Source organism: Alligator mississippiensis, chromosome 3 (genome assembly GCF_030867095.1).
Source record: "Alligator mississippiensis isolate rAllMis1 chromosome 3, rAllMis1, whole genome shotgun sequence".
Taxonomy (NCBI): domain Eukaryota; kingdom Metazoa; phylum Chordata; order Crocodylia; family Alligatoridae; genus Alligator; species Alligator mississippiensis.
The window spans coordinates 13749121-14037478 of NC_081826.1; the positions used below are offsets into that span (position 1 = coordinate 13749121).

General features: G+C 46.3%; 3 protein-coding genes and 4 long non-coding RNA genes across 12 annotated transcripts in view; 3 read left to right on the forward strand and 4 right to left on the reverse strand.

Moving 5' to 3' along the window:
• Positions 1-29171, forward strand: part of ST3GAL1 (ST3 beta-galactoside alpha-2,3-sialyltransferase 1) — a 118120-nt gene extending 88949 nt beyond the window's left edge. For all 3 annotated transcript variants that reach the window (XM_059723721.1, XM_019481782.2, XM_006276527.4), the window contains 5 exons: positions 6499-6695; positions 10042-10221; positions 17008-17053; positions 22745-22864; positions 25016-29171. In XM_059723721.1, coding sequence (XP_059579704.1) covers positions 6499-6695; positions 10042-10221; positions 17008-17053; positions 22745-22864; positions 25016-25189 — 717 coding nt within the window. In that variant the 3' untranslated portion in view covers positions 25190-29171. The remainder of the gene's footprint in view (positions 1-6498; positions 6696-10041; positions 10222-17007; positions 17054-22744; positions 22865-25015) is intronic.
• An 8254-nt stretch (positions 29172-37425) lies between these two features.
• Positions 37426-59129, reverse strand: LOC109281744 (uncharacterized). 2 transcript variants are annotated; one of them, XR_002088522.2, is made up of 4 exons: positions 59043-59129; positions 57972-58110; positions 39494-39571; positions 37426-38637 (listed from the first exon to the last, which is right to left on the reverse strand). It is a non-coding gene; the product is annotated as an uncharacterized LOC109281744 (long non-coding RNA). The 2 variants fall into 2 exon arrangements; XR_002088521.2 differs by having other exon boundaries at positions 59031-59119.
• A 71-nt stretch (positions 59130-59200) lies between these two features.
• Positions 59201-111815, forward strand: LOC132249217 (uncharacterized). Of its 3 annotated transcripts, none has more exons than XR_009460616.1 (5): positions 59201-59280; positions 64717-64891; positions 68498-68552; positions 73744-73900; positions 111501-111815. It is a non-coding gene; the product is annotated as an uncharacterized LOC132249217 (long non-coding RNA). The 3 variants fall into 3 exon arrangements; XR_009460617.1 differs by lacking the exon at positions 59201-59280 and adding an exon at positions 64471-64528; XR_009460618.1 differs by lacking the exons at positions 64717-64891; positions 68498-68552 and having other exon boundaries at positions 59208-59280.
• On the reverse strand, positions 89901-94821 carry LOC132249058 (uncharacterized). The gene is made up of 3 exons (XR_009460444.1): positions 94775-94821; positions 93416-93675; positions 89901-90545 (listed from the first exon to the last, which is right to left on the reverse strand). It is a non-coding gene; the product is annotated as an uncharacterized LOC132249058 (long non-coding RNA).
• Positions 111816-121763: 9948 nt separating the features above from the next.
• Positions 121764-127873, reverse strand: LOC132249218 (uncharacterized). Its single transcript, XR_009460619.1, has 2 exons — positions 127784-127873; positions 121764-122068 (listed from the first exon to the last, which is right to left on the reverse strand). It is a non-coding gene; the product is annotated as an uncharacterized LOC132249218 (long non-coding RNA).
• On the forward strand, positions 125567-170022 carry NDRG1 (N-myc downstream regulated 1). The gene is made up of 16 exons (XM_006276526.4): positions 125567-125621; positions 138109-138187; positions 140939-140974; positions 149969-150074; positions 151800-151920; positions 154266-154328; positions 155616-155676; positions 156045-156131; positions 157929-157985; positions 158837-158940; positions 159340-159396; positions 160798-160849; positions 161633-161680; positions 164973-165008; positions 166578-166629; positions 168124-170022. The coding sequence occupies exons 2-16, from the start codon at positions 138125-138127 to the stop codon at positions 168357-168359; spliced, it is 1179 nt and encodes a 392-aa protein (XP_006276588.1). The 5' UTR covers positions 125567-125621; positions 138109-138124; the 3' UTR covers positions 168360-170022.
• An 8678-nt stretch (positions 170023-178700) lies between these two features.
• Positions 178701-233922, reverse strand: CCN4 (cellular communication network factor 4). The gene is made up of 5 exons (XM_006276525.4): positions 233644-233922; positions 192622-192901; positions 190127-190384; positions 186106-186299; positions 178701-184348 (listed from the first exon to the last, which is right to left on the reverse strand). Exons 1-5 carry the CDS (start codon positions 233689-233691, stop codon positions 184049-184051), a joined length of 1080 nt encoding a protein of 359 aa, XP_006276587.1. The 5' UTR covers positions 233692-233922; the 3' UTR covers positions 178701-184048.
• Between the last annotated feature and the right edge of the window lie 54436 nt (positions 233923-288358).

Consider the following 288358-nt stretch of genomic DNA (forward strand, 5'->3'; position numbering starts at 1 on the left):
TTGTTTAAAGCAGTTTGGCATTTTTGAATGCCCTGTTACTTTTTTTACATTGCTTTCATCTAAGCAAGCTGACAAGGCAATCCTCCGTACTAAAAAACGTGCAGTCATATCCCACACTCAGCTCTACGGTCCATTGCAGAAAATGCACTGCACTTACTGTAACTCAGGTTAAAAATCCAACCTTATTTCTCAAAAAGGTATTTTGGGGCTTCCTGTGCTGTGAATCTTTTCTCATGTTATCCCAAAGGGGCACCTGTACACATCACAAGGTTTAATCCTAATTAAATAGGTTCATAACATTTAAAAGGAGTGCAAGAGCCTTTGTGTTTGAAAGTTGGCAGGTCCTCTTGTGTGATGCAATGTTTTTCTGTTTATATCTGCCTCCCAGCCCCCTTCTTTGGCTGACTTACTTGTAATGGTATTTTCTCTGTTACAGAAATGCTAGGTATGCTTCCACTGTATGAGTTAGCCTAAAGATAAGGCAGCAGTAACAGCCGGGTCCATATTTTTAGGCTGAAGCATAATAACATAGAACTAAAATCCGTGGGAAAGGCCACCATCATCTGTCTAAAGCCTATAGGGACCCAACGTCAAAGTTAGCTTTTCTTTAAAGTGTTTTGGGGACTAGTTTTGTTTTGCTCTTGCAGGTCAGGAAACATAAAAAATTAAGAGTTCAGCCTCTGCTTTGACTTACCTTGTTGTAAACGCAGAGGGACTCCATTGAAATCAGTCTATTAAAGCTGCAATACTTCAGATTCAAAGTTCCCCTGGCAATCTTTTAACTGCAACACATAGTCCATAAACTACTGCGTGACCAAGATTTTATCATGCATTTTGTGACATTTGGTTGGGTTTTGCCACTCATCTGAAACAAAAAAATCAGTTAACTAGTTCTTGTGGTTGTTGAGAAAAAACTTGAAAATAGGATCTTTTAAAGATTTGGAAACCAAAAGACTCATCAAAAGGGCATCAAATGCCCCCCCCTTCCACACACACATGCATACCCCCACACACACTGCCTTTGCCACGCAGATTTATCTTAAGAAAGTGCATTGTTTTACTAGATCCATGTTATGTTCATACATCATAGGAGACAGTCTGGCCCTAAAGTGTTCATAGGCAGTCCTCAGACTTACGACACAATTGGTTCCTGAAAACCGGGTCTTACATCGAAACGTTGTAACTCGGAACCAAGTTTCCCACAGGAAACAGTGTTATAAATAGGGGATTGGTTCCTGAACCAAGGCCCGATACCTTATTTTCACCAAAAATAACCCAGAATTTTGTACTCAATCAATTATAAATAAGTAATATCACTACATTAATTTATTTATATTGTAAATAGCAATCATACTGATTTGGAAGGACTTCTTTGAGGTGGCTTTGCTGGACTTTTTGAAGGGCTCTTGGTTGGACTTTTCGAGGGGTTTTTGCTGGAGTCTTCTCAGCAGTCTTGGCTGCAGGGTTTTCTGGAGTCTCGTCTGCTTTCTTAAAGAAGGTGTCCCAGGAAGTTTGGACAGATGTTCTCCAGGGAGATGGGCGACGCAGCAAACTTGTTCGCTGGCGTGGCGTGGCATCGGGTCAAACGTTGTAAAGTCAAAACTGATATCAGAAAGGTGAAACAGGGTGTCAATTTATAAGCGTTGTGAGTGTGAACCGTTGTAACTCAAAACGTTATAAGTTGAGGACTGCCTGTACAGCACAGGAGGGCAATTATTTAGGGCAGAGGGCCGCTTACTGAGTTTTGGCAAACCATTGAGGGCCGCATGACGGGCAGCTCGGGGCAGATAAATATAAAATTTCTAAATATTTTAGCGGCCCTGCAGGCTGGACAGAATGGCCTGGCGGGCCGCATTTGGCCCGCGGGCTGCATTTTGCCCACCCCTGCTGTACAGACTAAAGCAGACAAGAGGAGGGAGGGGAAGCAGAGAGTTAGACGGGTAAAGCACCATGCCCCATATCAAACAATACATCCAGGCCGTAGCCAGGAACAGACCCCAAACTCCTGAGTGGCAGTCCAGCATTAGAGTATGCTGCTTCCCATTGAATTCACTGGGTTCTGGATTAGATTTACTGTTAATACTTAACAAATCAAACAAGGGAGGAGAACATAAGCCAGCATGTTTCTGGATTAGATTTGTAATTTGCTGTCTGATAACCTGGTAACCTACGCTCAGGTCCGGGCATTAATCTCAAAATCATTGTAAAACAATTTGCAAATTAATTTACTAAATCATTGGAAAATGATTGGATTTTTTTTTTAAAACACACAGGCGGCAAAGCAAATTTGCAAATGTAGCTGCAGCAGTAAAATTCAGCGAGAAGTGTTTGGCACAGCTGCTAATTACATCACTGTGTTAATCTACAGAATTAACGGAAAGACTTACCGAGCACTTTTCCAGCACAGAACACAGTGCACACATCAGTCCTGACAGCAGCTTTCTGAGGCATATTCAAGATTATCCATAGTGTATAGGTGGAGAAATTGAGAGAGGAGCTGAAGGGAGAGTGTGAGTGTTTAATGAAGATGCTCTGGTCTAGAAGTGTGAAATCGCCATTGTGCCATGTAACACCTCAGACCGCTGCACATGGAGGAGATCAAGGCCAGATCAGGACTGGCGGAGGCAGGAGTAGAAGTCGGGACCCTTTCAAGTTGTCCGCTCTCCTTCTTTCCTGAGCTCAGAAACAAGAACTACCCGCTCATTCCCACTCCCCGCACAAGCCCAGCCAGGAGGCAGAGCAGACAGCGTGGACAGCTTGTGACTTCTACTTTGCCACATTGCCCAGACAAGGGACAAGTGGCTTGTTTCTCCGCGGTGAGCCCAGGCATGGCATGCAGATGGTGCAGTCACAATGGCAAGTTGCACGGGAGGCCGGTGCATTCGGTATGTGAGCCCCAAGCACCAAGTTAAAGGGCATGCCAGCAAGAAGAAGTATCGTGGCACTTGTGGAGGGGATGGGAATCGGAGTGGCACTCGGGGAAGGGGAGAGGTATAAACACCAGTCCTGGAGTAGGTGGGGGGGGTCATTGCTGGCACCAAGGTGGGCTCCTACAGGGGTACATGCCACTGAACTCAGCTCATGTAGCAAAGGGATTCAGCGACACTGGGCAGCAGAAGTGGCCAATTATGAGGGTGGGTGGCATTGTCTCATACACTGGGCTTAACCTGACACGGTACCAAAGGTGTTGGCCAGCCAGCGGCCTGAAAAGGAACAAGACATGAAGAGGAGTGTTTCCCCTGTTTCCTTTGATTGAGAGCATTTGCGTTTCAGCTGGCCTTTTTGCTTGCGTGCCTCGCAGAGCAATCAAGGAGATGGAAAGCATACGCAAATGACTCTAGGGAGATGTGATTGTTAAACCACAGATAGGGTATTTCAGACGTAGGAGATGCATATCTGAGACTATTTGTAAGTCAGTTTTCTTCTGAAAACTCGAGTAGGTTTCAGGTTTGCTGTTCCTGTACACAGCTTGCCTGGAGGGTCAGCCGGATGTAGAAATCAGCACTATTTGATTCCCTCTTTCTCCTGACACGTTGGTCGGTGCAGCATTATAGCACTGGGGGTGCCGCCATGGAGCGTGGTGGAGCGTTGACTCGGGGACCCTGGGACTGTCAGACATTTCATCCGTGAGAACCTGACTTTTGAAATGCCTGTGATTTAGCTACGTCGAAATAGATTTCCAAGCCAAGCCAGCAAGCAGCCTTCAGTAACAATTTCCCGCACGTAAAGTTGAAAGTTTTAAGAGTCAGCAGGTTCTCAGCTGACTATGCCTTGCTGTTCTAACTCAGTTACGAGGACTTTCCAGAGACAATCAGTTTTGTGCTGAGATTAAGCATGGAAATTCAGTCCAAAAAAAACAAACAAATCGCAGCGAGCGATAAGGATGTGGAAACAGCGTTGACAATGTTTGCAGGGTCAGGAACAGGAACGTTTCTCTATTTTAGGTTTATCTAGCCCCAGCAGCTTGCTCATACTAAGGGGGCACTGGATGCGTTTGTTCTGTAATGACATCCCCTCTAGCCTTGGTTCTTGTGAAATGAATTCCCATTTCCTGCTGGCTTCTGTAGCCGTGTTTAATCAAATCCGTTTCAGTGAAATCACTCCAGATTCATGCCAGCAGAACAGAAAGGAGAGTTTGTATATAGAGGGCCCTGTCCCCCTCTGTTTTCCAGTCAGTCTTTAACCCTTCAAAGACATAAAAAGATCATTACACCCATTGCATCCCTCTAGTTGTGCTTCAGTTCTCCTCGAGAAACAGTGTCATTCAGTCTCTTTACTTTCAGGTGCTTAGGACATTCTGAAAAAATTACCCGGTGGTCTAAATTCTCTCGGGTACACGATCAGCTCAAGGGTGCCTTTCTGGAGAAAGATTTGGATGTCAAAAACAAGAGATGGAGTTTTCTTAGGAACCTAAGGGCAAGTTCAAGTTTGCAGAACGAGGAGAGAAATGTCTGTGTGTGTGTGTTCAGATAACCCAGAACAAGCTCCTTCAGAGATGGTCGTATTCATTGTAGACGTAGAGCCTCATGCCAAGTACAGCCAAATCAATTAAAAGACTCCCATTCATTTCTGTGGGTTTGGGTTGAAGGATCTGTTCTTAAATCCTTCTGATCCGTATGAAGAAATTTGCTTTGAAAATGCATTTTGGGTTGGATTTATAAACTCGTCACCGAGCCTGTGCTCTCGGCACGTGCCCGCACGCCCACCTGGCAGAATGAGCTGGGCAGGCGCAGTGCTAATGTCGACTACTCTGGCTTTACTCTGCATCTTGCCTTCTCCTGGGTCTTGGGTGAGTCTCACCACTTACCCCCAATGGTGGAACTGGCTTTTCCACAGTGCCGCTCCGCAGAATGGCAGCCTAAACAAAGATGGGGGGAAGTACAGAAATCGCTCATGCCACCTCCTTTCCTGCACTGAAATACCGCAGGGAATATTGAGGATGGTCAGAGAAGGGCTCTGCTTATGTTGGAGCAAAGGCACTGTCATAATGGCTCAGACCTGTGGTCCAACTAATCTGGTCTCCGGTAGCGTGCAGGGCACCTGGCTGCAGAGGAAAGTATAATAAACCAGGTAGGAAATAAACTGCCCCCAGGGAGAGGTTCTTTCTGACCCTTTTAATCAGAGGCATCTTTATGACCTGAACTTGAGGGTTATGTCGCTTCATAGATCTCTGCTGTGATTAGACATATTCTTGTTATCCCTATACAAATCTAATCTCCTCTTGTTAAACTCTTGGCCTCGGGGCTTAGAATCGTGCCTCCCAAATTAAAGCGGTGACGGTGCATCTGAGGGTGTGATGCACCCGGGGCCCACACTGCCTGCGTCCAACCTCACATGCCAGGATGGGGGCCCATGACACCATGTACACTCACCCTAGTGTTCAGGGCCACGTTGGTAGCAGAGCCCCTCCGTCAATCCATGGGGATCTCTGGGTCCCAGATCTCTGGGATCCAGTGTGGGGTGCTGGATCTGGCCTGCGGGCTAAGGGTTTAGTGCCCCTTTTGTAAGACAAGGCCTGTGCACTGGGCACATGAACAGAAGGAGGGGCCCTTACCCCCCTTCCCTGATTCTTGGTTGGAGCGCACCCGGGGCTTACTGGGAGCACAAGTTCCATGTAGTCAGTGAGAGGGGGGTCGTGCAGCAGCCCCAGTCCTGCCTTGCAAAGAGGAAAGGCACAGGAAGGCCCGCACAGCAGCACTTCTCATGGGTTCAGCAGTACCCTTCCATGAAGGCACTACTGAACTAACAGCTCGTTCAGAGCAGGTCCCCAAATAAAAGAAGCACGACTTCCCTAGGGAGGGGCATATGGTATGCAGCCCTTGACTCCTGCCTGCAGTAGCACGCTGCCCCCCTAGCAGGGAATCTCCTTGCAGAGACAATGGGCGCTTTCTAGAGGCGGGAGACGCAGCAAAGACCTATCGGGTTGCTCTTGGCACGGCTCTACTTTAGAGTGGCTCTCCACTCGGCTACAAACCGCCTCCTCCTCAGTCCAGAAGAGCCGGAGCAGCATGTGCTCTGCCCTCTTCCCCACCCATCCTGGCCACTCCTTCCTCCTGGATTTGTGCTGCCTCTGCCCACCGCTCATCCTGCCACACCTGCTCTGTTCATTCACACCGGAGGGGTGTGAACAGCCTGTCACAGTGGAGGAAATCTGATCCAGAGACCAGATTAAGCTGGGGAGTGGAGGTATGTGCCCGACTAAATTCAGTGCTGGGTGCTTGAGCCGGAGGCACTGTGCTTTGTGGATGAGAAAGCCAGGTGTCCCACAATCACCAGGGGACGAGCGAGGATATAGAAGGGAGTCGGGGGGGAATAAGGTTAAAAACTCTGGGGAGCAGGAACTCCCATCCTGTCCTCCTCAGTCCAGGAAGTGTTGCAGTGTTTCACAAGCCATTAGCACAGCTATGTAGCAGTCAGAAAGAGAGCAGTCAGCAGCATCTTCCTCTGCCAGAAGCTCCCAGCATCCATAACCCAGAGCACTCCTGTTCTTCCCAACAGAAACTGCAAGGAGAGAAAAATCCTAAGAATATTAATGAAACCATCAAGGAGCTGTTTGAGACCATTTCGGGCGATGGCAATCAGCTGCAGGAGAGAAGCTCTTCCATGTGCAGAAGGTGTGCCGTTGTGGGGAACTCCGGGAACCTCCGGCAGTCTCATTACGGCCAAGACATAGACAGCCATGACTTTGTGCTCAGGTGAGTCCATGGGAGGTGGAAGGACCTGGCTCCATCATTTCAGGTTTGCCAGTGTTTTTAGGGCCCAGCTGAGCCCTGATTTGCATCCTGTGAGGCAGCTGGGATGCAGAAGGCAGAGTGCAGTTTTAGGCTTGGGTCCTCATCATACTCCCAGGAAAGTAATTAGAAGTTGACTTCCATGAGGACAGAGTTGAGCCCTTACCAATACACACATTACTGCCTCCCTGAGCACAGACCTGGGAATCTGTGTTGCTCTTTGAAGCACACATGGGTCAGATCCTGCACGGCACTGGGCTCCCTCAGTTCCCTGTATAGCTACTGGGAGCTGGTGTGACTCCTGGTGGCACTAGTTTCATGAGGGTTGAATGTGGCCCCACGTGTTAACTGTACAAATGCTGGCCTCGGTCTGCTTGGAACAGAGGCAACCTCTGTAACTGATGTTGGGCGCTGGCTGATTGTGTCTGCTTTTCCATTCAAATATGGTGGTTTTAAATAAATACAGTATTTGCATTTGATACCGGTAAGTGATTTTTACAAACTTTAAGCTAATACCCTGGATCAAATTCTGCCCTCACTTACCCTAGTATAACCTCTACCCAGAGTTCATTCACTTCTGGAGTGGAATAGAAGCAGTTCCACCATGGACAGCAAAACACAAATCAAGGCAGGAAACAACGGGGCAGTTGCAGTTGTTTTATAACAGATGGCATCACCAGGCATGGTAAGAATATATCACACTGGAGTGGCAGGGGAATTTAGGTAGTCAGAATCGAACTACCCAAAATGGAGCGTTCCCACGATATCCAGCTTAATGACCTTGCTTCTGCAAAGCGGCCAGGGGAACTTCATTGAATACAGCACTCATAAGATCTGCTTATGTCTCAGGAGCAGTATGGTAACTCCTAGCGACACTCTTGATTCATTACTGACTCAGAGGAAAGATTGACTTGAATTTTTTTCCAGACATATCTGGACCGCTCCCATGTTCCATCCAGTGCTGCGTCGCGTCTGGGATATGTTCGAATCAGTACAATCAGACATGACTGCAGGCCTTGTTAGGACCAGGGAATTGTCTTGATGGTGATAATGAGGAAGCAGCACACACTAACATTTGCTTTGAGAGACAACAATTTATAATAACCCTTTATCACTGGAAGGGAGGAGATGGTTGTGTGGTTTTGAACTGGATCCTTTTATCTGTAATCACTGTGCCCCTTGTTTCAGGTGCAATAGAGACTAGCAGTCCCCCAGGAGGAAGAGCCTTTGAGATGACATGGGGCTTTCTACTGAATCTGGAACTTTGTCCCTATAGGGTCAAAAAAAGGGACAGTGACCTTTGAAACCTGCCATGATGTCAGTGCATAAGGAACAGCCCATCCTTTCTTTTATCCACTGGCATCTTCTTACATTGACAGAAATTTTCCACCATAAAGGCCCCAGCTGACTGAGCTGGAATAGTTTCTGTCACACCTAAACTAAATCCAGGGCTCGTCCATTAACTGATGGACTGCAGCTCTTCTTGACTTGCTTACACACCCGTAACCTCATGAGAGCTATATGCGAGTGAAAGCATAGCAGAATTTGGATCTAAATTTTCAAGCGTGTAAGTGGGCTTGTGAGAATGTGTGCTTTCCTTTAATTATTTGTGTGTCATGGACTCAAGCATCAGAGCTTGTAGAAAGCAATTTGAAAGATCCCTCCCCCCCTCCCCGACACAAGCACATCCACAAGTGGAGACCAAAGCAGCTCGAGAATACCCTTCCACCTCTCTGGATTGACTGGGCTGCATTCGTGTGCCCACCCTTGGGGACACAAGCGCCTGCTGAACACAGTAGGGGCCATACACAAACCAAAGGGTGCTGAGTGCAGCCTTGAGAGGTAGAGCCATGCTCAATTCAGCAGTGGCAGCTGGCATGCCTGTCTTCGATGCTCTACAAGCTGTGTTTTTAGATGACTAGAGCACGTCAGCAGTCCAGAGGTAAAAAGACAGGCAGGCTGCCTATAGACCTGCTCATCCGTGTTATTATAATCATTCATGATTAATCAAGTCCACTTCACATTCTGATTCGAATTGTTCCAGCATCACCTCAGTGCCCCGCCATCACTTGTATTAAGCCCCCATGCCCCCTAAACCTTGTCGAATGAGCTTTAGGTAAAGCATCCCATGGCCACTTGGGAACACGCAGGGGTTTAATACATGTGATGGCGAGCTGTTTTAATTAGAGCAGCTCTCTGGGAACTTTTCTAATTAAAATGCATGTATAGGCAGCCACAGTGAAGACCCAGCCCTTTAGTGTTACCACTAGGCAGGAGGTGAACATGCCAAAAATAACATGTACCAGTGGCCCAGACACGTTAATCATCCTGAGATAAGAAGCATAGCCTGGGGATGTTTTGGGAGCCTGGCTGTGTTTAGAGTTCAAAAGAAAGCCCCAAATTCGGAGCCCCCGTTGTAAAGGAGCTAGGTTCACTCAAGGTTCAAACCACCCCTTCACTGAATCCAGATTGACCGCTCCAATTTGTCACACTCTGAAACCATCTGAGTTTTATACTGTGTGAGGTTTACTTTGCTAATGCTCATGGATTAATGTCATTGTTTAGTGATTAGGGCATGTGACTGAGAGCCAAGGAACCTGGGTTTTAGTCTGGGATCTGGTGCCGAGTCACTGTGTGGATCCAGGCAAGTCACTCGATTGGTTTGTGTCTCCTTTCTCTCAGCAGTAAAATGGTAGTGCTGCTTATCTCCTTGAAAGCATGGTGATATCTAGTTAGTCTGTATTTGATCTTAGTGCATTGGTGACGTCAGCGTGACTGAGGCCAGGGTGTGTAGCAATGACAGACCTTTCACCTTAATTAGCAACGGGCACAATTTTGCCTCCCACGGAGCAGTCTCTTACTTTGTGAGTCACGCTATTGAAATCCTTGCAGAATAAGGCACTCACTAGAGCAAATAAGAACAGCAGAAATGCCCAGCGTTTGGTACTCTGGCATGGCTTCGGCTCATCAGATAGACAGATTTACCATTTCACACCAGTGCTGCATGTGATTTCATGAAAGTGGAGCACATTTTGCCTTCAGATTACAGCCCCTTGTATACAGTCACATTCTTCCATGTATTAGAAAACAACCAAGTGCCTAATTCCAGCTTACGTGATGGCCTCTTTATTACCCCCCTCTGGCTAATTAAACCTACTTTAAAGCCCCTTTATTCTGCATGTCACATAAATGAGACTTGAGCCCAGTGACTCTTTTTCTCCCCCCTCCTCCCCAGCAAGCACCCAGGGAAACAACGGATGCAATTCTCCTCCTGATGTTTTTTCCCTCTCTTCTTCTTTTTGGGTGGCAGGATGAACCGTGCTCCCACTGTTGGGTTTGAATCGGACGTCGGGAGCAAAACGACCCATCACTTCGTTTACCCCGAGAGCTTCAAAGAACTGCCAGAAAATGTCAGCATGATTGTCATCCCCTTCAAGACCCTGGACCTGCGCTGGGTTGTCAGCGCTCTCACCACAGGCACCATCAACCAGTGAGTAAATGTGAGGCCAGCGGTGCTCAGACTGAAAAAGTGGGGAGAGCCCCTCTACCACCTCGTGTGATTGCACCAGAGAGACCAGACCAAACCGCTCTGAGATAAATTCCCTCTTTTTATGCCTCTGTGGATCCCAGCAAAGCCACCAGGAGTTTTGCAGACCTCAAGTTTGGCCGCAGATTTGTTTTCTTATAACAGCCTGACTGTGGGGGGAGGTTGGTGTGGGAGTTCAGAACAAGTCCCACTTTTGTCCCCGGCTCAGCAGAAGTGGAGAAGTGGAAGAGGATGTTTGCTGCCACTATAAATAACCAGTCCCTGTCTCTTCCTGCTGTAATTGCTGGCTTTCTGAGCTGTTTTGGGCAGAGTGACTCATAGTGGCTGCTCCACACCTCTCTCCTGTCAGGTAGCATTTAGTAGGTGGGAACTGTGTTGTTTTCTCCTTCAGACCCTCAAGCCTAGAAGTCTACTCATGGAGTCCACCAGTTGGAGGGGACACCACTAGGTCACGCATCCTCCGCCTCAGTGGGTGAAACGGAGACTTCTAGTGTCTAATTCCACCAGTGACATTGCTTGCCACCTCCTAGCCTGCCTTCACCCCACTTTCTTCTTGGCCCCAGAGTGGTTTCAAGTCCGTAGCGTCGGTCCAGTCCAGGGGTATCAAACATCTGGTCTTCAGATGGAGCTGTCATCTGGCCCGTGGGGTTCCTAGCAGGACTGGGATACAAGTGACAGCAGCATTAAGGCCTGTGGCTCTCTGAGACACCTTCCAGCTCACCCTGCCCCTGGAGCTGGATGTAGATCTGGCCTGCGAGGAGCCTCATGGTCTGGATCCTGCCTCAGGGCTACTAAATGAGTTTGACACTTCTGATCTAGTTCAAAAGGAGGGAGAAGCTGCTGGCTTCCATTAGCTTCTCAGGGCCTGGAGAGATGCCATATTAATGCCAGCATAATTTGTATCAGTTGTGTACAGCAATATAAATCACATGGGATGCAGAGGAGACAGGCCTGCAGCTATCCAGAGGTGGTTGCACACAAGACGTTGTTGTTACAGTGCTTCAGCGTTAGGTAGCAGGGGAGCAGGTAACTTATAGTTTGCCTCAAGAAAAAGTCTAGCTCATGATCTGCTGCAGACAGATGATGTCTACGCTGGTGTACTTATATCAGTGTAGCTTTATCCCTAATTTCTCCCAGAGTAATTCTACACCACATCTGAATAAGGTTCCCTGGGCTAGGGCTGTACATCATCCAAACTCATAAGTTCCTCCAGATGTATAGCCCTCCAGGCCTCTGCCTGTCATCAGACTGTCCATTCTTCATCCTGACTGCCTTTAGCTGGCCTGTTCCAAGTCAGCCGGCGGCCGAGCCAGCTGGGCCTCTGTCTGGCTGGCTTTCAGCCTGAGCATCTCCCTGCCTCTCTGTGGCCATCATGGGTTTATGTACCAACTGGGCAGCAGCTGGCTGCCCGCTTAATACTTTGCTGCTGCCTGACAAGGCTTATCGGCCACATCACACACTTCTCAACATTATCATTCCTATTTTAAGATGAGGGAACTGAACCACACCGAGGTATGGGAACTTACTGAAGGTCATGCAGTGCCTGACCAGACAAGGAGGATGGCCCAGTGGCCAAGGTGCTAGCCTACACCTAGGTTCAGTGCCCTGCTCTTCAAATGGCATCCTGCCACTGACCTTTCCCCTGCCTCGTGCCCTGCCATTGACTTTCAGCAGGTCATTTAAGTCTCCTGCTGTGGACCCACAGGGGAAATGTGCCTGTTGTGTCTCGCATCAAAATACTTAAAATCGACAACTCCGTCAACACCATTATTGGGTTGGTATGATGGATGTGGCATGAAGGAAGGAGCGTATCTACAGCAGAGGCATGTGGAGACCCCAAACCATTTGATTCAGCTCATTAGGCCAGGGCCACGTGCTGCCTAACATCTGTTTTGACTTCTGAAAAGAAAGGACAAAATTCCCTTATTAGCCTGCACCCCTGGGGTGTTGCGAGAGTGAAGTGGTTTAACATTTGGAGGGTTCCCCTGCATGAAGCCACAAGTGGGTATTGGAGCAGGCTCTGCCACATGGTATCATGCTAGCTCAGGGATGGGCAAAATGCGGCCCGCAGGCTGGATGCGGCCTGCCAAGCCATCTATCTGTCCTGCGGGGCCCCTAAAAAATTTATAATAATATTTATCTGCCCCTAGCTGCCTGTCACGCAGCCCTCAATGGCTTGCCAAAAGTCAGTAAGCGGCCCTCTGCCCGAAATAATTGCCCACCCCTGTTCTAGCTTGAAAAGCTCAGCTGCAGTACAAGGAGGGGATGTCCTGCTGATGGGTTAATCTAACTGGAGAGTTTCTTTGGACTCAGTCTCCCCTCCATTCATCTCCCGTTCCCTGTCAAGTCTATCCTCTCCTCCCTTCCCTCCTTCCTGCCTCCCTCAGCAAACTCAGTGTTTGGGACATCTTTCTTGTGCATTTTTAATTTGCTGGTGGGAAATTGTTTCCCATTCAAACAGTCTGGCGAGATCCCATATCAGATCCTGAATATCCAGGCAGCCGGTTCATTCAGGACAGGACTAGATTAGAGCTGCGGCTAATTGCAGGTCCACGAAATGGGGAGGAGACGGGGGCTGTCACAGCAAAGAGGAGAGGTGCAAGGAAGGTGTGGCAGGCAAAAGCAGCCTATCGCTGTCTCGCACAAACACACAAAGATCATTGCAACATCACCTGAGGTTGCAAGGAGGGACTCGGCTATTGAAGAGCCCCTTTCTGAGCTTATGCTGAGCAGGATGTGAGCTGCTGTGGGAGACCCACCGGAGCCGGGGACCAGTCAAGTTCATGTGAGAAGGTCCTAGAGAGCAGGCCCTCGGACTCCCACCACGGCCAGTCTGCTGGACCGAGGCCACAAGCAGAGCCTCAGGCACGGCTTCATCCCTGCCTTCAGAAAGAGCACACGGAGTGGGGAGACGGATGGTTCTCCCCACAAGCCGTGCAGAGGCAAATGATGAAATGAAAGGGGTATCGGAACAATTGAGAAAGGTTTGTGTCGGTCAGGCTTGATGGACATCACTAAGGAATGGAGAGCCAAGATTTGTGTTCGAGGATTATAAATGCTTGGAGCCAGGACCTGCAAACAGGGTCTCTAGCTCAATTTAAGTAGCTCTGCATCAACTCTGCCGAGGCATGAGGCCTCTGGCAGATCTCTGTTTTTCTTTGTTACTCAGAAGTAAGGACAAAAAAGCGGGGCAGACAGGGAACAAATGGACAATAACACCGTGTCCCCCATGTGCCCTGAGTCTCTTGCTCTCCCCTCCCCTTGTGTCTCAGATACCCCTGGTGAGGGGAAAATTGCTGCTCCCTGATCCCTGTTGCATTTCCCCAGGATTCGGGGGCCGGCTGAAACTAATTAAATTGTTGAAAATGGACCCAATAATAGCTAGTTGTTATCTTGTATACAGAACATGTCTTTGCTTCCAGTGCCTTTTTCATAGCTGAGTTATATGATTCATTATATTTTTATTTGCTATCAGGATCACATTCCTATAGTCTCAGTCCCCTAGATTTTCTTCCTGATAGTAGAGCTTAATGGACATCTGTCCCAGTGACTAACTATGCTGATAGTGGGACTAGGAATGGGAACTGACCTCATTCACTTCCACCCATCCGCTAGCAGTCCGCATCCCCTCCCTTGTGCTGGGCTGTCACAGTACTGGACAACCGAGGACGGCGGGTTATAAGTCACGACCCCATGGGGTCATTCAGGAATACCCAGCAACGGCGACCTCCTCTTTCCCTGCTCTACACAGAGAGCAAAGCCTCTGTCAAGCAGTTTCTTGTTAAGAGGAATTGTGAAATGTTTCAGCGTTTTCCCTAAGGTCCCTGCCTGAGTCACAGAAAACTAGGAAAGACTTAAAATGTGCAAACAAATGCTTCCACCCACCAGTGATCAGAGCTGCTTGGCTTTTTTCTGAAGAAAAGATGGGGAGGAGAGGTGTGATTTGGCAAATTATGGTCTTTTTTCCAAAAATGAAAACTTTTTTGCAGATTAATTTACATTTTCTTCAAAACGTCCTGTATTTTTTTTTTTCCTCCTAATTATATGGTTGCTTTTGCTCATGTCACTTTTTCTCTGTAAATGCAGTCACGTGTTTGGGGGGTTTTAAGAGTGAAAATTCCCTTTCCAAGTTCAGGGAAAATACCAGTTGTTGTTGTTTTTTAAACAAAAGCTTCAGTTAAGAAACAGAAAATATGGGAGGGAGAGGAAAAAAAACAAACAAACCCAGTCCATTTTGAAAAGGAGCAAAACAAAGCCTCTGTCATTTTTATGAGATTTTGAACAAGTTCTCTTGATGATAATTATGCTATTTAACTAAGCCTGCTGACACCAATGGGAAGCTTCCAGCTGATTGATGTGGGCTTTGGATCGGGCCCTTAGTTATGCCCCGTCAGATGAGCCGAGTCCGGTGCCTAGGGTTACTCGAGTCTTGTGCCTGAAGGCAGCCCGGCCCTCCGCCTGCAGCTTTGTGAGGCTTATTACAAAACATCGTGCAATCCTTTAATCTGCCTCGTTGAACAATAGGCTTTGAGTGAGGAGTAAATTAGTTGTTGTTGTTGTTTATTAATTCATAGAGTGCTGTTTCCTTGTATTACGGTGCTTTGAAAAACACCATCAGCTAACCAATATTTGCATAACAATAAACCGCACAGAAGCAGCCGCTGGAGGTGCCTCCGTTATATTTCAAAGCAGCCATTGCCCCACTTTTCAAAGAGCTTGCAAGGCGCACATCTGCCGGGCAGCACCTGGTGGCCATAAGACCAGGGCTTTTGCTTGCAGGTACCTCCCTGAAGTCCACGGATAAATAGAGGAGGCTGCGAGGGTAGGAGTCCCTTGGGTACCCACTGTGTCGTGCTCTGAAAACACAGCTAAGAGAATGCATTTTGGACACGTGTGCCTTTGGACGTCTCAGCCCCCATCATTGGATTGCTTTTATTGTCCTCCTGTAGCACAGAGTGGCTCTGGCTGCACCTCAAAAGCCATAACTAAAGCCTGGCTGCTTCTCCAAACAGATAATCCCTTCTCCTTTACATCATCTTATGGGATTTCAGCCTGAGGACTGCAGGCTGGTCACAATGGTTGGAAAAATCCCTCTCCAATGTGAACGCTTTTTCCTTCAGTCCCTGCTTATGTTTCTCTTTAACAGTCGATTGAGCAGATCCATAGGTCTCATCACCACTTAGGTGGTGCAAAAAGGTGGATATGTGATAAATGATGAGATGGTTAGATTATAGCATAGGGTTGGCTTTGGGCTCCATTAGTACCTGGCTGGTTACCCACAAAACATGGCTATTGGCTTGTCCCTTTCATAGTATCATGGTAGCTCGGGTCGGAAGGGACCTAAACAGATCATCAAGTCCAGCCCCCTGCCTTCATCTCTTTAAAAAGACCATAGAGCTGTCAACAAGGTCAGTGGGACTGAGGTTAGCTGAGCCTATTTGACCAGCGGGACTGAGGCTAGCTACCAAAAGTGGTACCAGAAGGATGAGGGGCAGGGGTTATGAGGAGGAGTGCAAGATTTTTGGAGGATTCAGGATAGGGAAGGCAACGCGACATGCCACGCTGCCACAGTCTCAAGGGGGTTAGACGGATATTTGGAAATGCTGAATTCTCCCACAACTCCGGGATGAGTTAAGCTAAGAGGCATTTTGGGAACTGGGCTCTTCTGAAAATCTGGCCCTCTGTGGCCTGGGTAACAGACACTGCTACACAGAGAGGTGGAAATTCTGGTTGCAGTGGGAAGGGTTCAAAGAGCAGACAAGAGGGTTGGGAAGGAATTGCAGTCCAAGGAAATGACTGGGAAGCAGCAGATGTTTGAAAACACCCCGTACATGGGAAAGACTTAAACACAAATGCTAATGGGCAGGGGCTGAATAAAGAGATGGAGGTAGGCAAGAGTAAAAACTTGGAAAAGTTAAAGTACATATAGGAAGAAAAGATTCCCGTGGCGCTTTTCACTTCAGAGCAAGGACCGGTCTTCTGTGTAAGTAAAAGCTCCAGCCTGTACCCATAGGTGTGCTCTGAACAGTCACAAACTGAGCGCTGCAGGACTCTCTGACTTCGGGAAAACCCCCCAGAGACTTTTTTTCTATGTGTTTGTATCTACAACCCAGCACACACGTGACCTGGCACAGCTGCATCCTGCCAGACAGGACCGTGCATGTGATGTGGAGGGGAACAGGCTTTTCTTTTCCGAGACGGGGCTCTGAGCTTTGACAGCATCACGAGCGTGAGCTGCAGTTTTACATTACGAGCCCCCGGCAACTTTCTGTGTCTGCCCCATTTGTTTAAGAAGAGAGGAGTGACATGCTGGTGGGATGGCGGACGGGCCATATTCCACCCCCATGTGGGTGGAAGGAGGCAGGAAGATGCCATTATACATGAAAAATGCCTTTACTTTGAAAGCAGTGAATCCTCATCCAGGGCTATTAGGAGGGAAGGAGTCTCCTCCTAGTGGTGAAATATATTTTTGCCAAGCACAAGGCTGAAAGCAACCTGAGCCATTAACGTGCAATTCATTTGAGTTATTAATTATTGAATGAGATACTGAAATGGCGCTACATTTCCAGTGTTTGTTACATTTATCGTTCTCAGGTATTATACATGTATTGATCTTGTGCTGGTTGCAGTGATTGACTTTGCTGATTGATTTTAATTATATGCTTTCCTCACTTTAAAGTGTATATCCCATTTGACTTTCACTGATTCGGGTATTCTCTTCTTTAACAGCACGTATGTTCCAGTTCCTCGCAAAATCAAAGTGAAGAAAGAAAAGGTGAATTATGTTTTGTTTTTCATTCTCTTCATTAATGAACTCACTGCCGTAAAATACTCTTAGGCCTAAAAGATTGGTAGGATGCAAAGAATGATTAGATATTAATAATGAATAATGCAAGCGATACAGATACCCACAGCAACAACATTAGCAAGGCTAAGACTATATGGCCTCATGTTTGGGGGATAATCTTGCCAATAACTAACTGAGGTAGTTCTCGCATGCCCAAGTCATTACATTATTGCCCATTATGAGGATTTTGTGGCTTCCTCTGATACCGATCAAAGACAGAAGATGAGATTAGCTGGCTCATTAGTCTGACCCCAAGCAACAGTGTCTAGATTTCTTCTTAACGTAAACTAGCAGATCTTAGAACTGCAATGCTTTAAGCATTGAACAGGGTTTAGTGTCCCATTAGCAATTATCCCTGGCTTTTATTAATCCAGCTGCTTGAACTCAAAGGCCGATTACCTTGTTTTCAAGAACTCTGCCTTTGCTCACAAGTATCCTCGTTGGAGATCCCTCACGGTCAAGGATGATCGCTCCCACGAGTCAAGTAAAGAGTTGTAGATAAGTTTGTTGATGGCTAAGACGGTGGATCCTAGAGCCGCAGATGCCACCAGTGGTGGTTAAAGAGAAGGTGGAACTGCAGATTTATCCATCTTGTTTCCTTTTCTTCCATTTCTATTGTTTTTCTGCCTCCAGGGCAAGATGGCTTTCCTCAGAGTAATATGTACTTTCTCTCATGTTGCCATGTCCCAGGCTAGTTTTTCCCAATTTGTACTGTCAATGCCACACTTTTTAATGTTCACCATGAGGTTGTCCTAGAAGCATTTTCTCTGGCCCCCTACATGTCCTTTGTCCTTGGCTGAGTTGGCACTATAGCAGTTGTGTTGGTAAACGTACATCAGACATGGCACACCATGCCCTGTCCATCGCAGCTGATGTTGAATAACCAGCGCTTCGATGCTGGTGGTGTTCACGTTGGTCAGGATCTTCTGGAGGTCACACTGGTTGGCGAAGCCGTTCCAGGCTTCCAGTCACCCACGCTTCGCAGCTGTAGGGTTGGGATTACCACAGCCTTCTGTAACAGGAACTTGGTTCGCGTCCTGATGTCGTGTTCATTGAACACATGATGATAGTCTTCTGAAGGCAGAGCTGGCACATCAGGCCTATACTAGAGCTCCTTGTCAATGCTGGCCTTTTGAGAGATGGCTGCTGAGTAGGGGTGCACCGATAAAGATTTTTTTGGCTGACACCAACAGCCGATTATTAACCAGCCATATCAGCCGATGACAATCCAATATCTGATATGCAGCCTGGAGGCTTGCAGACCAACTTCCAGCTGGTAAGTATGTAAGGGGGAAGGGGCTTGGGGGAAGGACGGGGTGTGGGGGGGCAGATCAAGGCCCCCAGGGTGAGGGAGGGAGTGGGGCAGGGGCAGGTGCTGCCCAGCCAGGGCGGGGCAGGGCAGAGCCACGGGCAGCTTGGCAGGAGGGCAGGAAGCGGGGGGGCAGTAGCGCCCCACCACCGTGCACCCCTGGAGGAGACATGAGGGGCATGTGCCCCATGGATTTGTCCATGGGGCGAGGGTGGGCTGCCCACTGCAGGCTCAAGGCCAGGGGCTGTGCTGGCCTCTTCTCAGTGTGGGGGGAGGGCTGCGCTCGGGGCAAGCATGGGTGGGCAGCAGCGGGGGTACTGGAAGGGGGCCTACAGCGAATTTTGGGGTGGCTGTAGCCCACCCCATAGCCCCTTCCCAGCACCGCTGCTGCCTGCCCTGCCCCTGCCCACCATGAATGCAGCTCTGGCCCAGGCCCCCCCACCACCAGGAAGAGGCTGGTGCAGCTCCTGGCCCCGAGCCTGCAGAGTTCAGCCTGCCCTCACCCCGCACACAAATGTGGGGGGCACATGTCCCCATGCCTCCTCCAGGGGTGTGCACAGCAGCAGGAAGCTCACCCCCTTCCCTGTGTCCCCTGGACAAGCCACCAACAGCTCCGTCCTGTGCCATGCCCCGGCTGGGCAGTGCCTGCCGCTGCCCCTCCCTCACTGTGGGGCCCTTGATCTGCCCCCCTCCCCACAGCCCTTCCCTCCCCTACACTCCCCTAACTCTCTGGGCGGATGCTGCTCTCCAAGCTGCAGGGCTGCACTCCTGGCCACGTGCATGCTGCAGCTGTGCACACGCCATTTATCAGTGACATTATTGGTTATGCCAGCCAAAAAAAGCCGATGCCCGATAATGTAAATTTTCCTTTTATTGGTGCTGATCTGATATGGACCAGCATATCAGTGCACCTCTACTGCTGAGCAGCGTTCCCTCTAAGCTGTGTGGCGTGCGTGGCCACGCAGCCGCACCTGGCAGTGCGGCATGAGCGTGCCTGCACAGCCGTGCACACCACACAGCCTAGAGGAAACGCTGCTGCTGAGGTCACTCTCCAGCACCTCTCGTCAATGAAGATCTTTGCTGGCGGAGTTAATTGGCCCAGAGCAAGCTGGTGAAGCACTTTATTTTTCTGATATTAAGGGTCAGCCCCAGACACTGGTATGCTTGTTTTCAAAAACTCTTCTGTTGCTCACAATAAGAAGACAGTTAAATAAAGAAGTGCCATTCATACCAGATCTAATCCAAAACCTGCAAGCTCCTATTGATTTCCACGGCCCTTGGAGCAGAGCACATATCCAGTCTGGGGAATTCGTGACCATGAGAAGCTCAAAGGTGGTCATATCTTCTGCTTCAGGAGACTAAACATCACAGTGGTCAGGAAGCAATCCCTATTCCCATGTGTTACGGAACAATTACGCTATGTTTCATCTAGCCTACTTCGAATGATCAGACCCCGGACTGTTTCTGGAGGCAAGATTCAGACCAGGCATAGCATACACCTGGTCTGGTCTTTTGTGTTCCCAATCCATTGTGACAAAGCTTGATTTGTGAGCAATAAATGTGGGTACTGATACAGGGAAGGGGGGCAATGCATCTTGTATTTTAATGTAGTCGTTTCAGTAGGTTGCCCTTTAAACACAGGTTCCTTTAAGCAGGAGACTCAAAATCATCTGAAATTCAAAATCGTCTCCTGCCTAAAGGAGTGTAAGGGCTGCCTGTTGCAATAGCTCTTAAGAAAATAAGGGTGTCCTTCTTCCCCTCTCTTTTATCAACATTCAATGGAGCTTGTGCTCCTAAACCCCTTAGGCAAGGCACTTTTGAAAATCTCTCCCCAAAACTACTAACAAGAGTCCAGAGCCATAGCATTCCAGGTGCCCTTCAGGAATGGACAGTGGGTTTACAGATACTCCTTTTCTTGCAGAGTAAATCAAGTGTTAATATGCCATTACTATGCATTGTGCTCTGTTCTCCAATACAGGAAAAAGGTTAAAGGCTCCTGAACCTGAACCCAGTATCTAATTTTTTGCATATAGAAAATAAATTAGAAATTGATGGTGCATACATGATGATACTTTGCATTAGAGCATACATTAGGATACCTTGCATTAAAGCATAGGCCATGAATCGGTTTTCATGCTGCACATAAGGCACGGCCCTTTCACTGCTGTAGAGCACTCCTGTAGAAACCTGCCTGAAAGCAGCAGGTGGTGGTTCAAGCATGTTTCTGTCAGGGGACTTGGAGTCTACCACAGTCTGCAAGCGTGACCTTGAGTGGATCACCGTATCTCCCCATGCCTTGGTTCTCCATCTATAAGTAGAGGAATAATGGAAGAGTTAAGCCCTGCCTGTTGGGAACAGGATGCGCACCCCACACAGCACTCACTCCAGCTGGCCCAGGCCTTGCACTGCACACATGCAGTACCCCACTCCGGCCAGTCCAGGACCCGTACTGCATGAGGTGCCCACCCCAGCCAGTCCAGGGTAGGTGCCATGTTCAGCACATGTCCTGGACTGGCCCACGCAGGTGCTACATGTGGTGTAATCCTGGACTGGCCAGAAAAAGCGACATGTGCGCTAGATCTGGCATGCATGGGGGTCCATGGGCCTGATCCAGCCTATGGACTGGCCTCTGGCACCAGATGAGTTTGACATCCCTATGTTAAAGCATCATCGTTATAGGACACAAACAAATGGATGAAAAAGTACAAGCCATTCCTAGGTACATAAAATTGATGTACCAAGTTCTCTAATGGCTAACCCTAACAGTCCTGTTCGGAGTTCCCTGCCCCAAAACCATGCTGAGGAAGTCAGGAAGGAAGTGACACATTTTCAGCTGTTTTCAGCTTCACCTCCCATAGTCACCCCATCCACGAAAGGGCAAACAGAGATGGTCTTAGAGAAGAAATCACAGCAGATTTTAAGGCAGATTCAGGATGACCAGGGGCTGTGTGCAGTGTCCTAGCGGATAACCACAGCTCAGAGCATCCCTGTAGTCTGAACATCTAGGCAATAGGACAGTAAATGGGGGTGCGACGCAGAACCCGCCCCCCCATGAGAAGAGATTGCATGCAGATATCAGTAATTAACCCCTGACTCCATAATGAGAGCCCTGCAGCTAATCAGCTTGCCTGGTTACCCAGGCTCTCTCTACAGGCAGCTCGGGAGGGTAGAGCCGGGCTGGAATGGAAAATCTTCTCTTCGCCTGGTTCAGAGGAGGGATCCGACCTGAGGTGCCCCCACCTCTTGGGGGCTGTCCTAGTGCCAATTTGGTGGGGTCTTCTGGTGCATGTGCTCTCCACGTCTCCTGTGAGAGCTGCTCTACTTTCTGTAAGCTACTTAGCCATTAAGTGAGAGTCTCGAGTAGCCCGGTGCCTACTGGGTGCCAGTCTCCACCCCAGCGAAGACATAGGTTCATAGCTCCACAGTCAGAGGAAGAAGTTAAACTAGGTATTCCACTTCCTAGGTGGCACCCCTTGAGGTAGGACTTAGGTGGTAGCCTTTGTGGGTTAAATGAAAGTGGTGCCTCCACTTTTGTATATTTAAACCCTTGAACTTCTATTCAACACAAATTCCCAAATTGTTGCAACTCCACTCTTCTCTTGAGAGCGATGTCTGGATTCATCTGACCCATAATTCCCCTGGGAGACAGGCGAGTGTGATCTGTGTGTGACAAGAAGTCAGAGAAGGGGTAAGGGACTTGCTGGAAACCACACCGCGAGACCGAGGCTTGGACAGGAATAGAAATCCAGGGCCAGATTCCCAGGTGAAGTAAATGGTCATGAACAGAACTGACTTCAACAGACTTATGACAGTTCACGCCTGGCCCCATAGTCCATTGGACTGGGCTTGCCAGGAAGGGAGAGTGGCAACGGGCTCCATCTTTCTATGGATGGTAGCAATAAGACATGGGCATGCCAGCTACAAGAACTCCCTCCTTCCCTGCCAAATTCTGGAGCAGAAGCTTACCTTCCCCACACCAGTGCCCAGTACTTACTACTGCTGCAGCCCAGGGTGAAATCTGTAGCTGCCTCCTTTGCACAGGACCAGGAAAACCTGAGTTCCTGGTTCCCTTTCTTCCTGGACTCCAGTATTTCGACTGGCATTCATGTGAGTGAGTGGAGCAACGCATCCCAAGAGCCTGCAAAACCTACAGGACCAGGAAGTGCTAGACCATGGATTTAACTGTGACACTTTTTTATGTCCCTTCCCTTTCTTTCCCTCCCCCCTACCTCATAGCCCTTTTGGGAGATGGCTGCTGTTATTTTCCTAAACAATTTTGCTAACCAACATCTCGCTCCAACTCTCCCTAGATCCTGGTCTATCACCCAGATTTCCTCAAGTATGTGTTTGACCACTGGCTGCAGCGCCATGGAAGATACCCCTCCACAGGCATCCTGTCAGTCGTATTTGCTCTGCACGTCTGTGATGAGGTAAAGGCTGTTTCCTTTCAGACTTTAACATACATCGATAACCTGATAGACTCTAGCGCTGTGGCCTAGGTCCTGTTCCCCCGCTTAGGCACCTGAGTGCGATAGCATCCATTCTGCTCGAGTCCCTGCAAAACAGGTCATTCAGAAGGTGGGAAGGTCTTCCTCCTCACTGCTTTTTTATAACTTGGTTGTAAGGCTAAGATAACAGCATCTTACCAAAAATAAAAATTCAGGGTTTTCAGGGATTTGAACACTAAAATAGGATTGCATTTAATAAGGGTATCTGATCAATGGGATAGTATCCGGCTCTGTAAATCATTTCTCACTGAGATGCCAGCATGAGGTTTCTGCAACGTTTGCTCACCTTTACCCATCTCTTTTAGTCATTCCGCTATTTTTGGATAAACCTGGGCAATGGCCACATCCCTGACATAAAATGAAGCCAACAAAGCTCTGTTGATTTAAGCTAGTTGAGGTGCTGAACCTAACAATTTGTGGTCCTGTTGAGACTTTCTCCACCTCTTTCTAAGTCTGTTTAATGAGCTCACACTTCAGTAAACTCTGCCCTGTCTAGTGTTTGTGTGCTTTTTGCCCAGTCACAAGTCCTGTATATTGTATCTTTGTAATTTCCTTACAAAACTTTCCCAAGTCCCCCTAAAATAAAATGCCAATGGGTCCCTATCTTTAAGAAGACCAGCAAATCCCATAGGCTATTTTTAGACTGGGCCACTTCCAAATACAATGAACCAGTAATGGTCAGGACTTTGTTAACCATCTGTCACCTTCTGCCAGCTCTTTCATAGGAGTCTCATCTTGTAGGAGAATCCCTGCCTGGTACAGATTTAAGATTCAATTTTCAAGCCTCTGGTCTTTTCCAGTTTTCATAGCTGGTTGTATACCACCTCTTCCCACCCCTGACCAGGTAGAAGGAGGTATGTCTAGAGGACACTGTGCTCCAGAAATCCCCAGCGAGGGGGTAGCCCAAGGGGGACTGTTAGCAGATGGTGTAAGTTAGGCCAACCCTGAGGCTGCTGCAGTTGACACATGGTGATGAACCCATTCCTGACCATCTCCAAATTCAGGGGGAGCACCGGGATGGTTTTAAAGAAACTTTGCCTTTCCACTTTGTGCCCTACCTGCACAGAGCAGCTCTTCTTTTCCTGATTTTCTTCTTCAGAAAAAAATGAGTTGAGGATGAGATGTGGGTTGCAAAATATCAGGGGAACTGTGTTTCCTCTTTGAAAGTTGGGAGGGAGTGGGCTTGAAAGGCCAGGGGCCTTGAACTCTAACAAGAATGTATCAGCGGACTCTCCCCCGTAAAAGACACTTTTCTCTTCCATGTGTACATTAATGTCTCTACGTGTTAAAAAATCAAAAATCCCTTGTATGAAAAACCAGACCCTAATTTCACCCTGCCCCTTAAGATATATTTATAGAGAAACCCAAATTGATAGACTATTCTGCCACTAGATATTCCTGTTGTGCTACAAAACAAATGCAGTTGAGAGTCACTGTTTGAAAGAAAATGTGCATAGGGTAGAGTCCTTATAGTCCCATCCATTCAGGCCTCCCACTAACACCAATACCTGACCAAGAGCAGAGCAGGAGCTGTGAATTGACCCACAGTGCCAACAGAGTACCCCTCTTGTCACTGGGCATCAATGTCCCTCCAGCCACAGACACCTAGCTACGACTGGACAAGAAGTATCATCTTGAAAACTATATATATACACAGTAAAGAGAGAAAGCAAGGGTCTCTTGTATTTCTGAGGTCTGCATTCAACAGAGAGGGGTTCCCAAAGACAGGGGTTATGATCTGGTCAGAACTGGTGTCAGAAAGTCATGACCACTTGCTTTCCTTCGTCACTAAGAGAGAGGGGAATCCGAGACAGGTAGCAATAGGTTTCTCTGAAGATCCAGGTGTAGTAAAGGTCTCAGCATGGTTTACTTCTGTTGCAATCCCTTTGGAGAAAGACATCGTTTTCTGCTCTGTGTGCTCAGCACCGAAAAGGGGTGCTGGCCTGGGGTCGAGACTCCATGGTGCTACCACTGTACAGAAACCATGGAAGTTTCTCCCAAAACTGAGTTAAGACCTCACAGCACTGAGGGCAAACTCTGACACTGTCACTTTTTGATTCTCTCCCTTGCTAGGTGAATTTGTACGGTTTCGGTGCAAACAGCAAAGGGCATTGGCATCACTACTGGGAGAACAACCCATCAGCAGGGGCTTTCCGACAAACCGGAGTCCACGATGGGGATTTTGAATCCAATATAACTTCGACTCTTGCTGCTGTTAACAAAATACGTCTTTTCAAGGGCAGATGACCCTTCCCAGAGAAAGGGATTTGTGACTGCAATTTCCAGTACACAGGGCATGTACCGAAGCACGGAAAGGGGCAAAGTGAGGATGATCCAGGAGCTGGGCAGCTTTGGATGTCTGCACCTGCAGTTGATTAAGAGCATCTCACTACTGCGGTGGCCACCGAGCAGAACAGTACTGCTTCCAGACTGAACTTGATTGCCTCATTTGAGAATACAGATCTCGGGGACATAGGAATCAATTGTGGGCCATACATGATCTGCTGAGATAGGGAATGAAGGGGAGGATTAAATGCTGAAATATTGGGGAGAGAGCTGCCTCTGCTGCTAAAGGAAACCAGATCGTTGCTTTCTAGGAGTTGCTGGATGCATGCCCGTGCTTTCCTTGAGTAAGCCAGAGAGGTCCAGAAGAGGAGAGGTGAGAACAACTTCTGGGTGGCTGCAAACAGCTCAGTAAGGATTACCTCAGAGGAACAAGTTCACATATTTCACTATCAGTCCTTTCTTCAAACCAGCTCTTATATTCCCTGTGTTATTTCTAGGCCCATGTTGTATTCTGGACAGGCAGGATGCACCTGACTGGCCTGATGTAACAGCAGCCTCTGACCTTGCATCAGTTTGCATTCAAAGCATCTAGAAATCTGGAGAAAATCCTTCATCTCTGAATTTTTTTTTTTAATGTAGTGTCTTATACAGCCATAACGAGAGAAGAAACACGGTTCCAACTGGAAACTCCAGCAAAAAAATGGCCTTTTTTTTTAGCCATTTGTTTGTTCTTGGCTTGTTTGTTTTAAACACGACTTTGCTGTTGTCATTTCTGAATGCTGGTTTTTATTTAAACCATGAGAGAGAAGTGGACTATTTTTCTTTCAATGGTTTACATGTGCCTTTTATATTTGTGCAACAAGATATATTTTTTTTAAAGTCAGAAACCCTAAATTAAACGTTTTATAGGGGAAAAGAATTAACCAAAGTTTAGGCTCCATATAGTACCGTTTTGTAGTCAACACTAACAACAACAGCTCCGATATCCTACTTGAAAAATGGAAAAAAAAATCAAGGGTAGTTTTTAAGGTAACTTCTACCTTTTTTATCAAAAGAGAAAAAAGAATCAAAAAGTTCCAAGGAAATTTTTCATTCTATTTTTACAAACCTAGAAAGCTACACCTATTTAAATTGTATTTAAGTGGAAGAAAAATTGGTGGTGATGTAAACTACCAATGCTATAGGAGTCTACAGCACTATAATGGCATATATATGATATACCCTGTGTGGTTTGCTTCTGCAGTGCAACCCAGACTTCTGAATTATGTGGGTATTTAGAGAAATGTAAATGTTCACATAGGTACTTCTATGCAGTGAGGGGAGGGAAACCAATAAGAAATGTCATACTGGGGAGTTTGTCTTGCAGACGTTTTTTTTCCAAAAATCAATACAGTGGATCTTCACCTGTTAACTGATTGTTATTGTAAGCATGGATTAAAGAGCCAGGGATCTCCAGGGACGCATCTCCACAAGCATTTGCCACGCTGCTCATTTGTATTGTGGCAGGTTTGTTTTGACAGTGAGATCCCAGTGTCAAAAAAAAAAACACACCAAAAGAAGTGGCATGGCGCACGTGGCTGCAGTGCACGCCACACCAGAGCCTGGCTGGCCAGAACCATGCTCTGATTGCCAGCTAAGCTCTGCATGCCCAGATCACCACTGCAGCCCTGGGTAGCCCCCAGGACCCCAGATAAGGCTGCTGGGGCCCCAGCCTCCCTTACACCACCCAGGGCAATCTGCCATGTGCCAGAGTACATGTGCAGTAGCGTGCCAGGGGACAACTAGCATTGGCGCAAGTATGTGCCGCTGATAATTGTCCCCAGGGAAATGCATGTGGGGATGCATCCTAGGGGGCTTATTTGTTTTTTGGGTTTGTTGTTGTTGCTGTTTCTGAGTTTTAATTTTTTTTTTTTCTTTCATGAGCATTGTAGCTCTTGTTTCACAGTATCATAAAAATGGGATTCAAGGAGCAATGGGCCCTAGACATCATGCAGGAAAGCCAATGGGAGTCTTCCCACTGAAGTCAACAGCCGTTGAAAAGCCATGAAACATTTCAACAGCCGTTGAAAGCCATGAAAGAGTTGCTAATTGGCTTGTCCATGTATTGTGGTAGTTGAAATCTGTGGTAATCTAGAAAAATATATCTGAAATAATTTTATTCTTTTATTGGCCAATGGAGTGACATGTTAATTCTGATGCATGCTCTGGTAGCACTGTAAGTGAAATACCGGCCCCTTCACCATCAACTTCTGTCGGGCTGGATTTTGCCCTGTGGCTTCTCTTATTAATGTTTTTGGATTTGTGGCAGAACTGTACAGTGTAATGGCATGGTCACTTGAAATCTCACTAATTAGGGTCTTGGTCCTCCAAACACTTGTTAGTGTGAGCAGCTTTACACAGATATGTCATTCCAGTGCAGAGTATGAAGAGTCATAGCTGTCATGCTCTTCTACACTGGGCACCTCTTTCCCACAACAGGACCACCCACTTTCTCTTGGAAATCCCTTCCTATTTCTTCATGACCCCTAGCTTTAGCAATATGGAGGGGGCAGGATTATTGACCCCTCTGTCAGTAATCTGAGATCCTTTATCCTGGCATAATGGCTAATCCAGTTATTTTCTGCAGATTTCAGGATAAAGTATAGTGGTAACAACTTACCATCATCTAATGTTGCTTTGTAGAAGAGTGAACCGTGCCCACTTGAATCCCATTTTTTATGTTACCACTTTTTGATTACTGTAAAATAACATGTTTCCAACTGACGTGACAAGCTAATGTTTCAAACAAAGAGGCTGCGTTAGAAGTGGAGCGGGGGGGGGGGAAGGAAATACCACTTTAGACATTTCCATTTTCAGTCTGTGGTACAGAGGCTCGGTTTGGCAGAAACCTGTACATCTTGAATGCGCCATATTTTTATACTTCTTTTGTCCAGGGTCAACTTGCAGCTAAATCCTCCTTATATTTAAAATGGAGAATGCTTTCAAAGGTATGTGGCACAGTTCAACACTCAACTTCCATTGGCTTTTCATAGGAGCTGGCATTTTGGGATCTAACTTCAACTGAAGGTCAATGGAAAATGGTCACCTCAGTTTCAGTTGGGTCTCTGAAAATTTCCATCCTCTCCAACCAAATTAAAACTTGCTGGGTTTTTTTTTTTTTTTCTAGCAGAGTATTCCTTATAATAGAGGCTGGTGTTTATGACATTGAACTAGAATGCACGGTATGTCCGTTCGGTCTCCACAGGTCATAGTCAACTCTACAATTCTCATCACTGGCCTGCGGGAAAATCCCATTGAACTTTTTTGCTAGCAGCAAAGAAGTACATTTGGAATGGTATCCATTTGTCAGGGTGTGCAGAGCAGGTAAGGGACCAGACTCTCTGGAGATAGGAAGAGGAACAATGCTGATTTGTGTCATCCACTTTCCACCTTGAAGAAAATTGCTAATATTTCTCTGAAACTTTTAGAAATCCATGTGGGTCCCAATCAGTCTTTGTCAAGATTTCTCTGCCTTTTGCTCTGCTGATTCAAATGCCCTCAGCATGAAGGGGCACCAGCAGAGGAGGCTGGAGAAAGAGTCCATTCTTGTCATTGTTTGCAAACAGTCTTCCTACTTGGAAATGCTCTATAAAAAAGAAAATAATAATAACGTTAATACTAAATCAGGTGACAAAGTTTCATAATCTTGAACTGCTTTTTCTTACCTTACAAACGCTCCAAAGCAATTCTTGATTGCCTGCTTTGTTTTTAACCAAAGCCATGTCTCTTCAGCACTTTTTTCTTCCATCTCCAGATTTGTCTCCTATATTTTTGAGTCCATTGTTGATTTTGATAATCAGTATTTTTTTTCTGATTGTAGGGAGTCTGGTCCACTCATTCTTTGATGTTTAATTTATTAAAGTTTTCACTATTATCTGAATCATAATAAATTTTTTTACTTTAATCAGCTCGACGGCATCCATCTGTGCACCACAGCTTCTACCCACCGGCTCATTTCTAGTAGACACTGTACATTGGGTGTAGCCCTGCTACTTCCCACCCATTTCCCCCAGCCTCCTTCCCCCAGTCAATTTATGCTTATTCTTCTCTTCCGGGGGGTGAGGTTTAATCTCTCATACTTCCACGCAGCAGCCACCCCACAAATCTCTCTTCTCTGCTATCAAGCCCCAATTTTTATGAGAACTCACTGAGCAAAGACCCTCTGCCCAAGTCTCTCCAAATAGTACTCCCTTCATTTCTGACAGAAGAGACATCACTTGAAGGCAAATATCTAGGTCAAGGTAGGATTGAGCCCACCTCTTCTTAAATGGCCATCCCACAAGGCAGGTGAGGATTATTAAGGGACTATTATTAAGCCCAATAAGGCCCAGCTCCTCTAACAAGGGACATCTATACACATGCTCTGGGGTGAGAGGAGAGCCGCTCTAATTAAAGCACTCACAGCATCATGTGTACTCAGCATCCTATGCTTCCAAATGGTGGCAGGGGTGCTTTAACTAAAGCTCATTTGACGAGCTTTAGTTAAAACACCCCCACCGCCATTTTGAAACACGGGGATGCTGAACACACATGCCACAGAGACTGCTGGAGTGCACTAATTAGCATACTCCAGCAGACGCGCAGCAGTCTCAGTTAATTCAGTCTGCTCTGACTTGTGCTAATTAACATGCATCACAGCAGCAGTCCATCATGTATAGGCATCCAAGCTTTGCACAGTTCTGTCCATGGAGATTTACTTGCAGCTCTCAGATCTAAACCTATAACCAGTTGTCGCTGAAATAGAGGGAGCTTTCAAGTGTCATCTTAGCAGAGCCATGCAGGGTCTCCCAAATCCTGGGTGGGTGATCTAGGCCTGGAGATACAGCATGAAAGGGGAAGTGGTGCTGTCCCCTCTCCCTTGTATCAGAAAGTGGTTGATGCATTTTGCCCACAGCTTGATGTGAGACCACCTACTGGATATTTCTTGCCAGCGTCATAAGCTGCTTAGCTTTGTTCAGGCTGTTCCCATTTTAAATAGTTTTTAAAGAGCAAGGGCAGCTCAGAGCCTGTCAGACATAAATTTAATTCACATGTGAAATCTGTCTATTGAAATTCATCCAGACAGCTTAATGATATGAATCCAAGACAGCGATATGACAATGTGCTGCAATTCACTTACAATCAGGCCGTGCAAGTCAGCAAGTTTTCCAATTAGACTTAGATAACGGTCTGACAGTTACTGTAAGAGCCACTCATCAGCCTGACCTTCAGAAGTCCACACTCAAGAGCAAGCTAACACACTCATCCCTCCGGCACTTAGCTCAATCAATGCCGTAGCATGTGCTGATCACAGTCAGCTGATACAGCTCATCCAGCATTAACCAGGCTGATAAGGGGCACGTCTACACGTGCAATTAGTGCACATGAATAAACTCTGGAGCATATTGCTCTGCAGTTTTTTGCTCCTGGGTGCAACATTTGAACGTGCACCTGGGAGCAATTAAATCTGGAGCAATGATCCGCGGAGTTTATGCATGCACAACATGTGGAGCCTAGTTGGAGAAGCCCTAGCTAGCAGCAGGCCCCAGAGGTCAGCTTGCCTACCTGGGGCTGCTCCAACCAGGTTCAATGTGCTGCAGAAGAGGTGGCTGGAGCATGAGCAAGGCTAGCTGCAGTAAACATCTTGTGTAGACACATCCAGTGAGCTGTGTGTTAGTCTGACACTGGAGGTGATGAGCACAGTGAGAATCACATGGATGGTAAGGGCCCACACCAAGGCTAAAGGGAAGGTGGAAGCCGCCCTAGTAGGCAAAATGCAACTCAGAGTTGCACACCTTCTCCCTCCCCGCAATGCAGAGGAGAATGCAGAACATTGCTTTCTCCTCTGTGGACTCACTCCGCTCCTTTGGTGCTGGCTGTCAGAGGGCAGTCCTCTCCCGAAACCCCCTTGCTGTTCATTTCACATCAGCTCACAGGCAGAAACGCGCTGAGATACAACATCCCCATCTGAAATGATCTTGTCAGCAAGGTAATCTGCATAAAATTACAAACAAGAGACTCATGAGACCAGCGAGAAATACAGCAACAACAGCAACAAACCCCAACCAGACAGACCAACCAGAGTAGCTGGCCGAGGGATTCTGCTTATTCCATCGTCTGAAGCAACAAATTACCCATATGGGAACAATACAGATTTCCCTCCCTGGCACTAATTTCTCTGATGGCTCATAGTTAGAGTAGCAATTAAACCCAACAAATTAAAAGGCAAGTGCCTCCCTCAGCACCTTTAAAAACTCAGCTTCCAATTTGTCTTTCACGAAAGCTCACAGGGAGCAGCTGGGTTCATTCCCTTTCGGTTCTCTTCAGGCACCATGAAATAAAATGTGGTCCATCATGTTTGTTGAGGGTTGCTCCAGTTTGCACAGGCAACGCTCAGAAGTTAAGCCATATTTTTCTAGGACAGGAAATGTAATGTACTGTCTTGCTCAGGGGGGGGTTTCCTACTGAGCTGCTGAAGTTCAAGCAGGAATTAAGTCAGAAAAGTCTAGCCAACCTCTCTTTTCTAGGAGGTCACTCTGGTGGCATCTCTGCTTTAAATGTAGGAAGGACATCCCTGATCTTAGACATTAGTGGGAGAAAGGGAATGGGGGTTGGAGTCCTGAACGTCTCAGCTCTGCCTCTGATGCTGTGTGACTTGAGGCAGAGGGTGTCCCCTCTCTGGACCTTCAACACTTGCAGAATAGGGATGATGATCCACTTGGATTTACGAGCTGAAGGTAGGTGTTTTGCTGAGGCTTCAGAGACAGGAGTATGGACTTGTGCTGAAGGCCGGCCCATGCCAGCTACCAACAGTGTAGCCATGAGTGTAAAGCACCAGAGGTAGGATAATTAGCATTCAGGAAGACTAACTGACACCGTTGCTCAACAGTGCTAATTAGCCCCCACTAGGAACTGTGCAGATGTTGCTACACCGTGCACAGCTTGCATGGAGCTGCACAGTGTGTCTGAGCACACGCTGGGTATAAGCATGGCCTAGGAGGGGCAAAAATGGCCCCTTCAACTGGGGGAGGGAGGTGAATGGGACATTAGCCTTGGGCACTGACTTACTTAGAGGGGCACCAGTATGGCCCCCTCTCAAGGTGATGGCAGGCACAGTCGTGCTCAGCCCAGCCACAGCAGCCAGGCAGGCACAGTCCATGCCAGCAATTTGTCTGGGGGCAGGAGATTTGCAATGACACCCCCGCAGAGGCTTTGCCGTGGAAGGGGGAGCAAAAAGCAGCAGGAGTGGCCCCTGAGGCACTGTCCATCCCCACCCCAGCAGCAGCCTGAGCCCATGCGGCTACAGTAACAACCACAGCCATAGCAGCTGCCACCGGAGTGAGGAAAGCTAGGGCGGGTAAGACTCCCCTCCCACACGCACCCACTTCTATCTACTGCTCCAGTAGTCAGCATAAGTCCCCCTTCCCATCACCGCCTCTGCCCTGGGTGCTGAAAGAGCTCATTATGCCTCTGGCTTCCCTAAGGATGAGAGCGGTTACTGCCAACCCTCCCCAGCCTGGGCTGTTCTTTCATAATATTTCTCTCCCCTCTGCCCCCTACCCCCCACCCCTCATGACTGCTTAAAACCAGGAATCCCACAGCTGATGTCTGAAAGGAGCTGCAGCCTGAACAAAGCTGGCAGTGGCCCCAGCCCTGTTTCCCCATGGTCTTTCCAAGGAAACAGCACAGCAATGGGCTAAAACCCCTGAAAACATACTAAAAATAGTATCACTGACCAGGCCCAGAGACCACAAGCCAGACCCTACCTCTCCCTGCTGCTCATGCACTGCCTGGCTAGGGTAGCACTTCCCCACAGCTTATTTCAGGTACCTTTCAGTGGCTTGTCCCATCAGAGCCCACCCCAGCCCCCCAGTCACTGACTTTCCGATCGCCATGCCCCGGGCAACAGGTGGAGCTTGCAATGTGCCCTCAAGGTCACTTAGGGCTGGTGTTTGCTTTCATGCTGTGCAAGGTGCAGAGCATCAGTGCACCATCTATCCGTGAGCGCAGCGGGGAAGGGATGGTGCCTGTGAGAAGTACAGAACCTGCCCTCCAGGAAGCAGGGACTTGCTGCTGGTTTGTATCATCTGACTGTGATTCTCCTCTGTGGACCGGTGCAGCTGAGCTGGATAACACGTCAGAGGGGCAGAGCAGACCTACGGCCCACCCACTGCTTGCTCACAGCAAGGTGGATTAACAGGAAGAAACACTACTGCCCCTCTACCTCTGGAGGCCCAGACCCATGACCCAGGGAGGCCAGCATGGGGCAAGGTGCTGTTGGACACTGAGACACAGCTGACACTGCAGGCCAGACTGTGTCAATCCCTGGGTAGGTCCAGGAGGGAGGTGAGGAGGTTACACTCGCACCCCTTTTGGCTGCATGGCATATGCTTAATGAGCTCTCTTGAGCTTACCAGCACATCAGCATAGCCTCTAATAAAGATCTACCCATGTGTTGTGCCACTACACACCCTCTGATCCCCCAAGTAGCCACCCTGGGATCCACAAGTAAGAGTGGCCCAATGTAAAATAAAGCAGGGGCTTCTCCAAGGCTAAGGTCCTCTGTACAAGACATGCACAATCTGGCCCTGCGCCACTCCTTGAAATGACAAGACCTCTTCGGTTCAGTTTGAAGAATTAATTTTTTAAAGGGCCAATTGCAACAGCAACAGAGATGATTGATGACTATCTCAGCATTACTTCCCTTCATTTTCTTGCTCAAAATGTCTTTTCCCAGAGACAGGTCCTTTTCCATTAATAGATCACAGACCAAATCCCCAGCTCACAGAGATGGCAGCAGCTCCCCTGAAGCCAGGGGAGCGATATTGATTTATACCAGATGAAAATTCCAGCCCCCAGATGAGTAATTTCATGACTAAGCGAGAAGACCCAGTACATATAAGTAAGTGTGGCTGGAATAATGTTTTTAATTTCCTATAAGAAGCAAAGGAATGCGAAAAGTCATCATATACACAGATTAATGGGTCTCTGAGCAGTGAGATGTAATTAACTCATCTCCATCAAGGCTGGGGATCTAAGCACTTCATTATCTGCCTTATTAATGGCTACAATTAATATCTGATTAAGATCTCAGTTCCATCAGTAAGCATATCCTCCTATAATAGAAACAGAGCTTTCCATGTGGTATTCAGTGGAAAAGAAGCATGGGCGACTGGTGCTGCCTTAGTCAGGGGGGAGCATGTGCCCCACCTGTGACCAATCCTGCTGACCCCGGAGCGGGGGATGCCCCCGCAACCAATTCTGCTGACTAGGGGGTCCCCCCCACAGCCGATCCTGCTGACCCGGGGATCCCCCGTGGGTGATTCTGTGGACTGGGAGGGGTCCACCCCGCAATGGCCAATCACTGCAAGCGCTCCCAGAAGTGGTTGCGGCGATCGCAGCAATTGGCCACCGCTTGCAGGAGAGACGCCAGCGCTCCTGCCTGCCCCCTCTGCCCATCACCTAAGCAGCAAGTGCAGTCAGTCAGGGGGTGTACCAGCGCTCTCAGGGGTTGCACGTATAACCCTGTGCACCCCCTATGCATTGCCACTGAAAAGAAGGACCAATCAGTTCACGAGGCCGCATTACAGGTTAGCTTTAAACCATCATAAAGGCACTTAAATTTACATAAGTGCCCTCTAAATGTTTTTAAGTTATACCACTCAGAATAAGGTTTACCCTTCAGCCTTTTACCCAGGCCATTCCAGGGTACTGTTAGACTGCTCCAGGGAGATAAAACACCTTACTTTCATACCTCCAGCATCCCAGAGTGCACCACTCCTAGCTCTTCCTACTCCTCTGTTCTGTGGGCAAACTTGTAACCCTCCTGAGCTCTACTGCCCAGGGTATGATGCAGGCTGGAGACCAACATCCCTCCTGTCCCTGGAAGTGTGACTCTGACCCTGACCCCATGAGAATCCAAGTTCAGCTCATCAGTTTGCTGCTTGCTCCGGTGCAGCCCATCAGTTTGCCACTTGCTCTGCACTGACTTTGTTTCCGCTATCATCATATCTCAGTGCCTCACACTCCTCAATGCCGCAAAGCTTGCTCAATAACTTTTCTCCAACTATTTGGGTTGGTCTAATAAAAGATATCAAATTCACCCAAGGAATCTTGTCTACCTATGTCCTTAGACCAACATGGCTACAACCTAAAACCCTCACACTCCTCAATGCATTTATCATCCCCGCACCTTTGAGAGGCAAGGGAGTGCTATTTTCTAGATAAGGAACCAAGGCCCAGAAAAACAAGCGAGGTTCTCGAGGGCGCACAGGAAGCCTATAGCAGAAAAGGGAATTGAACCCAAGTGGGCAGAGAGACAAACCACCACAAGAGCTAACTGGATAAGGTTGGAGACCCCCCGCTCTGAGGCAGACTTCTTCCTTTGGTCTTCTGCTACATTAAAGGGAGGAATTAATCTCTGACAGCGCACTTCCAAACCCACCTCCAGCTGCTGCTGAGGTTTGCTGCCTGTCCAGTGGGTCTCCAGCTCAGGCATCCAGCCAGACTCAAGACAGAGATCCCCAGTTCCCAGACTCTTCCAATGAAAACAGCAGGAGCAGCAACCTTAGAAAGGTATCCGTGCAGCACCAACAATGCCATGAAGAACACCTTATGCCTCTTGCTGTCCTGCAAGGCTGGTTTGGGCCAGCACACACTCAACAACACAGCTGGGGTTAGAAGAGCTGGTTGACAAGTTTCCACTAAACCATTTCTCCCACAGAAGCCTGGGATTTTGCCTGCACAACCTTTTCCCCCAAAAGCATGAGCTCTTTGATAGGCACTCCATTGTTTCTAACTGAAAATTTGAGCACAAAGCATGCAACTATGTCAGTAAATGGTGAACTATTTGCCAATGAAGGTATTTGCAAGGCTGCCACTGTACTTCGTGGGAATTGTAGTTTGGTGGCCTAGTGTATGCATGCTTTTCTAGGGGCCTTTTTCCCCAGGTAGACTACATCTCCCAGGATGCACCTCAGCCAGGGGTTCCCAAGGTGCATGGCCTCTCCTCTACAAGAAGATGGTGTAGTAGAAAGGAGTTGTATTCCAAACAGGCAACCCGGCCAAAAGAGGAGACTTGGAAAGGCTGGAGTACTAGACACCAGAATAGTAAGTGTGGGATGTAGCAGTGATGTTTCCAAATGAATGTTGCTTGGGTTCAGGCCAAAAAAAGTGTTCCTCTTTGAATTTTCACTGGAAACATCAGCGTTTTTTGTGGAAAATGTAAATGCTTTTCTTTTGTTGCAATTTCCATAGAAGTCCTTTTCTCCTCTGTCATAAGACCAGCTCAGATTGCACAAGTTCAGGGAGAGGAGAAGAAAAATAGAGCAAGTTTAAGGGTGACTTCCATGCCTTCTGCTTGGGCCAGCATTGGGCTGGATGGAGCAGCAGCGGAGGCTAGGGCAACCATACACAGGTGAGCTCAACTAGCGTTTCAGGAAGGCACGGCTCTTTACAAACAGGCTACTCCTGTCGCCCTCCTCATTTATGTGCACGGGAGCTTGGAAAGGTCTTCCAGTCAGTTTCCCAGCCCGGATCTGACTGTAGTCTGCTGTTTGATTATTACTAGAGTATCAAGTCTACCTGTATGTATATCAGGCATGGAGAATTCCACCTTTCCCCTGTACCGCAGCCTGCAGGACAGTTGCAGTACGTGAAGGTGTTTTGCTGATGCTCTTGCAGACTTTTGCAGTCTTAATTTCAACCCATTGCTCATAATTAACCCTGTGAAGTTGCCTAATGACTGCTTGTTCTGGACTGATGTTTCCCCCTGTCTGCTGGCGGCAGCTGTTTCTGTCCTACCAGAGTTGTTCCTTAGCCAAGCTGCACAAATTGAACTCTAATAGCGTTGGTCCCACTAGCTGTATCTAATGTGAGTCACCACACGGGAAGAAATGAATCTACCTACTGCAGACAGCTAGCAGAAATTTTGCTATTAATCTTTCCTCCTCACGCAGCCTGTGCATGCCTAGATTCATAGTTATTTTCTGTCCATGTCTTGGAGGTAGAAAAAGTGTTCAGATGTGAACATAATTTCCCAAGTGTGTGGAGTAGGAGGGATTCTCACTTCCTTGCTCTGTGATACAAAGCCTGGGCCCTCCTTGCAGTAGCATCATGCTGTAAAGCCCAGTTTGCTGCCTGCTAGATCATCCCAGTGTCCTTTGATAGTATTACTGTTTCTTCCTCTCATTGAAGGTTTGAGTCTCACAGTACTTGAGCTCAGGTGCATGAGCAGAGAGCAGGCCTTGAACCAAAATGCTCAAATCCAAATAGATGAGCAAGTGTTGCATGCAGGAATTGTGTCAGAGCCAAAGCCTAGCAAGCCATCGGGCTAGTACAGTTAGGACACACCAATTTCTATAGCCAAAAGCACATAAGGGAGCGATGTGGGTTAACATCATGTCTGGCTACTTTGGACTGTCCTTTCCAAATGACCAGGTGTACAGCTGGGTTGTGTGGTGTGAGCCTTTTGGCCTTCAAACTCACCTCTGCAATTGGGGCAAGATACTTTAACTGCTCTGTCACTGTGCATTTTGCACACATGAGGTTGTATCGCTCTCAAGAATTTGCACACCCTCTAGCAGCACTCATTGTGTGTGTTTTTTAGAAGCTGACCGTGGCAGCAATTTGTGTTTGTGACTGGTCCTACCATGCTGTTTATACGCAGAAAACTCAGTTATTTGAGCTCCACCATGCCCTGTGGCTTATACCTACTATCATTATTGTGTAAAGAGGAAGAAGCGCAACAGGAAGATACACAAACGGTCAGAAAAAGGAAGTGTTATAATCCCCATTTTACACATGGGGGATCTGTGAATAGACACAATACACAGAAGGGCCTGCTTTGCAGAACTACAAAGCGTGCAAAACTCCAGCTGTTCTGCATGGAGCCTGCAGGTACTTTGAGATTCAAGCTCTAAGTGACTTGCCTGCGGATACAGGAAGACATGGGCACACCCAGACACTGAATTCAGTTGGATCTTTTGTGTTCTTGCCCAGTGCCTTAACCGCAAGATTACTGCCTTTGTATTCTGACATATTATAATGCTGCTGGCTTCTTACTCGAAAGTTGCATAGCAATGCAGTTACATAGCTGCGCGCATTCACCAGCAAAGCTATTAGCACAGGCTTTGTTGTGTGGGTTGGTTGGTTTGTATGCTGGGTTTTTTGATGTCTTAATTTCATCACCAGAGGGTGCTGGAGTTCTAGTCTCATTAGTTTGCCTCTTGCCTCCTTAAAACACACATCCGGCTCCTGTTATCAGCCTGTCCCTGCTGTATGGGAATCAAAGCAAGCTGCATCTTCATGTCCAAGAAGGGTTTTCTGTTCTTATTCCAATTCCCTTTACAACTGTGTCTTCTCAATGGTGCTGCATCTTCACAGGCTGTCGACTGGTGGGGAGAGGAAGAGTGTCATTTGTTTAATGGAACAAGTAGACCGCAAAATGGATGGAGAGGGCATGTTAGTCTGAGGTCAGGCAGAAGGATGGGGTAGGCATTGGGTGGAGCTAGACACTGAGGTTACATGACGTCTCTGGAAGAGAAGGATTGAATGGATGCAATGGCCCCAGAGGCGTTGCCCTGCGAATGTATGGTACATCATAAGCCTTCCAATGTGACTCAGGATCCCTCTGGGCTTGTGCATGCTAGGCTTGTGCATGCTGGCTGAACAATTCAGCTGAACCCTATTGGCCTTCCCATACGTGCTGACTCTGCCTCTCTGGGCAAGCTCACAGGGTGACTAGAGAAGTTAGACAAAGGGTGGGAAAGAGGACATAGCAACATACCCATTGGGTAGATGGGGAGTACCTTAAATGTGCCACCTCCAACAAACAATGTTCCTAAGGGAGACTCCTCCCTAGCGTGCTCCTGCGGCCTTACGGCTGAGGGCAAGCAAAACTCGGGGGCATCCGAACCCCAAGTCTCCGGGCTTAGGCCTGCATGTAGGAGGCCTTCCAAAGGATTTGGAAACATCTGAAGCCCCAGATGGGGGTGGAGGATGTTTGCCAGTAGTAGGGCCACTTATGGTTCTTGACTGACTCATGGATTTGGCGGATTTGGCTTAGAACACAAAAAATCCTCCAAAAAAAAAAAAAATAATAATGTTCCCAGGGCATTTTAGCCATCACTAGTGCTCTGATGCAGTGGTTTTCAACCTGTGGTCCACGGACCCCCAGGGGTCCACAGACCGTGTCTAAGGGGTCTGTGATAGATGACTGTGATCAAGCAAAAGTATGTGAATACCCACACTTGCAATTCAAAGGGGTCCACACTTGTTCGAACTTCCCAAAGGGGTCCGCGCCTCCATTCAAAATTCTTTACGGGTCTGCAAATGAAAAAAAGTTGAAAACCACAGCTATAGCAAGTTCACATACAGCCTCAGCCTGGTTGTGATACCATCCTATGGATGTTCTGCTCTTTTGCCACTAGAGGGTGAATACTATTTAAATGTTGGTGTCTTTCAGCAGTGCTCTGTCCTAATAAACAACCAGCAGAGAAGAATGGTGCAATCGTTTCCGCATGGCACTCCCATCCCAGTAGTACAAAGAGAGCCGTTAATCTCTTCCTGCCTTTACAGACAGGTTTGGGATGCTCTGGCTTTGAGAACAAAAATGGAGGGAACCTACAGGAGCACCCCTGGAATATCCTGGAGCGGGGTCACTGCAGATACACGGTGCAGCACAGCCCAGGGCACTCTGGTCAGAAGCATTTGCATGCTCTCTGTAAATGTGCTATCAAAGACATAGTGCAAAATAGGAGAACCAAACACAGTTGCTTATCCCACGTGGGTCATTTACAGCCTGTTTAGAGAGTAGATGGCCCCTAACCAGCCTCCTGTATGCAGGTAACGAAGAAGAATTTGCATGCAGTTCCTGCAGCTGTATCCAAAATAGGCCAGCTGTGCAACCACCCTATGGATGGTATTGCTCCCTTACTGCTGGGAGGTGAACATGATTTAAAGATCAGCATCTTCCACTGGTGCTTTGTCATAATAAACTCCTTGTGTTAAGTGGGGTTTGTGCTGAGCGCAGAATCAGGGCCTCAAACCCAGGCGGCGGCATGAGGATGTTCCCACCCATCCCCTCCCATCCCATCCCATCTCCATCTCCTCAGACACAAGCCGTGCAGCAGCTGAGCCCTATCACGTTCGGTCTCCAGGCTGTTCTCAGCAAGGAAAACAAAAATCAAGTGCTCTATGCCAAGAGGCAGAGGACACCACTGGGAGGAGGGCTGCTTACGACTCAGCCTTGTAACCCCAAGAAGCACCAGATCGTATGTGGATGGTCTGACCCTCGAGACGGATGCCGGGTATGAGTCTACGAAAGGGTCCATTGCCCTCTGCTCCTTTAGTGGGAACTGATTAACTAACCATCTTGCAAGACTGGAGCTGGCAGCCGTCACCTCTTCCAAAAGCTTAACAACCGCCTTTTGTTTTTAAAACAGCCTGGGCCAAATCTGTGCCTGCCGTAAGCTCCGTGAAGTCAGGCCGATTGCAGCAGGCGGGCGTGTGGCTCCATGAACGCAGTCATGTCTCATTATACAGACATGAGTACGTCCAGCAGGGACCTACGCACGCTGGCAGCCTTGAAGTCAGCTAACTGGACCTGGATGGATGCCTAACAAGGGGACTGGTGCCGTGCGCATACTTCCCACGGAGACTTGTCAATTAATCTGTGTAAATGTAAACACCGTCTGCTTCGTTTGACGTGTGATATTCCTGGCGGATATTAAAAAATCAAACTTGGGGAGGGAGAGGGAGAAGGGGACAGGAGCGTCCTGCTAATTCTCTCTCGTTCTTTCCAAAATGGTTTCCTCGGGAAGGGCCTTGTATTAGGTCAGCTTCTCCTTTTTTTTACTTCTGCGTAAAAACTTCTTTTAGATATGCAAATATGGCTTCATCGGACACATCTCATCATGGAGCTTCAGTTATCTAAGCATTTGTCTAAATGAAGAAGGAAATAAAGGCAAAGGGCCTTGAAATGTCTTGGTTGGAAGCCAGGGGTTTCTTTCTCCACCTTGCAGCTGTTTTACAGGCAGCAAACTTTGGAAAGAATGACTTGTATTGCACCCCTTTGATTCAGGAAAACAGTTGGAAGTGTTTATAAGTGGGGTTTTCCTACTGCTTTGGTAACCTCCCTTCTTTTCCCCATTGAGGGAAAAAGGGGTGGCGGGGACAGAAAAAAACAGGGTACACCCCAAAACATGTATTAGATGCAAGAAATTGAGAGAAGGGAGGAAAAAGATTTTTTCTTCACTTAGCCTCTCCTCTCCTAGCAGCCTCACTTTAGGATCCAGGGGTACGTGGTGGGATTCATGGGCACGTCTGTCTTGGGAGTCTGCTGGAGCCGTGGCTGATTTCATGAGCCACAAGGCCCAGCATTTCCAGGGCAGGAAGTTTGGTCATAGGCAGTCCATCATGCTGAATGATTCAAATGGGATTTCTCCTGGTGCTGCATGACCAACACTTACCCTTTCCCCTGACCCCTGGGACTCTCTGCTACCTTGAGGGTCTTCAAGAGGAGGCTGCACAGATATTTGGCTGGGGGGATATGATCCCAGCACCAGTTCCTGCCCGGGGCAGGGGGTCGGACCTGATGATCTGTTTAGGTCCCTTCCGACCCTAAGTACTATGATACTATGACCCCAGATGTGTAGCAGGAGAACTAGTGCAGAAAGCTAGTGTGGTAGCTCCAGTATTTTAACCATGCACTTGCCAAAGTCTCTTTCTGCAGTAGCAGCACATCCTCCCTCCCCCACCTCCTCCCTACCTACATCTCCGGGCACAGGGAGGCAGGAGGCAACAGGGCAGGAGCAGCTCTGGAGCTCCCCCCTCCCCGGCCCCATGCCCAGGTTGGTGAGTGGCAGGCGAGGGAGGGAGGGAGGGAGGGAGAAGGGTGATGCTGCTGAACATGCGGGCATGCTGTGAGTGGGGCTGGGGTGGCTTCTTATCTGCTTCCGGACTTAAGAAAAGTCCCCGGCTGCTGCTCCCATGACATGGTCCAAAAAGAAGGGTGCAACTGTGCCACTGCACCCCCTGGGGATCCGCCTCATCAGTGCCCGGTTCTTCATCTGGGTGGGAAAAGCCTTCACCATAACTACACGATGGGTGGTAGGCCACTGGCTGGCACAGCATCTAAACGGGACCCAGGGGTCACAGTCGACCGGAAGATGAACATGAGCCAACAGTGCGATGAAGTTGCCAGCAGGGCAAACAGAGGTCTGGCATGCATCAGCTGATGTGTTGCCAGTAGATGCAGGGATGTACTTCTCCTGTATTTGGGGCTGGTGAGACCACAGCTGGAGTACTGGGTCCAGTTCTGGGTGCCGCACATCAGGAAGCATGCGGATAAGCTCAAGAGAGTACAAAGAAGGGCCGCCCGTATGATTAGGGGCATGGAGGATAGGCCCGATGAGGAGAGACTCTGGGAACTGGGTCTGTTTAGTCTGAGTAAAACCAGACTGGGAGATGACTTGATAGTCACCTAAGAGTACGTCAGGGGTGAGCACCAAGATCTAGGCGGGCAACTCTTCAGGAAGGCACCCTTTTTTCAGGATGAGCACCAATGAGCACAAGCTAATTGAAGAAAAATGTAGGCTGGACATAAGGAAAAACTTCTTTTCTGTAAGAGTATCCAAAATCTGGAACACTCCCAAAATCTGGGGCAGTCGCCATCCCTGGAGGTGTTCAAGAGGAGGCTGGACAAACACCTTGTGGAGCTCATTTGAACCCAGTTACCTCCTGCCCATGGCAGGGGACCGGGCGTGATGACCTTGCAGGTCTCTTGTGGTCCTTTGATTCTATGATCAAGAAAAACCTATAGTAGAACCATTTAAATTAGAGATCAAAGACAGATACCTGATTAATTGCAACGTTAAGGGACCGTTCATTAGTGTGTTACCTCAGAGAATGACTACCATATTATCTCAAATATAAGATGACCCTGAATATAAGACAACCCCCCCCCCACCCCCCAAATAATTAGGTTTGATATATGGAAAATTTATAAATGTATTGTATTTTTCCAGGTGTAGAACTTAAGTATTGGAGGGTTGTCTAGCATCCTCCCCTCCCCGCCACTAAAGTAGGGAAAGCAGTGGCAAGGAGGGGTCAGGTGGCCCCTTGCCCTCTGCCTGGCTCACTTCTTCCCTCTGCAGCCTTCCTGCCACGTGCACCACCGCAGTCCCAGCTCCCATCAGCCTCTGCCCCTCCCTCCTGCTCCCCTCCAGCTCTACATCTTGCCTGCAAACTCCTCCCAGTCTCTGCCCCTTCCCCTCATGCCTTGCAGTCTCTGCCCCTTACTGTCAGATGCTGCTCGGGCTTCTGCGTCCCTGAGCACATGGAGGCTCAGCCCTTGCCTGGCCATGCAGCAGTGTTGGCACAAGTGCAATGCAGCAAAGGGGAGAGAAGGGGGGCAGAAGCTGCAGAGGGCAAATGTACACAGGGCGGTGCTCAGGGCCGCAGTCAAAGCTACAGCAACGACCTTTTTCCCCCCTCCACTTTGTATGTGAATATATGACATGGGGCTCTTCCCCCCATGCTGATTGTTGGGAGACTCCCATCGTATATGCAAGTAAATACATTAAATGCGTATAGCACTCAGCTCACGCAGGATGGCTCCTTACTCCAACAGCAGTCCCATTGTCTTCACTTGTGCTGTAGGCATAAGTAAAGCAATAGTCAATAAGTCATGCCACCTGAATCTGGCCCATGGGGTTGTGTGGGTGGCATCAAGCAGTAAAATGTGCTATGCACCTTTGCCCCAGCTGACCCATCGAATATTAGAAATGTTTCAAACTGAAGACTTGTGATCACGAGAGATTTGGTGCCTTGTATCAGCAGCTAATCCAGCCCTGAGGTTCCAGGTTGGAGCCTAATCAGCAGTGGCCTAGCTTCAGATTCAGATGAGAATTGCTCAGGGAACTGCCATCTTGTCATACTTGTAGCCACACCTGAATTCTAGTTATTACTATTGCAGGTAAAACAAGCTATGTTTCTCATCATCCTGGTAACTCTGTCATACCACCTTCTCCTTCTACCTCTTTCCTCCAATTTCCACCTCGCTTTGTTGTTCTAGACTAGACACATATAGTAGAAAGTGTTAATACATACGTGCAGCACCTTGCACCCCTTGAAGGCTATGGCGCTATACCAAGTAATGTCTCCCACTCAACTTTAAGCCTTCATGTAAACCAGGTCAAGCTTGATCAGCACACTGCTTTCTTGACTCATCTGCAATGCCAGCCCTAATATTTCCAACCATCTGTCTGTTCATCTCTTTGCAGAGACCTGGTGGTGAGAGCCATGTGATAAGCTGCAAAGCCATGTGCTGAGTTTAGCATTTCACACATCCGTTTGTTGGCAAGTTTGGGATTACTGCAGCTCTGCGCATGAATCAAATGGCTTCGGTAAGCCGAGCGCAGTTGCAGAGCTTGGAACAGAAGGCATAAAGATTTTTTTCCTAAGCCCAGCTATAAAGTGTCCCGCCATCCAGCTGTTCACAGAGAGGCTGTACTTTGCAGGAAGTACCAAAAAGTTAATGCGCTTACAACAATGAGGGATTGCATCTGGGCTGATGCAGAAGAGCTTCGGCTGACAGTGACCAGTTAGTCTGGCACAAATAGTGGAAGTTCAGTGCCTGGTCTCCCACAGTTGCTCCCTTCTCAGTCCTCTCTATTACCATACAAACAGCCAAGCCTTTCCTGAGAAAACCCAATTGGACTAACACCAGTGAATGCAATGAAATTGCATTGGGTTACACAAGATCCAACGCATTAAATTCAGGCACAAAATTAGGAGCCAGTTTAATGTCAGCAGTCCTCCCTTGACCTTCATTCTTGGAATTTATTTGTCTAAACGCCATAAACCTCATTCTTCTTCTTGTATGCTTTCCATCCTGAGAATTTAAGTTTTTGGGGGTTCTAGACAACTGTCCAGTGCCTAGGACACAGGGATCCCATCACTGTCTTGAAACCTCTGAACAGGTCTGTAAAACAGCGAAGAATAAGATGACCCGCCCAACAAAAGTTGGAGATCAAGGGAATAGGTCTGATTTGCATACATTTGCATATCAAATTCTGCTGTTTTAGGGCAGTGCCCAATATTCTGTTTTTCTGCACACAAGACTTGCAAAAAGCCACAGACTAGTCCAGTTAGCTTCCTCAGGGGGTGCCCAGTGCCCAAAAGCTCATTTTAAATTTCTTCTAATCATCCAGTTGGTCAAATAAAAGATATCACCCCCAAAATCCTTGCCTCTTGCATATTTCCATGGCTACACCACCTCCCCAGTGTTGCTTCTGTTATTTTTATTGTATGTTTTATATTACAGCAGCATCTCCAAGCTCCCAGTTGTGTTGTGCATTGTACACATATCGTACAAAAAATCCATCCCTTTCCCAATGAACTTGCTAAATAAACATTTAAAATGGCTTTTCCCTGCATTATCAGTAGCACCAGTCCATAAGAGCTAACTTTTGTGGGAAGTTTATCATTTTTCTAACAATGACCTATTTTTCATTATAATGTTTATTTCTGCCTTTCATTCTTTTCCCTAAGTTTTGAAAACTAGGGGAAAACTAAAAGAGTGAGAGGGAGGAAAAAATACCCCTAGTGGTTTGTTTTCAATGAAGCAAAACATGTTGAGCAAAATGAAAATTTTCCCCAAAGCATTTTAAAAACATTTTGTGTATGTGCGTGTGCGTGTGTGTTGGAAAACTCTCCATTAGTGATGTGACAGCATTAGCAGAACTATTTTTAAGCTGGTTTCAAGCAGGATTCATTCTGACATCATTTGAGCAGCTGTAGTGCAGATGTTAACTATTTCACAACCACCTCTGAATAAAGTATTCTAGACCAGAGAGGCTTACAGTCTTAGTGATGAGCTCTTGTGCCTGGCAACAGATATCACTGTGTTCGTGTAACCAACATGGTCCAAGAAATATGCAAGAAGCAGGGTTTTTATGGTAATAGCTCTTATTGGAGTGACTGTCTGGTTCGGAGAGATGTTAGCCAAGCTTTTGGTGCACAAAACACCCTTGCTCAGAGCAAAGTATGATCAGACAAGATGACTTTCAACACTGTCCTAATCCTGCAAACTCATTCCTGCTTGTAGACCTGTATTCATGTGAATTATTCAACTGCATTCAGAGTCCAGAAGCTCGGGTGGGTGTTTGCGGCATCAGGCTGTATGCTTTCATGGTCTGTATTATGACATGGACCAAGGCCTTTCAGAGTCAATGCAGCAGGCTGTGGATCCTATCCTAAGGGCATGTCTACACCATCAAAGGATCGTGCAGAGGAGCATGGGAGGCCTTTCTACGTGCTCTGCACTTCAAAATGCACAAGGCACAATCCACCGAGCTCTCCCAGGCATGTTTACTGGGACAGCCAGCACTGCTAAGGCCCCTGTACTGCATCCTTCATCAGGTAAGCATATGGGGAACGGGCATGTTGTACTCCACTGGGACGCCCCTCATGGGGCCCAGAGGCAGTGTAGACATGCCCAACGAGTCCCTCAAACCAACTCCTGAAATGTAGGAAAGATGATGTGTGACCTGATTGGCATGGGCCCATATCATTTGCTAACGCAGGCTGTTCTCTGGACTAGAGCAGGTCTGGCCTTGGCCAACAATTGTTTGCCTTTGCTCAGCGACCATGTTTGGCATGTCTCCACTTCTGTTTTAGCAGGAAGATGAAAGCAAAGTCCTTTTGGGTCTGCTCTGCCACTGGCCAGTTGGAACCTGGCAGCGCTAAGGAAATGGCTTGATTCTGAACAATCATTTAAATAGGGGAAAAAAATGCAGGAAACAAGGGGGCAACAGTCCACAGTCTACAGGTTAATAAAGCAGTTGATAAGAAATATCTGGGTTAAAAGGTCAACGACAAAAAAAAGGTCAGTTAAGGATAAGTGTTTGGATGCAATTATCAAAGAATAAAATGTCATCCCAGAGGCCTGCCTTACTCTTTTCCACAAAAGTGATTACTTTCCCTCAAATTGGCTTCTGTTCTTTCAGCAACACATCTGTAATAACAGGACGGATCTCCCCAGAGGCCCACTTTACTCCCCTCTTTCCTGTTTCTTTTTCCTCTTACATCAATAAAGCAATCACAGCTAGTCATGCACCACAGCAGTCTGCCGATCCTCTACGGCAAGCATGTCGATCTGCACTGGTGAGGCAAAGGGAGATCTTTTTTGGGAAGCTGGTCCTTCATCTGGTGCCATCCTGCCTTGCCTTCTGCTTGATCCTCCGCTAGACTTTTGGCCCTCGCTGACGTGGCTAGATTGGAGCCAGTGAACTGAAAGCTAAAAAGCCCCCCTCCATTCCCAGTGCCTTGAACTGTCCAGTTGCCCAGGGAAGGCTCTCGTGCACCACTTTCATGTCATCTGCAGTACTCGTGAGCCCCCTGAAGCCAGTGGCAATGAGAGCTGTGCCACGGGGCAAGAGGCATCGACCAGCCAGAGATACCGTAGCTCACGTGAGTGGTGCCCAACCTGTGTGTGGCACATTGACCCCCCTGCATGCGAACGGTTTATGGATCAGCCACCCTTTCTTCTGATTGAATTGCTTGATGCCCTTAACACAGTTTTCTTCCGGTCTCCTTGAAAGGGGGATGACTTCCAAGTGTTTGGATCATGCGGCGGTTCTGACAAACTTTCTAAACCAGCGGTGTCAACCCCATCCTGCCCGGTGGGCCAGATCCAGGCTTCAGGGCTCCTCACTGACTGGGTCTGAATGAGGTGGTGCTGGGGCAAGAGGAGGCAACAGCCGCAGAGGTTACCGCAGCTCTCATTCACCGCCACCGCCGGCACAGGGCACCGGTGGGGCTCCGTACCGCAGTAGCCTGGCCCCTCTACAAGCCCCATAGGCCATGCTTGGCACCCTTGCTCTAAAGCAAAGCAAGAAATGATGGTTGGAAATAACAGGTGGGATGATACAAAGTGTAAACCACCAATTATATATGGCGACGATACATAAGAATAATATGGAACTGCCCTGCATCGGTGAGCAGCACGAGGTGCAGTGAGAAAAGCTGGCTTTCCTATTTCAGGTTTGCTGGTCCTCGGGCCAGAAAGGAATTGAGTCAGGAAAACAAACAGGATATTACTCTTGATGGTTTCCAATTGTATTTATTCTTTCCCTGATGTCAGTTTTGTCACGCAGGGGAAAAGAAAGGAACTGATGTTCATCAAAGTGTCTTTTCTGGCAGGGGCTGCACAGACTCGTCCTCTGCCAAACTCCTAATTATTTTTCAGGACACTCGATGGTGTTTATTTGGGACTTGGGAGGGGGCGGGGGGGCACCCTGCAGTGAATCATCAAGGAAAAAAAACAAACCAAAGCAGAATGTATCACAGGCAGGTCACGGAGAAGGATGTGGGCCATCAGCGAACGAACATTGTGTCTCCAGTGTCGGCTGAAAAGAATGAACGAGGAACAAAACTGAAGGACTTAAAACATAATAATAATAATCTCAGTGACAGTTCAGTATACAGGCTGGTGCTAAACTGGACAGAAAAGAGTTGAAGCCTTTTGAAAGCCACACGTGAGAGACACCAGAATGATCCACCATTCCCAGTGGAGTCTGTAGATGTTCACAGTGGTCCTGTGTGGTCTGCTGATGTCCTGGGACTTGCCCCGCATGCAGACACACACTGTGGGGACGTTGCCTCTTGGCTTCACTGGGCTCCCTAGACTTGGTTCCCTACTGGTGGAACTGGAAGGCTGTGCTGGGCTCCTCGGGAACGGTGCCGTCTTTGTGGGGCTCGGGTTTACTGTTTGGATCTTTGAACTTGGATGAATGTTCTTCCAGACCTAGCTCCCCCTTGCAATGGATCCTGCAGAGTTTCCCTTCCTCCTGGCTTTCGTGTTTTTATCAGCCATGGGATCATTAACACCATGGCTGCTTCCTTATTCATCACTAAACTGCGAAGATTGCTCCTCACCAAGACAGCCTGCTTATGTGCCACCGGTGTCGTCGGGGTGCAGAATCAAGGAGGGGTTGCTGCATCTGTCCCATTCCCTTCACAGGTGGAGCGTAGAGACTTAGCAGTCATTAGGAAGGAAAAGTCTTGGCTTGTGAGCCAGACAATCTCTAATTAGACAGAGTCTTACCAGTTTCTCATTTTTTCCATACAGATGGTAATCAAGACCACTTGGAGTGAAATCAGGTTATAGACTGAAATGATGAGGAATGGTAGGAAAAGGGAAATGAAGAATTGTAAACCAGAGAGAGATGATATTTGAGATGAGACTCAAAAAGAGATGGCCTTAGGAGGATGCAGAGACCAGTAGACTGTTCCAGATGAGGGCAATGGCAGAGAAGAAAATGTTTGAAATCTCCCTTTGCCTTTCATCATGACAAGCAGGAATCTGACTGGTTTTTCAGACTGCCAAGTAATCTGTGCTGCCTTCCCCTGGGTGTAACTGTGCTCTGTCCTCAGGAGGATGGGCTTGGGGGCTGTCGACGGGGGGAAAACACAACAAGCTGCTTGACAGTCACAGAGGTAACTACTTCTCAAAGAGGATCTTCCTTTACGGTAGCGGTAGTAGAGCTTATATGAACTCTCTGCTAATCACTGCAGAGCAACAGGATTACATTTCTTGGACGGATCTGAGTTTCCCATCAGAAGAGGGCAGTGGTGCAGAGATGCACATTAAACTGTTTTGAAAAGAGATAAAGTCTAACATTTGTTACTCAGCTTCTGGGCACTTCTGGCACCGACCCGTGTGTTGGTCTCTTGTCAGACTATGCTAAGAACTGCAAAGGTTACAAAAGCTTGTGGGCTAGTTAATGAATAACTCCGATGTTTATCCTCTGCACCTACAACTATGTATCCCTGCTTTGCAAAACTTGGCTGTTTTCATTATCTTCTTTTAATAAGTAACCAATTTTGGATGAGAATAAATACACCTGTTCTCTTAATGCATATGGGACGTGCATTGGCTTTCACTGGTCATGTTGGAGAGAAGCAGCTTTCAGCTTGGTTTCTGCAAGTGCAGATAGCCCAGTTCTCTTGTGCAGTTGTACTGGTATTTCCAGATAAAAAAATGAAATGTAATTGTAGGGCTAGAAAGGGCCAGTAGATAGGGCCCTCCTGGCAATACCTTTCAGCAATATTTCCTAGCTCACTTCTATAAAAGACTGGCATCTCCATGTCCTTGTACCCAGTTGTTTCCACTTGTGCAGTGTGGGTGTACTGTGTGACTGACTCGCTTTCCTGAGATTTTAACTATCTCCATGTCCTAGGTGCTTCAAGAGGACTAGGAGGATGGAATCATCCTCCCTCTGAAAACCAAGTCCTGCATCATTTCCTCACACCTGCTTTGCCTGGCCAGCATCTGATGAATTAGGTTGTTGCTTAGGAAGGTTTGCACCTCTCTGAACAAGTTAGCCTTGAAGGTGCATGGTGCCCTACCTTCTTTCTGATTTAAGACTAATACAGCTTGCCACTTCTTTGCATGGTTGTAAATGATGCATGAGGATCCAGAATCACCTGAATGTGCTCATTGTGCTGTGCTGCTCTCATGACGCTAGACAGGTCTTGTGGCTGCCCTATGTCACAGGAACAATGCAACACAGCTGGCATGTACTGGTGAATCTGGCATAAAATGATAGACCTTGACGAATCAGGGATTATTAGCTCTGTTAGTCCCTTCACTTGCCTTTTGTCCTTCTGTCATTTATGTGTCCTTTCCAGCTTTTTAGGTCATATCAGGGCTTTATAGAACAATATTACCTCTCTAGCTTTTTTGCTGCTCTCCTGCACTCTGAAGTATAGTCAAGGAAACCATTAGTTTTACTCAACCATGATGCTGTTCATGAATGTCTCTGTCACCTTGTGGTCTGTCCAGACTTCCATACTTTCCAGAGAAGCATAAATGCTCTGTTGAGTGCTCTCTAGCTATGTCATCCCATGTTACTTCCTAGCACCATAGAAAACACCAGCTAAATAAAATAAATCGGCCTTAGATAGATGCACAAATGAATGGCTTGCTACAATTGGCCTCTTTAGGCCATCTTATGCATTTAGATTGGTCCTTCTTGTGCTGCTACTCCAGCATGAGCAGCAAATAGCGTTATAAAGGAATTCGCAACTCCCTGGATCAGCACTCATCATTTTCATTAACCTCAGTCTCAGCTGTGCTTGCTGCAGTGGGGAGCAGATCTCTGGCTGGAGCCGATAGAGAAGGGGTGGGCAATTATTTCAGCTGGAGGGCCACTTAAAGACTTTTAGTGAGCTGTCGAGGGCCGCAAGTGTAGCCCCGCCCCATGACAGGTGTCCCACCCCCGATCGCCATCTGGGAACTGAATGTCCGGCCCCCTAACTCTGACTTTTGCCATCGAAAGTCCCTCTCCTTGCCCCTGGAAATACTCCTTTTGGGAGGGGGGTTGCCACCTTGGAACCAGAAAAAAACAAATCACATACAAAAATGAAACATCTACTATAACATATTTATGGGTGCCTTATGCCAGGTTTCAGAAGGGCAGCCGTGGGATGGTAATAACTGTTTTTGGAGGTCCCCCTGGCATGATGAATCTGGCCCACAGACTGTATTTTTCCCACCCCTATTATGGAGTAATTCAGATAAGCATATAAGTCTATAGGTGCCATTCTGCCCTAACTTCTGCCTGACTTGAGAGTAACACAGCTAACTGCTCCTCTCTTGTCTGTGCTATGTGTCCTATTTCCTGAGAAAGCTCCCTCATTTCCTCATTATCCTTTTTTAGTGAAAGAGGAGTAAAAATAATCATTGAGGAATAGTCCACCCCCAAACTTGTACTCTTTCACTGGGTCTTAATGTCTCCTCTACTTTACTCTGGCTTTCCTCACTGTACACCTTGAGGTTCCTCTACATGGCCCAAGATTATCACTGGGAACAAGCCCCATTCACTTGCTTCTGCTCCTCATGTGCCGATGGAGTCGCTTTTTGGTGAGTGCCAGAGTCGGTCTTGAGAGGTCAGTCTGGGGGGTGCTCCTGGGAGAGATGCTGCGTACACACATCCATGCTGTGGCAGTGACCACACAACATCTGTGCAACCTAATGGCACCTGCTGAGTTTGAGCTGACGGGCAAGGCCTGTTTATTGGTGACAGTATGGGGACAGCCACAGAAATGGTAATGGATATGCCGGTATTTGCTCAACTGCTTCTCCCTGCTCCCATTCAGCGCTGATCTTTGCCATGAATAGGAACATCCTGCTATGTTAAGGAAGCTTTGGACCAGGGCTTTACTCTAGGAAAATAGGTCAGGGCCCATGGCCTCCACTCCCAGTTTTGCTATTTACTCTCATGTGACTTTGGGCAAGCCGAGGACTTTGCTTGCAGTCCAGGGGTAATTCAGGGGTAGTTTTGCCTGTCTTTAAGTTTATTATGAGGCCTTATCAGTTAATGAGTGTAAAGTGCTTTGAAGATGTCTTGTATGCATACCAGCCCAGCCGCTGGCTTCTTTATTTTTCATTCCATCCAGGAAGAGCACACACCAAATGCTGTAACTTCCTTAGCCTGACAAAGGGTTTTTGAACCCAAAAGCTTGCTTAATAATTATTTTCCAACTATTTGGGTTGCTCTAATAAAAGATATCAGATTCACCCAAGGAACCTCGTCTGCCTTTGAAGATGGCTGGCATGCAAGAATCACAAAGGAATCATTATCCTATACTTTTCTTTCTTTTGGTCCATTATCATCAATTTATCATCCTGTTTAGACTGTATTACTTTTAGCCCTGCCAAAGCTATAAATCGCTGTAGGATCAACAAGTTAAACTGACTTTTTGTTTTGAAGACCACGCATGCAAACTCACTGTCTTGGCATTGTCCCTTCCTCACATCTGCACAGCCCCACCAATAGGACAGATGTGCAGACAGAAGTAAGCATCCTTAAAAGGCAGTTACATAAATATAAGCTGGGCAGCCAGTGTTCTGCAGCGTCTTTATTACCATGATGATGTGCGATGCAGAAAGCACACAGCTTGAATCCCAGAACCCAGGCTGAGTTTATGGAGCTACTACTTAAAAGGGGGGAACTTCTTTTCACTATAGACTGAGCAACCTTAACCAGAAACTATCCATCAAGAGACAACAAATGTGGAACCCCACTGTGCAAATTTTACAGCTGCTTTACAGAGGAGATGCACTCCTGGAGTTGCAATGATGTTATAAGCCTTTTTTCCCCCTTCTTAGCATTGATTTTTCAGGTTCTCCCTGCTACCACTTCCCTTCCCAGCGAGCAGGCTAGCCTCTTATACTCCAATGAAAACCTCCTCTCACAACACCAACTTGGTTTCACACTGCTCTTTAGTAAACTGCTTTTAAGGCACCAGCTTTTTAATCTGAAGAGGGAAGAATATTTGTATCTATTATCAATTTTTTTTATTAATTCTGTAGTTTAATATGCAATAGGCCCTGTAATCTGTATTGTCTGAAAGGCAAAGGTAAAGGGCAAATAAAAGAAAGGCATCTTTCAAAAGCAACAAACCAGCAGTTTTCCATTTGTCATATACTGTAGGTAGAGCAAGGATTTGCTGGTTGAGCACAGATAATTAAGGAGTAAATGAAGTACAATGATCACAGGCATAAGCAGAAATTAGGTTCTACAAAGTATGTAGAGAGCGGGATAATTTTAGCTATAGTTGTTATAGTTTTAAAATAATTAAGTTTCATTGTTCAGAGCTCTGGCTTCTTTTAAAATGTCTTACTCCAGCCCCTGAGTTTTGAGGCACCCAAAGTTACCAGTCATTATGGAAAATCTGGGCAATAGAAAATATCTTGGAGTGAGAAATGAAATTGTCCCTGCACAGAATGTTTTCCTCATCGTTTTCCATAAAGGCGTCAGCAAATCTTTAAATAAGTCTCTTGCAGGAACAAAGAGCTGGCAGCATAATGCTTTATTCTGTGCTGAGACATTGTCTCTGCTCTGACGGATCTGGTACCTTGCCCTCATAAACAGAACACCCTGCAGCCAGGAAAATAAAATACTGGGGAGTTGCTCCAAAATGTTAAACATTGTACAGCACGCTACCCCCTTCCTCAAATATTTGCCAACAGATGGGAATTTATTGCCCTGAGAGACCAATGAAGTGTAGGCATGTTTATCTGAAAGCCAGTATTTGATATGCATTTGACAACACAGTTAGCTTCATTAGGGAGCCAAAAAACATTCAACAAGCTTACATCTTCTAATTAAATATCCAAATGGTGCTACGTCAAACCGAAGCATTCTGACTTTGATTGGCAATGACCTTTTTATTCAGATACACCCAAAAACATGCCTCAGACCAACTCCATTGTCTCACCATTTTGCCATCATCTCCCTGATAACAAACAACTTCACTGATTTCATACCAACGTGAGTCCACACCAAATGGATTGTGGCGAACACAGAACATAAGCACAGCCCCACATCCTCAGAGGGCACAGCTACACATGCATGTAAGCACGCCTAAGTTTCATGCGCATTAAGCAAATGCAAATTAAGTGATTTTTGGCAGGTATCTACACATGCAGGGACTTGGCACTAAAGTTGGTCCCAAGTCCCTGCAGCCCTGCCATGTGCCCCTGTGGCCACTGGCAGGAGCTCCAGCCTCCGGTCACATGGTTGCCAGCACTTGACAGTCATGTTGCAGCCAGAGCCAGCTGCCACCGCCTGGCAGCCATCTGGGAGACTCTGATCCCTGGCCAGCTACTTGCCTGCCCAGAAGCCGTGTGCCCAGTGCATGTGGCAGCTCCCTCCTTGCCCAACTTGCCTCCCCATGCCAGGGCTGCTCCAGCCCCTACCCCTGCCCCTGCTCCTGCCAGTGACGACCAGCACCCCGTGCACCTGCTGGCCATGGTGCTGGCCCTACTGGGCCCAGCAGGCCCCAGGACAACTGTGCAGCCACCAGTGGGGGCCAGGGAACTGCCTATGAGAGGCCCTACCCAACCCCTACCTCTTGCTCTCCTTATTCCAGCCCGCCTGCACTGCTGCCCACCCCTCACCCCCTGCCCACCCCCAGCACCATTCTCAGGACATGCACATGGGTGAAACAAAAAACTTTATTATTCAAAACACCCACCCCCATCCCTCCCCTCTCCCCCTTCAACAAACAGAACCACCTCCCCCTCAACCAACAGGGCCCCTTCATCACCCTCCCCACCCACCAACAATAAAAACTGGCTTACAGGTGGGAAACTATATAAAAGGAGGAAACTATTTACAATATTTTGGGTCTTCAAGCCCAGAGTGGGGGGCTAGGGGGCATGCCCCCAGGGTAGGTGCCCTCAGCCCCTGGATATTCCCTGAGGCTGGGCTCAGGCCAGCCCCCTAGTGACAGGGCAGACCTGGCACTAAAGTTAGTGCCAGGTTGTGTCTACATGTGCATTAATGCACATTAACTAATAACACCTAAATTTGATACCTACACTTGCAGATATCAAATTTAGGTGTGATACACCTAAGTTAATGTGGATTAAGGGCTTGCACATGTAGACGGACGCCCGTAATGCACATTAACTTAGGCTAAGGCGCATTAATGTGACTTGTGTAGATGCACCCAAAACGATTGAAAGCACTTAGAGTGCTGCCTAGCCTAAAATCAAGGGAAAATCAAGGGCAAGTTTGTAGGAGGTTGGGAAATTACACAGCACTTCTTTTAGTTGCATTTAATGGGCAGATCATATGAACTTTCCCATAATTTCCTATGAAAATATTGACAAACAGAGGCCTCTGAGGAGAACAGTTAATGAGCATTGCTCACCCTAGAATATGGGCCAACAAACTGGTGTTACTACTATGTGTTAGTCATCCACCTCTGTCGCGTGACAGCAGAAGCCAAACAGACTAGTAATATTCAGTAAACTTCCAAATGTAACTCACTTGTGCCTCTCCTGGCTTGGTTTGCATGTGATATTACAGCCCACAGTTCCAGTCCTCAGCCCAAGCTGTAGCTGCTCATGCTCCAGTTCCAGCCACCCCTGTTCCTATCTCCAAGATGGTGGTCTTAACACAAGCAGTGAAACACATGCATGGGTCAATGTTGACAAGCATCTTAGATTCATAGACATTAGGGCTGGAAGGGACCTCAGAAGATCTTCGAGTCCAGCCCTCTGGCCCAGGGGAAGTCATAGGATCCCAGCAAGATAAACATCCAAATGTCTCTTGAAGGTGTTTAAACTAGGTGCTTGAACCACCTCCGGCAGTAGTCTATTCAAGCCCCCAAGGTTTGGGACAGTAAAGAAGCTCTTCCTTATGTCCAGCCTGAAACGGTCTTGCAGGAGTTTACAACCAATCGATCTTGTCATCCCTTGTGGCGCTCTGGTGAACAAACGTTCCCCCAGATCCTAGTGAGCACCCCTGATAAACTTCCATCAGATTGCCCCTGAGCCTGTGCTTTTCCAGACTGAAGAGCCCCATGGCTCTCAGCCTCTCGTCGTAAGATCTGTTTTCCTGACCTCTGATCATGCGCGTGGCTCTTCTCTGCACTCTCTCAAGCTTCTCCACATCCTTTTTGAATTGTGGAGCCCAAAACTGGACGCAGTACTCCAGCTGCAGCCTCACCAAGGCTGAGTACAAGAATGACGTCTCGAGATTTGCTTGAGAAGCATCTATGGCTGCAAGCCAGTGTTTTGCTCGCTTTACTAGCCACAGCATCACATTGCAGGCTCATGTTCATCTTGTGGTCAGTCATGACCCCCAAGTCCCTCTCGTCCATAATGCTAGCCAGCGTAGCACTGCTAAGCCTATAAGGATGCTGAGGGCTTTTCCTCCCAAGGTGGAGAACCTTGCATTTTTTGGTGTTAAACACCATCAGGTTCTCATCCGCCCATTTGCTGAGCCTGTCAAGGTCAACTTGGATCGCCCTCCTGTCCTCAGGTGTGGATGCTTTACCCCAAAGTTTGGTATCGTCATTGAACTTGGCCAGTCCGCTCCTGACACCATATGATCTTTTAGTGCAAAGCTGTAGAACAAAAAAAAAATCCTTGGGTGCATGAATGGGGGAGCGGGAACAGGGAAATTATTTCACCTGTGTGCCTGGCACTGGTGAGCCCAATGCTGTGTCCATTTGTAGTGTCTGCATTTTAAAAAGGTTTCCGAAAAATTGGAGAGAGTGCAAGCAAATCATTCAGATGCTGGAAGAACTGCCTTCCAGTAAGGGGCTTAAAGAGCTCCCTTTGTTTAGTTTGTCAGAAAGAAGTTTGAGAAGTGACTTGATTACAGCCTGCAAATACCTTAATGGGTATTAAAGGGTTCTTTAATCTAGCAAGGAACAAATGGCTGGAGGCTGAAGCCAGATTAATTCAAACTGAAAATAAGGCACACCTTCCCAGCAGGGAGGGTGATTAACTGCTGGAACAAACTTTCATACAAAAGATAATCGGAGGGGTTTAGTGGAATCAGCTAATTCTACAGAAGACTTCTGAAGCTAGACGCGTTTCTCCTTTCTGTTACACTGGTGTAAATCCTGGGGGACTCCATTGGAGACGGTGGAACGAGCCTGATGCAAAAGCAGCGTGAGAGGAAAATTCAGCTTCGGAGCTGCAAGGATCTAAGAGAGAAATCTCTTTGACAGTGGCGCATGACCTGTGATATCACCCTCCATGAGGGGCTGTGAATACCACGAGGCATACTCATTAACTAAGTGAATGCACCTAGCCGTGCTATCCGTACTTAGGCGAGCTCATGTTTGCCTATTTTTCAAGTAACTGATCTCACTCCTGTATAAGTCAAGCAAACATCCTGAAACAGGTACTCACACGTTGGCTGGAGCAGCTACGGGCTGATGTGATCAAATCAGCAAAGCTTGCCGCTGTCTCAAGGCTGTGGCTGTCCTTCCCAGATTGTAATGGCAGAGCTGGGGAGGGTCACTGTGGGCAGCAGAGGGGCTGAATGACCCTGGGGATACAGAGCACCATTATCAGAGGCAGCACACGGCTCCGGTGGTTGGAGCAGGTGAGAGAGGGCACATCTAGACCACCCCAGCATAGCGCTAGGGAGCTGCGAGCTGAGATGGGCTACACTTGCTGGGCCCATAGGGCTGCCCCAATGGGAAGCAGGTCCGCCAGCTTAGTGCAGGGCTGGGTGTACTAACAAGAGTGTGGTGCCGCAGTAGGCCAGCTGCACGGAGCCTCCTTTGGGTGGTTTTGCACACCCCATGTCGGTGCAAAATGCCCTCGCTCCCTACTGGTGCTCCCTACTGGTGCTACACAGTCATTGAGGGTCAGTGAACCTGGATGGGTGGTGTCTGCATTGCTCCCACTGCGCTCCCAGGAGTGCTGCTCTCCAGCCTGCTCTGCCCACTGCTCCCACTTCCATTCCACGTGCCAAACCTGGAAATGGGGCTGTAAAAAGGCTCTGAGAGCACCCCTGCTGCTGCTCTCCAGATGCCTGCCTGCAGAGCCCTTGAGGGTGACGGCAGGGAGTCCCCCTACTGCCAGGGTCGCCCCCCCATTGCCAGAGGGCACCTGTGGAGCAGGAGCAGGAGCAGGGGCAGGAGCGGGCAGACTCCCTGCAGAAGCAGCACAGATCAACTTTTGTCCTTCGTCTGCCCTCCATCCTTCAGCAAGTCCCTTAGATGCAATGTGCCTCAGTTTCTCCACCTACAGTTCCAGATTAACACCCTCATATGAAGTGTGCTGAGATCCTCTGAGGTGAGGCACATTCAGCCCTTGCACCCAGCGCGCACAGCTCAGGGAAGGTGGTTTTCTCTGCTTTGGGCAGTTTTTTCTGCATCTCCAGACCCCTGCCCCCTCTCTCCACTTGCACGATAATGAGAGATATTCCTTTCCAAGCAGGGTGGAAGGTAAATAACCTACCAGCGAGCTTACATGGAAACAAGCTGAGCTTGTATTTAGTCAGCATGTAGTCAGACGAGGAAACCTTTCACAAAAATGCAAACGGCGGGGCTTGGAAACACCAAAGAGGAGCAGCATGTCTGGCCTCAAACTCAGGCAGGGACAGCTCCCGTGGTGTGTTCAGAGTTCATGGGAAACAGGAAAAGACCGGTGTTGCTCGGGTGCAGAGTGACTCAGGTGCCGGCTGCATTGCATTGGGATCACATGAAAGGTGAGTGTTGCTGGCAGGGGCACCGCCCACTCGGCTGAGACATGACGGACGTGTTTGCAGGGAGATTCCTTGAATTTTGCAGCGCACCACTGATTCACAGCAGGGACCTTCGAGCACTTCAGGTCCCATCTTCCTTCCCTGCTGCTGAGCCTATAACCCACCAAAGTCACAATTTTTATAGCAGCTAGTCTAGCAGTATCTGTCCCATTTAGGCTTAACTTCATTTGTGCTTTTCTTTTCTCCTCTGGTACGAAGCTTTGCTTTTATTTCTGTGCTAGCTAATTGTCCACTAGGAATGACAGGGAGGGAGCCCCGTGCCTCCTCTGTCCAGGCCCGCTCCCCCTTTACCTCCTGCTGCGTGGGGTCCAGGCCCGCTCCCCACCCCCCGGCGTAGCAGGCTGGGGAGGGAAGGAGTGGGCCCAGGCCTGATGTTGGGGAGGACTGGGCCTGAGGGTGGGGAGAAACCGGCTCACCGCGGTAGAGGGAGCAGCGGGCCCGGGCCGACCCGGCGGCGGTGGGGGAATGGGAGAAGTGGGCTCGGAGCCAATCAGAGTTCAAAGAAAGTGTTATGGACAGACAGACAGACAGACCTAGGCTTTTATACTATTCAAATGTTGAGGGCTGGTTTCTGGGCACTAGCACTGATGGGTGTCACAGACCTAGCAGGGACCCCTCTTTTGTTCAGACCCGCATCAACACCACTTCTGTGCTCTGCCTCAATCCTCTGGACTGGATTAAATTGTATTTAAACCTCTGGAGTTTGCACAGCATGCGGGCGCTGCTCCTGATGGGGTCCTCAGGCACATTCCCAGGGCACAAAGCATCTGTCTAACACCCCACCCTGCCAGCTGGGACCTGTGGTCCATCTGCCCGTCCTTGCGACCTAGATGCTGATCTTAGACTCCCGCACACCTTAAGCACACCCTCTTCCAGGACTCCAGATGTGTGGGCATTCGAGGGCAACCCTCTAACCCTTCGGGGACGTGTACTACGTGTAGCACACACCCAGATGGGTTTGGCACAGGGGTTCTGCTCTGTATTGCTATATTTCTCATGCTGATGAATAAGCAACACTAAATAGTATTCCCTGGCACCCTTCCCTGCACTGGTTACCTCCCCATCCTACGCTGGAGTCAGATTGTCTAGGCTGATCCAAGATCCTTCTTCTGCCATGGCTTGCTTTGAAACCATAGCATCTCTTCAGCTCAGTTGGCTGCCGATCTTGGTTTCACCGCTTAACCAAGCCACTGCCCACCGCTGCAAAAATGTGCTCATTTCTTCCCCTCCCTGCCCCAGGCTTCCCCCATTCCTTCTGCAAGTCCTTTTTTTGTCACCTCAGTCCTTTTATCCTGCTTGGGGAGTTTCCACTGTTCAGACTTCCTCCCTGCTTCACCTTGCCTTACCCCATGTCTGGTTAGAGCATGGTCCTTAAGTTCAATGGTCCTGCTTGTATCCGATCCGAAAGAGTCATCACAGTCTTTGTCATCAAGGGTGCATATAGGCAAGCATGAACACTACCACAATTTCATAACTCCTTCTTCTTACCCAGAAATCACAAATTATACGTGCATGGATACTCTGAATCATCATCATCATCATTACTGTGCATTAGAAGAAGAAATTAGGCTGGGATTTGCAGAGAGGGTTAGGAGAATTAGGTGCCCAACCCATTGAACCCAATGGAAGTTAGGCACTGCAGTCTGTTATATTGCTTCTGAATATCTCAGCCTGGGACTCTGATTGCAGAGGAGGATGAGTCAACCTGACCACAAGATAAAGGGCAAAAGAGGCCATAACCTTTTCTATGTGTAGTGCTGGAAGGAAGTGAATTTGGGATGCTACTAAAGCAAGGGTGGCCAGCCTGCGATACACCGGCAGCCTGTGTGTGGTATGCAGCAGATTAAAGAAGGGAAAGGGAGCAGAGAGCAGAGTAGCATGTCAGACAGGGAGAAGCAAGTAGAGCAACAGATTAGTCACATCAATATGAAGCTTTGCTTTTCTTCCATTAGTTGCCTGCTGGTTCAGGCCAGGAAGTGGTTTTTTAGAGGAGCTGTGAAATGACATGGGGAAAATGAAATGGTTGTTCGAGACAGGAAGACTTGCAGCGAAGATGACTCTTGTATCAGCAGCAATGAGGTTGTGTAGAGGGACAGAAAGAAAGCAAAGACTAGGGGAAAGGGGAGCAGAAGACAGTGGACTCCCTGTCTCCTCTGAGGTTAATTTTCAGATTGAAATAAGTTGTCAAGGAAAAGCTTCAAAATGGGCTTTGGAATGAGCGGGGAGGTTGCAATATTCTCTAACATGCTTCCCTGGATGCATAAGGAGCTATTCCTGACTTATTAGTCTTCCCTCCCATGCTGCCTTTCCAGAAAGAGTATATGCAAGTCTCTTGACCCTCTGGACCTGGATGCATAAAGGTACACATCTGTTCAGATTTCCAGATGCCCGCATTTATGTGTTGTAAGGTGAACAGTTTCTCAGATTAAACTGATTTGATTAGCAATGTTGCTGTTAGCACATTCAAGGAAACTATGGCACGAAGGCAGGACTCCTACATCTGCAGCACTGGACTCCAGGAGAACATGAAAGCTTTGCGATCAGGAGTTTTAGTTTCTTTTATATCATATTAACTCAATTCCAACTGCATGTGCAATACTTGCATGTTCAGTGGATTGCAACCCAGATCTCCTCTCTCCTCGAGGATTGCCCAAACCACTCAGCCAGCCCAGATCTACTAAAGCAAAATGGGGGAACTGGATTCAGGTCCTACTCAACCGGTGAGCAATTAGTTGAAAGGAAACAACCACTCCCTCTGCAGGGTTCAGTCCGGGTGGTTTGCTCTGAAATCACCTACCAGATTTTGAGGGCTGGAGTCTGTGGGCAAAATAACTGGAGGATTGCCTAGGCTGCGGATGCTGACAAGATTTAGATGTGGACTCGGTACCTGGTTCATTAGTATTAGTATAAACTGGGTGATTTGGGGCATGCTGAAGAAGCAAATCTCTGAGCATCCAGAAGGCAGCTTTACTGTCGAAAACAAAGGCACAAAGGCTGTGGCTCCCCCACCTCTCTTTTGACCTTGGGACTGCTGCCATAATCACTCATCGCTCGGGCATTACACAGGCAGAGCGCACAGCTCGGGAGGTATACTGCAATTCGAGTGACTGGATCTTAAAATGTGGACGGAGCTTGGGCTAGTACCTCCCAAGTTTTTTTTGGTTTGGTTTTTTTTTGTCCTCATTTCCCAATCTGACCCCTGCTTTCAGCAACGTAATGCTGCAGCATATCTGAACACCCAGGTGTTAAACAGGATTGCACCTGCCAAATGCTACTACTTCAGCACAAGTAAATGTAGCACCTAACACCTGCCTTCCACTGATGTAATGTCCCTTGGCTGCAGAATACAGAAGAAAATCTGGTCCGTTGTTAGGAATGAATCTGGGGGGGTTTTTATATATGTAATTAAATCTTTGCTGTCTGGATTCTCACCATGAAAAGCTTGTTGAGTGTTGAGTCTGAAAGCCACTCACCTTTACATAAAGCACTGCCTTTGACACCGCTTCCTATCAGCAGGCTTGCCCCAAATAGCTGCAGCCAGCCACCTGGTGACACCATTAGAACATGGGCATCCCCCCACTCCCTGCCTTTGACAACGTGGTCCTGGCAAGGTATCTTTGTCCAGACCGTCTATCTTGGGACACCCATCCTGCAAAAAAGGGATGGAAGCCATCAACACGTCTTACACAGACACGTGAGCAGCATTCAGACGGGGAGACCTTTTGGGCGCTCATCTGTATTTCATCACCAGCCTCATTAGCAATCTATTTTTCACCCACCTGAAAATTAGTCATTAGTATGCAAGCCTAGAAGCACGTAGGCTGAAATAAAGTAGAGCACCCATGAATATGGAGGAACAGATGCTTCAGGGAATTACCATGCGAATCCTCAGCATGCACAAAACGACAAAACTGTTGCTTGAGATGATTATGCCATTTTGTGGAAACAAAACCTGAAGTTAATAGGGCAGAGTAGCAGTATTCAAATCCCTCAGAAATGCAAGCTATCGCGGATGACAATGGCTAGAAGCTTGAGCCACTTTGCAATGTAAATACTTGCTGGGAGGAAGATGCAAAACGGGGTTCCAGGTCCCTTATTTTTCATTCAAAATCCTAGATAGGATCACGGCAGTCCAAGGGTAGCGATTAGCATTCCTTTAAAGTGGAACTGAGGGGTAGGTGGAGTAATGTTTAATCTGAAATGTATGCCATGCCAGTGGCTGTTTGCACTAGCTATCATCTGGAAACTAGCTCTTGCCTAGGGCAGACTTTCTCACAGGATGTTTCTTGGCAGTAAATTTAAATTAAAGCTGGTTTCCATCTCCCCACGCAGGGTTTCACCAAACCAACTAAAGTGCCAGATGAGACTGAAATAACTCCTCCCCACTCTATTGTACAGCTTTGTCTTCCACTAAGACAACTGGCAATGTCCCAGCCCTGCAATGAATACCCCTGGCTCATATGGGTGGCGGCGCATTCAGTGCAAGTCACAGTAGGGATTGCTGTTAGCACCGTCCCCGCTGCCACTGAGGGACCTGATACCGTTTAGAGAGTATGGGTCTGTGGAAGATGAACAGGACTCTGCAGACCTACAATTTGAAATCCTGGCCCTGCTGCAGCCAGTGACAAAACTCCCATTGACTTAAATAGGACCAAGATTTCACACATAGAAGTTAATAAATCAGGAGGTTTCTTCCTATAGAAGTCTTACTTATCACTGTGCAATGGAAGCGTGTGCTGAGGATGTAGCTCCCTATTAGCTTCTGTAAGGGGAGTTTGAAACCCTAGAGGAAGGATATCATTTTCTGTTGGATCCTACGGGACTATGCAAACTTCTTTACAAAGTATGTCCTTCAGGCTCTCGCTCCTGGCTCTCCTACCATAGGAGCTGAGCCTTGCAACCGCAGCTTTCACCATTGGATGTGGGGACTGGTTCCTGGTCTGATGGGGCTCAGGCCCAGATTCCTGACACATGTTGTGAGATGATTGCAAACCGAGTCTTGGATTCACCCCTTGAACTCTAGCTGGATGAAACAATCATTCACAGAGTCCCACCCTGCTTAGGCATGCAAAAGATTTCAGGGAAATCTGATTTGATAACACGCTAAACACTTCTTTCCCATGGCTTATCTGCCACATGTTGCTCTTCCATGGTTTCCAGGAGAAGGCTGGCTGATAAGTCCGGTGCCAAGGTACTCATCTTTCAGTGGCACCCAAGGCTGGCATCTCATTAAGGGTCAAGTGTGTCAGCATTAATAATCTAATCCTATCTACAGACCAGTGCAATGCAGTGATGGCAATCTGCCTAAATGCATATTGATATGGTTTTGAGCTTCCTAATGACAGGACACCTCCATAATTGAAAATAATCTCTTTGCAGCCTGTTGGAAAACAAGTTGCCTGTGGTTTTCTGGGATGGCATGAGGGAAAAGGAGCTTGTGCATGTGCTTGGCTTACCAAGAGAAAGCGGTATCCATTACATGGCAGAGCAAGGCTGGTGCACTTCGCTGGATAAACTGTGAGTCTTGGAAAGTCCATCGGATGCAGCCCCAGAGGTACGCCAAGAACATTTAGGCAGGACAGCTCGTGCTGTTCCTCTGTTTATGCCCAGTGCAGCGGGCACCAGAGGTGCTATGTTCAAGAAGGGACGTCTTATCCATGCAGGAGTTGCCACGGATGATCACTGTGTGGCAGCCAGAGCTGTCAGGGGTTGGTGGGACCATCACCCCCTACTCCTGACTACCCACTCATGCACATAGCTTAGCATCCTCTGTTTGCCCATGCAGTGCCTACCATGCAGTTACATTTCCAGCCTGTCTCTGGGCAAAATGCTGGAAAAGGCCAATTCATCAAAACCACAGCTAGGCCCAGGAAAGGGCTGGCTTCAAGGAATTTTTTTTTAAAAACACTTTGAAAAAGAAAAAAAAAAATCTGCAACTCAATGAAGCATTTCAGCATCTCCTAAATGAAACAGCCTGTTTCTACAGATTGGAACAACTTTCCCGTTAGAAGTTGAAGCCAACGACAGCCAACCCCCTCCCCCTCCCCCCCCCCAAAAAAAAACCCAAGTAGGGGTCAAAGTAAAATAATTCTGAATTCACGCAGTGTTTCAATTGAGCCAACGAGGATGTTGTTGTTAGTGGAAATTGTGACTTTCCCTCCTGATTCAGGGCATCTTGAACAGTTTCACACAGTGGGAAAACCATTGCCTCCCTTGTTCTAGGTGCTGCGCAGCATGGCTCAACATCTCTGCTCCCACAGGAGAGCTTTTGGGGGCCTGGAATTGCTTTTTGCTGTCTATGAGCTGAAAGCAGCTCCTGCCACCAAGGGGCTATGGGTTGCAGGACTGCACGGGGCTTCTGGACTCCTCTTGCTGCCTCAGCTTCTCTTCCTAAGGAACGGGGCAGGCAGGACCCTGAGCAAGGCTCTGCATAACCAGCCCTGGCCGGGAGGACAGGCTTTCTAGGCATAGGGGAGGAGGTTTTGCTGGAGCAATCAGGAAGGGGAGATCTGATGGGGGAGTGGGGGAAGACTTTGAATGCAATGGGCCTTTGTTGGCCTTTCTGAACAGTAAGGTGTGGGCTGGAGGGAATTTAAGGGAGAGCTCCGAATCTGGAAGGTGCGGACAGGCAGGGGTGAGAGAGGGGCACGGGGAATAGGAGTAAGACGAGTGGGTCACAGCGAGCAGGTGGAGGAAGCCTGGAAAAGATCTGTGTGGGAAGGGACAAGAACTCGCAAATGGGAAAACATCAAACCGAATCACTATGGGGTCCACGTTCCCTCCCTCCTCTCCCTCTGCGGTAACACAGCATCCCGAGTCAGCATGCAGAAAGGGTGTGGGGAGGCTGAAGGGGGGGAAGATTGCACCCATCTTTTCCACTCCCCTCTCCACAAACCCCTGTCACCCTCCCCTGCCTCAGCGCTTATAGTCGCTCAGGTTGAACCCACCAGATGGAGGAGGGATCGGAGGAGAAGGGAATCGGAGGAGTACAGCCCTGACACCTGCTGCCTCCCACAGTCTGTTGGCACCCGCTATCACTCACTACAGGGCTCTCAAACAAGCAGGAAAACAGCACGTCCAATTCTTCAAATAGATTCATCTTGCATCTGTGTTTTCAGGATGAAGCCACGGGTCCCACCCCACATGGGTGACTTTTTTATTTTTTTTTAAGTATTTTTTGGCAAACAGGAAAGTGTGCCTGAAAAAACAAAATGTTAAGGGTCACTTATCCACCAAGAGGCACAAAGGAACGGGACTCATGAAAGCAATTACTTTTTGTTGGCCTTCTTCAGGCCAGTTCTCTGGGATCCATGAATCCTTTGGCTCTCTGCGTCTTGCATTTCTGATCAATAAAGAGAGCTGTGTCCTCCTCATAGTGAGGAATATGAAACCTGAAAGACAGCAGCAGCTGTGACATTGCCATCCACCGTTATTTTTTTTAATACAGTACAATTAAACAATCAGTCTAGTAAGTGAATCTTGTGACTTGCCTTCACCCACTCACACTTACTAGATCTAACAAAGGATATAATAATGTTCATTGTGCTATGACAAAAATAACATGGGGGGGGCGGGAAGCAAGCTTTCCCTTTTGCTGAATCAGCGTAAGGCAGATTTTTGTAGATAAGGGCAAATCCTGTTACAGGACACTTCAGATGTTGACAGTGCCACGGCAGCTCTCAAGAAAGGCTTGCATGTGGCTCTTTTCCTACCAGGTCTACTGGAAAACGTCCTAGTGTCGGGGCGGCAGATCAAGCAGCTATCTGTGCTGAAAAAAATGAGTGGTAGCAAAATGTTCATGGCAATGTTTCCTCTAGGCAGGTAGTGGCTGGTTTGTCTGAGCCGACAGGACTAGACCCAGCGTGGTCTCAGTATATGATGCTATGAAACAATTTGGGCATATGAGGCAATGTCGTCTGCTGGTTAGAGCACGGGCTGTTGAGTCACAACTGGGGTTGCTAAGAAAAATGACTGGGCTGGTAGTGGGAAATTAGATTCCACTCATGTTATAGAGGAGTTACTATATCAAAGAAGAAGTGAATTTTTAGAGGAGGGGAAAATACGTGGGTCAGTGGTTAGGACATTGGACCTGGGGGACCAGGCAGATGGGACAATAACCACCTCCATCCCAAACACAAGCACATGTCCCATCTCGAACAAACACAACGGGAAAGGGGTTTCACTGTTAGTTTTCGAAGGCTAAGTCTGTGAAAAAGGGCCAGAGAAGCTAAGAGAAGGGAAGCAGGAGAGGGAAACTAAGGCAATAGTTATAAAAAGCCCTGGTAAGTGTGAAGGGGCTTGGAGCTATGAGCAAAGATGCTTTCTCCCTCTTTGATTCCTGCTCTGTTCAAGGAAAGAGACCTTTGCCCATTCTTTAGAAACAGGATTGCATCAGAGAAACGCCTGACTCTATAAGCAGTTGCTCCTAAACAAATGACCCTCAGACTCCTGTATTTGGCTAACCACTGGAGTAAAAAAAGTAATATCAATACTAAGAATGACTTGAACGAATGAAGAGTCGAGACCCAAATGTTTGGAGGTGAGAGCTTGTTCAATCCAGAAGGGCACCACAGATTAAGGCCCTTGCTGGGAGAAGAAGAAAATAAATATGTGTCAGGAGTGAGATCGAGATTCCTATATATAGGGGAAGGACTCTCATGCCTTCCTACTTCTGTGTACTTACGGTGTACTTACTGTACCCAGATCTATTTTGTACAAGTTTGCACACTTCGGGTGAGAAATACAGAATTCAAACTTGTTGCATAGTTTCTAGTAAGCAGAAAGATTGGAGTAAATCAGAAGTACTTTATTCCAAGATGCTGCAAAATCTCATGTAATGAGTACAAAGTGACTTGACATGCTTTTACTACCAGCAGTTCCTAGTGACAGCATTTTTTAAGACAAGCCTTTCCTATATCTTATTTTGATGGGAGTGGGTTTAACGCTCTGCATCAGATCAGTCATGCTGGCGTTCATTCATAGGAGTGTATGTAAAGCCCAGGACCCAATGACCGTGGCCATTCAGCACCCAGAAGTATTTTTCAGTGTGGTACAGGACAGGGCATTGCCTGAATCCCAGCTCTGCCATCTCACAATCCTCCTTTTTGTTCTTTGCCTCTTTGTTGCATCTGCCGCTGCTGCTGTACTTGGCACACTACAGAGGTGGCTGTGTTTCTGCACTGTATGAGGTGATTCCAGAGTATGAGCAATATTTGGTAAGGTTTTAACTATCATGTCTCATTATTATTAGAAATGTTAGTTTTCATTAAAGGCAGATCAAGGCAAACGTTTGAAAAGAATGAAAAAATAGGAGGGTAGATATATATACAAATATATACTGTTTCCTTCTCCTCATTAGTGACCATCTGCCTCTATTTAGTTCTTGCTTTTTTCCTCATTTAAATTAGAGCCCATTTGTTTGATTTTGAATAGCCACAAACCTCTGTTTAGCAGAGGGGAAAACGTACAGGACTCAATCTCCGTGAGATGGTGTTTGCCCAGCTTTTGCCAAACACTAAGATTTTCCAGGAGTTAGGGAAAATCTTGCAGTGCTGAATATACAGAGTCCCTCCCCAAGTTTATTCATCTATTGCAAGCAATAATGAGAATTTAATCAATAACTGACTTCCAGTTGGCTATCACCAGATATCCTGGGCTAGCACTGATCTTTGTCCAGGCACATGACTGGTGAGCCTGAGAAGGACATGAATTGAAGCAGATCAAAGTGGAATATTTAACTCAGGCTGCCTAACAATAGCACCAGCAATAATCTGGCTTGCAGTGAATAGTGAAATGGAAGCATAGCTGAGAAGATATGCAAGCAGATCTACAGCAGAATGAGCCACTCCCTGCTTTTGAGACGTTCTGATCTGTTTTTAGCTGTATTTCTTTCACGGGTTTGTGACCGCTTTCAGAAGCAATGCCTATGTCCTAGCAAGCATGGGCTTAATTTTGGGTCAGCATTTCCCCGACCTTTGCAGAAGAGATTACTATAAATTTGGCTACTTGGGAAACAGAAGGAGCAGGATGCTATTGAGAATATCATAGGAGGGAGCCATAGCTTGCTCCCTTTCACACCTACACAAACTTACCCTTTTGTGAGTTGCTGCATTAACTCTTAGGCAGAGAGTAGGGCAGCACCTTATAGGTCCAGGACAAAACCCGAAATCTAAAGCACCCCAAGCCCTAAATTAGGGGTGTCAAACATACGACCTGCAAGCCACATTTGGCTCGTGGGGCTGTTCCGGACATTGAAAGGTGTGACCCGCTGCAGAATTTGGGGTCCTTGGACTACATTGGACATGGCCATTGATGGCAGCCCCCCAGACCCACGCTACTGCCCACACACAGCTCTGTGCCACCTCATGCCTCTGTGTGGGAAGGAACGAGAACTCACAAATGGGAAAAAATCATACCAAATCACTATGGGGCCCATATTCCCTCTGCTGCCCGAATGCATCCCTGTTTTGCCATCCAAAAGTGACTCTGCAGTGCCATCTATCTGGCCTGGATCTACCGCAGTCATTGCTGGCCCAGCAGATCCGGCCTGGGAGGAGCCCCTGTGATCTGGATCCAGGGTGAGTTTGACACCTCTATCCAGGGGAGTTTGTAACAACAGCTCAACATTGCCAATTGAGGTATTTCCCCCCATTTCACTCCAATCAACAGGGGGATGTCTGCACAGGCATTGGCAGGGACCCGTAGGGTGTAACAAAGAGTGAACCCAATAACATCGTCTGACAGGTTTTTTTTAAACGGTATTGTCTTGTGTTGTTGCATGCCACCTACACGTGTGACTGCAAATGGATGCCTGCATGGCCTTCGTCCAGGTCTCGTGTTTGTTTACAGTGCTAAATCAAGCTCTCTGGCTCGGTTCCCTTCCATGCGAGCATTTTGCATGGTACACTGACTCCCATTGTACTATTCTTCTCCCCCGTCGCTGCACTCCAGGTAGCGATTCAGACTGTTTGCACTTGGCATTCTGGGCTGTGGGCTCCACTTGGCTCGGCGGACAGAGTACTACACAGGGACTTTGACACTGACCTTGAGCAAATGACTTTATCTTGTGCCTTTCTTTCTGCTCCCTTCCTTGGCCTAGTCTTTGAAATATGAGCATCCAGCTGCGAAGACTTTGTCTCTGTTTGTGCCGTATCTAACATAACAGGGCCCTTATCTCAGGTGCGGCTTCTTGGCACTACCATAATAAACACAACCGATACCCACTAAAGAGAAGGTTTGACTGTGACCTCAGAAACAGTAAAGATGGAGAAGACGTTATATAATGGACCTTTCCCCACACCAACAAATACACCTGTCCACAATACTGAAGTGATTATTTGATTTCTTCGTCTTCCCCTGAAAGCACCTGGCATAAGAGTACTTAAGGGTTTGGTTCTGTATATGCCACCGATTTGCCCTTTCTTAGCGACACAACGTTCCCCAAACTTGAGGAAGTCCATGTCAATGATTGGAGCAGGGTATGGTATTTCCTCGCCATCACACTTGAAATGGGGGAACAGCCTTCTTTGGTTTGCCAGGTTGGTGTATAAGCTGAGCCATAAAGCAAAGGCTTGAGAATAGTTTGGGTGACTGACTTAAGTGGCTCAGCTGGGGAGAGAGCCCACTAGTCTGTAGCCTATAAATGAGTTTAAGTGTTCCTTACAACTACCTTAAATTAACTGTAGTAATACATACGATTAAAAGCACTGGGCTGAGTCTTGCTCACCACGCTAGAATACCTTTGCCTTCGAGGCAATCGCTCAGCTGATTAAGATGTCCTCACCAGGCATTAGGGGTCAATGCCCACCCTCTTTCCAAAGTCTCGATACACTTGCTTTTTTCTGCTCTGCTTCAGACCAAATAATTGCTGCTTCACTTGCTACCTTGAGCTCATATGTGGTAAATCCACATGATGATCCTGGAGATTATGGAGCATTAGCAGAGTATATTCGCGCTCCATTACCTTGTTTACACTGGAGGCACATGGTACATTTACAGTCGGTGAACACCAAGTCCACCTGAGCTGGGATTCGCCGTGCTGGGGAAGCAGGACAGCACACCGTCTGGTAGCACTTGCCAGGCAGTTCTGACAGTCTCCCCACAGATAAGTACAGGAATGCGCTTCAGGAATGTAAACAGTCCCAAAAGGTGCTGTGATCCCATTTTTTAGCAGGCAGAAAGCTTTGCACATATAAAAGAAAAAAAAAAGCGCATGCCTCTAAGTAGCAACAATACCCCTGCCAAAAAAACCCAGCAACTTCATACTGCTTTGGGGTGGAGTGGAGGGTCATTCACCGGTCAAGTAAGGAGGCTCTCATTCATAATACAGGATTAGAAGCTGACCTGGGTTTAATTACAGTGCATGGAAATAGTATCTAAAGTGTATTCAAAGAGGTGAATTTGATTAAATAAATCTTTCAGGAACTGAGAACAACCGGACCTCAATCAAAAATAAAGGAGTAGGCATTTGCTGAAGTTTGGGGTCATCTTAATCTGCCTGCCCCGCACCAACTTCTGTTATTTCTATGCAGTACACAGCCTCTCCAGGAAAGCTCTGAAAGGCCCCCATCATTTCCTGTCTCACACACTGCCCTTGCCTCCTTTCTGGTGACTGCAGTCTTACCAACTTCCTTATATGCAGTCAAAACAGAGCTGCAAAGACAGTGGCGTAGCATGACGTGCCCCTTGTTTTAAGGGGCTAAATCCAAGAAAGGACTTAAGACGGCTTTAGGTGCCTGAGTATAAAACTGCAATCTCCATCCCCGCTAAACTAACTCAGCCCCTGCCGGCTGGATGTGAAAGCTCCCCAGGCACCCAGAGTTCTGCTCCTGGGTATGCCCAGGGCTAGCCCAATCTGAGCACCTTGCTCCTTCCTAATCCACATCAGGATCCAGATGTTAGGCAGAGTGTTACTCAAGTCATCTAAAAGGTCCAGTCCAGTTTGTGCTTGAGCATGAGGGGCTCAAGTGAGGGCCTCAAACCTCTTGGTATATCTTGTATGCAGCTCTGAGAGCCCTGAGCAAGCTAAGCCCTTCATAGGGATTTGGTGATGCTCTGCCTTCTTCCTAAATCCTGACAGAAATATGGTCACTGAACTGTCCAGACTGGGATAGTTCTGGTCATGCACAGAAATCAAACTGCAAGCACTTAGAGAGGGTTATAGTCAAACAGAGAGGAGTCTTGTGAGTTTAAGCATCTTCGGGGTATGGGACAGCTGAGCAGGGTGTCCTAGGTTGTAGTTTTGGCATTAGGAGACTCAGGTCTATGTAAGTCCTACTTTAGGTGCCTACGTCATTGGCTGGAGCAAGTCTTAAATACTTGCTGAAATCAAGGAAATGATTCAGTGGAAGTTTATTTCAGCAGAGGCTGGATTGGACCCTGTGAGGTGAGCAATGTGAGACTTGGAAGATTTGCATGAGAGAGGGTCTGGATCAAATCCAAACCTCCTCATATTTCCAAGGTGTGTGTTTGGATCTAGGATTTCATCTCTGTTTGTAACATCAGTGAGAGAGGATAATTATTTAGGGCCCATTGTTTACATTTAGATCTAGCATTTCGAATTGCAGAGGTTTGTATTTGGGTCTGGGGTTTCATTTCTGTTCAAAACATCAAGGAGGGAGAATAGTTATCTACAGTTCATTACCCAGGGATCCAGCATTTCAACACAGATCCCTCTCATTTTAATCAGGCAACTTTGATTCATCTTGTATTTTAAGCTTACTTGTTTCCCCACAGCCTAGAACAAGCCTCTATAACATACTTCACATGAAGCAAATTAGATAATGAAACAACATGCATTTAAAAATGTAAGATCAAAACTACTGCCCAACCAGATCTTGCTTGCAGCAAAAACTGTTTACACGCTGTTCCAAAAACCCTGCTAACCACAATTGCTTATTAACCATTCTTTCTTTTTGGCTTCTTGTATTTGTTCTTCTTGTTAAAGCCATTAAGTTGAGAAGCTATTTATTTACAATTTACAAGCTAAGCTAGTGAGTTTTTCATGTGACAACATCTTGTTCTCTTTTTGTCCAGATTTCCTGGAAAGGCATCGCTACTGACAGATGTAAAGAATTGCTATTCTTTAACTTACATTTAGGCCAGGTGCAGATGTTACACTTTTACCAGTCCAAGTGATCGGAAACTGGTCTACACCAGTAACGGAGAGAGAGAGAGAGAGAGCGCGCGTGTGTGTGTGTGTGTGCACGTCCACCTGCCAAAAGGTGAACGTGCGTCGTGTTTGCTACTGGTGTAAACTACACCGCTTACAGAAAACCCCACAAGTTAGATCAATTCTGCCTCAGGCTTTTTGAACGAATGCATCTAGCCATTAAGAATAACTCACTTTTTAAAACTGACTTTGTTCATTTTAATGCAAGAAAAACTACTGGTTTATTTCTAAACCAGGAAGAATTGGGACACAACTTTCTTCTTGAATGCACACGGGATGAGTACAGGCAGAGCACCGGGGTGAAATTTCACTGCCATGCTTTCCAGAGCACAGTCGTTATCTGGAAAGAAAATTACTTGTGTTCCCAGATGGTCATTCTGCTATATGTAAGAGGTAAGCAGTTTTATGGATGATATTTTTTATTGGACTACTGCATGGTTGGGATAGACTTGGACAAGCTTCCACATGTAATGCATTCTTCTTCAGGTTTCATTCTGCTCAAATTATATCTGAACATCTGTATATCTGTACAAGTCCCTGTTGGAGCATTATTGTCCCTTATATTGTCCCCCAGACAGAGGAGAAAACTGAACCAAGGTCTTCCCCTTCCTTGCCCTGATCACTAATGCAGTCTATAAAAGAGGCCTACCACCAGCAGTGGTTTAATAGGAGGCAACAACAAACTCTGCATTTTGACAGGAGTCCAATCCTGTCAATGCATGTTAGGTCTATTCCAAAAATACCTACCACACTGAATCCCTCAGGGGACTTAGGCAGAGGAACATCTAGTTCCTGGATCCTGGTCAGGCTTATGCATGAAATAGGTGCCAACCTGCTCAACCTTGACAAACCCGAGGGCTTCGCGGGCTGGTTCAGGGTAGAACTTGGAGGCACTTGGGGAATTGTGAAGGTCAAAAACCACAACCCCCCTGGATGGAGGTGATTCCAGTTGAATGAGGAGGCAACTGAGGGGGCAACCTTCAGGGTACTAACTTCGGATTCAGCCACCTACCATTTGCTTTAGGTCCTTATTTTCCATGGATCTAATCCATAGTCTCTCCCTGCCACGGTCTCCACATGTTAAACGAGCATAATAGTGCAAGCCGCTTGTGAGCATGGCCATAATGTGCTGGTTCCTTGTAGAGACACTTCCAGGAGAGGATATGTCCAGCATATAATGTTCCCACCAGAGTACAGGCAAAACTGATCAGGCTCTGGCAAACCCAGGCAGTTTCAGCCTCCTGCCAGTGGTGATATGAACACAAACAAGGATCTACTTTTTTCACTTTTAAAAATGTCTGTTTCTATATAAACCACGTGCAGCCTCAGAGCCATAGGAATTTCATAGTTTTTATTCATCCTCTGTCTTGCAGCAGGTTGGCAGCCCTAGTCATGAGCTAGGGCCCCATTGTGCTAGCCACTATATTCAAGGCATAATGCAAAGATGGTCCCCTAGCCTCAAAGGGTTAAGTGAAGGGGTGAATAAAATATGGACCATGAGCCATATCTGGCTTGCCAATTGATTCTACCTGGCCCGCAGGCAGGCAGCACGGGCGGTGGCTCTGGCCTCTGCTGCCTTTTCTGCCCTCCTGGCTCTGTGCAGCAGACCCTGGGTGAGCTGTGTTTGGGCCCCAGCACTCTTGCTTGGGCTGGGCCAGTGGTAGCCCACCTGCCTGCAATTCAGAGCTGGCGGGATCCACCTCTGGTGCTAGGACCATGTGGTGGGGGCTCTATACCTGGAGATGACAGAGCTTCCCTGGTGAAGTCCCAATCCCAGCCTCAGTCCTAGCCCCAGCCCAGCCCCACCTTGTTTGACATGTTCTGTTCAACTCCATTTAAATTCATAGAAAGACTCGCAGAGGGGAGCTATCTAATGTATTAATGATCCCCAAACTTTGCACCCTTGGGCAGCAATTCCAGGTAATTTTGTGCTGGCAACATTACACCCTGATATTCCTGTCCACCACAGTAGAAACTTTTTAATTTCCCGGGGCCATGAGTGACAACAGAGGATCTTGCAGGCAACATGAATAGAATATGGCCCATAGATGTGGTTGGGGACCCCTACATGATGGTGTTTGGAGGTTTTTTTCACAACTAAGCACCTCGACATAGCTGTGCCAGCAATGCCAGGGGATAAAGCTCTGACCATTCAGTGGTAAAACTCACCTATTGATTCTGTTAGGAGCAGGATCAAGCCCTTTTGTTTTTAAACAGCATTTTGCTGAGCACGTATTAGTTGCAGTTAGTCATTAAATAGATTCACCTGACAATCATTCTACTACATAGAGTTCGTGCTTTGTGCTGTTCTAGAAAGGGATGTCTGTTTTTAACTCAGCAGCCTGTACCATCTGCAATAAAAGTCTGCCCTTCAGCATGGTTGTGTAAGAATCATTTAGAGCAGTTACTGACATTTTTTAAAGCTTAGACATGTCTTTAATTTGCGGGCCATAAACATAACAAAACAAATTCTGGTGCCAAAACTCAGTTATTTACTTCCCAAGGCTAAGCACAGACATTCAGAAAGCCCGAGGCAGAATTGATCCAATCTGCATGGGTGCCTCGAAGCCGCATAGATTTGATGGTGAGTGAATGAAACTCATGTCCGCTCTTTGGTTGGGGGAGGCAGGTAGATGCCTGCAGTGGCCAAGGCCAGAAGGCAGGGGGCGCTCCCGCACGCCTCCCAACCTACTGGACATTGCAGAGGGCAGCTGCACTCTGGCCATCCCTGACTGTCTGCCCAGTACATGCCACCAGCGCCCTGCTGTCAGCTGTAGGGAGAGGGAGAAGCCAGCACAGAATCTGTCCCTATCCCCACTGCAGTGTGGGGGGCTTTTCCCCGACTGCTGTGCCTGCCTGGCTGGGCTGGCCAGCCAGCTGGACTACACAGCAGGGCAGGTCCAGCAATAGAGGAAAAGCCCCTGCCATGCAGGCCGCTCAGCTGGGCAGACCCCAGCTCGGGGAGGGCAGCGGGTTGGGACAGGAGGCTCCATTCCCCTACTGGCCTGCCCAGCTGGCATGTGCAAGCAGGACACAGAGCTGGGGAGCAGAGGCTTTGCTGCCTCATCTCTGTGAAGCTGGAACAGAAGAGTGCAGGCAGAGGCTAGCCCACCCATTCTGCGAGGGAGGGTTGGCGGGGGCTGCTAAGCATCCTGGGACTTAACATGAGTTGGGAGGGGATTTGGGACAGAAGTCTGATAGATCGGTCTACTCTAAATTGATTAAATCTGGTACTGCATACATCCAGATCTATCTTAAACCAGGTCCCACCATTTTTAACCCTGTCCATGTGCTCTGAACTTCTGTTCTATTACAGGTTTAGACCAGTTTCTAATCACTTATACCAATTTACATGTAATTTCTGTACCTAACCCGAATCTTTCTCTCTATAGACACGTGTTAAAGCATTTGATTGTGAAATGAACTTTTATAACACAATTGCATAAGTATCCTCTTTCTTGATAATGTGATCTCTGATTGTAACAGTACTGCCCCCCTACTGATTTGCTGACACTGATAATTTAAGGCCCAAATTATTCCATTGACTATAAGACGGGTCAGCAAGCTACAGCCCACAGATCCTTTGGATCTGACCCAAGGACATGGGCTTCAGTTGTATTTAGTGACAGTGAGCTTTGACTGTGGACAGTTTGCATGCTGCTGTGGGGATGAGCATTAGCTGGAAGCGCCCTGTGCCACCACAGAGACACGAGGCAGCAGCAGCAGCAGGGTCCTTCTGCCTGCCCACCTGCCCATCTCCAACCTGGGATGGGTCAACTTTCCTACCCCTAGCCTATGTGTGTTATTCTCAGGACATCATTTGTGACCCATGTTGGTGTTTAGATCCACAAAATGACCAAGGAAGGTTAAGATTTTGAGTAACTGCCAGTTAGGCAGATAAGGCCAAAATGTATATGTTCAACACCCCTGCTCAGCTGTCACCTAACCCATGTGGCTCTTGAAGTTGGTAGGGGTAACTTTATTGAGAGTTTGTAGGGGTGATTGAATTATTGTGGGTTAAGTTCCCTCTGTACCTAAAGGTTTTTTGGGGGGCATGTCTAGAAGTCATTGAGTCTTTATAGCAATTAGCTGTGAGGTACCTATTCCCAGCATAAATGCCACCATATTTACAAATTAGGCATTCATTTGGATATCCCATAGTGCAGCTCAGTCTCATATTTTTTCTAAGAGCATTCATAATGGCTTGGGTCCTCATCATGCCCTGAATGCAACAGTTCAGTTATTTGTGTACCCCACTGGCATAAAGAAGACCTGGGGTTGAATCCACAAGGCGCGTCTAGATGTGCATGGACATTTGGTTCCCCTGGAACTAGTGGCAGCATACCACTTGCACCACTACTTGCACCACCACTACTTGTCCCCAGGGAATGGCTGTGCCACATGCTTTTTGTACGTGGCAAGTTGCCTCGGGTAGGGTAGGGCAGGCTGGGGCCAGCACTGGGCTAGCCCCAGCAGCCCTACCTCCGGTGCAGGGGGCCTCCCAGGGCTGCAGCTGCAGCGATTTTGTCTTATGAAGCCTGGCTGGCAGCAGAGTGCAACTCCAGATGGCCCAGCTCCACTTTTCAGCAGCACACACTGGCCAAGTGTGCGTTGCACCGGGGTTTTTTTCCATTTTTTTTTTTTATCCCTGGATATCCATGTGTCAAAAAAAAACCACGGAAAAAACGTCCAGTGCAGCGCACGCTTGGCCAGCGCACCCTTGCAGCATGGAAAACACCGGACTGTGTGGCAGGAGGACTCTCTAACTCAGCTGAGGCAGCTCTGCTTTGCATGTAATTATGAATTAATTCATCAAGCCTGGACTGTAGAGTCCGCTGGGTAGACAATTTCTGTTTCCCTAAATATTTTGCTGCTGCATATGGAATATTTAGTGCAGTAAGGTCCTTTTGTGGATCTCGCTCTGAGCATCAGGGCTCCTGGATTTTACTTCCAGTTCTTCTCCTAACTCATTGTGGCCTTAGGCAAGCCACTAACTTCCCCGTGGCTCAGTTTACATAGCAGTTAATGAATACAATAATTACCTACATCTCAAGTGTGTCGCTTAACTCAGTGTTTGATAGGACACAGTTGGCACCTTCAGATAAAAGGTGACAGTTAATTATAGTTAATACCTGCCAAATAAAAACATATTAGCATGTGGTTAGAGTTTCTTGAGTGCAAAGGCCTTGAATAAAAATCAGTGAAGTCTCCAGTGAAGTCAGCCATCAATTGAGCAATGTAGTGTATCACCCTCATACTGCCAAATCTGCTTACAGACTGGTCTCTCCCACCACGGACTGTCTTGTACTTTCAGCATGTAAGCATCACCATGTACACCCCCAAACACTGTAAAATCATATCCGCAACCTTGACTCCAACCGGAGTCAGGTAAGTTCATTCCTAGCTGCTGCTGCAGGCTACTACTTGCATGGTTGCATTAATTTTAATGGAGCAATGTTGTTTTACACCAGTTGAGGATATCGCCTGTGCTCCCTAGGAGTCAAATACATCCTTGTATAGACAGTTGTCCAATGCCTGTGCACTTACATCTCAGAATAGGTCTTGCTTAGGCCATGGGTTTTATGCATAAAATGTGAATTTTACCCTATAGATATGCACAGGAGAATAAAATTGTTTTTGAAATGAAAAAGTGCTACATAATCATTAAAGTTATGCAGTTGAAGATCTAAAATTTGAGATACTTTAATGAGAGGAGCCGGCTTCAGTAGCAAGTTTTATCGTTACCATTAGTAGTGACATGGACGTGAATAGTCAAACCTTGCAAAGTTCATGTTGCACCAGAAATCCAGCCTGGTCTGATCCTTGTTCACCCAGAGTAGTCAGCACCCAACCTGAAAGTATATCAGGATAATAGGACTTTTGATGTTATGCAAAGAAAAAGTAACAGACTTTTTCTTCTGTTATAAAAAAATAATAATACCACAGATTGCCAGCAAAAATAACTGAAAGCCTGCAGGAAAACATATAATAAAAATAAGCCTCTCACATTCTTTCTAACCTGGCTAGATGCTATTCTTTTCTTAGTCTTCATTATAAATAACTGTAAGGCAGGCAAAATCCAAAAGAAACAAAAGGATCTATCGTCACTTCACAGAAGCAGTAGACTGGAGTGAGTGCGTCCAAGTCTATGGAGGGCTCAAAGGGAGATGTTCTTCTAGTCAGTGCTAGACATTGCCTCGTTTACAGAATAGGAGCTTTGCCACTGCCTCCTGATAAACCATAGTCAACATTTTAACATTAAAAAAGCCTAGCATCCTAGGCGAGGATACTGTTTTCCTCATGGGCTGATCGGTTAGCCAGTTTTCAGGGTTTTGCAGTTGAACGGAAGCAGAGATTTCTTGTTTATTTGCATAGAAACCAAGCCCCATTTCCCCCACGATGAGCAAACAACAGGCCGTTTCCTTACTCTGAAATTCCTCCGTCTCTCGGCTCAAACCTTGGATCTCTCTCTGCCTCCTCTCTGTGTCCCATGCTCATCTGGGAAACCAAAAACCCAATTTCTTAACCCATGCACTTTCTATCAAACCCCACTGCCTTAGATCTGCTGAGGCCTCTCCAGATGGCAGCTTTCCTTGCTTCTTGCTGTCTCACAGTATAACACAGTTTTATGGAACCTTCTATTAAGCTATCCTAGCCGCTGCTGTCCGTAACAAGGTCCATGCTTGTCTTTGGATCAAAAACTCAGTCCATAACAAGGTCCATGCTTGGTTTTGGATCAAAAACTCAGTTGATAGCAATGGCAAGCACCATCCAGGCTCGCAGAACTTAGCCCCGTCCGTCTGCAAAAAATAAGTCCACAGTGGGCAGCCACATTCAGAACAGTGAAATAAAAGTGTCTCCACTTTTATTTCAAAAGAAGCCACGTTCCTGCACAACTAGAGCACCTCAGCGGTCCCAAGCAGCTGTGTCATGTGGCTCCATATATCCCTGGCCAGTTTGTAAACCCTGATCTTTGCAGCGGGTAAGGATCCTAACCCTACAAAGTACCCAGGTTCTGTATTTGCCACTCCCTTGTGCTGTGTATGCATTGCGTTTGCTTGGGTATACTAACAGCCAGCCAGTGTAGTGCATACACTTCAGCAGGATGACGGACCCAATGCTTGTTTTTTCTACAATTTTGCAGGTCAATTTAGAATCCATGAGGCTGAAGAGCTTACAGCGCTAGTGAGAGCCAGAGAGAGAGAGAGAGCAGATGCTGGGCCCTGAGATTAAATATGTATTTAATAAAGCTTAGGTTGAGGTTTGGCAGAGAGGTGATTGCGCACCCATATGTTTCCTGCCCCTTCACTGCAGTGATGATGCAAACCTCACCACCATTTGTCTGTCTCACTTGCCTTAGCACCCTTTTTATTGAGCAGGGAATATCATTTCTGTCCCATTACAACAGTTTTTGTCCTTTAATTTTCCAAGTCCTTCCTTTAAGAGCTGAGACAAATGTTTGTAGTGCTCCATATGCCGTTAAAGCACCCTAGGAAGTGAAAAGATAGAGCGTACACAGCAATGACATGCTACAAATCAGCCTGGACTGCCCCAGAATTGACTGGAAGTGAAAGAGGAACAAGCTGGATGCTGCTCGATGACACAGTTCCTTTCCCGAGCCGCATGTAGTACTCTGCTGAAGATGCAGGTGATGTGGTTTTGCAACAGCAGAGAGTTTGAGAGCTGTTATTACTTGGTGCCTGATTAACTGTGCTTTACTTACAGTTTTGGTTTCCTTGTTTCCTTGTTTAGAAGCCCTAAACGATAAGAATCTGGCAGCACATACCCAGTGAATCAGTGGCTTCCACCAAAGTCTCAGCATTTTGGTAACACTATAGGTACTCATTAATGGTGACAGTGCACTTTATGGGCGCTTGTACATGTGACGGGGGGTTTAATCCCCAGGATTTTAATTTATGCCTTCTAAATTGAAACAGTGGGATTTTAATTGAAAGCTACTGTTTCAATGTTTCTGTCACATTACAATGAGGGGCCTGAGAGGCCCAATCCTTTTTTTTTTTTGCAGAGCCTGCTTGCCTCTTCTACGGCTGGGGGGCCAGCTGCCAGGGGGCTGAGCTGCTGGGGGGCTGAGCGGTGGTGCACAGGGTGCTGGAAGTCCAGGCGGGCTTGGGGAAGCTTGGGCTCAGTGTGCTTCCAGTCCCCTGTGCACCATCCCCACTGCCTTTGGCCACCAGCATATCTAGCCACTCTCCTGCCACCTTCACATACTGCCCCAGGGGCAAGCCAGCCTGTTCGCAGGTGGCCCCTGGCAGCAGGAAGGCAGTGGGGACAGTACATGGGGTGCTGGAAGCCCTGGTGGGCTTGGGGAAGAGTTGGATCTGGCTGGGTGCTGCCTGCGAAGTGGGGCAGCCCCTTGGCCCACTAGTAGCTCACCTGGACAACCCTGGGGGGTGCCACCACCACAGAGGGAAGGTCCCTTGCAGCTCAGGGGCCACTCCCCTTTCCCCCCATCCACCCCAGCAACTTGCCCTCCAGCCGTGGGAGAGGCGAGCGGGCTCTACAGCAAAAACAAAAAAAAGGGATTGAGCCCCTTGGGGCTTCTGCCTTCAGCACGTGCCTGCAGCTGCCAAGCACCTGCTGAACGGCGAAGTTGTGTGGAGCCCGATCCTTTTTTCAGCAGATCCTGCCCGCCTCTCCCACAGCTGGGGGGCGAGCCAACAGCTTCATCATTGCAATTTGCAACGCTGCAAACTAAACTATATGGGGATGTGGTTTAGTCTGCAACACTGCAAAGTCATTTGAACCCCCACACCTGTGAATTGTGTGATGCTATTAAGCCAGACAAAGGGAATTTTGTCACGTGTACATGGTGATGATCATCACATGTACAAGTGCCCCATGGTAGCTCACTCATCCTGGTACTGTACATCTCTTTACATATCAAGTTTAAGCTTTGCAGAACAACTCCTTGTTCCTACCTTCATATAAAGGCTGCATACCAAGAAAGAGTATGTAGGTCAAAGAGGCTATTCACTATCTTTGAGCTATTCATCATGTAAGTCTAACATCTCTTTTATTTCTAATCCCAGGTTTCTGTGTTCTACATTTAACTACACTGAGGGCCCTTAGCAACAAATGTAATAATCCCTTCCCATCTCTTGAGTCCCATTGTTCTTTATCATTTCCTCTTTTCATCAAATCAGTCTCATTAGCTTAAATCTGGCAATGTTGTTTTCAGCATGACCATTGTAATCATTTGTGTAAATGCTTAAAGTTGGTGCTCCCACTTCCAGACCCCAGAGAGTATCTGCAAACTGGGGATACCTTTTGGTTTATAAATATTCTGGTCTTGGACAGATATATCATAGCCCTCAAACAACTGATCATAAATGGTATGCATTTCCTTTTTAAAAAATATACTTTATAGAGACTTCTTTTCAGGTTTCTGAATTGAAAACAAAGACAATTTGCCATTTGAAAACAGAAAATCATTACCAAAAGTGAGACATTTTTCAGTTTCCATGAATGAGAGACATGTGGGTTTTCAGTTTTCTTGTTAATGCATTTAAAATGTTAAATAAGGTTTAAAAAATCCATTTGAGAAAAAAGGCTGTTTAGTGTTAGGGCTTTGGTGGGAAAAGTCCCATCACCTTTAATAATAATGCTTAGGTATACATGTGCTCCGTTTAGGGATCCCTTTGGGGATTGCATGGAAGAAATCTAGTCAGTGCTGGAGCAGAGGGACCAAAAGGGATGAGGTAATAGGATCTGGTTGGCTTTTTTTTTTGAGCTAATAAATGGAATAGACAATAAAGGTTTCCCTGGAGCTGCAGGTTTGGCAGAAACACCTGAACAGGCCTTGCTAGTGTTTGAAGCACTAGGAATATGTGACACTGTGCATACAGGCAGCCAAAGAATTTGTTGTAACACAAGACACACTGCAAGCAAATAAGGGAAGCTGGCTGGAGGACATTTTTCAGCATTTTCCCTGAGAGATTGTTAGGACTTGTGAGTCACCTGTATGAAAACGTTTTAAAGCAGAATGCATCTGCTGGCAAAATAATAATGGGCATTGCAGTGTGGGCTTAGAAAGTTACAGATGCATCCATCACAGCTCTCTCCTGTTGTTAATGGCTTGGGTTTTTTATCATTCTTTATTAAACTCAGTATGTTTCCAAAATGAAATGGGGCAAGGCCTCTTTTTTTTTTTTTTTTTTCAATATAAACTATTCTGAAAACATGCTAAAAAGACAAAACCTCTATTTTGTTTCAGTGGAAATGTTTGGTCTGATGAATAAGGTTGGTAGAAGGCAGGCTTTTTTTCCCCCCCAAATGCAATCAAAGTAGGTATCTGAGATAAGAAGCTAAGTCAGTAGTGTTCAAAACATGAGCACTGAGCAGTTAATAAATATCTACACGGCAAACAGCAAAGTCTGAGGGAAAGACTGCCATACATGCAATAACCTAAACAAATAATAAGACAAATGATAAGGCTGATAAGATGCATTGAAATAAATTGATGGGTGCCTTATGTTTCCAATGTATGAATGGACTTCTGTGGTCAGTCGCCAGCCCCGAAGTGGCAATGCTTCTCAAACTGAATGCAAATAGCCAGAGGCAGGACTGGTTTCAATGCCTATTATTAAGGTTGCCTGAAACTTCCCATTAAATGTCATTGTTTACTTGCTTATAATATTGCTAGACTCTGAATCAGCTTGTCTGAAATATTCCACGGCCCAGCCTGACTTTTTTTTAACTTTCAACCAACATAATTGCCCATTTCTGAAAATGAAGCTAGAAAGTAAGTTGTTTTTCTGCTTTAAATTCTGAAGAAGAATTTGGATGAAGTTGTTCATCCACAGACTTTGGGAAAGAGAATAAAAGCCTGGTAGGGACCTTGGCCATCGCTGTGAAAATCCACCAGATTTTGGACAAGTTATAAGCCTTCTATTTGCAGCGCAATGGAAAACAAGACATCCCAAGAAAGGGATAGGAAGATGAGGGGGTTATGGAGCAAGAAGGAGGGCAAGTTGTGTAATAGCACAGGGACCCTGGAGCAGCAGCAGCTCTGCAAACGCCTGCTACTGGCAGAGTCTTTGTTACACTTGTTGAGGCTCTGGACAGTCTGCAGCACAGGTGCCTCTTTCCTACCACCTGCACATGGGATGACTTGCATTAACTAACCTATTCGTGTCCCTACGGACCCGGACCCCAGGCCATTTCCCTGATTACTGAGGCTAAAATAGGCTCTTTCACCTGGAGTCCCATCCTGGAAGTGAAGGGATAGCCCCCCTCCTCGTACACTATGGCACAGGCAGTGGAGGGAAGGATTCCCTTTGCCTGTAGGACTGCTGCAGCACCATTGTCTAGGAGCTCTGCATTACAGAAGTAGGTGATATAGAGTGAATGCTTGTGAAGTACTCAGAGACCAAAGACAGATGTTACATTTATAGGGCTGTACGTGCTCTTGTAGCACTACAGAAGTCAAGGAGACAGATGTGGCACTACAAAATGGCAAAAGCACTACAGAAACGTCCATGGCCAAAACGAGAACTTCGCTGTAGCACCTCATTTTCGAGCACCACATCTAACATCAGTCAAGTGCACTGTAGCCCTATAGGGGGTCTCTCGCTCCCCCAGCACCTCACACTGCTCTGCTCTCTCCATCCCCCAGACACTCCCAGGAGGAAGAGTAGGGTGGACCTTCACTGAGCATATCCTTGGCCGAGTGCAGCCTCCTTGTTCTCCCACTTGCTCACTCCTCCCTAGGAGGAGCCTGGTCCTGGTCCCAGGCTCAACCGTGTCCCAGGGAGCTGCAGCCCTGCTCAGGGATAGGCTCCTCTCCCCCAGGGTGGCTGGGAGCAGGGCCACAGTGCTGAGTAACCTCCTACTGCCTCCAGCCATGGGGGGTTATGCATTTGTATCTGCACCTTGCCCAGCTACATTTTTGCTGCATTTCAAAATGCAGCAGTACTCATGACCAGACACTACAGTGATGAGCACCATAAAAAAGCTAGAATTTAGTCTTACAGGGCTGAGACTTGTGCAGCATACTGGCATTTGAAACAGCTTCCAGTGCTGCTTTATTAGTCAGCAAAGTAATGGTTTCATGAGCAAAGCACACTCCTGGAGTAATCTGGGTCTCAGACTGCCTGACAGTCTCAGCTCCACAATAGATTACTTTTATGGCCCAGAGCAAGTCAGGTGTTTTAAAAAAACCCCAAAAAACTTTATTCACAGGGAAGTTGTGAGGCTACATGTCTGTGAGATGTTCAGATACTACAGTAAGAAACCCCAGTGAAGGCTCAAAGAAACATACTGCCATATCTTTGCTGCTTTGAATAGCTGCCTGACCCCAAGGCCCTCACACAAGTGATTTCACCGGCAATTTTACACTTGTCAGGACTTTAACCATCCGGCTTCGGATATTTCTGGAGAGCTAGGCAGCTCACGCAGACCTACTGTCACTCCAAGATCCTACTTTTGTTACAAAGAAAGTCAGAGCACCGAACTGTTCTTGTTGGGATGTGGCGTTACCTGTAGAAATCCCCACTTCTTCTGGAAGGATGAAGTATGCCACAGTACAGAGGTCCTGTACCTCTGAACAGTAACCCTATTTAGATGCTATGCTGAGAGTTAGTGGTGGAAAGGGACCTTGCCAAAGTCTTCTTCACTGGAGTGCATTAGCCACTACATCCACCCAAGCCAGTCCAAGCTACTGTCTGCAGGAGTTGTCGCTGGAGCTGGAATAAGAGGACCGACTGATGGAAAACTCAGTGCTTGCTATGAGAGTGTCATTAGTAACTCTATAGTATGAGATATTCAGTTAATGCTGGGATTAAATCCCTTTCTTAGGGCTTAATTAGTTAGGACTCATTACTCCTTGCACATTCTTTCCACGTGTGTATCACCATTTATACAGTCTGGATAGCTGGAAATACATGTATGTTACTGAGGTATAAGAACAATTTACAGATATCTCAAATGGGTCAGACTTAAGGTCATTTGTGAAAAGTGACTGTGTTTTACCTATTTATATTGTTAACTAAATGTGCCATTTGCAAAGCAGTAGGGCCTTTATATCGGTCACCTGAATGTGTCACTCCAGCTAGTCTATAACCTTATTTTTTTTTACTAATAATCCCTCTCTCTGTTATGAACTCGGTTAAAGGAGATGAACAAATGTAATTCTATGATAATAAAATTGTTTTTATGTATATGTAACTAATAACAATGTGTCATTTCAAAGCTCCTAGTGTTTGAAAAAGTAATCCTGAAATGCAGCATCTTATCTCATTCCTAACATCACACGGGGCCTTCTCTGAAATGCACCACAACATGTGGTTTTGATTTTGAAGTACTGAATGTTTGTGCATAACCATCTCTGCTGCCTTGTGTGAATTCCCCTTAACACAGATTCCCCAGAGGCTCATGTACCTGAAGCTTGGACTCATCACAAGACACAGCCACATCCTACAATTCCTGCCTGCTTGTATCAGCTTGATAGGGAAGAGGAGGTGCAGAGAGGGAAAGTGTTGGAGCAAGGCCAGGCTGGGCATGCACAGACTGCCCTTACAGGTGCAGAAGAGCACGTCCCAGGTTATGAAATCCCCATCCCATTTTAGAATAGGGCTTCCCTCCTCTGCTGCCCTCTGTTCATCCTTCCCAGTTGTTTTCTGCTCCTGGTTGCTGTGTCTGCATTTCCTTGACAGAAAGAAGCACTGAATCACTGCTGCAGCTATGTGAAGTTTTTTTGGTTTTTTTGGTTGCTGTTTTTTTGTGGTTATGACTGTGTGTGTGATCTTCTGCACGTCCCCTGGCACTTAGCAAACCTTTCTTCTAAACCAAAACTCACGTGTCTAATCACTTCCACTCTCAGCTTCGGAGATTGCATAAGAGACAATATAATAGCTGGTTTCTTCCAGGCTAACTGCTCAGTAAACTGGGGAAAAGTCCAGCCAGAAAAAAGTACAGAGAAGCTCCACTCTTTCATCCAGCTCTGCTGAGGTTCAGATCAATGCACAAACCTGTTCTGAGCAAGGCAGAGGTAGGAGTCAGGAGACCCTACGAAGGGAAGCTTCGCTCTATAGACGACTCCTCCAACCTGACCAACAGTTTGCAGGGATTAGTGCCAGGAGGGTAGATGGGGCAGAGAAGAGGATTCGTCTCCTTGTGTAGAACAGGGTTAGGATTGTTGTAATTAATATGTTTAGCAAATTGTACCTTCCTAATTTGAAAATGCTCTGTTTGCTGGTAACAGATGGATTTTCATCTTGTGCTTCCAATTAGATTGTGAACTCATCTGGGCACAGCTGATCTCTTCCGTATGTGTTTGTACCAGCCAGCCGTAACAGGACCTTGATCCTGACTGGAGCGTATTGCAATGCAAACTGTAAATACTGGTGCAGTAAAAGCAAATCATTGTAGGAAATCTAGGGTGGAAGAGGTGATGTGTGGCTTGTGTTCAGGGTCAAGGGGAAAAAAACTGACATTAATTTAGTCATCCACCTTGGGAACCATGGTACAGGGAGGACCGGATGGATACTACTCATCCTCCATCCCATCTGTTTTCTGGACTTTCGTCTTTTGGCATTTCATGTGTCTCACTTGCACTCTATCCCACTGGGTTCAATGGGAGCTTTGCCTTCAGAAGGCACTTATTATTCCTGCAGTTCCCACCCAAAGTCTCATAAAAGGCAGCGGGCCCATTTCTGAAGGCCTGAATCTAAGGATCTCTTCCCAGAAGCCCCTTCCAGCCCCGAACCAGGTCCCCTTTGATCTAAAGCTGAACAGTAAAATGAGCCGGAGGCACAGAGGGTGAGGACACTTTGATCTGCTCGAGGATGCTTAGAGCATTCCACCAATGAATAGGCGAAAGTAGGGTGTGGGCATTAGGAAAGATTCCTTAGGGCATATTCGGTAACTTATCTCCTATGCCTGAAATAAAGGTTTTTCCATAACACCTGACAGATCATGTGCTACTCAGTCATGCTGTCTTCCAAGAAGTGCCTTTCAACCAGTGTTTAAGGGCGGGGGGGGGGGAACCACAACACCACTATGTGATGAGAACATGAATGCTTTGAGCAATGTTTTATAAATACAGTTCTCCATGGAACTGCCATTTTAGTTGTGCTAGACCCTCCTTATTCTAAAGTGCATTGGTTTTAAAATTGCATTGATCATTTATTGGTTCCCCTTTGATAATTTTTTTTTTTTCATTTTAGGACAGGTGCTCGCTCACCAGAGCAGATTCAATGACTTTAGGACTGGACCCTTGAAGGGTTGGGAAAGATGGAGAGGGGAGAGTTGAATATATATGTTGTTTAGTCTTCACCCTATGAGGTAGTAAAACACCCTTTGAAATCAGTGGGTGGTAAGGATGCTCGGCATGAGGTCTTTGTTAGGGCAAGTGAACCAGTAGGTAGAAGGGTGGAAGAAACCAGCTGTATGTCTCCGTTGCGCCACCACTACTTTGTAGCAGGATATTCTTGTACTCTCCTTAATTCCTTCTGCTTCAGAGAGGCATTTGCTGGGTTGGAGCCACTTCTTTCCAAGGCAGAGGGAACTAGAGGAAGGTCTTGCAGGAATAAATGCTAGAAACAGCCAAAAAGCTCAACAAAGTATAGCAGAGGATAATTGGTTGGGAAGACTGTATCAAAACTGCATCATGCATTATTCATGTGGTATCTGCCCACGCAAATAGGAATAGTGAGTATCCAAAGCAACCCCAGTGCTTAAAGATATTGAATTCCCCAGATAGCTTTGTGCAATACATTCTTTTCTCTGACTAAGAAGAAATGCAAAGATCAGGACTGGTTCACAAGTGATTTTCTGGCAGATAAAGTTGAGACAGACTCGTGAAGGAAGGACACTTGGACTACTGAGCCTTTTGCCGGTTCTCTCCACTAAACCAAATTCAACCTTAAATATATGACTCCCTCTGCTTGAGACTTTGCTAAAAATCAGAGTCCTCATGGCATGGTGATAAGGAGGTTCGTTCACCATGACTTTAAGAGGAGCTCTTAAACAGGTGACATTGAGAGGTCTGGGCGATGTGCAGGGATCCTGGTTTTCTCCGATAAAAAAATCCCCAATTTTTGCATTAAAAAGTAACCCCAAATCCACATTTTCCTGCGATTAAAATGAAGCACCACTATATATATATATACATATATATATATATATATGTATATATATAGCGAAAACCAGGATCCCTGCACATCACCCAGACCTCTCAATGTCACCTGTTTAAGAGTTCCTATAAATATAGTGGTGCTTCATTTTAATCATGGGAAAATGTGGATTTGGGTTTACTTTTTGAATCTGAAAATTGGGGATTTTTTTAATCAGAGAAAACCAGGATCCCTGGTGATGTGGCAGCTGGTGTGAATGCTAAAACCTGGCTGCCCCTGGCTGGAAGCAGAGACAATAGTCACCCACATCTGTATGTCAAATCTCAGAGCCCCACCTCGAGCAGCCCCGTTCTGCTATTCTGGCACAGGTGCCTGTTATTGAACGGATGTCAGCTTGTAAGCCCTCCTAAGAAGCTCCATTTTCCAGTCACAACCATAACCAGAATTATGTATGGCAGATAATGATAGTATTTCTATAGAAGCAGCCTAAGAAAATGGTCTTGCAGCTCAGCAAATTGAGGTCACTACCGCAGGTGCCCCCACCTGTTTTCTCAAAAAAGCTGGATGGCTTTATTAGAGCCTGCCTACTGCATTGATCCCATTTATATTACAAGCATGGAAAGAAAGCGGGGATATTCTTTTGTCAAGCAATTTCCTAACCAGACAACAAACCAGTGCATGTTGCATCATCATCAGACAGTTAATGGGCTCTTGTGCATTGTGCAAATTATTGTAATCCTTATAATTATTTATATCTGTTTGTCTTTCAAGCCAACTGCCTCGTCCTGTTTCTCAGTGCTGTCTTCCTGCTCTGTTACTGTCTTGTTCAGATTGTAACCTCCTTGGGGTAGGGACTGCGCGTGCTGTGCCTTGTGCAGCACTGGCATTGGCATCTGGCACTTATAAGGCATATGTGTGTTAAAGAATGCCGCCAACGTCAGGTACTAGAAACAAGAGAAAAAAAAAACATTGAATAAATAATAAGAATGAGGAATCATAGATTTTTCTCTTCCCCTTCTCCCAGCAGCTAATATCGCAGTTTATTAGGATTAAATTCACCTTAAAGTTTTCTAGGAGACATTGGTGATGAATTTAGGCTTCAGCCTGTAGGATACTATGACCCAGGATATTAGCTGATGTAAATCAGCATACAGCACCAGCTGAGAATCTGTCCTATATATTTAGCTATGGTATATTTGAATTCAGTAATTAAACCTTGGAAACATTGCCTAAATAAAAATGTGATCTGGATAAAGTCCTCAGTGTTAAGGCTAAGTGTAGTTGTAGCAAAAGAGCTGATACACATTTGTATTTAATAAACCATTTTACGACAAAATAGAACTGTACAAAACAAGACTGCTTTAAACCATGGAAACCAGAGTTATTTGTCCCCAGGCAATCTTAAACCAGCCCCGTACTTCCTATTTTACTTCCATATGCGACTCAAAACACGTGGATGTATGTCCATTACTACTGCAGTATGACAGCTAGTTCTGATTTTAAATCCTGAATAGATTACCGGTTTGGCTATGTTCCACTGTGTTTGTGACAATTTAAAAATGGTATGCATTTTGGCACACAGCCTTGGTTGCAGATATCTTAAACCTCATCCATTGTGTTTTATGCGGTAAGGGAATGGCAGTTTTAAGGGCTAGGTGACACAGTATAGTCCCTTGGATAAACAAACCATAAAACTGGGAATCAGGGAAACTGTGACTTGACTTGAGAGCCAATCTTCAAAGCAATTGGCAGTGATAAAAATAGCATCTACCTGGAGTCTCGCAGGAGTGGTGGTACTCCATGAGTACATCTATATGGGCGCTTTACTGCACATTAGATTAATTTAATGCGCAATAAAGCATCACCATCTACACATGTGCCGCAATCAGTGCACAGTAGATTAATTTACTCCAGTGTAGGATAGTCCCATTAGTAACAGGTGCTATCCTATGCTGCAGTAAATTACTACACTTAAACTCATGTGTAGACAGTGATGTCAGGATTAGTTTACTTTGAGCCAAAGTATATTCAGTCGCATTAACTGCATGTGTAGATGTGCTCCATGACAAGGAAAAGGTGGCAAAACTAGGCCTCTTGGTATGTGACCATGGACATATCAGTTTGATTCTCTGCAACTCAGTTTATCCACTGTTAAAACAGGGCAATGGGGGTTTCCTGCCTTTATAGGGCACTTTGAGGTCTACAGCCTATGGGCAAAATCATACCCCTTCAGAAATCAGTGGGAATTCTGCCTTCAGGATGGACAAGGATTCAACTGGCTCTATAGAGCTGGGAATATAATCAGCATAACCAACAAAAGGTTAAAATTATAAAATGGTAAAGTATAGATTAGCAGCTGTCTAGGATATTGTAATGGGATATTGCTTTCCATGCATCCAAAATGTAATAAGAAGAGTCTTCCTAACTATCACAATCTTGTTATGACTCATGACATTGCGGCATATTTTTAACACCTCATGAAAACACGTAAGGTAGCCGAAAGGCAATTTTTTCAAAATAGCCACCGTCTCCCAATACTCTCAATGGGGCTAGAGGCAACAAGATGTATGCTTTTTCCTTATGGAGTGTGTTCATGTGGATATTGAGGGTGCACTTAATAAAGGGGGCTGCTGCCTCCCACTGCTTTAATGAGACTGAACCACTTCCCTCAAGCACAATGGCTGCCACTAGGGTTCAGGGCCCTATTAGGACATAGGGCCATGTCTACATGTTCATTAATGCACTGTAGTTACTGCGCATTTATCTTAGGACTTCCTTAATGAAGTACTAATTGAATGTGCACTAACTACGTTTACTGCACAGTAGTCCCGTCACATGGGTTTTTTGTGATAGTTACTGCGCAATAGCCTAATAACACTGCACAGTAGATTAACACAGTTTTTGACCGGTTTGCTATTGTGCAGCAACCATCGCATGTAGACGGGCCCAGGGACTGTGAGGAGCAGCATTCCTGTGAGGCGGAGGGAGGGAGAGGGGGAGGGAAGTAGAAGCAGACTGAGGAGGCAGAGAGCCACAAAAGAGGAGACTGGAGCAGTGGAGATGGAGTTTGGACAGCAGCTCCCCGCCCCGGGGCAGTGGAGGGAGAGATAAATCCTTTCCAAGCCAAAATACAGATCTGAACACTCTGCAGTTTTGGCTCCTGGAAATGCTCTTAAAATCTTTGGGAGCAGGGCATTTCACCTTTAACCCTTAGAAAGCAGGTGCAAAAAACCCCAAAACACCCCCTTCTCTGCCCCCAAAAATAATAATTTGTAAAGAATTGCATATTTTCAGGATCTTAATCATGATTCTTGAAAGCAAAGCCTGGGGTTGGTGTAACAGGTTGGGGTCCCAGGGGTGGTGGTGATGCCCCCTGGTGGCTCTGTGACCGTGCCTTGCTCCACCCCTAGGGCTCTACCCCTATCTCTCCTGCCACACCTTGATTGATTATCAATATGGACTGTTGCTCAGCCCCAGTTGTACTGGCCCCCAGATCCCTGGCTGCACCTCTATACTCCCAGGCCCCTGGCTGGGCCTCTGCAATCAACTGTGCCCAGCAGGGCACTCAAAGCTTTATGGGATAATTGCATGGCATCAAACTGTCCCTTTACCATGCCCTATGCCTCACAGGTGTTATCAGTATATTGTCCCTTGAAAGCTTTCAAGCCCTGAACCTGCCCCTGGTAGTGCTCAAGGCAGTCAAATGCCCCCTGGAGACTAGATAGGCTGGGGAAATGGGCAGAGAGCAACAGGATGAAATTCAATAAGGACAAGTGCAAGGTGCTGCATCAGGGAGAAAGAACTGCCATCATACCTGTAGTCTGGGGGGGCGATCTTCTCAGCTCCACGGAGGCAGAAAGAGATCTCAGAGTCACTGTTGATTCCAGGATGAACATAAGTCATCAATGTCATGAAGTAATCGGCAAAGCCAGTTGCATCTTGTCGTGCATCCGTAGGTGCTTCACAAACAGGTCCGGGGAGGTGATTCTCCCTCTCTATGCAGCAGTGGTCAGGCTGCAGCTGGAGTACTGTGTCCAGTTCTGGATGCTGCAGTTCAAGCGGGATGTGGAGAATCTGGAGAGGGTCCAAAGAGCCACTCGTCTGATTCAAGGCCTGCAGGGAAGGCCCTCCGAGGAAAGGCTAAGGGACCTTAACCTTTTCAGCCTCTCCAAGAGAAGGCTGAGAGGGGACCTTGTGGCAGTGTACAAATTCATAAGGGGAGAGCAACATGAAGTAGGCAATGATCTGTTTGCCAGGGCCCCCCTGGAACCAGAAGGAACAATGGCCATAAGCTACTGGAGAGAAGGTTTAGACTGGACATTAGGAAAAAGTTCTTCATGGTCAGAGTTGCCAGGGTCTGGAATGGGCTTCCAAGGGAGGTTGTGCTCGCCCCATCCTTGGGGTCTTCAAGAGGAGACTGGACAGGCATCTGGCTAGGATCACATGGTCCCAGGTTTGGTGACCCTTTTCTCGCCAGTCGGGGTCAGGGGGGGCTAGATGACCCACTGTGGTCCCTTCCAACCCTAAAATCTATGAACCTATGAGACCTTCACCTCCCCTATAGCCTCTTCCACAAACCACCGGTAAACACAACATAAATACAAGCCTCTGGGCTATAACATAAGTGCCAACGTGTATTTGGTACCAACATGTAGCAGCCTTAGATTCAAAGATTGTAAGGGGCTGGGAGAGACTTTGGAAGATCATCGGGTCCAGCCCCCTGCACCAAGCAGAAAAAACAACTGGGGTCAGGCAACCCCAGTGGGGTGACCGTCCAGTGTCTTCTTGAAGATTTCCAGGGTAGGCGATTGAACCACTTCTGGAGGGAGCTTATTCCACAATCTGGACACCCTGACTGTGAAGAAGTTTTTCCTAATGTTGAGCCTAAAGTGGTCTTCCAGGAGTTTGTGGCCATTACTTCTGGTTTTATGCAAGGGTGCCCTGGTGAACAGCTGCTCACTGAGCCCTAGATGTACTCCTCTGACATAGAAGTAAGCTGTTACCAAGTCCCCTCTTAGCTTTCTCTTTTTCAGGCTGAAGAGTCCTAGGTCCCTTAGCTTTTCCTCATATGGCTTGCTTTGCAAGTCTCTGATCATACAGGTAGCTCTTCTCTGGACTCTCTCAAGCTTTATCATGTCCTTCCACCCCTACAAGAGTATAAGCCCTTACTAACCCAGCAGCCCAGACTCCCCAAGGCAGGAGCTCCTTCCCTGGTAGCAGCCAGGGAGAGACTACCCTGCTAGTCCCAGCCCCGAGTTTATGTGCAGACCGGGCCCTGCCTACATCCAGGCATCTGACCTCCTGCGGGTGCTGGCTAATTATCCCATTAGCCAGTTGCCCTGGCTACCAGCAGCTGCAGCACCCTGCCTGTCTACAGCGCTCCCTGGCTGGGCTGCTTTCCCTCTAAGTAGCAGAGAGCCCTGGGCTATCCATTATAGCTGGCAACCAACAAAACCAGGCTCTGCCCTTCCCGGTTTATCCAGTTTGAGGGTAGCAACGTGCTTTATTTTCTTTAATTTGACCTTGGATTTAAGGTTGCCCAGGGTGCTTTAAAACCTTTTTGGGTATGTCTGACAGGGTATACTTTCCCTTTAAAGTAAAAAAGTTAAGTCTCAGTTGCCAGCAAGAACTGAAAGAGAGGAAGTGGTTGCAGATTAGCAGTTTACTGTTGGGGAGAGAACCCAGGCAGCTGGCTGTCCAGAGCCCCGGCTGGCAGCCTTAAAATATTCCTCCTCTGCATCTAAAGGGATCCTGGGAAGGAGCACAGCTCCATGGCTACCCTGGGCATGATGGAAGCAGCCTCCTTCACAGAGCAGGACAGGCTGTTGACGGGGACGGAAGACAGCGTGTCCTGCAGAGAAGGAAACTGTTCCCTGTCGATTGTGTGGATCTTGCCTGCCAGATCTCTGGGGAGAGGCTGGGCTCTTTGCAAAAATGTCTGCGGGAAAGAAACTCCCTACAAAGGGGATGTTTTGCTTGTTTTGAACTTTAAGACATGGTCTGTTTGAGAGTCTCTTCAGGCTTCCGCAGAGAGCCTGGTGCTCTGGATAACAGCCTAGGACAGGGCTGCTTTTGCTTTTCAAAAAAGCATAGGGGTTTGACTTCTGTGAAGGTTATTGGCCTGCCACACAGCCCTCTGGCATGGAATGAGGATAGATTTTATTCCCTGTATTTAGGGTGGTAGGGCTGAGTACAGAATTACACCAAAGATTTTTCTCCTTAGTGCGCTGAACTCCTAGTTTGCGGAGGGTTTCTCCTGGCACTTCCAAGCCTGAAGTCCTGCTCTTAAAGACTAGTTCAGTTAAGCCTTTGTGTATGAGAATGGTCTGGATCCTTCATTACCCACTTTCATTAAACCCCCTCCTTTTGTCAGCAGGAGGTCAGATTAGTTTGATGTCTCAACTAGTTCAGTCTGCTTTTTAACGTATCTAACAAAGTGTGCTCTCAGCTAATCTGTGTCAGCATGTGTTCTCTTTCACAGATTGTAAGGCCGAAAGGGACCTTGGAATATCATCGGGTCCAGCCGCCTGCTATAATCTTTCCATGGGTTCTGCCTCTCCTCTTTACTACTCTACTTGTTTCCTATTGCTGTTACTAGGCCTGTCTAGTGTATCGTATAGTGGCAAGCAGAATGGGACAAGGGCCACTACTGTACTGTAAATAAGAATCAACAACAGTGGTGGGGAGGAGGGGGAAGAAGACAAAAGAATGGCATAGAGGTTAATCCCAGATGGTTCCTGAAGCCTAAAATACACTGCTTCCCCTAAATTAGGCACCCTCACATTCCTGGACTAGGAGTCAGACCTAGATTTGGTTCTTGGCTCTGCAACTGCAGTTGTGTAACTTTGGGCAAGTCGTTTTACCTCTATGCCCCCACTTATCATTATATCTACTGTCTGTAGAGCCTGAAAATGCCTCCAGTCAGGGACTGTTTCTTACTTTCACAGTATGGCAATAGTACCTTGAAGCTGCAGTCATGGGCTAGGGACAGACATTCAAAAAGCCTGAGCCTGAATTGATTCAATCTTTGCAGGTTAGTCTAACCTGCCTAGATTGAACCAGTTTGCAACTGTACAGACATTCTCTTTGGACCGAGGAAATTCAGGCATATGCCTGCAGTGGCTCAGGCTAGAAGTCAGGGGGCACTAGAGCAGTCCTCCATTCCCTTCCATAGTGCTGAGCTGAGGGGGGGTGTGGCCAGGCCCCAGCAGGATGCTCTGATTAGGGAGGGGTTTAAAGCCCCACCCTGGCCTGCACCATCTCAGGCATGAGTGACTGGTGCCTCCCAAGTTGGGGGGGGCACCAGTGGGGCATGACTCGGGGGGTTCCCTCAGTAGCCAAATGCGGTGACTGGGGAGAGGGGTCCCCCAGCAACCAGTCACTGAGCATGCTAGCTGGCACTTCCGCCACTGACATCCTGCCAGCAGAGCCAATTTCAGGGAGGCATGAGTGCTCTCTGTGCCCCACTACCAGCCAGAGCGCTCACTTTCAGGGGGGCACCAGCACTCTCAGGTGGGGTACGTTCCCCCATTCCCATGCCTCCCCTATGCGTTACCTATGATCCCAGGTTTTTTCCCACTCGTTGCTCAAGGGATGGGAGTGTTGCCAGACCCGAGCCCCCCACTAGCACTCTGAGGCAAAGGAGGTATGTGGAGGGCATGCATCTGTTGGTGATACTGAGTTTTTCAATCTCTGTCTCCCTGCTTCTTCATATGGTCTGCAAACCTGACAGGTGAAGTAGCCAGTAGGGGGCTGATAACACAGCATTTGTCAGCCCATCAACCAAACAAAAGCCTCTCTCATTATTTCAAGTTCTTCTTAAACAGTTTTTTTCCAAGGGAGAAATGGAGTGACATTACCAGCTGACCTGTTGATTAGCTCCAAAAAGTCCCAAGCAGACACTATTCTGTCTGCCTGTCCCAGTAAAATTCAAGACACATACACACATACACCTTTCAGCATTAGCTAGCATACCACATGCCTAGGGTCTGTGGGGCTGGGGTCCGTGCTGTGGGAGATCAGAGGGAGGGAGTGGGGGGATCCCTGCTTGAGCAGTGAGGGCAGCCAGGCAGACCCTGCTGTGCTTGCAGTCTCCCCTGGAGCACTGGCTAGGGAGCAGAGCGGTGGAGCCAGCCCTGTTCTCTGGATCAGAGAGCATAGCTCAGCCCAGCCCAGCCCAGGGATGCAAAGCATCTGGGATGCTGGGGGACTCTGGTTTAACGTAAACCAGGAAGGGGTCTGGGACAGACATTGCATAAACCAGTTTGACCCAAATCAGTTAAGTCTGATACTACATTGAACCAGGTTTATCTTAAACCAGTTTCAGCCATTTTGAAACTAGTTTATGTGCACTGAACTTATGTTCTGTTACAGGTTGAAACCAGTTTCTGATGTCTTAAACTGGTTTATGTGTAATTTCTGTCCCTAGCCATGATGGTCCACTGATTAACGCATTAGTCTGGGGCTGGGAGTCTTGGGTTCAGCTTCTTTCTCTGCTACAGGTTTCCTGCATGACCTTGGGCTGGTAACTTAGATGATGCCTGACTCCATTTCCCTTTTGTACAATAAGGATAATAGGACTTTCATGCCTCACAGGAATTTTATGAAGATACATATATTAAAGTTGACAGATTCTTGGATGCTGCAGTGAAAAGAGCCATATAAGAATTTAAGACAGATAAAAGGACCAGTACTCTGCTTTACTGGGCACAAGCACTGAACAAATAACCTGTTCCTGATTAAAGAGTTTATCGTGTAAGTAGTGTCTGTATGTGCAGTAGTATATGTATAAAAGCTGCCCAGCACAATGGGCTTCTGGTTTCAGTCCAAGTTTTCCAGGAAACGATAATGAAGAATTGTGGTTTCTAATGACTAGGGGCCATATTCTGCCATCCATACTCCTATCAGGTAGTATTTTAATGTAGAAGTGGTTCCAGTGAAGCCAGTGGAGCTACTTTTGGAGTAAGGCTTCACTCACCACAAGTAAAGATGACAGAAGCTGGTCCCAAACTACTTAAATATCTCCATCTACAAAAGGATCAGCAATCTTTAGCCAACCCAATTTGGAGTTAGACTGAGACAGGAAATGTGAGAACAAAGTTAAAGCACTAACAAGTTAAACCTCCTTATTTTGACTGCTTCAAGTACCACAAAACCATGTTTGTTTTCCCTCAAGCTAAAAGTAGGGCAGAATTTTCCTGTTTTAAAGGTTTTGCCTGTGAAAATGTAGGGCTATTGGTCTCTTTTTTGGCAAAGATAGAGGGAACCGTTTTAAACCCATCATGTGGCAAACCTCTCCTTTAACAATGATGAGACTAGCTTCGATATATCATTCTGGAGATCTGGAATACACGTGTGCTCCACTATAATTCTAACATTTGCTGCTAATCCAAAGTCAGCGTATCTGCATTGCCTTAAACTCAAATATCAGTATAAAATAAGGGAGTCTGTGTGAAAAACATAATGGAAAACTTGTCTTTCTAATACTTAATGAAGGCAGCGATTCAGAACTCCTCAGCAGTTGGTCCAGAGCCATCCTGTGGCATTCAGGTTCAATAGAAAGGACTGGGGCTTTGACCTTTTGGTACACACTGTAGCAGTGTCCCATTCAATTGATATTCTACTTATCACTCTGTTGAGCATAGATTTGAAAATTCCCCAGCTGGTGTCTGGGCATGAACAGAGGTGTTGTCCCTCCGCCCCCCTGGCCTTCCCTTTCCACTTCAGCATAACCGTACAGACAGGGAAAGGATTTTATGCACCATTAGGATTTGAATATATTATTTTCTGAATGGGAACAGAAATTCTGCACTTTTCTTTCTCATATAGTCATACGCTCAGTGTAGCTTGAATTGGACTTTGAATGTCCTGATCTAAAGATAAACTGCCTGGTTTGCAACCTCAACTGTATTGTGGAATTTGGTACCAAGTCGCGTCCTTGCCCAGCAAAATCGAGCGATCGCAGACAAGCTGCTAGAAGACATTTATAAATGTCACGCTGCAACCCAGCAATTACATGTTCGGACAATGCAACCTCATTATAACAAACTTCCACTTCTCGCTACATTTTTCATTATTCCCGTGCAGCAAATTGACTAGCCCTGTTATAGAAAACACAGTCTTTTAACAAACTTTTCTTGAAGCCCCGTGGGAACTCGTTAAAATGAGGTTGTACTGTATTGTGTTCTGTGTCGAGTGGATCCTAATTTTATTTTATTCTTTTAAGTTTACTCAAGGAAGAGTTTCTTTGTATGTTGTATGAGACAGAACTGCTTAACAGAAGTAATTGTGTGGAGCGGGCACACCAGGCCAACTTGAATTTTGGATACTAACTTGCAGTAGACTTCTAAACAAGCTAGGGATAGAGAATTATACTTAGAAAGTGTTTGGTGAATAATTTTAAATAACAAATAAATGTGATACAATTCAGGGTGCTTGTAGACAACTTGTGCACAGACAGAAAGAGAGATGAAATGTATCTGATCAGTTATTCTTGCTGCTCTGTGAAGTATGATCTACTGTTAACAGATAGGAAAACATCACAGAAAGGTCAAGTTACTTGTCCAGCCTCCCAGAACAAGGCACTGGTTGATCTGGGAAAAGGACCCAGATCTCCTAACTCTCGGTCAGCTGCTCTCACAACTACAATATTTCCCTTCATTATTAAGCATTTGGAAACAACTGAGTGCTGAAGTTCACATTGGGAAGGTTAAGCACATTACATGGAAAGACATCTCACTGGCATCTTTTCATCAGCTCAGGGCATGAGTTAATGTTTTCTATTTTGACATTGACCTAGTTTGCGGGCAATGAAGGAGCAGCAGGTCTCAATGCATGACTGAAGATAATATTTATTTTGGTTTTTGTTTTTGCAGCAAGTTCCACTAGCAAGTGGGCTGCACCATATGAATTACCAATTTCTTTTTCAGGAAGTGCAGCACTTTTTCAGCAAGAAGTTAGCTTCATTTAAACATTTAACTCTGTCCTCTAAGGATGACTTGTATGATCTACTTCCCTTATCTTATTCTCCTACTTCTCTCCACTTCCTCTGTCTCAGCAGAGCACTTAAGAGACTTGTGTCTCTTTTCTACATTCCTGGAATTGTATCCCCTGACTATTTTCCCTCTGGGTAGCATGACCATATGCCTTGGTTTGGCTGGGACAATCCCAGATTTCATAGGCTGGTCCCAGGCATATGGTGAAAATTAAAACAGAAGTCCCAGGATCACAGGAGTGTGAGATACAGTCCGGGGGAGATGGAGTGGCATGGTGTACCAGGCAAGTGGGTGTGCAAGCACCATGGTAGAGCATCGCCGCCTGCAGCAGTGCCACTGACTTTGGGGGCGAGGGGGCCGTCCCAGGTTTCCATAAAAATATTGGACGAGGGAGTGAAGTGTACTATGTCCAAGTTTGCGGATGACACAAAACTGTGGGGAGAAGTGGACACGACGGAGGGCAGGGAACAGCTACAAGCAGACTTGGACAGGTTGGACACATGGGCAGAAAACAACAGAATGCAATTCAACAAGGAGAAATGCAAAGTGCTGCACCTAGGGAGGAAAACTGTCCAGCACACCTACAGCCTAGGGAATGACCTGCTGGGTGGCACGGAAGCAGAAAGGGATCTTGGAGTCCTAGTGGACTCCAAGATGAACATGAGTCGGCAGTGTGACGAAGCCATCAAAAAAGCTAATGGCACTTTAACGTACATCAGCAGATGCATGACGAACAGATGCAAGGAGGTGATACTTCCCCTCTATCGGGCGCTGGTCAGACCGCAGTTGGAGTACTGCGTGCAATTCTGGGCACCGCACTTCAAGAGGGATGTGGATAACCTGGAGAGGGTCCAGAGAAGGGCCACTCGTATGGTTAAGGGCTTGCAGGCCAAGCCCTATGAGGAAAGACTGGGGCACCTGGACCTCTTCAGCCTCCGCAAGAGAAGGTTGAGAGGTGACTTTGTGGCTGCCTATAAGTTCATCACGGGGGCACAGAAGGGAATTGGTGAGGTTTTACTCACCAAGGCACCCCCGTGGGTTACAAGAAATAATGGTCATAAGCTAGCAGAGAGCAGATTTAGACTAGACATTAGGAAGAACTTCTTCACAGTTCGAGTGGCCAGGGTCTGGAACGGGCTCCCAAGGGAGGTGGTGCTCTCCCCTACCCTGGGGGTCTTCCAGAGGAGGTTAGATATGCATCTAGCTGGGGTCATCTAGACCCAGCACTCCTTCCTGCCTATGCAGGGGGTCGGACTCGATGATCTATTGAGGTCCCTTCCAACCCTAACATCTATGAATCTATGAATATGCTCACCCTACCTTTGGGGTGATTTGGGCATGCCCGGAGAATATACTAATCCATGTTATTAAAGACTTTTTTTTCTGCTGTTTTACAGCCCCACCTCCACATCACAGTGCATCACTTCAGCGCTGTCTTTGAGGTTGATGCTGTGCAATTAACTAGCCATGCGGCCTTCTTAGAGTTGCTGTTGACCGCTGTCACTAGTTCTGTTGTTGCTCACCTGTGCCAAGATCCTAGAAGGTTCCCAGATATTTTCCTCTTTCTTTCTAACTTCTGCCTCTTAGTCAATATTTTCTATATGCTTAACCTTAGCTATAGGGTTTACATTGATGGCACACAATACATATCTTTTTTATGATGATGGTTATGACTTATTATTTTTTAGCATTATTGTACCACCAACGACTGGTGCTGGAACATGCTGTCCTAGGCACTGTACAAATGCAGAACAAAAAGCCAGTCCTGCTCTAAAGAGATTATGACTTTACATAGTAAACCTGTAGCTTTGCTTCAGATGTGCCTGGGAATGACACCATTTCACATCCAGCTCTTCTAAAACTGTCACCCAGGTCTCCATGTCCACTCACTTTCCTTAACTCTGGATTGTGTACATCACAGGGAGAAGAAAGCCTGTGAGGTCATGTTATTTGCCTCTCTGCCAGTACAAGAAACACACTCCTGTATTCCTCGGGGGTCTCAGTTTTCCAGAATTCAACCCATGCAAAAATGCTTCTGACTATTTTCTCATGTGTCCACAGGGAAATGATTCCCACCCTTCACCGGACACCTCCAGGATGCAAAGTCCACAGGTGTTGTCCTTTACCAAAACCCTCCAGCATTTGCTCCAGCTTGCTTCACTGATCTGGTTTGCCTGTTCTCCTCCTGGTTTCCTGTCCTCAGCTTGCACCTGTCTACATTACCTCTCCATGCAGCTTTCCCACTCCCTTCCTGTGCAGTTCCATCATCCGGTGCAGCCTTCCCAAAACTCTCCACCTCGCTGTGGCTCTATTTTCAGCTTTCCATAAACCATCCTTTTTTCCCCTTCTCTATCTGGACCTCTTCATTTCTCCATCCAGCAGCTGTTGTTTTTATACTGTGCAACTGCATACGGTGTTTCTCTCTAGACAGAGAAGGCTTCATTCTCCTCTCACAGCGTTATAAATCACAAGTCCACTGAAGTAGTTGGAGTACCCCGCTCTAGTGCAAAAACAGTATCAGTGAGAGAAGAGCCTGGCCTGTAGTTTATTTAGAGGACATGACACAAAATGGAGGTGTATGGTGTTATGCTACTGTCAAAACCCTGAATGCTGACCCATGCATGTCATCTGATAGCACCGCTTAATGAGCCCGAACCATAACAACATTTTTATAGTCAGCCTCTGAAAAAGTATGTGAGGAGCAAAGCATCAGCAGTAAACAGCAACATTAATTGCAGTCACACACTTGAATTTTCATTGGTTGATTACCAGCTTTCCATATAAAAGGCATTGTTGTACTTGAAACTCGGGGTCAAGCTGGCTAATGATTCACGCCGTTGTTTACTTTCTCTCAGGCTTGTCTAGCGAGATTTCAACCGGTTTCATAAACTGGTGTCATAAAGCTAGCGCAAGACAGGCCCTGTTGCTCAATCGTGTCTAGATCATATTGATTTTAAGAAATAAATAATTGATCTACAGAACAATACAATTGGGGTACTAAACTGTACGCTGTTTGGAATATGTTTCATTTAACAACAGTGGACAAGATTTTGTTCTCTATTAGACTGGTTTCACTTTGGCGTGAAAAGAATTGTCCGGTTGTATCCCAAACCTGAGTCAACTCCAGCGCTGGTATGTCTCTGGATTTCAAGTAATGCAGTATGTCTGCTGTTGAGAGCAGTGGACTGTGATCCCATCAGTGTTTCTGTCACCGATTTGTTCCTGAATATACACTGCACTGAAGTACCAGGAGTCCCCAAATGCTGCGATATGTTGTGCAGTGAACTTGCTCCAAGTAGTCTTGTGTAAGTCACTTGACATTTTTTTTCTTGCCCATCTATGAAATAGGTGAAAAATAACTTTTTTTTAATTCCCAGGAGCATTGTAAGTAGATCTGTACAATAGCCATGACTTGATTTCATGAGAGTATTTTTGTCATTGGATTTTGGAGACTTGCATTCCCAAAAGTTTGCCATTCATAGAATTAGGAAAGATTGAATGGTTGGGTCATTTTCCCCAAGTTAAAGCATTCTTGGGAAGTTCCTGGCCTTATTGCTTTAACCACAACACCTTTTTTTTTGTATTAGGCACAGAGATTCATCCAGAAAAGTTCAATACCAACTTTAAATATGTACCTGCCTGAAAGGATAGCTACATGTATTCTGCCTCTTCATGACCAGATACAGACATAGTACTTTTTCCAGTACAAGCGATCAGAGATCAGTCTGTACCTGTAGCAGAACAGAAGTTCGGCACACAACACCAGTCTATACCCATAACGGGACAGAAGTTCAGCACACAAAACAAGTTTATACCTGTAACAGAACAGAAGTTCAGCACTTCTGTCTGCACCCTGTGACCAGCTCCCACCAATTTTAAACCTGCCTACAGGTGAGTCATGGATGCTGTGAATCTATGACTCACATGAGTCATGTGAATCTATGAATTCTTTCTATGACTCTCTGACTCACCTGTCAGCTGGTTTAAAAATATTAGGAGCTGCTCATAAGGTGCAGACAGAAGCGCACGTCCCAGCTGTAACTTGGAAGGATTGTTGCAAAGCGTTGTGAGTTACGGCGTTACCCCGGACCAAACAGAAGTTCACTGTTGGTTCCGGGGGGGAGGGAAATCCAGTTGCTGCTGGGAGCCTGCAGCCAGGTTCCCACAGCAATGGCATTGGCCAGGGCTCTGCCAGTGCTCCCTGTTTTCAGAATGGGAGGGGGGAGAGGCAGCAGAGGGAGCTCATTCTTGGGGCTCCCCAACGTGTGCTAAAGGTGGGGTGGGTAAATTGGAGTCCCCCCTCCCCCACCCACCTTGGGGGCTCCATACATCCGCCCCACCCCCCAGACTGAATTCTCTCCACTCCCCTTTCCCCCTCCCCTTCTTAAAACAGCAGCAGGCTGGGAACTCCAGACACAAGTTACAAAACATGCTACATTTTGAAATGTCTTTATCTGATACCTCATGCAATGAAGGGTCAGATTTTCACCCCATTGGCCATTTTTTAAGCTGTCTTCAGTCGTGCACTTCTGTTTGGTCACAGCTATAAACTGCTTTCTGTGGCCAGATTGGGCAAAAATTGTCACTTCTGTCTGCACCCTAAGATTTGTGCCCCCCACCCCCCAAGGGCAAATGTGTTTTCTGTTCACTATCAATCTAAACTACACCACTTACAGAATACCATATAACTTGGATTGATTCCACCTCAGGCCTTTTGAATGTCTGTACCTAGCCAAAATGTCTTCAGCATTGTAAGTGGGGACAAATGTGGCCCAGTCTTGCCACACCTCTCTGATAAGGCTTGTTTGTCTCAAAAGAAAAAAGGGGAAAAACCCTTTGCAAATAGTATTTTTAATGATAAATTCAAATGTGTTTGAACATAAAGGTCAAGCTATATATATGAGACCTTGGTATTAGGATCTTTAGAAAGAAAATCAATAGTCCAAATTCTGTTGTGAATCACCATCTGGCCAATCCTGTTGACATCAAGAGTCAGTAGTCTACAGCAAACACCAGAATGTGATTAAACTTGTGCAAAGAAAAAATAAATTCATAAACATCTTTTACAATAGGAAGTATTCCCCAGATCTACAGAGAAAATGTCATCAAAACCTATCTCCATTTTGAGGAGTCCCTTAGAAGAACTACAAAAGGCAGGTTAACTGGGACACTGCTATAGGAGCTTGTTTGTATTCATGTTTGGCTTGGAAATGGACTCTGAGTTGCAGTGTGTTTTTCCACCTTGTGATTTCCCTTCTAGAATCATTCTCTCCAGTCGGATACAAAAGGCTTGTTTGTCTTAAAAGAAAAAGGGGAGAAAAAAACCCTTTGCAAATGGCAAGTTTAGCCAAGCTTGCTCATTTGAGCACCCAATGCAGTGCACAATCCAGGGCTTTGTGCAAATTTGCAGAAGAAAGAACATATGTGAGCATTTAAATGGGAAATAAAAAGAAGTGCTGTCTCAACCACCCAGGAGCTGGGATGTTTATGGATCGGTTTCCTAAGCCAGTGCAGTGGCAAACAAGCAATTAGTACGTGGGTGGGCAAAATACGGCCCGTGGGTGGGATCCGGCCTGCCAACTGATTTTTATCTGATCTGCAGTTGGGCACTGGGTGGAAGCAGCCCCACCTACCCAGCACCATGCAGCGCAGTACAAGCAGAGGCCAGGGCCTGAGTGTGGCTCAGCCAGGGCCTGCGGCATGGATCTGGGCAGGTGGGGCTGCTTCCGCCCAGCATCCCGTGCATTTCCAGCAGAGGCCGGAGACAGCGCCTGAGTGCGGCTTGTCTAGCCTCTGCCCGCAGGGGGTGGAACCTGCTCGCGGGCCTCTGCTGCCCCATCCCATCTTGCCCTGCCACCAGGGCCCCTGGGAGCCATGGGGTCGCAATTAGGATTGCCAACTCTGAATCTAGTCTGGGAGGTTTCCAGAACGCCGACGTGCCCATGCACACAATGCAAATGTGCCCGCATGCCAGTTACATCAAATGCATGTTACTATTGCATTTTAAAAACTCATTGGACTACAGTATCAATTGGATTCAACATTTAATTTTTTTTAATGAATGCCCTATCATTTATCTCCCTGGTGACTCTCAGCAGGGGGAGATATAAATTGAAATTTCTGGACGCTCCAAGGCAATCCCAGAGGGTTGGCAATGCTAGGGGGCATGTGTGCCTGGGTGTGCCAGAAGCCATGATGGTAGGGCAGGACAGCATGGAGGCCCACGGCCAGGCTCGAACCCTGCAGGCAGAGGTTGGACCTGGCTGGGAGTGGCCCTGTGCGACTCCCCCTGCTAGACTTCACCAGCCTGCTCTGCACAACCACACAGCTGCTCTCCAGCGGCCGCTTGGGCCATCTACCTGAAGTAGCAGGTAACTGCCAGGTGCCTTCTGAGTGGCCCAATTAGTACTGGGAAGTGGAGACCTGGAGTCGCAGCCAGTGCTGTGGAAAGGGGCCCTGCATTCACTGGCTTGGCCTAGCCTAGCTTGGCCATGTGCTTCAGCTGCAGATGTGGCTGGCAGGTGCTGGGCCTGGGGGGGCCAGGGTATGCTGCAGCCCCGGATGGGTTCATGCTCCCACTCCAGTGCACACCCTGGCCAAGCTGTGGGGAGATTGTGTGTGTGCGTGTGTGTGTGTGCATGCATGCTTGCGTGTGTGCAGCCCTCAACAATTCACCAAAACTGGCTAAGTGGCCCTCCGGCCCAAATGATTTCCTACCCTTGAATTAGGAGAAAATATAAGCAGCCAACTCACATAAACTCTCAGTAAGAGGCCTGTACAGACATATAAAGGCAATCCAGGAGACGCTATCACATAGATTAGGTCCCAGTGAGGATAGGGCACAAGCAAAGCATAACCAGAAAAAAATATGCCCTTTGTTCATTAAGATTTTTTTCTTGCAATATTTCCCTACAGACAGAGCGGGGTATTGATATGTGGAAGTGTGTAGGCAAATCAGATGCACACACAACAGCAAAGGAGCATTATAAACTGCTGCGGATACATTTCTGAATGTCCCTTGTCAATGGTTTGTCTTATGACAGCCTCTCACCCTCTTTTCCCCCTGCCCCCCCAGCAAGATGTGTGTTGCTGCCTTGGTTGTAATAAAAGAAAGTTTTGGACACTTGTCCCCTCAAAAAGTGACATGCTTTCAGAAAGGTTCATAATGGGAATGCCACTGAAAATAAATTTGCCTAAGTGGGTAACTAGAACCAACAGCTTTTCATATTGTTTCTGCTGTGGCCAGAAAGGTCTTTGTCTTGTATTTGCCAGAATATTAAGTAAACCTTGACACTCCTTTCCTCTCCTCTCATCCAAGCATCAGCGCCCACAAACCCTCCTAGAGCAGTTTAATAATCCCATCATCCGGAGCTGCTCCTTCCTTTCAAAGGATACTAATAGATGGACCGATCCCCCTGTCGGGGCCAAACTACAGAACTTGTGCCTCCTCATTCTCTGACGTAATGGTCTGTGCATGAGGTGGGAGACTAGATATACCAGTAGGAACCGTCTTTCACAACCATGTCACAATTCTGCTTATGGCGATTGGGAGGGTTGTGTCGTTAGGATTTCTAAAGAAGCTGAATTTGAATGAACTCGGTGTCCACGCTCTGCCACATTCAGAAATATCCCTGGTGAATGCTTGGTGTTTTTGAGAGCCTGATTCAGCCCCACTTCTCCGTAGGTCAATACGTTGCCAATTAAAAAGAATCGCAAAGCAAGACTGGGAAAAGCACGTTCTGTGTGTGTGTCTTACAAGTAGGCAAATGAAATCCTTTCCCTTCTGCTCTTGCCCTATACCTATTTTTAATCTATTATGCCATTTTTTAAACGGATTATGCTGTTTTTTAATCCCCACTTCTTGTTAGTTTTGTAATGAGGGGTTGAAAAGTGCAGGGTGAATTATGTATGATCTTATAGTCTGGAAAATGAATAAGATCAAACAATCTCAAGATCCTGGGCACAGATTCTGGCAGGCCACTTCCTTCCTAGGTGTAGGTATACATTAATTATTATTTATTCTTCTTGGATGGATAAATAGAGAGTGCCACACAGCTTACTAACGGAGGAGCATTTAGAAAGCAAACCTCTGACTGCTGTGCCCTAGACTGAAACATTTCTCTTTCCTAGTACCTACCAGCTGGTGGTCAGGCAGCCTCAGAGGTTAGCTGTATTACTATGAATCCATTTGCGCTGAAGCATTTGGTGCTGAACGATGCAGCGCCTTTGTTTTCTCAGTATATATATGACAGTTTTCCTCGGGGCACATACATCCTGCTTCATTTTGGATTCCACACCTTTTGAATTGACATTGTAAAATGTCTCTGACGTCGTATTTCTGAGTCAGTCTCACTTCTCCACTTTCAGATGTCACCAGCTTCTGCCGGATACCTCTACAACCTTTTGATTTCAGACTGCACTAGTTAAAACAAGTCTAATCCCACTTGGAATGACACTTCCAAAACATTTGCTCTGCAGCAGTGTTTCTTGCTCATTTAAGCAGGAAGCGGGAGGGGTGGGGAGAGAGGTGTTCATTCAACTGACTGATAGAAAAACAGCTCCTAACATGGTCAGTTGACCTAGCTGCCTGCCTGAAGGGCTGTGTTGAATTGGGCAATACTCATGACATGACATTTTTTAAAACTGCACCTTCCAAAATTAAATACATGAGGGCATATGATATCCTTTGTTCCTGAGAATGGAAGGGGCCTAGGTTTTTGTGCATGCCAGCTGTGAGAATTTGAAAGGGAACTGTACTGAGTTGGCTAACATTGTATTTTCTGTAGCCTAGTTGCGCTCCCCCATCCCTCTAATGTTAGTCCCTTGCTCAGGCAATTTGTATTTCCCTACTGGCTTTGTCATCTTTTTGGATTCACAATCCTAAACATCTGCTAATAAAAACCAGGGATGGATGATTAGATTCCCTGTCTGTGGAAGTCCTGTATGGTTTAGGGTCTTGCGTGTGGCAGAAGCTAGGTTGGAAGTGAGACAACAGAGCTAGTTAATCTGTGGCATCGCATATCTACCAGTCATAAAGGATATTCCCAGGCTCGTATGCAAGAATTACTACTACAAAGTCTATGAAATATATGAAGTTATAGACCCTGCTATGTTTGAAGCTTGGTTTATCTCAGGAATACTTGCACACCCGAGCCATTTTGCCTGCATGACCTCTTAGCATTAACAATATCAAACCTGATACCGCTGAGGTGTCTCTACTGGGTGCGCACAAAGTATGGTGCTCTCTGTTTGTGGCTCTTTCCCCTTCTGCAAGGATGGGGATAGGCCAGCTGCTAGCCATATCCTGCCCATGATAAAGGGCTTGGCTGAAGGGACATTGCATCCTTTCCACTTTAGACTCTTTCCTATGAATTTTTCCATGAGTCAATGGATCCCCAAACAGAGCCGTGCAACCCTATGGACTTCTGTGAGTAGGAGGCACGACAATAACTGGCCAAAGATAATTGTAACAAGCAAAAGATTTGCTAATTTTTTCAGAAGGTGCAGCACAAACGAGGCACTGCTCTCCCACACAGAGGAGCGTTGCCAGAGTTCCCTTCCGGATCTGGAGGACTGCTGACAATGAAGGTTTTTTAAATACCGTTCTGGGGTCAAGGGTTTCTCATCCTGGCAAGGAATAGGTGGATGGCAGCTGCCGAGAGTTGGGAAGCTTTCTGGTTTTTGTTTTGCCAGCTCCTGTGTGATGCACAGTGGAGGTCATTTATTATTCTGGTTCTTTTGCATTGGGACTTGGTATGAAGTCTCTCTCCTCTGTTCACTGACTATTCATTTGTTACATATTACAAAGTGAAAACCTCTCTCTTCATCCTTGCTTAAGTTGCAGTTCTTACATAGGTGCCAAGTATGTGGAGGCCCGAGGGCTCTGGCTCCCCTCGGGAAGAGGGTAGGGTGACTCCCCCCATCCCTAATTGGGTGGGACAGTCCTGAAATGGGAACATCAAGTCCTGGTTCTGAGCTGCATGCCTATGGGACAGCATTCGTCCCTAATTCCCAGTATCATGCAGGGATCCATGTTTTCCATTCACAGCAAAAAATTGCAGAAAACGGTGGGTTTCCCCTTGCAGGCTGGCAGAGTTCCTGCCTGTAAGGGGCTTCAGGGAGTAGGCTGTAGAGGGCACCACATGTATGTGTGTCCACACATACACGCGGCCAGGAATACAGCCCCGAGTAGTGGTGGAGAGGAGCTCCCCCAGCTGCCTGCAGATAAGTCTATGGAGGTGGGGGCAGATTGAGGCCCCCATGGTGAGGGAGGGAGTAGGGTAGGAGATGGGCCTGGGAGCACTGTGCAGCCAGGGCAGTGCATGGGGCCCAGGGCTGGGGCAGGGAGCAGGACAGAGCCATGGGTGGCTTGTCTGGGGGCATGACTCTCTGCTGCTGTGCGCACCCTTGGGGATGGGGATATGGGGCCATGTGCCCCCCACCCCAGATTTCTGCATGGGGTGGGGTTGGATGTGGGCTGAGGGCTCGGGGATCTCCACCCCGCTGCCCTTCCCCTGGGAGCCCCATGCCAGCTGCATGAACATAGCAAGGCATCTCCTGCCTGTCACGGTGGCGTGGCTGGTGCAGGTCTCCCAGGGGGAGGGCAGCAGGGCAGGGAGCCCTGAGCCTGCCACAGGCAGCCGGCATCTGCCCGTGCCCCACTAGGCTCCACGCAACTCTGCTCTGGCCATACCGCCAGGGGAGGGAGGGGCATCTTAGCCCTCGCCACCCCACCCCCGCGCAAAAATAAAAGTCGGTGCCTATAAGTGTTTACATTCTCTCCCTCTTTGCTACTATATATAATCAGTATACTATTAATTAAGCAATTTCTTGTCTTAAAGTTCATCCAAAGCAAATGCAAATATAAATGTCCTGACCCTGTTTCTTTTCCACCCTTTTTCATAGATACATAGATTCAAAGACACTAAGGCTGGAAGGGACCTTGGAAAATCACCAAGTCCAGCCCCCTGCTCAAGGGGCAGGAGGTCAGCAGGGGTCACACGATCCCAGCGAGATAAACATCCAAATGTCACTTGAAGGCATTCAAAGTAGGTGCTTGAACCACCTCCGGCAGCAGTCTATTCCAGACCTGGGGGGTTCAGACAGTAAAGAAGTTCTTCCTTGTGTCCAGCCTGAAACAGTCATGGAGGAGTTTGTGACCATTCGACTTTGTCATCCCTTGGGGCGCTCTGGTGAATAAACGTTCCCCCTTATGAAGAGTCTCTGGCTTCTGCAACTAATTTGAATCAGACCCTGTGTTTTAGATGCTTAGATTGTATAATTAGGAGTGCTAAATAAATGGAAATGAGCATTATTAGATAAGGCTCAGGTTTCAGCCTTGTAAAATGTTTCTGAAGTGTAAAATATGGACAATTGAGGTTTTTTTTAGTGTTGTCTCCCATACATTAGAGTTTTGCAGAGTAGAGTGACTTTAATATTGACCCAAAAATAGTTATCAGTACAATTCTTATTATAATTTCTACTGTATGGACAAACTTACTCTTGGAACAACTTCACAAGGGGAGAGGAAGCTGCTGCTCTGGAGTGCACAGCAGCTATTATGCTCTGTTACATATAGGCCTGTAGCAATACAGGTGAGGTAAATGCATAGGTAATGCATAGGGGGGATACAGCGGGGCACATGCCCCCCCTGAGATTGGTCGACACTGCTGCCGGCGTCTGCAGGAGGTTGCCACTTGCCACCCCACTCCCCCACCAACAATGACACCACCGCTTGGTCCACCCTCACTGCCAATATCACCATGGTCGCCTGCGAGAAGTCCCCGCTCCCCGCTGCCATGCCCCCACCACCAATGCTGCTGACACCTGTGGGTAGTCACTGTGCACCCCCAGCCTCAGGAGGCACAAGTTGTTCATGGGTAAATGGTTTTGACTTTGACCCTGGATGAAGCATAGTTAAAGTTAGAGAGGTTTTGCTACTGGAACAGCACCTCACTTTCCCCTTTTAAAGCTGCTCCAAGTGTGAATTTGTCCATACCCTTATAGGGCTAAGTCTTTATGAATTAGCAGGTGCTTTACTGATTTTTAAGAAACATCTACAGATTATTTTATACCCAGAATTCTTAAGCCAGGTACAGACATTCACTTTTAGCAGGATAAGTGATCAGAAACTGGTCTATACGCATAATAAAACAGAAGTTTGACACACACCAACTGGTTTAAAAATGGCAGAGCCTGGCCTGACAAAGGGTATTTGTACTCGAAAGCTTGCAAAGAAGAATTTTTCCAACTATTTGAGTTGGTCTAATAAAAGGTATTAGATTTACCCAAAGAACCTTGTCTGCCTATGTCCTGAGACCACCACAGCTACAACCTACACCCCTGAGAACCTGGTCCAAGATTTGGCCCCCCAACCAAAGGGCAAATGTGTATTTTGTTCACTACCGATCCAAGCTACACCGCTTACAGAAAACTCCATAACTTAGATTGACTTCACCTCAGGCTTTTTGAATGTATGTACCTAGCCTTAGAAACTATAATATGATTTTTGGTTGCTTATTCTATGAAATTAAATATTAGAAATCCTTCACCTTGATTTTCTGTCACCTTAGAATTAGCATCAAGTATCAGAGGAAATAACCCTAGGCTCTAAAACACCCAAGTATGTATATGTAGATCTAAAATGCAGCAATATATACTTCTGTGTTGTTTCCTGTGAGTCACATCTCTGTTTTCCCATGGAGCCAGTAACTAAGGCCCCTTTAAAATTCTTTCATGGTTAGTTGATATTCAGCCACAAAGACATACTTTCCTTTGCTAGGATATTTGATCGCTCATTATTCCTAAACACTGTGGCAATACTCAGAGCATGGCTCTCAAGCTACAAGTGACTCTTGAGCTTGTCCCCTACATTAGGTATGTCTTTCCTGCTATCATGAATAACACAGCTCTTCAACAGGAGTGTGCTTATTATAGTCCACCTGGATGGATTCATGCTGCTGTGCCTCTTTGGTTAATACCGACTGCTCATGCGGTTCCAGAACTAGTCAGGGCTGAGTGTCATTGACATTATTTCTGTATATGGTGCCAGGGGTAGGTAGAGGATGTGGGTCCAAAATGTCCCATTTGTTGTTCAGCTGGAAAAAGGGCACTTCTGCTTTGACTAAGATGTTCTCTTTGATCTATGAGCAAGGCTCTGCAGCCGTGGAACCCAAAGCATTTGTGGAACGAGCTGTGACTCACTCGTCCTGGCTCGGGCTCTTGGAATATTGCTGGAAGTCTGACTTCTTGGTTAGAAAAATAGCATGATGTTTTGTGTCTTGTCATCTCTGTTCCAGTGTTACTGTTTTTAAAACCCAAATGCCTCTCTCTGGTATTGTATGCATTAGAACTATGATGCCAACCCTTCTGGCCCTGCAGGTCAGATGAGTGGCACTGGGCCAGTCTGCAGGTGGGATCCTACAGGCAGGGTTGGTCCCCAGGCTGGATCCACTGTTAGGTTTGTGCTCAGGGTATGATCCAGCACCCCGGCCCTGCCCTGGCCCCCAGATCCTGCACCCTGGCTTGGCCCTGCACATTGGATCTGGCCATGGCCCAGCCCCACATCCTGGATCAGCCACAGACTAACCCCATGCACTAGCCTTGCCCTCTGTGCCAGATCTTCATGCAGCCTGACCCCACATGTTGGCACTCTTATTTTATGAAATGAAATATTAGAAATCCTTCACCTTGATTTTCTGTCACCTTAGAATTAGCATCAAGTATCAGAGGAAATAACCCTAGGCTCTAAAACACCCAAGTGCACCCTGTGCAGGGCTGTATCCTCCAACCCATTGGGTTCCCTGCAGGTCCAGCAATTTGGCAGTAGGGGAGCAGTGGCAGCCTTAATTGCTGAGGCTCTGGAAACCACAGAAGTTAATGCTGTCCTGCCAAATTGGTGGACCTGCAGGGAGCCCCACAGGCCAGATGATACAGCCCATGTGCCAGATCCAGTCCATAGGCTGGAGGTTGCGCACCACTGCTTTAGAACCAAATGGATGCTCCTGTCCAGTCCAAAATATTTGTTTACTGGGTTTTTCTATTTTGAATCCAGAAGCTCAACACCAGGACTGCATGCTTAATTAAGGGCACATGGTTGCAGCTCTTGTTCATGTGGTCCATGCTGAGAATGCTAGGGAAATTTTGTGCTTGCAGGAGTGTGGGTTCAAAACTGCGAGCTCAACATTTATAGTACAAGACTTAAAAAAAAAACCAAAACAGTCCATGTTGTCTGACAGGTTGAAAATGTTACATGGGATGCCTATGTGATCCAGATTTTTTCTTTCTTTTCAATAATCATTCCACAGTGCTATTGGTATGTAAATGCAAGCTCAGCCTTAGAGCCTGGAGGGGCATGTACTTCCAAATGCATTTCCAAGTAATGAATACGCATTATTATCCTCCTGCTGATGCTGGGCAACAATTGTACGCTTTTACTAATCTTCCTTGTCAGATCAAAGTGAAGACTGAAAGCTAATTCCTACCTGCTTAAGTACTCCCTTATATTGTGGGTGAGCAGGCTTGTTTTGCCTGATTTTAACAGCCTTCAGTTCAAAAGTTCAGCTCAAACTTACTGAGATTCTATGTAGGAGAGACTGTCGCTGAAGAGCAGGGAGAGGGAGGCATCCTGATGGATGGGTGGATGGGTGTACCCATACACTGCTGCCTGTTAGCATCATTCACACAGAGCTTGTTCCAGTTAGGCTTTGGATGGGAGGGTTTCTTCCATTTGCATCTGGAAACAGCAGCTTCCTTTTAGCTAAAGAAACATATTTTAAAATAGAACTGGTAGGGGAAGGGAACTGTGGGTTTCAGCTGCAGGAAGAGATGATTGTGTGGAGTCAAAAGGTGAGAGAGAATCACAGAACTGTCCAACTCCATGAGGTTTATTCATCTCTTCTGCCTGGTATAATGATAGGTAGCAAAAAGTGATCCATGCACCATGATGCTTACAACACTGCCTGCACCCAAATACCTACCCTTGACAGACTACTCATATGCTCTGAATGACCTAGTGTATCAGATCAAATTGGAACGCAGCATTCTGGGACGTACTTCATGGATCAACCCATCCATGGTGAAGAAGGTGATTGAGAATTGCTCCAGTGTATACAGAAAGGTTGAAGACAGAACCTTTTTGATTCATACTATATTGTCTGTGCGGCTGAATAACATTTAATATCCCTGGTGTAATGCTGCTATGGTGAATTTTGCTCAGGACGTTCATCTTAGCACTGATAACAGGCTGAGAGACATCTACATTTTATTCTCTGTTATGAAATTTGGTAAAATGACATTTACATTGTAAAAACACACAAATAAGCTTTACTTTGAATTGAGACTAAGGAGAAGAACTAGACATTAATTAGCTACAAATCCACAACCAATCCTCCCCCTCTGTGAGAGAACCTGGTACCCATAAATCCCAGCTGGGCATCTGTGAGGAAGGTATCTATCCATGATCAGCTACCCTTTTTTCAACTTGTCGGGTCCCGTTGTGTTCAGCACTGTAGGTAGGATGGAGGGCTGTGCTGGGGCCACTAGCTGGGCTCTCCTGAATCTTCTGTCCATCCCAATCTGGAAGACATGGCTTCATAAATTACCACAGCTTCAGAAGTGCTTTGTATATTTTTTCCCCTTGAGAGCAGGAGCCATGACCTACAGGAGGCATGTTATCAAGGGGAAGATAGAATAGCTGGAGAGTAGATGCTAGAGTGGAAGCATAGGTTCCTCCACATGGATCTCCTTTGCTTCAAGTGAATCCTCTGTGATCCCTACACAACTCATGCTAACTTAGCAAGATAGGAAGGGTTCCCAGATGGGGAAAATTAAGATAAAACTCCATAAACATAAACTTGGAGTTTCTGTTTCTCTAATTTCTGCACAGGGGCATGACTTGCTTTCCAGTGGTGCATCCCGGACACCATTGCCCACTACCCAGGCTGGCCAGGCACCTTCCTGATTCCCTTCTCCCTCCAAACCCTCCCCAGGGGAACACACTGGGGTGTGGAGGAATGCGGTGGGAGGAAGAGACATGCCTTGTTTTAATCAAATATTGAAGCTGCCAAACTATTAAGGTGTGTTTATTAAACAAAAACCATGCACCATTGCCCATTCCAGAACTTAAAACCTTCTCCGTTAACATTAAGAGAGTGGGCAAAGACCTTGGCTGTACCGGGTGGTTATGATATTGGGAAGGGAGTGGAGTGGGCAGCCACGGGGGGCTCAATTTACCAAACACAAAATGTTGGGGTGGCAGGAGGAAATCTGTGTGAAGCAGCCAAACTTTTTGTGTGCATAATGAAGAAAAACTTGGAACATTGCCCACTCCAGAACTTGGACCAGAGCCCAGGGGTTGCCTTTCTTCACAGAGACCGTGCAGCTCCCCCACAGCGGGACCCGGGCCCACAGTGGACTGGCCCAGTGGTCTGGTGGGATGCTCCCCCACCCCAAATCTCTTTGGGGCCCTGCACCTATGCTGGTGATGACTGGTGGCTGGGGGTAACAAGTTGACCCTGGACAGTGGGCTGGGTCAGTGCTGGCCCTGGCCTCGGGTCTTGGGCAGCTTGGTCTGCGTCCCCTCCCACGTTGCTGCTCCCCAGAGTGGGCCTTGCTGAATGCCTTCCTGGCTCCCCAGACCACAGGTCAGCAGCTCCCACATGCCATATCTCCTGTTCTGGGGCCCAACATGTCCATTCCAGCCCCCACATAGAGGGTCCCCTTTGGTTCTCATGCCATCGGTACCATCTACGCATGCATCTTCCGTACTTTGCAGGTGTCCAGCTGACTATCCTGGATCCAGCATTGTGGGCTCCACAACTGCGCCTCCTGTGCACAAATGCAGAGTCTACAGACAAGGGAGACACTGAGGGATTTCTGGTGAGTCCTCTGTCCGGACCCTTTCCAGCACCTGGGGTCAGAAGCTGCACAGCTCTTCATGACCTGGTGCTGCCCGCAGCACAGGATGCCTGCATTTTGCCTTCCAGCTGGGAAAAGCCAGACGCCTGGGCCCAGCAGGCTGGGAAACCTATGTGCCAGTGCCTGGAGTCAGGGGTGGATTGAGATTCATTGGGGCCCTGTGTCTCCCCCCCACAGCCCAGTGCTCCCCTGCAGCAGGCCAGGTACTATGGCCTTGTGTAGTGTGCTAACTTTAGATAAGAGGTGGGGTGAAAGGAAAGGAAATGATTGTTCAGAATAATCCGGTCTGAAATCTGTTCCCACAATGTTTTATACCAACACCAAATGAGTCCCGCATTGGTCATGACCTTGACAGAGTAGTGTGGGTCAAGCTGAACAGAGAACTGGATACAGACACTTCAAAACAACACTGTACAAGATGAACATCTTGGATAGCCCCTTGTGTGAAGTGGTGTCCACAAACAGCCCAGCATTTAATCGAAAGCTGCAATCTTTACAAATCATAGAATCATAGAAAATTAGGGTTGGAATGAACCTCAGGAGGTCATTAGTCCAATTCCCAGCCCAAAGCAGGACCATCCCCAATTATATCATCCCAGCCAAGGCTTTGTCTAGCCATGTCTTAAAAACCACCAAGGATGGGATTCCACCACCTCCCTGGGTAGCCTGTTTCGGTGTTTTGCTACCCTCCAGACGGGGTAGGTGGCATCCACACACTGAGCGTTAATACCAGACAGTGGCTCATAGCTTGTCAGAGGGAAGAAGGGGAATTGGGGGTGTTGAAAACAGGGGCTTTGCTGACTGTTGTCAGTGACAGCTTGGGAGCAGGGCCAGCCCAGCACTCAGGCAGACTACATGAGCTCTGCCCAAGGCCAGGCCGCCACACCGTGCTGGGGGTGAGTGGTATGCTGCAAAGTCCCATGTGTTGCCAATAGAATGCAATATAATGTGAGTCGCGATGGGATCTGGTACCGATGTTCATTACGCCACTCTAACCTACAGTGCTGAAGTCTGATATCACATCCATCCACAGTTATCTGAAAGTGGGATCCGCCATTTTTACTGTCTTCTATGTGCCCCGACTGTCTGTTCAGTTACAGCTGTAGAGCATTTTCTGTGTGCCTAGTGCACAGTAAGTGTAACTTCTGTACCTGGTCCTTGTTTCCAGGAGGACTTACTCTGTCACAGTTATGATATCACAAGTTCTGTTCATGCCTTCATGATGTCTAAAGGCTTTGGACATATGCATAGGCTTAGCTGCAAGAGGCACAGCTGGAAGCAGAAATGAGTGTGTCTACATGTGCATTTACATTGCATGCATTAAAGTGCATTAATGTTGTGTCTGGACTGACTTGGGACTAAAGTTAGTCCCAAGTCAGCTCACACACAGTGATACTGCTCAGTAAGGTGTCTATACGTGTGTTAGTGCACAGTAATTAATAGGGCTATTTGCTTCAGATTGTGCATGTCTACACGTGTGCATTTACTGCACAGTAACCAAAATTACTGTGCAGCACGGGCGCGCACCTACACATGCACACCTGTACTGCACAGAATATATGGTGACTTACGCCAGCGTGATTGTAAACTTGATACCTGCATCATTCATCACATAAATTTGCATCGTACAGGCATCAAATTTACACTCAAGTCGGCGTAAGTCACCATATTTACTGTGCAGTACAGGTGTGCACGTGTAGAGGTGCGCCCATGCTGTGCAGTAATTTCAGTTACTGCGCAGTAAATGCGCACTTGTAGACGTGCCCAGTCTGAAGGAAATAACATCGTGGTAACCTCACACAAATAGGCTGGTTGCGTTTCAGGTGCTACCTGAAAACTGGGGTTTTACTCCTTGGTTTGTTTAAGGGTAAAACATGGCTCAACCTCTCTCTTTTAATGGAGACAGCTTACATTTCTGAGAGTTATAGCTTTACCTGCTTATGGCCTAATGAGCACTTTAGGTAGTAAGGGCTAAGACTGTAGGACTATTGGGATCTTCAAAACTCTTATTCACCTTCCACCTAAACCTTTACAGGCCTCTATCTGCTGGTGGGCATGGGCATGTGCAGAACCACCTAAGTCCTAAAGCGGCTTAGTAATCATGTTTGAGCCCCAACGGCATTCCTAAACCAGAATTTTTATGCCTGCCTCACCCATAAGTTGAATCTGATAGAAGTTTTTGAATGTCCCTTCTGGATTCGGCCTCACAAGGCAACCACAAAAAAGCAGATTAAGACTTCTGAGGGCCCACAGAAAGTTTGTCTTAACAGTGCAGTGGCTACAGTCGTTGCCTGGGAGGTGTCAGATTGAAGCTTAAATATGCATTTTGACTGATTTAGAGTAACAAACTGAATCACGGACCCCCAGATGGTGTTTCAGGGTGAATCCAAACGTCTCCTGATGGAGCTGTTCCATTTTGTGGAAATAATTGACGAAGGAAATTCAAACTTGACTGTCCCACATCCCATACAAGTGCCCTAATGCAGAAACTTTTGATTCAAGCTCCTGCTCTTTTCTCACAGACCTAGTGCATGAACAAGTGGAACCGCTTCAATTAGATAGAGCTAGGACAAACAAGACCCTCCATGCTACCCATCAGCCTCATAGTTAAGGGACTTTCCTGCAAATTGAGAGAGCTAGGTTAAGGTCCATGCTTCAAATTTGGATGAAAGGGGATCTCAAAATAGATTTCCACCTACCAGGTGAATGCTCTAACTACTGAGCTTTTGGCTACAATACACTGGTGCCCAGGAGTGTGCTTTGTGAGAAAGCTGAGAATCTAAAGGGGAATGGGTGCTGAAATCCCTTTGAGGCCTTGGGCTTAAACCCCACTCCTCTTCTTAAGTTGCTCCCTTCTCAGCTTGCTGATTTCTAGGATCCTGTTCTTAGGTTCCTGACTCTCCCACGCATCGCACAAGAAGCCTGGATATCTCAGGGCTGAGGATTTCATTATTAAGTTCCTTCAGAGATTCCAGTCTCTTAAGTAGCACAGCTGGCTGTGAACAGGCTTCTTTGTTAAATACAAAAAGAATTCCTGATGGACCTATTTATTTTTTCACTTAGTAAAAGAGCCTATAAAGGGACAGTAACCTGAATGATAGCAATTGCAATTTTCAGCACAGGTTCCTTTATTTTTTTTGTAAAAGTTTCAGAAATCTGAGCATTGTTACAAGACACAGAGGATGACCCCACCCCTGTATATAAGTGCCTGCTGAATTAGTCAGACAAACCTGCTAGAAGCGGTTTTCAAACGGAAAATAAGTTTTATAGTGAGTCTGACAGACCAGTCTGTGGCAGTGCGCGTGTGTGGGTATGTGTGTGTGTGCATGCGTGCGTGCATGTATGTGTGTGTTTTAAATTGAGGTCAGTGTCCTTGATCCAAAGCTGCAATGGATGATTTCTAGAAGGACAATTGATCTGTGTGAGTACATAGACAACAACTGGAAATTCTGTTACAGTATAATTCTCCATGGATGGGGTGTGAGATCTGGTGTGCTACTGAGGAGGGGGTTTCATTTCACAGGAACCAGCATAACTTTAATCAAGTTTATATAAATATTTAACTTACTCTCATCCAAAATTACAGCCAGAACACTGTTAATAAGTACATGGAAACACCCAGCTATTCATGCAGTGACTAATCGCATCCGCACAGCTTGAATTTAAACAGCATGTAAGGGTCTTTTTAATGAAATGCAAAAATCAAAGGAAAATGCAATCCACATCCATTTCATTCCAAACCAGCAAAGCTTTCCAGTTAGCTCTTTAGTCTGCTTGAAGAGGGTCCAGGACCTCTGATCCTAGTCTGAATTTGCTCAAAGTCTGAGTCTTTCTGATTTGGGATTTTGTACTTATCTGTGTAAAGGATTATTCCCTTGGAAAACTGGGCCACTCCACCTTCTCTTTCCAGTGTCTTTCTTCTTGTTCCAAAACTTTAAAGTTGAGTGACATCAGTCTTCTGGAATGACAATGGCCAGTTTAAAGGTCTGGGTTCAAAATAGGTTCAGGTTGAGAAGTGAAAGGATTTTGATGTTAGTTTCCAGACCTGAGTTTAAAAGAAATATAGAGATGGTAGAACTCAATGTCTGATTCAAAAGGCCATGTAAAACACTTACCAAGCTATCACTTTGCTGCTGATTTTGGACCTTGGAAAGAGCACAGGAAAGGGTGGGGGAAGGGTTGTGGGGGTGGGGCATGTAACATAATGCAGTTATAACCTTTGTATCAAATAAAGGCAATCAGGACTGGTAGTAGAGTTGATATCTTTTATTAAACCAACAAGATTTTTGCAAAAAAAATTCTTTAATTGCAAACTTTTGGGCACAAACACCCTTCATCAGGCATTGGAGAAAGGATTGTCAAAGTTCTCCTGGGTAGAAATGAAAGTTCATATTTCATAGGATTTCACAGAGGAGTCAATAGACGGAAAACTCTGGGGAGTCAGTACATAGCTGGTACGGAGCCTCTCACCTCCTGTGAGGATCTGTGATGATGGAAATTACCTTGAAACAAAGGTAGGGGTAGGATCTCAGGTTTCAGCTGGTCACAACTGCTTCCTGCATGGGAAAATATAGAGATAGTATCAAATAATATTTTTAGGAGTATTTTTAACCCTCACAAAAACTTTGTGTGCAACTTATTGCATACCTGCATCCAGCTGGATTTCATGGTTTTAGTTATGCTGTTTCCTAAATATAATAATTCAAGTGAGGCTAAGACACCTAGTGGGTTGTTTGTCCCCAGAAAAAATATTTCCCACCCACTTTCAGATATGGGATACTTGTTAGCAGCAGAGATACTAACATGCATTTGAACACTTTTACTGTCTAGCAGCAGTAGGCAACCATCGATCCTTCTGTATCATGGTACATGTGTGAGAGGTCACCAGGACCTTTAACACGTATGACTAGGCAGGAGTATGGAGGAGTGGAGGCTGCCCAGACCTTCCATCTCCACTTTAGACCATAGACAGTATGCAAAAGCCAGACCCAGTTCAGACATTCGGTGCCTTGATGGCTGTCATCATATGTGTGTTCTGCAATCAAAGCCAGGTCTGCCATGTGACAGACAAGGATTCGAACACTGAACAACAACGGTGGGTTTGAGCAGCAGTAACTTGTACTCTCATACAAGCTAGCATTATTATAGTTATTATTCAGTTATAAAAACTGAGTGAGTTTAAGGGAGTTTATTTCAGCGCTCAGTTTAGAACTTTATTGTCAGTCAGATACCTTGCATGAGGACACTCTCTTCTGTTAGTAAGACGGGTTTTGCTGGTGCAGAACACAGAGCAAACATTTTAAAATCAGAAGTATGAGAGTAGAGACAGGTAGTGCAGGTGTCTCACAACACATTAGAGAAAAGGGCTTTATACAAAAGTAGTTCAGACCTTTCACAAATTAAACCTATTCCATGGTGGATTTCTATACATTGGACAGCTATAACGTGGTATAACACGGGGTATAAGGTAGCAATCTGTATACAAAGCCCTAGCCTTTTAATTGTGTATAAGCAACGGAGATGACTATCGCAGAAGCAGTTTCTGTGAACACCTGACTCACCACTTGCAGCACGCACATCCCTGGACTCAGAAATGTGTTGCAATCAAATGCTGTTCCTTTGAAATTGTTTAGCATTTTACCAGTGATTTAAATGGGAGCATGTGCAGCATGTGATGTGTCATATACACACGATTTGTTTGGAAATTCCCAAATAGCCTTTCTATTAGTCTGGCTTGACTTTAAGTTATCCACATGCAATCACTCTTTTTATTTTCTACAATGAGATTTTACTGTTGCACTGCTTTTCTTAGGACTTCTGAAAACTACTGATCCCTGGGTCCTTTTGCAAATTGCCTCTGTATTCACTTTTATGTTGAGTAGGAAACTGCACAGAGTGGAGGCCTGCTGGCAGGTAAAGTGTGGAGGAATAGGAACCCTGGCTCCAGGCTTCAAGTTTCAGCTACATCATTCTTTCACTGGGGAGTGAGTGGTTTTCCTGATTTTCATGTCCTCTGTTCCTGGTAGTAGCTACTGACTTTGTGAGAAGCCCTTGATTATTGTCACAAGCCACCCAGCTCCAGTAGCGAAAGGCAGCTAGCTACATTGAAGTCAGGCAGAAGGCAAGGCAAGGTGTTGTACGTTAAAGTCTTGTTTTATGTTACTCCAGATGTGGCTTCACCAGTGCTGAATAGAGGGGAATAATTGCTTCCCTTGACTTACTGGCAACACACCTGCCAGTGCAGTCCAGTATGCTGTTAGCCTTCTTGATAACGAGGGCACACTGCTGGCTCATACTCAGCTTACTGTCCACTGTACCCCCAGATCCTTTTCCACAGAGCTGCTGCCTACCCAGTCAGACCCCAGCCTGTCCCAGTGCATGAGGTTGCTCCATCTTAAGTGCAGGATTTTGCACTTGTCCCTGTTGAACCTCATGAGATTTCTTTTGGCCCAATCCTCCAATTTGTCTAGATCACTCTGAATCCTACCCCTACCTTTCAGCGCATCTACTACTCCCCCCAGCTTGGGGTCACCTGCAAACTTGCTGAGGGTGCACTCCATTCCATCTTTTAGGCTGCCGATGAAGCAGCAGTGCATTCAAGAAGTAGTGTTAAGTACGATCATATGGTAGCAAAGTTAAGATTTTTTGCTGGAGGAGTATCTCTAGATCCAATTAAATAATGGAGTGTCTCTAGATCCAATTAAATAATGCGTTCATCTATCATCCCACCACTCCAGGGGGTTAATAGGAGCCCAGCTCATTGATCCCGGCCCAGCACAACACAGTCTTGAACCAGCTCCTGTGCAGTGCCAAGACTGGGGCTGACAATCAGCAACCTATACACAAGACGCCACGTTAGGCCCTTGCCCATATTACATGTAGCAGTAAAATGGCAGTACATATTACATGAAGCGCGCGTTAACTGCATCTCAAACGGCAATAAAACACATGCTCAGTGCCATTATAGCACAGCAATTAGGGACTCTTCCAGCCAGCACTATCTCCAGATTGTATTACTTAACCTGTGTTAAGCTAACATTGCCCTGCTCCATTGAGATAAACAGTCAGGAGTCTGGTGCAGTGCAAGAAGGACCAACAAACAACTGTGTGTCTGTCCCAGCCCCCACAGCACGTGCATCTTCAAGAGCTCTGGTGCTTAGGGCAGGTTTTATTTAGCTCAGCAGGGCTTCACCTTTTGGTCCCTCCGGAGTAGTGCCAGGCTGCATTGGGCGCTGGGCACCATGCCCAGGCCCCGAGATGCCTCTTCCCTGCCCCACACACCCAGGTCAGGGCCCCACGCTGCCCCCATACATGGGGATTGGGCGCTGCACCCCAGAATCAGTCCCCTGTACGCTGGATCAGGCCCTGCGCACCCAATGTAGCGCATGGGGTCACCCGATGCGCTCCACAGGGCTCTTCGAGGGCCCCCAGGGCAGCAACCACCACTTCCCAACTTTCGTCTTGAGGGGAGCCACGACACCAGGGCCTGCGGGCCTCGAGCCCCAGCGGGACATGGCTGCCCCAAAACTCCCAGCCAAGCCCCAGAGGCTGTGGCTGAAACCTGTGCCAAAGCCCTGGGAGGTGGCAGCCCCCACAGCCTGCCACTGGCACCTGGCAACGAACGGGCTCGTACAGCGCGCGCTACACCTAACAGCTGCAGGGGCCCCAAGGGGGCTCCACACAACACGCTTTAAGTGTAACGGGCCCCAAAGGGGCTCCACCCAATGTACTTTAAGGGTAACGGGGCCCGAGGGGGGGGCATCCAACGCACTTTAAGCGTAATGGGGCCCACACAACACGCTTTAAGTGTAACGGGCCCTGAGGAGCTCCACACAACACACTTTAAGTGTAACAGGCCCCGAGGGAGCGTCCACATAATGCGCTTTAAGTGTAACAGGACCCAAGGTGGGTCCAAACAATGCGCTTTAAGTGTAACAAGGCCCAAAGGGGGGTCTATACATCACGCTTTAAACATAAGGGCTGTCGGGGCGCGCTCAGCCCTTGGGGGCGGGGCCGTGGGCGGGGCGGGCGGAGGGTATAAAGCGGCGCGGGCGGCGCGGCGGCGCCACACGCCGGGCAGCGGAGCGGAGCGGGGCGAGGCCGGGCCAGGTAAGCGGCTCTAGGCGCGCAGGGCGAGGCGCGGCGCTTGTGGAAGCTGCTGGACGCCTGCTTTAAACATTAATAATAATAATAGTAGTAATAATAAAATAAAGACGCCGTGCGGGTGGGTGCAGGGGTTGCTCGGTGCTGCTGGCGGGATCCGGGCGGGCGGGCGGGCAGCGGCGGCGGTGCTGGTCCGGGGCGGGGTGTTTGTGTCCGGACTGCACCGAGTGTTGTTTTGGGATTGCTTCTTGCACCGCGGCATCCCGCGCTGCTGGTCTCGTTTCCACCCATGTCTGTTTCCACCAGCAGGATGCCTGTGGATTTTGCAGTTCTTGCTTTGACAGGTTGTGCTTGCGACTTCTTTTCCCTCTTGTTGTTGAGCTACTACCTTTCGGTGGACGTAATTTGTTAATGTTTTTCTTATTTCAGCCTTCCAGTTGTAGTTCTCTCTCTTTCTTTTCTTTTGTTTTTTTTTTTTTCAGCTGGATACTGACCACACGCAGATAGTTCCTTTTTAAAATTGGATGCCTTCTACTTTTGCAAGCCCTTTAATTGCCTGCTTCCTGTTTGACCTAAGTGTAGCTGAAAAACTGGCTTCTCTTCCAGCTGGTTTCCAGCAGGGAGATGTCTGTTGCCGCTGTGTTAACTGTTTGTTTAACAATTAGTAGGGAGGTGGCTGTAGGCAGTATTGCAGCAGGAATCCTTGCACTCTGCTTGTGCTCGGTGACAACGCTTCCCCATTGCTCTGATCCTCCTCCTTATTTTATCTACATTTCCCCTCCCTCCATTTATTTCCAGGAGCGACAACTAGGGCAGCAGCTTAAATCCATAATGACCAGATGAGGATGGGAAGATGCTCATCCCTAAATTTTGGAGATCAGAAGAGTGTTTCATGTCTAGTTAACTCACTTCGACACTTGATAACAACCAAGTGCCAGGCAACTAAAATTTCAGGACCAGCTTTTTTTTTTTTTTTGTAGAATAATAATAAAGGGGGCCTCACTTTAAAGCTCTTGATCTACAGTGCAATAGCAAACAAGTGGACATGCCTACTGGCAAGAAATGCAAAACCAGTAGGAAGGGTGGCTTGATCTTTCTGGTAATCATGTGCTGCATTTCTCTTAGGATAAGTTTATACTTCATGAGAAACTTGCCATGGATATAAAATTATTTATATCATGTTGCTGTAGTTAGGGTATTAACTTGCTTTTTTTTATAAAAAAATTTAGAAGTACTTAGTCATACTTATAGAGTTAAGCATGATGGCTCATGTGCTTTTTCTCTGAAATAAGGATATAAACTAGTTCTGCAATAACCCTTAACACTTCAAGGAAGCATTAGTCAAAATGTATTTACTTTCCTGTCCAGTAAAGTTACATTCTTTCACTTAAAGAAGTTAACCCTGTTCTTGAAATTTTTAGAAGTTCTTTATTGCCCGACTCCTTAGAATCAAATGACCAAAATCACTTCTCTGAACTAAATCTGGAAGAGAAGGGTGAAAGGCCTTGCATTTTCAGGCTAACATTTAACAAACAGAATGGAAAGCGTTCTTTGAGAGCATAGCAAATTTTGAGGCATAAAGGTTGTAGCTGTGTTGGTCTAAGAAAACAAGCAATCTGTGTGCTAGAGGTGTGATACCTTTTATTAGACCAAGTTGACAGTTCCAAAAAAAATTCTTAATTTTTTTGCAACTGTCTAGTCGGTCTAATAAAAGATGATCTCAACTAGCAAATTTGAGTACTTTTGACTACCCACTTTGAGGAAACATAAAGGCCAAAGGATCCTTGCCTACACTTGAATTCCTTTGCCACATAAAAAGGCCGTTAGCTGTGTCAATCTCTAAGGTGCCGCCCTGTCTTGCCATCTGCCCAATTTCAGACAATATCTCATTCGGACAAATAAGTTTTTAAGGAACAGCCTACTTCATCAGATGCTATGATGTCTTCTTCCATAAGAAACGAGATTGTGCTCACGTTTTGCTTTCTACATGTTTTTCCTTTCTTCGGTTGCATTCAAACACCATATAGTAGTGTTTAAATATTGCACTAACCCTCACCTAACTGATTAAGCTTCACATCTGCTAAAAGAGTACTGGGTAGCAGTGATAGTTGTTGTGCTGTAGCCACAAAAGAGGAAAACCAAACTTGGCTAGTTGCACAGTTACTTACCAGATGGAGCTGAATGGTGGGAATTGTGATTCCTATTTTTCAGCAGTCTTGAAGAGCATGATTCTGCTGCCAGAATAGGCGACGGAGATTGGATTCCAGAAACGCAGCTTGTTCTTTTAATCAAGACCAATGTCCAAAGCTTTTATGGTGGTGTAGGTGCTATAGCTGTTTTAAAAAAAAAAAAAAAAAAAAAAATTACTCTGACAAAGCTCATCAGCTGTGTCTTCCCGTGCATCTCTGCAGGCACTCACGTGTTTACTTCTCAGCTCTAGGCTTGGCCGCTCTCTGCCCTGTGTCACTTGGGCAGTTCCTTCGCAGTCGAAGAGGGCACTATATCTGATTTCTAAAGAAGCAGCAGCTTGGCAGAAGTTAGGGACTTTCTACCAAGCCCTCCTCATGGAAGAGGGAAGGGAGTATTGCACGGCCCAGCAAGTGGCAAGAACTATCTATCGCCGTTTCTCTGCTTTTTGTGGCAGAAGCTGTTTCTTCCATGTTGCAAAATGTCTGGCTTGTAACTAATTTGAAAGTCTAGGCCTAGTTTATAGCTCCTGAGTAGGGATGACCCCTTTTCTGACAAGCTGTCATCCCTGGCTTCTAATTAAAGCTTCAGTTCTCCTACTGGCATCCATTTGAGAAATATTGTATACCTGGAGTAGGTACAGAGGGAGGGCTGCGAGGATCATTAGGAAAAGAGAGCCAGTTTAGGAGAAAAAACCAATGAGGCTGTTTAAGTCTCTAAGATGGAGCTTTTAGCAGTTGCCTGAAATGGTTGTAGTATCATGGACTCCAGGCCCAGGAAGCCTTTGCCCTGGCTTCCAAGAGATGTCAGACTCCAAGATTTGCAGGCACTTGCTGCTCCAGGAAAGGGACCTGCCTCTAAACCACACCCTCTTTTCCCTTCCTCCACCTTCTTGCTCGCTAGTGTTTGTGTGCACACTCGCATGCTTGCTCTGTCTGTCTCTTCCTCTTACCCGAAGAAATGCTTCAGTGCCAGCTGCTGCCAGTAGTAGCAGACAGACAGTGACTTGATTCACAGTCGCTGGGAGGGTTTGAATAGCAGCTCTGAGCCTCTGTGGTGTCTCGTCAGTCCCACTGCCGCTGTGCAGGGAAGCAGGCTCGGAAGGATGGTACTATTCATAGCCGGAAAGTTCCCTCCAGTTGCAAGCACTTTCAGCCTTTTTTACGCAAGTAGTTTTGCAGAAGCTGAAGTCGTGGAGATCTCTACCAGAGTTACCTTGGGTCACCCGTGCCCCTCTGACTAGAAGCTTTTGAAGACAGTACATGCTAACCAAATCATTTAAACTACAAAAGCCTAAAGTATTCTCTTCATGCGCCTGTAATGCGCCTGTCTAGGTGGTGTTTGAACGGTGGTAGCAGAAACAGCCCTGACCTGGAATCTTGGCAGGTTTTCCAGTTCTCTGCAAACCTGAAACACCCTGACAGACCATCATTCTTTGGGTGTGGGATGAAGGAAGGAATGTCCATAAAATACATTTATTTTTCTTTGCAAGCCAGAACTTTATTTTTCTGAAATCTGTCAATGGATGTCAGTGATGTTTGAACCTGTAAATAGGCCAGGACCAGTAGCTGTATCAGGAATAATCATTTTAATTAAGTTACTGCTTAGCAAAGGTATTAATGTTGAAGTTATAAAGGTTGAGGTGGAGACAAACTAGTTAATGCAGAGCTTTCATAGCATTATTTACATAGTGCTGCTAGCATACATTGCTTAGGGTTGAAGGAGCAACTGATCTCTGTTCGGAGGAGTTCACTGTCTAAAGGCATGGGTAGCATAACATGGCCTCTGCCATGATGGGATTACTAGATACTACTGTGATAATCATAGTGCAGAACATATAGTTGAAAGAAGTAGTACAGCTAAGGACTGCCTGGGGGAGAGCCTGGCACTTAGCTTCCTAACTGTAAGGATATGATGAAATGGCTAGATTTGGCTGGAGAAATACTGTGGCTGTCTTTCCTATTAGGTTGGAATGGGTTGCACAATCCCAGCTGCTAGTCAGCTGCTGGCTTCATGGTAAACACTTATTTTCCTGTTACGTGGCCCAAGACTCACAAGTTGTCATCTAAGATATTTTACTTTCTTGATGAGATTTGATTAGTACCATTACACAAATCTAAATTTAAAATGACTAAAAGTCTTTAAGCCTCTTTTTTCTGGCTTTGGAAAAAAAAGGATTTTGCTATCATTATACCTTCATTTGAAATTCATTAAACACTTGAACTGGCAATTTTGCTACCATTTTAAAGTGGGAAGCACATTCCTTCCTAGCTTGGAGTAGATTTTTTTTGTTGTGTTTTTATGTATACCTTACCAAAGTGACAGTAATTCAGTCACTGTACAGAAGATACTATGTGGCATCTCACTGATACAGAAAATGGGGTCTCCATGCGATCTTGGCCTACAAAAGGCCGAGAAGCTACATGGTATCAGAGACCCCATCTTACCAGCAGAGTTTGCGGATGTATTCAGCGTGCTGTCCAAAAACATTGCCAACCCCTGACCTAACATTATTCACAACTACTTAGAGAACTCATTAAGTGCACACAGAAGTGTCACACTACACTACCTGATTATGTATACAGTGAAGATGTACAGTTTTGTCGCAATAATTCCAAATGCATCAAATCCTAAAAGACTAAACTTGTGAATTTATCTGCAAAATAGCTGTAATATAAATTGAATTTAAGAGATGGGAGCTGTTTGGGTAATGTATCCTATTCCTAAATGTGAGTTACACTGGTTCTTCCACTCAGATTCACAGAAGTTTACTGCTGGAAGGGACCTTGTGAGATTGTTGGGTCCAGCCCCCCCTGCTCTTGGCAGGAAAGACAACTGGGGTCAAATAACCACAGAAAGGTGTGCATCTACTCTCCCTTGGGTGCATTTAGTAGGATTAGTTCATCTTTGTTTGTTTGTTTGTTTGTTTGTTAAGTTCAAGGTCATTGGAGAATTGATAGTGGAATAATGATCCTTGTGTTTGTTGTTCATGGACAGACTTGTATACAGCTCCATTTACTTAGCGTATGAATAGACTAACTGAGCATGTATAAGGTTAAAACTGTGCTCCCATACATCTTCTTTCTAGGTCAAATGTTGGGTTTCTTTGCCTCTTACTCTTGATCACTGCTTAACTTGGTTCTGACTTAACTAGCATTGAAGATAATGATTAACCTTCATGAACTATTGCAAATGCTTTTAGAAATTCAGTCTAATGGCTTTTTCAGCTTTATCTTTATTGTGGTTTTCTCTTCTATAGAGTGGAATATGTTGGTGCAGTTAATGAGCTGGTGGAGTCTGTTTTTTACTGATTAAACTGTAGCTCAAACACTACCAGAATCTGTTGGGTTTGGAAAGGTAGACCCATAGAGGCGGGTCCAGAGTTTTAGCAAGCATCTGTTTTACAGATATAAGGCAGAATCTAGGTTATAGGAAATGCTACTCTACAGAGACTAGGGATGCCAGAGTCCCACAGTAGTAATTCTCAGTTGCTCCATAGAGCCCCTTGATATTAAATGGCTCAACTTAATTGCATATAATGTTATTTTTCATAGTACCGTAGCTTTGCATTTCATAAGACTTTAGGCTTCAAGGGTATGTGTATTGCTTGCAGCAGAAATACTATCAAGTGCATTTTAACACTTGCTGAGGTTTGGCTTTGGTCTAAGTCAGTGGTTCTCAACCTTTTTGTACCAGGACCCATTAGTAAACATCAATGGCCAGTCCTGACCCAGTGCCCCTCACTCCTGACCTGCTGCCCCCACCCCCTGGTCCGTGACCCCCAGTGTGTGGGGCAAAGGGGTCATATGGGGGGGCCACAAGCAGTGTCTTGTCGGCTGGAACTCTGCCAACCTGCGAGGGAAAAGCCACTCTCTCATCTTTTTTGCCTTTAGAGGAGAATCCATTTTTGGAGTTTGTTCATCTATTTTTAAAGTTTGTTCGCAACCCTTTCCTATGTTCTTGCAACCCACAGGTCTAGAAACCCTGGGCTAAGTAACACATTACACTGTTTGTTAACACTTGAAATAGGAGTGATCTGCATTGTAATAGCTTTGGGTACCAGCAGATGGTTCTAAATTGTCTGTCTTGCATAGTAATTGAGCTTTCCTTGGATTTCTTTTCACTTTATCAAGTAACTAGGTGAAGGTAAATTCCGCTTTTCCTTCCTGTTGCATACCTATCACATTGACACTTAAGTGTGACCTTGATACTCAACTGTACTAAAGCTAAACATTTCCTGTAGTGTATGAAAGAACAGTTATCTGGTATCTGGTTATTTTTTTCTGTGGATTTTATTTCTTTGGCTCATTAGCAAACTGGAAGGGGAGCTGGAGGGTGGGGGAAAACCAAATTTAAGCTTGAGCAGAAGCCTGAGCTGTCTTAATAGTATACACAAAGTGTCTAGCAAAAGCTCCCTTTTTAAACTACGTATTCAGCCATCCGATATTTACCCTGCAAGTGGGCTGGCCCAAATTGGGGCTCCAGTTCTCCCAGTCCTGTCTTGTCCTCGCTCTACTATTGTGAAACGAAACCTGGAGGATGGAAGGAGTGATTTTTCCAGAAAAGCCTACACTGCACCATTGGGAATTTCCAATGGTCTGGGTCTTTGCTCTTAAACCTTTGCCCACTATGGGGAATAGTGCCATTGCTAACTGCAAATACACTGCTACCTTTTGAGGTTTGATGGCTATATGTTGCCAGTCATGAGGTGTGTAGGTGGTTTTGAGGCAGGCCAGTGTCTGCTAGTGAAGAAGTGATTTTAACCGATCCTCAGCTGCTGAATTTAGCAGAATCGGAAGGCTATGATCAGAGTTGATAAGACACTCTGGTGAAGAAATGATCTGTTTTTTTTTGGAGGTACCTTTCTTCAGTTGCTGCACTTGACCTGCCTTATCGGATGAATGCTTATCCTTGTCCGATAATCTGTCTTCATAAGAGACTTGTAATGTAGATCCTCTGTTCCAGCATAATAAGCCTGTCTACCTTGATGTAGCATGCCTGTTCTTGGGTGTCTGCCACAGTGCACCAGTTCCCTATCTCTTTGTTGGAGTCCTCATTGCAATAGATGGGCGTTGCCTTTCTTCTCCCTGAAATGCCATTATATCAAAAGACTGTTCAGCATTTTTCTGCCCTTTCTCTTGTCTCCTTCAGTCCTTTTTCATTCCATGTGTTTTCATGATTTGCTTCCTGCCCCACCTGTGCTCTCTGCCTGCTCCCTCTTTGACTTGGGTGCACGTTCTGCTTGGCTTCCAGTAATAACTGTTTATGACTGGGGCATGTGTTTTGGCCCACGCTAGAAGAGTAGACACACCTGAACAGACTCCTTACCTGTAGCCTTGTACAAACTGCTTCTCTGATCAGCTGTAATGTAGGGCTCGCCATCAGGAAAGAATGGGAAGGTGAATTTGAACAGAATATGGCTCTCAGCAGTGTATTTGCAGCGGAAAATGTAATGATCTCAGAGTCCTGCAGGCTTCCTCTCTCCCACTGCTTCTCCCCACGAGCTTACCATGAGCTAGTCTGCTTTCTGTCCTCTAGGCTGGCAAGCATTTACATGCAACCTGTTTGAGAAGACTTTATGCCAACAATTAACATGCATTTAAATCTTTAATCCTTCTCAATCCCAGCATGATTGTTAGGGGACTTAATCCTTTTTACATTGTAGTTCCATGTGGTTTATTTAATAGCCAGGTTCAAGTTTGTGGGAACCGACTCTAAATATGCGGGCAGGGTATTTGATTAGTATAGACCCTGTGACCCAAACCCTGCTGAATTAGCCAAATTCAGTGAAAACCTTGTTTTTCCCCCCCTCCCCTGAGTTGGCAACTATGCCTTAATGCTTGAAAGTATAAAATAAACTTTGTATTTTGAGCACTTCAGCAAGACAAACTCTTTGAAATTGTGTACAAAAGAATGTCTGTACGGTATCTTTTTGGGAAAGTTATGCGGTTACTTCAGCTGCAAGAGACGGTGTCACACTAGAGGGCAACACAAAGCACCTATTTAGACATGATAAAACTTGTACTGAACATGGGTAAAACAAAACCACTGTCCTCCCAGTCGTCTTGTCAGCAGATCAGTTGTGCTTACTCTGTGGTCAGGCACTGTTTGGACTCCAGGTTTTGTGAACAAGTGGCTTAGTGTTTTTCCAGCTACATCGGCAGCATTGGTTTTGTTGAGAATCTCTCCGATATTTTGAGAGCCTAGGAAGAAAACGTAGGGATGTGGAAATGTGTGATCTAACTGTGCTGTACAGTTTAAAGATCCGTATTTCCAGATGTGAAATGCCTGTCTTGTCATGTGTAAATATTTACTCCAATCACCATAAAAGCAATGAAGCCTGTTCCTCAGCACTTCTGAGCTTGTTGTTTACAAAATGTGTTGCAGGAGCATTGAACTCCATAGTTTTCATGCCAGAAGAGTCGGGCATGGAGTCCTTTTTAAAAAATTCTTTCTATTAAGTGTTTTAACCTTCTGGAAGCCTAAAACTATTCCCTGTGAACAAAATTCTCACTCCACAAGCACTAATTCTAGTGTGTTCCCTGAACCACTTCGTCTTGGAGCAGGGGTTGGCACCATATGGCAAGTGGGCCAGATCCTGCCCATTGAGCTGGAGGGGCTTGCATCTGTGCCTGCGCTGAGGCCAGGAAGCAAGGTGCTGCACCAGGGCCAGGCAGCTGGAAGTTGTGCCTGAGTCGCTGCTGCTTTCTCGAGACCCCTGCTCCCCAGCTGTAACATGGGTGCAGCTTCTAGCTGGTGGAGAGCTGTATCACAGTGAGGAGGGCAGAGAAGTGGGTGCAACAAAGACACCGCTTCAAGCTGCTCTGCTCTGGTGCAGCTCCTCACCACCTGAAAGCTGTGTCATGACCAGGGACTGGGGAAAGTGGTGGCGAGGCAGGCACAGCTCTTAGCTCCTCGGCCCTAGCCAAAGCTCCTTGGTTTACCACTGCATATGGTTTAATATTACTGTGCACTTCACGGTGCTTATCAAGCACTGGGTCAGACATGGTAGGCAGGATGGGTTTGCTTTAAAGCTATAAGTAAGAAAGAAACCATGATTGAAATGATCAATTTTTATCTTGTTTTGCCTTGTTATACTCCTAAAGATTAGTTGGTAACCATAAAAATAGTACTGAATTTAGAGTAAAGATTCTATTTTAGTTGCCAATCAACATATTTTAATCTGGGTTAGTCCTAGAGATATGCATCTAATTAAGAAATTATATACCATGTTTACTTGAATACAAGATGAGTTTGTGTTTTTACCCCCCCCCCCCCCAAATAGTATGGGGGGAGGAAGTCCTTCATCTTGTAAGTGCATACAAGGAAATCTCACTAAATGCATCATCTGTTAAACTGCTGCCAAAAGCAGCATGCACTCGTCAATGGAAACCAGCTATGAAGTTGATTTAATTGCAGCTAACACTGTGCATGCCTGTCGAACACATGACCTACACTGGACCAATATGCTGATGGGAACCTACCACAAAGATAGGTTAGTGCAGTCCGTTTGAATAAAATATATGGGAGTGCCCGTGAAGTACAGTCAGCCTCACTGCCAACTCTTTCCCCACCCCCCAGCCCAGTTAACAATATAGTAAACCATGAGCCTTTAGCTTTGGATTCATAGCATGCATAGTTTGTGATGTATACAAGTAGGTGCCAAAGTGCTGCTCAAAAGTGTGTTTATGGAGTGCCTGTGCTAAAATTTACAGCAGTTTCAAAAAGAAAAAAGGATCCATTTTGGATATACTACATTTATATTCAGATTGCTACAGCCATGTTTAACTTCAAGGTTATTGGTTCCAAATTTGCTCCTCACTTCCATGTGCTCAGGAAAAGCGGGGTCTGACACTAAGGAGAAAGTAGGGGTAAAAGTTTGGGAGAAGCAGAAAGCAAAGGGGCTACCTGACCTCTTTCCCCATCCCACCCCCCCCCCCCCCCCCCCGCCTCTACTGATTTTATTCCTGCTGTAGCAGTGGGAGGGAGACAAGGTCTTTAATTAGATTCTATTCCTGGAAAATGTGTAACAAATTTATGAATTTCTTCCATATATAGAATCTAATTATTGGGGGTCGTCCTATAATCAGGGTCATCTTCTATTTGAGTAAATATGGTAGTTACATCACATTTTCTGATATTGCGACTTATTAGTTAAGTTTAACTTGTGATCTGTGTTAAGGTGTATTTGGATGAAACTGGAATTCAACTCAAGTGCACAAAAATACCACTTTAGTTTAGTTTTGTTACTTAAAAGTGCCTTAAATGTTATTGGATAAATAGTTTGATTTTTTTTTTAATTATCTTTAATTGGCTTTAACTCTAAAACAAAAGAAGGGTTATTAATACTGTTTGAATTAACTGGTGGTGGTTGTTGTTGTTTTTATTTATCTATTTATTTTTTCTTGGTTACCTTGTTCTTCCAGATAGACCTCACCTTTTTTTATTGATCAAATACAAGTGGGAAAACAAACACTTCTGCTTCTCTAACTCCTAATCATGTTTTCAGCTTTCAGTAACTAAATCCTTGAACTGAAGAAGCGGAATAAACTGAGATTCTCACTGTACCTGTAGAGACTACTGCTGTCAAGTTGGTTTAGCATGTCTAACCAGCTCTGATTCCAGGTGTTTAATCAGTGATTTCCACCAGTGGAGAGTTCCTTTAAGACTTTTTGGAAATGGACTCGTACTGCTTAAACATTTATTAATCTCAAATAATTTTAATAATTAGGCCTTAATTAAGAATTTTTCTTAAAGAAATATATTAATCTTACTTAACATACTTAACCTACTGTGATAACAGACTTGGGAACAGAACCTAGGTCTGTACTTGGTCAGATACAGGGTCTGTCTACATTATTCCTCCACAGCACAATGTAAAAATATGCAAATTAGTCTGGATCCTTAGGTGACCTGGGCTTCAGGACTGTTGGTTGAATCAGCTCTACAGACATTTCATCTCAGATAAGCTGCTTGGGTACACAAGTTAGCTTACATTTTATCTTAATTTTTCTGCAGAAGACACATCCCCACGCTTCTATCTGTTTAACCAGGCTGTCCTTGAGAGTGTGGCAGGTTCAGATGCTGTCTGTAACTTTGGACGTGTCTGACTGACTCCACAGTGCTCTCAAAATTAGTGAAAACTGCTGAAAACTGTCCTATGTACCTACAGGCTCCCAACCCAGAAATATAGCAGTGAGGATGTTTTGGGGATGCTTTCTCTTCCTCCCTCCCATTGCTACTCTTCATCTCTTTCTAACTCTTCTTGAGAGAAGCAGCTTGGCTGCATTGCTGGAGCATCTTCACCACCTTGTTCCCAGTTTGGAGCCTGCAGAGTGGGAGCGATGGGCCGGGCTGAATTTTCAACAGCAGCCTTGCAGCAGTGTAGACGCATCCTTGTTGGAAAGCATTTCCTTTCCAAAGCCAGGAACAAGGCACAAGGATTTGGCTTCTCGCTTGTTTCTAGCAAATAGTGGCTTATGTCACAAGTCTACGCAAAAGCCAACCACTCGCTTGCCATAAGTCACTCCAACTTGAGCACGATTTCTTCTGTGTATCTAAGGGTCTAGGGTTCAAACACTACAAATAAATAACAATTGTTCCTCAAAATTGGAAAAAAATCATTGGGGGGGGGAAGCAGAGAAATAATCATGTAAAATTCCTCTTTTAGGATCAATAATGCTAGTGAGAGAGTGTCAGAAAGAAGTTTCTGTTTGTATAACCTGTGACGGTCTCAATTGTCTGTGAAATCAACTTAAAAAGTTAGTAAAATACTGGCTCCCCGTGGTCCTTGCTGCCTCGCAGCCTGCCTGGGTGTGGAAGGTGCGACTGATGCAGGGCAGGAAGGGCCACCGGGGCCTCCCCACTAACCAGTGGCAAGAAGAGCGATTGCTGGGAAATGCCCATGAAATCTGCTCTTCATGCTGTGACCAAGCTGTGAAAATTCCTTTGTCTGGTTGTGAATCAAGTAGGTTCCTGGTTATATACAAAACCCTTGATCTTGCCGCCTCTGGCATACGTGCTCTGCTGTGGTCTTCAATGACATGCCTGCAGGCTGCTTCCCCTACAGGATCTCCGCCTCATTTCCTTGTGCCTTCTGAATGACACTTGATCATGCTGTCTTGAGTCTCTTAACTTTTTTGTTTTGTTTCAGTGTATTTCTGAGTGTTTCTGAGAGTGTTGAAACATGTCTTTTGTTTTAGATCTAGCTGTGGGAAAGGGCAGTTTGAACCAAAAATGACGGGTAGTTGGATGTGGTTGGAAGGTTAAAAATACAAGTTCCTTAAATTTCTTTTGATCTTTGCAGATACCGGTTACTGACCATGTCTGTGGAACTGCAGGATGCGGACCTCACAGAGGTGAAGCCTCTGGTAGAGAAAGAGGAGGTAATTGTAACATTTAGTTTTATAATCTAGGGCTAGAGTTGGAACTGTATTTTTATTCATATTTTAAGAATTGTAAAAATTCTCTCAAGGCTTTCAAGAAGAAAAGGCATGAAGTCCCATGATAACTTTCTTGCTGTGTCATGTTTTGGTTTCCTTAAGAATTGCCCATACAACCTTGTATCTCTGTAACTAGTAATTTCTAAACAGATACAGTTATGCTGGTACAGTTCATTAGTGTGGACATGGTTACGCAAGGCTATTTACATGCATTTCAAAAATAAGCAATGTGGATGAAAGTGCCTTAAAAGCAGTGCATAAACAGTGTTCATAAAGGTTCTTAATTTTTATTTTTTGAGCCATGTTTATAGTTTCCTCCAACGGTGTCATAAGTTTTTGCAGAGAAACCTAACTAGCTTCCTAACACTTTAGCTTGAGTAGCATAGGAGGGTTGTTATTTTAGCCTGGCTTCAGCTGGAACTCCAACACCCGCCAGGGATCCTAGGTAGTTTAGTGGGCGGCAAGCCCATACTCATATATATGCTGCTGGGACCGAATGAACTGGCACTCAAATTGCAGCTCACCTAAATGATCCATGAAGCCGCAGCACTCTGGGCAAGGCGGCCTACTAATCATGGACCCCTATGCAACAGTCTGATGTCTGACTCGAAATAAACTGCATCGCAGGAAATAGCCGAATCCTTCATGGACTGGCCAAATTTGCCCTGATAGCAAAATCGGGTGTTATTTCTGTTAATCTTTTTCAGGTATGACCATAATTACTGATAACAGTAAACCTTAGCTGGAACTATTAATTCTTGTATTTGTAATCTTCTCTCCATTTCCCACCCCTGTTAAATTAAATTACTTGCATCAAAAATTTGGAAAAGTCTTTAATGTGCAAACAATTTCACTTCAGTTGTGTTAAATTATTTCTGTAATGTCCTTTACTCAGTATTAGCATGAAAACACTGTTTGAAAACTAGCAGGAACACCATTTAGAGTTCCAGAAGCAAAGATCCTGTTATCGTGCAAATATCACTTGCTAATGCTGTTCCTTTGCTCTCTTACTAAGAAGCCTTTCAGTTATTAAGCATGTTTTATTGGAAAATGTTGGCATCTTAATGAGACACTGAAGAAATTGTGTGGGGTCTCTATCATGTGCAGAAGACAAATCAGTTGCATTGAGCAACAAAAGATGTGTGCTCTTACTCGAGATGCCCAATAAGTAGGGGTCTATGTAACTCAAGGAGGCGGCTGGCTGATTTTTTTGCAGGCACCGCCACCTTTTCACAGACTGAGCACAGTGGGTCCTCCATGCCTCTGAGCAAGGGACTGCGGCATCATGAAGACTGCTGGATCCCTCTGGGGAGCCAGCATTTTATTTTTAGTAAGTTTTTTGTCTTTTTTGTTTTTGCAGTGAGCCTGCTGTTTCATGGAGCGCACTCAAATTTTGCAGTCTCCATGAAAATCACGCACTCTAGAACTTGGTAGGCCTGTACCAGTTAGCTTGCAAGAAAATTTACGCTAACTTGGTGAATAGCCACTCTTGCTGCACCTTAACTGCATGATAGTTGACTTCACCATCAGGGGTCAGCACTGTAAAAAAATAAATTAAAATATCTATCTTGGGTGGTAACAGTGTAAACTTGAACTCCCAAACACTTCAATCTGATATCTGGATCAGCTGGTTGCGTATACAAGACACTTTCCAGATCCTAATATGTCATGGCTCTTAACATCTGGACTCGGACCTCAAGTCATTAAGTCCTCATTTTTTATGTCAGCTGGTGGACCCGTGACAGTTACTGGTTAAACATAGTGTTAGTCATACCACTCTAATAATGTAACTTTCTTACCAGGGTGTCACTTGTCCTGTTTTATCCTTCCCTGGTCTATGTTGCAACCAATGAAATCGTGTTGCTTTTTCCTGTCTTGCATTAAGTTACCCAATTGAAACTTCCACCACCTGCTCAAGTTTTCTCACACATACGGTCAATGTATGCAATTAGTCTTGATTTTAATTGATATTGATATTTTTAGCAATATTTTAAGTAGCAGCCAAATGTATGCTGAGGTTTTAAAGCCACCTGGGTTGGGGACCTGTTATATGCCTACTTCTGCATGCACTGGACAGGCTAACAGCTTGTCTGCAATGGTGAAAGCAAAACACATGAGCTGAACAACAGGAATGAAGTCAAGTCCACTTCTGTGCTGAAGGTGAAACCCTGCCTACCTGGCAGATGCAATTAATCCAATTGATTTAAGTAGAAATAGGTCTCTGCTGCATGATTGAGCTGTTGGTGCTTAGTGTCATGTTCTAATGTTGTATTTGTTTAGTCTAGAAAAGCACTGATGCTAACCATTAGATGGCATGCACTTTTAAAGGAACGTGAATTAGAAGTTCTGGGTTCTGCTTGGAGTTGTGAAGTTAATGGACAACTCTGATTTTTACTCGAATGAATATACTAGCTTCTCTGATGAGATGAATTGGTCTATAAGTGAAGCTAGCATTTATAAGTCACTCATCTCTTGTGAGGCTTTGGTGTCTAAAATATTTGAATCCAAATCTTGCACTTTGTTAGAGAAACTTCACTGACATCTTGATGTGATCTTGCTACATTGGGAGCTGTATAAATTAAGAAATAAATCTGTCATTCTCGCAAGCTTTCACATGAAGTGTATGCGTTTTCAGGCTCACTTTGAAACTGCTTTGCAGACACTTGCACTAATATGTCTGAAATCTTTTCACAGGCAATCATTCGCCTCCTTCCAGAGTTTGATGCTCAGGCAAGTAAAAACCCTTTTTCACTTCCCTATTTGGTAAAACAGAGGTGAGAACAAATATTCAAAACATTCAGCAACATGTGATCAAAAATGTATCGAGTCTTAGCTAATGTAACTGCAAAATACAACACTGAACATGGCTAGAACTCCCTTATAACAATGTGAAGATGATGGCAGGAAATCATTACAGATTGCTGAGAAATGTCTCGCCTTCAAAGAGCATAGCAAGCAGTTACTTTTGCCAAATGTGACTCTTTGGCAACCTCAGTGAAGGTGAATTTTTTTGCAGTATGTTAAAATATGTGCACTTCCTTCTGGAATATAGATAGTCTGATGTTTTCCCTAATGGAAAACAAGTTTCCAAGGTAATCTTGAGGCATGTGGAGAGGTGGTCAGCACCAAGTTGTGGAAAACAGTAAAGCATAAAGGAGTTGACTGGAGGTTTAGTGTCTTCAGTTATTTACTTGCAACGAGGCCATAGATTAAATTCACAGCCAATTATAAAAGTGGCTTCCCTTTTCCACTTAAAGGTTTATGAGTGTTCATGAACTTACGTTTTCAGAGTTTCTTGCCTTTCTGCCTTGATTTATAATCTTTCTTCAGTAGTATTGTTATGCAAAGATGCAGTTGATTGGACTAATCTAAACAAATATACGGAGCAGTGCTTTTATTCCTGCAAAGACATTAATGCAAGCTACGTGGAAAGTTTATTTACTCACCATTGTTTTGAGGTGATGTATTAATATAATACAGAAAGATTTTTCCATCCAAGTTGTGGATGGAAAAGACTACCTCTTTTCTATATATCCACACTTACCAGAGCTCATACAAGTCCTGATAAGTCTGAACTGCATTTCTGTTCTGGGAAGAGTACGTATGAGAACACAGTTTTGTTTTTACCCAGCCACTGGGGGCATGGAATGGCAGTTCTCCAATACTGAAATCATTCAATACGCTGTACCCAACTTTTAGTTGGGAAAAATATTATTGAAAAAAAATTTGGGTTGTTGCATTTTATCTAATTTTTATATATGCTTAGTGCAATGATGTGCAACCTAGTTATTTCCTATTTTCAGTACTGTATTCTTATGTTTCATGAAGCTTAAGGGGCAAAACTGTCCAAATATTTCCTTCCATTACCACTTTATTTACTCCAGAAAAAATATTTACTTTCATAATGCCTTGGATCCACCTTTTTCTTTCTTGTGGATTTTGATACGCAGTCCCTTAAATGGGATAAATCTACTTTGCTGAAGAATTGTTTAAAGACAGATTTAATTTTTTGGGCAGCTATTTATTAGAATAAATGTGACAGCACATGGCCACATGGGACAAGTTGTGGGACAGTTGGGTTTTTTGGTTAGGTTCAGATTTAATTTAGAACAGGTGATCAGTCTGAATCCCAGATAAAGCTTGCTAAGAAGTAGAGTACAGTACTGCAACATTTTTTAGTAAAAAGAATTAAAATGACATTTTTGTCTTCTATCTCTATTCTTGAAATAATACTTTAAATATTGTGGGGTTTGGTTATAATTAAAAGCTAGATCTCTGCCTTCCAAGATCAAAATGAAGGAGAGAAAGATATGGGAGGATGAAGGAGGGTTTTTTGCTTGTGGGGGGGAGGGGTATTTATTCTGATTGTTTAATCCACTACTAAGCGAGACCTGTGGATTTTGTCACTTATCCTGTGATAACTTCATGCTGACTCTTGAGAGAGAGCTGTTTTTCTTCTGGCTCATTCTTACAAAGTCTCTCTCATCTTATGTAGTTCTATTTTTGAGTTTTACTTTATTACGGGTACTCCTCTGAAGATATCAATTGATAAAACTCTTACCTAGAGCCTGAACTCTGGATGTCAGGAAGCTCAAAGCTTTTTTTTGTTTGTTTTAGCTCCAAGATCCCTAGTTCAGCTCCGTGTCAGCTGAGGGGGAGTCATTACATATGCCTGTAAATAAGTACCTTGTTTTTTCAAGCAATGCCGAGTGTCTCCAACTTAGATTTTAACATTTTAAGTGCTCAGCATTTCTAGAGATGTAGTCATTTATTTCATACCTAAACATGGATTTAGGTAAAAGGCAGGTCCAAGATGAACCTTCTAGTTTAGGTAGCAATTTGGAAAATGTTGTTTCACCTTACTGAGGTCAGGCTCTGAAAATGGAGATGCTAACAAACAAACGTTTCATAAGTTGCTTTTGAGAGGGTATTTGTATCTGCTTATTAAATATTTTAAAGTGTTGCGAGTAGGATTCAAGATGGACCTTGACAAGTTAAGGGAAGGGATAACAGGACAAGGATGTTCTTGGAGCAATGAGTGGTGCATTCGGCATGTACATTGGAGGGTTTAGTATCCCTTGATGGGATGAGAGGGAACTCCCATCTCCATGCCTCGGGGGCTTTTGCTGATCACCTGTGGACATCAGGAAGACTTTTTGATATTTTTTTCTACTTTGCGAAGTGTAGAATATTGGCTACGGCTGTAGATGGGAGTCGAGTTGTTTCTAGGGATACTTTAGAAATCTTAAACATCCTTGGAGTACCAAATTATATCTTCCCTCCAGTTCAGCTCAACAGGACCATGCTTTTTGTGCCTTCCTATGCAGCCTCGGGCTATGATCCTTCTGCTGGTATTGTCTAAGCATTAATTGATCTAATATTCTTTGCAAATGCAGTGGTGATGCTATCCTTGTCTCCATTTGCCCTTTATCTGTGGCACACTTTTTTTATTGTAGGGCTGATTTTTTTTTTTCATCTCTGTAAAATGCTTGTGGCTGTAGTATGTGAAAGAGGCTAGAATGGATGGTTTTTGTGAACTTTGTAGAGAAGTGGCTGCCTGTAAATGGACTCGGTTACCTGGGAATGAGTTTCAGTCTAATGTTCCTCCATTTTTCCTGTGTGTAGTATTAGTTGGTTTAAGTGGCAATTACCCACAAAACCTGGATTATTGGTCAGATTGCCAGGTGTGTCATGAGCAGTAGGATATTCCAGACATAAGCCTCTAACTGTTTACAGTCAATTATCTTAAATTCGGTGTAGAACAGAACACTACCTATATAAGCCCTCTATTGGCTTACATATATTTGACAGACTTCCTAAGCAGGTAAAAGTTTGTGACCACAATTGCTGCTAGACAGGCACCATTAAAAGGTGCTGGCTTACTTTTTTCTAACTGTAAGAACACTTCCAAAAAATCCCCAATATCAGTCACCAGGGGCACTTTGACATGTGTTCTTGGATGTGGCACTGGGCACTTTAATTAGTGAGCCACGCTAATTAAAAGCACCCATGTCGCATGTACCAGCATCCCCAAACTAAAAAAATGGCGGTGGGGTACTTTAAAGTTCGTGTATCCGTTTTTATTTCAAAGCATGCCTCTGCTACTCTTTCTGCGCAGGGACGCCGATGCATGTGATGCAGAAGGCTGCCGGAGCGCATCAAGTTCCAGTGTGTCGGCGCGCTCCCTGCACATCTGTAGGAGCCCCAGACTTTGATTTCCTGAATAATCAGACAGAACTGCTTCTTGCTGTACACAAGCAGTAGGTGGCAGAGATGAGTTACTATCATCTCAGCTGTCTGCCAGCCAGTTGTATTCATTGTTAAAATGATCGTCATTTCAGATTCCCTGGCTTCCTGTCTGTCAGAAATAGAGCTGCTTCACAACTTGACCTGAAGCAGCTCCCCTTTGTGTAAGGGCGAGTCCCCAGCTGGCTTAAATTGTTGTTGTTCTATTGTCTTCCTAGGTTTTGGTGCATGCTTTTTTTGGAAGAAAGAGGTATGGGAATGTTGCCATTTCACTTATCCTGGCAAAGTACTGGAACCTGTTTACTAGTCAAGATGGGAAAAGGCACCAGCTACAGTTGTAAAACTAGAGCGCCCGAAATAGGCCACCAAAATGTGTGTATTGTGGAATATATCTATATACTAAGTACATGTGACTTGACTCTTGGAAGTGCTGAGTCAACCTAATCATTTTTGAAGAGATGCTGTTCAGAACTGCTGAAAGCCCACTACTTAAGCTTCCAGTTTCATGCACCTGAATTAAGGTTAACTTCGATTACTTTTACCTGAATACTGGTCAACCTAAATTTGGGACTCCGAGATTAAGCTTGATCAAGTTCAGTTTTTCATACAAACCAAGATGAGTTTGGAACTGGACCTTTTTTTCCCCATACTGGAACTATAGTTTTTAGATCAATGTTCCCTAAAGTATTTGAGAGACAAATATTAAAATGCAAAGTTGGAATTGAAAATGCTTTAAATATTTTTTTCAGTGCAGAGGAGGAGAGGAGCAAAGTGAGAACCAAGGGTGCCTGTATACAAGCATGGAGGCTGCTCCAATATACTGTAATTACAGTGTGTCAGAGGAGACTTAATTAATTCAGTCCTTCGGAGCGTGGCAATTGCAGCACTCCTTCAGCCTCGTGGAGTGTCGGTGTCCCTGAACCTAACAGTGGCAGCAGGAGTGCTTTAAGTTCAAGTCCCCCCATCACTACTTTGAAGTGCAGGAGCAGTGATGCACAAGACACTGCAGTGCTTTAATTGAAGCAGCTCTTGGAGCATGGCTCTTCTCCACCCTGGAGCAGGTGTAAAAGTGCCCCAAGGGTCTAAACAGCAGTTAGTAAATTGGATTTTAAGCTTTCTCTTTCAGTAAACTAAGGAATAATGCATCATACAGATTTAAAAGAAGCCTAAAGAGGGATTCTGCTAACGTTATTAACGTGTGTGTGTGTCTCTCTCCTTTTTTTTTTTCTTTTTTTTTTTTAAGTTGCTAAGCCTTTTTCTCGTAATATCTTGGGGTAGGAGTGATGTGTCCAGTGGGTTCTTCATTTTAAACAAATCAAAACAAGTGTACCAAGAGGAATAGGGGATTAAGGATAATCTTATTTCCAAGAAGGTATTAAAATGCTCTTGATGTAGCAGAGTGTTTTGAGTTAGAACACCAAATATTGCACTTTTAAAGCAGAATGCCTGCTGTTTCTTTATACATGGTGTGTATCCAACAAATTAAAAACAAACAAACGAAAACCACACACACACACACACACACACACACACACACACACACACACACACACACACACAACAGAGACATGTCCACATTATCTTCAATCCCCCTCTTCTCAAATATCTTGGAGAAGATGGGAAACAAATGGGCTGGCTTTCCTGTATGCCAACCACATGCAGGTTGCTTTACTTTTCTAATCTTATGACTAGAAAAGAATCATGTGACCAAAAAGCCCAAAGTTAAACCAGATTGGGTTTTGGGGGGGGGTTTGTTTTTTTTTTTTCAAATGGAGATCTCCAAAATTGCAGCTCTTGCATGACCTGTGTGTGTTTATAAGGTGCCGAGCAAAGATGCGCCTCTCTTGAAGCTAGAGACGCATGAACAGATGGCATGTTTGTCTTTGTCCTTCTCTCGGATTAGTGTACCTTGGATTTCATTCCAAGATAGTGTTTTAATACAAATCAGTTGGTAAAGAGCCTCTTACTATCACATGGATGTTGATTAGGATGTGTTGCCATCTGTTTTTGCTGCCCTGCATTTTAGAGAATTGCTCCTCCCCATCATGTAGATGCATCCCTGTTGTATAATAAGATCAGTGGAGATGATGCAAAGCTGTTGGACTGATATCATTAAAGAAACTGTTTTCGTTTGGCCATGTATATGGGAGTCTGACATTCATGACTAAATATTTATGCTTGTGGAAAATGGCCTAATCCAGTTAAAAATCCACAGCATCATCTCTTAGTAGAGATGAATGAAAAATTACTTTAACTAGTAGAAGGGCAGTTTTATTTGCATCGGGTGTTAGAGTTGTTGTCCTATGAGGAGCACAACTTACAAATAGCTTAGTGACAGTTGAGCTTAAATTGAGATTAACTAGCTGAACTCTTGCCCATCTTAAACTACTTAAAAATAGAGTGTAGGAGGCAAGCAGGATGTTGGTTACATATCAGTGGCTTTGTCTGATCTAAAAAGGGTTTTGTATCCAATATAGGAAAGGAAAATGCATCAGTTGTAAATGCAAACTCTAAAACATGCTCTAGTTTTTTCAGTATACACTGAAAACAGTTAGTGTGCACCACAGCATTGCAGTACATTAGTAGGAGAAGCCTGTCAATCTCTGTGCTGCTAAATAGGAAATATAGGGTATGCAAGCTTCTCTAGGGTGGTGGGAGGGTTATGCAAAATAATATTCTTCTGCTGGTTTTAATAAGTGCTCAATCTAGTTGCAGCCAGGTGTCTTGATTAGAAAGCGGGTTGTTTTCCAAGTCTAAAAAGTAAGCCATAAACAAAATATTAGTCATTTTGAGCTGTAATAAATGTTTGTATATTGTGGAGTGAGTGTAACTAATACATTTAATTCACCTTCTAGTGAATTGTGGCATGATAGATTTGGGAGACTGTACATGTCATTAATGTGTTCAGAACGGCTCTTTTGATTCTTCCCATATACAGAATAAGGGTACTATTTTTAAAACTATTGTGTAAATTGAGATTTTTATTTAAAACCTAATGTGCCCATATCTTGTCATGAAAATGCGTAGCTTTTCTCCAGGAGATAGTAAAATTTCAAGATGTTAATTCTCTTAAATATACAATAGTTTGATTTGGGGTTCTGCTTTTAGTAGTATATGTGAAATGTTAACAGGAGTCGACAAATTGCACACAAAACTAACTCTGTGACTTGAAAACCGTACAAAAGTTTTTGGTAGAACAGGTGATCTGCATTGCATGTGGTAGAGTTGCATTTCTCTTTTGTCTAAGTTGTGCTGAAGAGGCATTTCTCCTGGCTAACCCTGACTCAAATCCTATTTAAGAATGACGTCGGCCTGAGTGCTAGTTGTTCAAATGGGGGAATTATGGGAGTCGGGCTTATGTAGAATAATAGCTTGTCTGCATACACCAGCTATCCACTAAGGCAGAGTGAAACCTTCTGCTTGTTTATGCTTGTCGGTTGAATTGGCCACACTGCTTTGTCTGAAAATGGTGTTGGATATGGAAGATACGGCTTACCTGCTAAATGATGCAGTAAGTGTTTAGAGAAACATTTAAGATACTACTTAAATGTCACTGGTAAATAGCCTATGTACTTGTTTTCATCCAGACTCCTTTGGTGCTTATGGATCTTGACTTTTTTAGTGTAGTCAACTGAAATTTTGCATAAATATGGTGACTAATAGAAGGAAGGAGAAGTTTGTCGCTTTTTATTTTAAGCTTTCAGAAATAGTTGTCTAAAAAGTCTTGATTTTTAAAAGTCAACCTCCCCTCCTCCAAATGCTAGTGGGGTTTTCAGGTTGGTTTTTTTTTTTTTAATGTTTTATGGGTGGTATGATTCTGGGTTGGGCTATATAATCTTACAAGTAATTTGATAGATTCAAAATGGTATTAAAAGTTAGCCTCAAAGTAAAGCGGTATGAATCAAGTCATGAATATCTGGCAAGGGGTAGGTTACAACTGTACTATATGATGCTAGAGGCTGCATTTCATGTAGTATGGGATATTGAATATCTAGGCATTAAGTCTCTCTAAGACCTCTTAACTTTTTATAGCTTTGACTATCTCTTACACTTTAATAGTTTTTTCCCCTATAATCGTTCCTTTTCTGTTGGTACTTGAATCACAGTGGGGTCTAGTTGACAACTTGATGCTGCCTGTCTCTTAAGGTGCAGGTGCCAAAAACGAATTGCGGTGGGTGGATGGGCTGGTTGGTTGGTTAGTTTTAAGTTTTTGTTGCTTTTAGAAAAAAAGAGTGCCTTTTAAATTTTATTACAAGATTAGCTGCAAGTTAGATGTCATTGAACTACATCTGTGAACAGCAAGAAACGGAGGCTCTTGATGAACTTCCATTGCTATAGCAGGCATTCTGAACTTGAAATAAGTACAGCATGACTTCCAGTTCATGCCAGTTAATATTTGTGATCATACAAAGGGATGGCTAGCTTTTGTTCAATATTGGCTTGTTTGGTTTCTTTACATAATGGGGTTAAGAGTTTGACTGTCTGTGTCCTCTAATACCCTTAAGCGAATGGCTTTATCCGGTATGGACCATAGGCATGTGAATCTGGTTGTAAAACATGCTCTCTCTATACAATAACCAGTTTGTCTAGAAGGGAGAAGATTGCAGTAACTGCAAGCCTCACAATGTGGTGACTTTAAGACACAATTCTCAACTCTTCAGTGATCAAATGTAGTAGTAGATGGCATAGGCAGACAAGGTTCCTTGGGTGAATCTGATATCTTTTACTAGACCAACCCAAATAGTTGGAGAATAGTTATTAAGCAAGCTTTCGGGTTCAAAAACCCTTTGTCAGGCTAAGGAAGTTTCAGCAGTTGGTGTGCGCTCAGGCACTTGCACACTGTACTATAACAAAACTCCCCTTTTTTTTGGTCTTCTGATCCTCTGTCCTAAAAATGAAGGTCCACCAAAACAAAGACAGAATGACATGAGCAATGGGAGGTCATGGGGGAGAAGGAAGTGCACACACAACCTTATGGAGAAGGCAAATGTGGCTCTTATCTGAGGGTGACATAGGTGCACAGAGGGCGTTGTCATGGGGGAGAATGGGACACTTTGGCAATGGAGTTGCTCAGACATTGGGACATGGGAGAGGTTGTAATGAGACTTTGAAACAAAAGGCAGATGGGGGAGCAGGGTGGCAGGGGAGACAATTTTTTTGAGGGAGCTAGTATGGGGTATGGTGAGCTGAGCCTATAAAAATGTAAACCACACATTTAGGTTTTTTTAAGATTTTAAAAATCTCTTGTAAATGCCCTTTCAGTGCTCCCTGTGCCCGTTCCGTAACATGAAAGCAGAGATTAACATGTCTGTATCCTGTCACTGCACCGTTTGAATTGTCCTGATGGAGCTCTTTCTTCAAAGAGAGAGAAAATGCAATATTTAAATTGTGTTGATCTTTTTCATCTACCATAAATATATCCATGTTGTGGCTGCTGTGCTGAGCATTTAAACAAGTATTGCATCTCTTTCTTTCCAGGAGCAAGATGTTGAAACTGTGCATGGCTCTGTTCATGTCACAATGTGTGGGGTTCCCAAAGGAAACAGGCCCGTCATCCTGACGTACCATGATATCGGACTGAACCGTAAGTGGAACTTGTGTGCAGCAGCTCAGTAATGGCCTGCTAGAGTAGCTGGTCACTTACTGCCGTTTTAGTTTGCTAATTTATACTTTATCAAGTTACATTGTCCAACCTGTTTTAAAGGGGTTGAGATGATGCTGATTCCTTCCGGATGCACTGAAGGCCAAAGCCACTGATGCAAAGGAGCCCAGGTTTATTCAGAATACATGTGGGCTGGCTCTCAGTCAGGAGGAGGGCAGGATGTGAGGAGGGTTGGTAGGAATCTCTATGAATTTTTGCCCATGGCAAAAGGCATTAGGACTAATAACAAGCATGGGTGGTACTACTCCAACACTTGGAGTATGGATGTATGACTATATAATAAAGTATACTATATTTTCTTAGCAGTGCCCCCCCATCCCTTACCATTCTGCATAAAGGTTTTTCTCTCCGTCTCTCCTTTCATAATATCCCAACACAGAAGCTTGTTGCCTACAAAAGCTCTTGCCTCTCTAAACCAGTTAGTCTCTAAAGTGCCACCCTGCCTACCCTTTTGCCCATAATCTGGTTTACCTCTTGCTCTGTGGATTTTTCTCTAAATCTAAATACCATGTCTGTAAATAAATTAACCAAAGTTGAAAGATTCTTGGGTCCAAAGTAATCCCAATTTAAGTAACCATTAAATGATACCATAAAAACCATCTGACAGTGTATTTGGAGAGGCCTTGAAAATGTATGTCTAATAATGATGAAAGGAGCTTTATATGCAGGAAGCTGGCAGGATCCTTTAAATTTTTTGTCTAGTGCTGTTGATTGGTACCTCAAGTTCTCTCTATTTCACTTGAACAATGTGTGGAGGATGATACCATGTCAGCAGTAGTTTGGTTGGGGAACTATTTTTTATTTCTTGAGAGCTAGGTGACTTTACTGGGTTTCATAGGTAAGCGCTAGTACCAAAATCTACTGTGTTTTGCCCTTTCCATCACTCCACACAATATAGAATATCTTTATTTTAATAATACGGTCCAGTTTAGAAGTCTGTTAAGTACGGCAGGGGTGTGTCTACGCAATGCTACACAACACACTAAAGAAAATACTAAACAACTGCGCGGTAACCACTACTCGGTCAGGTGCATGTGTAAATGTGCCCCAAGGATACTAAGTTATGGTCCTGTCAATGTTGTAGCTTTTTGCCAGGTGCTTCAGATTAGCACACATCTTGTAAGAGCTGGGAATAAGAGCAATGACTCCTTTTCTTGAATTGCTTGCTTTCTTGTGTTTTGGTATAACCCTGTGAAAAATGAAGGGAAATTAATGGATGCTTAAAAAAGAAAAGCATGCTCGGATAAACATTTGGTCCCAATTTAAAAAAAAAACAAACCAAAAACTAAAAGGGTAGAGAATATGTTCCCTGGGATTTGTGAGCCATAAACATTTCTGTGTGCAACCGCCAAAGTAACTAATGAGTAATGGTTTCCTGGTAAACTTCCTTTTTCTGCTTCAAGAGATAAAACAAGTTGACAGTAGCTACTTTTGGAGCAGGATTTTGTTGATCACTTGAAAAATAAATGTGTTTATTACTTTGAGAACATAACTTGAACTGGGTGAACTAAACTGTAGATTAGTGAAACCCTAAACCCCTGCAGAGGTGACTTTGAGAAACCTCAAACTACATTTTGTTAAGACTTCTGACTTAAAACAAGATGTTCCTTTTTCCATCTTCTAACTATGCTCCTTTTTCCCCTGAAGACAAAACTTGCTTCGGTCCCCTCTTCAACTTCGAGGACATGCAGGAGATCACACAACACTTTGCTGTCTGCCATGTGGATGCACCTGGGCAGCAGGATGGAGCAGCACCTTTCCCAGCTGGGTGAGTTGAGTCTGACTTTGCTTTCAGGCTTAGCCTGTTAAATGGCGGGAAGTGAATCCCTTAGTCTTTGTTAATTTTAGCTCGGGTAACCTGCATGCAAGTCACTGAAGTTGTGCACTATTTTGTGGATGAGCCAAGGTCAGATTGGAATTTCTTAAATTTACACTTAAGTAACTTAGTGTTTCTTTAACATAGCAAACAACCCTCTGCTCTTAAAGTAATTTTTAGGCAATGTGTACAGCTGTCAGTTTAAAATGAGTCAGCTAAATCAATGCGTAAGGAACTTTTTTAGCAGCTTTTTATTCCTGTTCCCTCAGCTATTTTTTTTGTTCTCAGTAGAAGCAGAAAAAGAAATTGGTAGAATAAAATAGTGCTATTAACTGCTACGTAGAATTACCCCATTACAGTCAGCCCTTTAGAGAGAGAGAGACAAGATGGAGAAATGCTAGTGAACAGAACTGAAAGGCTAGTATTAACTAGAAAATCTGAATTGCAGAATACTTGAGACAAATGGAGTTTTAGTAGGATGACCAGGTTAGGCTTTTGGTGACTTCTAAGCATGTACTTCTTAATCGTCTTGGAAGTTTTGGTCTGTTCTTGGATAAAGTCACGTACTAGTAGAACCTGCCAGCATCTGAAAAGGACTGCGTTGGCCAAAATATGTTTGACATCTTTGTCAAATAAGATAAGGGTGCCATAAATTAAGATTAAGATTTAAGATTCATCATACTGAATTTTATACATGATGGAAGGAGCTGCCAAGGGAGAACGAGTAGTGGTTCTGCTATAGCAACCAGGGATGAAGTAAAGAATTGACTTCTGCACCTGTTGAGAAAATCAAATTGATTCCTTTCACCGGTGTGGCAGTGAGAGGTCGTTGTAGTGTGTGTACCAGATTCTCGCAGCTTGTGTGCAGAAATAATTCTGCTTCGAGTTGCGCTATGGAGTTGCAGCTGATCTAGTACAGGCTGTTTTCTTAACAATATCTGAAGTTTATCTTCTGCAGGTGTAATCTAATTAAAAATGGTTTGCCAGTGTATTGTATGCTAGTTTAGACAGCAAAATAAGCTCGTTTGCCAGTATAGTACGTGACGGAACAAACTAATCTATACGCAGACTTTAGTTAGTATAGAAGAGTCTTTGGTATGTCCTTAAACAATGCAGCAAGGTTTCAATGTTGACCTAAACCAGAGTAGCAGGTTTGCATTTTTTTTTTTTTTCATTATTTAGGAAACAGTTATAATGTGAATCATGGATGGGTGAAAGGCCTATCCTTGGCCATTCAAGGAGATGGCATCAGGAACACTGCTTCAATCTCTAGCAGGGCTCCTAGGTTTAAATACTTAATTGGCATCTTGGCGCTTGTGCATACTTGTCACTTTGCCGTGTTGGAAAAAAGATGTTGTGGGTTTTTTTCAGCATTTCAGAGCTAGGCTTATAAGTTTGCAATGCCCAGGTATAGACACCTTTGTTCAGAACTTTTTAAACACTTTTTTTAAGTATTGATCTAGCAGCCTATCAAGTTCCAGTGTTGACAGGGAATTTCTGGTTCCAAGGAAGGTAGTAAGCCAGATGCATATCCCGTAGCTTGCCTGTTTTACAAAAGTCCTGACACTGCCCATCACAACTTCCCCTCGGGGTAGCAGGGGTTTTCATTGTTTTCAGAGATGATGGGAGATACCCTGACACACACATGCACAAAAATGAGACTTTTGGTGAAGTCCGTTCCTGTAAGTGAATGCAGAGCAGTAGCATCTAAGAGGAGGGTTCTGGGTTCACTTTCCTTTTCTGCCACAGAGTTGACTCTAGGCAGGTGGTCCACCCTTAAAGTTGGTCACATTTTCGAGGATGCGAGAGATGGGATCCAGATTGGTCCTGTGCCTGGGGGTATGGGACACCCCAAGTTGCCTGTGTTGGAAGTACCCTAAGCACTGAGCTGTCTGCTAGTCTGGCATGACTTCCATCCTGCTCCCCTCTCTCACCTCCCTGCCCCCGCCTCCCAAAACAAATTTACATTGCTATATTTTTCATTCTCCATGACAACGAAAGCTTTAACTTTTTTTAATTGAAATGTTTTCTTGTCGCCCCTAATTATTCTCTCCGTGGACACTTTACCCATCTATAAAATCAAGATAACTTATTGTACTGGTGTACAAGAGGCTCAATTGCTGATGTCTTTAAAAAAAAATTTATTGCATCTTTGGCTACAGTGAGCCACAAGTATGAAATGTTGAATGTACTATTTAAATCTCTGGCCACAATTGTAACTGACCCAATCTACTTCAATCCAAGGAAGCTGGCCTGGAAAATGGTTACTAAACTTTACAAACAAATATTTCCTATAGATACATGTATCCCTCCATGGATCAGCTGGCTGAAATGCTCCCAGGGATCCTGAAACAGTTTGGGTGAGTAGAGAATCATGTACTAACAATTCAGTCTGTTTCTATTTGATTTATGTATGGCTTTAAAAATTCATTTAGCCTATAATGCACTAAATACCTTCCTGAAATTGTGTGCACTTAATCATACTATTAAACTTATGAAGTACCTCTGAATTATCAGTTTTTAGTTTGAAGGAATCACTGTTGCTTCAGCACTTCTCCCCTTGTAGACTGCATTTTACTAGTCTTCCCCCTCCAAGCAGCTTAATTTTAATGGCTCTGTCCTTGTTTTGGGAAGTTGTACTTAAGAAAAAAAATTTAAAAAGCAGTTCATGTGCAAACTCTCAGGTGTGATGACGAGACTATTTGTTCTTCTAATTGCACTTAAATGGTTCAGAATATAAAGTAGCTAGTGCAGGGATTTGAATAGATCTCTGTCTGGTTACATTTATTTATTTTATTTACTTAATTCTCAGCATCTTTCTTGTGTGAAAGCATGATGCATAAGACTGTCAAACACATTTTGAAAACATTTTAATGGGGGGGAGGACTGAGTTCCACCTCCAGCCCCCCAGTTTCTTAATGATTTGAATAAGTGCGCCACTAAGTTTTAGGTTAAAGTACCATTTTGTTTTTGACATGGATTTGTCTGGCCTCAACTTCCTCTTTTCTGTTATTTAATGACCTGACTATAATACATCCTTGTCTTTTTTCACCAAATTAATATAGATGCATTCAGTGCACGTTACTTGTACAGATCACTTCAATTTTTGGCTTGCTCTTGTGATTTGAGTAGCCCTTACACTATATGTATTTATTTCATGTCAGTTCACCCTTGGAGAGAAATTGGGGAGATGTGGTTTAGTAGCCACAAAATGAGGTCTCTCTTTATTGAGCCTTCAGAAGCTTCATGGCTCTGAGTCCTCAGTTTTCCCTGGCACTTAAAGTAGCTGTTTCACTTCCAGAATTAGAACAATACTATTCTTCATCAGTATATTTATCTAAAGACATTAAAGTTACTAGCCCTACCCTGGAATGCAAATGGACAAATAACCGATGCATCTAACTTGAGCTGAGACCCAGACGGCATACTGAGCTTCTCTGGGGTTAGTCCGCAGCTTGTGTAAATTGTTGCAGCCCTCCTGACGCCAGTGGAGAGACAATAGATTACACTACCTATGAATCTGCCCTGTAGTAAAAGCAAAATGGCATGCAGTGAGGTTGATCTGAACGGGGACAATCTTTTTTGTTCGTGTTTTTTTTTGCATTTATTTCAGTGCACTTCTAATATACTTTATTTGCTCTGTGTAGGCTGAACAGTGTTATTGGAATGGGATCTGGAGCTGGTGCCTACATCCTAACTAGGTTTGCTGTAAGTTGTTTTTGTGTTTGGTTTTTTTTCATTGAACTTTTCTTGAAAGCTAATCCTCCTGACAAGCAGATCCCTCCCACCCTGCCATAATTACTGATTCAAGCAGTCCTGGTTTTAAGTGAAATAACAGGATCAAAATGTCCATTTGAGTCCTGAGCTCAACCCAGTTAACTGGAAGTTGTGTTTTTTTTTTTAATGGGAGTTCCCTGTTTAAACCCAGGGTGGAGATGATGTTAATCAGTAATGCTTTGCATGTACCAACAAGATTGTTTGTTTATTTACTTCCTGCCCCCCCCCAATAATTCTTTAAACTGTCTACTGTTGGTTTACAAAGTGTCTGAGGAAGTCTGTGTTCACATAACTTGCAGCTAAACCAACCAGAGATGGTGGAAGGACTTGTTCTCATTAACGTAAACCCTTGTGCTGAAGGATGGATGGATTGGGCAGCAACTAAGGTAAACGAACTAAAGTCTAATTTTTATATTTCACCTTAAGATGTGGAGCTGAACAATAGGTTCTTAAGTGTTAATGATCAGTTAATTGAACTTATTTAGTTGTTCCTAAGATGTGGCTTCAGACTGGAAATATGGATACTAATTGCTTTTGGTTTTTTTTTTTTTTTTTTTTTTACAAAGAAAAAGTGCCTTCTGTAGTGTCATTGGTTTTTTAAATTAGAATCGATGTACCCAATAATGTCGTCATACTATAGTTAACAGTGCTATTGTATATATTTCTCTTCAGTTTTATTAACTCTCGGGAAGAAATAATCCAATTGAACATAAATGTGGGCTAGATTTGAAACTTTTTTTTAAACAACATTTTCAAATCAGTATAACATCTGATTCCTGCTTGTCCATGGTTTGTCTGCTAACAGTCTGCAATGAGAATTAGATTTGAAAAAAAAAATGAAGTTTACTAAAGTAGATGTGTTTTCAGAATCCAGTAGGAACAGCATGTGCATGAACAAAAATAGTAAAAGTCTGCTGTGCTATAGGATTGCCAAGCATGTTGCCACATCTAGAAGTGGCAGCTTCATGTGCAGGAAAAATCCTTTATTATATATTTTACTACATCCTAATCTGAAGATTAAAGGATGCAAAAGTACATAAGTGGTAAGGAATTTAAGCTTCAAAAACCTTTCAGAGTTCCAACAGGTAAATAATAGGTTTAATATGATGTATGTGTGCCATATACACCATCTTTATGCACCATCTTATATATTTGATCATAAGCACGTTTCAAACCTGCCTGAAAATGTGCTTCTTGTCCTAGCTCACTATTTAAGATGTGTATCTATATCTTAAATGAGATAGGACAAGAAGCACATTTTCAGGCAGGTTTGAAACGTGTTTATGATCAAATGCATGGGTGTTTCTTAACCACATGGAGAAGGCTTAATGGACAAATCTTCATCGTTAGAAAAATTCTGTTGTGTAAGTGGAAAGAAATGTTTTGGATACTTGAAAAGGCAGTGTCTACCTTTCAATATCAAGAAATCTGCTCTGGTTGTAAAGAGGGCTGTTCTATGGGAAGATCTATACTATTGAGAGCTACAAAGAGGAGATCTTCCATACCCTTTAAAACCCTGGGAAATTGTTTGGCTGGGGAGGCACTGAGTGACTCCCAGAAGGCATGGGATAACTGGTCTCTGAAATAAGTGGATCACCTCTCCCAATATTCCTGGTTTACTTAAATTCCCTAGTGGCCCTGTCCCACCTTTACTTGCCACTTACTAAGAATCATTACATTTATCAAGTCTCTAATGGTACTGTTGGATTGTGTGACCCTTTCTTAAATGTTTTCTACTTGTTCTCAGACATAGCTGCAGCTGTCTTGCAAACCAGCCTTGCAATCTTGACAGTTTGTTGGATCCTCTTTCACAAACAACTGTGAAAGATGGGGAAAACTCCCACATGCTTGTCACTTTCCTCCAGACATCTAGGAGGAATGATTATTTTAAGCTTAGGTGTGCTTTCTCTAACTAGTTGGAGGTCAGTGTTAAGCACGTTGACACTATACATACCTTAGCAACCAGTTTTCACACTGCATAAGCTACAAGGATGTCAAGAGTTGTATCCTATGGATATTCTTCCAGTTTGGTTTGTATTATGTTTTTGTGACACCTGGTAGTCGCAGGAGATTAGTTAGGTCGATACCTGACCTAAGCAGAGGGGAGTAGACTAACCACTGCTAGTTTTCAGGCACTCTTTTTGAGTGTAAAAATAAATGAATAAAACATTTATTTCATTTAGATTTCAGGATGGGCTAATGCTCTGCCAGAGATGGTCATTTCACATCTTTTTGGAAAGGTAAGTTGGCACTACTTCGTTATCTTTCATAAATTGCATTCCGCAATACCTTCCTTCAGTTTACCACAGAACCATTAATTATGTCTTATGTTTTAATTTTTCCTTATGCACAGAATACTTCACACTTTTTTAAACTTAGATATTTTATATTGCAACTGCCTTGTCACTGAGGCTTGATCTGCTGCCTGTAGAAGCAGTTGTGTGAAACTATTGTGAAAAGGCCATAGTACAGGATAGATGCACATTGATAAAGGCTATAAGTAAAGTACAGTGACAAAACTAATGTAGAAAACTATAGGAGCAGTATTTAATTGCTCTTTAAAATACACATTGTTCAAATAACAGTGCTGTCAAGTTGTAGGCAGATTTCAGTCATTTCAGTAAAAAATTCTTTCCTGTTTTTTTTAAAGTGATGGTATGAAAGCTGGTTTTTGTTTTTTGTGTGTTTTACTTCCTGATATGAGAACCAGTATGCAGGAGAGCAGCATTCCTAGTACTATAACAGTAAACTCCATAAATCTGGAAAACAGTTTACTGATAAAAGGCCCAAATTTTTAAAATGCTTGTCTGCCTTAAAGGCGATACTTTAATTTCATCAAGGTTTTATAGTGAAACTCTGGAACCATAATGTGAAAGTACTTGAAGCTTAGAAGCTCTTCTGAAACTGAATGCTGCACTGCATATACTTAGGTTTGTTGGCTTGAAATTATAAAAGTTAGATCTGGATAATAGTACTCAAGTGCCAGATGCTCTTTTTTTCCCCCCTCAGTGTTCCCTAGTTGATTTGAGCCATGTGTAATTCTGATATATGTGTAATTATCTTGCTAAAATAGACCTTTTTTTCAACGTAGGAAGAGATTCACAACAACCCCGACCTTATTCATACTTACCGCCAACATGTTATCAATGACATGAATCCAACCAATCTTCATCTCTTTGTCAACTCTTACAACAGGTAAAAAAATATTATTCTCTTGATCTGTGCAGTGACTTGTTATTTGCCAGTCCCTTGGACGGTTGCTTATTGCTTGTTCAGTACAAGTGCTATCAAGCAGAATTACATGAGGAATCATGGCTCCATCAGAAGATCATCCTAAGACCTCTTGCCTTATAATGATCTCTCTGTGTGTGTATAGGAATGCATATTTTCTTTTACACAACTTCTTTAGATTGGCTCATTTAAAAAGCAGATTCATATTTCTTTATTTTGTGTACATATAGCTTTTGTCGATTTTAAGGAAAATAAGTTAATACATGACAAGAGTGTGGAGAAACACGAGACTCTCTGAATCTAACTATTTTTCAATTTATTTCTCCTCTCTCCCTCCTCCCCACCCAATGCCCTAACCTATAGTCGAAGAGATTTAGAGATTGAGCGCCCAGTTCCTGGAGTAAATGTTGTTACTCTACAGTAAGTACTACTACTTCAGATGGCAATGTCTTGGTGTTGGTATATGTGAATCTATCCCAATTTGAGCTATCCTGAATGATGTAAATGCTGTCACAGTAAAAGCCCATTGGCTGTCTTAAAGAAATGGTATGATAGGTTGGATATGCATTCTAAGTTAGCTATTGAAATAAAATCTTCCAGTAGATTTTTCTGCTTAATTTCAAATGCCTGCTGGTGCTTTTGAGTACAAAAGGCTCTGGAAATACTACCTGCAACTGACAGTCTTCTAGGAAGTTTGTGACCTGCCTCTCAGCTTTGGTTGATGATGTCATGGAGCATAGTGGTCCGTTTAAAAATTGTACAAAAAAAGGAAAATTGTACATTTAAAAAAATACAAGCAAAAATATTTATTGTTTCTAGTTGTATTTTGTTCTTGCGGCCTCTCCCATAGCAAGTGATGGCTGTTTCATAGGGGAAGCATTATTTATAGGGAGGCTTTTGAAAGGGATTAGGTAGTCAAGAAAATAATTCTTATAATCTTGCCTATGATGAATCTGCAAACTTGAGTTTAAGTATTTTAAATTGCTTAGAAGATAGTGGTGGAGGAGATCTGTTTCAGGAGAACCATTACTTTGCAATTTTAGTGAACTTTTAAATAATGAATGTGCAACAAGTACAGTGTCACAAAGCTTCATCTACTGTGGGGAGACGTACAAGAAAAGAGGAAAAAACATGGCTCACCCATTCATTAGAATAAAAACTAGGGGGTTTTGTTTTACAAATGCTTATACAAACAAAATTCTGTAACCAAACTGTTAATTGTTTTTCAAAATATTTAAAACCTTAAGTTATTTAGGAAGATGGTTAAGATGGCCCTAGAAAAGGGAAAGAGCTAAGAATTCAGAGCAGGATCAATGGGGTCTCCAGCAAGTTATGCCCTATAAATGTTTTTTTTAGACTGGGAAATGCAGCAAACTTCAAGGGGGAGCCAAGAGGGGGAGAGAAGCAAAATTAAGGGCAAGAAATCAAAAGGGAAAAAATGGATGTGAAGTTGTGGGAGATTACAGTGCTGTTGTAGTGACAAATATTAATCTTTTTTTTAATCCAAAATGTGAAATTAGGGTACACAATAGCATAGCAACCTTCCTAAAGTTTCAGGGCAATTTCTGGTCATTTTAAGAACAGGTAGGTGATATCTCAAAAAATATGAGACCTCTTTGGGATAGCAGCTGTAATTTTTTGCTTCTGATCACTTCACTTAACTTCTGGTTCAGTCTTTCTGTTTATACCAAGAAAAGTTCTGTGGTTTGTTTTTTTTGGTTTTTTGTTTTTGTTTTTTTTTGGGGGGGGTGGGGGGGTTTGTGGATTAAAGTTGTGTTTAGGACATCTAAATAACCATTTTCTTGTAATTTTTCTTTGCAGATGCCCTTCTCTTCTGGTGGTTGGTGACAGTTCCCCAGCAGTTGATGCCGTGGTATGCATTGTAAAAGAGTTAATGAACAACTTTTTTTGGATTAATCAGCATACAGGCTGGGAATTTAGATCAGCATTGGAGAAATGTCCAGCAGTAATTGAGCGTAAATGGCTTGCCGTTCTTGGACCTGTCTTGTGTTCATGCCCTGTTTGGCCACGTTCAGTTAATGGCTACTGTTTTTTGGGACACTGGCTATTGCAATGTTCAGGCACAGAATGAGCTAGCTGAGAGAGCCATGAACACAAACACTCACCTTTAGAAATGAATCTGTAGCCTATACTCTAGCTGTGTTTAAATGGAGTTCTGCCTTGGGTCACTAGAAGCAGCAAACTTCATTTTGCCCTTCATAACTATCTTCAAATGGCTGGATGACTTTAAACATTGCATCTTAATGAGTCTGTCCAGTCTTTTGGCATGTGGCCGCTTGGCAGCTCACTTCCTGGCGTTCTACCAGATGACCACAAATCACATGATAAACAGCACTTACTGCCAGTGTAGTGCAAGAAGCACAAAAACCTCTTTTTTCTGGTTAATGGGGTTGTTTATACATCTGGAAGAATAGACCAGCAGAGAGAAATTTGAATCAAACTACTTGTTTGAGCTACAAACAAAGGAGCCTTTAAGAAGTAAAATCCAAGGTGCACAACTTCTAGGGTATATTAAACTGTCAGACAAGAAGATGCTATGTAATGATTAAGGCAAACAGTTGTTCATACTTCTCATCCAGTAGTTTAGAATGATTATGAACATGAGTGATGCTGACACTGCTGTTCTTCTACGCAGGTTGAATGCAATGCTAAATTGGATCCAACGAAGACCACACTCCTGAAGGTAATAACCAATAAATTCAGATTATAGATCTTATTTTTTACAGTTGCAGTGCTAGTGGGGTTGAACATAAATGAGCAGATGCCAAGTCAACATAATGTAATATCAGGATGTAGTGCAAGTATAAATGCCTCTTATTCAGGAGAGTGTGTGTGCATGTGTGTGTATGTGTGTATGTATGTATGTATGTATGTATGTATGTATATATATATTTTTTTTAGTTAGAGCAGTTAATACTATTCAATGAGATGGCAAATGAAGAAGAGAATAAGCCAACTGGCAGCACTGGAATATTCATGGAGAAAACTTTTTATCTTTGTTTCAAACCTGGGGTAGGGGAAACTGAGCTATGGAGCCAATTTCACCTTCTCTGCTCTTTAGAAGTACAGACCATATTTACCAATAATATATACATGTGGTACTTTAATACACAGAACTTTTCATCTATGGGTCATCAGGCATGCATGTAGGGTAAAGCCCTGGAAAGATGAAGTACAGCCAGTATGCTTTTCTGAACATTTAGAAACTTGGCTCTGAATAGATTTTTAAAAATTGGTACTTGTTAGGATTCAAGAGGTCAGCTAATGAGAAAAACAGCTTTTTTTTTTTTTTGCTAGTAACCTGCTGTTCCAGTGAACTTGTTGAGCTTCTTCTAATGCCAGGACATCAGCAGAAGTGTTACTAATCAAGAATTTTGTTTGGAATTCCTTAGCTAGACTTTTATATTTGCTGAACACAGTCAAACAAGTGAATGAACAGCCATAATGTACCAAGACCCAGGGTAGATGATGCAGGTCACATGAGCAGCATCATGCTAAGAGTTCACTTGTGGAAAGAAACAGACTTAATCATCACTTCAGTAAGGAGGAGAGTTTTGTTTTTGTTTTTTTCTGTTTTGGTTTTCTTTCTTTTCCCCCTACCAGATACAGGTCATTTAACAGGTCAAAACCTGCATGGAATGACAGAGTGGCTTGTACAAACCTAAAACCTCCAGGGAAGAGACGCTGAACAGCTGGGCTAAGCCCTAATCGGATCCTATTAATCTCTATTGAGGGAAAGATTTCTGCAATAATGGCTTGTAGCTACAGTTTCTAAGCCTGAAATCAGCAGCTTTGTTCTGGTCCCAGTTGCACTTGTATATCTCATGCAGTTCCTCAGTTCTTTGTATTATTGTTGTGAGCAGATGGGGTATGTACATACCTCTTGTGCTTAGGAACAGGGCTAGTCGCATGGAGCAGTTTACTGTACAGAGTATCCACACTTAAGTGCCTGGTGGGAGTAGGTTTTCTGCTCTGTTCCCTGCACCTGTATCACTTCCCATCTTCACCTGCAGGAGAGTAACAGAAGATCAGGTTGGTTCTGTTTCTGCCTGCTGGTCAGAAGTATTAGCTTGATGGTTACAAACCAGTATAGAGCAGTGGCACCCAGCCTTCTGGCCCTGTGGGTGCCACTGCTCTATAGATGCTTGTGGTCGTGGCTTGTGAGCCTGATCCCTCGTGCCAGCCAGATCTGACCACAGTCCAGCGCAGTATAGCACGCAGTGCCACATTACCTGGCCCACAGAGCTCTCCACACATTCAGAAATTTGGCAGCATGGGAGTGGCAATTTAATGCTGCCACTGCTTCCCTTCTGGAGCCGCGTGGAGCCCTGCGGGCTGGATGACGCGGCTCCCAGCAGGATGGATCTGATGGACCGAGCACCACCGGTATGGAGGAATGTGAAGAAACATTAAGTTCCACTTCCCCAATTCAAACCTGTTAGTAAGCCTTATCAAACCTAGAATGGCTCTTTAGTTCAGCAAAACTTAGTTGAAAAATGTCCCCTCCTTTAGTTGAAACCAGATTCATTGCTAACAGTTACCAATTTCATTAGGAATTGAATAGAAATGAAAAGCATCTTACAGGAGTAGAGTCTAGCTTCCAAGTATAACTGAATCCTGACTGGAACCCTTTGCAACTGATGCAGCGGATACTAATTATTTGTAGAAACCCTTCAGTGAATTTTTGAGACAAATCTTTTTTTTCCTTCCCTTCTGTTTCCACATCCCACAATAAAGCAATCTAACAAGACAGCAAATGATCTGCTTTTCATATGTTGTCCTACACCTGACCTCCTTTGTAATACATTACTTTCTTGCGGATATCCTGATTTCTGAAATTGTGTTGTAGAGGGTTTCCAAGTTGTCAAGAGTCTTCTGGGAGGAGGGTTGGATCCTAAATCACTGTGTAGCACATCTCCTTCATCTTGTTAAGTTTTTAAAATTCAGTGAGCCAGACTAATCTGACTGGGAGTCTACTGGAACGCACGCAAATGTTTACTGTACCACATAATAAGATACAATTAAAAAAGCTGAGTGTTGTAAAGCGGTGGCAGCTCAAAGCGCGTGTGTTTTGCCCAGTTTGAATGTTAATGAGTTATGTGGCTGGATTCCAAAAATTGCTTCATGTAAAAGTTGGCGTTCCCAGCCCTTGGCCAGCTGGAAAACGCCTTGCATAACCAACCTTCACTGACGCTGAGGCTATGAGTTATGTTAGCTGCTTGCCTAGAAAGTAAAGAGGTTGTTCTACAGTCAGATAATTTTAGGTAGGGCTGTGGACTTCCTGTAGTTCGTAACCTGACTGTGCTAGTTTGTAATGCTTATTGGACTGTTTTTGTTGGGTTGCCTTTGAAGGGTGGACAGACAAGAATAATGAAATGCTTCAAAACTTTTATGTGCGCTTAGCCTTTCTAGTAACTGGCTTCCTCTGCTTCCCTTGGCAATTGGACCTGCTGCTGGAGTCTTCCATCCTCTCCACTGATGCTCTCTTTAACTTACACCCTTTTATGTGGTAGGATCCAGATAGCAGAAGTGCAGTGGTTGCAGAGGTTGTTTGCCATCTTCTTTTTCAGTGCCCAGTCACGTTTTGAAATCTTGTATAGAGCTAAAAATCAAAATCTGTAGCTAACGCATTCAGCAATTGTTTTCCTTTGTAAAAACTTCCAAATTTGCAGCTTACCTCACTTTCTCCCCCCACTCCCCCATTTAATTAGCTTGTATAACTACTGGTTTTGATGGGCAGGGTCTGAGCACAGGATTGTAATGCCCATGCTCCAGACCTAGCTTTTGGATGCCTTTTGACAAGAAGGCTTCACACAGTTCCTTAAGGTTTTCACACAGTTCAAGGTTTCACAGTTGTACAGTGGATAGAAATTTCTCTCTGAAGTACTTGTATAGGTCAGATGCACAGTAACTCTATTATAATACCCAAATACAGAAGTGAATTCTCCTAAACCTTTTTTTTAATCTTCTTGTAGATGGCGGATTGCGGTGGCTTTCCTCAAGTTTCCCAGGTATGATTTTATTGAAGGCTAACTTTAACTGGTGCTATTTTTGTGGCATATCAGAACATGACAGGCCCTCTTTTGAAGGCTACTCGCTATTCCTGAAAATTAGCCAAGTGGCTGGTTTGATTCATGAATAGTGATGTCACTCAGTCATCTGATCTCTTCCTTTTAAAGACCAACCAAGCACAAAATTAAGATTAGAAAGGGACATTATTTTCACTAATTAAGTCTTAAATGTGTAAGGATTGGAAGGTGGCAGTGTAGAAGCATTATCTTATGTTCATCTGCCAAACTAACAGGGATTACCACTTCTGTGCCGGCATTTTAAAACCATTTAGTTCTGTGCTATTTATACTTCTGATCAGAAAGATGGGAGCAGAAAATAACTAGCCTGGGTTTTTTTTTTTTACATGCATTGATCTGGCCTAGCAGAATGAGCTGGAATTTTTTAAGCCTGTTATGGTGTAAATCCTCAGACATGTTAAGATGTAAATTCTCTAGCAGTGCTTCATTGAAGAGGCTGACCCATAAATTCACTTTTAGGATATACCTTTTAACTTTATTATGAGCCAAGTGGGTGGGAGGAACAGGGTCCTAAGTATTTTATTATAGTTTGAAGAAACTGGGATTCAGGCAATTGGAGTGTTATTTTAGCACAACTCTGAATAGATAAAGAGTGTGTGTGATGAGAAAAGCCTGATAATAGTGTGAAGAGATTGTGTCCAAAAAGTTTAGTTTGAAGAGTAGGGGTGGAGGAAGACTTTGCCCTACATTATGGGGAGGTGTCCTTGGCATAACTTCAATAATACCCTCTCACTTATTTGTTGCTTGAGTCATATGCTCTTGGGCAAAGCAGTAAAACTGTTCTCTTGCAATCATAGCACCTCTAGCTTTTATCACTGTTTTCAGTGCATCTGTTGAATTATGCTTAAACATGGCCAGTTATTTGCCTGTTTCTTTTTGGGGTGGCAAATGAACTGTGCAGCAAATGGAGGCAAAACTACAACTAGTCAGAGGTGGTCGCACAAATTACTGATCCCTATATTGTTCTTCACTTCTTGTGAGACTAGCTCTAACTTGGGCCTTCTATTAGTGACCCTTCCAGTAAATTTTGGGTCTGACCCAGTCCACTTGACCTTTTAGTTAACCAATTGACTGCAGTAATAAGTGGGGTGCACTAATCTTAATGCAAAACTAGTGTTATTGGGGGAAGTTACTCAAGTAAAATAGACATACTTCAGATGCTTTGAGTAAAACCCAAGGTCTATACCAGAGGTTGTCAGCTGGGGGTACACATACCCCTGGGGGTACTTTGGAAGGCCCCAGGGGGTACGTGGCAACGCCATGGAGAAGTCGCTGGCACTTCTGTTTTTTCTTGTCGACTGGCTGTCAGGGCACGCCCCCCCCACCCCCGCTTTTCAACCAGCTGCCAGGGGACTCCCTGCTTCTCAACTGGCCACCAGGGGTACACCAACAAAAAAGGCTGAAAACCCCTGGTCTATACAAAACATACTGTAGTGTGGCTAATTCGATAACTCTTACTTTTTTAACTTTTTTTTTTATTTCCTATTACAGCCTGCAAAGCTTGCAGAAGCTTTCAAATATTTTGTCCAAGGAATGGGCTATAGTAAGTATATTTCCTTATTGAAATAGAAAGATTAGCTGCAGCTAAGAAGCAGAACAAGCTAACAAAGAAATCTATTGTGAATTTTTAAATTTCTAGGGTCACCCTGTGGTTTATAAAACATCTACCCTCTTCTTTTACCACTAGCTTGTATTTTGCATGAGGGTATATAGTGCTTGAAGGAAGGGCTTGCAGACCTGGATTGAGTTAGAATAGCAGAGTAGTGTGGGGAGCTTTGAAAACAGTTTTTCTGCTGATGTTAGCACTCACATGTATTGGCACATGATGATATCTGGTATAATGTGGTTTTCTTATCACATTTTTTTTTACTATGTCTCTGTGTGGTGGTTATGGTTAATGATGTGTGTCTTGGCAAGATAGCACATGGTTTGTGTCTTAGACTATCCTGCTGTTTATTGAAATTAGTTGGCCTCACTCTTCCGTAAAAAAAAAAAAAAAAATGACTAGGGTTATCCAGAGACATGTTTGCAAAGTGCTCTAAAACCCATCCAATTCCAGCCAAAGACATGTAATAATTCCCTTGTGCAACTACATTTAATACAGACCTGGTTTGTCCTCTAGTAAGTTCCAGGCATGGACTTTTAAATAGTTCAGGCAAGAATTCTCCAGCAATGCTATGTGATCCCCTTTCTGTCCTCAGCTTTCTTACCTCAAGGGCTGGAGAAGTGATCTCACATTACTCAAACCTGCACTTGCAAAGCTTGACCTTCAAGCTGAGCATGAAGATATGGGTCACTTCACCTGCCTGCTGGAACATGTATGACACTTGCAGGCATCTGGTTTGTCTGTACAAGTGCCAAGCAGGTGTATTGCTGCCTGTTTCTGTGTACCCAGTTATAAATGTGCATGCAAAATTGTACATACTATTGTATGATGTGCATATTTCATTCCCTACAGCATGGCTATTTAAATTGAATATAGAAAATGGAGGAGGAAACTAAACCTTCTGTGAATGCTTGAGTTGGCAGTAAAGCTAGTGCACATTATTTACAAGATAGTGTTTATTATCTGTGGTATCTGAATCTGGTTAGACTCCATGCGTTTCAGGGCTTACTATAATTTGTGAGAAGGTTTATAAAAGCAAATGTGGCATGCAAATCAGAACTGCTGAAATAACAGTTAATTAAGCTAATAGCCCAGTCTGCTTTAACCAGTTGTGATTACTGTGTTTGGGGTTGGGGCAGTGTGGGGAGGATGGGGGGGCATTCTCAAGTATGGTCTGTCCCATTTGTGCAGTGTGTATTCCTTTATTCATATGTACCTGGTAGTTGCACAGCACTGCAGGTTTCTGAAAGAACCAACCCTACAAACTCTCACACCTGCTGAAGGGTGCACCCTTTGCATAAAGCAAATGTGCATTGGGTGGTCAGGGACAAGCTTCATGTCGTTATCAGTGCTGAATTAAAAGCCTAGATTTGCTTTCAAGCACCTTGAATTGCTTTGAAGGAAGTCATTAACACAGCACTCTGCTTTCAGTGCCTTCAGCCAGCATGACCAGACTCATGAGATCCCGTACAGCATCTGGCTCCAGTGTGACCTCTTTGGAAGGACAGAGGAGCAGATCCCATACTGGGGAGGGAACAAGAAGCAGATCTCACACTGGCGAGGGCACCAGGAACCGTTCTCACACAGACACACGCATTGAGCTCACTCCTAACTCTGCAAACAACGCTGAACAATCCAGCCCCAAGTCCATGGAAGTCTCCTGTTAAATACAGTTTTTAAAAGAAAAAAAACCTGGTTGTAGTTGGAAAAGTTAAACTTCAATGGCTGCCCACTGTGCATTGCAAAACGTAACTGGCATTAATCTCAGGCTGTTCTGTGAGATGAACTGTTTTAGAGTTTGATGGGGACCAAAGAAAGTAAGCATCTCAATTGCTAGATCTTTATTTTAATAGATGGTTGCTGCTATTGTGCCCTCCTCCAACTGATGCCAAATTCTAAAGGATATTTGCCAAAAATTCACATGGCTGTAAACATGGTAAATTCCCGTTTCACCAAATCTCCTCCTTAAACAAATATTGGAAGCAGATGTGCTCCTGCTTTCCATGTCTCATTTACTCTGAATAAACTGACCCAGTTGGTGGCACAGGTTTTTTGTTTTTTTTTTTTTAAATATCAATGAGAAAATCAATGCATTATGGGTGGCTTAGTCACAGCCTCATGTTGAAGCTGGAGTTAACACATTGTATATAGTTTAATTTCCAATCACTGAATAACTCAACTGCATTGTGCATTTTATAGGCCTTCTAATTCATTAGTATTCCAAGCCCATCTTTTTCCTAAGTACAACAATATGCTACAACAATAGGCAACTTAATGTGACTTCAAGGGAAGCTAAATCTTTCTAAATTTTTTTTTTTTTTTTTTTTTTTTTTTTTTTGTATTTCACTTTTTACTTTGAGATTTAGTTCCACTCTTTCCCCCTTTTAGTACCTAAAAACCTGCTTAACAAGGTTTAATTTTTGTAAGTCAAGTAGCACTTCCTTTTTGGTGGGATCTTGGATGATGTGACAGAGGGTTGGCTTGCTTATAATACCTGGAGCAACTGCACAACGGCAATGAATAGTTGTTGGAAGCAGCTGGATTACCACTTCATGTGGGTTTTTTTTGTTTTTAATCTTTACAGTTTGAAGGGGTTTTTGTCTAGCAGAAGTGTAATAATTCTGTGAACAAAGCCAGTTCCAGCTGTTCTAGATCCAGGAAGATGAACAACTGTGGGATGGCTTGTAATTACTGTACATTCCACAGCCACTAATTACTATAGGGTTTTTTTTTTTAAATTTCTGATTAGGATTTACTGGTGCTCAAAAGTACGTTCCACAAAGTGGTGGAAGGGGCAACACTGTAACTGAGAAATCTAGTGGTTAATGACTGTAAATCTAGTGATGTGCTGATTCTGCATCTCTTAACATAACCTACTGATAGCTCTCAGGTTATGTTCTTTTGGAAGCTAGTGGGTTTGGTACCTATCGACTACCCACTGTTTTATTCCTAGTTGTTGGATGTTCTTCACTCTTTTTTTTTTTTCCTTCCATTCCTGTATTTGGACAGGTTTTCACTTGCTTTGATATGCGTTTGCTACATCACGATTATTACATAGACATGAAAATTCAGATACTGAGCAATTAAATAGCAAGTGGTAATACTTTAATACACTTAAATATTTTGGGTTGCTCTCCATGTTCAGAAGAATGCAGTTTAGGTTACTTCACATTTAACTAACACTTGTGCAGAATTTCCATAATGGCTTGTTAGGAGGAACAGGCAAATTTTTAAAGAGAGAATAAAGCTACTGTGTAAAGTCTATCCAGAAAAGTTTCTTAATGAAGTATTTGTATTTATTTCAAAAAAAATAAATTTGTAACTTTGCAATGTCTTGTGTCTTCATCCTGCATCTCGAGCACAGCTGTTTTCCAAGACGAGTGAACTCTTCTATAATTTATGCTTTTTCTCTGGCTACCTTGTACAGCGCTTGCTCTGAGCCAGTCCCTCAGTTGAGTACCTATAGTATAGGCAGGTGATGTATTGCAATCAAATGTTTTTATATAGCTTCCAGTAAAACACTATGTTGTAACTACTGCCTGGCATGCTTCTGCTGCTGTACTGCAGGGAGGCAGGAGCGTGTTGGGGAACCCTAGCCTCTTCTGATACCCAAGACAAGTTCTTGAGGGAAGGGTAGAAGAGCACATGCTCCTGCTCATGACCATAAGGGTTCTTCAGCCCCTCTCAATACCTAGGGGCACATCTACATGAGACACTACAAATTGTGACACCAATGCTATGGTGCAGTATAGTTGGAAATGACTCATGCAGCACCAAAAGTGTGTATGTAGTCTGGTAGACTTGTCCTAGGAGCAGTAGTGATGCAAGGCAGCATTTTAAGTCGTGCTCACTTTTTTTTTTTTCCTGCTCCCCTAAATGAACACCTTTCCCCCTTTCCCGTTCCATCTAATCCATAAGAATTGCCATTTACTGGGTTAGACTGTAAGAGTGTTGAGCCTAGTATCCCATGTCACTGGTAGAGAGCAGAGGCTGAAGGGAAGAGTGAACAGGGTATGTAGAGACTTTTCCACTTGCTGCTCCTCTCCCATTTTTAGCTTCCAATATTCAGTGCCCATTATCTAATGGCAGAGCTTGCGTGAGCTTGATTCTTCACCGTATGTGGCATCCTACCCTTTTCCTGGCTATGCAGAAGTCACGTTATCCAAACGCATGGGAGCCATGGGACTTCTCCACTGGCTGTGTTGTACGTATTGGCATTTCTAGCTGCTTATGACCGAAGTATTAAAAATCATGTTAACCTTCCCAGTAGCACTGATGTTGGGGAGTGTTATCACCATTCTAAAAAATGGGTGAACTGAGATGGAGGTTAAACTGCTTGGCCAGCAAATTCCCCAAGTGAAGTTGAGTAGGATGCAGTCCCTTGTCTGCCCTCACATCCAGGACACAGCATCTTCCCATCTTCACCTGCAAAGAGCACTGTGTGTTGGCAGAGCTCAACGGCAGCATTGTCCAGGCTCCCTTAAGCCTTTTCATGTTGCATCAAAAATCATAAAACCTGGGGAGAGGTGGTATATGTTGTTTAGTTTTTTTAATCTTACCAATGCTTACACAACTCTAATGCAAGTTAATGGGAATTGCATCTATTTTTCTAGGATGCTGACCTTCAGCATGTATTTAACGCCTTATGCTAGCTAGGCTTGGTTATCTGTACTACAAAAAATGCTTGGACTGGAGTTATGTGCTGCCCCACCCCACCCTGGACTGCCATGACCTGTACTCTGAGTACAGCAAAATGCAGCTTGTTCAGCAACAAGGTTCAAAGTTGGTACACTTAGAGGAGGGTTTGGGGAAGCTAGGAAAGTATTACTCGGGTTCACTGGACAAAAACTGCTAGAACTGAAACATTAATAGAAGTGCACAGATGCCTGATTTGGATAAAGGGAGCTTAGCAAGTACATGTGGTATAAATTGAACTGTCCTTACAAGGGAAGCAATTGAGGGGATCAGGATTTCCAAGAAGAGGTGGATTTGCAGCTTTTCTCTGACTTTAATTTGGACCTGCCTGGTTGCCTTCTACGATGAGATGACAGTCTCTGTGGATGTGGTGTACCTTGATTTTTTTAGCAAGGGTTTTTGGTGGTAGCCATGTTGGTCTAAGGGCATAGACGGATAATGTTCTTTAGGTAGACAGACATGATTTTTTATTAGACCAACTGAGTAGTTGGAAAAAAGTTCTTAGCAAGGTTTCAGGCTCAGTCACCCTTTGCCAGGCATAGGAAGTCTCATCAGTCTCAGCAGAGACTCCCTCTGCCTCATGAAGGGTGACTTTGCCCAAAATCTTGCTAAGAACTTTTTTTTTTTTTTTTTTTTTCAACTACTCAGTTGGTCTAATGAAAAAGAAAAAAAAAAATCACGTCTATCCAAAGAACCTTGCTTGATCTTTAGCAAGGCTTTTGATATGGTCTCCCACAACACTGTCTCAGGCAAACTAAGGAAGTACAAGCTGAATGAATGGGCTGTAAGATGGATAGATAACTGACTGGAGCATTGGGCTTAAAGGATAGTAATCAATGGCTTGATGTCTAGTTGGCAGCTGGTATCAAGTGGAGTGCCCCAGGGGTGAATCCTGGGACTGGTTTTGTTCAATATCTTTGTCACTGACCTGGAAGGTGGCATAGTTTGCAGCAAGTTTATAGACACCAAGCTTGGGGGGAGGAGGGGGTAGTAGTAGATATGCTGGAGGGTAGGTCATGGGTTCAGAGTGACCTAGACAAATTGGAGGGCTAGGCCAAGGTTCAACAAGGCCAAGTGTGAAGTCATCCACTTAGGATGGAGCAAGTCCATGCACCAGTACAGGCTGGGGGCTGACTGGCTGGGCAACAGCTCTGCCAAAGAGGACCTGGGGGTCACAGTGGACAATAAACCAAATACGGGCCAGCAGAGTGCCCTTGTTGCCAAGAAGGCTAATGGCATCCTGGGCTGCATTGGTAGGTGTTGGTAGTAGGTCAAGGGAAGTGATTATTCTCCTCTTCAGCACTGATGAGGCCACATCTGGAGTCCTGTGTTCAGTTTTGGGCCCCCCACTACAGAAACTATATGGAGAAATTGGAGAGAGTCCAGTGGAGGGCAAAAAAATAGTTTGGGTGCTGGGGGTCATGACTTATGAGGAAAGGCTAAGGGAACTGGGCTTATTTAGTCTGCAGAACAAAAGACTTGGTGCAGGATTTAACAGCAGCCTTCAACTTCCTGAAGGGAGTTCAAAAGAGGATGGAGCTGGACTGTTCTCATGGGTGGCAGATGACAGAACAAGGTACAGTGATCTCAAGTTGCAGCAAGGGAAGTCTAGGTTAGATATTAGGAAGAATTTTCACACTAGGATGGTAGTAAAATACTGGAACAGGTTACCCAGAGAGGTGGGGAACTCTCCATCCTTGGAGGTATTTAAGACCTGGGTAGACAAAGCCTTGGCAGGGATTCATAGATTCATAGATGTTAGGGCTGGAAGGGACCTCAATAGATCATCAAGTCCAACCCCCTGCATAAGCAGGAAAGAGTGCTGGGTCTAGATGACCCCAGCTAGATACTCGTCTAACCTCCTCTTGAAGACCCCCAGGGTAGGGGAGAGCACCACCTCCCTTGGGAGCCCATTCCAGACCTTGGCCACGCAAACTGTGAAGAAGTTCTTCCTAATGCCCAGTCTAAATCTGTTCTCTGCTAGCTTGTGGCCATTATTTCTTGTAACCCCCAGGGGCGCCTTGGTGAGTAAAGCCTCACCAATTCCCTTCTGTGCCCCCGTGATGAACTTAAAGGCAGCCACAAGGTCGCCTCTCAACCTGCTCTTGCGGAGGCTGAAGAGGTCCAGGTGCCCCAGTCTCTCCTCGTAGGGCTTGGTCTGCAAGCCCTTAACCATAAGACTGGCCCTTCTCTGGACCCTCTCCAGGTTATCCGCATCCCTCTTGAAGTGCGGTGCCCAGAATTGCATGCAGTACTCCAACTGCGGTCTGACCAGCGCCCGATAGAGGGGAAGTATCACCTCCTTGCATCTATTTGTCATGCATCTGCTGATGCACGGTAAAGTGCCATTGGCTTTTCTGATGGCTTTGTCACACTGCCGACTCATGTTCATCTTGGAGTCCACTAGGACTCCAAGATCCCTTTCCACTTCTGTGCCACCCAGCAGGTCGTTTCCTAGGCAGTAGGTATGCTGGACATTTTTCCTCCCTAGGTGCAGCACTTTGCATTTCTCCTTGTTGAACTGCATTCTGTTGTTTTCTACCCACTTGTCTAACCTGTCCAGGTCTGCTTGCAGCTGTTCCCTGCCCTCTGGTGTGTCCACTTCTCCCCACAATTTGTGGGGTGATCTAGTTGGGGCTGGTCCTGCTTTGAGCAGGGGGTGGATGAGATGTGACCTCCACCCTTAACTTCCTATGATAATATGACCTTCTGCCCCTCACTCCTCCTTCAGCTGTGTGCCCTAAATTCATAACCATTGCATGGGGGCAGGGGGACCCTCCTGGCATGTCAGAGCAAGGTTTTTGACAAACCCCAATTGTGCAACTATGTAACCAAGGTTGCCCGAAACAGCAGCTGAAACCCTTAAGAGGAGCTTGACTGAAATTCTCTCTCAAATCTGGGGGGTGAGGGGAATACGTGCCAAAAGAAAAGTGCAGCAGATCATTGGGTTTTTTTTGAGCTGCTGCAGACTGTGGTCAGCCTATTAAGCAGTTCATTTTTCTTGCTGAAGAACAGGAAGCCATCCAATCCCTCTTGCCATACAAAGGGACCTGCTGGCACTTCTTGTGTAGCATGTGGTCGCCAGGACTAGGGGGTGGAAGGCTTTGGCAAGGAACGAGGCCTGCCCCACGCAACCAGCCTGCTGCCCGCGGTACTAAGGAACAGCATCTTCCCAGGCTGTGATAAACATGAAGGTGCAGCTCGAGCTAAACTTTTCTAACTTTTCAATCAATCCCTACATATCTTCCTCTCCTTACTGCTTGTATCGCATCCGCTCTTCGGCCTCCTAGTCTCTGCTGCTCCCTTGGACCCACGGTTCACCTGGTGAGTCTAGGCTGCGCAGCTGCAAGGGTCATGGTTGATTGGGCAGGCCTTGGATGGCTGTGCTGGATCCTGCTCTGAGATACCTATTGCTATTCTCTGTGTTAAAAGCTTCAGCACCTCCTGGAACAGTGGTCACCAACCTGGGGATCCCCATCTAAAGGTAGATCCCAGAGCCTCTCTTGGTAGATCCTGGGCTGGGGGAGCAGCTGGGTATGCATGCATGAGCACACCCACCACCCCCAGCCCCAGCAGGTCAATCTGGAGGAGAGAAGGGGTGGGGGCCAGATTGAGGCCTCCATGGTAAGTGGCTGACTGTGCAGCCCAGCCAGGAGCAGGGGAAGGTAAGTGGGGCCCCAGCCTGGCTAGGTGGTGGGAGGATTGGAGCCCAGGGGGGCTCCTCCAGGGATGTGGGGGATCCCTCCACATCTCTGCACCTCAAATCCCGCTGGAGCCGGCCACATGCAGGCGCAGATCAGCTCAGCAGGGACTCGTGGGGTCAGCCCCGGTCCGGCCAGGTCTGGGCCACCCCGTGGTCCAGGGGTGGGGCAGTGGGTGGGGGGAGGCAGTAGATCCTGGGGTGACCTTTGGTTCCAAAAAGTGATCTTCACCCTAAAAAGGTTGGAGATCACTATCCTAGAGGTTTTTGGATTTCATCACATTAACCAGACACCTGAAAGCTATATGGATTTGGTGCCACAGTCCCTCATGTGGTCTGGCCTGAAAAGCAATGAGCCTTCAGACCATGATCTGTTACAAAAGGTTTTATAGCACAGAGAGCAAAGATCTCCTCTGGGTCTTGAGTGGAGCAAAGAGCTCAGGTGAGACTAAAGTGCTGCAGTTTTATCAGTCTTTACTTGGTAACCGGGGCCCCGGGGCCTCTTGCCTGCACTCCAGCCAGAGAGCACAGGGTGATTTTTGGATCCCCGCGGGGTCCGAGGTTTTTATGAAGCACCTCTCTGGAGCTGCTGTGGGATGAGCTCTGAGTTGCGTGTTGGAAGGTGATTTAAAACTCGTTTCCTGCTTCGCCACTCTCCTGAGAAGCAGCCTTCCCTGCTGCTGCCTCTCCAACACCCCTGTTGTATTGAAGCGCTCTGGCAAGAGGAATTTAGGAGAGCATTATCAGCAAATGAAGGTAACTTTCTTACTTCAAAAGCAGCAGCACAACCTTGGGCAGACTCGTTGTCCTTGCCTGCTTGCTACCAGTGCAAGGAAGAAAGTTTGCAGGGGCTCGCTTGCAGCCAGTGCGCCAGTACCTTGTTATTCACTGCTGCAACTCGCAGGGCAGCTCCACTAGAGAACGTGGTCCCCTGCCCCGGCCGCTATCCAAACCTGCAGATGAAGGTCGACCACCATCCCCTGCCCCAGGCTATGGGCATCTGCTGTACAAAGGGGTTACTAGATGTCTGCACAGCTTTCTCCTCTCCCCTGGCTCCTAGCACAGTGGAGGAAGGGCAACGGTAGCAACATGCCCTCCCTTACTAAGGCAGGAGGCTGCACCGCTGCTGAATCCACCCAGCCCAAGGGATGTGGGCACTTGCGCCACAACCAGAGCACTCATCTAGATGTGGCTCTTGTGGTCACCAGTTGCGCTGAGCAGGAGAGCACAGTTGTGGGGAAAACTGCTTGCTTTCCTCCCCACGATTTGTAATCCTCTTTGTGTTGGGGTACTGTTTCACAGCCAGAAAGTGTCTGCCGCAGCGTTGGAAGCCTCCTGAAAGCCTGTCCTTGTCGGCTGCACCATGCACCAATGCTCGTGGACAGGCTGTGACCTGGACTTGCGTTGCCACGCTCTGCTTTACACTGTGAAACATCACTGCCATTTTCTCTACAGAACAGGGGCCCTTCCCCAGAACAGCTGTCGCTGCCGTGGTAGGCACAGTTTTAATATGCAAGTTTAGCTTTTCCACCGAACCAAGCAGAGGCTCTGAGTTGAACTCTCAGGCATCATCTTTAACTCCGAGAAACATCTTTACGCTCTATTTGAGAGTCCCACAGTGTTTCTGGTTATCCTATTATTTAAAGAGTACAGCTGATAACCTGTGTTCAATGCTAATTCTTCACAAATCAACACAGGAACTATCATAGAATCATAGAAAATTGGGGTTCGAAGGGATCTCAGGAGATCATCTAGTCCAACCCCCTGCTCAAAGCAGATCCAGCCCCATCTAGATCATCCCAAGCAGGGCTTTGTCTACCTGGGTCTTAAAAACCTCCAAGGATGGAGATTGCACCACCTCTCTGAGTAACCTGTTCCAGTGCTTTACTACCCTCCTAGTGAGAAAATTCTTCCTAATATCTAACCTGAACTTCCCTTGCTGCAACTTGAGACCATTGCTCTTTGTTCAGTCATCTGCCACCACTGAGAACAGTCCAGCTCCGTCCTCTTTGGCCCTCCCTTCTGGTAAAGGCTGCTATTAAATCCCCTCTCAGTCTTCTCTACTCCAAACTAAATAAACCCAGTTCCCATAGCCTCTCCTCATAAATCATGTCCCCCGGCCCCTGTGCCATTTTCACTGCCCTTTTCTGGACTCTCTCCAACTTGCCCCCACACCCTTTCTGTAACGGGGGGCCCAGAACTGGACACAGCACTCCAGACGTGGCCTCACCAGTGCTGAATAGAGGGGAATAATCACTTCCCTCTTCCTGCAGATTGGGATGGCTTAATGTTCCTGTGCCCTCAGTAAGGTTTCTTTAAAGTACAGCCAGCTCTCCTGGACTCCTCTCCCCCTCAGACTGGCTTCCCAGGGGATCTTGCCCACGATTTCCCTGAGCGAGTCAAAGTCTGCTTTTCTGAAGTCCAGGGTCCTTACTCTGATGCTCTCCTTCCTTCCTTTTCTCAGGATCCTAAACTCAATCATCTCGTGGTTGCTGCTGCCCAAGTTGCCATTCACTACTCCGTTCCCCAGCAATTCTTCCCTGTTTGTGAACAGCAGGTCAAGAAGAGCACTGCCCTTGTTTGCCTCTTCAACACTTACACCCAGAAGTTGTCCCCAACTCTCCAAAAACTTCCTGGCTTGCCAGTGCACTGCTGTATTGCCCTCCCAGCAGATGTCAGGGTGATTGGAGTCCCCCATGAGGACCAGGACTTGTGATCTGAAAACTTCTGCTAGCTGATTGAAGAAAGCCTCATCCACCACTTCCTCCTGGTCTGGTGGTCTATAGCAGACCCCCACCACAACATCACCCTTGTTGCTCTCTACTCTGACCTTAATTCAGAGACTTTCAGCAGGCCTGTCTCCAGTTTTATACTGGAGCTCTGAGCAATCAAATGGCTCGTTTACATAAAGTACAACTTGTCCTCCTCTGCCTGTCCTTCCTGAACCATTTGCCCCCATCCATGACAGTGCTCCAGTCATGCAAGCTCCCACCACATCTCTGTTACTCCAATCATGCCATAGTTCATTGACTGTGTGAAGACTTCCAGTTCTTCCTGCTAGTTTCCCATCCTCTGTGCATTTGTGTACAGACACCTAAGGTGACCAGCCGATTGCTCTGCTTTCTCAGGATGAATGAGACCTCCCCTGCTGTCCATCTGCTTTCCCAGAGCTGAATGGAGTCAAGAGGAGGCTCAGCATCTCTTGGAGCACCTTCAGGGAGACTTCTATCACCTGAAGCGCTGGATTTGGCTGATGGTGGCATTTGCCATCTCATATATGGTCCATCTAGGCCATAAAGACCGACCGCAAAAGGGTAGCTGACAGCACCATCTCTACAGCATCTGTTTTCAGCTTTGCTCCAGCGAAGTGAGCAGCAAAACGCTAGGATGGGAAATGTATAATGGACTGAGGAGGAGATGCAAGTTGGAAAGGCCGCACACGGCTGTCGTATACTCACACTAAGATCAAGGCCTCCTACAGCCTTTTCATTTCCTGCAGCTTCATGTTGAGAGATGCAAAGAAAGAGGAGGAGGAGGAACATGTCTTATAAATATACAAATATGTGCACACATTTTCTTAAAGCTTCTGAATAAGGAGACAGTTGCATAGTAATTCAGTGTTGAACCATTTCAATGGTTATTTATTACCTTTGCTGCATAGCTGTATTATTCCAGCCGTAAAGCCAACATCCATATTGTATGAACAAGTATCATACTTTGAATTACACACGTTTTTACATCTCTTAGACTTCCCAACCCTAGGCTAGTTTGTCTTTCCAATAGATTGCTATATGCTTCAGGATGTAAGTGTTACAAAAATAGCTCTGTAAGATGATTTAAATGAGAGTCACAGTTTGAAATGATATGTGTATGGGTGAGGATGTCCTTGTATATAATAAAAACACTAATCATTCGGTTCCCTTCATTTTAATGTACTTCTCTTTTTAAAGTACCTTCTGACTTTTTATCCTCTAAAAGAAACCAGGAAAAATATCACAGTGCCTTAATTTAAAAGACTGCATAGTGTTTGTGAACTCTGCAGCCTCCCACGCTACCTATATATCGAGAACAATACTCAGGATCTTACTATTAGCAACGTAATAATTGGAGTACAGTGTGCTTTGTTCTGAATAATAATTCTCAGTATTTTAAATATACTTGACTCGGTGCAGAGGCACCTCGTTTTAATATACTTGAGACTTTCTATTCTGCATCAAAGGTGCACGTTGCTTGTAGAGGCTGTAGACCAGCCGTGCTTGATCTTTCATCCCGACGGAGGGAAAGTTCTCAATGAGGGGCTGCTGCTTCAGCCTCTGAGCCATATTTACACTAGCATGGGTGTTTGCTTTCCTGGGGACAAGAAGCAGCAGCACACCTTGATGTTCTGCTCATGGACTTGCTGACCTGCTCAGGTCCCTTCTGACCCTACCGACTATGAAACCTTGAGCCACTGCTACTTGTCCCTGGGGAACATCTGTGCCACATGTCCTCTGGAGTGCGGCAGGTTACCCCGGGTGGGGTAGGGGACTGTGCTGGCCCCAGCAGCCTTTGCAGGTCCCCAGGACCTCAGAGGTGATCTCTCAGGATCAACCCCCTCCACCCAAACACTGCTACCATGCAGCACAGGGAACACCTGAATGTGCAGTGTGTGCACAAATCGCATGTGCAGTGTGTGCACTTATTGCACACCTGAATGTGCAGTGTGTGCACATATCACACAGCATTGCTTATCTGGACACAGCCCTTGAATTTTGCCATTGCCTTCAGCCAGAGTAGATGCCAAACATAAGTGCATTGAGGTCACTGTGCAGAGGGCAGCAGTTCTCAACCTTTTTAGGCTTGACACATCCCTAAAGAGACTCAAGACACCACTTGAAAAATGACAGCTCTTAGTTTTCATTCTTTTTTTGCCTACGGAAAAATTGTACAGCAGCTTTTCTACTGCAGAGAATTCAGAAAGACTAAAACTATGGATTTCTCTCTGAAATCTCTGGGGTTATTTGTAAGTCATGTTTGCAAACCTACCAGTGCTCACATTGTGTGACACCCTACAGCACCCTTGAAGGCACTCCAGGATGCTGTGGGACCTTGGTTGAGAATCACTGGCACAGGGTAAAGAGGATTTGGGCTGCATTGTCTTGCTTTAGGATGGATTGCAGAATTGCCACCTTGCTTCCCTTCACAGTATCCCAGTTCCAGCCTTTATCTAGCATCAGATCTGGGCTCACTATTTCCTCCACTGTATCTTCATATTACTCTAGCTGACCCCAGTGGAGGTCAGGACCCCTTGTACTAGACACTGTTCATATAGAAAGAGATGGTCCCTGTCCCAAGGAATCTATACTCGCCTGCTGTCAACAGGCACTGCACTTATCCTGGGAAATGCCTTTTGTCCTGGGATCTTCCAGACCTTCACACCCATTCTGCTTCAAGGACATGTGAAATATGCCCGATAATATATGCTAACGCTCCCCCTGCTATGTGGGGGGGTCTGAGTTAATTGTAGCTCATTTAACTTAATTGTTGTTCATTCCAGGGACAAGCTTGGCAGGTGTGTGCTCTCCCTTGCCACCTACCCGCTGACAAGCAGCAATGCAGCTGAGCAGGGCTGTGCCACTCCTGTTTGGATCAAAGGCAAAACCTGGGACAATCAGGGCAGCTTGAAATGAGACAACTGTTTGCAGCCTATGTAGGATGGATGGACAACCCATGAGAGCATTACTGTCCCATTATCGTAAGTACTGGACCAGAGAGCTCAAGGGCCAAAGTTCCTGGGAGTTTGTTGCAGAGCCAGGAAGTGTCCGGAGTCGCAGTCCGCAGCTAGGGAGTCGGGCACTTTTCTCTCCCCCAGAGCTCTGCTAGAAACAAAGCACAGAATCGGCTGGAAAAAAGCTCTGCGGTTCAAAGACATTTGCTTCGCTGAGCACAAGTTTCTGCTAGAGCTGCAGGTCACGTGCCTGCTCACAGTGGCTTCTTTCAGCTCTTGAGGAAGGCAGTGCTTGCTGGCCTTAGCCAGGAGTTGGTCACAGCGCTGGCAGCATGCAGGTAGATCACAGCATTGAAGACGGTAAGCATAGGCACCGTCTGGCATGACTCTGGCTGGGGTCCACCCAGGGGCTGTGTTGCTTTGTCATGTTCTTCACTAGGGCTTGTCGATGTGACAGTAAATCTGTGAGCAAGTTGTATGTGCACAGGTGTGGTGCAGCATATGTAGGGACGTGTGGACTCACCAATGCACACCAAAGAGCACATCTGTTGCTTTACCAACCACCCTGAGCCAAAGCACTGTATATGAGCACTCCCAACTGCTGCAGAAGTCAAAATCCAGGTCTTCACCTCTGAGTACAGGGGCAGTGAGAGAGGGAGCCCCAGATATTCATTGCCTCCCACTTGGATCCATGGCTTGATGTCTGTCTTCGGGCCCCTTTCTCTTACTGCATTCTTATGCCGGTGTTTCAGTGGACCCATGCTTGCTCATGCAGGTTTACTAGAGATCATTTGGGGTAAATCAGGCATGGCCTTCAGACCCTTCAATGAGGCTGCAGGCAGATGCAGCCTCAGCACCGTGGAGGCCTTGTACTCCCCGAATGCCAGGATTTTGCATCTTTGCCTCTTGATGTTATTTGGGTAGAGGCAAGGCAGAGAGTGAAGCTTCTTGCCCTGGTTCCCGACTACAGCAGCCAATCTGCCCTGTTGTCAGAGATATCAGTGAAGCATCCCAAAAATCTAAATAAGAAATGCGAAGGGAAGCAGAGATAAGTGATGATCTGCATCTTCTGATACACATGAAGTGGAAAAATCCTGACATCCTTGCCAGGACAGAAGTCCTACGGAAGGGCATGATGTGCCCAGGCATAAGGAAAAACCCGACAGTAGAGCCTCAGCTGGTGTGAACTGTCAAGCTCCCTTCATGGATTTGCAGTGACCTCCCCACAGTCTCTAGCTGGGAGATGCAATAGGCTGGGTGGCTTCCAATATAGTCTTTTCACTACTCTAGGCACTAGGGAGACTAAATGGATAGCCTTGGTGCTGCGGGCAAGCAGGGGGAGAGCTGAAGAGGCAATGGGAATGAACAAAAGGCAGATCTGAAACAAATGGAAAATGAGAGTTGTGGGTCTGTAGTACGATGCTCTTCAGCTGACGATGTACAGTGCAGAAAAAAAATCTCTCCCTTTGAATTTCTGTCTATGAGAAATGTTCATCCCCATTTTGGTCATGCTTAGGAAAAACCTCTGGAGCTCAGTTTACCTTTGGTGGAAGTGTGTAAGGAATACATTTATCTATATATATTTTACATAGGAATTATATTGTGTGGCTAGCAATAGTAGGAAACATAAGAGTAGCGCAGGGGGAAAGATGCTTATTTTCCCTCTGGCTAATTTACCCTGACCTCCTCACCATCCCCACTGTCTCTTCATCTGGCTGGAAGTGTTAAACTCATGTGAAAATCAGTAACCGATCCAGACAGTCTGCATCCTCTAAAGTGCATAGTTTTGGCACTGCAAGTTCAGGGAAAAGCCTTCAATATACTTCAGTGATGAATGACTTTATTACCCATTTTGCTAGTGACAGGCCAGTTCTTGGCACGTGCAGCATTTGGGCTTCTAACTCCTTTTGCAGAATTTCACATAGATTTTTACTTTAATTTTTAGCCAACAGCCAGCACCTGATGCTGTGCCCTAGTCAGCTGGGCCCTAGATTTCTGCTCCACTCATCTACACTCTTCGGTGGAGCAGATAACAAGTGTGTAGGTCACACTTCCATGAACATTACACCTACTCCATGCTGTGGAAAAGGGCTTTCAATTCCACATAACATGCGGATGAGAACCAGGCTTCAGAGATTAGCATTGCCTGTGGGTAATAGCATGGAGAAGGGGCATTGCAGCTTCCATACCTAAAGCTGACCATGGCCGGAGGGAAGGAAAGGCTTACCAGACCTCAGTGGTACTATTCTGCTTCACTCCTCCCTGGTCTCCATGTGATTGCTCTATGGATCTCACATGGAGAAGACATGCATGCTTGCTTCCCACAGCTTGGTGAAGCTCTCCTGGGAGCAGAAATGAAATGCAGTGCTGTATTATCTTCCCTGGAGAGCCACTATATTGGCGGTGATCACCTTGGATTCAGTGCAGCCAGATTGCTAGGGATCTGGGGCTGAGATCAGAAGTCCAAGGGCTTTATGAGGACCTCCTCATGGCTTCCTAGCAATCCAGAAGTGCTCTGGCAGGCCCTGCAGCTAATTTAAGCAATAATCGTTGCATAAAGGATCTTGGGGCTAGTGAGTGGCATAAGGTGAGGGAATCTCCATCTAGGCAAGTTGGAGAAATGTCGTTCTCTTCAAGTCCTTCCTCCCAGGGATTTAACCGTACGGTGTGCTCCAAACAGAAGTAGAACATGATGTTCTTTGGGGTGAGCTCAGTTATATTGGCTTTGGCTTGAGGTCAGCCAAAATCTGGGCCAAAGTGGTGTTACCCATTTTGCACCTTGGAGCAGAGGTTTCCTTGAGAGGACAGTGAAAAAACCGGAGCATAGCCCACTGGTTAAGCTGTACCATTGTAGTAAACCCACATACTTATTTCTCTAGTGTAGATGCAGCCTTCAGGAATTAGTTTCTTTGCTGCTCTTTTAATATTGTTGCCATCCACAGCAGATCAATGCTAACACTTGTGTTGTTTAAGTCATGGGATCTGAGAAACATGGTTACATTTGATTACTTGGCATGTGATTAATGAAAGGGGGCTCTGGCCATTGTTAACAGATGGAAGGTTGCTACTCTGCACATCTAAAATCTCTACAAAATAATAATAATAATAATGTGCTGAGCAAAGGGGATTTTACCTTCCTGCTTGGAAAAACAAAATGTTACATTAGCACCGGATGAAAGATTTTCTTTTTTTTTTTTTTTATTTTAAAACCTCTGTAAAATCAGAGCAATGGGTCATTCCAGCATTCAGCCAATTTAATTAGCGATCTCGGAGTAATCGTGGTAATGTGCCAAATCAGCAAAGATGTCATTGGGGTTCTTGCAGTTCAGGTTGCAAAAGCAAGCGTTGATCCACATGATTTTCCAGGAAAACCCAGTTCCGCCTGGGCACTCAAAACTCACTTCAATGGTCTTTGACTTGTAGGGTGTGCAACACCTGTCGTCTGTGCAGACCCCACAGTATTTTGGTCTGTATGTTTTTTTGCTCACGCAGCCTGAAATGGTGTAGTTCATCGGTTCATCAGCTCTATAGACAGCCAAGCATTTCTTCCCAGGCTAGATCAGGGCGGGAGGGCAGAAAGAGAGATAAAGATTAAATTCTTTGTTCGTGAATCTTAATTGTCTTTTTCTATCTGCCTTAGCTACCTTCTTCCAAGCACTAGCACTTCCTTTATGTTAGCAGTAAATCCGGTCAGAAATGTAAAAGTAAATGGTGAAAAACAATGACATTTCTGACTCGCTTCCATTTCTTAGGATTCAAAATGGGATTCGTTTGCATTTATTTTTATAGAATATATTTCCAATTCTTTTTTAGTTTTGAAATGTCATTCCCTCCCATTCTCCTTTTCTATCACTGAGTGCAATAACATGAATAAATAATATCCAAGGTTAGTATTTTTCCTTTTTTTTCCCCTCGGTTTGTTTAATTTCCAAGCTCAACTTTGCAAAACTTCCCCAACTTTGGCAAAGTCATCAAGTGGCAGACTTTTCTTTTTCCCTTTGCCATTTAATCTTCTTTTTTTCCAAGGTGATCAGGTTGGCTGAAGAGTTGGAGCAGGAAAAGATGAGTTAAAAAAAAATCCAACCAACCTGTGGACGTAATTCACTTTGGAGGAACAAAGCATGTGTTCAAAATTTTGAAAACTAAACTCAATGTCAAATCTAAAAAAAAAGGTTTCACTTAATAACACTTCCCTATCAAAAATTGTAGGAAAAAAAATATTAAAATGTTGTTTTTCCATGACGCATTCAATTTCTGATAAAAACACAATGGAAAACCTTCAACCAGCTGTAATTAGCAGTTCTCATCTGTTTTATTAGGTTAGCATTGTTACACCACATTTCAGCCCAGCTTGAAGGTCCAGAACAAATGTGTATGTGCCACTTAAATGTTACTTACAGCTTAATTTCAAGCTATGAGGACAGGTATCAGCAGAAAGATTGCACGGCTTTGGCCATGCTTCTCAGTAAAACACAAGCTCATTTTTGTTTTGAACCAATGTAAGACCCCCAAATCTTGCCATCCTGAATTATTCACCAAATGACAAATTTAGCCTGAAGGCATGGACCATTCACCATTTGCATTGTGGATTCAAGAATCAAACTGATTCTTCAGGGAGGAAAGGAAGAAACTTTTCAAAAGAAAGCTGGTCTTACCGCTGACCAGGGAACAATATTCCAAGTTCACTTTTGTTGGAAGATTGACCTCATTCACACAAATCAAAGCAAATGCAACCCCCCTCTCCCCCCTACAACCACCACCCTACCCCTCCCCTCCCTTTAATTTTCAGGACTTTGAATGTCATCAGTCATAGACTACTTTACACATCCCTCATTGGGAAATTCATATGGATTTGTGCACCTGGAAATGTACTTCCCCCATCCCTCCCTGGTTGCAGGCGGAAAGTTTCCACAGTTATAGCTACATAGAAAGATGCCTCGCAGCTTCCCATCAGGCTTTTTGTTAGCTGAGTTATGGGCGAATCTGAACTAGTGATTGGCACAGGCGCCTATGCTGCTGTCACTTCCAGGGGCTCCTGAGTGGCTTTAAGCAATCCTCCCACAATGGGAGTTGTTCATATCCAGGATATGAATAGAGTTGCTGGTGGTATGTGGAGACATGCTGACCTATCCCCACCTCAGCCAGAATGCATTTAGGTCAAAGCATGCATTTGCTAATCATGGCATTCCCATCACTTTTGTTTGCAAAAGGTCACCATCACGCTTTCCAAAGGGCAGCCCTCCCAGGGCACACTCACAGCATGTTTTTGGCCAATCAGTGACCTGGAAGAGAAGCTGGGAAGTGGTCCTACCTTAATGTGTTTGGTTATATCCGCTTCACACGGCCGCAAGTTGCAGAGGCGACTTTCTTTCATGAGCTGGCACTGCGGGTTATCGTTGGAAATTCTTGTTGCTATCCCCAGCCCGCAGGTCTTCGAGCAGGGGCTCCAGGACGAGGTGTGAACAATACAGTTCTTCTGCCAGGATTCATTCTCTCCCGCATAAGCTATGGAACAGATTAACATTCATTACTCATTGGGACAGGTTGCTACATACATGTCCCTTCTAGGTCTCTCTCTATAGTTAGGCCAATAAACCAATGAATAATTACATTGAACGGACATAGAGTCCATGGGGCCGGATGCAATGCATCCAACAGTGCTGAGGGAATTGGCTGATGTGATTGTAGAGCCATTAGCCATTATCTTAGAAAACTCGTGGCAAAAGGGGAGGTCCCAGACTACTGGAAAAGGACAAATATAATGCCCATTTTTAAAAATGGGAAGAAGGAGGATCCAGGAAACTATAGACCAGTCAGCCTCATCTCAGTCCCCAGAAAAATCATGGGGCAGATCCTCAAAGAAGCCATTTCTAAGCACTTGGAGGAGAAGAAGGTGATTAGGAACAGTCAGCACGGATTCACCAAGAGCAAGTCATGCCTGCCCAACCTCATTGCCTTCTATGATGAGATGACTGGCTCCATGGATACAGGGAAAACAGTGGACATACTATACCTTGACTTTACCAAGGCTTTTGATACCATCTCCCACAGCGTTCTTGCAAGCAAGCTGAGGAAGTCTGGGTTGGATGAATGGACTGCAAGGTGGATAGAAAGCTGGCTGGATTGTTGGGCTCAGTGAGTAGTAATCAATGGCTCAATGTCTAGCTGGCAGTCAGTATCAAGTGGAGTGCCCCGGGGGGTCGGTCCTGGGACCGGTTTTGTTCAATATCTTCTTTAATGATCTGGAAGATGGGATGGGTTGCATCCTTAGCAAGTTTGTGGATGACACCAAGCTGGGAGGAGTAGTAGATACAGTGGAGGTTAGGGCTAGGGTTCAGAGTGACAAATTGGAGGATTGGGCCAAAATAAAGCTCATAAGATTCAACAAGGACAAGTGCAAAATGCAAAACAATCCCATGCACTGCTACAGCCCAGGGACTGACTGGTTGGGCAGCAGGTCCTCAGAAAAGGACCTGAGGGTTACAGTGGACAATAAGCTGAATATGAGCCAGCAGTGTGCCTTTTGCTGTGAAGAAGCCTAGCAGCATACTGGGCTGCATTAGTAGGGGCATTGCCACCATATCGAGGGAAGTAATTATTCTTCTTTATTCTGCACTGGTGAGGCCACATCTGTAGTACTGTGTCCAGTTTTGGGCCCCCCACTACAGAAAGGATGTGGACAAATTGGAGAGAGACTAGCAGAGGGCAACAAAAATGGTTCAGGGGCTGGGGCACATGACTTATAAGGAAAGGCTGAGGGAACTGGGTTTATTTAGTCTGCAGAAGAGAAGATGGACGGGGGATTTAATAGCAGCCTTCTACTACCTTAAGGGGGGGATTCAAAAGAGGATGGAGATGGACTGTTCTCAATGGTGGCAGATGACAGAACAAGCAACAAACAGTCTTAAGTTGCAGCAAGGGAAGTTTAGATTGGATAAAACACTGGAAGAGGTTACCCAGAGAGGGTGTGGACTCTCCATCCTTGGAGGTTTTTAAGACCCAGTTAGACAAAGCCTTAGCTGGGATGATATAGATGGGGATGACCCTGCGATGAGCAGGGGATTGGACTAGATGACCTTCTGAGGTCCCTTCCAACCTGAATTTTCTGATGCTTTGATTCTAGAGTCACAGACAAGTAGAGCTGGAAGGGACCTTGAGAAGTCATCTAGTTGAACCCCTGCCTGAGTCAGGATCATTCTTATCCAGACCATCCTATAAAAATCCATTTTCTAACCTCTTAGCAAATCTACACCGTCAACCCTGACACAACAGAAGACATAACACCCTAATCTGCCACTGGTAAAGCAGGGGGGGCCACAGCAGCCAAAGTCCTGCTGCTGCAAAGGTTGTTAATATACCCTCAAGGCCCAAGAAGAGGTCCACATTCTGCTTGACTCTGCTTTTCTACTAAACTCAAATTTTGTCTCCCCCTCATCTCCACACAGTGTCCTTACTGAGACCTAATTGATGGTCTCTGTGGGGCAGGGACTGTCTCTATAGCACCTAGCACAGTGGGCCCCCTTCTTTGTTTCTGGCTCCCAGATGCAACCATGCATGGATAATTGAAGCTGCCAATGCAGGACAGAGATGAGACTGGAACCATTGGAGATGGTTTAGATACCGCTGATTCTGCTTTAAACAGGAGTTGGCTTAGATGGCCTTCTGAGGGCCCTTCTAGCCCTGTTCTATGAAGTTTAATTTTTCTGCTGATTTATGATTGATAGTCCATGACTGATGGTTTCATGGCTAAGGGATCTGGTATGCAGTTAGAGCCTTTCATTTGTAGACAGGGGAGGACACATCGGCACACTGGATTGGAAGGGGCCTGCAGCCCATCAGGCCCGTTCCCTGACTTGGCAGACAACCATTTGTCCAAAAGACACACAGGAGCACCTATTCTGGTTCCTCTTGCATACCGCAGCTGGAGAAGACCTTATTCAAAAAAGCCCTGTGTCTCACAGAAAATAAAAAGCAAAAGAGATGGGAGCACTGCCAGTGCACTGGGCATGGCAGTGAATAGCCCACTAGGAGCCACTCAGAACCAGGCTGGTCTCAACTTGTAATGCATTCACACACTGTAGTGCAGGCTTCCACAAACAGATACTGAGGGACGGTCCCTACCCTGAAGGATGTCTATTCTAGATAGACAAGACAGCCAAAGGAAGTATTATTGCCTCCATTTTACAGGTGGAGAACTGGGCCGCAGAGATTAAGGCCCAGCTCCTCCAAGAAAACCAAAGTAAGTTAGACATCTAGGTTTCCTGGAGGATCTGAGTCTACGGGACTTGCCCAGAGTTATACAAGGATCTGGAGTTAAGAACTGAACACCAATTGCTTGAACTCGAGTGCAGGGCCTCACCTGTGCTTTGGACTGTTTGAAGATGATGAAGGATGGTCCAGGGATCAGGGCACCAAGACTTGGGAACACTAAATTCAAGTGCCTCCCTCACCTGACATCCAACAACACCGAGTGAATCGCTGCTCTGGCCTCAGTCCCTTTGTGTACGATCATGATAATACAATTTCCCCTCCTCGCTGAGCTTCCATGAGCATGAATACACATTAAAACATACATGTTGTATTGGGGAGGGTTGTGGTGGGGGGCATATAAGTATGTAAGGGGGTAGTGTACCGTCCATGCCCTCAGGTAAACAGGGTTGATACAATGTATCTGAATTCCACCTTTACGTTGAAATACTCCAGACGCTGCATAGAGCAGATCTCACAGAAATGGTGACGTTGGGGTATGCAGTGACACAAGAGTGGTCTGAAATGTTCTTTGAACTAGAAGTGGGCTCAGGATGGCATAGGTCAGCTCCAACCTGTCTCCAACTTTGGGGCTGCTCAGATTCAGGGTGACAGAAGCCAGCCAGAAAGCTTCCATCCCAGTCCTGTTTATCTCAAAATTCAAGGCTGCCTGGCTTCAGTTTGGGCCCCTCTCTACTTTGGATGCCCAGCCCAGAACGGGACAAAAGCAAAGTTAATGGGACAAAAGCAAAGTTCCCCCATGCTAAAAGCTATTCTTTTTAGAGAAGCCTTTGCCCACCTAGCTCTGACTGCTGAAAGTGTCAGCAGCACCTAAGAGTTTTGGATAAAGCTATCCAGCATCTCTGTGGATGGACTTGAACGCATCTATGATGGGCACTGCTGTATAATGCACACTGAGACTTCTCTGTGGCTGAGCCACATGGAGTAGGAGTCTGCTACAGCAGCCAGGTAAGCTACCAGATGCTTGAGTGCATGGAGTGGAGACCCACGACTCAGGTTTTAAGGTTCCCTGGGTTCAAATCCCAGCTCTAGCCAAGTCAATGCTCACTCTGTAGGCGCTATACCTGCAGAGGAGATGTGTCGTGGAGACGTCTTCCTGATCCTCCTGGAGTCGTCGCAGATCCACTGCTCGCAGCACTTGCCTGCCATCTTAATTTGCTTTGGGTTCGGGCACCAGACGAGTGGGGGGCGCGAATTTACACACATCGGGATACAGCCCACAGCCCCATTAATGCACGTGCAGTTGTACTTGCAGCTGGGCTGGAAGGAATCTCCGTTCCTGTACCTGATGCCATTGAGGACACAACCCACCCCTGAAATTTCTACAACAAGATGAGAAAGAGAGAGAAGGCGATTAAAATAGCAAACAGTTACAAGTAACCAATCTCTTTAAAGGGGCATTCTCCAGCCTGACTGGACCAGCGTTTAAAGGTGCCAGCATCACACGATCAATGCAGATAGGGAAAATTTGAGGCCTTATGCTCAGAGATGAGTGAAACTCAAGAGTTTTGCAGGAAATTCTGCCCTTAACAGATCCTGTTTCCATTTTGAATTAAAAAAAAAACGAAAACAGATATTGTCAAGTATTTAGGTTCCCAATAACACTCCTTGTTTTGAAATGGGATTTCAAATATTTTTAACATTTTTATACTTCTCTTTCTCACACAATGTCATGAACTGTTAGGAGGAACGGTCCTTAACATGACATTTCGTATCTTTTGGGGGTCACGTGATGATGCACTGTAATGTGTCACCTTGCCAGCAAAGTGCAACAGTTCGATTATTATATATTTTTTAACATTAAACGGTTGACCAGGTTCATCCCCACACAAGCAGGAAGTGCTTGGATGTAGAGACTAAAAGAAAATGCTTTGTACTTCACTACAGAGCAGCTTTCCCATTTTGCAGAACTGGCTCTGATGCGGCAGTAAGCCTGTGACATGAAGGCTGCGGTTTCATAGCCCGTCACAGAGAGGCAGCACGCTCACGTTACTACTGTTAGGTTTCAGTGTTGGTTAAAGACAGGGCTGAGTCAGAGCCTGCTTTAGCTGGGCAATCAGCGGAAATGTTGGCTTCTAACACTGGAACGGCCTCTTCTCTTTCTACTGAATTGAACAAACCTCCCAAGTTGAATGGCCTTCCTTCTGATAAACTGGAGCAGCTTGCACTCCAAACAGAATTAAATTTCCATGGCCTGTGCCCATCTGCAATTCTGACCTTGTGTCTTGTCTTTGGTTTTGTCACACTGGGCAGGCATCTCCAGGCATGGATCCAAAGTGGGTGCAGTGACACGGTCACACCTCCCTTTTCGACTGTATGGGGGGGGCACAGAAGCCAGGCGCTTGTTTTAAGGGCCCAAGGCAGGTAGGAATCCTGCCCCATCATGTCTACTCCACAGCTTGCAGGTTAGGGCACTCTCCTGGGATTTAGGTGGCATGAGTCCAAATCCCCTGAATCTGGGAAGGAGAAGGGGACTAGATCTCAGCTGTTCAATGTCCTGGGCAAGTGCTCTAACCATTAGGGATTTTACAGACAATCAAGATCCTGCTGCTGTTGCTGCTATCTGCTGCCTACCTGCTCAGGTTTGGAGTCCTAAGACGGCTGTGACTTCTGCAGCCAGGAGCAAAAGGGATTCTGGGCAGACAGAGGCATCTTAACGCAGGCTAAAAGTCCCCTTTGAATGACTGGAGACTCACGTCCCTCCTGCAGAACTAAGGATGGGTCTCTGGGGGTGTCTAAGTGCTGTCCATTGAAAGTATCAGTGTGCCTTTACACAGGCAAAGAAGAACGTCTCCCTGATCCTGGCTGCGTATATAAGGACTTTGCCAGGAGCTACACCACAGTCACTGAATAGATGAAGCAGGATTTGGCCCCAAACGCACTCAGTCCTCTGAGTCCTCAGCCCTCTCCAGGGTCAGGACTCAAAAGCGTGGGCTGAGACCTTCCAAACAGGGGAGCGAGGAGTGAAGGGACCGCAAAGGCCTCACAAGAACCAGCTTCTTTGGTCGGGAGATTCCCCAACCCCTTTTGCCCCTGCAAGGCCAGCCTGGGGATCCCATGCAAGAGCAAGACCATCCCCCTCAAGAGGCAGGAGGGAAGGAGTTAGGCCACAAGCTCACTCCTTTCTCCTGACCGTTCTCTCCTTGGGACCACGCTGCCGGGGATAAGCAGAGTCCCACTCACAGCACAGGTTTCCAAGCACGCGTTTAAAGCCTTTAGAGCCAGCTTTGTGGACCTGCTGCCTAGAGATCCTCTTCCTGCATCCTCCTCCCACCAGCTAGTCACCAGAGCAGCAGCTGCTGTTCAGGCACTTGCAAATCCAAGGGCAGGATTATGCCTTCAGGTTGCTGTTTCCTTCTTGCCCTTTGCAACCGCCGGCTCATGGAGCAAGAACCCTCCGAGCCACTTCTCAGCTAGCCAATGGGTCTGAACCGACAGAGAGGTCTGGTGAGGGCTGGTGGCCTCACAGCTAATGATCTGAGTAAATCAGTCTCCGTTTAGACCAATGGGAGGTGCCAGTGCTGGAAAACAAAGTCAAAAATATATGTACATCACTTACGTGCACACACTCCTATTTCGTACCTAGGTCTGTCTCCGCTGTAGTCACAGTACAAGCCCCTGTGAAAGTCACAGGTGTCGGCCTCGGTGCAGTTCTCCCCGACCTGCTTGGCACACACCTTGCAGCATTCACAGCCGTCGGTGACCAGGCTAACCCCTCTGGGACAGCGAGGTGGCAACTTCGGGCACTCACACGGCCACTTGCAATACTGAGTCCGCGTATAAGCCTCTGTCACAGTGGAGGTGGTGGGGGGCACGGTGGTGGAGGGCTGGGAAACGGCCTGCAGGCAAACAGAGGAACAAGGTTTGCAGTGCCTTCAGGAAAGGCTTTGAAATCTGCACTGACTGGCCAGGAACCAACCCCTTCATGATGGGAATAGAAGGCTAACTCCAAAGTACCGTCGCCCATTCGAAGAGTACCACGTCCCTTTGGTGGTACAACCTCCCTCCCCAGCCAGGGGGGAAAGGGCAGCACTTGGGGTCAGCCTTGCTCCACTGATGCTCAGCCATTGCCAGCCTGGGACATGTCCTCTCTCCAGTGGACTCATTCCCCATTTAGTAGCTAGGGAAGTAGGAAAAAAATGTCCAGGCCAGAAATCCCCAGTCTATCCACATTGTCTGAAACTCAAGAGCCGGCTATGCTGAGCGCACGCAAAAATTGCCTCTTCTTGTATTGCAACACATTCACTTGCAACTCTGATCAGAACCAGAAAGTGATAGGGAAAGAGCTGCCTTTATCAGCAGCCGCAGGTATCCAGACAGTTAGCTCCTATTTTATCAAGCTGGTTCACCCCTCCCTAGTGGAAGTTTCTCAGCTCCTCCCACCCCCACAGCCAGGCAATACTCAAACCCCCAGGTTCCCAGATCCTAGCAGCTTGATTTCACTTCCATGGTACTTTGGTGTTGGTTAACCTCAACAAATGCATACTTACTCTCAGCAAAATGTGATTGAGACCCGTATTTACCCTTTTCCATATCAAAAACACGATCTACACAGAAAACATGCCCCCTTGGGAGCTAGAGCATAATGATGTGGCTATCACAACTGTATGTCCATTGGTGATAAGCTCTTAATGTTCCCACACTGAACAGTTCTTGCAATACTGCCTTTCTCGCTCTCTCTCACTCTTTTGACTTAAGGTCCAGAATTTGCTGTGGGGACAAGAAAGCAGGGACCTGCTACCTCAGCCTCTTGGCACGTTGCAATACCCTGCAAATGGTTCCTGTGAGATCTGCAAGTCTGATGGATGAAAACGAATATTTAACCCTTCTAACAGCCAGCCTGAGGTTGGACACATCAGCTTTCTCGCATAGGAAAGAAACGATGGCAGAGAAGAGGTGAATAGAATATCTTAAGGCTGCTCCAATGAGTACATCGTACTGTCTCCTTACAACACTGTATTCATGTGCCACGAAGCTGCAATGTGACGTGATCGTTTAAATACAAGGCAGGGCTTCCAGTCACTAAATGTATTCAATCTAATCTGTTAAAAGTTGGAAGATCACTGCCCTGATACCTAAGGCCGAATCCGCAAAGAGTTCACAACAAAAGGTTTGTGCTGTAAAATTGAACTTTGAAAGAGTGATCATCTATGGTCCATCCTGGCCACTCTTTTACAACCATTTTATGACAAGTAGGCTGCATCTGATATTCTCTGTCACTGGAAACCTGTAATCACAATGATCTCCTTGAGCTTTCTTCTCTATAGAGAACCAGTTCTGCTGCACAGCCTGTAGTAGTTTACAGCTGAACTGTCACAGGATGGATATATTGAACCATTGGCAACTTTGCCTAACATTTCCATATTCCAGCCATCCCCCTGGATAAGAAAGTCTGTACCTTTGGGCTATGCTTTGTCACTTGGCATGGCTCCAGGGCTTGCTGGCTGTAGCAGGTTGCCATCACAAGCAATTTATTGGTGTCTGCCTGCCCGGGTCTCTTCTGTTTCACCACCACCTGCTGCAATTTTGCACAAACTTCTCCCAGAGATGGACAAATGCAATGGCTCTGGGGTGCCCAGCGGCATCTAAGCTCAGCCACTCGTGCCGCTCCACATGCACCTTCTAAGCAGCTCCACATGCATGGTGCAGGCACAAGAGCACTTGGGCCTGGAAACCAAGCGCCTGTACTTGTCTAGCATAATCCCTGCCCAAGCAGTCTTCAAAGACTGGACCTCCAACAACCTCTCAAGAAAGACTCTCCGCCAGCCCAACACCTCTTTACTAGGGTCTTTTCTGTTGGAGTCAAACCAAAACTTCCCTCACATCGCATTACTTCATGTGGACCACCATATGCTATTTCAGCCCATCCTTGGCCAAGCCTCTGATTGTTTCCAAAGGGTTGCTTGCTAGCAATCTCAGGATTCATTAACAGTCTTGTAAACCTATTGCAGAAACATGTGAATTTATATTTAACTACCTTTACCAACAGCTCTAGAAGGTTACACTTACCACTAACCATTATCAGTATTTGCAATATTTGCTACAATTCCCATTTCCCTTTCAGGCCAGCCTTACATTATATTTAAACCCATGCAAAATATAATTTAATCCCAGTTTAAGGCCACTGTAAGGCCCCTAAGCACAAACAAAAGAAAGCAAACCCTTTATTTTTAACATCATTCATTTCAACTCCCATGATTTTGTTATGTGCAGCAAGCTGTTGCCTAGTGAGAGAAAGCTCCTTCAAATGAGATCAGTCTCTTTGCATGACCGTTCATCATTAGAAGTATTTTAATGACCAACTCTAGCTACAAAACCCAGTTATGCAGCTATTTAATGAGTCCATTATTGCAGCATAGCTCTATAAAGCAAATAGATTTGCAATGACTGTTGCCAAGTTATTGCTGATCTGGACAGGAGCGAGTGAGCTGGTTGGCTGAAAAAGCTTTCATCCTCTGTAGAGATACAGCTACAGAACAAGATCAATATGTTGCAAAAGGGGGAAAAATCACAACCTCCCTCCTCATTTGATTCTAGTTCATAGGACTCAATAGTTATGGTTTGCTACACACCTACTGTCACGGAGCACAGCACTTTTGGGGGAAACTCTGCCTTGGGACTTATCAAGAAGGAGCATTACTTAGACTCCTTCTCCTAAAGGACCCCCTTAAGTCAGCCTTGACATGGCTTCACAAAGGGCAAGCCTCTGGCTTTGAGATCCTGGCTCTTCTCTGTCCGCAGCTTCCCTGATCCACTGGTTGTTCAGTTTTTAAAAGAGGGAAGGATGTGACCAATAAAGCTAAGTGGTGGGAAATGCTTTGGGGGCTCAGTGGGAGGAAGGACAGAGGGAACTATGGTGCACAGTCAAGACTGTTTGAAGCGGAGCTGTCTACTGTGCTATTTGGGACATTGGCACCCTGCCCTCCCCTTTGAAGAACAAAACACCAGACTTCACACGTACTGCCAGACATCCCTCAGCTTTGTTACCCTATTTTGATTTAAGCAAAAAAAAATAAAATAAACCACAACAGTATTGGCTACACAGGGTTTCAGGAATTATGTTGTTCGAGTGCCAGTACATCCCCTGTTCAAAGAACTGTGTTGCAGAGAGATTCAAAGACAGAGATGTAGGCTTACTACAAACTCTCCAAGTGCCGAGACTTGGTCAAGTATACTTTGGAAGGGCAAAAAGCAATTTCTGCTGTGGAATCATCCCCTCCCCACCACCAAGTTTCACTAATTAACCTATTTTGTATGATTACTCCCAAATGTCTTAGCCTGGGACTTTGTCAACTTGGTTGCAGAGTAAAAAGTAATTGCTAATTATTTATGAGGTCTAATCCTCTGTCTTCCGGATTGCTGGCCTGTGTTCCTGCACTGAAAACAAGGCCCTTCTTGCCTGGTAAAACAAAGCATTTGAGCCTGGTAATTCTGTCTCAGTCACTCAAGAGTTGTATTTGGCAGGCTCCAAAAGGGTCTGCCATTTGCACTTGTGGAGGGTAATATATCTCCACCAAACAAAAGCCAGCTATTTTCCGTGTTTGCATTTCTATGAGGAGGGAAAAGAGAAAATAACAAGTGACAGTCTTGGTCATAACCCCAGTATTAATAACAGCCCTGCATTTTTGTGCAAATCTTACAGACATCAGGTAGAGGGCAATGGTTCAGGGGTGTTTCTTACATACTGGCAATGTTTTTTACCAGTTCCCTGGGAAGCACTGTTATTGTAAGTCTGTTTTATTTTTGAAACCCTGCAAGTCCAAGAAATGGTACTGAAACTGCGGAATAGCTTGGCTTTCAAACCTGAAGCAGAAATGCTCGTGTGTTTGCATACAGAATAGAGAGGCACCTCTCAGCTTCAGTTTTTTGGTTATCCAAGTCCCAGTGTCCGAAAACTGGGATGTAGGTGGTCCTGCCTAATGGTTAGACACCCAAAGCATGGATGCAGCTCCGACTGGTTCCCCAGGCAGCTGGCATATAGAGGGGCCTGGCATTAGCACTGGATTTGGGAGCCATAGCCAAAGTCAAAGCAGTTAGGAGCAGAAGCTGTAGACAGAGACTGGGTAAACTAGGATCACAAACCAAAAGCCAAAGCTGAAGGTTGAACAAGAATCAAGAGCTGAGAAACTATGAAACTATGAAACCACGATTGGGGAATGGCGAGGGTCAGTCCATAGGCCAGATCAGACCTGCAGACTGGCCCTGTTCATGGCATGCATGCAGTGAGCAGGCCGGATTGGACCCACAGACCACATGTAGCACATGCGTCGTGCGCCGTGTGCAGCACAAGCCGGATCCAGACCAATCCAGCACACAGGGCCACTTTGGCACACACTGCATGTGGCATGCATGTCCACAGGCTACATCAGGGGTGGGCAAAATGCGGCCTGAGGGCCAGATGCAGCCTGCCAGGCCATTCTATCTAGCCCACGGGGGCCTCTAAAAAATTTAGAAAATTAATATTTATCTGCCCTTGGCTGCCTGTCATGTGGCCCTCGATGGCTTGCCAAAACTCAGTAAGCAGCCCCCCGCACAAAATAATTGCCCACCCCTGTGCTAGATGATAGGGCTTAGTAGGCTAGATCTGAGTCTGGGCCTGGTCTGCAGGCCACATCTCTGACACCCTGGCTTAACCCAAACCCTGGGATATGTGGGAGACGGGGGTGATATAAACTGTCAGTCATATTAACAAGGAAGGGCTCTGTAGATAAAGAATATGAATACACTTAATAAGTCAAATCTTAAGATAGCTTTAAATTGGGTAGCTCCAAGTATCTCATCCTCTGTGTGTAGCACCTGTACAGATGTCTTTAATCCAGCCCTGTAGCACAGCCAGGAAGAAGACAGAGCTTCGGTCAAGGTCATGCAAGAAGGTATTGGCACAACTCAATAGCTCAGGCCAGCTCTTCTGCTATAACTGCATGGGCATCTTTTGTCCTCATTGGTTTCCCACTGTCATTTTATGCTGTTCCAACGAATGTTAATTAAAGTAACTTTATTTGCTTTTACTTATCAAGTTTGGCTCATAGTCTTTGTCAAAATGGTCTTTGTCTCCATTTTACAGATGGAAAAACTCAAGCACGGGAAGGCTAATGACTAGTTTCTAGTTACCAGATCATTGGCAAAGCTGTGAGCAGGGCAAGGGAGAGCTGGCTGTCGGCGCCCTGTTCAACTACAGCAGCAGGTCTGCTCCACTTTCACTCTTTGGGAGGCAAATATTAATTCCCCCCCAGCTTACTGATGTGCTCTTGAAGGTACAGTGCATTGCCCTATCACTAGGTGTGTGCTATCAGAGGGAGCTGGCAATTCAGTAATGACTAGGGCTAGGATTCCCAACCTGTGCTCAATGCAGCACTTGCTTCTGGTCTGCAGAGAGCTGGCTCTGTGTATGGTACTGACTCCTTAATAAGGTAAAAATATATTACATCGCCCACATTTTCTGTATAACCGTTTGCTGTAGTCGATAGAGGGAAGTCCCGTGACTGTGAACAGGCAGGGAAATCACAAGCAGTAGACAGCTGCTGACTGCTCTGCCCTTGTGATGGTAGATAAAAAGTGTCAGTGGTTAAAAAGTGACTCCTACAAAGGAGTTTGAGATCCCCAAAAGAGGCTTTGATGGACTGGAATGATTTGGAGCCCGTTCCCACAAGCCCTTTCACGTGCAAAACTGGTTACGTATGCCCAGGCTTCCCGAATCAGGCCCTTGGTATGGTTTAGTAATTAATCTGTATCCCTCCTAATTTGCTTTTCTAAATAACTGTGGAGGAAATAATCATGGGAGTTTCAACCGTTCAAGACAGCAAAACATCTGAAAAATCAAAAAAGGGGCCATCTTTTCACAAGGTTTATCTGCTAGCTAACACATCCCTATTCAAGTGGTTCCATCTAGTGGTACAACGTATCCTAAACGACATGTGCATAAGTGTTAATAACAGCTCTAACGAGTTGCACAGAAGGGCATCGCTGATTCAGAGTCGCTTCAAAAGTACCATGTTTACTCGCCTAGAGACTCAAGTCCACTCTGTATTCATCACCATGCACGCTTCCTATCACTGCCCTGACTCAGTGCTCTTCTAGAGGAATCAGTCTCTGACTTATTAATAATGGCAGGTCCCAGTACTTGATGACATGGTGTTTCCAGAGCAGTTTTGGCATGTTCCAAGACAATCAGAACTATTAAACCCCACTGAGAAAGCAGTAACATCCAACAAGCAGTCCTAGTATATGCTGCTGATGCCTAAAATTTCCAGCATGCCCATCCCCAGCCTGTGCCCATCACCAGCCTGGTGTTTGCCTGATAGATATGGGAGGACAAACACTCCAGACTTCCCTGTGATGGTTGGTGGGGCTCCATGGGACATAAGCTGTAGGGCTTATCTGTACCCATAGCTGCTAGCTAACACATCCCCATTCAAGTGGTTCCATCTAGTGGTACAATGTATCCTAAACAACATGTGCAGAAGTGATAATAGCTCTAACGAGGTGCACAGAAGGGCATCGCTGTTCCGAGTCACTTCAAAAGAGCATGTTTCTTTGCCTAGAGACTCAAGTTCACTCTGTATTCATCCAGCTTTGCACCCAGCTACCAAAAGCACATTGAAATTTGTGCCAAGAATCAGAGACCTTGGGTCATAACACGACACAGGTCACGCAGTAAAGGAATATACAGAGAAAAGCATTCAGGTTGCAAAAGTACCAAAAGTTGTGTCGGAGGGACTACGTTGACTGCAGACTGTCTGATCTTTCTGCTATCACAGAATTGGGCACAGTTTTAATGAAGAACTACAACATTGAGAAGCAACAGGACTTTTCTGTATCTTAATCAAGACATTTGATGCCAAATGCAGATATTTTCAGCCCAGGATGGAGATTTTACAACTGCTCCAGCAAGCTTGTTGCAAAGCTTCACCTGGCTATTTCACTGCTGATCTCAAAGCAGCTGTTCTCAAACAGCAAACCTTTAAAATCCAACTTCAATGAGAAATTGCAGAACAAGAAATCACCCACGAGCTGGCCTGGGTTAAGTACGGTCTAAGTAGAGACTATGGATTCTTATCCCATTACATCACTTAGCTTTCATGACCCCCCTGTCCCTCAATGTGTTTCTTGTTTTTTTTTCTCCACCCACCTTTTCCTTTCTCAGCAGTGTCCCTCTCCTTCCTCCCCTTTCCCCTTACATCCACTTCCCTCCCTCCCTCTCTGTCCTTTGCATTTAAATCACTCTTTCCATTTTAACAGCTGTTCCTTAGAAGTCCTTTCATGGCATCTAGTTAAGTGAGCTATTGCTTATGAAAGCTAATGGATCTCTGCATTAGTCTAGAAGGTGCAACTCTATCTTCCCTTCACTCTCATAGTTAGAAAGTTCTTCCTAATCTCAAGACTAAATTTCTCTTGCTGCAATTTAAGACCATTGTCCCTTCCCCCGTCCTACATGGCTGCAGAGATCAGTCTATCACCATCCACTGTATAACCGCCTTTTAAGTATTTGAAGGCTGTTATTTAATACCCCCCTCAATCTTCTCTTCTCTGGACTCAATAATCCTAGCCCTTCTAAACTTTCTTTGATGTTTCCCAGACCTCCAGTCATTTTTATTCCTCTCTGCTAGACACTTTCTAGGATGCCCACATCTTTCTTGAAGTGTGGCATGCAAAACAGGACACCGTTGTCCAGGTGAGGCCTCACCAGCTCTGAAAACAGCAGAAGAGTCTTGTCCCTTGACTTGGAAGTGACACTCTTAATTAATACAGGCCAGTATGCTATTGGCTTTTTTTTTTTTCTTCGCAAAAAGAGCCCATTGTTGAGTCATATTCAGCTTATAGTTCATTATAATCCCCAGATGCTGAACACTTGTTAGCACAGCTCTACAGTTTATTACCTACCCCCTCGGATATTATTAAATTACAGGCAATGCTGAATTCAAGATATGTCGCTGGATTCATGTGCAAGCGTCAGAAAGAACAGACCACTGGAAAACAAACCAAATGGCAAGGATACATAACAGCAACGGGAAAATATAGTGCTAAAGATCTGATGCTCTTGGAGACATGTGAGTCTCTGGGGATCTGCTGAAATATGGATCCCAGACACAAAATCTCTAGACCAGTCACCCAGCAAGCAGGAGTCAGTTTTATAGCACTGCTGGACTGGAGATGCCAACTGGAATAGTTTTAGCTATGCACTGTCATGCTGAGAAGCAGCATTGAGAGTTAGTCTTTATTGAGCCTTTTCTTTTTCAATAGTCTGAAAAAATATAATTGCTTTATCAAGCCATGCATTAATATTTATATGGCTTTGAGAGCAACGCACAATTAATTTCTAAAAGCGCACTCTGGAAAAGATATCTGTGGGAAGAACGCAGGCAAATGTTTAGTGTTTTCATCCCTAGCCTAATTTACCCAATTAAAAAGTAAGGATTACATATGTTCATCTGTTTGCCAAGATGTTGCTTATCCTGGCACAAATGCTATAGCCTCAGATTTCCTTGACATTTTCCCATAAAAGTATCCCAGCACATTTTCTAACTTGTCTGTTTAAAAGGAGAAATGATGCATCGTAAAGGCCAATAAATTAGAGCCTGCTTAAAATAGCGTCACCTAAAGTTGTGTGGCATCATCCACAAATTGGCAGCTGCACAAAAGACCCCACTAGATATGCATCTTCTATGTGCTGGGCAAATGTTTATATGCCTAACCCTGCAGCTCTTCAGTTTGTAAGCTTGTAAACTATTTGTTCTGCACAGTTTATGAACCAGTGTGACTTTGATAGAAGTAAATCAATAAAGTCTGGAGAAGTAGAGAGAAAAGTCTCCAGCAGGGATGGGTAAATAGCATAGAAAATATAAGGAATAAATCATCAAGACCTGTGGGGTCAGGGGGAAATTAGCCAAAACTCCTATTCAGACAAAAAAAAAAAAGCCCATTGGCAAAATCTCATAAATTCATGTTGGTTTCAATGAACCACTTGTGTCAAAAGGATAAACGAAAGCCCTCAAAACAATTCATGCATGTCATTTGGACATTTTTTAACAAAACATATTGATTTTATACCAAAAAAACCCTACATGAAAATTTCCATTGATTTTTAAAAGATTTTTAAAAAAACCCTTAAAAATGCTCAAGCTTGAAATGAAATATGTAGTTTCAAGTCAAATGAAATAGAGACACAGAAGGAATTTAAAATTGCAGAAATTTTGCGGCTGCAGAATGGGAGGAAATCGGTTCATATTTAGAGACTTAGATGCCTAAAAGCTACATGGGAAATACCACTTAGACACCTTAGAGGCAGAACAGGATCTGGGCCCTTGTGTGTATCTATACATGTGCTCTGGAGTGGGAGGTTGGGGGGATGTGTTTCAATCAGAGCAGCTCCTGGACAGCTGCTCTAATTAAAATGCCTCCCCCACCCAGTCACATGTATTCAGCCTTTCAAAATGGCTGCAGAGGTGCTTTAAGTAAAGCTCATTGGACGTGTTTTAGTTAAAGTGCTCCCACCACCATTTTGAAACACGGGATGCTGATACATGAGTCGCTCCAACAATTAATCAAGCCTGCTCCATGTATCCGCATCCTGTGTATGACCATCCTGTGTGACCTGAGGTCATTCCCTTGCCACCACCCTCCTCTCCCCACCCTGGTTATTCAGGTTTGGAAGAGAACTAGACAAAAAAAACCCAATTGTTTGCACAGCTCTGAAATCATTGAAGTATGCTGGGTAGGATTTTTATCTTTTTTTCCTATCTTCCATTGCTGTCCAGTTCACTCCAGCCCAGGCTTCCCAAGCTGTCGCCATGTTGCTTTGCTATGGTCTGCATAAATTCCTTGTTAGGAGTCCATGCACAAGGCAAGGAACTTTCTCTCAATTTGAGTATAATTTAACTATTCAGACTCCAAAGGGGACAGCATCAGGGAAAGTCCTGTCCCCTCCTCCTTCCCTGCCCCAAGTCTTTGAACAGAAAGCCAAATCATAGACCCCCAAAAGCATAGCCACAAGTAGTTAAAGATACTAAGGTATCTAGGCCCCAAGCAGCCAACCACATATCATCAACCACTCGCCTTGAATAATATCATCTGCCACCCATGTCTTCTAAAGAACAATAAAACAATCTTTTTCTGTCAGATCGCACAGTAGACTTTGTTCGTCTGATTTTCTAGAGGCAGAATAATTTTGTCTTGGGTCGTTTTGGTGTGAGCTGACACATATGGGTGTCATATAGGAACCTATCAGGAGAGTCACACTTCTGGGAGGGGACAGACTGGATGTCACACACTAGCTGACCAAGAATTTGGCACAACTTTACTTGCTGCTTCTCTCCTGGTTTTGCTGATGGGATAACAGAACAAGGCCTACACATTAATATTACGCCAAGGAATGTGTGCACCAATGCTCAATGCTTGCTAGGCACCAGATACATCTATGAATGAAAAAGACATAGAGGAACACCTGCCTGGCACAGGCTCTGGAGAGATGCTGCTGGAAAATAAGATCCACTCAACAGGTGTGAGCTGGCTCTGCTAGGGTCTAAACCTGCTTTTACCAGGACCTGGGACGATGCTGAGAGCTATTTTATTGTCCTCAACACCCTACAGAAAATGATACTCTCCCTCTCCCACTGCATGTATTGCTAGCCACAAACTTTGGGACTGCAGAATGGGCCTCATCATTTCAGTAAGACTGGGAGGTGTATCAGACCAAAGACATATGAATCATAAAACATCACTGCACACAACTATCAACAAGCCATTGGAAAACATACAACATCGGCAAGTCAGACAATAACAAGGAAAAACCTGAAAAGCATAAAGGGAAAGTAAGAAAAGGGAAAGGAGGCTATTCTAAAGGATTACTTCTTTCATCCCTGCTTTCAAATGCCTAGCACTGGAGTTCTTCCATAAAATATAACTGGGTGTGCAAAGAGATCAGTAAAACTGCATTAATGTGTTTGAAACAAGACAAAACAAAGACATCCACATGGACCTCTCTGCCAGTCTGAACATCTGATCTGGACATAATCTGGCCCCAGTCCCAAGATGAAAGCAGTTTGCATCACAGAAATGTGGAATCCAAATGTTAAGCCAGTGTCCAGCTGGTAGCTTCAGCTAATAGCTAGAAAGCGAAACAAGGGATGCACTGGAGGTGAGCGAGTGCACTTGGTGTCTGGGACCCAGGATAGAGGAGTGGGTTAACAGGTGTTCAGAGACTGGGGGTGCGATTCTCTATTGCCTTGCACTTTCTGTAGCTGTAAACACCTCTGCCTAGAGGTGCGACCAAATCGGAAATGATTCATTGCTCTCAGGGAGAAATGACGACATTAGGTCTAACACAGTGGAGAAACAAGTACTGAGCGATCCCACACTACAGACCACTTGGTATTGCAAAAGCACAGGGCCCGATTCTCCTGTGCTCTGCTAACGTACACAGGCCTCAAAGTGCTCATCAACAGGCCATACGGGCTTTATTGTAAATGAAAGGCAAGTCAACGGCAAACAGAAAGGCATCAGTGCAAAATTGATCAAAGCCATTAATTGAACGGAAGGATAATTTATGACAAAGATTAAATGAGAGCTGTACAATACGCGTAGGTCGGCTTAGGAATTTATGCCACTGTCTTACCGATACGTGACAAGAGAAACCTCAAGGAGATAAGAGGAAATATTCAGCGTATTGAAAGACAGTATAATCAGGGCTAATGGAATCAAATTAAATGAAGCGGAGGAAAATATAGATCGAAGATCATAATATACTTCCAGGTAGTGAGAATATAATCAAGTTGAATAGTCTCCCGCAGGAGGCAGTGGAAGTCTAAATTCTAGAGACGTCTAGCACAAAACAGTATCCAATCCTGTACGAACAGGAGCAGAGATATAGCCAGGACTTTTAGTCATGAGCAGCGCAGGGACCAGGGGAAGCCAAGCACTAGGGAGTCTTACCTCCCGGTCATGGGCTGCTGCTGCTGCTGCCATGAAGCAGGCCCCTTAGAGGGGGTTACCGAATGGTGGCTCCCAAATTGGTGCCTGGGCCTTGTGCCCTCCTTGCCCACACATATTTTACTACTGTAAGTCACAGGACATGACTCCACAGTACATTCAGCACTGGTCAGCCTTCACCTGAAATACTGTGTCCTGGTTTGGACACTACACTTCAAGATGTGGAAAACTGGAAAGAGTGTCCAGGAGAGCAAAAATTAGTTGAGGCCTAGAAAATATGAAATATGAAGGAAATTTGGAAGAACTAGAATTATTTAGTCAAGAGAAGAGAAAGATGATGAGCACTGGCAATGCAGAGGGGGTGCACGTGGGTGCACATGCACCCCCTGAGATTGGCTGTGCTCCCACTGAAAGAAGTGCCACCGACACTGCCGGTGGGTGGCTCACCACCCTTATCCTCCCGTCACTGCCGACACCGCCAGCAGCATCTGCAGATGGTCATCAACCACTGGTTAGCGCTTGCCACCCCGCCCCCCACCGCTGACACCATTGCGGCTGCTTGCAGCAGCTTCCCGCTCACCACCGCTATGCCCCTGCTGCCAACACCACTGCCTCCACCTGCAGGAGGTCGCCATGTCCCCCCAGCATCGTTCATGATGATGGGGGACTTGAAACCAATGCAAAAAAATGTTGTGCTTGTACATGAGCATGGAAGCTGTTCTGACGTGCTGTAATTACAGCGTGTCAGAGCAGGCTCGATAAACTGAGTCTGTTGGAGCATGGCATTTATTGTGCTCCCGCAGCCTCCCGCATCTCATGTATCAGTAATGCTTCAAAATGGCAGCAGGGGCGCTTTAACTAAAGCTCATCGACCAAACTGTAGTTCAAGTGCCTTCAGCGCCGTTTTGAAGTACTCTTGGAGCCGCTCTAATTAAAGCACCCCCTCGCCCCCCATTCCCCTGGAGCAAGTGTAAAAGTGCCTGTTGTTAGTAAGTGGAGGAACAAAGTTTGTTCTGTGTCCACAGGGGATAGGACAAGAAATAATGGGCTTAAGTTGTGGCATGAGAGAGTCTAGTAAGATATTAGGAAACGTTTTCTCATTCCAAGGTTAGGTACTGGAACAGGTCCAAGATTTTCTCTTACCGGAAGTGTTTAAGAGCAGGTTAGACAAACCTTTGTCCCAGGGCACAGACAGAAGAGCCGCTCCGGTTGTAACTCAGCAATTTGCAGAAAGTGCTCTGATTTGCAACACTCCCCTAGACCCAACAGAAGTTCGCTGTTTGGTCCAGGAGTTGAGGATTCCCATTGCTTGCTGCAAGCCTGCCATCCGGTCTCTGCAGCAATGCCACAGACCCCTCCCAGCCCCAGTGGAAGGGGAAAGGGAGCAGTGGGAGCTCCTTGTAGGGGTTCCCCAGTGGTGTGGATTGGAGCCCCCCACACCTCAGCAGAGCTCCAGATCCACCCGGCCCACCCTCCAGTGTCAGCTGAAAAAAACCTACACTGAACTCCCTCTGCTCCTTTTCCCCCTGTCCCATTCTGAAAAGAGTGGCAGGCTGGGAGCTCTGCAGACACAAGTTACAGACACAAGTTACATTTTCATCTTGACCCTCATGCAATGAGCATTCAGAAGTTTGTGGGATTGGGCCCTTTTAAAGCCGTCCGCAGTCATGCACTGGTGTTTGGTCACAGCCGTAGACTGCTTTCTGGGGCCAGATCAGGCGAAAATTTTCACTTCTGTCTGCACCGTCAGATGATTTCAACAAGTAAATGATCTCTACAGCTTCCCAACCTCCCAGGGTATCTCTATAATGGTTCCTCAGTGCTGAATACCCTAGGTGCCCATGTAAGAGGAGGTGCAGACCACGCACAGCATGGCGTGGCTGTTACACTACTCCCTTCCTTGAGAACATGTATTCCTGGATTCCTTCGAGACACTATAATCTTCCTTGTCTGCTCTCTTGCTGGATCTTGTAACCAGCCTTTGGCAGTATTAAATAGATGTCCACCTCAGACAACAGCTTCTCAAAGCCTCTGCTGCAGGATTTAAATTAAAATTTTTGCTTTGGTCATCAGGATTTAGTGCATGGCAGCATGCAACATTTCAAAGGGACTGTGAAGCTCTGTGATGATCCTGATATGAGAGAGCTGCCGCATGTGAAGCCTGCAGACCTCTGAGCATCCTGCCAGAGCAGGCAGAGGACAACAGCTCCGGGGAGTTTGGAGTTAAGGATTTGCTGAAAACAAAGGAGCGAGCATGGGATGAGGACAAACACCTCCACTCCCCCTCTTGTTGTGATGCTGGGCATGTCCACATGCAAATGTCCTGTGCCAGGTAGCGACACCCTGGGACACACCGCTCCTTCTTGCTGGCTACCTCTGGAGCTGAAAGCAGTGTAGCCACCTCCACAAAATGCTTCAGGTGAGCTAATTCACCTAGCTGAGTGAAAGGGCAAAGTAGGGGCACTGGGCCTGGACATGGCTATGCTCCTTCTGGCTTAAGGTGGAGGCATTCAGGTGGGGCAGTGTGGCATGTTGGAGGGAGCTGCTGTCCGGCACTGTGAGTCTATCGTGCTGTTGCTCCCCTGCCTTGGTGCAGCTGCAGGACAAAGGCGCTCACACGTCCGGTCTCCCTGTTATTGTCCCAACCATGGTTGCTCCACGTTCTGCTCTGCTCTACCGCAGCTAAAGCAGAAGGCAGTCGAGTCTCCTTCCCATTGACCGCTGGCAAACTGACCACTTTGGCATGCTGAATCATTGCTACAACGCATCAAACAATTACAGTGAGATCAGGGTAGAAACACACTGCCGAAATAACCCTCAAAACATGCCAGCGTGGGCATCATGATTAGCTGCAACCATGTCTCCCTTGTCTGCTTCCCATCTCGAAAAGCTAATCAGCTTCTAGACGTTAACAATGAAGTGACCTGACTAAGAGAAGTTGTTATCTCAGTGTATTAGGATTTAATCCCGACCTGCTGGGAGTTGAGTATGAGATACATACTGCAGTGGTTTAAAGTCACGCAAATAAATTATTTTTTTTTCTTCGAAAGAAAAGCTTCTTTGATGATAGACAATATTGCTAAGTAGCTTACAGCAACGGATGGCTGTCTGTGGACGCTCGGTACTGCAAAAAGACCACGTGTGATGTGGAAGGGTTATCTAAAAGCCAGACAAATTCGGAGCTATTTATAAATACCTTGTGAGAAGCAAGCCCTGCTCTAAAGAGCTTACACCCTAAACAGACAAGGGCTGGAAAAGCAAAGCATCATCTCCCTTCTACAGGTGTCGGACTGGGGCACAGAAATATTCAAGCCCGGAGGTGCAAAACTGATCTCAGTGGGAATTAAGCACCTAAATACCTCTGGGGATTTGGACTTAAGTGATTTACTCAAGAAAACAGAGGAACTCCAGGAACCTACAAGTGCCAACGTAGCACTTTAACCGCAGGATCAACCTGACACAAGGCCGTCGCCCACCAGAAGGTCAGCCTTGTCCGGGGACTGAAAGCAAAGAAAACCAGTTCTGCTCCTTCCTCTTGGTTCTTTGGGGATTGATGAAGACTGTTTTGTGAGACTGGAGCACTGGAAGAACAACTCAAGAGACAATTTCAGCAGCAGGGGAAAACACAGTCGACGAGCATCTCCGAATGAACCTTTTGAAAATCTCTGTCAACTGCGTCTCAGAGAAAAATTGCTCCATCTCTAGGCTGGGTTCCCAGAGGAGCATCTTTGGTGGGAAATTCTCTTTGGAAGAGCATGGCCTTTGAGGCACAAAATCTTGTGCAGTCTCCTTAGTCTCACTTTGCAAAGGAGAAAATAATTTGCAGGTAGGGAAGACTTTAGCTATTCAGTTCTTATACTACCAAGGGATAGAGGATCATCTCTCTACCAGTTTGTAACTCAGAAAAGCCAAAAGATCTGAGAAAGGGGGAAAAAAGATCTTAAAGACTTACTGGGTTTATTTTCCATTAACGCATGGGAGGCCTCTATTTTGATGGGAGCCTCTAGGTACTACAGCAATAGTGCAGAAGTACCAGAATAGGAAGGTGAGTCAAAGTAAGTAACTTCTTGTTCTCAAGCCAGTTACTGCAAAAGGCAACTTTCCATTCCAGGGAAGATCACCCATTTCTTCCCACGGACCAAGTCCTGTAACCTTCTCCTAGTCCCCAGAAGGAATACAATTCCAGGATGTACTGGATACAAGGATAAATGTTGTCACATTGCCATAACGGTACTGTTAATATACGAGCGTATCTAATACTGAGGCTAATATAAATCGGCTGATTTACAGAGTGAAGTAAATTCTGAACTGGCCAACAAATAAAACCTGCAAAGAGCGGGAGCACACACACAATGATCCTGAATGTTTCCCGGACTTATTTCCTGTGCTACCCGAAAGTTATAATTTCTACAGCCCAGGAACGTGGAGCTTGTCAGACATTCACTGGCACCAGTGGGATTTTCTGCACCAACTAGACTACATAGACTCGACTTGACTATTCTCATATTTTCAATGTACTGTGTGGTTGGCAAAAGTTAGCTGTTGGGTTTGAACCCAGCGGCTGGTCCCTATTCCTAGATGGTAGACAGAGGCAGAACCAGGAGCACGGCTGGCTCAGATTGATCTCTCCCTAGGGGACAGGAGGAGGACCAGGAGGAGATCCTGGCAAGAACCAGCCCATGCCCACAGTCGACCCACTGAAGCAATTTCTGGATGATTGTGGTCCTCTAGTCTGACTTCCCCAATGACACTAGCCAGACAACCTCAGCCAGCTAGTTCAGCAAGAAGCCCCTAATTTCTGTTCAAGCAATAACATATCCTGGAAAAGTACCCAGTCCTGAAGTCTAAGGACTTCAAGTAAAGGACAATGTGCCTTGCCCCTAATTAAGTTGAGTCAGAGGTTAATTATCCATGCCATTAAAAATTAATTGTATTTCTCAGCTGAATTTGTCTGGCTTCTATGTCCAGTTACAACACCTTGCGCCTTTCTCTGCTAGCTGACAGAGCTGTCTTGCTTTGAGAAGTCGCTTCCCCAGTTGCCTTGGCAGACTACATTCAAGTCACCCATTCACCTGATCTTGACAGGGTGACTAAACCAGGCTTCTTTAGTCTCTCCCTGAGATGCAGGACTTCTATCTCAGGTGAGTCAGTCATGTTCTTCTTTTTCTTTTTAAATAAATATTTTCCAAAATTTTAAAATTCTTTATAAAGTGGCCTCTAGAACTAGTTTCAGCATGCCAGTAATGAGCCACTGGTGGCGTCTTCAGAGAAAACACCACTCCTCCTGTCCACTTAATACTCCTCTGCTTATACATCTGAGCTTTGCTTTCTCATCTCATTGAGAGCACCACACTCGTTGGTCAATTGAACTTCTACCATTACCCCTAGGAGGAAGCAGAACAAACTGGTGCATGGATGAAGAGCCATGTGAAGAACAGACATTCGTTTCTGGCTCCTGTCTATCCCTTCCCCTACCGGCACGGGACTTGATAGGCCTTCTCTCATCTCCCTTCCTTCACCCATCAAAATCAATGGTGGCCACTGCCGCTCCAGAGTTGATGGGGTGAAAAGTGTATTTCTTTTCCCCTCTACTCTGACTTATCCTGCCCATGACTTAATCAGAGCAGCAGCCCCCAATCCTGACTTCAAAGAGAAATCAGGTGCTGGAAAGTGAACAGGCTATATCAAATAGAAGTGTTTAAAGAGCCACCCACACAAGGGGGGCGATGCACAATAACTCCTCTGTGTAATGATGATGGGTGCTCTTCTGCTAGACTTCCCCCCACCACTAATTTAATGAATTTGAGCTGCTAGTAGTGGTGTCCACTCAGATTGTATGGCCATCATAAATATTAATGATCTGTTAGACAAAACATGAAATAGTCCATAAGTATACATCCCCAAATAAGGAGTCTGCCCCTCACCCACCCAGTGTGTCTCTACAGAGGATACCACCATATTGGTGGACCATCAGTGGTCTGCACAAAGTTAGGTAGAGGCATCATTGTAGTCTTGTCCTTGTTCATAGCAGACAACAGACAATACAAGAAGGTGAATGATTAGCAAATAAACACTCTCTTAAAGCGCCCTTTTCATGTAAGCACCAGTGTGGGAGGAGATGGCCCCCACCAGTGTAATAGGAGGGGAGACACCAGTAGGACAATGCCTCTATCAATTAAGATGTGGGCTGCTAAAGGGAAACTTATGAAATCACCTGAGCTACTTTAAATAACAATGGGTGAATCTACACATGCCTATTAATGTGCAGCAATAAGCTCCAGAGCAGCTTATTGCTGTGGGGTGCATGTCTACACATGTGCCCAGGATCGCAGCACGCTGAGCCGGGGCAGAGCAGCCCTGGCAGGCAGGAGGCCCCAGGGGTCAGCCTGTTAGCCTGGGGCTGCTCCAACCTGGCTCAATGTGCTGTGGAGGGGTTGGCTGGGGCATGAGGATGCTTCAGTATAGGGCTAGACAGCTGGCAGTCCCTGCATTGGAGCACCCATGTACCAAAGCCAGTCAGGACAGTGTCTATGCATGCTGCTGCAGCGTTTTTAAGAAGTATTGTATTCACAAGTACTATCCTGCTGTGGAGTAAATTAGTTTACTCCAGCCTAGTAGGGGCACATGTGTAGACACCGAGGTGTTTGCTGCACAGCTAATTAGTCTACTGTGCAATAAATGTACCCAATAATAATGATTGCTTTGGCCTAAATCCTGTTCAGCCTGTTAGACAGGCCTTTATGCCCAATGTGGCCACTTAGCAAAAGAAAGTGATTCTCCTTTCCTGGATCCTACTCAGCACAGGGAGGCACCTGGCTTTCCCACGTCCTCTGTGAGCAGCCCTATGCACTTCCAGAGCATACGAGCCTGAGCAGGGAGCTCCCAACAGGCAATGCTAAGCACAGGCTATTGCATGGACTTCCCCCTCACCTGTCTGATTCAGGGCTGCACAATACATGCCTTCATTATCTCAGGATCCTGATCAGCAGGAGATGGCAGTGCTTCCAACCCTGTTCATGCATTGTATTAAATTGTCATTGGATACACCACTATGGAAACAGGGGCCAAATCCCAGGGTCCCTCCCCTTCCAGGTAAGTGCCCTTCTCACAAACAGGCTCCTCTTACTGATTTTTTTCTGGTCTCCTATCTCTTGAATTCCTTTCCATCCAGCAGCCCAGCTTCAACAGGAGGGATGAAGGATGCCCTCTTCCTTGTCCAAACCCTGGCCTAGGTGTCAGAGCACTTCTCTGGGAAGGAGATAAGAGGGTTTGAACACCCTTACCAGCTAAACAGGACCTAGATCCCAGGCCTCCCACAGCTTGGACAAGAGTCCTACCCACTCGGCTGGTAGGGAAGAAGGCTCTTTGATATTTTCCCTGCTGCCTTCTCTGATTTATGAGCTTCAGGCTCAGCTGGAGGTACATTACTAAAACAGAGGTGCTAACTATTGCGTCAAGAGGATGCAATAGGATTGTGCCTGCAGACCGAGAGACCTACAACTGGCTTAAACTCCACTTAATGTTTAATAGGTAGAACAGGATCTGGCCTTTTTGTGTCTGTGGCTATGTAAACTATATGCCAAGCAAATTAGAGTGAGGAATCTCTCTGTGTCAGTACACAAGCACTGACATTAGACCTTGAATTCAAACAGCTAATGTACATGGGATGATCGTCAAAGGTTCTTGGCTGCTTTAACAGAAATAGGCCACCACTGAACACTTTTTAAAATTTCAGGTCTAGGAAAAATGCAGGTTTCCCCCCACAATACATCATTAGAATGGCTTATTGTAGTATCCAACCTTCATATCTCCAACGCTAGACATCACAGCCGCTTCTATCTTCATAGCAATGGCAGAAACAACAGGGTAGGTAGGTTGTATACAAAGCGCTCATGCCACCCACGACTGGTCTCTGGGGCTACCATAAGGGCATTGTACCATCCAGGAAAACAGACAAAGCCATAATCAAGTTCCTTCTGCTATGATGAAAGGGCCATGAGATTTAGTTTAATAACTTCTCCCCCAAGAACAGAACACCATTAAGACGCGAGTTATGAGTGGTGTTTAATCATCGGACAGATTGCAAAAGATCTTGTGCATACTGATTGGGGTTTGAGCCACTGTAGGATGTACCAGGTATAGGGTTGTGTGAGAAAAGGAAGGGGAAAAAGGAACTAGAGACAAAAGAAGTCACTTCATGAGAAAGCCCCAGGATAGTGATGTAGCAAAAATGAGAGGGTAGGAGTTAAACAGACTTTCTCTGATGTGCTTTAAGCTCACTAAGCTGCTCAGTGATACAGCTGTATCAACAGGAAGGTGGGGTCTGGAATCCAAACCAGATTTTAAAAATTGTCCGTCTGACAAAAATAGACAATTAAGGTTTCAGAACGAGAGCTGAACCCGGGTGTATTATGTACCTATGCTGGAATGGAGGGGTGAGAGTCTCAGTTCAGGGTTACGGCTTTTCTACACCAGCATTGGATTCTTAACTCGAACAGAAATCTTAGTACAATTCATTCAAGGTTCACACTATGGGAGTTTACTGATCTGGGAACGATTGCCAGACTCAGAGTCTACTGGAGGCAGACCCAGCCAGGCCATTATATAACCACTTCTTTGTTGCCCCTGTCGAATTCTGCAGGACGCTTGTCCAAGAGAGAGAAGGGGAAAGATCTGTCAGCTATTTAGAGAATAAACATTGCACCCATGCAATAGGGATGGCTTGGATTAGTATCAGACAGGCCGAGTTGTCAATATTTTGCTATGAACAGAGTTCCCAGTGCTCACTGTCATTGCCCGAAAGAGGCATAGCCATTTAAAACTGATATAAATGGTATTTTGCCTTGTCCATGCTAGCTGCATCCAGGAACCTGATGTGTTATGTACAAGCTGCTGAGAGAGGAAGATTCTTATTTTTCTATTTCTGTTTAGTATTAAAAATGTTTTGCTGGTTTAAGCGCCGGCATTATATCTTGTATATCTGTCAGGAAGGTAATTATTCATAGCAAGTAAAACATCCCATTAGAATTTTATGAAAGGGAATGAAATGCTGCTGGCTCTCATTGGATTTATTATTCATCACTGGATTTGTTTTGGAACAATCGAGATATGGACTTTATCATTCACCCATATGACTTTGCATATATTTGAGATGAGTGAAAATGACTAAAGTTAAAGGATCTTATCATTTTACAACTGGAACTGCAACCCTGCGTTCTGTTCACACATCATGATCTCAAAGTACTTCTAAAGCTTGTTGCACTTTCTGAGCATCCTGTGTTTAACCTCACTGTAAATCAAGACCAATATGCATGGGATGCTGACTTCAACAGGCTCAGGGCATTAGTAGGGGAGGCGATGCGGGACCAGGGATGGAAGGCTAATGGGTTGCACAAAGAGTGGTCATTCCTCAAGGACATGATCCTTGAAGCACAAAAGAAAACCATTCCCATGAAGAGGACAGGTAGGAGAAGGGCTGATAAGCCCTTCTGGCTCAATAGGGACATCACGGTCCTCTTGAAAAAGAAAAAAGAGGTGTACACACAGTGGAAGCTAGGGATGGTCCGCAAGGAGGACTATACAACAGTGGTCTGCACTTGTAGGGGAATGATTAGGAAAGCTAAGGCAGTGACTGGGTTTAAGTTAGCCAAGGGAGTCAAGGACAATAAGAAGTCCTTCTTTAGGTATGTAGGGAGCAGAAGGAAAACAAATGGAAGCGTGGGACCCCTGCTTAACACCTCGGGACAGCTGGTAACGGACACTCAGGAAAAAGCTGAACTCCTGAATGCCCACTTTGCTTCGGTATTTCACCGGACCAAGGGGAAAGACAAGTGAGTTAAGGATCACAGGGGGCATGGTGGGAATGATAGCCTTCCCACTGTTGATGCTGAGCTGGTGCAAAACCAACTAGAAAAGCTAGACATTTATAAGTCAGCAGGACCGGATGGACTTCACCCACAAGTGCTGAAGGAGCTGGCTGAGGTCATTGCAGAATCCCTGGCAAAGCTCTTTCAGAAATTGTGGCGCACATGGGAGATCCCTGAGGATTGGAAGAGGGTCAACATTGTGCCCATCTTCAAGAAGGGGAAGAGGGAGGACCTGGGCAACTATAAGCAAATCAACCTAACTGCCATCCCAGGGAAAATCCTGGAAAAACTCATTAAAGTATCTATGTGTGATATGCTCGTTGAGGGTAAGATTGTAAACAACAGCCAGCAAGGTTTCATCGTAGGTAGGTCTTGTTTTACCAATCTCATCTCCTTCTACAACCAGGTCTCTTGCCACCTGGACACAGGAGAGAAGGTCGGCATTATATACCTAGACTTCCAAAAGGCTTTTGATCTAGTATCCCATGATATCCTTTTGGAAAAATTGAAAGATTGTGGGCTTAACTGCTCAACAGTTCAGTGGGTAGAAAACTGGCTGCATGGTAGGACCCAGAGAGCTCTCATGAATGGATGTGTGTCATCCCGGTGAGAAGTGGCTGGTGGTGTCCCTCAGGGGTCCATTCTTGGACCGCTGCTTTTCAATATCTTTATCAGTGATTTGGATGTGGGGGTGAAAAGCTCGCTGGCCAAGTTTGTGGACAACACCAAGTTATGGGGGAGCGTGGTCATGCCAGAAGATAGGTTGCAGATACAGGCAGACTTGGACAGGGTGGAGAACTGGGCAGACGAGAACCAGGTGAAGTTCAACATTAAGAAGTGTGAGGTGCTCCATCTGGGGGCAAACAACCCCCAACATACCTACAGGCTTGGTGGTGACAACTTGGCATGCACCACGGCCAAAAGCATCTCATGCAAAACTAAGGAAGAGATAGGAGACCAGAAGAGATAGGAGACCAGAAGGAAGTGATACTCCCACTGTACTCTGCACTGGTGAGACCACAGTTGGAGTACTGCGTCCAGTTCTGGGCACAGCACTTCAACATGGAAAAACTTGAGAGGGTCCAGAGTAGAGCCACCTGTATGATCAGGGGTTTGCAAGACAAGCCATGCAAGGAGAGACTGAGGGACTTGGGCCTCTTCAGCCTACAGAAGAGAAGGGTGAGAGGGGACTTGGTAGCGGCTTACCATTACATCAAGAACTCAGTGAACAGCTGCTCACTAGGGCACCCCTGGGGAAGACCAGGAGCCATGGATACAAACTCCTGGAAGGCCGCTTCAGGCTCAATTCCAGGAAAAACTCCTTCACAGTCTGGGTGTCCAGACTGTGGAATAAACTCCCTCCAGTGTGTTGCAGTCACTTACCTTGGACATCTTCAAAAGGAGACTGGACAGTCACCTCGCCAGGGTCACTTGACCCCATTTGTCTTTTCCTGCCTAGTGCAGGGGGACTGGACCCGATGATCTACAAGGTCCCTTCCAGCCCCTAACAATTGATGGATCTATAAATGCACAGCCATGTGTGAGGGCAGAGCAGATCAAGGTTACCTCATTTTGGTGCCTTTAATAGGGAGGAACTAGGAGCCCAGGACTCTTGCGTTCTCTTCTCCCTGTGCCATAGACTGCTCTAGAGACAAAAGCCATTCTGGGTCTTAGTTTCTCTATCAATTCAGGTCCCCATCCTATTTGTTTTTCTCAAGCAAGTTGCCTCTGAGTATGAAAAGCAGCATTTGGTCCAGAATAAAGCCTGTTTTCTATGGAGAACGTAGGACTAGAAGAGGCTTTCTGGGCCATGCTGTGGATCACCCTGCATTCATATGTTGCCTAAGCTCCTACAAATGTGCTCTCTCTGTACTACCAGATAGGAGACACATTAACTTTCCCAGTGAGCTCTTTCTAGGTGAAGATCTACTTTCTATGCTGGGCAAGATCGTGGTCTCAGGGGCTGAGCCAGACAGCTCCACACTTGATATCAAATGTTGGGTACTTCCCCATTCGCAGGGCTCTTTCAGAACAGGCAGCAAACACAGCTGTGAAAATGCTCTAAGTGTCACACCACTACCGCTTCCCCTGCATTTCAGATCACGGGTCTGTGGTAGGCACCTCTTGGGGGTAGTGATAACTAATGTGATGGAGGACAGCAACACAGTTTGTGCCGTGGTTTTCTAGTAGCGAGGAGGTAAAGAGTCAGCGAGAGAGACAGAACAACCTGTTCCTGGCACAGAAACTACAAAGGAGCAAACAGACAACGGGAAGGAGGGAAACAGAGAAGAAGCCAGGCCAGGCTGCAAGTCTCTCCTTCGCTCTGCAGGACAAATACTATTCCAGATACGGTGTGAGCTTGGATTCTATTACAGTGGGCAACAGAAAAACCCAAACTCCTATAAAAGCCATCCAAACTAATGAAAGCTGACACGTTATAGCAGGGGGGGAAGCAGAACTGTCGAATAGCCTTTGGCTTGGACAAGGTTTTTTGGATAAAACCAATGCTTTCAAATGAAATGCAATGGAAATTACTAGCAGGGAACTAGAACGCCACCTGGCATGAATCTGCAAACAAGCAGCAAAAGTATTAGTCTTGGAAAGTTTGCACAGCACCGGGGCTTTGATCCTGCAGTGGAAACAGAACCGAAATAGGGGGCTGACATAAAAAGGTGCTGGATATCAGATAGCCCAAAATAAAAGGCGCTTGTACCAGAGTGAAGGGCAAGATGTAGCTGGCCTCTGAAAAGGACTGTTCAAAAACTGAGCCACTATAGGACAGCATAGTCCTTTATACTTGCCTTAGTGCAAATCCAGGGTGACCATTTCAAAGGGTGTGTTCTTCTTATCTGTAAGCCAGGGAAGCATTATGTATCCCTAGTCTATAGCAGTGGGGAAACTGAAGCACGCAAGATGATGTGACTTGCCTACAGTCAGACAGGATGTCTGTGGCATAGCCAAAAATAGAGACTAACTTTGTTGCTCCCACATTGTAACTAGAACACCAGCCTCCTTCCCACGCAGCTTCAGTCACACTCGCCACTTAGTTCCATCAGAGGCAGAAATAGACTCGCCAAGATGATTCTCACATGCAAATTCCTTTCTATTTCAGCTTTTCATCGAGCTCCATGGGGCTTACGTGATTCAGGGGACTAGCGTCTTTCACTTCTACAGCGCTAGTTCCACTCCTACACAGTTTGGCAGTAAGGCAAGAATCACAGAATCATAAAAAATGAGGGTTGGAAGGGACCTCAGGAGGTCACATCTCATCCAACCCCCTGCTTAAAGTAGGACCACCCCCAACTGGATCATCCCAGCCAAGGCTTTGTCTAGTGCGGTCTTAAAAAAACTCTAAGGGTAGAGAGTCCAGCACCTCTCTGGGTAACCTCTTCCAGTGTTTTACTATCCTCCTAGTGAGAAAATTCCTCTTAATATCTCACATAAACTTCCCTTGCTGCAACTTGAGCCCATTGCTCCTTGGTCTGTCATCTGCCACCACTGAGATCAGTCCAGCTCCATCCTCTTTCAAACCCCACTCAGGTAGTTGAAAGCTGCTATTAAATCCCCTCAGTCTCCTCTTCTCTAGACTAAATAAGCCTCTCCTCAGAAGTCATGTGCCCAAGTCCCCAAACCATGTTCTTTGCCCTCAAATGTGTACCCTTTCTGTAGTGGGGAACCCAAAACTGGACACAGTACTGCAGATGTGGCCTCACCAGTGCTGAATAGAGGGGAAGAATCACTGCCTGTGATCTGCTGATAATGCTCCTACTGATACAGCCCAGGATGCCTTTAGCCTTCTTGGCAACAAGGGCACACTGCTGGCTCATATTCAGCTTATTGTCCATTTTAACCCCAGGTCCTTTTCTGCAGAGCTGCTGCCCAGCCAGTCAGCCCCCAGCCTGTCCCAGTGCATGGGATTGTTCTGTCCTAAGTGCAGGACTTTGCACTTGTCCTTGTTGAACCTCATGCGATTTCTTTTGGCCCAGTCCTCCAATTTGTCTAAGTCACTCTGAATCTTAGCCCTATCGTTCAGCATATCTGCTGCACCCCCACAGCTTGGTGTCATCTGCACACTTGCTGAGGGTGCCCTCTATGCCATCTTCTAGGTAGTTGATGAACATAGTTAACAAAATCAACCCCAGAACCAAACCCTAGGCACTCCACTTGATACCAGCTACCAACTAAACATCAAGCCATTGATTACTACCCACTGAGCCCAATGCTCCAGCTAGTTTCTATCCACCTTAAAGTCCATTCATCCAGCCCGTACTTCCTCAGCTTGCTTGCAAGAATGTTGCGGGAGACCATATCAAAAGCCTTGCTAAAATCATGGTACACCACATCCACTGGTCTCGCTGCATCCACAGAGCTGGTCATCTCATCATAGAAAGCAATCAGGTTGGACAGGCATGACTTGCCCTTGATGAACCCATGCTGACTGCTCCTAATCACCTTCTTCTCCTCCAAGTGCTTAGAAATGGATTCCTTGAGGATCTGCTCCATGATTTTTCCAGGGACTGAGGTGAGGCTGACTGGTCTGTAGTTCCCTGGATCCTTCTTCTTCCCTTTCTAAACAATAAACTATGTTTGCCCTTTTCCAATCATCTGGGACCTCTCCCGATCACCATGAGTTTTCAAAGATGATGACCAGCAGCTCTGCAATCACATCAGCCAACTCCCTCAGCACCCTCGGGTGCATCCCATCCAGTCCCATGGACTTGTACACGTCCAACTTTTCTAAACAGTCCCTAACCTCTTTTTTCAGCACTGAGGGCTGCTCACCTTCTCCCCAGATTGTGCTGCCAGGTGCAGTAGTCTGGGAGCTGACCTTGCCTGTGAAGACTGAGGTGAAAAAGGCATCAAGCACTTCAGCTTTTTCTGCATCCTCTGTCACTAGGTTGCCGCTCCCACTCAGTACAGGACCCACACTTTCCCTGATCCTCCTCTTGTTACTGACATATTTGTAGAAACTCTTCTTGTTACCCTCCACAATCCTTGCTAGCTGCAACTCCAATTGCGCTTTGACCTTTCTGACTTCATCCCTGCATGCCCGAACAAAGCTCTTGTACTCCTCCCTAGTTGTTTGTCCAAGTTTCCACTTCTTATAAGCTTCCTTTTTGTGATTTGGTTTAATGAAGAGTTCCCTGCTAAGCCAAGCTGGTCTTCTGCCACACTTGCTAGTCTTTCTGTGCATTGGGATGGTTTGTTCCTGCAGTCTCAGTAAGATTTCTTTAAAGTACAGCCAACTCTCCTGGACTCCTCTCCCCCACTGTCTGGCTTCCCAGGGGATTCTGCCCACGAGTTCCCTGAGCAAGTCGAAGTCTGCTTTTCTGAAGGCCAGGGTCCTAACTCTGTTGCTCTCCATCCTTCCTTTCCTCAGGATCCTGAACTGAGTCATCTTGTGTTTGCTGCTGCCCAAGTTGCCATCCACTATGACATTCCCTACCAATTTTTCCCTGTTTGTGAGCAGCAGGTCAAGAAGAGCATGGTCCCTAGTGACTGCTCTAGCACTTGCACCAGGAAGTTGTCCCCAGCTCTCCAAAAACTTCCTGGCTTGCCAGTGCACTGCTGTATTGCCCTCCCAGCAGATGTCAGGGTGATTGGAGTCCCCCATGAGGACCAGGACTTGTGATCTGAAAACTTCTGCTAGCTGATTGAAGAAAGCCTCATCCACCACTTCCTCCTGGTCTGGTGGTCTATAGCAGACCCCCACCACAACATCACCCTTGTTGCTCCACTCTGACCCTAACCCAGAGACTTTCAACAGGCTTTTCTCCAGTTTCATACTGGAGCTCTGAGCAATCATACGGCTCTTTCACAAGAAGTGCAATTTCTCCTCTTCTCCCCTGCCTGTCCTTCCTGAACTGTTTGCCTCCATCCACGACAGTGCTCCAGTCATGTGAGCTCCCACCATGTCTCTGTTATTCCAATCACATCATAGTGCAATGACTGTGCAAGGACTTGCACAATTCTTCCTGCTTGTTTCCCAGGCTCCATGCATTTGTGTACAGACACCGAGGTAACTAGTTGATTGCCCTGCTTTCTCAAGAAGAATGAGACCACCTCCCCTGTTGCCCCTCTTGTTTGCTCTTCCTTAAGGTCACCCACTTCCCCACTTACCTCAGGGCTTTGGTCTCCATACCCTAGTGAACCTAGTTTAAACCCCTCCTCACTAGGTTAGCAAGCCTGTCTAGGAAGATTCTCTTCCCTCACTTCATCAGGTGGATCCTGTCTCTTCCCAGCATGCTCTTGGAACAACATCCCATGGTCAAAAAAGTCAAATCCCTGCTGGTGATACCACCTGTGCAGCCACACATTGATCTGCAGGATGCTCCCGCTCCTGGCCAGGCCTTTTCCCTTGACTGGAAGGATCGAAGAGAACACAGCCTGAGGCCCATCCCCTTCACTTGCGCACCCAAAGCTCTGTAGACACTTTTGATCTACTCAGGATCAGGGTCTCCTCTGGCAGGATTATTAGTACCCGCATGGATAAGGAACATGGGATAGTAGTCAAAGGGCCGGATGAGTCTTGGTAGTCTGTCCGTGAGTTTACAATCTGCTGGCTGCATCAGGCAAGGTAGGTGGATGCAGCCCATGTCCTATTAGACATCCACCAGTTTGCATTTAGGAACCGTATATGTAGTACACCAGCTGATAAGAAAGAATCTCACTTTCCTATTTCTGTATTAAAATGTTTTGCTGGTCTAATACCCAGCATTATACCCTCATATATATGACATCCGCCAGTTTGCTCGGTCATGCCAGCAAAGACCAGGAGACAGCACACTGATGGGATAAGTATGGGATAGTCCCTTAAGTGAACATTACTGATTCCAGAAGAGCCGTGCTAGTTTGTACCAGTGAAGACACTTATCCCAAAGTCACCTCTCAAGTCAGGGCTGCAGCACATTGGCACATCATGTGGATCAGCTCACTTAGACTTTGCCGAGTCTGATCTACGAGCAGCTGTCTTCAGCAAGCACTACCATCGTATGGTTGTGACTTCTCCCCTGTCCCGATCAGCCACATTCCAGCTGCACGGCACTGTCTCAGGGCTTTTCCAGTTAATGTGTTCACAAACTTTCCCAAAGAGCAGGCAACAGGTGCTGCTATCCAGGCATGTCTACATAGGCTATTAATGCAATATAGGCTTACTACACAGTAAAATATTGCGCAGTAAGCCTTCTCTGGGAACACGTCTACACATGAACCCTGTTGGAAGCAAATCTGCTCCTAAGGGGAGCAGCCTAGTACAGGGCTAGTCCTGCCCTGCTGTGGTCCCTTGCAGCAGCCAGGCACATGGCCGGGGGCACAGGGGCCAGTACTGATGTGCACGGGGCCAGGAAAGCTCTGCTGGCTTCAGCAGCAGCTGTAATTGGCCCCGTGCACATTGGGACACACAGCTGCCAGTGATCCCAGTGCCCAGAGGGGCTCCCCTGCCCAGCAAGGGGCTCACTGGGAGCTATCTCACTCCTGGGGCAGCTGCCTGCAAGCCCTCCCGGGGGGGCTGGCCCGGAGCTGATCCACAAATGGGAGACAAGCAGCACCGGGAATCAGGAGCCACGCAGCGCCAGGATAGGGAGGGCAGAAAGCGATCCTGTGCCAGCAGGGAGCTGAGTCGTGCCAGGACTGGGGACAAAGAAGTCCCCTGTCCTCTGTGGCCTCCTGCTGGTGTGGCTGCCTGGGAGCAAATTTGCTCCTGGTCAGTGCCTACATGAGCAGTACTGCTAATGTACACTTCATCTACAACTTGTATTTCCAGGTAGTAAAAAACCACGCATTAGCCTAATTTACTGCACAGTAGTTGCTGCACACAGTTACATACTGCAGGAGATTAGTCTACTGTGCAGTAAAGCATCGCATATAGATGCGCCCTCTATAGTGCTGTCCTAGCCCATTAAAAAGACTTCCTAATTATGCAAGTACTGGGATTTTAGGGGAGTTTATGTATCATTGAGTGCCATTGTTTACTGCGTAAGCCATAGCATACTGCCATCATTATAAACTGAGAGCCGGCACATGGACACATTTGGCTCGACCAGCACAGCCCAAATTCCTTGAATGATCATCCTTCACCTAAACGCAAGGGGGCAGTGTTGAGGTGGGAATGAGGAAAGCTAAATCATGCAGAGTTCACGCGGTACAGCCTGATCCATGGATGCAGACTTCTGTACCAAAACAGCTATATTAGTTAAGGGGCAGGGGGGAAGGGAGTTAGAGTTTTTTCTAGCCAAAATATTTCTACTGGCACAAATCCTATTATGGATGCGATAAAACCAGAATGGCTTATTTCCTTTCCCATATGGAGTAAGCTACACCTATAATCAAGCCACAAGAGATGGGGTAGGGAGAGGTGCTGCTTTCACTGCACTTACGTAGATAAAGAGGTAGCACTTTCTAGCGGAGGGTAGGTGTTAGGGGAGTAGGTTTTGGATGTGCAGCCTGCATGATCTTCACAGTCACAGAATAACGCCCCAGCTTCATTCACTTAAGGATCAGGATCATAGAGCATGCCGTGCCAGAAAAGCAGCATGGAAAGTAGTGTGATCTACTTTAAAAAAGTCAGCCAAAAATAAGTCACGGGTATTGATTCGGCTGGAAATCTACTGCCTATATTACTGGTTCATATAGATCTTAATATAGATCTTTAATATTTCTGAAGCATCCCATCTGTAAGAAGCATAAGGCTTACAGCTGAACCTGGATGACAGAGGATTTCATGACAAATCCAGAAATCAGTCCACATGCACGGAGGCCCTTGACAGACACAATTCCCCAGCCTCACCCACGCCTCTTGAAACTCTCTAAAGGGATTCCCAGAGCAGAGGGACAGGGAGGAGGGAACGTGCTGAATAAGTTAAATATCTTGGGGTTATGTTTGGGCAAGACATGCAGAGGTATGCACTCCTGCCCATCCTGGGCATCAATTTTTTGGCCTACAAATCTACAGGGAGCCTTCCCTTATAGAAAAGCCCTACAGAATCGTACAAGGATTAAACATATAGGGTGGTATCAGTATTATCCTATAGCAGTGGTTCTCAAATACATTAGACTCAAAGACCCCTCAGAAAATGCGAGCTCTTGCCTGAAGAAGGGTGATTGTGCCCAAAAGCTTGCTAAGAACTCTTTTCCAATGGCTCAGGTGGTCTAATAAAAGCTATCACATCTACCCAAAGAGCCTTGCCTGCCAATGTCCTTAGACCAACACACCTACAACCAAAAACCCAGCTCTTCACTTTCATTTCTTTCATTACGGAAAAATAACAGCAATTCTTCTGTTACTGACTACTCAGAAAGACCACAACATGTCGCACATTTTTGACATAATGGATTCCTATGGGAAATCATTGCACTTATCCAGTGAATTGTGAAGGTGCTCACACACCTAACGGTGCTAAAATTGCACAGCGCCCAGTGGCACCCTTAAAAGGATCTCAGGGCACCCCAGCCTGCCCCGGCACCCTTGTCCGGATTCACTGCTCTAAAGACGCGGCGGCAGCTAGTGGAGAATGGCCTCCCTCAAACATCCTAAGGCTTTGAACAGCAGAGATATTCCATAAGATGCTTCGTAACATTTTTCCATGCGTTAAGAGCAAATGGTAGGGACAATTCTGCCATGACGAGCACTGGACCTGAACCCGTCTTTTACATACAGAGCATCCATCACTCCGTGCCTCGATGGTAAAGATACAACCTGGCCCTCTGGCTCTGTCCAGGCACTCAGACAAGCTAGTCAGCTGAAGGAGATTTATTGATGACATTTGTAAATAGACAGTTAAAGTCCAGACTGTGATTAATGGATCTTTTCCTGATTTTTCACCCCTTAAGTAAAAAACAGCATAACCCAGTAGGCTCACGGTGTAATTCCTTTGGACGTTCCAAACATTGTGCCCCTGGCTGTAGTTTTGTGGTTTGGTCCTTCCTCACAGCAGCTAAAACAACCCAGCTGTTCCTCAGAGGCCTGGACATCTCCTTTCCCACGGCTAGCCAAATACATCTACCAGCCTTCTTGAAGAACACTTAATTTTTCCCACATGGATGCAGATTTTTTCTGCCTCCTTATCAAACCAGAAATTCAGCAAGTGTAGAAAATTCCTTTGGCTGTAGCAAGTCTGCCTCTGTGACTGCCATGCAGATGCAAGATAAAAATCATTTATTCATGTTGTACATCCAGCCAGGATTGGCAGATGTTTAAAAAAAACACACCTTGGGGCAGTAAAAAAAAAAAAAAATAGAAAACAAATTTGTGTCAACCTGGTATATCGTAGTTGCAGCGGTGCTGGATCATTACAGTACTACTGGTGGTAGCGTTTAGATGCAATAAATGCAGAGCCCACTCCCATGGCAGGTGGAGTTAGCTAGGCAGACACGTGATTCCAGGCAGTGGAAAACATGGTATATACTCATCAGGCCGCTCATTGCAATGCATCTTAATGGAGAAAAAAATGAGGATTATTGGCAACTAGCTAGATGTCACAGATACTGAATGCTCCCTTTCCTCGGCAATCACTTAGGTTTGTAGCTGGTCAGAATTTTTAAGATTGCATTGACATTTTAGAGAGAAAAATATATTTTTTCCTTCCCCTCAGCTTTATCTTGGCTGTGACTCAGAAGAAAAAAAAAAGGGTAAGTCTTAAAAACAGAGCTTGTATTCGAGGAAACTGGGAACAGTACATGGAATCGGGAGTTCAAGCAATGCAAAAAATAAAGTTTGATTCAGGTGTGTGAAGCTTAGCAAGGGAAACAGTGCCGCCCTGCCCACATCAGTCAAGGATTGCTACATCTGAAGCAAAAGCCATCATTTCTCTGAGGTGCCTGGTGCAGTTTATGTCTAAACTGTTTAGTCTACTTGTAACATTCCTTGCGGGAAGAAACATGTTTTTGGGTGCGTTTTATATAGAAATAAACATGCTGTGTTGCTTAACAAAAGTATGCATTACATTCAGCATATACTGGCCATGGGAGCCCGGTTCGGCTAAAGCTAACAGAACTGCTGGGCAAACACAGTTAGTTTGTTATATATTGGCAGGGACAGGTAGGATCACTGCTTCAGGGCCGGTCCATCTGGAATGGATGACCCATGAGCCAAGAAAATAGACGGACCTCACTTAAAATATTCCTGATCTTTCTACGAAGGGCAGAGGCCAGTTGGTCTCGGCTCTAAGACATGCATGCAACCCACCCAGCCCACTACTGACTTGGCTACTTGAGTATAAATTAGGGACATTTATACCTCTGCCATATGCCCCCAACCCCAAGTCACCTTTAATGACTCTTCCAAAGCACCGTAGAGATAAGCTCTTGGGCTCACATCTTGGCAAGTTGCTCCATGATAGCAGATTTCTGTGCCCACATGCAGCTCATACCAGTATGGGATCCTTAATGAGATGAGCAGATTCTACCTTGGTGCCCTCCAGGCCCTTCAAGGACTTTTGAACAGACCCCTTGCTCCTCTCCTTGGCTTTGTTGCAAGACATCCCACAGGACGTGAACTGAGGTCTCCCCCTACTCCTTTCTCAGTTTTCTTCCCACTGAACAATAATGACAGACCCAGACAAATACAACAGAAGCCTTCTGTAGGACAGTGCTTTTCAACCAGGGTGTTTGGGCACCCTGGGGTGCCGCGAGATCCTTTGAAGGGTGCCACAGGCAGTGCGAGGAGATAAGTGAGGTGTGAGGAGATAAGCAGATGATGACAGGATCAGGCTCTCCCTGCCTGCATGTTGCCCTGCCCAGCCGTTACTGCCTGGCTCAAGGAGGTAGGCACGATAATCAATAAACACATTTTGGAAATGGGTGCCGTTCAGTTCCCAATAGTTATGGAGGGTTGCCTTGGGTCTGAAGATGGGTGCCTAAAAAGGTGCATCTAAAAGGTTGAGAACCAGTGATGTAAGATAACACAGGGACCTACTAAAAGAGGGTCCCTAATGTCCTAAAGACCATGCCAGGTTGGCATGTGCTAGCAACCCAACGACTGGAAGTTCATGGCTCAGGTTTTGTGGGTAGGCTTATCCTTTTTTTCTTGAAGCTGCTCCAACCTGGGGGCTCCCTTCCCCTTTCCTATTCGTGAGGATGATTATCAATTGAACTGTGCAAGTCACTGATGCACAGCAAAGGTGGTGCACTCTTCTATTTCCCCTCTTCAACACTGGGGACCAAGGGAGGGGCAGAGTCAGTAAGAGTTTGAAATGGGGAACAAGGAGTTTGGAGACTCCTGGAAGCCATAACTCAATAACCAGAATAGGCAGCATCCAGGATCTCCAGGATGAAGACCTCCAGCATGAAGAAAAGGAGGTGGTAGCAAGGAGTCCTTGAAGGGAAGAAGTTCTTCAACCATTGTGCAACTCCAACCAGGGCTTCCTACCCAGTGCTAGCAAGGAGCCAGCAAGGGACAGATCAAGCATATAAAGGTTTTACAGTAAGAAGGTAGTCTCAAAACCTTACTGCAATGGTTCCTCTTCATAAGTAAATCCATGTTTAACTAGCAATGACCTAGAGCTAAGCAGAACTGAATGCATGCCTCTGGTTTGACTGCAAAGCTAAAAGCAGGTCTCCACTTAGGCTATATTTGGATGGGAGACCACCTGTAGAAACCTGGAGACTGTAGATACAATCCTAGAAGTTGCCACTGACTTCTTAGAAAATGTTAAACCAAAGACAGTGAGTGAATACAAACCCTTTATTTAACCCCTTGGTTGCTGCTGAACAGGTAGATGGAAATCAAGTGGAAGGCTGTTGCTGACCCAGACCATCCATTTCTGCTTTCAGTCCATACCCAAAGCAAATGAGGATAAGGTCTGCTGCCACAAGCCAAGCGGGAAGGGAGCATGTCTAGTGGAAGAGCTCATGGCTGGGAGCAAGGAGATGCTCATTCTGTTCTGAGCTAGAGCATCACCTTGCTGCGGACCCTGGCCAAATAAGTCACAAAAGAGATGCATCTTAAAAATAAACTCCAATTTCAGTGCCCATCAGAGGATACCTGGAGGGCTGGGTTTCTTAGGGCTGCTGAGTGCCACCTGCCTCCAAATGAAGCTTTCTACTTTCCTGAAAAATAATTAAGCTTCAGGGGCCAGATGGCCAAGATCTTCTGGACCACTTCTTCAGGACAGTTAATCCTCGTTCAGAACAAGGACCCGGCAAACAAAGATGCTCAGGACCTAGCAAGGCCTGCTCAGATACCGGAGCATTAAGAAAGGTCAGCAGTCCATGCACCCGACCATTTACTGTGCTTCCTACATGGGGCGCACCGTCACAAGCCTTCAGCTGTGGGTGCCTGGCACTTCTGATGCATCTGTCTCTCTTTTCTAAGTCAGGGCTCTCCAAAAAATTGGAGGTACCTTACCTGAGTCATGTTTAGGGGTGCTGACCTTAACCTTTCCATGCCTAAAGGTATCCCATTTGGTAAATGGTATTAGTGTGACTGGGAGGTCCTCCCATGAGCATGCTAAGCAAGTGTGAATTGTTTTAATTCAGAACAGTGACAGGCAGTAATATCATGCCTTTGATCAGGATCTCAGTCCCCAGGGAGCTCAGTAATAGCACTGTTTGCAGAAAAATGAGACGCGCAGAGCTACGGGCCTTGCCCGAGATGACTGCAGCTAGTGGCAGAGCAGAGAGATTGGCGACTCCGTGCACTGCACCACACGGTCCCTCTGAGGAGAGCTGCTCTTTGCAGAGACTCAGCTGCTCCAGACTAAAAGCAGAATGCAATCACACAACCCCCAGACCTGGGTGACAGGATGGCTGAGCCGTTCGGGCTGCAGTCTCTCTGACGGGAGATGTTTGGACCCGCACTCCTGATAGGAGGGTCTGCATCTCACCTGTTTTGGAGATTGGACCGGATGACTGTTAAGGTCCCTCCCAACCCCACAATTTTGTGGCAGGAGTTATGCACCAAAGGCAGCTGCTGCTGACATCAGTGGAGATTTGCATTGGCTGCAACACTTCCAGGACTTCAGCTTCAGAGTAGCAATTACTGCCTTGCACGTGTGTGCTTATGGGAGGAAGTTGCCAAACCCCAGGCAATGTAAATTGGTGTTGATAAATATAGTGCAATTGGGAGGCCTGCTTCAGAGCACCATTTCCCTTCAACCACAGCACATACATTTCCAGGGCAGCTATGTACATTGGACCACGTTCTCAACTGGCACAAACCAGTGTAGCTTCACTGGGAGCCAAATCCATTTATACCCTGCAGAGGACCTGGGCTATTGCAAAGAGTGAAAACTTAATTAGGAGCGGTCTGCACGAAGCATTAGGAAGTCTGTGACGATATTATGTGATAATATATTCAGGAAGGAGAACAAGTCAAATGGCTCACACCTTGATTACAGAGTATACACAATTATCTGCGTCTCAGGAACTGTTCCAGCCAACGTATCAGTGGCCAAAACACCTCTTCCTGACATCCATGCACCCCCCTCGCCAAATGAGCATAAAGGTCCCTGGAACGCACAAAGTCATTTAACACTCGACAAACTGCCAACGAACAAAAATCCACACCATTATTTTTTTGGTTCAAGCCTGGTCAGAGTGTGGTTTCCTTCATAGGAGGCCAAGAAAACGTAATCAGTTTTTCCTGCCACCAAATCCAAATATTTTACAAATGAAAAAATCCTTGGACCCAAATCCATGCCAGTAAATCATACAAAAAGGAGAAGGGAAAGCCGCAGGGTTTTATAACTACCTCCTGCACTGTCTAGGTTAGCCCATAGATTAGAGCAGTGGCAATGATAATGAAGCTCTAGGGATGGAAGGGAGCTGACTTATTTGTACAGAGCTAATCCTCCCGGTTCCCCACATTCAAAAGCTGTAAGGCCAGCAGCCAAATTAATGTCCCCTTTATTTCCTCTGCTGTGTGGAAATATCCCCTCCAAATCTTGAGGCTGAAGATTGATCACAGAGGGCTGAAAGTTTCCTGTCAGGATCAAAAGAGGAGAAAGGGAAAGTTTATCTCCCAGCAAGATGCAGGAGGTCACTGAAAAGGACCAAGATACCATGCTTAAAAGATGCACCTTCAAATGCAACGGTGGTACAGAAAAGCCTCAGCCTCATTGCAAGTCAATAGGACTTTTGCTCCCAAGTCATGAAGGCTCTTTTGAAAATTTGACTGTGTGCGTAAAGAAAAAAAAAATGATTTAGGAGAAAGTTTGAAAGTTTAGGTTTGGAAGGATCCCTCTCTCTCCCCCACACACACGCTCCAGCCTGCACGCTTGTACCCCTACAGCTAAGAGATTCTGGTTTTAAAAGCTGGAGGGGGAAATATATATATATATATATATATACATATGTATATATATATATCCCAATAAAATATTTAAGAACTCACTAAAACTTTTGAGACAGCATAGACTGTAACACATTTGTAGAAGACCCCTACTGCACTTGGTATGTGATACCCAAGGCATCCAAGGCTTTCCTAAAAACCCTGCATTCTCCATACTGCTCACAATATGCAAATTTATATATATCAAAACCAGAAAGCTAAGTCATCCCCACCCTTGGGTTTCCCAATGCATCCTGCTTCCTCCTCTTCACACCCCAGGTCTGTAAAGGAGCAGATAGGCTGAGTCCCAGTGAAATCGTGGGGAACTCTGAGAACGTAGCCATCCACCTTCATGCAAGCAACTGTGGGATCGGCAATGTATGGGGCCCGGCTGCTTTTATTTTTGTGCCTTGATGCAAATGCATGTTCAAATAATGTTATATATAGCAGCTAAATGTACATAAAAATACCTGGCAACATGGTGCAGTGCAAGGGTGTCTTTGACATTTATTTGGCCTGATCTGTGCAGGCTTCCTGAGGTTTCACATGAGAGTGCTCTGCCATTAAAACCTTTACAGCATCCCCACACACCTTCTGTCTGTGCAGCTGCCAAAATTCACTAGCTGAACTGACTGTGACCCATTCTTTTCCCTTCAAACACTACATCGAGCCTGTTGCGCCCCTGAAAGAGGACCACCCTGATGGGGCGATCTTCTGGGACTTCTGAGGCATGGCTGCTTGCAATGGCAAGGGGCTGGGCTCACTGACCTGGCAGGTCCCGTCCAGTCCTACGGGCTAATGTTCTCCATCACACCACACCTCCCAACCTCTTTGCTTTGAAAATCTTATCTGTGCGGAGATCCCTCCCTCCCCACATCTACCAAACCCCTTTTCCAGTCAAGAGCATCTTTGTACCTGAGGCCAAAAGAAGCAAGTTCATAAGTCATTAAAAGGAAGACCTCACCCTCCCACCCCAACGATACCATGTGCGGCGAGGTGGTCTACCTGAGGGCCTGGTCCTACAATCAGATGCCTGCAGCCAGAGACTCAATGATTTCAATGGGACTGTCACAGGCGCAGTGCTCTGCAATTGGGAAGAGCTGGTGCATTCCTGTTGGGCCTGATGGAAGGACCAGGGCCTTGACCTGAAAGCTTTCCAAGCCAGGGGTTTACTTCATTTTCCCGTGTGTATGTCAGGCTGTTATGGGCAGACTTTCCACATCAAGACAACGGAGTGGAGCAGGTCTCACATTAGGATTGGACAATTATTTTGGCTGAAGGGACATTTGGTGAGCTGTTGTGGGCGGAGGAGGCGCTGCGCTAACCTGGCCAGGTGTGGCAGGGGGTGCAATTGGTCCAATCTGGCCGGGCCCATCTACCCCACACCCATTCCTGGGGGTGCCAGACAGAGCAGATGGGTTGGATCTCCATGGATCTGGGACCCTCGTGGGCAGGGCACGCTTGGCCAGGCAGATGTGATGGAGCCATGTGCAGGTGTGGAGTGACTGCATAGGGCCGGGGCCCGGGGCACAGCTGCAATCTGCTCCCTGCACGTCCCTGAGATGGGCGCTTGTTCCAAGGGTAGGGGTAGAGGTGTGCAGGGAGTGGATCACGGCTCTGCCCCAGACCCCAGCCCCATGCTATGATCACTCTACAATCCTGGACCTGGGCCCATCCTACTCGTGGACACCACTTTCTGCCTACCCATGGCTCCATCCATCCGCCCATCCAAGTGCGCCCTGCCTGCGGGAGTCGTTGGCCAGTCTCCATGGAGGCTCTCCCTACCCAGCCGCCTGCTCTGTCTGGCATCCCGGGCGGTGGGTGCAGGGCAGATGGGCCAGGATGCCTGGGTGCCAGGTCAGCTGCAGCAGAGACACTCATAGCGGCAGCCAGAAGGAGCTACCACTACAAGGAGTGCCAGAAAGTGGAGCGGGCTGCCTCCTGCACCAGGGCTGGGTTGAGGGACCTGACATCGGCTGGATAGTATCCCTTGAATCCAGCCCACGGGCCATATTTTACCCACTCCTATCTAAGATCTATATAGTACTCTCCCACACCTGCCTTGAAGAAGATGGAGGGAACTATCCTCTTGTGCCATTTCACCAACCTACAGAAAATACAGTGTTTGCGTGATTCTCAACTAGGCTGTCATGGCACCCTGGAGCATCCTGACATCCTTCAGGGGTGTTGGGGGGTGTCACACAACGTTAGCACTGTTAAGTGAGCAAACACGAATCAAATGATGATCCCAGAGATTTCACATAGAAATCCATAGCAGTAAAACTGTTCCTGCCCTGCTGTGGTCCTTCTGAGCTCTTTGCAGAAGACTTGCTCTTGTATTTTTCTGAAGTCAAAGATCACCTGAAATCAAGGAGCTAGCATTTTCTAAGGGATGTCTCGTGTATAGCAAGGGGGCCCTTGAGCCTAAAGCGGTGAGACCCTCTGCAGTAGTTACTTACTTTAGAGGATCTGGGAAGTGAATGTCTGCTTCGAACGGACACTGCATCCATCTATCTGTCCTTTGTATCTGGCTGCTGAACTTAGTGCCTGGTTTCCCGCAGCAAGTCTAAGACACTGGACCACCAGCACTGGTGCAGGACAGCTCCATGCGCACGGACCCCGCACCCCAGCACTTCCTTCCCTGTCCCACTGAGCCATCCTCCTCTCCACATCCTGCAAGCTCTGCACAGACCCTGCTCCACATTTTCCCCTTCCCGAGTGGCAGCTCCCCTCATGGGCAAGAGGCAGGGGGTTGGTGGTGGCACTTACCCGCCTGAGCATTGCTCTGCCCTCTGGCCCCAGAAGCAGGCCCCACCCAGCCAGCAAGAGCTGCCTCCAGCCCCCCGCGGCCCAGCAGCCTGCCTGCACTCATTGCTACAGAGCCAGCATCAGCCCCTCTGCCGTATGCCCACCTGGAGGGGCAGGGTGCTGCCCAGGGAGCCAGCCACCCCCTGGCACTGCCAGGGGATGCACAGGCAGGCTGCTGTGCCTTTAAAGCTTCCTTCCCTTGCTATCCATGCCTGCAGCACCCATGTCCTCCAGCCCGGCCACTGCCTCCCCTTCCACCCAGATCTCTCCTGCTGCCACGTGTGGTCTCTGCAGATGCCCTGCCCCCTGCCCCCTGCCAGCAGATGCTGCTGCTCCTGTCCCGCAGACACTTGCCTGTCGCCCTCCACTCCCCTCTTCCAGATCCTTTTATTCCCCCCTGCTCTGCTCCCTTTCTCCTCAGCTGGCTTCCAAGGGATCCAGTGAAGTTACACAGGCAGATTTCAACTGGACACTTGCATCTGGTACTGCTTTTCTGGGCTTAAAAATATGGGTCTCAGCTTTGCAGCAAAAAAGAGAAGAAAGGTGAGGGGTGAACATCTTCCCCGCTCCTACCTCACCTCTCCTGCCCTTAGATTAGGGGCTGTCCCCAGCTGGTTTCCTGGCCGCCCCCCCCCCCCCTTACTTTCTTTGGAAAGAATAAAGCTAAAATCCTCATCAGCTGCACAAGCCAAGTCTTGCCTGCAGCTCCCAGACTCACCTGCACAATGCTGCTTGCTGCTAGAATCCAAGGCAGAAGCCACCTCATCACTGGAAGCCAGGATTAAATGCATTGATTGAACCCAGATTTGAAGCCGCTGTGCACAAAAACCCCCCACTTTGGGAAGGCAGAGCAGTCCTGAGCTGGCAGCCTCGCTCAGGCAGATCTGCCTTTTTCTCTTGGCTCTTTGGGGATTTTATTAAAGACAGCTCTGACGTCAGGGTGAAGGACAAGCCCTGCATTTTTCCTCTGGAGAAACTTTTCCTGCCTTTACTTCTTCATTTTTTTTTTTGTTGTTGTCCCCACCTCCTGCATTTCTCTGTATTGCCTTTAGCCAAAAGAGTCTTAAAGGGAACGTTACAATGCAGCAGGGCACCAGGCTGTAATTTGAACACTGTTTAAATGCTCAGTTTCCCCAGAATTACAACGAAGGGTTTTTGCAGCCTCTCAGATTAGGGAGCATAGGCATAAGCCTCTGCACTATAGTGTCTTTCCTACCAGTAAGCGAAACAATTTTTAACACACACCTCAAAAGCACCTTTAAAAAAAATCTGATGGGTTTTATGAGACAGAAAAATTCTGGTCCTTCAGCCTTGCAAACACAACTTCACAAGAAGTAAGCCAAGTTTGATGGGATTTGCCCAGATAAAGTTATCCCACATAGGAAAGCCCTGGAAGAGATCACTCTGCTAACTGCATGCTGTTGCTGCTGCTGCCTTGATTTCCAGGTGCGGGACAGGTCTAGCAGCACAGAGCGGGTCTTATGCAGTGTGTTACACTTGTTGTTTTGCTGTACCTTAGGGCAATCAGAGTTTATTGGCATGGCAAACTTGCATAGGCAAAAAGAAGCTGACCTTGGGGTTTACTACGTGGTGCAAGCCTGCTTATTCAGTGAGCAGCATCCTACTCCACCATCAGCCAGCCCCACTCTCCAAGGGGGCTGCAAAAGGCAGGTGTTAAGGCAGGTGCAGGGGCAAAGACTGTGCCAGAGAAGGGACCGTTGGCTCGTGTGACCCTGACATAAGTGAGATGTGAATGAGGCTACAACAGACAGATTTGGGTCAGAGCTCGGGAGAAGCTTCCTAACTGGAAGACCTGCAGGACAGTACAGTAGTTGCAGACTCTTCCTCCCTGGAGGTCTGCAGGAAGAGGTTGGATAGTCACTGTCTGGAACGGCTTAACCAGCTCTAACTCTTCCCCCATCCTGAAATGGGGAAGCCAAGGCACATCACTGATGGGCTGGGTAGAAAAAGCCTCTTGTCAGTGATACAGGCAGACATGGTTCCTCGGGTAAATCCAATATCTTTTATTAAACCAACTCAAATAGTTGGAAAAATTCTTCTTAGCGAGTGAGAAATTCTTCTTAGCAATCTCATCGGTGATTATTCTCTGGCCTATTTCCGCAGACCTGCTTCTAACATACTGTCAACCCTTCTCTCCGTGCTCAGCTACAGGCAATTATCCTTCTCCTGGTTTCTTTTTCTGTTCTCAGTGGTCTTCTCCTTCCTTTCCTCACTTCTTCCTCAACTCCTTCATCCTGCCCTTCTCCCTCTTGCTGTTGGTTTACCTTTCTGCTGTCAGCTCTCATCTCTGCCTTTCTCCCCTTCTGCTCCTCCGGCTCTCCTTTCTCTTCAGCCACATGCTTCCCACCCCCTTTTTGCATTTTTTTTAACTGCATTTTTCACTCCCACTTGCCTGACTGACTCAAGGCAGTCTCGGGCCTGATGCCGTGAGAAACAATCGAGAGGAGTCCAGTATTCAAGCACTGAGAGTGGAGGGGGCATCGTTATCTAGCATTGCCTCCTAACAGCAGCACCTCTCTTTGGTTCCCAATGGGATCAGGACAGAGGTAGTGTCACCGGGGGATGGTTGAGTAGATGCAGCAGCACTGAAGACCTGACTGCCGTTTTGGATTTCAAAACCGGCACCGCCAGGGAAGAACTGCTCCAGAAAGCCAGGGCAAATGCAAGAAATTGGATCAGGCTTTTCTGAGGCATTTGCTCCGTCTGCTCATTTCAGGCCATTCATCCTAAGTATTTCATTCTCCTGGGCCATTTCTTAATTTGCATCCTTGATGAAGCTGCCAGGGAACATATGCACAGAGACCGTGGATTTTGCCGTGTGGGCACCAGTCACTGGGAATTCAACAACTCCACGCATACAGGCCATGGGATTGCATCATGCCCTTTTCAATAATAGCTTTGAGTCGCTATCAGTTTGAAGAGGATTAGACATAGAGACTGCCTTCATAATCCTGTTCTGAACTCCCTGGGATGTCCACCCCACCAGCATTCCTAAGTGCCAGTAGATGTGCACCCGTGTGTTTGCATGTGTGTGTGTGCACAGCTATTTTAGTCAACATAAGCAGTTAACTGGCACTGTTTATACACTAAAACTTAGAGGATGATGGAGAAATTGAAGTTCTCATTTAGCAGTTCAGAGTATAACAGGAAGTGTGAGATAGTTTTCACACATCTCAGGGTCTTTTAGTTTGGCCTGGTGATGAAGCTGTACCTGGTGACTCTTTGAGCCTATTGACTAGTGGCCATGCCTTTAGCAAGATATTCAATCTTCATTTAAAGGCTTCAACAGATGGAGAATTGACCCCACTTTATGTAGTTGCTTCAGCAGCTTATGACCTGCACAGATACAAGTCTACATTGGACTTCCAGAAAGTTTGACTAGCTTCAACTTCCAGTTCTTAGACCCTGGGATATCAGTGTCTGCTCGTCTACAGAACGTCAGATATCTTCATTGAGCGTGTGTACGGCAAAACTTGACCATCCCATATGTCTACCTCTGATAACATGAGTACACTAAGCTCCTTTTGTCACACTGTTAGGCAAGTTTTCCAGACCTTGAATCTGTCAGGTAAAGCCTCTCGCTCCTCACCTCCCACCTCATTTAAGGATTACAACTTTGAACTCAGTTATCCATCATTCTGGATGTCTTATTCACAGTGAAATGGAAACAGGTAGCTAGTGGGTAGCAAATTTCACAATATTTCAGACCCCATTTAAAGTCCACAGGTGTATCTATACCATTTCCCCAGCAGGAACACTCCTAAGTGCATGCCACCTGCAGACAGGCTGCCAAGGGGTATGTGAGTAGGGCCACTGGGTTTTGTATGTGTGAGAAGGAGCAGGTAGGTGGGACATAGGGAGAAACAACCTTCCCAGGACATGCTGGGGGCATGGTATAGATGCATCATATAGCATTAACCACCCACTCCTCCTTAAATATGTTCCTGAGCCATACTAGACATTTAATGATTCAATTATTTCTTGATTTTTGCTGTTTTACAAGGTTCCCTATTCTAAGGGGGGATCTACTAGATTATATAAACAGGGAGGAAGTGAGGTGTATCAATACTGACTGATCATTCAAGTGTTTCTGAGCATGGTCTGGAGTTGACAAAAGGAAAACGGGGCTCACTGCCAAAAGAGATGACTCTCAGGGGGAAGAGATCATGGCTTGCTATATATGTGTAAGTCGGTTTGCTTGCCTAGCACGGAAATCATCGTGGTGCTTGCGGCCAAGTGTCAGCCGGGGCGTTCTGCCTCTTGGATCCGTTCCAAAGAGCACACAGCGGAATAGAAAGGAAAGACGTTAAACCGTGAATAAAAAAATCTCAGGTAATGGGAAATGGAAGAGCATGAGTTTTGGTGCTCAGGGATATTCTTGGGGGCTAAGAGACAAGAGTGTGAAAAAGCCACCACTGATAACCTCATGCATCAGACTCTCAGCTAGCACCGCTCCAGCACAAGTAAAGGTTTAATTTCAGCTCCTCTGTGATCCTAACTATCTTCGCACATACGACCACATCCCAAGAAAGGCAAGGAGGTGAAATATAGCAGGAGGGCTATAACATCTGCCTCTAAAACAGCCTCATGTGAAAGACAAATACAGGGCCGAGAAGGCACAAACTCCTCTTTTCCAGTCCAGACTCCCTTAGTGACATGGACTCCCTCAGTGGCCTGGCTCAAGTCACTTAAAAGGTGATGTTTGAAGTGGTGTATGTTGAATTCCTCATCCTACCACAGTCAGTGAGGGTTTTTCCAATTACTTTTGTGGAATCAGCATTTTACGCCTTGGGCGCGTCTACATGAGATGCTATGTGGCCATAGCAATGAGCTATGGTCACCATAGCTCAGTGCTACAGCGACATAGTGTCAATGGGCACAAACCATGACGCGGATGCTACTGCACAGTAGCGTGGGAAAAAAACCCATGCAGGATCAGGACTGCGCAGTAACACCAGCTCCTGCAGAGGCATTTAGTACTTGCTAACAACTGCGCAGTCCGGCGCACGTGTAGACGCGCCCCTTATCCGTTAGACATAATAAAGCATCTTTTGTTTTCCAAAAACACCTTGTTTGCTTGTTTTTTACTACACCAGATTCTCACGACCTTCCTTCTGGAAGATTGTGGAAATTAGGTCAAATTACTACGGGGAGCATGAACACATAGAGACAAAATCAGGAAGGCATGGGAAAAGGAACTCAACCTAGCAAGGAATGTCAAGGGTAACAAGAAAACAACCCTTCCATGAGTATTACTAGGAGCACTACCAAGAGGAAGGGCGAGGCCTACTCGGGGCAGGCCTCCGTCACCACAACTGCAGGAAAAAGGATGCTAAGTCTTAAGATAGCGGTCAGAGGGGAGCTTGCAACACATTTTTGAGCCTGCTTTAGCTTAGCTAGTCTGGATCCCAAAAGCCGTGAAACCACTGCAGCATGGATTCAGGCATCGAGTAATCAACCAAAAATCAGGGAGGGCTTTTCTAGCCTGTCCTGAAGCTCACTGCTCCCTGTACTGGCTAGAGTAAAGCTAGCTCCGGTCAATCATGCTTCCTGACTACAGTGTGAGTGGCTTTAATATCTACGTCCCTCTCCCCATCAAGACCCAATTCTTTCCACATATAACAGCTGTTAGATCAGGAGTGACTCCAATGAAGTCAACAGAGTTGCAGCTGGGCCGTTCTAGAAAGCAGGGCCCTTGGTACTGAGTTGATTCCTGTAGGCAAAACTTCATGCCTCTTGCTGTTATTTCCTAGATGAAACCCATTTGTCTCTTTTGACGCCCTTTAAACAGATTCAGTCTGTAAACTAGATTTTCAGCTGCTATAAAATCAGTTTAACTCCACTGACCTCTCTGGCATTTGCAGCAGCAGATCTAGTCCCTTATATCTGGAAACAGCCAGCATCTTGCTCAGCACTGACTTGTGAAAAAGACACCACAAAAATGCCTGCAAGTTCCAATTAAGAGTAAAAGGAGGAGGGAAATGTGGATCCCTACAGTAACCTGAATTATTTGTGTGGATTCAAACCACTGCTGGGTATTCATGACAATTTTAGCAGTTCTCAGAAGTTTCAGAAATGTTAGCACAAATAATTACTTGCCCAAGAATTTAGCATGGAAATTCCTGATTTTCTTGTTTTAAAAGTTTCAGGCACAAATCAAGAGGAAAAAAATCTCACACGGTTCAACATGAACAAGTGACAGATAATGAATTCATAATAGTCACGGTGATCAGTCCACAAGGAATGTAAAATAATTTGAACAAACTCTGGGGAATCCTCACAATTATTTTATTTTTTGTAACATTTACTTGCTAACCAAAAATGGAGCTGTGTTAACAACTAAGCCTGTTTCAGATACTCAGCTGATATAAAGCTGCCCCAGAGTGCACGAAGTCAGTGAAGGTTCACTCAGCTATACCTCCTACACGTCTGATACATCACTCAGAATAAATAGATCAACCAACTAACCAAACATGGTGGGCGTGCAGGGGAAGAATTAGTCAGGGTTTGTCTCCCATGAAAGTATTTCTCTGTTCATAGGGAAAAGGAATGACAAATATGAAGATTAATAGACTCAGAAAAGATAGAAAGCCAAAAGAAACACCAGCAAAAAATGAACGTGCATGTCTCACACGGGGGCATTGCACTCCTTGGATCTGTCAGCCCGCTGCAGAAGCCCGCTTGCCTTGGGAACGAGATTCTAACATCCACGCTCCAAAATCCGGCTTCACCCACAGCACGTCATGTGCACATATTGGCATTGCATTTTGTACAGCAGCAAGCACAGAATGATAGTGTATGACTTCATCTGGTCCTTTTCCCTTCCATCGGTGCAGGAATGTGCTTTAGACTTCGGGCTGAATTTTAATCTCATTCCACGGCACTTTCCTTCACGCTGGCTGAACTCCATTGGCTTCAGTGTAGTTGTTCTGGTTAACCTCAGGTGAGACCGCAATCAGGTGCTGTATTTCCAGTATTATAGGCCAAGATTATTGCCGATGCAGCTATGCCAAATGAGAGGCGTGCAGTTGCAAGGGCAAGTTCGATTCCACTTCTCTTGATAGAATACCAACGTGATAGCAGATGAAGCAGAAAAAATAGCCGAACCCACCTCTGATCTCTCCAGAGCTTTGGTTTGCCACTTAAAAGAGTACCCAGATTCCTTTTCGTTTAAACTGACTTTAATGTGTATATCGTGTATATTTTATTATTTAAAAAAAGCAATGTATAAACTCAATGAGTGAGAAGATAGTGTTTATGTCTCTTCACTTGCTTTCAGAAATGGTTTTCCAAAATGTATAAATGTAATACACAGAAAATAATGATATCATCATTCTGTAGGTACTTATCCATGAAGTCCTACAGAGAGACTAATGGACTACCGTTAGAGCCTCCCAACTCAACTGTTCATGGGAATTGAAATGGGAACCCACAGACATTTGGCTTCAGCTTTGACTAAGAATATTTGGGGAGCCGTTATCCCTCTCTAGCCATGTGTCCATGAAAATAGTAGACTATTCTAATTCCAGTGACTTATTTCTTTCAGCTTCATCTGTGATTGCTTAGTAAATGCAGTTCCTCCCACAGTGGGTATATCCCCCTCCCCATCCCTGCATGCAAAATCATTTTGCAGTGTTGTGGACCAAAATACCTTCTCATTCTCACCTTCTTGCCTTACCAGCATTTTAAAAATACCTTTCTGCCACCTCCTCCAAGGCTAAATATTTTTCTTGAACTTGTCATGGTGGTAGAAGCAAATAAAGTGGAAACAAAAGAATCCATTTTCATGTGTTGATTTTGAGAAGGAAAAGTTAAAACCGCATAAGCACAGCCAGCTCCAGTTTCTGAATGTGACATAATCCAGCAGGGCAGAGTTAGCACATGCTTCCTTGGGCTCATTTATTCAAGGGCAGAAGGCACTTTCCAGTGGGCATGCACTGGTTTGACCATGGGACCTACAGGGAGAAAACAAAATCACTGAATCTGCATGTAGTGATCATGGGGTTCAATAAATAAAAGCAGATGCGAATAAGAATGAAACAATGAACTTTATTGTAGAGCAGTAGGTGACCTCTGAAGACCCTTGGTCTGTCCGTAACTAACCTAATTGAGGGGCTATATCCAAATTCTCAACTTCTGTTGTCTTCTAAGTAAGGGAGTGTTTCTAAACAGTAACTTCTATTGCTACACTGCATACATATTCATATATACTTTTATTAGGGTAGTACTTAAGAGCCCCACCTGAGATCAGGAAGTCATTCTGGTGAGGTTTGCACATATGGAAAACCATCCTAACGCCATAGCATGAGACAAGACCGGGAAAGGGCATGAGAAAAGATTTTGCCACAGAGATTAAGGGCCAGATTGAGTAAAGGACTTGGATTCTGTAACTTTTAGGCCCGCAAGAGGAATCTGGAACCCTTGGGGAGGCAAGAGGCCTCCCTAAGCAGTGCAAGAGGACAGTTTGGGCTTGTTTACACCGTGGCAGCTGCAAGTCCTGGCAAGGATGATCTCAAGCTCATCTATGATCAGACATGCCAAACCCAGAAATCCACCTGCGAGGCTACTCTGGGCTTGTCCCCATCAGCCTCTCTGAGGTCTGCCAGAGATTCGGGGCTTAAGAGTAGGTGCCGATGGATGAATGCAAAGCAGCCGCAGTAGTAAGCTCTGGGTTTGGAGTATACCTGCAGGATGGGTGAGCGGAGCTGTCCTCCAGTGCAGACACCTCTGAACGAGATTCACAACTGCCAGACCAGTGAGCAAGGGTCTGAATAAACCCAGCTTGCAGCTCCCTAGATTGAACCCACAGAGACTCTCGTCTTCTGTATGATTTGCTTAAATCCTGTCCCTCAAGCACTTTACTCAGGGGTTCAGTGAGGCATCTGCACCCACCCAGAAACCCCAGGGGCCTTTCCCGGAGGAAAGCACCCACAGCCTTTCTTGGAAAGAGCTGAACAGGGCAGACTTTTCTTTTAACACATTTCTGGAGGAGGAATGTCTATGTCATGACTGGGCTCAGTCTTGTCAAGGCTGCAGCAGGTCTGGACATGCACAGAGGCACTTGGGAAATGTTAAAGTAAAATAGTAAGGAGTTAGGGTCCCGACAGGGGTAGGCAGCAGCAGAGCAGGGGTTTCATTTTGAAGCTAGGGCCTGCATTTTGCCTAAGTCCCACTTCAAACAGCCAAGTCCTTTCAGTATCTGCCCCTTTATGACTCGCCATAAGGCATAAAGGACCTCTGTGGTAGTGTAGGAAGCTGAACCCTGACCCTCTGGACCCCAAACCAGTGGCTTATCTCCAGAAATGGCCTTTCACTCCAAGACAGACCTTGTGTCAGAAGAGTGACCCTGCACTCTGTACTGCAACCCCTTTCTTACCATCCCTCATTACACTGTTTAAATGGTGTAACATTATTGAACAACCAAGTAGGTGGGAATCTGGGGCCTTTCCAAAAATATTTAACATGCCAAGTTCTTTAGTAAGACAAGAGTGAAGCCAGGATCATATTTCTGCGACCTGTACAATTCCCATCACATTATTCATTTTGAGGAAGCACTTTGGTGCCACAATTTTCTTGGGGGCTTGATTGTACTGAGCACATTACCAGGTAAGAGATGACACAACACTGGGAAAAGATAGAGAGGTGAAGGGACATGCCCTTGAGCTAGTCACTGGCAGGGTCAGGTACAGACTCCAGATCTGGATCCAGCCAGGCCCTGTTCATTGAACCATGCTGCCCCTTACCTAGGGGTGGGGGAAGAACAGACCTTAAAAGGGGAAAAGCACAGGATGTGTACAGAAGTTGCTTTTTTGCCATTTAAAATGATTTATTGCCATGACTTAACAGAAGTGCACAGCTTTACAGCACTTTAAAAATGGGTACAGTGCTTTAAATTAACCCTTGTTAAATGAGGTATTAAATTTGAAGTGCTGTATTTTATAGCACTTTAGCAACTTACAGCACTTTAAATAACTTCTGTACACTGGTCACATTCCTGACCAGTGGCAAAGCCCCAGACTGTGGAGCACCCCCTGTCTCCTAGCCTAGAAAGTGCAGGGAGGCTCAGAGGCATCTCTCCCGCCACCCCACCGCCCAAACCAAGCACTGCACATCTGTCATGTTTAAAAGTGCTGTCACTTTATAGTGCTATAAAAAGTGCTCTAAATTACAGCGCTGTAAAACGTGTACAGAGCACTTCTGTACATACCCACAAAGCTTAACATCTCCCTGACTGGGCCAATTATGATCACATATGAGCCCTCTTCTCTCCTGGCCTAATCATCAGGCTTGCTGGCCACCTTCTCTCTGGGTTGTGGAGCCCTGTCCCAGACTGACTGCTGCAGAGGGGTTTCTACAGTCTCTTGAGAGATGACAACACACTTGGTGGGTGGGTGGGTATGTGCTGGGGCAGGGGGGGTGATACATGTTCCTCCCACCAGCAGTTTGAAGCATAAGGGGCAAGGGAAAGGAAAGATGGGCTCACTTAAATTTTGCCACAAGAATAATCACACGGAAGGAGGGTTTGCTAATGCCTGAGAGATTTCTGCTGCTCTCCAAGTGCCGGCTGTGGCCAGCGACAAAGAGGCTGGGAGCAACTCCAGTATGTGCCCGGGAGCAGCCAGCCTCAACCGACTGCACATACTAACACTTCTTTTCAAGGGAAGAAATAAAACTGGGTCACTGGGTCTGGCAATGACTCTTCCCTTTGATGGATGGAAACGTGTCCTCAATCCACCTCCATCTAATCGTTTCATTAGGTCCCCCTTGCAGCTGTTTATCCATGTCCTTGAACAAGCACATGACTCAGCCTGCCCAGAATGCCGACCCGGGAGAGGGAATTCCTGGGCTCCTGCAGGTGAGCATTCAGGTATGAGACATGCATAGAGAAGGGCTAGGAAGTATCCAGCATCTGCTTGCACAGTGTTCGCCTCTTGCCAGCTTCCTAGTATCTTTAAGCACCAAGACACTTACCCAGAAGGGAAATTCTTGCATTACCCACAGTCTTCGAAAACAGCGGCCAGTTAGTTCAATAAATGAGTGGGGTACAAAGCAAATTTCACCAAGTCAGCTTCTGCAAGGGCCTGGGTTTACTAGACGAATTGCACAACAGCCAGCATGGCATTCAGAACAGTTTTTGACATTAATAAAATAACTAGATAGGCTAGGGACAGACATTACACAAACTGGTTTCAGTGATCAGAAACTGGTTTAAACCTGTAACAGAAGTTCGGTGCACATAAACTGGTTTCAAAATGGCCAAAACCAGTTTAAGACAGACCTGAAGGAATGTAGTATCAAATATAACCAATTTAATTAACATCAGTTCACTTCATTATCAGTTCAACCTATGCATTTTAGAGAAACCTGTGAAGATTGAATCGATTCAGCCGATGGCTTTTTGACCATCTGTACTTAGCCATAGAAGCCAGAAGTGAAATCTTTTACAGCACTCAGGGACATGGCTCTCTGCAAAAATAAATCTCCAAAGCCACTGCATCACCCCCTTGAAACTCCCTCTGCCCTGATACCCACAACCTACCCCACAGCAGCTAGATTTACAGAGCCAAAGGATAATTAGTTTATCTAGCCCAGTGGTTTTCAATCTTTTTTGACTCAAGGACTCCTCATTAGACTCAATTCACCCCTCAGAAAGTATCAACTCTGTTTTCACTTGGTTTTTATTTTGACACCAGAAATATATAGCAATTCTTCTGTTACAAAGATCCCAGAAAGACCACAGCAGGTGAGAATGTTTTTGACACTAGGGATTCCTATTGGAAATCTCTGGGCTTATTTTGTGACTCGTGTTTGCACTGTAGCAGTGCTAACATTGCATGGCACCCACGACATCCTGGAAAAGATCTCATGGCAGCCTATGTTGGCATAGCACCCTGGCTGAGAATCACGGACCTAGGCCGACCTGCTGCATATTGCAGGCCCTGGGTGGGCAGCTGGTCTTCTGACATAAACAACTAGTTAAATACTATGGGGTTGGCTCACTGGTTACCTGGTCCTGCCTGCATTTGGTTCACCCACCCACTGCTACTATGACATATACAGACTGGAAACTCCCTGGGTCAGGATCTGCTGCCTGTTTGCACACCAGCAACTTACAGTGGGGGTTCAGACCCTGATCTGGGCCTTCAGGGAAGAAACACAGTAGACATCATATTGGGTATGCTAAAACTGACTCTCCATTTCCTTAGCTTCTTCTGGGCTCTCCCCTCCCACGCACCGCTCCTTTGCCTTTTAACTCCCACTCATCCATCCATTCTTACTCACTGCAGTCTATTCCGTCTGTTTGAAAGTACAGCCTACCCATCTAGCCACCTCTTGAGGGATCCACGGAAAACCCTGCCAGGAGTAACTGCACCAGCTCTACATTTGAGGGAGGACACTGGAATTTGAAACAAAAGCTCTAATTTGCAGTTGTCCTTGTCTGGCCCAGGCCCACTGTCTCCCTTAATCTATCTGAGCCGCTTGCCTTTCCAGCCTCTCCAGTATCCCACTAGCATGACCTCCTTTCCCTGGTCCATGAAGACAGGCTCTGTGACCAGCTGGCTGTGCTCCCAGGACCTCACGGGTCTATCATTACAGCAAAAAGCAGCTCAACACACTGCCTAGTTATGGTCAGCCAGGAAAGTGCACATTTGTACCTCGCTCCTGACTCACCAGAACTTATACAGGGGTGGGAGGTGTTTTTTGATTTAACTTGACCAAGTTCCTCTCATTTAGTGTAGGTGAAGAGTACAGCAGGAAGGTCATACTGCACGGCAGGATCCCCAGGTGACTGCAGTGGCAGAGTAGTTAAAGGCATCTTCCTATGCTTACTCCTGTCTGAACCTTGGTCTGGACTTGTGCCAAAGGCTAGCCCTGGTTAGCCGAGCTGCAGATGGGTGCCTGGTCATTCAAGGCAGTGGGTGTGAGACTTTAGTGGTGTGCAACATCACTTGCACCAAGGGCCATGGAAACAAATAGCCCTAGGCACCCTGCCCCAACGAGCCATCAAGGCTTGGCTACTCCTTTCATAGACTTCTGGAACCATAAAGAAGTGAAACTAAAACTGTACCCAGTCCTTTGCAGTGTGAGTGCATGCTTTGATCCATTTACCTGGGATGACTCTACTGCTACCTTTGAATAGATTCTAGTTTTGCAGCTATAGCAGGACATAATATGCCTCCATTCAGGACAGGGCCTGATCTGCTGGAAATGACTGAAAAAAAAAAAGAAGAGGAACTTTTCCTCATGTAGAGCACTGCCCCTTTGATGTGGTGGACTACGGACATTTTGCATGGGCATTTGATAATGGACACTAATAAAGGCAGGCTTCCAGATTTGATGGACCGATGATCTGACAGACCAATGTTTCCAATTGCCTCTCCAATCCTACGTTGGAGAGGCAATTGGAAACATATTGCTAGATCCACTCAGCATTATTTTGCTGCCATGTTCCCTCACTTTAAACAAGATGAATCTTGATGCGGTTTTGGCAAGTGCCAATAACCCCTAATAATTCCTGCAGCATTTCCTCTGGCATAACCCAGTAATCTTGAGGTTAGGAAAACACTGCTTTATAGATGTAGTAATGATCTGGACTTCAGCACAGGCAGTAAAACCGTGCCCCAGCTTATTGGGAAGTATTGCCCTTGCTTTATAAAAGATGGTGTTGCTGCATAGAATATGAATTAGCACCCTGGACCTCGCATTACACCATCACATTATCGTGTCATTGGCAAGAATCTTGGGGGTCATTCCCTACAGAAACATCCAGATTAGAGAAGTAATGGGAAAGAAATAGCTAATGCAGAGAGAGAGAGTTACTTAACTACCAAAATTAAACTTTTCATCTGAAAAAAAAGCATGCAATGTGAAGCCCCAATCAGCAGAACTCTTTAACGTGTTAAGTCTGCAGACGGGACTGAGGTGTGCACAAGCAATTCACCGAATTATGACCGACCCAAGCACAAAACCCAATGTTTCTTATGCAGACATGGGAAATAACAGCAATTTGAACGTGCCCCATCGGCACTGAGGAGTGCTGTCCCCAAGGCTGTGACCCACAACCTTAGGGAAGGCTCCTTCAACCCCTAACAGTGTCCCTAGGTCTCTCCATGGGTGTAGACATCTGTCCCCACAGTCTACTGTATAATCTAATCCTAATGCCATGTCTACATTTGGATTTTTCTAAAAGTAATAATAATTACTATCATTAAATAATAATAGTATTATTTAATTAATTACTATTATTAAATAATAATTACTATTATTAAAAATAATATTTTTTCTAATTTTCATGAGGAAAATTCCCCAGTTAGAACATCAGGGGTGGTGGGTCAGCACCGGTGAGCAGGGTAATGCAGACACAGCATGTGATGTGCCATTTTACCAAAGTTAAAGCCAAGTGGGCTGGGAGCCCAAAAAGATAGATCTTTTTCCTCCTTGGCTGCTGTGATGAAAGCTTTCCTTCCTATCTCAGGCTTCCTTGCGGATCACTAAGGGCATGCCTACACGGCACAATGAAGCCCTGAACAATCTAGTTCAGGTCCCCAAAGCTGGTCCTGTCTCCATGCTGTTGCCACCCTGTGCTGAGATAGTAAAGCTAGCTCAGGTCCCGCAGTCATGGGAGCAGCGGTACGTTCAACTGTGTAGACACAGAAACACAGGCCTGACTCCACTGAATCCCACTCCCTGCATTCACAAGCAACCACTTACTCAAGGAAATCCCAAAATCACAGAGGAGATGAGGGCACTGCCAAAGTCCTGCCATTTCAGTGACTGGCAAATAGTTGATTAATATATGCTCAGAAGATCCTGGGAAAAAGACCATGTCCTGCATCACAGAAGAAGGCAAAACCTCACACTTTTGGCCAGTCTCACCTAGGCAGAAAACTCATCTGTGGTCCCAGATTTAGCAAATTGGGATGACCCAAGTGAAAGAGCAAGATTATCTGGGCAGAAAGCTCTGAATTGTCTAAGTCTTGGCAAGAGCATCAGTACTCCATCAAAAAACCCCACCGTTAGCTCCAGGCAGGGTTCCCGACACTCTCATCCTGAGAAGCCAGCAGGGTTCACAAAGGGGGGAAATGCTTTCCTGGCCCCGACAGGCCACCAACAATGCCCTGAAGTGGAGGATTACCAGACACCTACCTGAGTACAAGACAGTTACCAACCCGGTTGGGCATATATAGGATGGGGCGAGGCAGGCACCAGCCCCAGGCGCTGACTAGGAGCGGGTGCCAGAATCATTTGGACACTTGTCTTGCTGGGATCCTTTGACCCCAGCTGACTTTCTGCCCCTGGAGCAGGGGGCTGGACCCGATGATCTCCTGAGGTCCCTTCCAGCCCAAATGTCTATGAAATCTATGAAATCCTCTGGGAGTTTTGCCCAAGAAGATAAGCTTTCCTTTCCCCTCACCTACATTCCCAACCTCTCCGCTGACAGCGGTTGCATACCTCTGTGCCCCAGCCCTGGGCACTCAATGAGATCTCTGTGCCTCTGCCAACGAGGGGACTGCAAAGACGTGATTCAACATATCACGCACAGAACTCCCTGTCCTATCGCACCATCCCTTCTATAAAGTCATCCAGTCTACACTTAAAAGTGATTTAGGTTCTTTGCCGCTGCTACTTTATATACGTTGCTCAGAGCAGACCTGCATTCAATAATGCTGAGTGGATCTAGCAATAGATTGGGTCATTCACTGGATTAACTAGATCTCTAATGTCGAACAAGTCATAGGATTGCATCTAGCTTGCTGTAATGGAGATCCAGCTAAAGTCTACTTTACAGAATGCAGGCAGGGTTGGTTTTGAGACATCAAGAAAAGACTACTCCATTGCTTCCCTTGATAGTTTATTCTCGTGGTTAATCAATCTCGCTGTTAAAAATCTGTTTCAACCTTCAGCCACTGTTTCGGATGAGCCCTTTAGTGCTTCGTTGTCTGTCCGCTATGGCCTTTATTTTTGTTCAGCGTTACTGCTTAGGACTGAGGAGGTACTCCAGGAGGCGCGCCCTTGTTCTGTAGGCCTGGCCTGCATTCTTTGCCCTTTGCATTTAGCTACACTAAATCTGCATCGTCCACAAAGTTTATCAGCACTGAGTTTAGATCACTTCCAGGTCACAGATGACATCATTAAATAGCATCAGGATTAGTACCAATCTGTGAGGAGGCTTACTGAAACACTATCATTACCATTTGATAATGACTTCCCATTGATGACTACTTCTAGTTTTAAGGACTTACCAATTAACTAGCTCTGACTGCATTCAACATGTGTTTTGATGTTGCTCAGTGCTATTTTCTAAGGAGACGGTTGTGCAATATTATGGCAACTACTTTTAAAAAATCTAAGTATATTTAATCTGCATACTTACCTTTATCCACCACATGGCCATCATATGAAGAGTCAGGTTTGCTTACAAGATCAACTTTCCATCAAACCAGGTTGTCTGGCATTAATTATATTTTCATCCTGCAATTCTTCATGGAATTAGCTCCCAGGTCAGTTTTTCTATTATTTTTTTTTAGAATAAATGTTTGGCAAAGAAGGCTATAGATGGGTTGTCTTACTTGCTCTTGTTGAATATTGGCAAAAGATTAGCATTCTTCCTGTCTTGTGGATTTTCCTGGTATTCCAGCATTAAAGATGAATGTCCATGAGGCACAGATTTCCTAAGAGAATTGCACAATACATGGACGCAGTAGTACAGTTGATCTGGGCATGCTGATTTAAGAACGTTATTTCATGTCACCCTTAGATGTTAATGGACTGGAAAGTAGTTTGTCACCCCACCATGATATTAGCACATCTTTCTGCTACTTTCCAAACACACAGCAGAAAAATATGGATTGGAATATATATTTCTGTCTTTGCTGCCCTCTTAATAACTTTACTATCTTCACCTCGCTTTGGACCTATGCTATTTGCTAGGGTTTCTTTTGTTCCTTTCTTGACGGCACCAGAAGTAGGTCTTTTGTGTGTAGATGAAATGGGGGACCAAAAATTGAAGGGGTGGGTTTTAAAAACACCGCTTCAATTTAGGGCTGATTAAATCCCAGTGTTGTGCACATACTCCGTTGACTTACCTGCCTCTCCGTCGGCAGGGAGGGGAGGGCGAGCTACTGGCGGGTGGAGCTGTGAGGGGGGCTAGTGCTTCCCTCCACAGCAGCCCCCTTTCCCCCACCTCCAGGTGGCACCCGCCCGCAGGCAACCAGCTCGGGTGGTCCTGGGGGGCACCGCAGCCACAGGGGGAAGCACCAGGCCCCCATGCAGCTCAGGTAGGCAGGCAGGCTCCAGGGGGCAGGGGGAAAAAGGTCAGGCTAGCCACTTTTCTTGGGCAGAGCCTGCCTTCCCAGGCTGCTGCCAGGCTGCCTGCAGGGTGTCCTCAAAGGAGTTTTAGTTTGCTGCACCCCAAGTCATTTAAGGTGCATTACGCTGCTGTATTTCCTACAGCGGCTGGAATTAATGCACAATACACCGCCAAGGTGCGCAAGCACCAACACCATTAAAGCAGTGCAAAAGCATTTAGCCCGCTTTAAAGTGTCGTGGACACATGCCCCTCATTTCATCTACACACAGGGCTTCCCTTATCACTTTTCTATGCTTTGTAGCAACCAGTACTCGTTAACCTGTCCCTCTTCTCCCACAAAAACTAATTTTTACATTTCCAGGATGGGCTTTTAACCACATCAGCCCCCCTAGGATTAAGGAAGCGTACATTTTTGGCTATATAACAAGTAGTTCCTTGACACTTTCCGATTCCCATTTTTAATTTTCTCTAAGGTAATACGTCATGGCGCTTACCATGTTGGTAGGTGACAGCGAGCTGTTCGCAGAAGTGCTCCACCATAGCTAATGCTGGTGGAGCTGAGTTAGGGGAAGCAACAATGGAAAAGATAAACATGTTTCCTAGTGCAGAGAAACCCTATGGCTGTGGATGCCAAGGTTTATCCCATTAATCTATCTGTGCAATTTTTAAAGTGGGGGAGAAGATAAAAACAATTAAATGTGTTGGGGGCAACATGGGTCAGAGCAGTAAGTTTTAGCCCAGGTGTTGGGAGATCCAAGTTCTGTTTTCAATTCTGCCACTGACTAACTTGGTGACCTTGGTCAGATCACTTCCCCCATTGAATTTCCTTGAGTCATCATTGGCATACCCTTGATTTGAGAATGATCTCTGCCATGGCTCACTGATGGGTTTTGAGGTGACTTAAGAGTCCAATCCTTGAGCCACAGATCCATTTGCAGAAGTTGCAGATGTTTCTGCAGGGGAGAGTAGGCAGTAGGTTGGGATTCCTCTTCTTTTTCTTCCTCTGCTCTCTCTTCTTTGCTTTGAGGTCAAGACACTTTACTTCAAAAGAGGCTGCTGCTTGGCTGAGGTTGTGGTGCCATTGCAGTCATTTAGCAATGTCCCCGAGTATATGCACATGTAAATAACAATTGTAAAATAAGGCCTGCGCTAAGTTTCTAGTGTTTCATTTGTGAGCTGCAAAGCTCTAGTTTAACATATTTAGATGCATTTTTTCCAGGTTTTTCTCCTGAAAAGAAAATGTGGTACCTGAAACACCAAGTGCACTTCCAGTGTGGATCAACATGGCATGAACTGACCTTCAATACCGCAACAAGAGTGTGACCACTTGAGCTCTAGGACTAGCATTAACTGACAGCAGAAAATGACTGCTAGCCCAAAGAAAGGCAGGCATGCCAGCACAGGCAAAACTGGGCAGCTCTGTATCCTGGGAGGAGGCAGCACACAAGGAAGTGGCTGGAGCTGGGCTGCTGTGCTAAGTACAGACTGTCAAAAAGGCTGAATCTGAATTGATTCAATCTTCGCAGGTTGGTCTAAGCTGCATAGGTTGGACCAAGAAGCAAGCAAACAGACATTCACTTTTGATTCTGGAAATATAGCTATGTGCCTGCAGTGGCCCAGGCCAGAGGCCAAGGGGTGCTAAAGTATGCCTCCCTGCTTGGCTGGAGCAGACAGCTTGGGCCAAGGCTAGCCCACCCATCCTTTAAAGGGGACGGGGCATTTCCAGGGGAGGTGCAAAGCATCCTGGGATGCTGGGGGGACACCGTGAGTTAACTTGAATCTGGAGGAGATCTGGGACAGAAGTTCAATAAACTGATTTAACCTGAATCAGTTAAGTCTGATACTACATCCATGTAGGTTTATCTTAAGCCTATGTCAGCCATTTTGAAAGTGGTTTATGTGCACTGAACTTCTGTGGTGTTACAGATTTAAACCGGTTTCTGATCACTTTTACAGGTTTATGTGTCATTTCTGTCCCTAGCCCTGATGGGGGTGCAGTGGTTGGGAAAGCAGTGGCAGCAGCTGCTATTCTGGCACCACCGCAAAGTTGGATCTAGGGCTGGTGCCCCAGTCACTCTCCTTAGTCACATCACTACATGTCATGTCTGGGAAACGGGGGAATCTACAGGCAGATCTGACATGGTTCTTTCACTTCTCCGCACCTGCAGCTTCCCCCACCAGTACCAGTCACTCCCAGTGTGCTGCTTCTGCTGCTGCTGCTTTGGTGGGGCGGTGGGCACGGGTCTTTAGAAAGTTCGCATCCAGTCATTTGGGCTGGTTGCCAGAGAGTTTCCTGAAAAACAGGAGCGAAGGGAGATGGTGCATATGACAGCTTACAACACAGGGAACTTGGGCAGAATAGCAGAATGTGAAGAAAAGATAGTCCTTTGGATCCCAGGCTTCCCCAGGCCCCGGAAAATTTCAAAAGCTGCTGAAAAAAACCAGAAGCAGTGGAACTTCTCAGAAACATCCAAGGAATTATTTTTTACATAAGTCTTGAGAAATACACTAAATACAGGAGATATCACCAGTTCTTTCTATTGTCCAAATAGGATAAAGTAAACCTCTCTTTTTTTTTCTTTCTCTCTCGCTTCTTATTATCTTATGCTGGGCCCCCATCACCAGTGTCTGAGCCTGTGGTAATACATTTAGCAGATGTAAATGCAATGCAGAAAGACAGAGAGCAAAAGAGGGGAAACATAATTCTCTGGCTGACTCTCAGGGAACAGTTAATTTAGAGATGAAGGAATTAGCTTTTGGCCACTGTCCTCTCATAAATCAGTCACTGATTGATCCTTTGACAGCAGCGTCCCTAGCTGCCCTCTGCCGTGCCGGAGTGCTCTTTAGGAAACTGTTAGAACGTGTGGTTTTATAGTCATTCAAATTATTTGGATATCTAGAACCATTTGTATAGGAAACCTAAACTCATGGGTGCACTTTAACTGCAGTTATTATTTCTGTAAATGGGAGTTGGCCTTAGGACACTGGAAAAAGTGTGTCTGTTGGGAAGCTCTGTCCAGCAGCTGTAAACAGTATTTCATCCACTCAGGGTCCCTTGACCATTTTTATCCTTTGTTAATAAGTCATGTCATATTTGATGCTTTTTTATAAGAACATCTTTTGGGAACTGGACCACTATTCTATTGATGAGCAGATATGCCACGTAAGATTTAATAGATTTCATAGACATTAGGGCTGGAAGGGACCTTGCAAGATCATCAGGTCCAGGCCCCTGCCCCAGTGGCAGGAAATCAGCTGGGGTCAGCTCACCCCAGCAAGATAAGCATCCAAAAGCTCAGAGCCTGGATGGGAAATGTTCATGCCAACTCTCCTTATTTCACAGGAATAGCTCCAATTCTTTAAGCATTACACTTGCCTTCTTTCCACTCCTCATTTGAGAATCTCACATAGACTGGACAGGAGTTTGGGACAGAGGTGTAATGACTGGGTCTGAGCCTTGAGACTAAGTACAGACAGTCAAAAAGCCCAAGACTGAATCTATTCAGTCTTTGCAGGTTAGTCTAAAATGCACAGATTAAACTGAAACAGAAGTGAACGGACATTCACCTTTGATTCAGGAAATGCAGCCACATGCCTGCAGTGGCTCAGGCCGGAAGCCGGGGGGTACTAGAGCATGGCTCTGGCTGTGTTCACTTCCTGTTTGTGCTGCCTCCGAGGTCTTTGGGATTTAAAGTCCAGATTTACAGCAGCAGGACTCTGCAGGGTTATTCATTACTTCTTCCTGCTTCCAAGCACCTTTGGGATTTGTAGTCCACAGTTGCAGCCAGCAGCAAGTTTGAGCAGGGGGAGAAGGGGTGTGTAACTCCTTCCCTGGCCCCAGACCCCAGCCGGGGTTTGCTGGGGGGGCAGTCTCCCCCCACCCCTGCAGACTGGGCTGCCTCCCCAGCAAGGCTTGCCTCACTCCCCCTTGTCAGCCAGCCCTCAAGGGAGCAGAGGGGCAGGACCAGCCCCACTCTCTGAAGCAGACAGCCCAGCCCAGCCCAGGGCTGCAAAGCATGCTGGTATGCTGGGGGACTACAATTTAACTTAAACCAGGAAAGGGTCTGAGACAGAAGTTTCATAAACTGGTGTGACCCAAATCAGTTAAGTCTGATACTGCATTCAACCAGGTTTATCTTAAACCAGTTTTGGCCATTTTGAAACTGGTTTATGTGCACTGAGCTTCTGTTCTGTGACAGGTTTAAACCAGTTTATGTGTAACTTCTGTCCCTAGCCCGAGTGACAGCAGGGGCTAGGCTGGCTGTAGCGGTGGTTAATGTTTTCGCAGGTGCCTAGAGCTGGTGCTCTAGTGGCCCACAACTCTCATTATGCCACTGGTCTGGAGTCCAAATGATCAGTCTGAAGTTTCCCCCCCTGCCCTGAGGGCCCTCTTTACCCTCTTACTTTTGCCAAAGCATCAAAACTCTTGCACATCCAAAATTAGCTACCTCAATCCACACTGAAGATACCGAAGAACTGATTTGGTTTTCCAGCCGCACCTTGTTGCTTGAGAATATACATCCATAAAAGGTAAAAGTACCCTACAGATCCCAGCATACTGCCAAGAGTAGAAACACAGCTGTTATTATCACTACATGTAATGCAAATTCTACTCGACATACATCATCCCTTTCATATTCTGCAAGACCATCCAGTAGTGTGGGAACCTCATCAGTGTCTTGGAACGAGATCATGGGACTGAAACCACAAACCCTATGTTCAAATAACACTGTGGAACTGCCTGTAACCAATGACAATAAGGAAAGAGTCAGAGGGAAGGCCTCCACTTTACCCTTAATTTACTCCATATTGTCTGAGTGTTTGCAGCATGTGGCATGATCTGTATGTAAAATGGGATCACCCTGGTTTTGGAAAGCTCCTCTGCACAGGCATTCTGCATAAGCTGGTAACACTTTTAGTCTTAACTCTGCACTTCATTATTCTTGTGGGTTTAAGCAAGGTCCTTAATGTTATTCGAACACTGCATTTTGTATGTGATTTAAGATCTTTTGTTTTCATAGCAATTAAAAAAATGCTCTAAGCAGAGGGGGGTTGAGATTAGCAAAATTATGGGGTTTTTGATCACTCTGTAAAGAATCTGAGAAAGAAGGAAGATGGGCTGTTACATGATAACTTTAGGCAGCTTCTGAGGCTCTTAACCCCTGGGCTGTCTGCATATTAATACCTTTTAGGCCTAAAGCATTCTTTATTTGGCTTAACATTACCCCACTCCAGGGCAGGATTATCTCCAATCTGCCTAATTTTGCTCCTGTTTTATTAATTTGCGCCCACTCCTTTGCATCTTTTCCACCCAAGCTGAAGTCCTCCAGCATCCCTGGAGGCGGTGGGCCCACTGTACTTCCCACCACTGCTTAGTGCAACTGGCTGTCTCCTGGTTGGGTCCAAGTGGGGCAGGAAACCACGTCCCCGCTGCAGCTTGAACCTGGCTCTGCTCTCCACCAGGAGAGGAGTCAGCTGGATCCGAGCCGGGGGGGAACCATGTTGCTCCACTCCCGGTGGTTTTCTCCCCTGCATGGATGCAGCTGGCCCTGCTCCCAGCAGGCGTAGAGCCCGGAGCAGAGCAGGTCAGGCAGGAGGCACCATGGCTTCCAGGAGCTGGGCTCAGCCCCGAGAGAGCAGGGAGCCTGTTCTTCCCCGAGGTCCTTGTCCTGCCCCTGCTCACCAAACCTCTAGTAGCAAGTCACAGCTGTGCAGGAGATGGGCAATCAGAGCAGGTTTTTTGCCTTAACATGTGACCGTTCCACTAAGCTGAATAGCACCAAGCCGATTTGCATTTGTTCGGCTTGCAGCATAAGGTCTGACCAGGCCCTGAAGGTTTTCTAGTTAAGGTACCCAGAGGGGACTTAGCGCTTGCATTCACCACATCCCTTTTCCATAAGATCACAGCATGACTTCATGTCATTGGTGACTTATTCAAAGGGGTTTAGTAGGCACTTACCCTTATGCACTGCAATGCCCAAGCATTAGGCTCATTGCTGCAGAGGGTGATTCAAATCAAGTAGGCCAGGTGCTTAGGGCCCCTATATGGGCCCTGGTGGAGGCAATGGGCTCTATATAGAGAAGGGGGAGCAGTATGTACCTCCAAAGAGGGAGTCACAAAGACTGTAGGCAAGTAGAGGCAGCCGACGGGAGGATGTCTGAATTCTGGCCCCTTGCAAGAGCTTAGACGTCTGACTCGCAGTCCTTCAGGGGCCTTCCTCCCTCTGCAGTTCCTAATACCCAGTCTCACTTCTTGGGATAGCTGCCTAATGGTTTCTGAAGGAAGCAGGAGAGGGGATAGCAGCATCCACCTACCGATGGCTAGTACCGGGGTGGTTAAAGAACTTGCTTAGAGACTGGGAGGCCTGGATTCAAGGTCTTCCACCGACGAAGGGGATCAGAACTCGCATCTTGTCCTGGGGAAGGGAGCACCCTAACCACCAGGCTAAGGGAGGACACTCCCCGTGCTTGTCTGGAAGCTGGCCCACTGGCTAAGTAGGAATTCAGAAGAGAAGCAGTAAGAGGGAGCCGGACGGTCTGTAGCCTAGTGGTTAGGGGCTCTCCTGGGAGGGGGAAGTCCAGACTTTTTGTCCTTGCTTCCCAGCCGTGTAGTCACAGTTTGTATGCTGAATCACTGAATAAAAACACCAATTAGCCTGGCAACAGAGACAGGGACATAGGAAGCTCCTCTCCCGTGGGAGTGCTGTAATGACTAGGCTCTTGTTTGGTTGTTTTCCTTCTGACCCTGCGACTCCCGAGCCCTCGGCTGCCCGGCTTCAAAGGGGAGGTGAGCAATGGCCCTCTCCAGCCTCTTCCATAGCCTCGTGGCTCAGGTGCTCCCACGAGAGAGGTGAATTCACACCCTGCCAGGCTGATGGAAACCCAGAACAAAAGGCATCCGCTCCCTCCTCTTACAATCAGGGCGTTAGACACGGAGGGGATGGCATCGCTGTGGTCCTCAAGGTGAATGTGACCCGAGTTAGGCGGGGGAGGGATTCTGCCAACCCAGGGAAGCCTTTCCAGGGATCCAGGTGCCTCTCTGCAGTGATCTGAATCCTAACAGAGCTAATGGGGAAGGCGAACATCGCTGTGCCTGAGCACCCCACCTGTCTCATTGCAAGCGTATTCAGAGGGTCTGGCGCACATACTTGTAGGGAACTTTGCAGCTAAAAACAGAAGCACCCAACGAGCGGCCGATTTCAAGCACTCTTTGAAACGCAGACACCTAAATTCTGCCCAAGTTCCACGGGCTGGTCTGGAGGGGACGATCAAACAGAGACCCTCGCAAACACACTACGTGACTTACCAGCTTTTTCATCCTTGCTTTGTTACTCTCTGGTCTCTCCTCTTCTCCAGCCATACTGTATTGCCAAAGACACCCCTAGGGGTGTGCGGGGCCCGGGGCATGTCAGCCTGTGCGGGGAAGCGAGCAGCCAGAACACAAAGCTGGTGGCGCCCTTGGCATGTGCCAATGGCGCTATCCACGGGCACTGTATGGCATTGTCCACGGGCACCGTATGGCACTGGCTATCCACGGGCACTGTATGACACTGTCCACGGGGCCCAGGGCGGTCACCCCAATTCGCCGCCCAAGGGACGACTCTGTGCATTGCACTGTGTATTACTTTTCTTAAAACCTAAAAACTCTGGGCAGTTCTTCCAGCAGAAGGGTTTTCAAAGCAACTGTACACATCGAACCAAGACAGCCTTACCTCTTCAACAGCCAGAATCATCTCTCCCCTAGAAGCCCAGAAAGCCGCTCTGAAGATCAGCGCTGTAGCTTAGCCCTGGGCAGTAGCAGGGGGTGGCCTTGCCTAGAGTATTTCCACAGGTCCTGAGGGCCAAGTCTGGAGACAGCCCTGGGTTGTGTCTGCACAGAAATGACTGCTGCAAAGGTTAGAAATATGCCAGCTTGCCTGAAGCCAGCCCGACCAGGGGCCAGCAGCATAGAGTTCGGCACAGGCTGGTCTTCTTAGCGCAATCAGTTATGCTGCAGTAATCCCTGTGCTACCATTACTAGCTCGCTACCAGGACCTGGTAACTAGATCCTGGAATAGATGCGACTGCCGTTACCATACCTTCAAACTCACAGAAACCAAGCAGCCTCTGCATTTGTCTGACACCCAACGTTATCCCACGGCAATTCAAGGGTTACATAGTTATTATAAGATATACTGAAAAAGGCAGGCAATCATTTCCACCAACATGTCACTCAGGAAATGTGAAGCCAACATCTTGCCACTCAGCAGCAAAGTGGATAATTTTGCTCTTCAGGCCCAGCTACCAGCGCTGACATTACTGCAAAGCAGTTTTTACCCATTTTCCTCCCACACCGATTAAAGAAAAACAGCACGTTGGGCAAGATGCTTGGCAGGGTGATGGGACGTCTGTGTCCGAGGTGGGAGGCCGTGCGCTGGCTCGGAGGCGGCGTGGAGTGCAACTTTTAACTAGCTGTCATCTTTCAACATTTCACAGCTGTTCCCCAAACAGGATGTAGCCTCCTTTTATAGCACGTTCGCAACAAAGCTTGTGGTGCTGACACAGTCTGTGCTCGGGGATTTGGAGCCTCTCTGCTTTCAGGGCAAGATATAATCAAAGTCAGTCCTTGGTTCATTGAGGTCTGCTCAGCCGTGGGGGGAAGCCAGGCAGCGTTTCGCACAGAAAGAGGGCATTACTAGATGCTGCCTGATGTTCTTTAAAACATGCCTGATGGTCTGCGTGGAGGTGAGCTCCAGCTTCCAAGCAGTGGTCTGGATTTTACATAGACCCTGGTCAGGGGATGAGCACAAACAGAGGTTTGATCTGCTTGAAGAGCCCCAGATTTTTGCCAAATGCAAAATTGGAGTTTACTGCACCTTTGAACCACGGCCTGCTCGCCAGCTGTAGCATCACGTTTCTGATCTCCTGTGCAGCTACCAGGATGGAGATGCCAGAGAGCCTGCGTCTTCAAGCAGTGAAGGAAAGTTGTATTCATGCATGCATGGGGGCTTTTACCTCCCTGGCATCACTGCCTCTGCTGTCCTCCAGTTACTCTCCTCGTCCCTTCTCTCTCCCTGTGGTGCTAGCAAAAGGCTTCCCCTTTTGGAGCATCACTGATGTCATAACATGGCCTGTATCGCAGTCGTTCCCATGCCAAATAGCCTTCCCCAGGCTCAAAAGCTCTTCTTCAGACCACCCAAGCAACAGCCTTCCAGCTTGCCTTCGAGGCACCGCAAGAGTCATTTTATCCTCCTAGACTAAACAGTCCACAAAAGGGACTTTGAGGTTGCAGTGCTGAGTACTGCATCCCCTAACACTTGGGCACCTCACTGCCTGCTGAAACCCTCAGGCCCAGTCGAGCACCGGGGCTCCCCCCACGCAATGCCCAAGGACAGCCAGAGCGGGATTCCCAAGAGGCAGCTCCTGCTCAGGGTGTTGGCTACGGTCCCTGATAGGAGACCCCTGGGAGAGGGCCAGAGATGGAGCCCTGCCTCTCTCAGGGACTTAGTGAAGTCCCAGGACTTGAGTCAGCTGTGGGCCCTGCCCTGGAGCCTAGCTGTTTCCACTGAGGAGGACATGACAACGCCATCCATCCTGCCTAACACACAGTGTTAGGTGATTCGAGGACTCAGCTGGGGGAGGGATTACCTAGAGTCAAATGGGGCAGAGGCAGAATCTGAACCTTGGTCTCCCACCTTCTAGGTGAAGGCTGCAACCAGCAGAGCGCTACCATGTTGTCTTGCATATAACCTGCATTCCCCCACAAACCCCGGTAAAGAAAATTGTGGGGCACATTACATGCAAGCAAAACAGATCCCCATGGGTCTGGAGACTTGGCAGCAGGGCACCAGCTCTGGGAGCCATGACAATTAATGGTACCACCACTCTCCTGCCACCAAATTTCCAGACTTATGGGGAGCCCCCTAGACAGATGACATGGCCCACATGCCAAATCAGGCCAGAGTGTGGGGTGGGTCCATGGCCAGACCTGGTGCACAGCCCTAAAGCCAGTGCACAGGGTCCACCTGGCCAACGGCCCGGACTTGAGCCATGGTCCCAGACCCACTGTGCTAGATGGGGTCACAGCCCCACCCCTGCCACTCAGGATTGGGCCAATGCACAGGGTTAATGCACGATCCCTATTCAAGAGGAAAAGCTAGTGGTGGATCCCCCTGAATATAGGCATTGCGTATCTGGGGCCATCGGTTTCTGGACAGCTTTGCAAATATCCACTGGCCACCACGGGAATTTAGGCCCTTACTGTGTTAGCAGTTGCGGGAGGAGACTTAAAAATCTCAGCGGTGTCCAACTCCCGCTGTGGATTCAGCCCCTAGTCGTCTTCTCTCTCTGCAGAGCATTCCCGCACCATCACCACCACTTGGCACCATCGCAGTTAATTTGGGAACGTCTTCTGCTGAAAGCTCTGACCGCTGATCACAGGCTACACGACTGGGGGCCAGCCTTTTTGGCAGGCAGGTCACGAATTAGCCCCACAGTCCAACTGGTACTTTGATCCCCTTCCCCTGCCCCATCTCCTTCTCAGCTCGCTGCTCCTTGCCCTGTGCTCTCTGCTGAATCTGCTGCTCTGTTTTCTGCTTCCTGCCCTACCTGCCACTGTGCTGCTCGAAGTCTGAATTTCCCAGCTTCGCAGTTCCCAAGCCTGCTTCCTACTATCGACCCATCCTTCAGGGTTCACCAAGCAGGTCATTAGACCCATTTTCACACCTACCTCTGGGTTTCCCCTCCAAAATCTCCTGATCTGCCTCCAGGCCTCTCTCCCCTGGTCTCTCTCAACACAACCAAAGAACTTTCCTTACATACACTTGCAATTGAAGTCACATGTTCTTTGGCCTATACATCTCATCAGCCCCTACAGACTACATCCCTTGTTTGGGGCTGAAACTAGGGTTGCATTTAGCTTATAACCTCTCTTCAAAAGACACCAGTGTTTGCTGTGTCACTGTGTCTTGAGATAATCTAGATCAATGGTTACCAATTTATGGCTTGAGCAATATTGCTCAAGGCCACAGGAAATGCCCTTGTTTGGGGCTGAAACTAGGGTTGCATTTAGCTTATAACCTCTCTTCAAAAGACACCAGTGTTTGCTGTGTCACTGTGTCTTGAGATAATCTAGATCACTGGTTACCAATTTATGGCTTGAGCAATATTGCTTAAGGCCACAGGAAATTCTGCTTCTAGCAGATACATGCTACTCTAGGTTGGCACTAAGACCAAAGTGTAATGTTACCTGCAGTTCATTACTGGATCATTGCCATCCATGGGCTAGAGAAGCTGGAGGACCATTCATCTACACATTTAAGGCCGAGTATTACAATTGCAGCAAAGCCCAACTATTACAATTGCAGCGAAGTTTCATTTACCTTCAAGGATTAACACAACAAAACTGAATCATACTGAATATAAACCATTGCAACAAACTCTGCTCATCTGTTTTGGAGCAGAGATGCTTCTAAAGCGATCGATCGCAGTCCTTTATATGTATTCTGAACTCCTGCTTTCTCCTGTACAAAGCACTTTTCAGAAAGACTAGCCACTGGGACTTGCTCTTGTCAGGTGTTGAGCCTGATGACCTGATCCAGCAGCGCACTGAGGCACAGGTGCAATTCCACTGAGGTTAATGGGAATGCTCAATTTGCATGAAACAGTCATTAGATAAAAATGCAGAAGCAGCAATGCAGCACAGGGGCCAGAACCCAGGATACCCTTCTTCCTAGGACTGTGCCCTCCTCAGCCACATAGGTGCCTTTCTGCTGGCTCTCCTTTTGGCCCTATATATCTTCGTCCTCGGCTGCACTTTTAAATGAAATAAAGAGATAGGGCGATAGGGTGTCTGGGACCTGGGTCTCTGCCTCCTAGACAAGTGCCCTAAGCTATTGAGCAGAGGGGTCCCCACCCAGGAAATCAACCCTAAATGCACTGAAAACAGGCAAGAGGAAGTAATCCTTTCTGACCTGCCCAACCCTGCAGCATTACAACCTCCCACAGCGAGCAGGACCTCCTGAACTGTTGGCAAACAGCTTTCTGAGGGTGCTGTTGTCTTTGGCCCTGAACCAGAGACAAGTTTCAGACTCGCGGATCCCTGCAGGGATGCGAGCCTGTACTATTATTTCTGCTCTTAATGACAAGCAAGGGATGCTTAGCAAACAAAAAGAATTGAAAACAGAATCCTCAGGGCAGGCAAACCACGGTGTAAATGCACAGGTGTCTCCTTTATGAAGAGTAAGTAGAGGGACAAATGGGCCCTACAGTGTGCTGGTGTTGCAGAGCGAATCCTCGAGGGCTAACCTGGCCACGTGCTAATGGTTCTGGGGAAGGGAAAGGGGATCTAAACTCGCTCCCTATCTCTGCTATGAACATCCTGCGTTTTTGGGCCAGTCAGTGAGGGCCAAGTTGTATTTCACCTTTACCTGCCTGCACAGCATTTATCAAGCCATGGAAATGCCATTTTGGGCACTCAAGTACAGTTTAGATTTGATTTGTACTATGTAGCTATCACGAATGGTGCATGCCCCCTGGAGGCTTGTGGGGGCACAGCAACCGCCTGCAGTTGGTGGCGGCAGTGGTGGCAGCGGGGCTGTAGCGGCGGCGAGCAGGGAGCTCCCGCAGGTGGCCACAACGGTGTCGGCTGCGGGGGTGGGGGAGGTGGTGAGCGGCGACTGCCCACAGGCACCGCCGGCAGCATCGGCAGTGCTTCTTTGAGAGGGTGCGCGTGCACCCCTGTGCACCCTTTATGCATTACCAATGGTAGCTATACTCACCCTGCCTTCCCTTCTGAGCAAGCTCAGCAGGCTGCCCTATGGACATGTAGGCTGCCTATAGATGTGCTCATTCGCATTTCAATTAAAATGCATCGATTAATTGAGTTTGCTCCAGTGTCACCTCACTGTCACGTATATTAAGCCCCCTGCATTTCAAAACAGCTGTGGGGGCACTTTGACTAAACCTTGTTGAATGGGCTTTAGTTAAAGTGCCCCTGCCACCATTTTAAAATATGGGGGGCAGGGCTTGATATGCATGACAATGAGGTGTTTAATTAAAGTGGATGTCTGGAAACCACTCTAATTAAATGTCTCCCCCGGCTCCACCTCCGATCACATGTATAGGCAGCCTTAGATGCGTGGGTGGAACAGAATCACCCATGCGTGCACATAACATCAGGACTCCCCAGACTTTAATTGCAGAAAACATCATAACTAGCAAGTGTTCAAAGAAGGAGGACGGCCATCTTGCCCTTAGCCCTACTGACCAGTGGCTAGGGCACTTGAGCAGGAGAGCTGGATCCTAGGCTGCTCTCAGCCAAAGAAGAACCTGCTTCTCCTACTACCCAGCAGGCTGCAGGCTAGGCATCGACCAGATCTTGCTGCAGCCAACAGGGAAAGCTAAATGGGGCAGGAGACGAACGAGGTGGAGGGAGGATGTGGCTCAGTGACCTGCCCACTGCCTTTGAACGCAAGAGGCCCTGAGTTCTGGCTCCTGCCCCAATGGCTTTTCTGCACCTGGGATTGGCCATAATGAAATGAATAAAGAGCACCGGGCTAGTTTCTGTCCCACTGCCATGTAGGCCCATGAACATGAAATTGGATTTGGCCCTTAATTTTTTTTGGCCCAAATCCTCAAAGGTTCCTGGGTGACAAACGCCCTCTGATTTCACTGAGAGCTGGGTGCTTACATGCCTTGGAGGACCTGGGCTTGAGGTCTTGTGCTCTGTAACATGGGGAGACTGGTGCCTCTTTAGTTCATCTTGTCTGTTCAGACTGAGAAACCTCAAAGGCAAAAATGCTCTTACTCGATGTTTGTAGCAGGCTGAAAACAACAGGGTTCGCATCTTGATTGGAGCTATTAGTTGGTACTGGAATACAATAAACCAGGGAGTGTGCAAGCTTCCTATCTGCAGAGCAAAGGACAGGTGGGCCTACTAGACTCTGCTAGCAAGAACCCAAGCTCCTCCACATTCACACATTGCCAGTCACAACTGTGCTCTGGCTCGCCTGACATTACTCCACTTGTTTCTATGCTTCCATCTCCAAATCGCTCCCCTTCTTCAGTCACCTAGGAAAGCGATAGGCACATATTTTTCCATACATGGCAAATAAGAGGAGAATTGGAAGGGGCCAAAACCATCACAGGAAGGGAAATTTAGGTTGAAGATTAGGAAGAACTCTCTGGCAGTGAGGGCGACTAAGCACTGGGACAGTTGACCTGGAGAAGACCTTACAATGAGATGCTGAGCGCTGTGGGACTCTTTAGCCTGGAAAAGCGCAGGCTCAGGGGTGATCTGGTGGCCACCTGTAAGTTTATCAGGGGTGCTCATCAGGATCTGAGGAAATGTCTGTTCACCAGAGCGTCCCACGGGATGACAAAGTTGAATGGTCACAAACTCCTCCATGACTGTTTCAGGCTGGACATAAGGAAGAACTTCCCTACTGTCTGAGCCCCCAAGGTCTGGAATAGACTGCTGCCGGAGGTGGTTCAAGCACCTACTTTGAATGCCTTCAAGAGACATTTGGATGTCTATTTTGCTGGGATCCTATGACCCCTGTTGACTTCCTGCCCTTTGGGCAGGGGGTTGGACTCGATGATCTTCCGAGGTCCCTTCCAGCCCTAATGTCTATGAAATCTATGAATCCATAAAAGAAGTTGTGGAACCTCCACTCCTGGAAGTTAAAAGCAGGTTAAACACACGCTTGACTGGGATGGTTGAGTCAGGGATGACCCTGCCTTGAGCAGGGATCTGGACTAGATGACCTCCTGAGGTCCCTTCAGGCTCTACTTTGCTATGTATAATGTCTATTATCATTACTCCAATCAGGTGCCACCTTGCTTAAAGTTATCCCTATTTACTTCACGCTGCCTACACAACTGTGAGTATGGGCACACAGATATGGGTATGGACACGCATATATTTGGAACCATTTCAAAAGGGGAACATTTCAAATAGGCCAAATGTTACAGATGGGCAAGCTGGGAACAATACAAATGTAGCAAAACTGCTCCAACTTCAACAATGGATGAAACATATGGAGCCATTTTAAGGTCCAGTTTCTCAAGACTTTCCAGGGCTCACAAAATGAAGTGGGTCCTATTGGACAGCTGCCGCCTCCCCCTTTTGAGGTGGTAAAATGTGCATTTTTAGCTCAAAGCAGCCTTAAAGCATTGGATCTAAACTACCTGAAAACTGTCTACTTTGTACTTCAGAACCATGTACTCTGACTGAGATTACACGCTGGGAGCAGATGTGGGTAACATTTCAGTTTTGTTTTCAATGGGGCTCTTTGAAACAACTCAGAAGTTTAGAATATTAGAATAATCATATCCTAGAGCTGTCTGTGGACAGAGTGCAGGGTAGGTGGGCGACAGCACCTGAAAAATATAGTGTCTCATTTAGGTCTGCATGAATGCTCAAAGACACTGTGGGCATGTTCACACATGCATTTACTCCAGCCTAGATTTACTATGCAGGAAACTGCTCCAGAGCAAGGGTTTTTGGGTAGGTGTCTACACATGCAGGGATTAGGTAGAAAATTGCTCCCAGTTCCCTGCAGCCCTGCAATGGGCCCCTGCCACCACTGGGGGAGGGGGGGGGGCTCCAGGGTCCCCCTGGGTGCTAGCCTGGGGACTGGCAGGGAGCACTGGGCCAGGAGACAGCTGTCCCCTGGTCCCAGGGACAATGTCTCCCTGCCCCAGCAGCAGGGAGCCCCTTGTCCTGGCTTCCTGATCAGGGGCATGGGGCTTGGAAAGATGCAGGGGAGGGGCAGATCCCAGACCCTTGCCCTGATCCACCGGTGGGGGAGTTAGGAGCTAGCTTGCTGCTAGCTACCATACTAGTAGAGCTTGTGTATCTCCATGCCCCTGATTGGGAGGTTAAGCTTGTGTAGACACACCCTTGAAGTGCCATATATATATATAATTAAATAATCCTGTTACATATATTTAACAGTCAGCTGGTGATTTGTCTTTGGATCATTATTGAAATGTGCTCATAATTCAAATCCACTCCTGCCAAATTGGTCCTGGCGCTGTCAAAAAGCCGTGATACGATTTATGGTAATGTCATGTTGCCTGAAGTATTAAAAACTTTTTACATCTAATCCACCAAAATAAAACTATGATTAACTAAGCATTTGAAACAAAATATGGCTCAGTACCAAGAGGCTGCCCTTGGCATTCTGAAATTAGCAGAAACAAATGAAGAAACCCTTCCCTCCAGAAATAATATCCAAACTCAGATGGATTTTTTTTTTAATCTGGCCTATAACATTTATTGAGAGGTTTCTAGGCCTCAGGTTTTAAAAGAGCATAATCAGTGTTTTTTCCTGTTTCATTAGCATTTTCATTATTGTATTAACCTAGCTGGATGCCAGTTAGGTCAGTATTAGTTATAGGATCATAGGAAAGTAGGGCTGGAAGGAACCTCACAAAATCATCTAGTTCAGCCCTGTGCTTAAGACAGGCTCATCCCTGACTCAACCATCCCAGCCAAGTGTCTGTCTAATCTGCTCTTGAAAACATCCAAGGCTGGAGCTTCCACAATTTCTCTAGGTTGTCTTTTCCAAAGCTTGGCAACTCTGATAGGAAGTTCTTTCCAATCTCCATTCTGAGATTTGAGTGGTTTAATTAAAGCGCTGCTGCATCTTGTGTATCAGCATCCCTGTGCTTAAAAATGGTGGCAGGGTTGCTTGAACTAAAGCGTGTTTGATGACCCCCATCACCAATTTTAAGTGCAGGGACACTGATGCATGAGCCACGCTCCAGCAGACTCAATTCATCCACCATGATTAACCGAGTCTGTTCTGACGCGCTGGAACTGCAGCACAACGGAGCAGCCTCCGTGCTCGGGGATAGGCACCCTTTTTTACGCTCTCCACTGGACTCCTTTCAGTCTGTCCACTTCATTCTTGAAGTGAATTATACAGGTGAACTAGTTGTCATATTGATAACATCCTAGTAGGTATCTCAGGTTCACCATTTCTATCCAGGTCTTCGGATGGTAGTTTCTTCCCATTTATCCAACTGGGCCATAATCCTGATCCCTCTGAAGTCACTATGCTGGACACCTGCAATTGTTATTTAGGGAGGTGGAGTTCAGAGGCACAGGTTAAAAGCCCACCTCTGATCTAGAAGACAAGCGTTTGTACCTCTCAGGGAGTTCCAGGCTGCAGCCAAGCCAGGCTCCGGGTGCTGTTGTGTTAAATTAGTGTTGTCTAAATTCTAAATCTTTAAGTACAAGTCATTCATGCTTTTCTCTCCACGTCAGGAGGAGCCAGGCAAAGTCCAGAGGTGGTGGTTAAAATAAGTATAAGGTGGGAAGGGCCCGGGCAGTGAAGAGGAGTAGGTTCCTTTGCACATGTTCAGAGCCCAGTGCCATGATGAAACACAGCTCTGTTATCTATTCATTCCCACCAAACATGTCACTTTGTTTCCTGCTCGCTTACTCAGATGGATCTCAGTGACAGAGGATGCCTTTCTGAATGAGTTTCCCCCCCACAACTTGTGTCCTTGATGACCTTACAGTTCATTTCCAGGCCCGTCCTGCTCCCATGCAAGTCAAGGGTTAATCAGCCACTGTATTGCATGCAAGCAGGACGGGTCTTTGTGGTTCTGACATTGTAGTGCATCTTTCCAGAGGCTTTCTTTGGCAGTTCAGGGTATGCAGTTCAGACCAGACCAGCCTGACACAGCTAGATGTACTCTACCATCTCATCCAGTCAGACATCTCAGCATTTTGTCCCTGAGGACTAAACCTGCTGCAGGGCAGAAAGGGGAGGTGGGGCAGGGTAGGAATCTAGAGAGCAAGTGGGGGAGAGAAGGAGGCCAGAAAGGGAGTGAAACGGGATATTTTCCTGCTGGGCCTAATGATAAATTCTATATCGGGGCGGGCAATTATTTTGGGCAGAGGGCCGCTTACTGAGTTTCAGGAAGCCATGGAGGGCCGCATGACAAGCAGCCCAGGGCAAATTAATATTAATTTTCTAAAATTTTTAGGGACCCTGTGGGCTGGATAGAATGGCCTGGCAGGCCACATCTGGCCCCCGGGCTGCATTTTACCCACCCCTGCTCTATATGGATGCATGCCTTAGAAATACGTAAGATAAACAATTCATGTAGCCAGTTCCCCAAAGCATTGACTTAAGCTTCCTCCTTTTTACCTCTTTTCTCTCAATCATCATATTTCAAGTGGCTGCTTCTCCCTGCTAGCATGGGCTGGGTCCTTGGTTCTTCCTCTACCGTCTCCCCTGACCCGCCCTGCAACCCCGCGGCACCTCATTCAAAGTGATGGTTGAGCACGGCTGCATCCCTTGGACCAGGGGTTCCCAGCATTTATGTGCCCAAAGGCACATTCAAATTTAAAAGAAAAAGCAGCAGGCACCAATGTGAATATTAAAGTTTAGAAATTAGAATCCTGGATACGTGCACGCACATCGTTTTGTTTGGGGAGGGAGCAGCAAGCGCCGCTCCATCACTGCATCAGTCAGACTGACTCGGTCTCATTTGGGCACCCGTTGAATACAGCCTGTGAAAAACATTTTGAAGTGTTGCTGTTCTAAGTTCAGCCGGCAGTGACAGCATTTTTTGTTGGAATAATGATTTTTACTGATGGTGAAAATGCGCGTGGGCACCTGAATAAACCTCGGGGGGTGCCATGGTGCCCATGGGCACCAAGTTGGAAATCGCTACTTTAGACACTATGAGCTGGCAAGGAGCATAACATTGATACAGAGGAGATAAGGAGGGAAGTCACACTCCTAGCAAAGGAATACCACTCAAAAAATACTGTTGTCACAGGGGTGGGGGCAACTGACTGGGGACAGCACTCCAGGAATGTGGAGTGGAAGGGGTTAAGGTTAATAATTAATACGTGATTATAAACAAGCCAGGTGCCAGACTGCCATGCGTAGACCCTGAGATGGTGCAGAGGCACTTGGAGGAACTGGATGCCTTTAAGTCAGCAGGCCCGGATGAGCTCCATCTGAGGGTACTGAAAGCACTGGCTGACATCATTGCACAGCCACTGGCAGGAATATTTGAACACTCGTGGCGCACAGGCCAGGTCCCGGAGGACTGGAAAAGGGCCAATGTGGTCCCCATTTTCAAGAAGGGGAGGAAGGAGGATCCAGGCAACTACAGGCCAGTCAGTCTCACCTCCATCCTTGGTAAAGTCTTTGAAAAGATTATTAAGGCTCATATATGTGACAGCCCAGCAGGAAAAATTATGCTGAGGGGAAACCAGCACAGGTTCGTAGCAGGTAGATCATGCCTGACTAATCTAGTCTCTTTTTATGACTGGGTTACAAAACACCTGGATGCAGGAGTAGGGGTAGATATAGTTTACTAGACTTCAGGAAGGCTTTCGATACGGTATCCCACCCCATACTGGTGAACAAGTTAAGAGGCTGTGACTTGGATGATGACACAGTCCAGTGGGTGGCAAATTGGCTAGAGGTTCGTACCCTGAGAGCGGTGATGGATGGGTCACAATCGACCTGAAAGGACGTGGGCAGTGGGGTCCCACAGGGCTCGGTCCTTGGACCGATACTCTTCAATGTCTTCATCAGTGACTTGGACGAGGGAGTGAAGTGTACTCTGTCCAAGTTTGCAGATGACACAAAACTGTGGGGAGAAGGGGACACACCGGAGGGCAGGGAACAACTACAAGCAGACCTGGACAGGTTGGACAAATGGGCAGAAAACAACAGAATGCAATTCAACAAGGAGAAATGCAAAGTGCTGCACCTAGGGAGGAAAAATGTCCAGCATACCTACTGCCTAGGAAATGACCTGCTTAGTGTCATGGAAGCGGAAAGGGATCTTGGAGTCCTAGTGGACTCCAAGATGAACATGAGTCGGCAGTGTGACGAAGCCATCAGAAAAGCCAATGGCACTTTACCGTGCATCAGCAGATGCATGACGAATAGATGCAAGGAGGTGATACTTCCCCTCTATCGGGCGCTGGTCAGACCGCAGTTGGAGTACTGCGTGCAGTTTTGGGCACCGCACTTCAAGAGGGATGTGGATAACCTGGAGAGGGTCCAGAGAAGGGCCACTCATATGGTTAAGGGCTTGCAGGCCAAGCCCTATGAGGAGAGACTAGGGCACCTGGACATCTTCAGCCTCCGCAAGAGAAGGCTGTGGCTTCTATAAAGGTTTGTGGCTGCCTATAAGTTCATCACGGGGGCACAGAAGGGAATTGGTGAGTATTTATTCACCAAGGCACCCCCGGGGGTCACAAGAAATAATGGTCACAAGCTAGCAGAGAGCAGATTTAGACTGGACATTAGGAAGAACTTCACAGTTCGAGTGGCCAAGGTCTGGAACGGGCTCCCAAGGGAGGTGGTGCTCTCCCCTACCCTGGGGGTCTTCAAGAGGAGGTTAGATGGGCATCTGGCCGGGGTCATCTAGACCCAGCACTCTTTCCTGCCTATGCAGGGGGTTGGATTCGATGATCTATTGAGGACCCTAACATCTATGAATCTATGAGCCAACTTCCCACCTCCTAGCACTCAAGAAGCCCACCCAACCCTCCCTCCCACTCCCCCTTCCAGTCGCAGAAGGAACAACCCAGGCTGCCACGTTATGTCACCACTCGCCTCTGCGTGGCATCTCTCACATCCATCATGGTTCATTCTGATTTTCCACCTTAATAGCATGAACTTTAGCTACATTTTAGCAACATAAAACAAGCACCAGCAACTACCAAGAGCAATAAATAAGCATGCCTTCACACGTGCTGGTAGTTTTCCACAGGCTGATTTTCAAAAGGCATCTCACCCTGGTGCTACGGGGGCATTGATTGGTTGCAGCCTGTTATATGAATAACAAGTTTGTCAAAGCAACCAAGTGCACGTACCAAGGCCCTGGGTCAGTTTACTTAATATGTAGTGCATGAACACCGTGTGCTCCCCGGAGAGCCATGGCGAGCTCTGGCAGGCAGTGGTGGTGGCGCTGTTGGTGGTGGGAACGTGGCGGCAGCGAGCAGGGAGTTTCCACAGGCAGCCACGGCACTGTTGGCAGCAGGGTGGGGAGGGGGGTGAGCACCAACTAGCAGTCGGCAACCACCTGCAGATGCCATTGGCAGTGTTGCCAGCAGCCAGCAGCAATTGGGAACAACCTGCAGACACTGCTAGTGGTGTTGGTGGTGAGGGGGGGAGAGTGCCAACCTCCCGCAAGTGCCACCGGCAGTGTCAGCAGCACCTTTTTGCAGGGGGTGCACCACCAAGCTCAGGGTTTGCACGTGCACCCCCTATGCATCACCAATGGCATAGTGAATTGTCCAGTGACACCATCATTGGGTTTAGGTCTGCCTACTGACATGACTGTTTAAGATTTGCAATTTTTTACTTTAAGGAGTTGGCCACACTCATTGTGGAAACTCAGACCAGAGCTTCAGGATCTGGGAAACGCCCAGGGGCTGGAGATTACATACAGATAAAAGACTAAAAGATACATTATTTGGGATTTTCAAGCCATCCAGTTCCCAGAATTCGGTAGCTCAAACATACTTCATTTGTTGGGTTCAAACCAGAGGTAACTGGGGGGGGGGGGGGGGGGGGATTAAAATCTACTAGTCTAACTTGAAATCAGCTTTAAAACCCCTTTCTGCAACAGTGATTTTCTCAGCAAACCTAGTGGGATGGTTCTGGTTTCATAGCCCATGGAGCAGGGTGTGACAGCGCAGCCTATGAGGGCATAGCAAAGCACACTGAAAGCTTGGGAAGTTGGCTAGCTGAGTGCACTCATTTTTCTCTTACCATTGAATTCATTTAAAAGTCACACAAACTAAAGAGAAAGTTATAACATAGTGCAGTCTTAGGGAGGGACTCACCATTTTTTTTTTCTTTCATTCATCTGTTGCTGCCTCATGTACTCAACACGGCTACTGAAAAGGGGAGATGAGGAGACTGGGATCATCTTGGAGACAATCTGCCATTAGAAAAGTCCCACGAACTTGGCAGTGAAAAGGCTGGAGGAAAGAGAGAGCGCAGCCTCCAGGTTTCCAGGTTACGTTAGTCACACTGGAACGAATAACATCTGAAAACAAAATACCTTCATGCAAACATATGACTTTAACTTTGGTAAAAATCAAAACATTTTCATTTATGCGGGCCCAGAATAAACCTCTGACATCCCGTCTTCACCGCATGAGAAGCAAGCACATAGCCGGTAGCCTCCGGTACCTGTATTTTCTGGATTTCAGACCAAAAGGAACATATTGCCATGAGCACTATGGAATTTCCATGATCACAGACTAGAAATTCATGTTTTCTTACATTAAAGAGAAAGTGCCATCACGTGGGCTGGAGCTGTGAAGTTTTGTAGTTGTATTTCCAAGAAGGCTGCAAAGCTGTAGCTCAGCCAAACTCCTCCTGCCAGGAAACCTGGTATGACCAGATCAGGATGGAGAGAGTCTGAAACGCCTGTGCCCAGGAGCATGTTCAAGCTGAGTGCAAGAAAAGCGATGTGAGGTCTGGGAAAACAGTTGTGTTCCCTGCCCAAGAAACTTCTGTCAGGACTGTGTGGGGTCAGCTGCTTGCACCTTTTTTTCCCCTCAATTAACTACTGCTAGGACACGTCTACATGAGATGTTTGCTGCAGAGTAGACTAATTAGCTCCGCAGTAAACATCTTGGCATCTACATGTGCAGGGCAATTGGTTGGAGTAAATGAATACATTCTGCAGCAGGATAGTACTTGTTTTTTACTCTGCAGTGCTGCACGTGTAGATGCTGACGGGGCTGCTTGGGGCACAAGGCTGCCTGGTGGCCAGCCCCATGCTGATCTCCCTCAGCCCCAGTCAGCCCCTCTGCAGCACACTGAATGGGGCTCGCAGGCTGACCCCCGGGGCCCCGTCAGCTGAGGCTGCTCTGACCTGCTTCAATGTGCTGCTGTCCCTGGCGCACATGCAAACACCACACCCAGAAGCAACAAACTTCTGGACAAGGGTGTGGAGAGCACCCTGTCCACATTTTCAGATGACACCAAGTTATGGGGCAAAGTTAACACACCGGAGGGCAGGGAGCAGATATGGACCAATCTGGACAGGTTGGATCAATGGGCAGAACACAACAGGATGCAATTTAACAAAGACACATGCAAGGCACTCCACCTAGGGAGGAGGAATCCCCAGCACACCTATAGGTTGGGGGATGACATCCACAGAAGCGGTGCGGCTGAAAGGGATCTTGGAGTCATAATTGACTCCAAGATGAACATGAGCCAGCAGTGTAATGAAGCCATCAACAAAGCCAATCGCACCTTGTTGTGCATTAGCAAATGCATGGTCAACAGATCGAGGGAGGTGATGCCTCTCCTCTATGTGGCATTGGTCAGGCCGCAGGTGGAGTACTGTGTCCAGTTTTGGGCACCGCACTTCTAGAGGGACACAGAGAATCTGGAGAGGGTTCAGAGGAGGGCCACTTGTATGATTAGTGGCCTCTGTACAAGACCCTACAAGGGGAGTGGATCTCTTCAGCCTTCACAAGAGATGGTTGAGGGGTGACCTTGTAGCTGCCTATAATTTTATCAAGGGAGGACAACAGAGAATTGGAGATGCGCTATTTACCAGGGCACCCTTAGGAGTAACTAGGAATAATGGGTGCAAACTAGTGGAGAGTAGATTCAGGTTAGACATTAGGAAGAATTTTTTCACAGTAAGGTGGCCAGAATCTGGAATGGGCTTCCAAGAGAGGTGGTGCTATCACCTAACTTAGAGGTCTTCAAGAGGAGGCTAGATAGACACCTGGCTGGGGTCATCTGACCTCAGCGCTCTTTCCTGCCTGGGGCAGGGGGTCATAGATTCATAGATTCATAGATGCTAGGGTCGGAAGGGACCTCAATAGATCGAGTCCGACCCCCTGCATAGGCAGGAAAGAGTGCTGGGTCTAGATGACCCCAGCTAGATGCTCATCTAACCTCCTCTTGAAGACCCCCAGGGTAGGGGAGAGCACCACATCCCTTGAGATCCCACTCCAGACCTTGGCCACTCGAACTGTGAAGAAGTTCTTCCTAATGTCCAATCTAAATCTGCTCTCTGCTAGCTTGTGGCCATTGTTTCTTGTAACCCCTGGGGGCGCCTTGGTGAATAAATACTCACCAATTCCCTTCTGTGCCCCCGTGATGAACTTATAGGCAGCCACAAGGTCGCCTCTCAACCTTCTCTTGCGGAGGCTGAAGAGGTCCAGGTGCCCTAGTCTCTCCTCATAGGGCTTGGCCTGCAAGCCTTTAACCATACGAGTGGCCCTTCTCTGGACCCTCTCCAGGTTATCCGCATCCCTCTTGAAGTGCGGCGCCCAGAATTGCACGCAGTACTCCAACTGCGGTCTGACCAGCGCCCGATAGAGGGGAAGTATCACCTCCCTGGACCTATTCGTCATGCATCTGCTGATGCACGATAAAGTGCCATTGGCTTTTCTGATGGCTTCGTCACACTGCCGACTCATGTTCATCTTGGAGTCCACTAGGACTCCAAGATCCCTTTCCACCTCTGTGCCACCCAGCAGGTCATTCCCTAGGCTGTAGGTGTGCTGGACATTTTTCCTCCCTAGGTGCAGCACTTTGCATTTCTCCTTGTTGAACTGCATCCTGTTGTTTTCTGCCCACTTGTCCAACCTATCCAGGTCTGCTTGCAGCTGTTCCCTGCCCTCCGGCGTGTCCGCTTCTCCCCATAGCTTTGTGTCATCTGCAAACTTGGACAGAGTACACTTCACTCTCTTGTCCAAGTCGCTGATGAAGACATTGAAGAGTATCGGTCCAAGGACCAAGCCCTGCGGGACCCCACTGCCCACACCCTTCCAGGTTGAAACCGACCCATCCACCACGACTCTCTGGGTGCGACCCTCTAGCCAATTCACCACCCACCGACTGTGTAGTCATCCAAGTCACAGCCCCTTAACTTGTTCACCAGTAAGGGGTGGGATACCGTATCGAAGGCCTTCCTAAGTCTAAGAGTAGGACACGATGATCCTTCATGGTCCCTTCCAACTCTACAATCTATGAATCTATGAAAACCCTGGAGCAATAAGCTCCAGAGTTTATTGCTTCACATTACTTGCACATGTAGATGGCCCCCTAAGATCACAAACTCAAGACTAATTGATCTCTTCTTTCCAGCTTTGCCTCTTTTAGCAATGCATGCACTTTGACTCCCCCTTTCCCTAGCCTCTGTATTTTAATTATTTTATTCCTTCCTGCTCTCTGCAAGTCCATCCAAAACATCTGACCAAGTAAGCTGTAGCCTACAAAAGCTCATGCCTCTCTGAATGAGTTAGTTTATACGGGCGATGTTACACATTGCACTTAACCTATACTAAATCTGTGGAATGCTAAGTGATGTTAAAGGTAGGATGTGCTGTACGTGGTCACACATTAAGGATTAATACTGCTTCTGACTGGCACAGCTCTGCCTTGCCACTAGAGGACTGCCTAGAAAGGGTATGGCTAGGAGCTCGGACATCTCGGCTTGTGGTGTTGCGGCGGGGAGAGAGAGGGAATGTGAGGCCTAGGATTCTGGAGGACTGCAAAGTGTTCATTTTGTCTCGGTGGAACAAACTAAAGTAACCCTAACACGTGCTGGGTAGCATGGCCCAGAGTTAACCCTTGCCTGAAGTGCCATAATTTTAAGATGCTCAGAGGGCGTTTGGCATAAGTTAATATGTGGACACCCACTATTTAAGTGTCCTTAGTATGGTCTAAGTGTAACATGTGACTTCACCCTAACATGGCTAACTGCATTGCCAGTTACTGATTGAGCTGCTTCGGCTGTAGGATAGTCAAATGGGCTTCTGGTTTCTAAAGATAGAGAAGCCTTGAATCCTGAAAAGCCCGTTGGAGGACAAATATACATTAATGAAAATTTACCTTCAAGAGAGATCAGTCTGTACTTTCCTTTATACTCTGCTCCCTGAATGTCTCACCCCCACATGCCTTAAGGACACTGCTCAGAGAAAGGACATTGACCCCTTGTTCCAGCTCAAAATTTTTTTGAAAATAGCTATAGAGGAAAAATTAAATCCATTTCCTTTCCTTACTCCCCACCCCAACAAAGGGTTGATTTAGGGCTGGGATAAGCAGCTGGTCTAGCAGCCTGGAAGGCTGTTTCTACACATGTTAAAACATGTTCACTTATGTGGTGAAAGCCCAGTGGAAACAGGACAATCTATATATTAGCTGGCAGGGGTCAGCCATAGATAGAAGCCTATTTAAATGTGAATTATCTTGCTATACTAAGGGTTGTACGTCCGTTAAAGAACCCTTCTTTAAAGCATATTTTTTCATGGTGAAGACAAGGCCAGAGAATGAAGATTTCCATTTACAGAGGAAGGAGGATGTGGGCAGCAGAACAGCAAGACTCCTCTTGTTCTCAGATCTGGCTCTGAGGCCCATCACCAAGTAATCTCCATGACTCATTCAGACTTTGGCCTCTCTGATAAGGGGTGGTGGCTGTTATGTTTCAGCTGTGATTTTAAGTGTGATCAAATATAGAAGAGCTGCTCCAGAAGTTTCACACCTCCCCCTCCACCATATCCTCTGAAAACATTTCCTTTTGATAATTTTTTTATTTGAAGGAAACAAATGACCTACTACTGCATTGCCCCCTCAAAACAATGTCATCTTTTGGGTGGAAGTATATTTAGAGTCATAGAGTCATAGAGCAGTAAGGCTAGAAGGGACCTCCAGAAGTCATCTAGTCCAACCCCTTGCCTGAGCCAGGATCATCCCTATCCAAACCATCCCATACACACCATAATCTAAACTCTGCGTAAGACTACCTTCAACCCTGACAGAGCATAAACCTAACACAGGTCAAGCAGGGGAACCACAGCAGCCAGTGTCCTGCTTCTACAACTTGTTGTCAATATATGCTCAAGAGTCCCGGGTAGAGGGCCATGTCCCCTGCTACAGAGGAAGGCAAACCCCCCCACAGTCCATACCAATCTGATTATGGGGTAAAATTCCTTCCTGACAGCAAATATGGCAATTGGTTGGACCCTGAGTGGAGGAGCAAGACCCTTTAGCCAGGAACCTCTGGCTTTGCTCCTAGCAGGAGAATCTGCACACCCCAGTTGAAGTCCCCAGCATTAGCTGTAGCCAACATCCAATGCCTCTGGGAAGACTTAAAAACACCCTGACATATATAGCAGAAAAAGTAGGGTGGGGAGGGGGGAGGGCAGGGGCACCACCAACAAAGCCCAGAAGCACTGGACATACCCATGGTAGACACAGACAGAGCTACACCTCCATCAGCCCTGACCAGCGGCTGCCCATTGTCTTGGACACGTCCAGTGATGGAGAGTCCACAGGCGTCTATTCCACCGCCTCCCCATTCATAGATTCATAGATGTTAGGGTCGGAAGGGACCTCAATAGATCATCGAGTCTGACCCCCTGCATAAGCAGGAAAGAGTGCTGGGTCTAGATGACCCCAGCTAGATACTCATCTAACCTCCTCTTGAAGACCCCCAGGGTAGGGGAGAGCACCACCTCCCTTGGGAGCCCGTTCCAGACCTTGGCCACTCGAACTGTGAAGAAGTTCTTCCTAATGTCCAATCTAAATCTACTCCCTGCTAGCTTGTGGCCATTGTTTCTTGTAACCCCCGGGGGCGCCTTGGTGAATAAATACTCACCAATTCTCTTCTGTGCCCCCGTGATGAACTTATAGGCAGCCACAAGGTCGCCTCTCAACCTTCTCTTGCGGAGGCTGAAAAGGTCCAGTTTCTCTAGTCTCTCCTCATAGGGCTTGGTCTGCAGCCCCTTGACCATGTGAGTGGCCCTTCTGTGGACCCTCTCCAGGTTATCCGCATCCTTCTTGAAGTGTGGCACCCAGAATTGCACGCAGTACTCCAACTGTGGTCTGACCAGCGCCCTATAGAGGGGAAGTATCACCTCCCTGGACCTATTCGTCATGCATCTGCTGATGCACAATAAAGTGCCATTGGCTTTTCTGATGGCTTCGTCACACTGCCGGCTCATGTACATCTTGGAGTCCACTAGGACTCCAAGATCCCTTTCCACCTCTGTGCCACCCAGCAGGTCATTCCTTAGGCTGTAGGTGTGCTGGACATTTTTCCTCCCTAGGTGCAGCACTTTGCATTTCTCCTTGTTGAACTGCATCCTGTTGTTTTCTGCCCACTTGTCCAACCTATCCAGGTCTGCCTGCAGCTGTTCCCTGCCCTCCGGCATGTCCACTTCTCCCCATAGCTTTGTGTCGTCTGCAAACTTGGACAGAGTGCATTTCACTCCCTCGTCCAAGTCGCTGATGAAGACATTGAAGAGTATCGGTCCAAGGACCAAGCCCTGCGGGACCCCACTGCCCACACCCTTCCAGGTCGAGACCGACCCATCCACCACGACTCTTTGGGTGCGACCCTCCAGCCAATTCACCACCCACCGACTGTGTAGTCATCCAAGTCACAGCCTCTTAACTTGTTCACCAGTATGGGGTGGGATACCGTATCGAAGGCCTTCCTGAAGTCTAAGTATACGACATCCACCCCTCCTCCTGTGTCCAGGCATTTCGTAACCTGGTCATAGAAAGAGACTAGATTGGTCAGGCACGATCTGCCTGCCACGAACCCGTGCTGGTTTCCCCTCAACATAATTTGTCCTTCCAGGCTCTCACAAACGTGAGCCTTGATAATTTTTTCAAAGACTTTACCAAGGATGGAGGTGAGACTGACTGGCCTATAGTTGCCCGGGTCCTCCTTCCTCCCCTTTTTGAAAATGGGGACCACATTAGCCCTTTTCCAGTCCTCCGGGACTTGGCCCGTGCACCACGAGCGTTCGAATATTCCCGCCAGTGGCTCTGCAATGATGTCGGCCAGTGCCTTCAGCACCCTCGGATGGAGCCCACCCGGGCCTGACGACTTAAAGGCATCCAGTTCTTCCAAGTGACTCTGCACCACCTCAGGATCTACGTATGGAAGTCTGGCACCTTGCTGCTGCCTCTCTACAACCCCAGTGAGAGACTTGTCGTGCCCCTCGCTTAGGAACACTGAGGCAAAGAACTCGTTGAGGAGTTCAGCCTTGTCCCCCCTGTCTGTCACCAATTGTTTCTGCCCATTTAGCAGCGGTCCTATTCCTCCCTGGGCCTTCCTTTTACTCCCAATATATCTAAAAAACAATTTCTTGTTGTCTTTTACTTGGGTTGCCATCCTCAGCTCCATGGTAGCTTTGGCCCGCCTAACTGCCTCCCTACAAGCACGAGCAGAGGAGGTATATTCATCTTTAGTGATCTCACCCTGTTTCCACTTTTTATGTGCTCCCCTTTTGGCCCTTAGGCTGCCCTGGATTTCTCTGGTCAGCCATGGAAGCCTCCTGGCCCCTTTCCCCTTTTTGCCTCGCTCGGGGATCGTCTTGCTTTGTGCCCGAAGGATCGTTTCCTTTAGGCACAGCCACCCTTCTTGGGCACCCATCCCATCAAAACTCCTACTCTGCAGTGCTTCCTTGACTAATCGCCTGAGTGCATTGAGATCAGCTTTCCTAAAGTCTAGCACTTTCACCCTACTAGTTACCTTACCCACTCAACGTCTTATGTTGAATTCTATTATAAGGTGATCACTGTCTCCCAACTGGCTACCGATCTGGAGGTCCCCTATCACGTCATCTCCTGTTGCCAATACCAGATCCAGTATGGCATTCCCCCTAGTGGGACCATGCACCTCCTGTGTCAGGTGGAGGTTCTGTACACAGGTTAGAAACCTGCGTGAGCGATGGGACCTTGCTGTCTGCGTCTCCCATCAGATGTCCGAGTAGTTTAGGTCCCCCATGACTACCGCCTCCTTAGCTTTTATGGTCTCCGAGAGTTGCCTCAGGAGCCCCGCATCTACTTCTTCCCCTTGGTGTGGGGGTCTGTAGCAGACCCCTACCACCAAATCCCTTTCTCCTTGCCCCCCATGTAGCCTAACCCACAATCCTTCTACTTCCTCAACCTCGGATTCTGTCTTGATGAGGGTTGATGTATATTGCTCACTGACAGAAAGTGCAACCCCCCCCCCTTTCTTCCCCGACCTGTCCTTTCTGTACAATCTATAGCCCTCAATATGTACCACCCAGTCATGGGATGAATCCCACCAGGTCTCTGTTAGCCCCACTAAGTCATAGGTGTTTAGTGCAAGCAGCAGCGCTAGTTCATCCTGCTTGTTCCCCATGCTCCTAGCATTAGTATATAGGCACTTGAGCCCTGCGACTGGTGCCTTTGCTGCCCCCCCGCTCTGAGTCCCAAGGGGCCCATTGTTTCTTACCTTCTTGTTTCTTACCTGTTCTGTAGTGCTGGCCTCCCCATGGCTTTCAGGTTTCCAATGTCCTCCTTCTTCAGGCTGGGCTGTCCTTGTGGGTGCCACATGGTTTGGTGGTCCACAGCTTCCCCTGCCCTCGTACTCCCCTCCCCCCGACGAGCCTAGTTTAAAGCCCGCAGGAGGAGATCCGCCAACCTACTAGAAAACACACGCTTACCTTTGGGGGACAGGTGAAGCCCATCCCAGCTGAGCATGTCCCTCGTCGTGATGTGCAGGTCATTGTCCAGGAAGCCGAAGCCTGCCTCGAGACATCACTGCCGAAGCCGCCAGTTGGTTTCTTGGATGCAGGTCTCCTGCTGTCTTCCTCGTCCGGTCACTGGTAGGATGGAAGAGAAAACCACCTGTGCACCGAACTCCTTCAGCAAGCCACCCAGAGCACGGTAGTCCGCCATCAGGTGATCGGGGGTTCTCCTGGCCGCATCATTAGTACCCACATGGACTAGGACCATGGGGTAGTAATCGGTGGGCTTGATCCTGGCCTGGATTACCTCCGTCACATCCCGAATCTTTGCTCCAGGGAGGCAGCATACCTCTCGTGCCGAGGGGTCCTGGCGACAGATGGGTCCTTCCGTACCTCTCAGGATGGAGTTGCCTATGATGAGCGCTCGTCGCCTCCTCCTCTGGGTCCTCGTGGATCTCTTGACCTGTTCGGAGTGTGAAGAACGTGGTGTTTCTTCTTGCCCAAGGGTTTCCTCCTCCCCTTCCATCTCCTGCAGGGTCGCCAGGGCCTCGTACCTGTTCACCAGTCGGACTGGAGAAGCTGGTACCGGTTCGCTGCGAGCTGCTCCGGTCCTGGCTGTGACCGTCTGCCATTCTGCTGTGGAGGGCACTTCCCGGGCTGCTTCTTCCTTCGGTGCCTGGTCCTGCAGGGAAAGGAAATAACTGTCAATTTCCTCCTCCGCCTCCCTGATCCCCCTCAGCCTGCTAACCTCCTCCCGGAGCTCCCTCACCTGCGCCTCCAGAGCCCTAAGATGGGCACCTGCCGGACAGGTGTGGGGGCCCCCAATCTCTGCCCCCCCCGGCCCTGCTGGGGATCCCCCGCAGGCCAGGAGGTAGGGGGACATCAGCTCCCCCATGGGCTCGGTCTGGGTGGAGGCCTCAGACCTGCCCCGGGTAGCCTTGTCCCCCTGGGCAGAGGCCCTAGCAGCACTCCTTGTCGGCACCATTCTATAAGCTGCTGTTTGTAGACCTGCGCGGTGTCTACGCCCTACCCCTACAGGAGTCCCACTCCTGGCCTTCCCGGCCTGCCCGCCGGCGTGAACGCCTGTGCAAACGCCGGCATGCTCTTACAGAGCGCACCTGTTTGCATGCTCTGTTCGCGCCGCGCGGCTCCCTACCAGCTCAGCTATATGGGACCCAGGGGGCTTCCCCTCCGGATCTGGCTTAGCTGCGCCGGGTCCCTCCGCCCCACTTACCTTTGGGGGATCAGCTGCTGCTGCCCCCGCTGCCGATTCCTCTGCTGCTGCTGCTGCCGCCGCCTCTGGTCAGTCAGTTGGTAAAAGGGGCACACGTGCGTGCAGGACACACGTGTGCCTGGCTCCTCTCCTTCCCGCTGCTGGTTCCCGAGTGCTGGGAACTACGTCACCCCGTGGCTTTAAAGCCCGCGGTTTGAATTACCCGCCCCGCTCCAACGTATTCTAACAATGAATACGTTTTTTTTCCAGCTAGCCAATCTAAACTTATGTTGCTACGACTTCCAGCCATTAGTCCATGTCCTCCTCTCAGCAGCAAGACAGAAGAGGTGCTTTTCCTCTTCTTTATGGCAGCCCTTCACGTATTTGGAGACTGCTATCACGTCCCCTTTTAAGCACCTTTTTCGCAAGCTGAACATGCCTAGCTCCTTCAGCCTGTCCTCGTAGGACTTACTTTCCAAGCCCTTGATCATCTTTGTTTCCTGCCTCTGGACCATCTCTATTTTTTCCATGTCCTTTTTAAAATGGGGAGCCTCGTACTGCGCACAGTACTCCAGTTGAGGTCTAACCAGCGCCAAGTAGAGAGCCACTATCCCCGCCCATATTTTGCACCTAATGCTTCTATATTGATGCAGCCCAAAAGTGCATCCACCTTTTGTGAGGTTGCATCACCCTGCAGACTTACATTGAGTCTTTGGCCTACCACAACTCTCAAGTTCTTTTCCATAGAGCTGCCATCCAGCCAGGTGTCCCCCATGTTGGATTTGTGTTTTTGATTATTCCTCTCAAGGTGCAGCACCTTGCATTTGTCCACACTGTTCATCCTGTTACCTCTAGCCTAACTTTCCAACCTGTCAAGATCCTTTTGAATGGCACTTGCATCCTCCAACATGTTCGCAATCCTTCCCAATTCATGTCATCTGTAAATTGGCTCAAGAAGCTTTCTATGCCAGCATCCAAATTGTAAAAAAACGAGTTGAACAGCACTGGGCCCAAGACAGACCCCGGTGGGACTCTACGCAAAATTTCCTTCCATTCTGACATGGACCAGTTAATAATTACCCGTTACTTGTGGCCATTGTGCCAATCATCTATCCACCTTGTCATAGTTTTATCTGGCCCATATTTCTCCAATTTTTTTTATGGGAAGGTCATGTGGGACCTTGTCAAAAGCCTTCATGAATTCCAGATATGCCATATCTGCAGCATTCTCTTCACCCACCAAAGTAATTCCTTTGTTAGAGAAGGAGATCAGGTTTATTTAACATGATTTATTTTTCATACATCTTTCTGGCTGCTTGCAATCAGCTTTTCCTCCTCCAGATGCTGGCAAATGGCCTTCCTTAGGTTATGCTCCCAGAACTTCCCAGGTATTGAGATAAGACTAATCAGTCTGTAGTTCCCCGCATCCTTCTTCTTGCTTTTTCTAAAGAAGGGCACTACATTCCCCTTTTCCAGTCCTCTGGTACCTGGCTAATCTCCCATGACTTCGTGAAGATCATCGCCAGGGGATCCAAGATCTCTGCTACTTCCTTCAGGATCTTGGGATGAAACTCATCCAGCCCTGCTGACTGAATTTATTCAGACCCAACAAAAGCTCTTTGCCCATCTATTTTATCTCCTCCCTCAGCTTGCCCCTTTCCTTATCCACATAATCCCTATTAGGTGCCTGGCAATTAAACTTTTTTTTGTGAAGACTGAGGCAAAGCAGCCACAGAGTAGCTCTGCCTTCTTTGTTTCTTTGATTAGGAGTTCCCCACTGGCTTTTTAACACTGGACCCACAACTTCCTTGGTCCTTCTTTCTGGCCAACAGACGTATACAACTTCTTTTTGTCCTTGGCCTCCTTGGCCAGGTGCAGCTCATTCCGTATCTTTGCCTTCCCGGCAAAGATTTTGTCCCTACAGGTTCTTGCTGTTTCCTGGTATGCTTCCTTGGTGACCTGCCCATTCTTCCATTGCCTGCATGTTTTCCCATTGCATGTAAGGCATTTTGGAAGGCTGTGGGGCAGCCACTTTGATCTTTTGCCGTTCTTCTTATGCTTCCATCATGTTGGAACAGTTTCTTGCTGTGCTTCCAATACTGTGCCCCTTAGACGCTCCCAGCCCTCCTGGACACCTTTATCATTCAGCCTGTCTTCCCATGACACCATGCCTATTAGCTCTCTGAGTCACAGAAAATCACCTTTTTGAAATCTAGTGTTGTAATGTTGCAGACCTCATGCTTTCCTTGTCGCAGGAGCTGGAATTCTCGTGCGTCGTGATCGCTTCCTCCCAAATTACCCATCGCCTTCACATCTTCCACCAGTTTGTCCCTATTAGTCAGAACAAGATTGAAGATAGATGATCCCCTAGTTGTATCCTCCCCTTTCTGGAAGAGAAAGTTATTCTGCACATCAGTTAGGAACTGGCCTGACATGTAATGTTTGGCTGCAACAGATGTCTCAAAATTGTTCTTCCAACAGATGTCTCAAAATTGAAGTTCCCATCAGTATCATCCCATAACTTTCAGATAGATTTGTCACCAGCTTGGAGTGTGCCTCAGCTACTTCCTCTTCCCGATTTGGTGGCCTAATATAAACCCCCAACATTATATTGGTGCTGCATCTTTTACCTTTCATCTTCACCCAAATACATCCTGCTTTACCATCTTCTTCCTCCTGAACCAGGGAACAAGTGTATATGTTTTTGTCATAGGAGGCAACACCACCACCTTTCCTCCCAACCCAGTCCTTCTGAAACACAGTGCAACCCTCGATGTTCACGTTGCAGTCATACGAGCTGTCCCACCACATCTTGGTGATGTCTACCAGGTCGTGGTTCTTTTCACAAGCTACAGCTTCCAGCTCATCCTATTTATTCCACATACTTCTCACATCTGTATACATGAATTAGATGTATTTTGCACTCTGACCTTCTCACTTCCCTTTTGTGATACTTATTGCAGTCTTGTGGCTCTCTGGACCTTTCCAGAGTTGACTTGCTTCTTCAGATCCTTTCCCCACTAGATTGTGCGCTCTGTTGCTGGAGGGTTTTGATTACCACGCACCCCTAGATCCTATTTTAAAGCCCTCCTTACTAGGCTGGCCAGACGATACCCAAAGATGATCTTCTCTGTTCTTGTCAGATGGATCCCATCTTTTCATAGCAGTCCATCTCCCAAGAAAATCCACCCATTGGCAAAGAAGCCAAAGCCTTCGTGTCGACTCCACCACCTCAGTCACGCATTCACTCCCATGATATCGCAGTCTCTGCCTGGGCCCTTGCCTTCCACAGGAAGGATCAATGAGAACGCCACTTGTGCTCCACGTTCCTTAATTCTCCTGCCAAAAGCCTCATAGACACCTTTATGTGGTTTGTGTCACTCCTGGCAGTATCACTGGTGCCTACATGGACAAGCAGGAAGAGGTTGTGGGCCAAAGGATGGATGAGCTCTGGCCGACTCTGTGACATGCTGAATTTGGGCTCCAGGAAGACAGCACATCTCCTGGGCCTCCAAATCTGGGTGACAAATTGGTGTCTCTCTCTGCCGCCAAAGGAAGTCGCCAGCCACCACCATCTTCTCTTCCTTCTTGGTGCAGTGGTCTTGGAGGCCCTGTCCTTGGGACCTTGCACTTCTTGCTTTCTAGGCTGCCACCTCCTTTGCCTAATGCCTGCAGATGTCCTCTCCTTTGCCTCTGCCTCAGCAGTTTTACCACAGGATGCTTGAAAGTGGTTGCTAACTTCAGTCCATTCCCCTTCAATTCTGGGGGCCTTCCTTCAAGTAGCCACACGCTGCCACCTCTCCTCATTGCCCTTTGGCCTCTCCAGTTCCAGCCTCTTGTAACTATTGCCCAAGTAATCTTTTTGGTCCTGGATGCAACGCCACATGGGTACCGGTGCTCCCAATCTGAGAATCTGTTTCTTCAGGACAGACACCAGCTGATACTTGGTGCTCAACACGAACCTGGTACATCCCATGCAGGTCACAACAGCAGAGCTCAACTCCAGTTGTGCTTCCCTTGCTCCTTGGAGCACACCTATGCTGTAAGATTAAAAAAAAAACAAACAGAGAGAAGTGGGGAACAAAAAACATATCACAAGAACTTGCATGCCAAGCACCCAGACCAGGGCCTGTGCCCATGCTTATGCTCATGCTCACACTCACACACACACACACACACACACACAACTCCTTGACTCCCTCCTATGGTGACCTCCGCAGGCAAGCTGCTCTGATATCCTCTGTTCCCTGCTCCCACCATTGGCTAGGGGCTGCCTTTTTATAAAGTGACCTATCCTATGACCTAGACCAGTCCTAACCCTTAATGACCTACACCACTTCCACCCACAGCAAACCCTGTTACTCAGTCACTCCGAAAGGAAGAACAAGAGAAAGAGGAAGAAAGAAGCAAATTATACATCATGGCAGGGGAAAGGACACATACCAAACACATACCAGGCACTAGCAAACCCTCTAGCAGCAAGCAGCCATCCCAGGTCACTAGCACAGAAAAAAAGCCTCTTCAAGGCAGTCCCGCACCTGAGCTGCTTATCCCAGAGACACTGCTCTCTGCTTACCGCTCAGATTACTCTAAACTTTCAAAACCTTGTGTCAAGCTTCAATCTAAGTCCACGTAGCAAGACAAAAGGGAATTAATACTGTCTCCAGTATTATCAACATTTTTCATCTGCGTAACAGCTTACTGTCCAGGGTCACAGTCAGCTGACAAGAAGCCACTGGATCATAGTTGATTTTTCATGAGTCACTGGGACAACAAATCCTGATGTTTGCAGTCTAGGGGCCTGCCTAGCCGGCACTTCATAGACCAGTGGCGATGCATAGGGAGTGCACAGGGATTCACGTGCACCCCCGAGAGCGCTGGTGCACCCCCTGACAGGCTGTGCTCCCCAGTTAGGTAATGGGTGGGGGGCCGGTAGGAGCACTGGTGACCCCCGGCGAGCGCCAGCCGGGGAGTGGGAGCCTGCGGCCACTTCTGGGAGTGCCGCAGCTGCTTCCTGGTCAGAGAGATTGGCTGCGGGGGGACTCCCCCCAGTCACTGACTGGTTGCTGGGGGGGCACATGCCCCCCTTGACTAAGGTGGCACCAGTCACCCATGCCATAGACAGACCATCCCCAGCAAAGGGTTGTAGGAGGACATCAGCAGCACTGTTGTTATAAGGAAGGGGACTAACTCCATCAGAAACTCGACTCATTAACTATTTCTCCCTTCCCACAACCTTCTTTCCACATGCCAACAGGAAGGAAACTGCTCATCAAGAATCCACCCCAGGTTGTATACTGGCCTCAGTGGCCTACAGAGAGAGGTTTGGGGAGTTTCAATCAGTGCTGTGCAGATACGTATGTGATGCATGTGATATGCCTTGTACACGATGAAATAAATGGTGTAATTTTCCAAAAGGCAGAGCATCCCTTTCGCACCAGCAGATAAGACAATTCAAAATCAGGCTGTTTCCATTTAAATGCCTAAATGCAGAATTAGGAGCCCTAGCTCCCATTCCTAGTTCAAAGTCCTCGGTCCTGTTGATGCCACTGAGACTTAAGTGTTTAAAGATCAGGGCCTCAAGGTCCAGATTCATGCAAGAGGTCTGCAGCAGCAGAGGGAAGTTATCTCGCATCTCTTGGGCTCCATGGCCAGCAAATGCTCAGCAATGACATAGAGGCCAGAACCTCACATATTTCACACGAAAAATAGCTCAGAGCAATGGCAGTGTTACCGGCGCATTGAAGTTGGTGGTTGTAGGTGCAAGGCTGCTAGACCCAAGATATGAATTCATGGATAATTCTGTCTTACCTACCACACAGCCCCCTCTAACAGGCATCCATCTACTTTTCCTTGATTGACTTGGTTTTTATTTATGTGGTTTATTACTCAGCTGTAAAAGTTCATTTTGGGGTGCACTTTTCTGTGCAACTTCTTGGCGGGGGAACGAAGGTTTGCAGACGTTGGAGTCTGGTGTTGAGACTTGCCATTCAAAAGCAGGATTTGGCAGGCAACAATTTAAGCTTATTGAGCCTCTTGGGGTATTACAGAAAAACAGATAACTATCAACAGTTGAGCCAGGTCTAGGCCTTCAGTAGGTAGATGCCATACAGCAGGAGTCTTGGCAAACTGGCTCCAAGGAGGCCTGCTGAGATGGGCCATCGGGGCAGGGGGGGCAGTGGGGGTACGAGACCCAAGTCGCTGTAGTGGTGGCAACTCTCCTTCCATTATTCCAGTCCACATGGGGAGGGTCAGGTCAGGGGCAATGAGTGAGAAGTAGCGGGGCCTTTGATAAAGATTGTAGGACACATGCTGACACATTTCAAATAAACTAGCAGATAACAACGAGGCTTCATGTCAGTCAGTGCTGCCTCAGGGCATACCTCCATCCACCTGATTCCCTAACAGCACAGAAGATCTGG

What these genes read in the sequence shown, in the direction of transcription:
- CCN4 (XM_006276525.4), bottom strand. Translation starts at nt 233,691, where the DNA reads ATGAGGTGGCTTCTGCCTTGGATTCTAGCAGCAAGCAGCATTGTGCAG. An exon ending in CAGCAAGCAGCATTGTGCAG is followed by an intron (nt 192,902 to 233,643) that starts GTGAGTCTGGGA and finishes GTTTGCCTGCAG; the next exon opens with GCCGTTTCCCAGCCCTCCAC. An exon ending in ACGACACATCTCCTCTGCAG is followed by an intron (nt 186,300 to 190,126) that starts GTATAGCGCCTA and finishes TCTGTTCCATAG; the next exon opens with CTTATGCGGGAGAGAATGAA.
- NDRG1 (XM_006276526.4), top strand. Translation starts at nt 138,125, where the DNA reads ATGTCTGTGGAACTGCAGGATGCGGACCTCACAGAGGTGAAGCCTCTG. An exon ending in CCATGATATCGGACTGAACC is followed by an intron (nt 150,075 to 151,799) that starts GTAAGTGGAACT and finishes TTTCCCCTGAAG; the next exon opens with ACAAAACTTGCTTCGGTCCC. An exon ending in TGTCCAAGGAATGGGCTATA is followed by an intron (nt 166,630 to 168,123) that starts GTAAGTATATTT and finishes CTCTGCTTTCAG; the next exon opens with TGCCTTCAGCCAGCATGACC.